Source organism: Scyliorhinus torazame, chromosome 12 (genome assembly GCF_047496885.1).
Source record: "Scyliorhinus torazame isolate Kashiwa2021f chromosome 12, sScyTor2.1, whole genome shotgun sequence".
Taxonomy (NCBI): domain Eukaryota; kingdom Metazoa; phylum Chordata; class Chondrichthyes; order Carcharhiniformes; family Scyliorhinidae; genus Scyliorhinus; species Scyliorhinus torazame.
This window is the reverse complement of record NC_092718.1, coordinates 18,721,890-19,010,247: the sequence shown is the minus strand read 5'-3', so window position 1 is coordinate 19,010,247 and position 288,358 is coordinate 18,721,890. Positions and strand designations below refer to the sequence as shown.

The 288,358-nt window shown below is 50.0% G+C and overlaps 4 protein-coding genes across 5 annotated transcripts in view; 3 read left to right on the top strand and 1 right to left on the bottom strand.

The window, feature by feature from the left end:
• Positions 1 to 53,089, top strand: part of LOC140387413 (A-kinase anchor protein 13-like) — a 478,070-nt gene extending 424,981 nt beyond the window's left edge. The window contains 17 exon segments of the mRNA XM_072470498.1: positions 413 to 525; positions 3,200 to 3,346; positions 3,819 to 4,069; positions 6,227 to 6,352; positions 6,464 to 6,581; positions 7,494 to 7,742; positions 9,733 to 9,809; positions 15,902 to 16,083; positions 19,316 to 19,398; positions 21,760 to 21,948; positions 29,797 to 29,958; positions 31,779 to 31,849; positions 35,171 to 35,212; positions 37,755 to 37,805; positions 43,115 to 43,588; positions 46,775 to 47,099; positions 48,435 to 53,089. Of these exon segments, the coding sequence (XP_072326599.1) occupies positions 413 to 525; positions 3,200 to 3,346; positions 3,819 to 4,069; positions 6,227 to 6,352; positions 6,464 to 6,581; positions 7,494 to 7,742; positions 9,733 to 9,809; positions 15,902 to 16,083; positions 19,316 to 19,398; positions 21,760 to 21,948; positions 29,797 to 29,958; positions 31,779 to 31,849; positions 35,171 to 35,212; positions 37,755 to 37,805; positions 43,115 to 43,588; positions 46,775 to 47,099; positions 48,435 to 48,538 (2,764 nt within the window). The 3' untranslated portion in view covers positions 48,539 to 53,089.
• Positions 53,090 to 127,419: 74,330 nt separating this feature from the next.
• Positions 127,420 to 204,010, bottom strand: LOC140387412 (kelch-like protein 25). Its single transcript, XM_072470496.1, has 3 exons — positions 203,923 to 204,010; positions 152,059 to 153,898; positions 127,420 to 127,988 (listed from the first exon to the last, which is right to left on the bottom strand). Exon 2 carries the CDS (start codon positions 153,883 to 153,885, stop codon positions 152,101 to 152,103), a length of 1,785 nt encoding a protein of 594 aa, XP_072326597.1. The 5' UTR covers positions 153,886 to 153,898; positions 203,923 to 204,010; the 3' UTR covers positions 127,420 to 127,988; positions 152,059 to 152,100.
• Positions 204,011 to 220,393: 16,383 nt separating this feature from the next.
• Positions 220,394 to 246,679, top strand: LOC140387411 (apoptosis-enhancing nuclease-like). Of its 2 annotated transcripts, XM_072470494.1 has the most exons (5): positions 220,434 to 220,491; positions 222,045 to 222,085; positions 222,518 to 223,270; positions 230,818 to 231,018; positions 243,196 to 246,679. In XM_072470494.1, the coding sequence occupies exons 2-5, from the start codon at positions 222,080 to 222,082 to the stop codon at positions 243,400 to 243,402; spliced, it is 1,167 nt and encodes a 388-aa protein (XP_072326595.1). In that variant the 5' UTR covers positions 220,434 to 220,491; positions 222,045 to 222,079; the 3' UTR covers positions 243,403 to 246,679. The 2 variants fall into 2 exon arrangements, with proteins under 2 accessions (XP_072326596.1, XP_072326595.1); XM_072470495.1 differs by lacking the exon at positions 222,045 to 222,085 and having other exon boundaries at positions 220,394 to 220,491.
• Positions 246,680 to 270,199: 23,520 nt separating this feature from the next.
• Positions 270,200 to 287,158, top strand: LOC140387415 (interferon-stimulated gene 20 kDa protein-like). Its single transcript, XM_072470500.1, has 3 exons — positions 270,200 to 270,655; positions 281,024 to 281,224; positions 283,698 to 287,158. The coding sequence occupies exons 1-3, from the start codon at positions 270,425 to 270,427 to the stop codon at positions 283,836 to 283,838; spliced, it is 573 nt and encodes a 190-aa protein (XP_072326601.1). The 5' UTR covers positions 270,200 to 270,424; the 3' UTR covers positions 283,839 to 287,158.
• Positions 287,159 to 288,358: the final 1,200 nt, after the last annotated feature.

Below are 288,358 nucleotides of genomic sequence, written 5' to 3'. Positions count from 1 at the left end.
CCCAGTGTAATTCTTACCCAAGTTCCTCCTTTTCACATACGAGGCTGGATAACGAGTGTGGAAAGCTGCTCAGTGGAGAGTATCATACACCGAGTTCAATCAAGTGTGTACTTGTTCATTTTAATGAAAGTGTCACTGGACAGCAATCAGCAGCAGAGAAGCTGATTAATCTCCTCATCAGCTGAGTGATAATGAGGCCAGTTGTCGTGCCCCAGTTCCAGTTCTGGCTGACCTCAATCGGTGCAGCACAACCAGATTGTTTAGCAGTACAGGCACTGCTTCTACCTGTGAAGTAATCCGAAGACCCAGGAAAGAATTGTTTTCATGGAATTCCTTTTATATTTTAACACTTTTATAGTTCCGCTTTTCCCCCTTTCCTCGAGTTGAATTTATTTTTGTTTATCCCGTGCAGACCTGCCATTGATGAAAACTCCCTCGCTTCTTGGCGGGTTTTGTCTCAGTCGACTGATTCTCTGAACCACATAAAACAGGTGACCGAGTCGATGGAATCGCTGACTGATGAAGGTAAGAGTAGTGTTTAGTGTGTCCTTCCTTTGCTATTTTAACATTTTACAAAAGCTGGACATGAAGCACTGGTGAAAACGTGAACTCCCCCTTTCACAAATTTATAAATACTAAGTGTTGTGACAGGGGGGCGTGTTCTCTGGTTTCCCCGGCCACGTGTTTCTCTGGCGCGCGCCAATCGCTGGTGACGGGATTCTCTCGTCCCGCCGCTTGTCAATCGGAATTCCCATTGAAGCCACTCCACAGCGGTGGGATACCCGCAGGCGGGAGGACACATGCCGGCGGGAATAGAGAATCCCAATGGCCGGAGAATTCCGGCCAGTATCTCACCAAAGGGAAGCGGGTTACTAAATTCCACTGTGTGTGAATCTCTGGAGACTATGCTGTGCAAATGATAGGTCAAAGCCTTCAAATAATATTCCTTTGACTAACATTCAGAAAACAACCATTTTGGGGACAAAGACACAGCTTTGAGTTGGCCCAATGAGATCTAACATTTCAAAACATAAAAATCTAACCGTTCAGGTTAGGATCCATCTCTGAATATCTTCATTGAGTTATGCACAATCGCCAAGACCATATTCTATTCCTGATGCATTGCATAATAGTCTGCAAAGACCTGAGTTGAAAGAAGCTCAGTCATCAGTGCAGAAGGTATCTTGGCTAATTTAACACATCTGCATGCACAAAGTTGAGGGTGCCAGGCTACACTGATTAGAACATAGAACATTACAGCGCAGTACAGGCCCTTCGGCCCTCGATGTTGCGCCGACCTGTGAAACCACTCTAAAGCCCATCTACACTATTCCCTTATCGTCCATATGTCTATCCAATGGCCATTTGAATGCCCTTAGTGTTGGCGAGTCCACTACTGTTGCAGGCAGGGCATTCCACGCCCTTACTACTCTCTGAGTAAAGAACCGACCTCTGACATCTGTCTTATATTTATCTCCCCTCAATTTAAAGCTATGTCCCCTCATGCTAGACATCACCATCCGAGGAAAAAGGCTCTCATTGTCCACCCTATCCAATCCTCTGATCATCTTGTATGCCTCAATTAAGTCACCTCTTAACCTTCTTCTCTCTAATGAAAACAGCCTCAAGTCCTTCAGCCTTTCCTCATAAGATCTTCCCTCCATGCCAGGTAACATTCTGGTAAATCTCCTCTGCACGCTTTCCAATGCTTCCACATCCTTCCTATAATGCGGCGACCAGAATTGCACGCAATACTCCAAATGCGGCCGCACCAGAGTTTCGTACAGCTGCAACGTGACCTCATGGCTCCGAAACTCAATCCCTCTACCAATAAAAGCTAACACACCGTATGCCTTCTTAACAAACCTCTCAACCTGGGTGGCAACTTTCAGGGATCTATGTACATGGACACCGAGATCTCTCTGCTCATCCACACTGCCAAGAATCTTACCTGTAGCCCAGTACTCTGTCTTCATGTTATTCCTTCCAAAATGAAACACCTCACACTTTTCTGCATTAAACTCCATTTGCCACCTCTCAGCCCAGCGCTGCAGCTTATCTATGTCCCTCTGTAACTTGTAACATCCTTCCACACTGTCCACAACTCCACCGACTTTAGTGTCATCTGCAAATTTACTCACCCATCCTTCTACGCCCTCCTCCAGGTCATTTATAAAAATGACAAACTGCAATGGCCCCAAAACAGAGCCTTGTGGTACATCACTAGTAACTGGACTCCAGTCTGAATATTTCCCATCAACCACCTTTGTCTTCTTCTAGCTAGCCAATTTCTGATCCAAACTGCTAAATCACCCTGAATCCCATGCCTCCGTATTTTCTGCAGTAGCCTACCGTGGGGAACCTTCTCAAACGCTTTACTGAAATCCATATACACCACATCAACCGCTTTACCCTCATCCACCTGTTTGGTCACCTTCTCAAAGAACTCAATAAGGTTTGTGACACACGACCTACCCTTCACAAAACCGTGTTGACTATCTCTAATCAAATTATTCCTTTCCAGATGATTATACATCCTATATCTTATCAACCTTTCCAAGATTTTGCCCACAACAGAAGTAAGGCTCACTGGTCTATAGTTACCGGGGTTGTCTCTACTCCCCTTCTTGAACAAGGGGACAACATTTGCTATCCTGGTGCAGTGGGTAGCAGCCTACTTCAGAGCCAGATTTGGGTTAGCAATGGAAGGAATGCTCATGATGCAGTTCAAGAGGCTAATAATCTACTTGGGAAATTTCCACACACACACACCCCACAAAAGGAAAATAATGGTGTCTGTCTGATGATGCGCTGAAGAAAGCAGCCTATATTTGAAATACATCTACTTTATTCCTATTGATCCCCCACAGTAGGATAGTATGACAATGAATCAATGGTTTGAAAGTTGATTTACACTTGGCATTAAATAACACTTGATCTGGGGCACATTTAAAGAACACAATTCTGCACCATTTATTCGAGGAGCTCAGATGTGTTCAGCTGTGTAAGGTGACCATTATAATGTACCCGAATGGTATTTGCGACCTGAATTATTGCAGTGGCCATCAAAATGGGATGTCTCCATCTCAAACGTTGCCGCCAGTCGGGTGTGCGTGTATGTGGTGACGCGTAGTTCCAGTAAATGCTAGATATTGATGTTTATTGTCAGACTCTGCATTTGTACTCCACATTCCCACAGGTACAGATGTCATGGATGGGCAGCTGATGGGAGAATTTGAGTCAGATGCTAAAGAGTTGGAAGCGGACTCCTGGAGTCTGGTGGTGGACAACAGCTTTGTGTGTCAGCAGAAGAAGGAAGTGATTAAGCGGCAGGATGTTATCTATGGTAAAAGTTGACATTATTCCTATTTTAAATGGGGTGGCTTCACATTTTGCAGGAAGGCCATGAAGCCCAATTAGTCAGCGTACAGGACGATTCTGAGAGTAGAGAGAGTGAGATGATGAGGTAAATAAAGAGGTGAGGTGGGAGCGATTTGGGGGAAAAGAGAGGATCTCCAGTCTTGGGAGGTTCAGAATGAGGGCAGTGTGTTTACAAAACAACTCCTGATGCAGTGAGAATGGAGGACGGAGGAAGTGCGTTCATTTGGAGTTAGAAAGAACAAAAGAGAAGCCATGATCACTAACTATAGAGATTAGTAAAGCTGGAGGAGGGAAGAGATAAATGAAAAATCAGTGCAAAAGGTCTAGGAATAATAAGCGAGTAGCATTGTGTGTGAGGAATAGTGTTGGCGCCCAGGTATTAGTGCAGAATCCTGTGTCTGCTTGGCACCTGACTGATTGAGATTTTGCAACTACAGAGTTAATGCAGACTGAAATGCATCATCTTCGAACTCTGAAGATCATGTCGGAAATCTACAGCAAAGGGATGACAAAGGAACTGCAGTTAGAAACCTCAACAGTGGAACGTATCTTTCCCTGTTTGGAAGATCTGATAGACATTCACACCCAATTCTTCAATCGGATTCTAGAGAAGAGGAAAGAATCCTTAGTGGCAAACAGTGACCGGAACTTCTTTATTAAAAAGATTGGCGACATCTTGATGAATCAGGTAAGAAGGGGTCAGTCACTGAGCTAAGGTGTCATAGTTTTTTTAAATGAAAGCCAGATTTCAAGTGTCTTAAGTTGTAACACCTGGCCCACATATAAACCTCCAGGGATAAGAGGTGGGGAATGGGACTGCCGAGATTGCTGTGCACCGAGCCAACGTGGACTGGATGGGTAAAATGGCCTCTTACGTATTGTAATGACTCGGACCTGCAACCTTCAGTTTTTCTCTTTGAATTTTATGAGCCTGTAGACTTGGACGGGACTGTCCTTCGTAGGGCTGTTGTTGGATTATTGGTGAATAAACCCTCGCCATCTGAACACAAGATCAGTACCAGTCAGTCAACGGCACACAGATTTAAACTTTGTATGTGACTCATAAGCATGCAGCCCATCAGTCCCCAGCAATTAAAAAGTAAGAATGTAAGGACCTAAGAAATAGGGACAGGAGTGGACCATACAGCCCCTCAAGCCTGCTCCACCAATCATGGCTGATCTTCTGTCTCGACCCCACTTCCCCGTCCGCTCCTCATATCCCTCGATTTCCTCAACGATCAAAAATCTATTGATCTCGGTCTTAAATATACTCAACGTTGGAGAACCCACAGCCCCCTCCGGTAGACAGTTCCTCAGATTCACAAACCTCTGCATGAAGATATTTCTGGTTATCCCACCACTAAATGTATTGTATTTCCCCAAGTATGTTTATAAGGTTTAGGCTCTTTAAACAAATCATTTCGTCAAAGGTTTACTTTTGATGATGTCAAGATGACAGTGGATAGATTTTGAGTCAGGACAGTTGATATAGGTTTGAGCTGCGGATCAATCATCATTGGATTGGCAGGACAAGCTCAAGGAGCTCAACGGTCTAGTCCTGTATTTATGAGTTTAATCTTTTTTTGAAACAATCACTTTTTTAATACTTTGTTTTCCCCTAACGCACCTTTCCGCTCCTGGAAGTGCAGCTTCATTCTTGGGTGAAGACCACTGATCATTGGTTGTCTCCCACTACTTCTAACCAAGTTGCCAATCTTTGAGCAGAGTCAGATAATTAATGTCGGAAGACTAGTGATGTGAAAGGTCACAGGCCAGCCTGATCAGGGTCTCGCCCGTTATTCCCACGCACGAACCTTCGAGCAGATGTGGCTAGATAGAAATCATGGAATCTCACGGTACAGAATTGTACAGTACAAGAGGCCATTCTACCCATCATGCTGGTGCCAGAAAGAAAGAACTTACCTTTTATATCGCAGCCTCAGGTCATCCCAGTGCACTTTACAGTCAATTAAGTATTTGTGCAATGTTGTCAATTGTAATGTAGAAAACACAGCAGCCTGTTTGAGTGGGGATGCAGGAAGAAGAGGGTGTTTAGTTATGATGTGAGGCAGGCTTGATGGGTCCACTGGTCTTTTCCTGTCTGTCAATCTCGTATGGATGTAGATGCTGATTGAGTAACAAATGTTGGCCAGGGGACCCAGAAAGAGCTCTCCTGTTCTTTGAAATATGCATTGGGATCTTTCCCATCCACCCAAGAGAGAAGATGGGATCTCACAGTGTCTCACCCAGAAGGCAGTACTTCTGACAATGCAGTGCTCCCTCAGCACTGGGTGTGCCAAGATAGACTGTAGTCCTTGGAGGGGGATCGGAACCCATGTAGTTCTGACTCCCGAGACAGGAGTACTACCCTCTGAATCGTCATTGACACCACAAATACGAATGCTAGTATAATCAGCTAACTTGGCAGAGGTTTTGCATCACAGCTGGTACCATCAAGATCTTTTTTAAATGGACACCACACTGGGCAGTGATAGAACAACCATTCAGAACAGCAATATGCCCCAGATCAGCATTGGTTTAGGAATATGGCCTCCAGCTGTCAATAACCATCTTGTCACTATGGGACTCAACCAATTGGAGTTCAACTTTGCCACAAGGGGGTTTGCATTGTTGGACATTCCACCTTTCGAACAAGATGTTAAATGGGAAAGGTTATATCCGCACCTCTCATAATCTTAAATGCCCGAGTGGTTTTTAATTATTCCAAAAGAGTGAGGCCAGTGAAAACATTTCCTTTCTCGCCCATGACAGCTCCTTGGGGCTTTACCTGTAATGATTACAGTCACGTTGTCTTTCATGTGTAACATGATGTTTTATTTGGCAGTTCTCTGGTCCAAGCGCCGAGCGCATGAAGAAGACCTACGGGAAATTCTGTGGGCAGCACAATGAAGCGGTGAATTTTTGCAAGGAGCTCTTGGCACGAGAGAAGAAATTCCAGGCCTTTGTCAGGGTGCGTTGTCAGCTCCACTCAGCCAGGCACCTGCCTGTTGACTGTAAATCTAAAGAGTTTGAAACCTGCTAACTCCTACTTGCCCTAAAATGTTTTATTTTGTATTTCCAGAAAAAAATGAGCAGCTCCATAGTTCGAAGATTAGGAATCCAGGAATGTATATTACTGGTGACTCAAAGGATTACCAAGTACCCAGTGATTGTCCAGAGGATAATACAGCACACCAAAGGTATGCAGCCAGCCTGTGGAATGGTCCAATCCCTGTCCTATTAGGGGAGTTCATTCATTCTAAGCGTCTCCAATAGAAGTAGGAGCACCTCAGACACAGGAACAGGTCTAGACCATTGAACCCATCAAACCTGTTCGCCCAGCTGCCATTTAGGATTGAAGAAGGAAAAATCAGCTATGGTTCCTCCAACTGATCATTATCCAGTGACCCTAAGTCGTGCCTGCCAATTCTCAGTGTCCAGCCGCATGTGCGGTCCATGCATTCATGGGACTCAAACCCAGTACGCATCGCTGCAGGTGAAAATTGAAAAACGAGGCCCACAATTTGTGGTCATACTGTGATTAATATTGGACCAATAAGAACTGTCACCCATTATCTCAGTAACTTCAAAGTGTTGTTTTTTTTTAATCAATCTCATTCAGGTGGACATGACGCCTTGTGGTAATTATTTACAGGGATGAGGAACACAGGAATGGTTGGGAATTATAAATTCAGTGAGATACCAATTTTAACGCCCATCCCACCAGCATTTCAAGCTAAACTTAGGACTCCTGAAGCAAACTCCCAAAGAATATATGATTGAAATGATACAATGGGGGAGGAGATTCCTGTCATCTTAACTCACCCGCCCTACAGTCCCTTAACATAAGATCTGGAATGATTCCAGGATTTCCCCTCTGCCACCCTGTGGAAATCAGTTCTAGATTTTGTGAAGGAAATCTGCCCAGAACTTGATTTTCTCATATCAAAGGTGTGGGGAACCACACAAGTTGTGTGGTTTCCCCCGTCAGAGGAGGCTCGAGTGGAGCACAGACATTGGCATGGACAAGTTGGGCCTGTTTTTGTGTCGCCTATCCAATATAATAGCTCAGTTTGATCCAGTGTAATTAATCTTCTCTCTTGTCTTCACAGAAAATGATGATGATCATGCTGACCTCACTAAAGCACTAGCAATGATAAAGGAGGTGATTGCAGCAGTGGATAACAAAGTAAGTGAATATGAAAAGAAAACCAGGCTCCAGGAGATCCACAGCAGAACGGAGACCAAAGCCATCATGAGGCTGAAGAGTGGCCAGATGTTTGCAAAGGAAGACTTGATCAGGAGAAAGCTGGTACACGATGGCCCCGTTATGTTAAAGAGTTCAACAGGAAGACTAAAAGGTACAGCCTTCGCACCTTTTGACTCTTGAAGCATGGGGTGGCCTCTCTTGGGGGGCCATTGGTTGGGTTACAGTGAAGGTGCACTGTCTATGGCAGTGAGATTCAGTAATGCTATATCTAGCACTCTTGCTTTCCCGCCCCCCCTCCCTCCCAATATATCAACATGCAACCAATGGAGTAAATGAGGAGTGCGTTGCCCCCTGGTGCTACCAATTACTAGGAGAAGACTTCAGCATTACAAGCTGGGTGTCTCCGTAATTCTCATTTTACTCCCTTTGCATTTTCCAGTTGATCGGCCTAGTCATGTTTTTACAATGATGTAAAGGCTGAAATCGTTCAAAAGGGATTGTGTAAACACGTTGTCAGTTCATTTATTTAAACGAGACCGAGGGGACCGATGTAATAATCTTTAGTAGTGTCACAAGTAGGCTTCCATTAACACTCCAATGAAGTTACTGTGAAAATCTTCTGGTCACCACACTCCAGCACCTGTTCAGGTACACTGGGGAAGAATTCAGAATTCACCTGAGGAGCATGTCTTTCGGGACTGCATGGATGTACATGGAAAGAAAGCTTGACTGCATGTGCTGTGTTCTGCTCTGTTCCAGGCCAAAGTGAAATTGAGCTGGATCACATAACACACTTCCCACATGCTGCTATCCCACAAAGGAATGTTATATCACACCTCACCTTATTGATACCAAATTTGTGTGATTACCTTAATATCTTTCTAAATTTAACCGCCCTGCTTCCTTTTTGCTGCTAGAACTCGCGTAGTCCTTTTATGAATCGCAACGTAGTTTCTTCTTTCTGACTGTAATGGGCCAGGGTTTAGAGAACCCCAAAGTGTATCATGGAGTTCCCCTGACCCACAACTTTTAATAGATTGTGCTATGGGGAGCACACGGCCCACTCTACAGGTGTGGTACAGCGGAAATGGAAAAGTATTTTTTAAAACAAAACAATGTTTATTCTATGGACTCAAGTTAACCTTTTCAAAACATACAGTGAATATCTTAGCAACCATCAATTCAAATACAACCCCCAAAGAATACAACACTCAGTAATCCTTGATAACTTCCCAAACAACATCCAGAAGACAGAAGAAACACCTTTCAACAGAAGAAACACCTTTCAACAGAAGCACATTAGGTTTACATTCACTACTGAGAACATTTATAATTCTGAATTCACCAAATGATCAAGCGATAATCTTTTGATGGCAGAGAGAACAGCACTACACCTGGTTAGTCTGGCTTCAGCTCCAACACTAAAAACAAAACTAAAACACACTCTGCAGCAAACAACCTAAAACGAAAGTAAAAAGCTGACAGACAGCCCAGCTCCACCCACACTCTGACATCGCTGCAGTAATACCCATTTCTTAAAGGTACATTTCTTAAACACCCATTTCTTAAAGGTAGTCTCACATGACACTGACCCTTGCTCATGGATTGTCCTATATGTTTTTGATGGAAGAAAATGTTGCCCACTGTCTCCATTTACCAACACGATGTACCAGCGAGTGGCACAATCATCACTAATTAAATTTCAGCAGTGTCTCTGCAGATATTTTGGATCACCCCAAACCATAGTGCCTGACAATCGGTGCTTAAAATCCTTGAGGTTGGGTAACTGAAATGTGTGCCTGTGAGAGATGGTGCGTATTCCACATCAGTCAAATTAAAACTGTACACATGTGGGCTGGGCTGGGTGATAGATTGCCATGTTTGTCAGTCTCGGGGGGGAAAACAATGGGCATAGTGGAGCACAATGCTTTTGTGATTCCCTCTCCCTCGCCATCCCATGCCCCTAAAGGTTTGATGATCAGCCTGTTTAACAAACAAGATGAGCAATTGTCAAAGGAAAATTAACCTGCAACAAATGATCCTACTCCAGAGATGATTTGACATTTTCTGGCTCATTTATTGTGGTTCTGACTTTGTGCTTCAACGGCCAATGACTACGACTTTACCTCTTTGCTGTTTAGAAGTCCAGGCTGTGTTGCTTTCGGATTTGCTGGTGTTTCTTCAAGAGAAGGATCAGAAGTATAATTTTGCTACACTGGTGAGTTAAAATTCCTCTTGAGGTTCGATCATTTTAAGACATTTCTTGTTTCAGTTGATGGACTACTTGCTTATGTAACATTCTGCACTACACTCTGCTTATTTTAATGCTGATAATTGAGTCATCAACTATGATATTGATTCCAATTCGGGTCAAATAAGGAAAGACTGGTAAACATTCAGATAAAGGCTGCTCTAATTTCTGCAATTGAATTGAGAATCTCATATGGCAATGCATTTGAATTCCACGCAAGAGCTGGACTCGTGCAGTGCCGAGGGAGTGCAGCAATGTTTCTACAAAGCAATATAAGGATGGCCATTCGTCCCTCCAGCATGTCCCGCCATTTGGTGCCCTCGCCTGTCTTGTTTGGGTGGATGTTGGAAGCTGCAGCAGGAAGTCAGCGGGGTTGGTTGTAAAAAGAGATGAAACCACAATGGACTTCCTGATCCAAGTTAACTCAAAATAAGTAAAGCGTCAGGGAAGTCTGCACATGGAGTCCAACCCCACCAATGGCATCAAAACGACATATCTCTGGTTGAATACAAGGGGCGAGATTCTCCACTCCCGCGCCGGTTGGGAGAATCGCCTGGGCCGCCAAAATTTCCCGCGACGCCCTCCCGCGATTCTCCCAAGCAGCGGGAACGGCCCCGTCGAGTTCCGCGGGCCACAGGCCGGAGACACCCAAAATGGCGATTCCCCGGCACCCCTGCTATTCTCAGGCCCGGATGGGCCGAGCCGGCCAGCCCAAAACGGCGGGTTCCCCCCAGCGCCGTCCACACCTGGTCGCTGCCGTCGGGAACAGGGCGGGAACGCTGGGGGGGGCGGCCTGCGGGGGGGGGGGGGGGGGTCCTGCACCGGGGGGGGGTACCTCACATGTGGGATGACCCGCAATCGGTGCCCGGCGATTGTCGGGCCGTCCTCTCTGAAGGAGGACCTCCTACCTTCCGCGGCCCCGCAAGATCCGCCCCCCATCTTCTTGCGGGGCGGTCTCAGAGAGGACGGCAACCACGCATGCGTGGGTGACGCCAGTTATGCAGCACCGGCCGCGTCATGTATGCGGCGCCGCCTTTACACGGCGACAAGGCCTGGCGTGTGTAGATGACGTAGCCCCGCTCCTAGCCCATTATCGGGCCCTGAACCGGTCGGGATAGGGGCTGTTTCGCGCCATCATGAACCTCGTTGGCACTCTCCCATTGTTGGCACTCAGTTACCTCATTTGGAGAGCAGCCATTTTGGGTGTGCTCACACTGGGCACTGCTATGGTTGTCTGTTGCTTGAAGAGACCAAGGGAAAGTAAGGCTAACACATGTTCAACTCTTCACATCCAGACACGTTCAGGCGTTCCGCACAAGCAATTAAAATGCAGTTACCACTGTCCATGTGGAGTTTGCACATTCTCCCCGTGTCTGCGTGGGTTTCGCCCCCACAATCCAAAGATGTGCAGGCTAGGTGGATTGGCCACGCTAAATTGCCCCTTAATTGGAAAAATGGATTGGGTACTCTAAATTTATATTTTTTTTAAATGCAGTTACTATTGGTGCATAAGGAAACTTGCTGGCTAATTTATGCACAGCAAGATCTCACAAGTAAGGTTTTTGTTTCCAGTCGTAAAATAAGCAAACAAGAAGGCTTCGTGAAAGCTGACTCACTAATCCTTGATTAGTTTCCCCCACCCTCGGCAAACCCTGATTTGATCATATTTTGAACTCTGGAATTGGCGTTCGTCCAGTAATTGAACTTTGGCTGGAGATGTCTTTCTTGCTGAGGATTTGTAATGCGATGTTGTAATCACAGGAAATAGGCTGAACTTTTAAGGCATTGCTTGTTTTATTCTGGAGTGGGAAATTCCCCTGTTGTGACTGTCTCAGAGACAGCAAGTGTCACAAACTAGTTCACATATCTACGCAGGCATTTGGACAAGCTGAGAATAGATGCAGCTATTTATCAGACTCCAGTCACAGGGTTTGCTGACATTCACTGACCACCCTGTCGCCTGGGCCGAGGTACAGCAGGAGGTGCTTCCCACGGAGCTGCACTGGCGCAAGGAGAGGATGGAAGTGGAATTTTGGGCAATGAGCTTTGGAATTCCTTCCCTACCTCTCTCCACCGAGCTTTCATGGAATCATAGAATTTACAGTGCAGAAGGAGGCCATTCGGCCCATTGAGCCTGCACCGGCCCTTGGAAAGAGCACCCTACCCAAGCCCACACCTCCACCCTATCCCCGTAACCCCACCTAACCTTTCTGGACACTATCATGGCCAATCCACCTAACCTGCACATATTTGGACTGTGGGAGGAAACCGGAGGGCCCGGAGGAAACCCACGCAGACACTGGGAGAACGTGCCGACTCCGCAAAGACAGTGACCCAAGCCAGGAATCGCACCTGGGACCCTGGAGCTGTGAAGCAACAGTGCTAACCACTGTGCTATGTGCTGCCCTTCGCTCTGACCAAGTTTTAGGTTGTCTGATCTCGTTATGTCATACTTTGTTTTATAATGTTCCTGTTGAAACCCCCTGGGTCCAACTCGTGTGCGAGGTTGGGGCTGATACAGCTGAAGGTGGTGTATAGAGCGCACCTCACGAGCGCGAGGATGAGCAGGCTCTTTGAGGGGGTAGAAGATGTGTGTGAACGTTGCGGGGGAGGCCATGCAAACCCCATTCATATGTTTCGGTCCTGTCCGAAGCTGGAGGATTACTGGAAGGAGGTGTTTAGGGTAATCTCGAAAGTGGTGCACGTGAAACTGGACCCGAGCCCCCAGGTGGCCATATTCGGAGTGTCGGACCAGCCGGGGTTGGAAAAGGGCGCGGAGGCAGATGTTGTAGCCTTTGCCTCGTTGTTTATGTGAACATGCGGGCTAATGTTTGGGGGTTTGGTGGGAGGATGGGATCGTTGTTATTGATATGAGGATTGACATTACATTCGTTACTCATTATTGTTTATTGTTGGGTGTAAATTTGGGAGAAAATGTGAAAAAGGAGGAGAATAAAAAAATATTTTTTTTAAAAACAAACCCTGGGGCATGTCATCACCTTAAGAGGCAAGAGAGATATAGATTGTTGTTGTAGCTTGGAGGCGAATGACGCACACCTTTGCCGAGAAGCATTGAAACCATTGGAAGTGTGGCAGTAGGGTGATGTTTGGGTCACCACTTGTTAAGCTGCTACAGCTAAACTTCCTGTCTGCCACACTTTGAGCATAAATTTCTCAGTCTCTGAACACTGCTTAATTGTAGTTCAGAATGACATCAGTCGCCACAACTGGAAAATGCTGATGTGAACTGTGTGGCTTCTTTGACACTTAGTCAGCCCTCTTGTTTCAGACTTTGAGTCATCAAAGAATGGATCTTTATATATTATCGCCTGCCTCATTGCACCCAAATCTTTGGCTGTTTAACTGCTGAAGACCCATTCGGGTGAGGACATCACAATTGACGGATCACTTGGAATGAGCAAGTCCAGTGATTTGGGCAACACGGCAGCACAGTGGTTAGCACTGTTGATTCACAGCGCCAGGGTCCCGAGTTCGATTCCCGGCTTGGATCACTGTCTATGAGGAGTCTGCACGTTCTCCCCGTGTCTGTGGGTTTCCTCCGGGTGCTCCGGTTTCCTCCCACAAGTCCCGAAAGACGTGCTTATTCGGTGAATTGGACATTCTGAATTCTCCCTCTGTCTACCCGAACAGGCGCCGGAATGTGGCGACTAGGGGATTTCCACAGTAACTTCATTGCAGAGAAAGCCTACTTGTGATAATAAAGATTATTATTATTAAGTTGAAGGGAGGACTCTGACAGACTGCCAAATCTCTCTACCCCGACTATATTTGACAGTGTTTGTTTTGTGAAGGTGGCCCTTCAGCCTTCCAAGCCTGCGTCGACCATTCTGCCCGTCTAAACTAAAATCTTCTACACTTCCGGGGTCCGTATCCCTCTATTCCCATCCTATTCATGTGTATTCATGTGTTTGTCAAGATGCCCCTTAAACGTCACTATCGTCCCTGCTTCCGGCAGCGAGTTCCAGGCACCCACTACCCTCTGTGTAAAAAAAACTTGCCTCGTTCATCTCCTCTAAACCTTGCCCCTCGCAATCTCTAATTCCTGCCATCACAAATTATGGTGTTTCTGCACCATTTCTTGTAACTTCTGCTGCTGTTGGATGTCTTGCTTATCCACCACGGGGCTGGTTTAGCACAGGGCTAAAGAGCTGGCTTTTAAAGCAGACCAAGGCAGGCCAGCAGCACGGTTCAATTCCCGTACCAGCCTCCCCGAACAGGCGCCGGAATGTGGTGACTAGGGGCTTTTCACAGTAACTTCATTTGAAGCCTACTTGTGACAATAAGCAATTTTCATTTCATTTTTCATTTCCACACTATAGCTGAACTAGGAATAGTAAATCCGCAGGGATTTCCCTCCCAAATGTTTGTGCCACTGTCACACGCCCATTGCAGTTCAACAGCTCCTTAAATTGCTTCCTTTGCCCAGCATGGGAACACTGTGACATTTGAACTCTCTGTACAGGATGTGTTTCAGCGATTTGTCATTCATCCAAACACCATGCCCTGCCCAGCACAGCCGAGCTTTCAGTGGTATTGTCACAAAGCGGTTTGATTTTCCAGCACCTCTATCAGGTTCCTGCCCTTCCACATACATCCTGGTTAGAAACCTTGCTCACCACTGGGCACAAACCCACAGCACACCCATCCCCGGCACCATGTATCACTGACCCATCAGCCTGCACCAATTGTTCATTTTCATGTGATTTCCTCCTTCATGTTTTAGGCATGTTTTATTCCACCTCCTTTCTCCTAACCTGCCAACTTGAGTTAACAAATCCCAGCATACAAAAAACTGCTAGACCATCGTCAATGTTTTCAGTTGGCCACCAGAAAGTATTTCTCCCCCTCCTCGCTCTTTCCCCCTCCCCCTCCCCCTCTCTCTTCGTGCCTCTCCCCCCCCCTCTCTCTTTCCCCCTTCCCCTCTCCTCTCCGCCTCCCCCTCTCTCTTTCCACCTGCCCCCCTCTCTCTTTCCCCCTTACCCCCTCCTCTCTGCCTTCCCCTCTCCTCTCTCTCTTTCCCCCTCCCCCTCTCCTCTCTTTCCCCCTCCCCCTCTCCTCTCTTTCCCCCTCCCCCTCTCCTCTCTTTCCCCCTCTCCTCTCTCTTTCCGTCTCCCCCTCTCCTCTCTTTCCGCCTCCCCCTCTCTCTTTCTCCCTCCCCCTCTCCTCTCTCTTTCCCCCTCCCCCTCTCCTCTCTCTTTCCGCCTCCCCCTCTCCTCTCTTTCCGCCTCCCCTTCTCTCTTTCCGTCTCCCCCTCTCCTCTCTTTCCGTCTCCACCTCTCCTCTCTCTCTTTTCTCCTCTCTTCTCTCTTTCCACCACCCCCTCTCCTCTCTCTCTTTTCTCCTCTCTTCTCTCTTTCCACCTCCCCATCTCCTCTCTCTTTCCACCTCCCCCTCTCCTCTCTTCCCCTTTCCCCCCCCTCCAACCCCCCTTTCCCCACTCCAGTCCCCCCCTTTCCCCACTCCAGTCCCCCCCTTTCCCCACTCCAGTCCCCCCTTTCCCTACTCCGGTCCCCCTTTCCCCACTCCGGTCCCCCTTTCCCCACTCCGGTCCCCCTTTCCCCACTCCGGTCCCCCTTTCCCCACTCCGGTCCCCCTTTCCCCACTCCGGTCCCCCTTTCCCCACTCCGGTCCCCCTTTCCCCACTCCGGTCCCCCTTTCCCCACTCCGGTCCCCCTTTCCCCACTCCGGTCCCCCTTTCCCCACTCCGGTCCCCCTTTCCCCACTCTGGTCCCCCTTTCCCCACTCTAGTCCTCTTTTCCTCTTTCTTTCACCCACTCCCCCTTTCCTCTCTCGCCCCCTCCCCCTTTCCTTTCTATTTCCCCCTTCCCCTTTCCTCGCTCTTTTCTCCTGCCCCCTTTCTCCTCTCTCTCTCTCTCTCTCTCTCTCTCTCTCTCTCTCGCTCTCTCTGCTTTAGACTCAAATATTTCCTTAGTTCCAGCCCTATCAGAGCTAAACCATATTTTCATTCTTAGGTGAAGGTGTTACTTCCTTATCTTTTTCTCAACCCACTCACGCCAATCTTCTAATACTTCTTTTAGGACCAGAAGTCTACTGTGGTGCCCCTGCAGAAGCTTATTGTACGTGAGATAGCACATGAGGAAAAGGGATTGTTCCTCATCAGCGCTGCAGCCCAGGCACCGGAGATGTACGAGGTACACACCAGCTCCAAAGAGGAGAGAACCAACTGGATGCAAATCATTCAGCAGACTACAAGCACAATGTAAGTGCCTTTGTGTGGCAGGGCGAGTGGTACCCAGCAGGGGGTGAAGTGACCAGCTGACCACCCCCTTGCCATTCAGTACAAATTAATATTTGGGTGTCATGGTGGAACTGTTGTTAAAGGTTGGCATGCAGGTACAGCAGGCGGTGAGGAAAGCTAATGAGATGCTGGCCTTCATAACAAGAGGATTTGTGTATAGGACTAGGGATGTCTTGCTGCAGTTATACAGGGCCTTGGTGAGGCCACACCTTGAGTATTGTGTGCAGTTTTGGTCCCCTAGTTTGAGGAAGGACATTCTTGCTATTGAGGGTGTCCAGCGAAGGTTCACCAGACTAATTCCAGGGATGACAGGACTGACATGTGAAGAAAGACTGGATCAACTGGGCTTGAGTCACTGGAGTTTAGAAGAATGAGAGGGGATCTCCTAGAAACATAAAATCCTGATGGGACTGGACAGGCTAGATGTGGGAAGAATGTTCCCGATGTTGGGGCGTCCAGAACTAGGGATCACAGCCTAAGAATAAGGGGTAAGCCATTCAGGGCTGAGATGAGGAAGAACCTCTCTCAGAGAGTTGTGAACGTGTGGAATTCTCTACGACAGAAAGCTGTTGGGGCCAGTTCGGTGGATATATTCAATAGGAGCTGGACGTGGCCCTTGGGGCTAAAGGGACAAGGGGTATGGAGAGAAAACGGGAGTGGGATACTGAATTTGCATGACTCACTATGATCATATGAATGGTGGAGCAGGCTCGAAGGGCCGAATGGCCTCCTCCTGCACCTATTTTCTATGTTTCAATGTTTAAACATTTTTCTTATTTGGCAACTCTTCAAAGAAAAAACAAATCCTTGCAACCTGCCCTGGTATCTGTAGAAATTTACATGCAAGGCTGACTGTCAAGGAGAAGAAAGCTATGTCCAAGTTGAGAGGGAGGTTCTTGGAGTTGTGTTTGGGCAGCTCAAATTTCACCTTCACCCGGTATGGGCCACAGTTTATTGTGATCACCAGTCATTGTTCTCTCATTGGCCATTAATCTGACGAAGAACATTTCCTTTAGCAGTATTTCTAGACCAACTTGAGACACAAAATAAGGGGCTAAACCAGTGGGAGTGGAGGGGGGCACATGCAACCCATCTGGATTCTGCGTGAGACCCATGAGACATTTTGTTGACCGTTGCCCACGTGTTGACCCATTCTGCTGATGTTTGTCTGTGTAATGTTTTCCTAGAGAATGATGGAAGTGATTCACACGAAAAGCAAGGATAAGTGAAGTGAGGTGTGTGCTGATTGCTCACAACATTGACTGTGAGGGCCATGTACTCGCTCTGCGTCCAAAGTGCAAATATTTATTTTGTTTTGTCATTTGAAGTTGATGACACTTCTGTTAATGATTAAGCATTTTCTATAACTTGTTATGAAATGTTAGGCGTTATTAAATGTATTTACTTTCTTTCATGGGACCATGGCGGCACAGTGGTTGGCACCATTGCTTCAAGCTCCAGGGTCCCAGGTTCGATTCCCGGCTTGGGTCACTGTCTGTGCGAAATCTGCACGTTCTCCCCGTGTTTGCGTGGGTTTCCTCCGGGTGCTCCGGTTTCCTCCCACAGTCCAAAGATGTGCAGGTTGCGTGGATTGGCCATGCTAAATTGCCCTTAGTGTCTAAAAGAAAAGGTTGGGTGGGGTTGCTGCATTACGGGGATAGGTTGGAGGTGTGGTGCCCTTTCCAGGGGCCAGTGCAGACTCGATGGGCCAAATGGCCTCCTTTTCCACTGTAAATTCTATGTTCGATTCCGACCTTGGGTGACTGTGTGCAGAGTTTGCACTTTCTTCCCGTGGATTAGCCATTGCTAAATTGCCCCTTAGTGTCCAAAGTGAAGGTGAGGTTACAGGGATAGGGCAGGGGATTGAACCTGGGTGGGGTGCTTTTTGGAGGGTCAGTGCAGACTCGATGGACCGAATGGCCTCCTTCTGCACTGCAGGGATTCTATGGTTAGTGAACAAGCCCGATTTCAGTCTTGCTGCCCACAGAGAAGAAAGCGGGCCACTTGTGCGGCCCACTCACTAACCTAGGTTGAGCATCACTGGGTTAGACACTTGCATTGTTTATTGTTGGCTTCAAAGGACCAATTTTTAAATTTTGTGGCTTGCCCACAGAAAACACCCATTAGGAATTGACTAGCGTGCTGCACTAAGTTATCTGTCTGTGATGGATAGGGAGCTCACTTGGCATTGCCCACTTCATGCAGCTGGCAAACAAGGCTTCTTGGTACAATTGGTATAAAGGCCTTGCTGACAAGTTACTGATGCACTAAGCGTCAAGAACCACAAAGACATGTGAGACTTTAACCAAGGCTTTAATACACTACATAGGAAGCTTACCCGACACAGACGACCCCAGACAAAATGGGTCAGGTCTCTGAAGCTGGGTCTTATACCTAACTCCCGGGTGAGTGGCCAAGGCGGAGCTCTCCGTGGCCAGGTCAGGTTACATACAGGTGACCGAACCTCTACAAAGCTACAGTACAATACACAGTACAATACACAGGATTACAGGGCCACGTTACACACAACTATTATATAACTATGTACAATGCTAGGGAAGTACAGTGGTGTATCACCACAGTTACCTGCCAATATAACCCCAGTCATCAAACCAGATTCTGCCCAATCACTTTTTTCTAATGCCACTCGGCAGGTGACGTGTTTTGCTGCTTAGAAACTTCCAATGATGCCCAAACTTTTCAAAAACCCAGCGAGAAAAAGGTAGAACTTATCACCAAGGAAGCTCGCGAAAGGCTGGAACAGTTCCAATTCCACTCTATTCAATCTGACCAGAGCATTGTGGATGTTCATTTCACCCATTCAAAGGGCTACAACGCTGAGGACCCGGGTTCGATCCCGGCCCTGGGTCACTGTCCGTGTGGAGTTTCCACATTCTCCCCATGCCTGCGTGGGTTTCACTCCCACAACTCAAGGATGTGCAGCGTAGGTGGATTGGCCATGCTAAATTGCCCCTTAATTGGAAAATATATATATAATTGGGTACTCTAAATTTATAAAAATTATAAAAAATAAAAAGAACCCATTCAATCCTTTACGGATTCCGACCCTCACTATTTGCCCAACCCTTAGTTTAAGAGACATTAAATATCTTTCTCCACCTCCGCTAAATATGACCCAGCACTGTGAATATCGGAACGACTTTTAACCCACTTGTTCTGGTTCATCCCTCAGGGGACAGGATGAAGATGAAGGAATCCCGAGCGAGTCTGAGGAAGACAGGCGGCAGCTGGAAAGCAGAGCCAAAGAGCTGAAAGGTATTTAATTGGATACATGGAGATGCAAGAAACTACAGCTGAAGGTTTCAGGCCCAAGCAGTGAATAAGGGTGGGGCCAGGGCTCGAGTTTCTGTGTTTGAAAACTCACGGAAAGACTTTAGAAGTGTTTGCCCTCCGTGAGACAAAATGGGATGAAGGGGGTAATGGGCTTACTTTAAGATTATTTATGTTTGTTCGTTGGGAGATTGTTGGACAGTCATTCAAAACTGTCAGCCATGTACAAGTATTCTACCACTGAATAGAGGGAGGTTCAATTCTTCTTGTTTTCATTCTCCACCTCTTCATTTTGAATGCTTGCACACTGGGGGTGAGGTTCCAGGGCAACAGTCATGCCTTGAAAATGATTCACGTGTGAACTTTGATGGAAAACACCAGTGAGTCGCTCTGTTGGGCGGGAGAGCATCATTGCCAACTGTGTTTATTTAGCACCTTTGATGCAATGAAACATCCATAAGACAAAGGAGCAGAATTAGGCCATTCGGCCCATCAAGTCTGCTCCGCCATTCATTCATGGCTGATATGTTTCTCGTACTCATTCTTATGCCTTCTCCCCATAACCCTTGATGCCCTTATTAATGAAGAACCTATCTATCCCTGTCTTAAAGACACTCAAGTGACTTGGCCTCCACAGCCTTCTGCGGCAATGAGTCCCACAGATTACCACCTTCTGGCTGAAGAAATTCTTCCTCATCTCAGTTTTAAAGGCTCGTCTCTTCAACCTGAGGCAGCGCCTTCGGGTTCTAGTTTCTCCGAATAGTGGAAACATCCTCTCCATGTCCACTTTATCTAGGTCTCTCAGTATTCTGTAAATTTCAATGAGATCCCCTCACTAAACTCCATCGAGTACAGACCCAGAGTCCTCATATGACAAGTCCTTCATTCTGGGGATCATTCTTGTGAACCTCCTCTGGATCCTCTCCATGGCCAGCACATCCTTCCTGAGATACTAGGCCCAAGGTACTTCACAGGAGTAACCGTCAATCAATATCGCACTAAGACAAAGCCAAAAGGATTATCAATGTATGTCCTTTCAGAAGTTGCTTAACAAGTCATCAACAATGAGTATGAGTATCAACTTTCATGAATATATGATGTATTCTGTTACATGAAGGGCAACTGAATTTTCCTTGCCAAGATAATATGGTGGTGGGGGGCGGGGGGCATGTTGCGGACGCACGTCCAACTCTTCAACTGAGATCTCGGATTAGCACTTAGGAGCAGGAACCCGGGCTGCTTTTCCTCTTCCTGTCCCACAGCCAACTATTGCACATCCATTGTCAATTGGGGCTGAATTGTTACAGTAAGTTAGCATACCGTTTACAAAAATGTACATTTGTACCAGTTTTTCATTAATGAGGAAAATATAAAAACAAATTTCCTCAAGCAAGCCTTTCTTTTTTTTTTTTGATAGTGTCTTTACTATCAGAATCAACTTATGATTTAATAGAAGTTCTGTTTAGGATGCAACCTGATGTCAAATACAGTGATTCAGGTTATTTTTTTTTGCTATTAGGGGATTCATTTTAATCAGGAACTGATAACTGACTCAGTCTTCGTTTTTAAAAGTGTCACTTTCATCATTGATTTTTCCCGTGAGATTTTTTTTTTTGTGTCAAAGTGTTTTGGGGATTTTCCCCTCCCGTTCCTCCCAATGTCTGGGATGAGATTTCTACAGGGCTCAGCAGCCAAGTAATCCTTCTGCAGCTGTGAATTTTGACATGGTCGATGTGTAATCACCTGTACTGGTCAGAGAGGAATTTTCCTGAGTTCTTTTTCTCTACTGGCCCTTTTGGGTGGTGGTGGTGGTGGTGGCGGGTGGGCGGGGGGGGGGGGGGGGGGGGGGGGGGGGAGAGAGAGAGAGAGAGAGAGAGAGAGAGAGAGAGTGTTGTCTCTTATCTTGTGAGGTGGTAGAACAGGTATAATGTTGATGGTTCCGTCATCGAGTGTGGGGCAAGATCCCAAAGTCTGCCAATCCTTTTTCTGTATTCTGTATATTGAGCATTAGCCCCCTTGCATTATACCATCAGAGCCAAGGTCAACTCCCATCTTCAGCAAGAATGAAAGCACATTTTGGTGCAAGAGGTTCTGATCAATAGTGCCCTCTCCCTCAGTTCCAGGGCACAAATGCAAATTGTAGGACCCCAACTGCTAACCTGTTGGAATCCCTTGACTCAGCATCAAGTTAATTTGAACCTCGGGCTTTCAGCCATTTTGCAGTGGTCTATGGTATTTCCCCTCTCTGATCGACTTGCTATTCTTCCCCTCCCTTTCTCCCCATCTTGCTGCTGTGCCTGAGTTTAACGGGTGTTCAGTCATTCCATTTTGTTCTTTGCAACACAGAGAAGCTGCAGGAAAGAGACCAACAGATTCTTTCACTCTTGGAAGAGAAGCTGAGACTGTACAAGGAAATTGCGGAGACCAGCGGGCACGAAGAAGCCTCTCGGAGTCTGGTTGCCAGGTCCTTCTTCAGAGCCAATTCAGAGGATGCCCCAAAGGGAGAGTCGCTGCTCAAAGACGCAATGAAAGAAGGTCAGTTTAAAACAAAACTGCGGTCAAACTGTGATCGGTCATGTATTCCTGGAGCTGGAAATGCAGCATTTTATTCAGTTTGAACAAAAAGGTCAAATGCTGGATCAGATCACCCGTTGGCATGTTGGGGCAGCAAATCAAGGGAAGATTTTATAAAGAACTTGAGTTAAATTCATATTTGGAAAGTGGATAGAGGACTGAAATTGCAGTCAAGAAGCCAGTGAGTGGCCTGCATGTGTAGACTAAATACGGCAATGGTCTTCTGTTCAAAACATTACCGGGTAGTTAACCACCACTAACCGGTCTATAGACAGAGTTGGCAGCATGCAAGATAGAAATGGCAGAGCACCAGGTAAATTTAAAGGACTTTCAATGAATCATTATTGACCCAGTCCTGGAAGCTGGCAATTCCCAATCCCATGAGAAAAATCTTATTTTTCTCTGACTTTGTTTTTGCACCTCTGACTCATGCCAAGCCATTCTGTTTACTAACCAACTTCGAAGTGATCTTAAACCAACAAACAGTTACAAGTTATGACTTTAAATGGTGCTGTGCGGCCTGTCAAGACCAAATGAGTGGAACCTCGCTTCCAAATGAGAATAAGCAACTGAAAATTTCCTTTACGTTGAGATTTATTTTTCCTGAGTGGGATGTGGGTTTTGCTGGCAAGGCCAGCATTTGTTATTCATCCTTTGATGCCCTTGGGAAGATGGTGGCCCACCCTGTTGAACCACGGCAGACAACATTGTGAAGGTAGGAGGAAGGCAAGATCCCAAGTGGAGGAAACTAACAATGTTAAAATGGTATACGAGTTGGGGTTTTATGACGCAGTTTCCCTGAATCCCATTATGTGACAATGTTAGGGCAAGGCTTTGTTCACCTTGTAAACCCGCACTCTGTAAACTCAGTGGTGAGTTGCAATGCTCTGGTTACTGCTTAGGAGCACAGAATAATACTGTGCAAAAGATGCCCTTCAGAGTCTGCACTGACACATGAAAAATACCTGACCTGCCCACCTAATCCCATTTGCCAGCACTCGCCCCATAGTCTTGAATGGTATGACATGGCAAGTGCTCATCCAGGTACTTTTTAAAGGATGTGAGGCAACCTGCCTCTACCACCCTCCCAGGCAGTGTATTCCAGACCGTCACCACCCTCTGGGTAAAATAGTTTTTCCTCAAATCCCTCCTAAACCTCCTGCCCCTCACTTTGAACTTGCGTCCCCTCGTAACTCACCCTTCACCTAAGGGGAACAGCTGCTCCCTATCCACCCTGTCCATGCCCCTCATAATCTTGTACACCTCGATCAGGTCGCCCCTCAGTCTTCTCTACTCTAGCGAAAACAACCCAAGCCTATCCAAACTCTCTTCATAGCTTCCATCCCAGGCAACGCCCTGGTGAATCGCCTCTGCACCCCCTCCAGTGTAATCACATCCTATGGCAGCTAGAATTGCGCACACAAATCCAGCTGTGGCTTCACCAAAGTTCTATACACCGGGGGAGGCGGTGGCACAATGGTTTTGACATTGGCCTAATAATCCAGGGACACAGAACAAGATCTGGGGACCTGGGTTCAAATCCCACCAGGGCAGATGGTGAAATTTGAATTCAATATGGATCTGGAATTAAAAGTCTCATTTGATTTATTGTCACAAGTACCAAAGTACAGTGAAAAGTATTTTTGGGGCAGCACAGTAGCATTGCGGATAGCACAATTGCTTCACAGCTCCAGGGTCCCAGGTTCGATTCCGGCTTGGGTCACTTGTCTGTGCGGAGTCTGCACATCCTCCCCGTGTCTGCGTGGGTTTCCTCCGGGTGCTCCGGTTTCCTCCCACAGTCCAAAGATGTGCAGGTTAGGTGGCTTGGCCATGATAAATTACCCTTCGTGTCCAAAATTGCCCTTAGTGTTGGGTGGGGTTACTGGGTTATGGGGATAGGGTGGAGGTGTTGACCTTGGGTAGGGTGCTCTTTCCAAGAGCCGGTGCAGACTCGATGGGCCGAAGGCCTCCTTCTGCACTGTAAATTCTATGATAATCTATGATAATCCTGCATGACCTCCCTGCTTTGTAATCTATGTCACCCTATTAATCTGCCCTTCTGCCTTCAGAGATCTGAGTGGGCAGCACGGTAGCATTGTGGATGGCACAATTGCTTCACAGCTCCAGGGTCCCAGGTTCGATTCCGGCTTGGGTCACTGTCTGTGCGGAGTCTGCACATCCTCCCCGTGTGTGCGTGGGTTTCCTCCGGGTGCTCCGGCTTCCTCCCACAGCCCAAAGATTTGCAGGTTAGGTGGATTGGCCATGATAAATTGCCCTTAGTGTCCAAAATTGCTCTTAGTGTTGGGTGGGGTTACTGGGTTATTGGGATAGGGTGGAGGTGTTGACCTTGAGTAGGGTGCTCTTTCCAAGAGCCGGTGCAGACTCGATGGGCCGAATGGCCTCCTTCTGCACTGTAAATTCTCTGATCTAAGTTACCCTGTAGCCCATGTGCATTTGTCTTCTTTATAAGTCTCCCATGTGGGATCTTGTCAAAGGCTTTGCTAAAATCCATGTAAACTACATCAAGTGCACTGCCGTCATCTACACACCCGGTCACATGCTCAAATAATTTCAACAGATTTGTTAGGCTTGACCTCCCTCTGACAAAGCCATGCTGACTATCCATGGTCAACCCATGCCTCTCCAAGTGGAGATAGATTCTCTCCTTCAGAATCTTCTCCAGTAGTTTCCCAACCACTGACGTGAGACTCGCAAGTCTGTAGTCGCCTGGCTTATCTCTACAACTTTTCTTAAATAGTGGGACCACATTAGCTGTTCACCAGTCCTCTGGTACCTCCCCTGACCCAGAGAGAAATTAAAAATTTGGGTCAGAACCCCTGCAATCTCCTCCCTCGCTTCCCACAACATCCTGGGACACATTTCATCCAGACCTGGGTATTTGCCCACTTTTAAGCTTGCCAACACCTCCAATACCTTGTCATTCCCTTTGGCAATTTGGTCAAGAACCTCAGTCTTTCTCCCGAGTTCTATATCTACCTCCTCATTCACTTGGGTAAAGTATTCGTTCAACACCCTACCAATGTCCTCTGGCTCCACCCACAGATTTCCTGTGGGTCCCTAATGTACCCTACTGTTTCCCTGGTTACCCTCTTCCCATTGATAATATCTTGGGATTTTCCCTACTTTTACCAGCCACAGCTTTCTTAAGCTTGATCCTGAACTTTCTGTGCCCCACTAATGCCTCCGTTAATTTGCTTCCCCTGTATCTGCTCCAATGGCTCAGAGGATCAATAAACTACCCAGTGAGCTAGGCAGATCACTGAGGCCCCAGGTTCAATCCTTGGCCTGTGCTCATTGTGGGATAAAAGCTGGGGCAGTCTCGTGGACTTCGGTGCCCCTGCACGTGTGGGAGTTGGTGCTGGCAGGGAGAGTCCTGCTGTCCTGCAGTCGGAATTTTCCAGCCGTTTGCGCCGGCGGGATTTTCCAGTCCCGCCGATGTCACACTCCCGCCACGGCTTTCATGGCAGGGAGGGATGCATTCAACGGGAAACTCTGTTAACAACAGCGGGAACAGAAGATTGTGCCACCAGCCAATGGCGGACGGCCACCCCTGCCATTAAACATGCGCTGGGTTGCCTGAAAAACCACACCCTATGTTCCTGATCCCTAATTGGATAACCCTGCTGGAAAGTGCATGTGTCGCGGTTAAAACACAAAACAGGTTAATACTTGGGAAAGGTGTCTGCAGAATAGTAGTACAGCAAGAATGGTCATTCTTTCACTGTCACTGGGTTGAAATCCTGAAACTCCGAACCTGTCAGCACCCACACCACACGGATTGTAATGGCTCAAGAAGGGAGCTCAACACTTGTGTTCCTCGTTTTAGTTCTTTCAGGATGGTGAAGTTTGTAGTGTTAACAAAGAACAGCAAGGTGCGTTTAACAAACAAAGCTAATTTATTACACTACACTGAATTAGATATGAACATTTTACTAAGGAATTAGTTAAGTAAAGATTACACTAACCTACACTATTAACTATACTATTAGTTCAACTATCTCACAACTACTCTGTCTTGCTCTCTTCCACTCTCTCCATCTATCTCCCAGAAGTCAAGGAGGCATGTGATATTTATGTGGTTGCTCTATAGCACCATCTAGTGACTGGAGTAATAACATTACATTAACCCTTTATGTGCTTTACAATATCCACATATTGTGACAAACGCCGCCACCTCGAGGACAACCAGGGATGGGCAATAGATGCTGCTCTGGCTGATAAAGCCCATGTTCGAAGAATAAATTAGACAAAAGTCTGTGTCTTCGGTGGAAGACAGGAAAGAAAAACTGATTAGCTCATTCATTAGCTCATTCATTTTTCAGACAGGCAGCAGCCGGCCTAAGGAGATAGGAGATCAACAGCACTCTGCTTTCATCTTACTGCCTTTTTAAAACTATTATCTGACCCGAAAGTGTGGTCACTTTTGTGGCAACAAACTGCCGGCCATATCCTGGAAACAGCAGGCAGGAGATTTGCTTCAGTTGAAATCAATCGAATCACAAAGCACAATCTGAAGGCATGCAAATGAATTGCGAAGATGCAGACAGACGAGAATGGTTCATGTCCAAACATTTTACACGTCCATGTGCGATATTGATGTCTGTTTCTCTGGTTCATTGTGAATTCTTTCTGCTCATCTGAGTGAGGGATAGGAACACTTTGTAGTTTCAGCTTTCAGCCTGCGTGTTTCACACAGTAATTCGGGTTGAGAAAGACCATTCCACCCACCTTGGTTTCATCCATCCAGAAGATCCTGGGCTGGATTCTCCGCCCCGCCGCATTTCTGCCCCGACCCGCCAGCAGGATCCTCCATTATGCCGGCCGGTCAATGGGGTTTCCCATTGTGGGGCAGCCCCGGAGAATCCCACCGCTTAATTTCCACTCCTCCCATTTCCACGTCCGATTATTTGTTAAGCGATTCCAGGGTTTCCACCCGCAATCCGCCTCCACCAAAACTATCAAAGGGTCCATTCCTAGTGGTGATCATTGTTCCTATAAAGAATATCATTGGGCGGCACGGTGGTTAGCACTGCTGCCTCAAGGCACTGAAGACCCGGGTTTGATCCCAGCCCCAGGTCACTGTCCGTGTGGCATTTGCACATTCGCCCCATGTCCGCGTGGGTCTCGTGCCCCACAACTCAAATCTGTGCAGGGTAGGTGGATCAGCCATGCAAAATTGCCCCTTAATTGGAAAAAATTGAGTTTTTTTTTAAAAATAAAAAGTAAAGGTTAAAAAGAATATCCTTGCACTAGTTCTATGTTTCCCTTTTATCAATGTGAACGCCGTGTCCCTTTTCCTACACTTGTATTTTAGACTGATGTGCTCTATTACTTGTTTGCTACCTTCTGTGCCTCTATAAGATCACATCTCTTATCTCCTTTCAAACCTACGTTTCTTTGCTGTTTGCCCATAACTCAAATCTTTGACATTAGGAATCCGATCTTGCACGGGTTAGATGTCAAGTTAAGCAGCCTCTCTGTGTTGCCACATCAAGTATCCTCGGGTCTGGTGGCACAGGTTAGATGCAAAATAATAGATCCTTCCACAAAACCTGCCTCAAGCACAGGTGAGCAATGCCGCATAGCAGCTGTTAAAGAACATAGAACGATACAGCGCAGTACAGGCCCTTCGGCCCACGATGTTGCACCGAAACAAAAGCCATCTAACCTACACTATGCCATTATCATCCATATGCTTATCCAATAAACTTTTAAATGCCCTCAATGTTGGAGAGTTCACTACTGTTGCCGGTAGGGCATTCCACGGCCTCACCACTCTTTGCGTAAAGAACCTACCTCTGACCTCTGTCCTATATCTATTACCCCTCAGTTTAAGGCTATGTCCCCTCGTGCTAGCCATTTCCATCCGCGGGAGAAGGCTCTCACTGTCCACCCTATCTAACCCTCTGATCATTTTGTATGCCTCTATTAAGTCTCCTCTTAACCTTCTTCTCTCCAACGAAAACAACCTCAAGTCCATCAGCCTTTCCTCATAAGATTTTCCCTCCATACTAGGCAACATCCTGGTAAATCTCCTCTGCACCCGCTCCAAAGCCTCCACGTCCTTCCTATAATGCGGTGACCAGAACTGTACGCAATACTCCAAATGCGGCCTTACCAGAGTTCTGTACAGCTGCAACATGACCGCCTGACTCCGGAACTCAATCCCTCTATCAATAAAGGCCAACACTCCATAGGCCTTCTTCACAACCCTATCAACCTGGGTGGCAACTTTCAGGGATCTTTGTACATGGACACCTAGATCCCTCTGCTCATCCACGCTTCCAAGAACTTGCCTCTGCTCATCCACACTTCCAAGAACTTGTAAAGTTTGCCGCCCTGCCGCCACTTGCAGCGAGATTGCAAATTTAATGGTGCCACAAAGGTTGTTTTTTTTTTTACATTGGCCCTTGTCTGCTGGGTGGTGCATTGATTCAGCCCAAACTCATTTTACGCTGGAGCCCTTGCAGACACTGGAACCATTCACCAATCCTGTCTGAATTGGATTTGAACCCAGGTCGCAAAGTACGGTAGCATTGTGGATAGCACAATTGCTTCACAGCTCCAGGGTCCCAGGTTCGATTCCGGCTTGGGTCACTGTCTGTGCGGAGTCTGCACATCCTCCCCGTGTGTGCGTGGGTTTCCTCCGGGTGCTCCGGTTTCCTCCCACAGTCCGAAGATGTGCAGGTTAGGTGGATTGGCCATGATAAATTGCCCTTAGTGTCCAAAATTGCCCTTAGTGTTGGGTGGGGTTACTGGGTTGTGGGGATAGGGTGGAGGTGTGGACCTTGGGTAGGGTGCTCTTTCCAAGAGCCGGTGCAGATGCAATGGGCCGAATGGCCTCCTACTGCATTGTAAATTCTATGTAAAGAATTCTATGTAAAGTGAAAGATCAATGCCTAACCCAAGACACTAGGAAGTGCATGTCCTTTGAATAGTCCTTCCGGGCCGTGACTTAAGGTCAGGTGGAGAAATTATCATTTGAAACAATTCTTTATGTTCGATGGTCAATGGTGCTGATAGTGTGTCTGTGTTCTCGCATTGTACATACATGGATTGTAAGGGACAGCACGGTGGTGCAGTGGTTAGCACTGCTGCTTCACGGCGCTGAGGACCCATGTTCGATCCCGGCCCCGGGTCACTGTCCGTGTAGCGTTTGCACATTCTCAGTTAGTACCACTTTTGAGACACAAGATTCCAGATTCGATTCCCACTCCAAGACTGGAGTGCAACAATGCAGTACTGAGGGCGTGCCGCAGTGTTGGAGGCACGGTGATTTGGATGATCCTGCCCGTCTGCCTGCTCGGGTGGGTGTAAGAGCTCCTATGGCACTATTTCGAAGAAGGGCAGTGGTGTTATCCCTGGTGTCCTGGCCAATATTTGTCCCTCAATCAACATCGCAGAAAACAGATTATCAGCTCATTACCACATTGCTGTTTGTGGGAGCTTGCTGTGCACAAATTAGATGTCCGGTGTCTGTGAAAACTGTTTTCTAAATGCAAATCTTACTTTCTGGGAGTTGGAGCAGTTTCAGGGTGGAAAACGGTCAACAAATATTTTGTGGGCTGCACTCCGAATCCATGGCCGCAGATTGCCCGCCAGTGTCATGTTATAATATGCAAGAAATTGTAACAAAATCTTAGAAGTGGGATAATTGTGAGGTTTTTTGGCGTATCCAACATCCAGTAGGTATGTCTGTTTGGCAGCACTGTCATTTTCTTGTGTTCCTTCTCTCTTAATTTGTTCTAAATTTCTTGCGAGTGTTGACTGAATGCTCTCTTTATCCAGTCGAGACTCTGCAGAACGCCCTGTCTTCGAGCTTTGGAGGCGCTATCGGACAGCAGACAGCCGGCATGTCGGAGCAGGAAGGAATCACGGGGCACATCTCCTTACCCAGGAGGGCCGAGACTTTTGGCGGCTTCGACAGCCATCAGATGAGCGCCACGAAAAGTAAGTGTGTTTTAGATGAAATGAATGAATGAAAATCGCTTATTGTCACAAGTGGGCTTCAAATGAAGTTACTGTGAAAAGCCCCTAGTCGCCACATTCCGGCGCCTTTTTGGGGAGGCCGGGACGGGAATTGAACCGCGCTGCTGGCCTGCCTTGGTCTGCTTTCAAAGCCAGCAGCTTAGCCCTGTGCTAAACAGCCCCTAGGGTCTGTTCAAGGGCCTTGTTCCTTTTCAAAGCGGGTCTTGAATCTACCAGCAAGAGACAGTAAAGTGAAATGGCAATCTTGCTCTCAGACCCTTGCAATGCGCCAACTGAGCTTGTCTTGACCAGGCCAGTGGTTGGTACTGCTCCAACGGTGCCTTGCATAGGGAACAAGAGAACACAACAGTCCTGGTTCCTGGTCATCATTAAATGACCCCTGCTAGAATATGTACTTGTGTGAATAACGGGTGAGAACTTGATCAGGCTTGGCTCTGACCTCTTTCATAATTGGATTGCTTGTTGATTCTCAGTGCCTGGACCTTGACTCTCACAATAGGAATGACAACTGGGGCAGAAATGAAGAGAGGAAAGAAAGAGTGTTCCATTCGAGGTAGCCAGGCGGTGCAGGTTAAAATTGGAGCCCAATCCTTTCACACACCTTCAAATCTTTATTTACAGAGACGCACGTTACAAGCACATACCTCCAAACCCAACCGCCACAGTTTCAGCCGGCTGCACAGTGAACCTCCAGTTCATGGCCACCACCTGAATACAATTAAACACTCGGTTACTGTCCGTTTAACAAGAATGTCAGAGCCATGGTGTAGAACTGTGCCGGGCACAAGTTAACTCCTTCACTTAGGAAAATCAGATGGGAGTAAAGTGGTCATGATGTGTGCTGGGATTCACAAAACCCACAACTCAGATGTGGGGTGCTCCCCTCTCGGAGTTTGGTTTTGAGATGTTCCCCTCGGGCTGCTGCACCTCGTCCCCTGTTTTTTTCTGACTTCGTGATTTTAAAAAAATATATATTAACATGTCTTATTTTGTTAACAATGTGGCCTAGGGCAGCACGGTGGCGCAGTGGTTAGTGCTGCTGCCTCACGGCGCCGAGGTCCCAGGTTCGATCCCGGCTCTGGGTCACTGTCCGTGTGGAGTTTGCACATTCTCCCAGTGTCTGCGTGGGTTTCGCCCCACAACCCAAAGATGTGCAGGGTAGGTGGATTGGCCAAGCTAAATTGCCCCTTAATTGGAAAAAATGAATTGGGTACTCTAAATTTATATTTTAAAAAAAACTCTGGATGCATAACATTCAGACCCCGAGGAGAATGTGGCCTTCCATTTATTAGAATGAATTGCTTTGCACGATTAGAGAAAGCCAGCCACAAATCTTACATGAATCCTCGTTCACCGCTTAAATTCCTTCACCTCGCCTTCCTCTATCATCACAAGCCTTCCAGCTGCACCCTGCACACATCTGCCTGCGGCGCGCCTCACTCCACCATCGGCAGAAACATCCTGCACTCTGCAATTCTCTTGGCAAACTTTTGTTCGCTCTCTGCCCGCTTCAAAGGGCTTCCCAAAATTTGCCTTTTTGCGCCTTTGGTTGCTTGCCTAAGGGGGAAGATGGATAGCTAGCGACACAAGAGAAAGAAGTAGCAGGTTATGCCTTTGGGGTGTGGTGGACATACGCTGCTGTAGGCCCGATGGTCAGTTCTGGGCTAAAAAGTGTATGTCATTCCAGTAGCTTGCTCAACATCTTCCTCTGTGAAGCACTTTAACAAAGTTTTGTCTGTGAGCAAGTTCTTGGAGCTAAACTGTGGCATCTTTACTTCTAGACGGAGAGAAGGACGAAGTGGAAGATGGGCAAGACCTTCGCAGAACTGAGTCAGACAGCGTTTTAAAGAAGGTAAATGACCCTCACTCAGACATCATGCAGACCAGACGTCCTTTACATTTTGTGCTGCACCTTCAGCGGTACATTTAAAGATGTATTGTTCAGCTGGTCATGCCAACATTCCCCCCTTGGCCAGGCCAGCCAACAAAAGGAACACCCACCCTGGAGGTTCATTAACATTGGGCGAGATTCTCTGGCGTCCCGCCTGGTGTTTCCCGGCGGGGGGCGGGGGGGGGGGGGGGGGGGGGGGGGTCTTCTGGTCCCGCCGCTGGCGATGGGATTTCCAGTTGAATCCACCCGGTGCCGCTGGGAAACCCGAGTTCACCGTTGGTGGGACAGGAAAACACCGCTGGCGCGAACAGCCAGAAGATCGCCTATTGCGCCTTACAACACTGCCCAGGCAAACGGCCATTTTTTCATCATCTGTTTTTTTTTAAATGTTCATAAAAAAGTAAAATGAGCACTTGTTTTTTCTCTCCTGGATTGCTGATGGTATTTTCCTCGAGAGTAACCTCCCATTCCTGCAGATGCCCGGGCAATCCTACAGTGTTGGTAACCCTATCTAACAAACAACTCTGATTGTGGGAAGTGTCGATCTAGCCATTGTGGTTAATGTGCCCTCTAGTGGCGATGTTCATGAACTGAACCTTGCCACGCACAAGGGCCAAAGAGAGGAATCGACCAATTCCAAACAACGATCCTTTCCATATTTATTCCGAATCTAGAATTATTAATGATATTGTCCCTGCTTTGAGTTCATCATATAATCTTGTAATGTAAACTGGATTAAATCCTGTGGTGAGAAGGTTGCCCTCTGAGGGGAAATTGAGCCTTTATTCACTCGAGTTTAGAAAAGTGAGAGGTAGTCTCATTGTAGCGTTTAAAACTTTTTAAAGGACATGATTGGTTTTGAGCCGAGAGGCAGCTCCCCGACTGGGGAATCTAGAACTCAGTAAGTGTCGATCATTTAGGAATGAGTTGAGTCTCCTTGAATGATTTCTTCACTCAAAGGATTGTGTGCAGAATCCATAGAATCCCTACAGTGTAGAAGGAGGCCATTCGGCCCATTGAGTCTGTACCGAGCCTCAGAAAGAGTACTCTACCTAGGCCCCTGCCCTATCCTTGTAACCCCAACTAACCTGCAGATCTTTGGACAGTCATGTTCAATCCACATAACCACATCTTTATACCAGCGCACCCGGAGGAAACCCACGCAGACACGAGCAGAATGTGCAAACTCCATACAGTCACCCGGGCCCCTGGCCCCACGAGGCACTGTGCTACCCTACTGCCCATCTTTGGAATTCTCAATCCCAGGGGGCAGTGGGTGTTCAGCTGTTGAGTATATCCAGGAGACTGATAGATTTTTGGACGCTGAGGGAATTGGGGATGAGGATAGGGTGGGGCAGTGGAGTTGTGGTTGAAGATCTGGTGCGGCAGAGCAGCCTCGAGAGGCTGAATAGTCTCCTAATAATAATAATCGCTTATTGTCACAAGTAGGCTTCAGTGGAGTTACTGTGAAAAGCCCCTAGTCGCCACATGCCGGCGCCAGTTCGGGGAGGCTGGAACGGGAACTGAACCTGTCCTGCTGGTCTTCTTCCGCATTACAAGCCAGCTATTTAGCCCACTGTGCTAAACCAGCTCCTGCTTCTGTTTCGTATGTTCTTCTTGATGGCCTATGTCCAGTGATGTCACCCAGCTCTCTACATTCTGTCACCTTTGGCACAAACAGATGGCAAGTTAGGAGGATCATTAAAAACCTGTTAGAAGCACTTGTTAGAAAATAATCCACTGCTGAAAAGTTTTTTTTTTAATCCTCCAATCAAAAATCCAAATGGCTTTTGTCGGTTGAGCGATCAGACCAGTCTCTCTTGAACCACAACCTCCGTCAGAAGACAAGTTATTTTTTCTGTCAGGTTTTCGAGTGGCGACTGACTGCCAAGATCAGAACGGAGTTGAGAGCCAGATTGTAATTCGACAGGAGGTGTAAAATGTCAGTGTTAGTCGGAAGATCCCTGTACGCGTTAATTTGTGTATAACCCAAGCTGCCAATACTAACACTTCTAGGTGTCCTGATTTAGGATTGTTCCACCAATTGGGCAACAGAGTCATAAAAACAGAAAGTGCTGGAAATATTCGAGCAGCATCATTGCAGAGAGAAACAGGGTTAACCTTTTGGGTTTTGTCTCCAAAATGGATGGCTTGAGTGGGCAAAACAGTGGCAAATGGAACTCAATCCGATAAAGAGTGAGGTAATGCATTTGAGGAGGGCAAACAAAGTGAGGGGGTACACAGTAAACAGGAGGATATTGAGAGGGGTTGAGGAAGTGAGACCTTGCAGTGCATGCCTGATAGTGGCAGGACAGGTTTTCAAGGTGGTCAAGAAAGCATATGGAAAGGGCAGCAGGGTGGCGCAGTGGATAGCACTGGGACTGCGGCGCTGAGGACCCGGGTTTGAATCCCGGCCCTGGGTCACTGTCCGTGTGGAGTTCGCACATTCTCCCCGTGTCTGCGTGGGTTTCACCCCCACAACCCAAAGATGTGCAGGCTAGGTGGATTGGCCATGCTAAACTGCCCCTTAATTGGAAGAAAATAATAATTGGATACTCTTTTTAAAAAAAAAAAAAAAATTTTAAATTTTTTTAAGAAAGCATATGGTATTATTTCCTTTATTAGGTGGGGTATTGACTACAAAAGCAGGGATATAATGCTGGATCTGTATAAAACACTGGTTAGGCCACAGCTGGAATTCTGTGCACAGTTCTGGTCACCACGTTACGGGAAGGACATAATTGCTCTGGAGGGAGTGCAGGGGAGATTTACAGGAATGTTGCCAGGGCTCGAAAGTTGCAGCTATTATGAGAGATTGGATAGGCTTAGAACAGAGCAGGCTGAGGGGTGACTTAATTGAGGTGTACAAAATTATGAGGGGCATAGACAGGGAAGACTTGTGTCCCCTAACTGAGGGGTCATTTACTAGGTGATATAAGTTGTTGGAAGGATTAGAGGGCTTGTGAGGAAAAGCTTTTTCACCCAGACAATGTGGGCATCTGGACTTCGCTGCCTGAGTTGGTGATTGAGGCTGAAACGTTCAACTCATTTAGAAGGTACCCAGATGTGCATCTGAGGTTAAGGTTAGGGTTGCTGTACCTGCAAGATGACAGGCCAGGTGCTGGAAAGTGGGATTAAAATGAGCTAGTTTCTTTGTTTCTGTCCCTGGTTTTGGCCGGCGCAGCCGTGATGGTCTGAATGGCCTCTTTCTGTGCCGTAACTTGGAAGGTTTCTACGGTGGGAAAAACGTTCTCAAATCTGTATTTTCCCTTTTTGTAATAGGGACTGACCACAAACCTGCTGCTGCCGATCAGAAAGAATGAGGTAAGACTGATTTATTAATGGCTGGTTGATTTGGACAAACACTGAAAATTGAAGACTGCAAATAATAAACGTGTTTATCTGAGGTTTGCGGAATGTAATAATGTCACAGTACCCAAAACAGAGAGCCTAGTAATAATTCCCCCGTCCTGTAACTAATTTTTACTTCCCAGCTCCCTGATGGTATTGGAGTTCTGGGTACCACAGATATAAACTGCTCTTCAGTAACTCACTGAGGTCGGCGAAGTCTCCACACATCAGCTCAGACTACACCTGTCCATCAATTCACTACCCAACATCGATTCACCAGATGATTACGGGTCACAAAGTGCAAGCCAAGTCGGATTTTTCTTTAAAACTAGTTTGATTTTATCGAGCTGGATTTTCAGTGTTGCAGTGGGTGGTAGGAGTTGGAAAGATTCTTGGCACTGCCCCACCCTCCTTGGGCAAAATGCCAGGAAAGATGGGAAGTAGGGACTGTTGGCTGTGCATGTGGGCTGCAGCCGGGCCAGTCGACCTGGGATATAATACAGATTTGAGACTTTCAATCAGGTGTAATTATGTTCCCAACTTGTCCTGGGAATTTTCTGAACCCAGAATTTGGGAGAGGTTTGTATTTTTTTTAATTTAAAGTGCCCAATTCTTTTTTTTCCCCCTCCATTAAGGGGCAATTTAGCGTGGCCAATTCACCTAACCTGCACATCCTTTGGGTTGTGGGAGTGAAACCCACGCAGACACGGGGAGAATGTCCAAACTCCACACGGACAGTGACCCGGGGCCAGGATCGAACCCGGGTCCTCGGTGCCATGAGGCAGCAGTGCAAACCACCGCACCACCGTGCTGCGTGAGGCTTGTACTTTTGATGTTTTAATTCCCTTCTCCACTCCCACTTTGAATTTGCTCACCTACACTGGGCGGAATCCTCTGGTCCCGCCTGCCCAGGGACCAGAAATTGCCGCTCAAGGCCACAGTGGCTGCCTAGTGCCGAGGCAGGCTGTTTCAAAAGCATCCCAATTAGAATGAAAAAAGTACGGCAATCGAGCCCTCACCCTTCACACCCCTCGCCCTCAGCCTTCATGCATTTTGAGACTTGGCTAAGCGTCCGGAAATCCATTAGATTATCAAATCATCTCTGCCCCAGTGAAAACATTGCTTGATTGACAGCTTGGACTCTCTGATCTCTTCTGTCAATTGTACAATATTTACTTACTCAAGTTCAAGATGTTTCAAGTGCTTGCAGTTTCACCCATTCACCATTTAAAGGGTCTGGACTGTTGACACTTGTATTGACCTATAGTAAAAAAAAATTGTTTAAAGAAAGTGGAAAGTTATCAATGTATGACTTTTTAAAAGTTTTTTTTTTTTACAAATCCTATTGTCACTATAGAATTCATTAGTTCTATACCGGGGCTTTTCACAGTAACTTCATTTGAAGCCTACTAGTGACTATTAGCGATTTTCATTTTCATTGCTTAGCATGGGGCATGAGGGGCCATAAGGGATGGTTAGCAGATATACCTTGGCATGAGGGGCCATAGGATGTGGGTGGTGCTTGGGGGGGAAGGCATGAGGGGGACCTTTGAACTTGCCTTTCAAAAGGTTTCCTCGGGCAGACTATGGGTATTGACATCTCTGAGGGGCCGTGAAGAATAACTCTTTGAAAAGCTAGGCAGACCCTGTGAAAACTGAAAAAGACTAGGACAAACCTACCCCCACAATGGAGCTGGCCAGGTCGGGATTGCAGGGTGTGTGTGGGTTTACCACCCGAACTGACCCACACCTTTAAAAGGCGCTTCCGAAATTCAGAAACCCCAGGAATGGGGTCATGAACCAGGTCCCGGCTGCCATTTTCACCCCTCCACAGTGTCCCCACAACTCCGTGAAAATCCAGCCCACAATGTTTGCTGCTTTTTATATTAATATCAGTTGAGTATTGGTTTCCTGGGGTGCAGGTCTTCAAATCCAGGCTGAGACGCAATGCAAACCAGCAGGCGGATTTCAGGCGGACATGGGTTTTTCCAGGATCTCCTGGAAGCATCCTTGGCAAATCCAGAAAGGTTATATCGAGGCTATTGTATCGGAACTTCCAGCAGCTGCACAAGACCAGCCTTGCAGTCGATATAAATACCCCAGTTACAGTAATGAAAAGTGGATTTGAGGACTTTTAATTTAAGCTGGTTTTGCAGATTTCTAATAACTTGTATTAATAGGAGAGAAAGGACTGGGCCAAGTTTTTGTTCGGGTTAGTTGGGGAGATAATCCAATTAATCGGTCACCTGGTCCCAATTAGTACCGTTTAGGTGACGAACATTCAGGTTTTTTTTTGTTTAAGCACTTTGCCTAACTTTTATAAAGTATGATGTACCTTTAAAGCTAAACTTTTTAGATGCATAAGGATGATGGGAAGAGAAGTCCTGTCCAGTTGTGTAGTTTACAACCATTCACGTTCCTGCCCTACCCCTTGGGTGTCTGCTTTGCTCTTTGGTTCAGTGTCGGTATAGGTTCTTGTTCCTGCTTCACCATTTGCAACTTGTTTCTCTTACAGTATGTGCTTCAGAAGGTGTTGACCCTACAACAGTTACTGCTTGGTTTACAGGTACGTCCATCAGGCACATCCCATTTGCCGTAATCTCTGAAGCTACTAGATTGACTGAACCATGGCTATGACGCATTAAGATGTGCATTTTCCCCCTTAATTGTCTTTCTCATGTGTCCCAAAACTTGACCACAAAAGCATCCTGGACTGGTTTTCTCTTTCTTCCTTTCATGCTCACACATCCCACTGGTGCCAAGCACCCTTGGTATTGGCCATTATGAGGACTTATTATCTGTGAACATCGACAGCCATCATTCCAGTTATTGTTTAGTTCGTGGAATATGGGCGCCGTTGGCAAGGCCAGCACTTACTGCCCATCCCTAATTGCCCATGTGGTGGTGGTGGTGAGCTGCCTTCTTGAACCCCTGCAGTCCATGTGGCGTAGATGCACAATGCTGTTAGGACGAGAGTTCCCGGATTTGGACCCAGTGCCAGTGAATGTATAATACAGTTCCAAGCCAGGATAGTGTGTGGCTTTGAGGCACGCTTGTAGGTTATTGTCTTCCCATGTGCCTGGTGCCTTTATTCTTCCAGGCAATAGAGCTCACGGTTTAGAAGATGTTGTCAAATGGGCCTTGGCGAGTTGCTACAGTTCATCTTATCAATGGTACGCAATGCTGTCGCTGTGCGTCAATGGGGGAAGGAATGAAAGTTCAAAGGAGGTGGATGTGATACCAATCAAATGGGCTGCTTTGTCCTGAATGGTGTTGAGCTTCTTTGAGTGTTGTTGGAGCTGCACTCATCCAGGCACAGGGAGAGTATTCCATCACAATCTTGACTTGTGCCTTGTAGATGGTGGGCAGGATTTGGAGAGTCAAGAGGCAAGATACTCATTGTGGACTTCCTAGTCTCTGACCTGCTCTTGTTACACAATAACAGTTACATAATACAGTCAAGTTGTTGGTAAATAGCACCCCTCCCAGAATGTTGATGCTGAGCAATTCAGCAATGGTAATGCCATCAAATGTCATGGGGTGATGGTTCGATTCCCCCGCGTCGGTGATGACCATTTCCTTGCGCTGGTGTGACACAAATGTTACTTGACACTGACTAGCATAAATCTGATTGTTGTCCAGCTGTTGGTGATTGCAGGCATGAACTGCTTCATTATTTGGGGAGTTAAGCATGGGACTGAACACGCACTCATCAGCAAACAGCCCCACTTCTGACCTTTTGATGGAGCGGAAGCTATTGATAAACCAGAATGGTCTTCATCCATTGTCCACCTATGCCCACTAGTCATCAGAAGCAAGAGATGCATGCTGATTTCCCCTCCTTAATGCAGGGGTACTGAGGTCAACAACTAGTGCCCCATCTGCTGACCATAAACGAACAGGGGACCTTCCGGAAGTGTAATTCTAACATCACATTAGGTGATGCATTTATCCCCTTGAATCTGAAAGGGTATTTGCTCCGTGGTTATAGAAATGAATGAGGATTGTGTTGGTCGTTCCCCAGTAGCCAATTGAGAAGCTTCTCCCGAGGAACTGAACAACAATTGGAGGAAGATGAAATCTGTTTTGTGTTCCAACAGTGCCCTCTAGTGTCCAGTTTTAATAAAGTCTGTTAATTTAAATTCACCTCTCTTAGGGTTGGGGTTGTACATTGACAGACCAAATGTAAAGGCAAATCTACTGAGGGTTTTGTTTTGAGAAATTCAGAAGGACCAAGCTCCATGGTAGCTGTAATAGACAAAGAACAAAGAAATGTACAGCACAGGAACAGGCCCTTCGGCCCTCCAAGCCCGTGCCGACCATGCTGCCCGACTAAACTACAATCTTCTACACTTCCTGGGTCCGTATCCCTCTATTCCCATCCTATTCATGTATTTGTCAAGATGCCCCTTAAATGTCACTATCGGCCCTGCTTCCACCACCTCCTCCGGTAGCGAGTTCCAGGCACCCACTACCCTCTGCGTAAAAAACTTGCCTCGTACATCTACTCTAAACCTTGCCCCTCTCACCTTAAACCTATGCCCCCTAGTAATTGACCCCTCTACCCCGGGGAAAAGCCTCTGACTATCCACCCTGTCTATGCCCCTCATAATTTTGTAGACCTCTATCAGGTCGCCCCTCAACCTCCTTTGTTCCAGTGCGAACTAACCGAGTTTATTCAACCGCTCCTCATAGCTAATGCCCTCCATACCAGGCAACGTTCTGATAAATCTCTTCTGCACCCTCTCTAAAGCCTCCACATCCTTCTGGTAGTGTGGCGACCAGAATTGAACACTATACTCCAAGTGTGGCCTAACTAAGGTTCCATACAGCTGCAACATGACTTGCTAATTCTTATACTCAATGCCCCGGCCAATGAAGGCAAGCATGCCATATGCCTTCTTGACTACCTTCTCCACCTGCGTTGCCCCTTTCAGTGAGCTGTGGACCTGTACTCCTAGATCTCTCTGACTTTCAATACTCTTGAGGGTTCTACCATTCACTGTATATTCCCTACCTGCATTAGACCTTCCAAAATGCATTACCTCACATTTGTCCGGATTAAACTCCATCTGCCATCTCTCCGCCCAAGTCTCCAAACAATCTAAATCCTGTTGTATCCTCTGACAGTCCTCATCGCTATCCGCAATTCCACCAAACTTTGTGTCGTCTGCAAACTTACTAATCAGACCAGTTACATTTTCCTCCAAATAATTTATATATACTACAAACAGCAAAGGTCCCAGCACTGATCCCTGTGGAACACCACTGGTCACAGCCCTCCAATTAGAAAAGCATCCTTCCATTTCTACTCTCTGCCTTCTATGACCTAGCCAGTTCTGTATCCACCTTGCCAGCTCACCCCTGATCCCGTGTGACTTCACCTTTTGTACTAGTCTACCATGAGGGACCTTGTCAAAGGCCTTACTGAAGTCCATACAGACAACATCCACTGCCCTACCTGCATCAATCATCTTAGTGACCACCTCGAAAAACTCTATCAAGTTAGTGAGACACGACCTCCCCTTCACAAAACCATGCTGCCTCTCACTAATACGTCCATTTGCTTCCAAATGGGAGTAAATCCTGTCTCGAAGAATTCTCTCCAGTAATTTCCCTACCACTGAAGTAGGGACACCGGCCTGTAGTTCCCTGGATTATCCTTGCTACCCTTCTTAAACAGAGGAACAACATTGGCTATTCTCCAGTCCTCCGGGACATCCCCTGAAGACAGTGAGGATCCAAAGATTTCTGTCAAGGCCTCAGCAATTTCCTCTCCAGCCTTCTTCAGTATTCTGGGGTAGATCCCATCAGGCCCTGGGGACCTATCTACCTTAATATTTTTTAAGACACCCAACACCTCGTCTTTTTGATCTCAATGTGACCCAGGCTATCTACACACCCTTCTCCAGACTCAACATCTACCAATTTCTTCTCTTTGGTGAATACTGATGCAAAGTATTCATTTAGTACCTCGCCCATTTCCTCTGGGTCCACACATAGATTCCCTTGCCTATCCTTCAGTGGGCCAGCCCTTTCCCTGGCTACCCTCTTGCTTTTTATGTACGTGTAAAAAGCATTGGGATTTTCCTTAACCCTATTTGCCAATGACTTTTCGTGACCCCTCCTAGCCCTCCTGACTCCTTGCTTAAGTTCCTTCCTACTTTCCTTGTATTCCACGCAGGCTTCGTCTGTTCCCAGCCTTTTAGCCCTGACAAATGCCTCCTTTTTCTTTTTGACGAGGCCTGCAATATCTCTCATTATCCAAGGTTCCCGAAAATTGCCGTATTTATCCTTCTTCCTCACAGGAACATGCCGGTCCTGAATTCCTTTCAACTGACACTTGAAAGCCTCCCACATGTCAGATGTTGATTTGCCCTCAAACATCCGCCCCCAATCTCTGTTCTTCAGTTCCCGCCTAATATTGTTATAATTAGCCTTCCCCCAATTTACCACATTCATCCTAGGACCACTCTTATCCTTGTCCACCAGTACTTTAAAACTTACTGAATTGTGGTCACTGTTACCGAAATGCTCCCCTACTGAAACATCTACCACGTGGCCGGGCTCATTCCCCAATACCAGGCCCAGTACCGCCCCTTCCCTAGTTGGACTGTCTACATATTGTTTTAAGAAGCCCTCCTGGATGCTCCTTACAAACTCCCCCCCCCCCCCCCCCCCCCCCCCCTCTAAGCCCCTGGCACTAAGTGAGTCCCAGTCAATATTGGGGAAGTTGAAGTCTCCCATCACCACAACCCTGTTGTTTTTACTCTTTTCCAAAATCTGTCTACCTATCTGCTCCTCTATCTCCCGCTGGCTGTTGGGAGGCCTGTAGTAAACCCCCAACATTGTGACTGCACCCTTCTTATTCCTGATCTCTACCCATATAGCCTCACTGCCCTCTGAGCTGTCCTCCCGCAGTACAGCTGTGATATTCTCCCTAACCAGTAGCGCAACTCCGCCTCCCCTTTTACATCCCCCTGTATCCTGCCTGAAACATCTAAATCCTGGAACGTTTAGCTGTCAATCCTGCCCTTCCCTCAACCAGGTCTCTGTAATGGCAACAACATCATAGTTCCAAGTACTAATCCAAGCTCTAAGTTAATCTGCCTTGCCCGTAATACTTCTTGCATTAAAACATATGCACTTCAGGCCACCAGACCCGCTGTGTTCAGCAACTTCTCCCTGTCTGCTCTGCCTCAGAGCCCCACTGTCCCTATTCCCTCGTTCTCCCTCAATGCTCTCACCTTCTGACCTATTGCTCCCGTGCCCACCCCCCTGCCATACTAGTTTAAACCCTCCCGTGTGACACTAGCAAACCTCGCGGCCAGGAGACTATAACTTTACAGCATTGTTGTAAAACCCCATCTAGTTCACGAACACCCTTTAATAATCTTTATTGTCGCAAGTAGGTTCACATTAACACTGCAATGAAGTTACTGTGAAAAGCCCCTAGTCGCCACACTCCAGCACCTGTTCGGGTACACGGAGGGAGAATTCAAAATGTCCAAATTACCTAACAACCTGGCTTTACCCAGTGTGGCCAACGCCTGCCAGATCCACAATAATGATTCATAGCAGCCCTCCGAAATGGCCCAGCACGCCAGCCAATTTTGCAAGAATGCTTTGGAAAAACATGTGGAATAAGGGTATTTAATGGGTAAATTTGAGGTGATTGTGCACAACACAACAGGTCAGCACAACACATTGTTTCCAACTGTGAGCATTGTCACAAGATTCATCAAATGTGTGTGCGAATGTTTTACTCCCAGCTGTGATATGCTCTGAAGCACCTCCCCGCCCGCCCCCCAAAAAACGAAACAATTTCTGATGCTTGCTGTACATAACAATGGTTTTCTTTCTGGCCCCGGGCAGGCTGTGGTGGTGCAACAAGATTCATTCATTGAGGATCAGAAGCAAGCGTTGAGTGAGAGGAGCGAGCGTTTGACGCGGCCATCCCTGCGGCCCAACTCGCTGATTGAGCAGGAGAAGCAGCGGAGTTTGGAGAAGCACCGGCAGGAGCTGGCGAACCTGAAGCGGCAGCAGGCGCAGCACCTGGAGGAGAAGAGGAAATGGGAAAGGGAGCGGGAGGCGAGGGAGAAGGAACTCAGCGAGCGGGAGGCCAAGGTGGCCCTGCACGACACCGAGGCAGCCAGGTTGCAGAAGGAAGTGGAGAAAGAGAGGGAGGAGCTCCAGCTGAGGAAAGAGGAGTACCAGCTGGACTTGGAGAGGCTGAGGACCACACAGAAGCAGTTGGACAAGGAGAAGGAGCAGCTAAAGAAGAAAGAGGAGCTGCTAACCCACCAAAGACAGGATCGCCTTTCACACTCGGACTCCCTCAGTTCACAGGTACAGACTTCCCCGCATGGTAAATCGCACGGTACCAGCAGGATTGTCTCTCCCTTCTTGTTAGTTGGCTGCTTGCAGGTCTTGTCACTCGATAGGTAATGGCGCTGACTGAAGCCAAAAACGCGGGGCTGAAGTCCCCCCGTCCCCCGAGGACTTCTGGCTCTGGATTGCTGCAGTTCTTGATGAGATTCAACAGGTTGATGTTCAGTCTACTAATCCTTCTAACCATTCCCCACTACCCTCAGTGGGGAAAACAGCATGTATAGTGATCCAAAACAGGCAAATAGTTTGCCTGCTTGAGACCTGCAGAAATTCATCCTCATGTTAATTGGTCCAAACACTCAGTTGACACAACATACACATTGTTGTCCCATACTTGGATGAGTCCATTGAACTTGGTCAAAGGTTGGCAAAAGCCAAAATTTAAAGACCGCCCTTTATTTTGTTATGGAGAAAGTTTCCTTATGCATACTGATGACATCCAGTGTTCGCTCTCTCTCTCCCTGCACCAGCACACTCCATTCCCAAAAGGCTCTCTGTTTTCCGACCATTTCTAGGGTTGAATATTGGGGATAAACTGAATCCCCTCTATTCAGACCCCATCAAGATAGTGTTTAGAGTCAAATAGGCCCCTCACCCTAACTGGTCCATACTGACGTTTATGCTTCACATGAGGCTCCTCTCACCCTGTATCAGCTCGTCCCATCAACATATCCTTCTATTCCTTTCCCCTCGTGTGTATCTAGCTTTCCCTTAAATGCAGTTGTCTCAGCTATCCTTGTGGAAGCATGTTCCACATTCTAACCTCTGCCCCCAACTCTACTCACTCAGCCCAGTGCTTGCTTAGATGGAACCAGATGGCACATGACCTCTGTGTCCGATTTGCCCCTGGGTCAACCTCCTATCAAATCCATTACTAAGATCACTTGCATCCACCTCTTGTAATCTTGCGTGCTTTGCACCCTTAGTCACTCCTGTTAAATCCATTATCCAAACTTTAATTAACACCAAACTGGATGATAGCAAAGCACTTTTCACCAGCCCCCATCTCCATTCTGCCCAAATTCCCAACTGGCTTACAATCCTCACTTCTCCCCCATACAAAGCCCTGTTCACGGCCTCCAGTGTACTGCTTTACATGTCCTTCCATTGTCTGACTCCTTAGTACCTTCTCCAGCCCTGTCTCTGCCCAGGCCAATTGGTCTGACACTGATCTTCAGTGATTTATTATGGCTGCGTGCAGCAGTGGGGTTTGTACATTAACTAACTCCCTGCAGTTGTCACAGGAGCTTTTTAGCATGTTGCTCCCCATAGACTGGGAGCATTTGCACCTTAGCCAATCCACTTTAATGTTGTGCATTGGTGTGACACCAAACTCTTTCAGGGTCAGAGCTAACTCTTGAAATAGTACAATATTTTCACTTCTCACTGTAAATACTGTCGAAGTGGCGCAACTGTCCAGTGACACTGGCCATATTCTCCAGTGCGTCCAATAATCTTGTCTTTTAGTTTGGTTTCTAGCTCGCTTGATGGATGAAACTATTTGTCTGATGTATCTAAGCCAGAGAGGCTGGCAAGTTTCAGGTTGAATTCCCAGTCTGTGCTGAGGTCACCTTTTTTAAAGCGGGGCTACAATAGTATTCCCAATTCCTGAAGAAGGAAGGTGGAAATTCGGCTAACATTCCTGAGTCACCCAGCAGCCAGTGAGATGTTTTTGGTGATTGAAGGAATTGATGGGGTAGATAGAGAGAACCCCTGGTCGGAATCCAGACAAAGGAACATTACTTCAAAGTCAGGATGCATCTCATTTCACTAAGGGTAGCGAGAGTCTGAAACTCTTCCACAAAGAACTGGGTGACTGAAAACTACAAATCTAAACTTGATGCAGTTCTATTAGGCATGGGTATGAAGGTTGATGGAGCAAAGTGGGTAAATGGAATTCCGGTACAGAATGATTTAATTGAATGGTAGTAACAGGCTCGAGACGTGAAGTGACAGCTTCCTGGTTCTGTTAATGCTGTTATCGGGCTTGCATGGTTGAGAAGAATCACATTATTTTGTAGCCTGCAGACATTCGCTGTATAATCTGTGTGAAGAATGGTATGGGTAAGGAGGGCAACCAACAAAAAGAGGCATCCAGTGACCCGGCAGAGGGGGTCATTGTCCAGTGACCCAGCAGAGGGGGTCATTGTCCAGTGACCCAGCAGAGGGGGTCATTGTCCAGTGACCCAGCAGAGGGGGTCATTGTCCAGTGACCCGGCAGAGGGGGTCATTGTCCAGTGACCCGGCAGAGGGGGTCATTGTCCAGTGACCCGGCAGAGGGGGTCATTGTCCAGTGACCCGGCAGAGGGGGTCATTGTCCAGTGACCCGGCAGAGGGGGTCATTGTCCAGTGACCCGGCAGAGGGGGTCATTGTCCAGTGACCCGGCAGAGGGGGTCATTGTCCAGTGACCCGGCAGAGGGGGTCATTGTCCAGTGACCCGGCAGAGGGGGTCATTGTCCAGTGACCCGGCAGAGGGGGTCATTGTCCAGTGACCCGGCAGAGGGGGTCATTGTCCAGTGACCCGGCAGAGGGGGTCATTGTCCAGTGACCCGGTAGAAGGGGTCATTGTCCAGTGACCCGGTAGAAGGGGTCATTGCCCAGTGACCCGGCAGAGGGGGCCATTGTCCAGTGACCCGGAAGAGGGGGCCATTGTCCAGTGACCTGGCAGAGGGTGTCATTGTCCAGTGACCCGGCAGAGGGGGGTCATTGTCCAGTGACCTGGTAGAAGGGGTCATTGCCCAGTGACCCAGCAGAGGGGGCCATTGTCCAGTGACCCAGAAGAGGGGGCCATTGTCCAGTGACCCGGCAGAGGGGGCCATTGTCCAGTGACCCGGCAGAGGGGGTCATTGTCCAGTGACCCGCAGAGGGGATCACTGTCCAGTGACCCGGCAGAAGGGGTCACTGTCCAGTGACCAGGCAGAGGGTGTCACTGTCCAGTGACCCAGCAGAGGGGGTCACTGTCCAGTGACCCGGCAGAGGGGACCATTGTCCAGTGACCCAGCAGAGGGGGTCATTGTCCAGTGACCCGGCAGATGGGGTCATTACCCACAAGGCAGGAAGAGCAGAAACTGATGTAGAGGGGAAAACAGTTGTGCTCATTTAAAGTTCTGCAATTTGTAACTTTTTCCTTTCCACTCCCTTAGGCTTCAGATCGCGAGGTTTCAACACCCATGGGTGCTTTGACCGAGGGAACCCCGAGCTTAACAAAACACCTCAGTTCTAATTCATTAAACCAGGAACGTTTGGACGTGCACCTTAAGAAGGAGGACATGGAGACTTCTTCCAGTCCTCCTTGGAAAGACTCAACACAAAGCAATGCCAAGAACCTCACGGGTCAGCCGCGAAACACCACAAACAACCCGCTCCCACCACGGTTACTCAAGCTTGCCAAACCAAAGGAGAAGAAGTCCAAACACCGCAAGGGCAAAGGTCACCGGTCTGGAAACCTGCCATCCGAGTACAGTTCAGGTATGTGATAGCCAGCAGTTGGAGTTGGACCAGAGGGATGTTGCGTTAGCTCTTGCGAGATTGAATATTGAAACAGCAACGGATGTGTTGCAATGTTTTGGCCACTTATCGTTTCAAACCCTGCTGAGAATAGCACTCTCAGCTGGAGCAGTGTGAGGCTCTCACCATCTTTCGGGGGATTTAGGGGTCGTGAGCAGCAAGGAAGTGGGGTTACCGACTGTAGAGGCTCGAGACATACACTGGAGGCTTCTAGTAGTTAACAGAGCGGTTTATTGATGAAGGCAAAGGCAGTTAAGTAACAGGCAGAGAACACAATACAACAGATCCTAATATCAGCTCCCCGGTCCACACTCCCCGGGGTCCTGATCCAAGGGCCCCACAAATTCCCTAGTGGCTGAGGTTCGCGTGCTCCCATGCACTTAGCCCTAAGCTGATCACGTGGTCCGTGGAACCCATCCACTAAAGGGGGCCACGCAACAAATCCCTCCCCCCTCCAAATCCCTTTTTACAACTACCCCAAAAACTATATACAGATGCTACAATTGTTGTGAGACAATAGGGGAAAGAGTTCACCAAAAAGTCAATCGGTCTGAAGACCTCTGGGTCCTCCATAGCCCTGCCACAGGCTTGGCACTCCTTTGGGCAAATGAATTGTCAACGCTCGGTGTCACCTCAGGGGGCACCGCCTCAGCAAAAGGCAAACCGGCCTCACCGGCCCCGACAGGTGCAGCTGGTTGAGCAGAATCAGGAGACCCTGGCTCCTCCTGGCTGGACAGAGTTTACATTAGTTTTGACGATGCCAGCTGCACTTGCCCACTTGTGGGGGGGGGGGACCACCGTCCCTCTACTCCGCCGGTGGTCGACGCGCTTTCTGATGGTCTTCCTGTTAACATAGACCACATAAGACACCAGCCCCGACTGGGCCACGGCCCGTCCTTCTAACCAAGGTGGATCTGAAGCAAGATCACGGACCAAAACCCAAGTCTCCCACCCGGGACGACTTGTCGCCTCTTTGCCTTGACCGCGATGGCCCCGAACCAGTCATGTGGTTCCCGCCCCTCCCCCCTCCTTAAAGGGGCTGCGCGACAATACCAACCTGCTAGGATTACTCTAGAATCTCCAGGAATTGAACATTAATCTTTAGGATACTGCTGCGAGCAAACACATAGGAAAAGAAACTTTATATTTTCACTTCTTATTAGGTGATAAAAATTGATTTTAGAAACTGCTTTACTGGTGAGGGTTGTTGTCAAAGTTGTTGCACAAATACAAGTCTTTATGAAATATATATAAATGTTTATAAAAGTAACATTTCTTTCTGTTGTGTGCTTTCAGATGTCTTACCAGCAGCAGACAGCTCCACGCTGCATCAGAAAGTACCAGATAAAAAGCATCCTGCGAATGAACTACTGGGGAATGAAGAGGTTTTCTACTGCTGAGCTTTCCTGCATTAGAGGCTGTTTGGAGATTGAGTTGGGGGGAGGGGAGCAGCTTAGAGAGAGGACTGGGGCCCCCTCGAGCACTCCTGTTAAGGTTGTGTGGGTGTCAACAATATGTGTGACCAGATGTGTGTCATCTGCACTGCCTTCCCCATTGCCTGTGATGACGATATTGATGGAACTGCATGCTTAAAGAATAAATATATATATATATATATAATATATATATATATTTAGTTGGTACATCGATCTCTCTCGCTCTGTATAACAAAAGAACAGATTGAGAAACATTGACCCAAAATTGTAAGCAGAGCTTTGAGACTCTATGGGAAACTGATGCAGATTAAATTGGAGTGGGGAAACAAAATTGTTCAGTATTTCGTGAAGTGGTGCAGTCTTCCGAGCCATGGCAATTTTTCTCGGTGCTTTGTGCTGTGTGCATTAGCATTGTACTTGAGTGGGCCACTGCTCTTCTGCGATGCCGCATCGCATTTCAGAGTTGGCCCACCATCAGTAGGGTTGTCGCCAGTACCTCAAACCTCAGATGCTTTATCCTGGCCGATTGGGAAGGGTGACACCTGGAATTGGAACGTTTTTGAGTGTTTTCTATTTTACAAGTTCCAGCACAGGATGAGCATTTGATCAAAAGACTTTTCTGAAAAGCTAATAGCAACAATCTGCTTCCTTCTTGCATTCATTCTGGCTTTGGCGATTAACTTGGAGGTGCTTGGTTGGTTGGAGGGGGTGGGGTGGGGCAACGTTCCTGGCATTTTTAAACCTACCCCTCCAAAATTATCCAGCCATTCTCCCAGTGACTGAACAAACCACTGACTGAGATAGGAAAGGTGAAGGTGAATAATGCAGGGCGAGAGAGATTGATTTGTCAGCCAAGTGGGTCGCTTAGAATTTCTGGCGGTGGTGTGTGAGGTTAATTCTTCCCTCTGCATCATCAACCTACATTGTAAATAAAATTGCAGTGAGTGCAATGGTTTTTAATTTGTGCATTTCTCCCATTTGAGGGAGCGAAAGCTTCACCCCTGAGATTTTTTTTTTCCTTCAAACATGTTAATATTTAAATCTAGAGGGGAAGGAATTGTCAAATATCGGTGTAAAATTAAATTCTGAATGTATGATGTTTTCTAAAACCAGAAACTGTAAAGGAACAAAGTTGGAATTAATGCACGATGGTTTATACTTGATTTTTTTTTTCCTGATGCTTTAATTTCCATTCTGCTAGGATTGGGATATTTTTAATTGTCTGTGTTTAGATCATCTCATTATTTTTAAAGTTGATAGTGTCTTCTTTTGGCTGGCCTGCTTATGATTTGATGGGGAAAGGTGAGCTGGCGGAATGTACCAGGTACCTACCGGACCCTGGGTTCAGATTCAGAGCGGGCCAGTGGCGGTCAGAGTCTCCGGAATCGGCGTTCAAAAGAGCCGCGCGCGGAATGAGTTTGGGCAGTCTCGGACTAATCACAGCACAAAACTGCCTGTAATTTGGCACTATATAGGGAATCTCACTGGGTGGGGTGTTGAAATGGTTAACTGGTATGAGAAAATGGGGAAAATATCACATTGGCAGCTTGCCGGGGGGGGGGGGGGGGGAGCTAAAGCTAAAGATGTTAACGCAAAGGAAGCCTGCCTCTCACCTGCATGTCCTTGATGCTAGCACCAGTTTCCTGAAATGGAGAAGTATTCCACTCCACAACGCGAAAGCCCCCCACCTCAATGAGCACAAGCTTGCACATCACCACTGAACACCTACAATTTTCTGAATACACCTCGTCACGGGACACTGGACAGTTTCTTCAACACCCTCTGCTTTGTTAATGTTTGGAGGGAGCTTGAGGACAGATTGGATAAGGGAAGCCCCTGTTCGGGATTTGGGAGGAATTTACTGTAGAGGGATCACAATCACCCGTTTACCTTTAACCTCTTACGCCTCTGTCTTAGTGCAAGGTACCATGACGCTGAAGGAGGGAAGCGCCCTACTGAAAATAGAGACCCGAGTGAGGCAAGGTGGAGCCACGTGGGGGAGGCCAGCTGATCAGGTTTCTGCTGTGTTGCAGATGGCTTGTGGATTGCTAAGCAATACGTGGCCTCTTTTAGGTCAGGAACACATAGGCCGATCAGCTCGTTAAGCCTATTCTGCGATACAATTGGAACATGGCTACTCTGTATCTTAACTCCACCTGAGCCACTTTGGTACCTGACAAAAGTCAGAGATGGCTTTGATCCATGGTTCACTCCAGGTGATACAAGGCCAGCTTGAAAAGGGTATTGTCTCTCAGCATGGTGTGATGCCGGGAAGCACTTTAAAAGAACCAAAACATTTTTGAAAACTTGTACACTGTCGTAAGCTTTCTTACCGCCGAAGACAGCCGCGATTACGCGGCCTGTGCTGTTCGTCGATTCCAAACGCACATGTCAGGGAATTATACCGAGTAGATGTTCACGTTAAGATGACATTTCAGTTAAGTTTTTTAAGTTTCTCCTGTCTGAGGGGAATGGGGACCCGTTTTACCAAATCGCAGAATCCACATACATGGAGAATACAACCACTGTGCCTGTGGGAAAGCTTCTACCAGATCCTGTGGTCCAGTTTCGATTTTGCAATCTTAACAGCTGCTATTAATTTTGTAATTTAATAAAAAAGGGGTCCTCCCCCCTAGGCTTTTGGCACCTACTTTAATTTACTTGCAATGATTGCAATGGATGTATTAGCCTTTATTTCTGATATTGTGGATATTGCTCATGGAGTGGGGGATGGTGAGTCCATCTGCCTCGGTCAGTAATGGGTTCTGTCTGTGTGACCCCCACCCCCCCTTTCCCTGACACCATCAAAACAAAATCTCCAGAAATTTCAATAAGGGCTAAGCCATGTTTTTCAAGAAGCCCATTCACGGCAGGTTTTTGTGGGTTCCATCACCCCACGCCCTCAAAAAAAATATTGGAACATCATTCTTCTCAAGAAGGTGGGAGAAGTTTCCTGTCTAGGCTGATTTAGTTCATGGGTAGCATTTTTATTTGTAAACAGGTACCTATGGATGCAATTATATCAGCCTTGTTTTAAGATGGTGCCTTTTCAAATTACACCGTTCTCCTTGTCCAGTGCAGCAGAACGCTCAAACATTTCTTTGCCCCCATTTGTTGCTGCCATAACTTTGGGCGGTGTTCTATAGGAGTGGGAGATTAGTTACGAGCTCATCCCTATCAAAAACTGCAGCCCCGCTGTTGACTATTCTGACCTTTGACAATCTTTGCATCATTATTGTGCACCGGCTAACTGGTTATTCAGGAAGTCCCCACCTTCTCAACCTTGCCCCTTGCCTCTTGCCTGAGGTGTGGTGGCCCTCGGGTTAAATCACCACCAGTCAGCTCTTCCCCTCAAAGGGGAAAGCAGCCTATGATCATCTGGGGCAGGTTTACCTTTTTACACAGGCTAACTCATTTATATTAAATTCCTGTCTTTATTAATTCAGCGCAGGTAATCCGTTTGTGTTTTTGACTCTTGAAATAGCATAAACAGAAATGGTTAACGAGAGATAGCACGCAGAGGAATTTAACCAGAAACTCTTTTTTGGCATTTTTTAATCGACAGAGGCATTTTTATTTGAGGTTTGAAAACCTTTTTTTTTTACTTCTGTCATCGTGTGATGCCCGTGAACAAGGATTTTACATCTTTTGTGATCACTGGCTGAGTGATTTTTTTTTAATGAGTGTTTAATGTCCATCTCCCTCTCTCCCTCTCTCTCTCCCTGTGTATTGTGAGTTTGGTAAATGCATACCAATGCCCCCTGCCTCCACGCCAGCACATGTATGATCTAGGACCATTGCCCAGTTCCGAAAGGGGCTCCTGGATACTGAAGACTTAATTGGGCGAAATTTTAACTCACTCGAATCCCATTCGCTTGCGCAGAGTTAAATCTGGGCCCGTTATGTTTCTAGAATAAGTGACATTCCCTGCGAGCTCGACTCTCGAGAGACCCGTCGGATTTTGAAGCTCCCCGGACCTTTCCTGAAGCAGCCTTCCCGACTTAGGCAGGCAGAGCATTCACCAGTGCTCGGAAACGGTCTCCGCACTTTCGGCCTACCCTCCAGCCCCACTCTCCCAGTTTCTCCACACTGTCCCAAACCGCTTGATTCAGACGCGCCTGCCTTGTACTGAAAACATTTATGCACTAACTGAATCGTGGACGTGCTCAGGGTGCCTCTGAAGCATTTTTATATACCTCTTTGCTTTCAAAAATAATATTCCTGAGGATAAACAAAAAATCTACTTGTACCAAGGTACACCTTGCATTTTTCTCGATTCTGTGTACAAAAAAAATAATTATAAGGGTGAAAGCCTAATTATTTTATCTATGATGTAATTAATGTATAAAAATGGAAAGTGTAAACATAGTTACATTTCTGTAATGTTTCCGTGATCGCTGGTAGCTTTTTTTTGTAATTAAACTTTTATTTATCATCATTTTTCCCGTAATAGATTATAAGCCAATGTAAATTTCATTTCCCCCCCCCCCCCACAATAAACATTTACACAATAGATTTACTTGGATGAGTTTGTGCTTTTTTGACTAATTTCACTTTCTTCCCGGGGGACAAGGAACAACGCTTGGCACCAGATGGCAGTGATGAGCTGCATGCACCTATCGGGAAGGAAAGGATTCTGCTCTCATCACAACTCGCATAACATAAGAAATAGGAACAGTAATATAGACCATGTGGCCAATTGGGCCTGTCCACCATTCGATACGATAATGACCAACCCCTGCCTCATTTCCCCACCTCCCTTAATTGCCAGCCTGAAATATATTTAATGACAATTCCCTGGGGTAGAGAAATCCAATGATTCACAACACTTTTCAGTGAAGCAATTTCTCCTAATCTCAGTCCTAAATGTTCGAGATTGCCTCCGTGTTTTAGATTCCTCGCCCAGTGGAAACAATCTCTCAGAATCCACCCTATCGAACCCCCTTCAGAATTTTGTAGATTTCAATAAAACGCCTTTCATTCTTCTAAACTCCAGAGGACGTAGACCCAATTTACTGAGCAACTCCTCATAAGACAACCCCGTCATCCCAGGGAACAATTTAGCAAATGATTGCGGTACCGTCTCCAATTCAAGTATTATCTTTCTTAAATATGAAGATCAAATCTGTGCTCACTACTCCAGATGTGGTCTCACCAAAACCCTGCAGTTGGATTTATAAAGTGCCTTTAACATAGTCAAACGTCCCAAAGTACTTTTCGGTAGTGATATGGATTGAATCTTTCCACCAAGTCACGATAGGCGACGCAAGATGTGCAGGTTAGGGGGATTGGTTGTACTAAATTACTCCTGAGTGTCCAGGTTAAGTGGGGTTGCGGGGGAGTGGGCCTAGATAGGGTGATCTTTCAGAGGGTCGTGCAGACTCGATGCACCAAATACCGCCTCCTGCACGGTAGGAATTCTATGATAGGGTGAGGTTCACACTGTTTCCCTTGCAGGGTCGAACCAACGATGCATTGATTCCTTGTGCTGACTTAATCTATCTGACCATGACTCACCTCCACCCTGTCTCCCAGGTCACACCCACTGTGCTATTGTTTCTCTTCACCCCACTCTAGCTCTGGCATTGCTGGCTAAACCTTTAGTTATTCGGCTTGTGTATCTCTCAGCCACATTCCTAAATCTTCCAGCCTTCAAAAGTCCTCCCGGAATGACACCAGATGTTAACAGCGCCTCGTCAATTGATTATTTGAATGTGAAAGAAAAAATCTTGAAGAAAAACCTTGCATGAGCATATAGAACTTTCCACAGCTTCAGAACAGCCCAAGGCATTTTGCAGTCAACACCGTATTTTTGAAGTGAGGTTGGTCATTGTTGTAATGCACACAACAAGCTCCCATGAACATAATTGCAATGATGTTTAATATGTTTATTAAAACAATGTTCATACTAATCAAATCAACACAAAACAATTGAACAGACCTGCACAATAGAAGAGAGAAAGCAAAAAACACAAAACCCCTAATTAACTTTAATAGGGAAACTAACCTAAACCCCCTAACAGGTGACTGTGACTAACTCCCTAAAGTAGGAACAGAATGATTGTCATCTTGGGTAGAATCCCTCCAGAAGGCGTACTTGACCTTCCTCAATTGCAGAAAAGGAATGAAGTCACCCAACAAAGTCGAGGTGCTAGGTGGAGTAGGAGACCTCCACCCAAGCAGAATTCGCCTCCGGGCTACCAACAAGGCCAAGGCGAAGAGATCCACCTTCACCACAGACTGCAGCACCGATGAATCCAGCACCCCAAATATGGCCACCAGTGGACATGGATCCAACATGCAGTATCTCCAACTTGGTGTTAAAGAAAGAAGCCAGGGCGCAGTGGGCGCTGAGAACCCGAGTTCGAATCCCGACCCTGGGTCACTGTCCGTCTGGAGTTTGCACATTCTCCCAGTGTCTGCGTGGGTTTCACCCCCACAACCCAAAGATGTGCAGGATAGGTGGATTGGCCACGCTAAATTGACACTTAATTGGAAACATTTTTTTTAAAGCCTAGAAGTCTTAACAACTTAGGACAGGACAAGAACATACGTGTACGGTTGGCTGGCCCATGGCCCACTTATCCTCAACACCGGGGAAAAAAACACTCATCCTGGCCCTGGTCCCAGCAAAACCTTGAATTGAATCAGACTCCGCCAAGCGCATGAAGACGTGGAGTTGACCCTGTGAAGGGCCTCACTCCACACCTCCCCATTAAGAATGGGACCCAATTCGCCCATTTCATCCTCACACCACCCAATGGAGTAGAATCTGTTGCAAGGATGTGGCCACATATGTCTGAAATAGACCCCCCCCCCCCCCCCCACCACCACCAATCAGACCTGGCCAGAGACAGAATCTTTATCATCAGGGAGGGTGACGCTAAAAGGAAAGGAGGGAAAAGCTTTGCAGGGAAACAAGCAAACCTCCCCTCCACAAACAAGTCCCCAAACCTCTCCAGACCCTTCCCCTCCCAAGTCTTAAATGTCGAGTTCAAACCAGCTGATAGGAAAAAGTGATTATTGCTAATAGGCGAGTTTGAATGCTGCCTAAACTGCTTCCAAATTCACAGGGAGGCGACCGCCACTGCATTAGAGGAAAATCTCACCGGGGAAAAAGGGCAATGGTGCTGTAACTATTGCACAAAGACGAGAAGTAGTGCAGGAGCTCACTTCCCTTTGACCCAATGGAACTGGGATTGTTAAACCACAGGAATATCTTCTGCCCATTAATAAAACCAACAAATTGGGGAGGGCCAGGCCGTCTCTTTGGAGCAGAAGACCGCAGATTCTGGGAGTCTTATCCATCCACATGAAAGAAGACACCAATTTGTTGACCTTAAGAAGAAAGGATTTGGGCAGAAAAAGGGGAAGACACTGAAAGAGAAAACAAAGGTCTTAGGAGCACTTTCATTTTAATAGTCTGAGTCCTACCCGCCAAGGATAGGGAGAGGTTGTTCCAGCTCTGCAAGTCTGTTTTCATGCTGCTAATCTGACTGGTGTAGTTTCATTTATGAGGCGAGGTCCAGTAGTGGGCCACCCGGATCCCCAAATAACGAAAGCTGGTCTTGGCCAGGCAAAAAGGTAACGTTCCCAGTTGGGCTCTTCTCCCAGGGGGCCTGACGGGGAAACATTCTCTCTTGTCTAAGTTCAACCTGCAACCAGAAAATGGGCCACAATTGCAAAGCAACTACATTATGGAGGGTTCTGGGTCCGTAATATGGAGAAGTAGGTCATCGTGTAAAGGGACACACGGTGCTCGACCCCTCCCCAATGTATCCCCCCTCCACTTAACCGAGGACCTCAGTGCTACAGCATGTCACTCTATTGCCAAAGCAAACCAGAGCGGGGACAATGGATAGGCCTGCCTCCTGCCCCTGTGCAGTGGAAAATAACCAGAGTTCAGGACATCCATACGAACCCCTGCAGTGGGGGCTTTATATCATAGATGAATCCAAGAAATAAATTTGTGGCCAAAACCAAACCTCCCATGAATCGCAAACAAATATTCCCACTGCATAATATCAGATATCTTTTTGGTACCCAGAGAAACAACCAGTTCGGGCACCGAGGAGGGGGAAAAGGGCATTTAACAGGTGACATATATTGCCCGACAATTGTCAATCCTTCATGAAGCCCAGTTGGTCGTCCCAATATTATACTTGGGAGGCAGGGCTCAACCGAAGCACCAGCACCTCAGAAAGTAGCTTGACATCCGTGTTCAAAAGTGAAACCGGATGGTGCAACCCACACAGTAGGGCCCTTGTCCTTGTTGAGTATCAAAGAGATAGAGGCCTGTGCGAGCGCAGAATGTCCCCAAGATAAGGAGTCATGGAACACGTCCAGAATTAAAGGCACAAGCTGCTCTGAGAACCTCTTACAGAATTCAATTGAAAAGCCATCTGGACCAGGGGTTTTGCCAGATTGCATCAACCCAATACATTTTTGAAATTTCATCAAGGTGTAACGGGGATTCGAACTCTCCGCTCTTCTCCACCTCAACACTTGGGTTGGGTAGGCCGTCCAAAAAGTCAGACATGACTGATCCATCCACAGGAGGCTCCGATCTGTAAAGATCGCTGTAAAAAGATTCATTAACCTGAGGAGGAGCGCAAACAAGGTTACCGCTCAAATTGCGTATCTGTGAGATCTCCCTGAAGACTGCCTGCTGCTCAAACAAAGGTGGCTGGCCTTCTCCTCCTATTCGTAAAATGTGCCCTTTGAGCGTCTCAACTGGCTTACCACCCTGCCGGTCAATAATAATTCGAACAGTGTTTGCCAATAACTCCGGATCAGGGTCCACCTCCAGAATCAAGTTCACTAGCCTCTGCTGCTCCCACCCATGTCGTCCTCGCCAAGTGTGCTTTGTAGCAGATAATTCCCCCTCCCCCTCCAAAAAACGCCCCCCCATCTGCTCCATGAAAGACAACAAAGCCCTGACCACCCCCAGAGGATCAGGAAATCTAGGCTTGGAACCATCCAATCTCGGGTCCAAGACACAGTTCAGGCCCCCACCTAAAATAAACTGATGCAAGTCTAAATTCGGGGGGAGCCCAGCAGGGTATTAATAAAATTTGTATCAGCCTAATTGGGCTGTAAATATTAACCATAACAGCCGGGGCGCTGACCAGAGAGCCATAGACAATAACGCATCTATTGTTGGGGTTGGCCAAATCCTAGAAGCAGAGAACTGAACCCTTTTATTAATTAAAATCAACGCACCCATGGCCTACCATTGAAACCCGAATGAAAAGCCTGCCCGACCCATCCCTTGCGCAGCCTAGTTTGGTCACTGACCCGCAAATGGGCCTGTTGCAAAAACACCACATAGGAGCTTAAACTCCGAAGTGAGCAAATGGCGTCAATATTTTCACTGGGCCATTCAAACCCTTAACATTCCAGGTGGCCAAGCAAATTGGAGGTCTCCCACCGCCCCCCCACCCCCCCCCCCCTCTCCCTCAATTTCCACCAAGATAGATTACCCAAGATAAGGGCAGCACGGTAGCATTGTGGATAGCACAATTGCTTCACAGCTCCAGGGTCCCAGGTTCGATTCCAGCTTGGGTCACTGCCTGTGCGGAGTCTGCACATCCTCCCCGTGTGTGCGTGGGTTTCCTCCGGGTGCTCCGGTTTCCTCCCACAGTCCAAAGATGTGCAGGTTAGGTGGATTGGCCATGATAAATTGCTGGGTTATGGGGAAAGGGTGGAGGTGTTGACCTTGGGCAGGGTGCTCATTCCAAGAGCCGGTGCAGACTCGATGGGCCGAATGGCCTCCTTCTGCACTGTAAATTCTATGATATCTATGAAGATATACTTAAAAGGTACAACAAGCAGATCCACCCAAGCTGGCCACCCAACCAAGTCAAATGACTGGACAAAGAAAAATCTACAGACACTGTCAGCAAACTATCCCCACCCCCTCCCACTCCCCCCAACGCCATCACCCTTGAATAAAACCACACCCAAGTACAAATAAAAATACTAGCAAGGCAAACAAAAACTTCTGAAGTCTACGTCTGAACCCAGACAAAACAAGAACTCGAAGCTCATTATCGAACAAACTGCTATAGTGAACTGCAGCAAACGCTTCAAAACCGCTCCCGCCAGCTAACTCTCAAGTTAGCAGGGAGGCTCCCGACTGGATATAAAGAAAAATGGTGAGAAACAAGAAAATACCAAAACCCCATGTATTTGCACTCCAAAAGGAAGCTATATATTATCACAAGAAACAGAACCCCACATAGTACGAAAGCCCAAATCTAAACAAGAACTATAAAAACTCCACCCCAACAAGAACAAGAACAAACATGAAACCCCAACAATGTAACAATTTAACACACTCGCCGACAGAACCTAAGACTCAATTTGTGTTTTTTAACGAAGGAGTCCGCCTCTCCTGACGTGTCGAATGGGCTAGGTCAAATTCAGGCGGGGATGTGAATCCACCCTCACCCACCATCTGACCAAACATGTCTGAGAAATACTCCGTGGGCATTACGCCTTCCATCCCCTCTGGCAGCCCCACAATCCAAATATTTTGTCTCCTATTTTCTAGGTCATTCATCTTGGCCCTCAACGATTTATTCGCTTCGATCACTGAAGACAGCGAGGCAATCCGATCGCTGTGACCCGACTGGGCCACCTCGATATTTTTGATCGTGGCTCCCTGGGCATCCGTGGTCTGATTAGTTTTCCCCAGAGCGTTTGAATGAGCACCAAGACCTCTTCAATTAATTTCCTGAGGTCTTCCAACACAGTTCGTTGGTGTTTTTCAAATTCTTTCGCCAAGGTTTTACAAAGCACCTCGGCCGTTAGTAGAGTGGGCGGAACATCAGAAACTGACTCCGCCATTTTACCTGCCGATGAACTCTAAGAGGCCTCAGACTCTGTTGATGAGCTCCTGCACTCAGCCTTCTTCTCCCTGAACGTTTTGGGCATTTCAGTCAAACAAGATCTTTATTACAATAGCTGTGTGGGTTTTCATGAGTAAACAATCCACGGTACAAGGAAAAGGGTACAGTCCTCGAGTGGGAGCCATCTCGTGCACGCCTTCCCCCTACATTGCGCCACTGGAAGACCGCTTCCTGGTTTTCTCTGCTCATTTTCGAAGAGGTTTCTTTAGCCCACCAATTGTGCAAATCGACTGGCACAACAGCCAATTCTCTGACTGAAAACATTTTCTCTTTTCCTGCCTCTGACTCCCAGGTCACGGTCACATAGAAAAAAATCTGAATTGGTTTTTTTTCTGACAATTTCACTGGAAAAATGTCCTCGTCGCCACCTTTGTTTTTTAACACTGTTGTTTGTGGAGGTTTACGTACAGGATAACAAAGGCTAACCAGGTTGCTACACCGTAGGTTACTTAACCAGTTGTCAGAGTTTATTGCAGAGATGTTTATTGCAGAGGTTGCGGACGGCACGGTAGCAAAGTGGTTAGCACTGCTGCTTCACAGCGCCAGGGTCCCAGGTTCGATTCCCTCTTCAGTCACTGTCAGTGCAGAGTCTGCATGTTCTCCCCGTGTCTGCGTGGGTTTCCTCCGGGTGCTCCGGTTTCCTCCCACAAGTCCCAAAAGACATGCTTGTTATGAGAATTGGGCATTCTGAATTCTCCCTCAGTGTACCCGAACAGGCGCCAGAGTGTGGTGACTAGGGGATTTTCACAGTAACTTCATTGCAGTGTTAATATAAGCCTACTTGTGACACTCATAAAGATTATTATTATGTTGCTTGCTCACAGTCTGTGGTGAAAAAGAGGGAAAATCTTTGCAAGAGAAACCCTGTTGGTCCCAGTCCCCCAGAGAATCATAGAATTGTTATAAGTGGAGGAGGCCATTCAGCCCACAGCTGCTAGTCCTGCTTGCCATCCAATCACCCTGCAGAAATGTACATAGATGTACAGAGGAAGGGACCGGGCCTGGCTGTGGTACGTCCTGCGACGGAATAACCCGTTGACCTGCCCCGTACATGAGGATTGGCCACAGGTGTGGTGCAGGAGAGATACATTGCAACTGGAATTGTACCATACTAAGAGCCTGAGGCCTTCAGCAGGGTGCGCTGCACATGGAGGAAATAAAGATGGGAGTTTGATTTAATGAGTCTGTTTTTGCGCTAACTGCCAGGTGATTAACCTTTTTTTTATTTTCCATTTATGTTTCTTGCTTAGTCACCAGCATTTACTGAAAATCACAAACAGCGGAAGCTTTGAGTGCTGATGATTCAGTAACTAATCTCCCCAGCGACTGATGCTTTGAAATCTGATAGTTGGGCCGGTTAATTGTTGGGGAGAATTAAAGGCTCACATCGCTGGTTAACCATTGGACGCACAGTACCAACTGCATCAATAGGTGAGTTTACAAATTGTTTGTGCTGAGAATTTGACAAAACGATGAGGACAAATCAAGTCAACAAAGAGGATGTGTAGTAATCATTTCATTGCAAACCATCCTGGTTTCTTTTTTATGTTGGGGGTTTCAGTCCTTTTGTTGGCAGCAAGATCCAGGTCATTAACACACTGACAATGCATGCCGTTCCCCCAGTACCAACACTCCGACAGTGCGGCGCTCTCCAAGTACTGACCCGCCGACAGTGTGGGGCTCCTTCAATACCAACACTCGGACAGGGCGGCGCTCCCTCAGTCCCAACACTCCGACAGTGCGGCGCTCTCCAAGTACTGACCCGCCGACAGTGCAGTGCTCCCTCAGTACCAACACTCAGACCTTGCGGGGCACCCTCGGTACCAACACTCCGACAGTGCGGCGCCCCCTCAGTACCAACACTCCGACAGTGCGGCGCTCTGTCAGTAACAAGACTCCCACAGTGCGCCGCTCCCTCAGTACCAACACTCCCACAGTGCGCCGCTCCCTCAGTCCCAACACTCCGACAGTGTGGCGCTCTGTCAGTACCAACTCTCCGACAGTGCGGCGCTCCCTCAGTCCCAACACTCCGACAGTCTGGGTCTCCCTCAGTACCAACACTCCCACAGTGCGCCGCTCTGTCAGTACCAACTCTCCAACAGTGCGGCGCTCCCTCAGTCCCAACACTCCAACAGTCTGGGTCTCCCTCAGTACCAACACTCCCACAGTGCGCCGCTCTGTCAGTACCAACACTCCAACAGTGCGGCGCTCCCTCAGTCCCAACACTCCAACAGTCTGGGTCTCCCTCAGTACCAACACTCCCACAGTGCGCCGCTCTGTCAGTACCAACTCTCCGACAGTGCGGCGCTCCCTCAGTCCCAACACTCCGACAGTCTGGGTCTCCCTCAGTACCAACACTCCCACAGTGCGCCGCTCTGTCAGTACCAACACTCCAACAGTGCGGTGCTCCCCCAGTACCAACTCTCCGACAGTGCGGCCCTCCCTCAGTACCAACACTCCCACAGTGCGCCGCTCTGTCAGTACCAACACTCCGACAGTGCGGCGCTCCCTCAGTACCAACTCTCCGACAGTGCGGCGCTCCCTCAGTCCCAACACTCCGACAGTGTGGGGATCCCTCAGTCCCAACACTCCGACAGTGCGGGGCTCCCTCAGTCCCAACACTCCGACAGTCTGGGTCTCCCTCAGTACCAACACTCCGACTGTGCGCCGCTCTGTCAGTACCAACACTCCAACAGTGTGGCGCTCCCTCAGTACCAACTCTCCGACAGTGCGGCCCTCCCTCAGTACCAACACACCGACAGTGCGGCGCTCCCTCAGTACCAACTCTCCGACAGTGCGGCGCTCCCTCAGTACCAACACTCCGACAGTGCGGCGCTCCCTCAGTACCAACTCTCCGACAGTGCGGCGCTCCCTCAGTCCCAACACTCCGACAGTGTGGGGCTCCCTCAGTCCCAACACTCCGACAGTGCGGGGCTCCCTCAGTATCAACACTCTGACAGTGCGGCGCTCCCTCAGTCCCAACACTCCGACAGTGCGGGGCTCCCTCAGTACCAACACTCCCAAAGTGCGGCGCTCCCTCAGTCCCAACACTCCGACAGTGCGGCGCTCCCTCAGTACTAACTCACCCACAGTGCGGCGCTCCCTCAGTACCAACACTGCGACAGTGCGGCGCTCCCTCAGTACCAACTCTCCAACAGTGCGGCGCTCCCTCAGTCCCAACACTCCGACAGTGCGGCGCTCCCTCACTCCCAACACTCTGACATTGCGGCGCTCCCTCACTCACAACTCTCTAACAGTGCGGCGCTCCGTCAGTCCCAACACTGACAGTGCGGCGCTCCCTCAGTCCCAACACTCTGACAGTGCGGCGCTCCCTCAGTCCCAACACTCCGACAGTGTGGGGCTCCCTCAGTCCCAACACTCAGACAGTGAGGCGCTCTGTCAGTACCAACTCTCCGACAGTGCGCCGCTCTGTCAGTACCAACACTCCGACAGTGCGGCGCTCCCTCAGTCCCAACACTCTGACAGTGCGGCGCTCCCTCAGTCCCAACACTCCGACAGTGTGGGTCTCCCTCAGTCCCAACACTCCGACAGTGCGGCGCTCCCTCAGTCCCAACACTCCGACAGTGCGGCGCTCCCTCAGTCCCAACACTCCGACAGTGCGGCGCTCCCTCAGTCCCAACACTCTGACAGTGCGGCGCTCTGTCAGTACCAACACTCCAACAGTGCGGCGCTCCCTCAGTACCAACACTCTGACAGTGCGGCGCTCCCTCAGTACCAACACTCCGACAGTGCGGCGCTCCCTCAGTCCCAACACTCTGACAGTGCGGCGCTCTGTCAGTACCAACACTCCAACAGTGCGGCGCTCTGTCAGTACCAACACTCCAACAGTGCGGCGCTCCCTCAGTCCCAACACTCAGACAGTGCGGCGCTCCCTCAGTCCCAACACTCCGACAGTGCGGCGCTCCCTCAGTCCCAACACTCTGACAGTGCGGCGCTCTGTCAGTACCAACACTCCAACAGTGCGGCGCTCTGTCAGTACCAACACTCCAACAGTGCGGCGCTCCCTCAGTACCAACACTCTGACAGTGCGGCGCTCCGTCAGTACCAACTCTCCGACAGTGCGGCGCTCTGTCAGTACCAACACTCCAACAGTGCGGCGCTCCCTCAGTACCAACTCTCCGACAGTGCGGTGCTCCGTCAGTACCAACTCTCCGACAGTGCGGCACTCCCTCAGTATCAACTCTCCGACAGTGCGGCGCTCTGTCAGTACCAACACTCTGACAGTGCGGCCCTCCGTCAGTACCAACTCTCCGACAGTGCGGCGCTCCGTCAGTACCAACTCTCCGACAGTGCGCCGCTCCCTCAGTACCAACACTCAGACCGTGCGGTGCTCCCTCAGTCCCAACACTCTGACAGTGCAGCGCTCCGTCAGTCCCAACACTCTGACAGTGCGGCGCTCCCTCAGTACCAACACTCTGACAGTGCGGCGCTCCCTCAGTACCAACTCTCCCACAGTGCGGCGTTCCCTCACTCCCAACACTCTGACAGTGCGGGGCTCCCTCAGTACCAACTGTCCGACAGTGCGGCGCTCTGTCAATACCAACACTCCGACAGTGCGGCACTCTGTCAGTACCAACACTCAGACAGTGCGGGGCCCCCTCACTAACAACTGTCCGACAGTGCGGCGCTCCCTCAGTACCAACACTCAGACAGTGCGGCACTCTGTCAGTACCAACACTCTGACAGTGTGGGGCTCCCTCGGTACCTACACTGCAACAGTGCGGTGCTCCCTCAGTACCTACACTCTGACAGTGTGGGGCTCCCTCAGTACCTACACTCCGACAGTGCGGCGCTCCCTCAGTACCAACACTCCGACAGTGCGACCCTCCCTCAGTGCTGACCCTCCGACAGTGCGGCGCTCTCCCAGTACTGACCCTCCGACAGTGCAGGGCTCCCTCAGTACCAACACTCAGACAGTGCGGCACTCTGTCAGTACCAACACTCTGACAGTGCGGCGCTCCCTCACTCCCAACACTCTGACAGTGCAGGGCTCCCTCAGTACCAACACTCAGACAGTGCGGCACTCTGTCAGTACCAACACTCAGACAGTGCGGCACTCTGTCAGTACCAACACTCCAACAGTGTGGGGCTCCCTCAGTACCTACACTCCGACAGTGCGTTGCTCCCTCAGTACCTACACTCTGACAGTGTGGGCTCCCTCAGTACCTACACTCCGACAGAGCGGCACTCTGTCAGTACCAACTCTCCGACAGTGCGGCGCTCTGTCAGTACCAACACTCAGACAGTGCGGCGCTCCCTCAGTAACAACTGTCCGACAGTGCGGCGCTCTGTCAGTACCAACACTCAGACAGTGCGGGGGTCCCTCAGTACCAACACTCCGACAGTGCGGCGCTCTGTCAGTACCAACACTCCGACAGTGCGGCCACTGTCAGTACCAACACTCAGACAGTGCGGGGCCCCCCCCAGTACCAACACTCAGACAGTGCGGTGCTCCGTCAGTACCAACTCTCCGACAGTGCGGCACTCCCTCAGTACCAACCCTCAGACCGTGCGGTGCTCCCTCAGTACCAACACTCCAACAGTGTGGCGCTCCCTCAGTACCAACACTCCGACAGTGCGGCGCTCCCTCAGTCCCAACTCTCCGACAGTGCGGCGCTCCCTCAGTACCAACACTCCAACAGTGCGGTGCTCTGTCAGTACCAACTCTCCAACAGTGCGGCGCTCCCTCAGTACCAACACTCAGACAGTGCGGTGCTCCCTCAGTACCAACTCTCCGACAGTGCGGCGCTCCCTCAGTACCAACACTCCAACAGTGCGGCGCTCTGTCAGTACCAACTCTCCAACAGTGCGGTGCTCCTTCAGTACCAACTCTCCGACAGTGCGGCGTTCCCTCAGTACCAACTCTCCGACAGTGCGGCGCTCCCTCAGTACCAACACTCCAACACTGCGGCGCTCTGTCAGTACCAACACTCCCACAGTGCGGCGCTCCCTCAGTACCAACACTGCGACAGTGCAGCGCTCCCTCAGTCCCAACTCTCCCACAGTGCGGCGCTCTGTCAGTACCAACACTCCGACAGTGCGGCGCTCTGTCAGTACCAACACTCGGACAGTGCGGCGCTCCCTCAGTACCAACACTCCCACAGTGCGGCGCTCCCTCAGTACCAACACTCCGACAGTGCGGGGCTCCCTCAGTACCAACACTCCGACAGTGCGGGGCCCCCTCGGTACCAACACTGCGACAGTGCGGCGCTCCCTCAGTACCAACACTCCGACAGTGCGGGGCCCCCTCGGTACCAACACTGCGACAGTGCGGCGCTCCCTCAGTACCAACACTCCGACAGTGCGGGGCCCCCTCGGTACCAACACTGCGACAGTGCGGCGCTCCCTCAGTACCAACTCTCCGACAGTGCGGGGCTCCCTCAGTACCAACTCTCCGACAGTGCGGCCCTCCCTCAGTACCAACTCTCCGACAGTGCGGCCCTCCCTCAGTACCAACACTCAGACAGTGCGGCGCTCTGTCAGTACCAACACTCAGACAGTGCGGCGCTCCCTCAGTACCAACACTCCGACAGTGCGGCGCTCCCTCAGTACCAACTCTCCGACAGTGCAGGGCCCCCTCGGTACCAACACTGCGACAGTGCGGCGCTCTGTCAGTACCAACACTCCCAACAGTGCGGCCCTCCCTCAGTACCAACACTCCGACAGTGCAGCCCTCCCTCAGTGCTGACCCTCCGACAGTGCGGCGCTCTCCAAGTACTGACCCTCCGACAGTGCAGGGCTCCCTCAGTACCAACTGTCCGACAGTGCGGCCCTCCCTCAGTACCAACACTCCGACAGTGCGACTCTCCCTCATTGCTGACCCTCCGACAGTGCGGCGCTCCCTCAGTACCAACACTCCGACAGTGCGGCGCTCCCTCAGTACCAACACTCCGACAGTGCGGTGCTCCCTCAGTGCTGACCCTCCGACAGTGCGGCTGTCCCTCAGTACCAATACTCAGACAGTGCGGCGCTCCCTCAGTAACAACTGTCCGACAGTGCGGCGCCCCCTCAGTACCAACACTCCGACAGTGCGGCGCTCTGTCAGTACCAACACTCAGACAGTGCGGCCCTCCCTCAGTACCAACACACCGACAGTGCGGGGCCCTCTCAGTACCAACACTCCGACAGTGCGGCGCTCCCTCAGTACCAACTGTCCGACAGTGCGGCGCTCTGTCAATACCAACTCTCCCACAGTGCGGCACTCTGTCAGTACCAACACTCAGACAGTGCGGCACTCTGTCAGTACCAACACTCTGACAGTGTGGGGCTCCCTCAGTACCTACACTCTGACAGTGCGGTGCTCCCTCAGTACCTACACTCCAACAGTGCGGCGCTCCCTCAGTACCAACTCTCCCACAGTGCGGTGCTCTGTCAATACCAACACTCCGACAGTGTGGGGCTCCCTCAGTACCTACACTCTGACAGTGCGGTGCTCCCTCAGTACCTACACTCCAACAGTGCGGCGCTCCCTCAGTACCAACTCTCCCACAGTGCGGTGCTCTGTCAATACCAACACTCCGACAGTGCGGTGCTCCCTCAGTGCTGACCCTCCGACAGTGCGGCTGTCCCTCAGTACCAATACTCAGACAGTGCGGCGCTCCCTCAGTAACAACTGTCCGACAGTGCGGCGCCCCCTCAGTACCAACACTCCGACAGTGCGGCGCTCTGTCAGTACCAACACTCAGACAGTGCGGCCCTCCCTCAGTACCAACACACCGACAGTGCGGGGCCCTCTCAGTACCAACACTCCGACAGTGCGGCGCTCCCTCAGTACCAACTGTCCGACAGTGCGGCGCTCTGTCAATACCAACTCTCCCACAGTGCGGCACTCTGTCAGTACCAACACTCAGACAGTGCGGCACTCTGTCAGTACCAACACTCTGACAGTGTGGGGCTCCCTCAGTACCTACACTCTGACAGTGCGGTGCTCTCTCAGTACCTACACTCCAACAGTGCGGCGCTCCCTCAGTACCAACTCTCCCACAGTGCGGTGCTCTGTCAGTACCAACACTCAGACAGTGCGGCACTCTGTCAATACCAACACTCCGACAGTGCGGCACTCTGTCAATACCAATACTCCGACAGTGCGGCGCTCCCTCAGTACCAACACTCAGACAGTGCGGCACTCTGTCAATACCAACACTCCGACAGTGCGGCGCTCTGTCAGTACCAACACTCTGACAGTGTGGGGCTCCCTCAGTACCTACACTCCGACAGTGCGGTGCTCCCTCAGTACCTACACTCCGACAGTGCGGCGCTCCCTCAGTACCAACCCTCAGACCGTGCGGTGCTCCCTCAGTACCAACACTCCAACAGTGTGGCGCTCCCTCAGTACCAACACTCCGACAGTGCGGCGCTCCCTCAGTCCCAACACTCCGACAGTGCGACCCTCCCTCAGTGCTGACCCTCCGACAGTGCGGCGCTCTCCCAGTACTGACCCTCCGACAGTGCAGGGCTCCCTCAGTACCAACACTCAGACAGTGCGGCACTCTGTCAGTACCAACACTCTGACAGTGTGGGGCTCCCTCAGTACCTGCACTCCGTCAGTGCGTTGCTCCCTCAGTACCTATACTCTGACAGTGTGGGGCTCCCTCAGTACCTACACTCCGACAGTGCGGCACTCTGTCAGTACCAACACTCCGACAGTGCGGCGCTCTGTCAGTACCAACACTCAGACAGTGCGGGGGCCCCCCCCAGTACCAACTGTCCGACAGTGCGGCGCTCTGTCAGTATCAACACTCCAACAGTGCGGCACTCTGTCAGTACCAACACTCAGACAGTGCGGGGGCCCCCCCCAGTACCAACTGTCCGAAAGTGCGGCACTCTGTCAGTATCAACACTCCAACAGTGCGGCACTCTGTCAGTACCAACACTCAGACAGTGCGGGGGCCCCCCCCAGTACCAGCTGTCCGACAGTGCGGCGCTCTGTCAGTATCAACACTCCAACAGTGCGGCACTCTGTCAGTACCAACACTCCGACAGTGCGGCGCTCCCTCAGTACCAACACTCAGACCGTGCGGTGCTCCCTCAGTACCAACACTCCAACAGTGTGGCGCTCCCTCTGTACCAACACTCCGACAGTGCGGTGCTCCCTCAGTGCTGACCCTCCGACAGTGCGGCGCTCCCTCAGTACCAACACTCCGACAGTGCGGGGCCCCCTCAGTACCAACTGTCCGACAGTGCGGCGCTCTGTCAATAACAACTCTCCGACAGTGCGGCGCTCCCTCAGTACCAACTCTCCGACAGTGCGGGGCTCCCTCAGTACCAACACTCCAACAGTGCGGCGCTCCCTCAGTACCAACACTCAGACCGTGCGGTGCTCCCTCAGTACCAACACTCCAACAGTGCGGTGCTCCCTCAGTACCAACACTCCAACAGTGTGGCGCTCCCTCAGTACCAACACTCCGACAGTGCGGCGCTCCCTCAGTCCCAACACTCCAACAGTGTGGCGCTCCCTCAGTGCTGACCCTCCGACAGTGCGGGGCCCTCTCAGTACCAACACTCAGACAGTGCGGCGCTCTTTCAGTACCAACACTCTGACAGTGTGGCGCTCCCTCAGTCCCAACACTCAGACAGTGCGGGGCCCTCTCAGTACCAACACTCAGACAGTGCGCCGCTCTGTCAGTACCAACACTCTGACTGTGTGGGGCTCCCTCAGTACCAACACTCCAACAGTGCGGCGCTCCCTCAGTACCAACACTCAGACCGTGCGGTGCTCCCTCAGTACCAACACTCCAACAGTGTGGCGCTCCCTCAGTACCAACACTCCGACAGTGCGGTGCTCCCTCAGTGCTGACCCTCCGACAGTGCGGCGCTCACTCAGTGCTGTCCCTCCAACAATGCAGTGCTCCCTCAGTGCTGTCCCTCCAACAGTGTGGTGCTCCCTCAGTGCAGACCCTTCAACAGTGCGGATCTCCCTCAGTGCTGACCCACCGATAGTGCGGCGCTCACTCAGTGCTGACCCTCCGACAGTGCAGTGCTCTCTCAGTGCTGACCCTCCGATAATGCGGTTCTCCCTCAGTGCTGACCCTCCGACCGTGCAGTGCTCCCTCAGTGCTGTCCCTCCAACAGTGCAGTGCTCCCTCAGTGCTGTTCCTCCAACACAGCAGTGCTCCCTCATGCTGACCCTCCGACTGTGCGGTGCTCCCTCAGTGCTGTCCCACCAACAGTGCGGTGCTCCCTCAGTGCTGTCCCTCCAACAGTGCGGTGCTCCCTCAGTGCTGACCCTCCAACAATGAGGTGTTCCCTCAGTGCTGACCCTCCGTCAGTGCGGGGCTCCCTCAGTGCGGGGCTCCCTCAGTGCTGACCCTCTGACAGTGCGGTGCTCCCTCAGTGCTGACCCTCTGACAGTGCGGTGTTCCCTCAGTGCTGTCCCTCCAACAGTGTGGTGCTCCCTCAGTGCAGACCCTTCAACAGTGCGGATCTCCCTCAGTGCTGACCCTCCGATAGTGCGGCGCTCACTCAGTGCTGACCCTCCGACAGTGCAGTGCTCTCTCAGTGCTGACCCTCCGATAATGCGGTTCTCTCTCAGTGCTGACCCTCCGACCGTGCAGTGCTCCCTCAGTGCTGTCCCTCCAACAGTGCAGTGCTCCCTCAGTGCTGTTCCTCCAACACAGCAGTGCTCCCTCATGCTGACCCTCCGACTGTGCGGTGCTCCCTCAGTGCTGTCCCACCAACAGTGCGGTGCTCCCTCAGTGCTGTCCCTCCAACAGTGCGGTGCTCCCTCAGTGCTGACCCTCCAACAATGAGGTGTTCCCTCAGTGCTGACCCTCCGTCAGTGCGGGGCTCCCTCAGTGCGGGGCTCCCTCAGTGCTGACCCTCTGACAGTGCGGTGCTCCCTCAGTGCTGACCCTCTGACAGTGCGGTGTTCCCTCAGTGCTGTCCCTCCAACAGTGCGGTGCTCCCTCAGTGCTGACCCTCCAACAATGAGGTATTCCCTCAGTGCTGTCCCTCCGATGGTGCGGTGCTCCCTCAGTGCTGACCCTCCGACAGTGCGGTGCTCTCTCAGTGCTGTCCCTCCAACTGTGTGATGCTCCCTCAGTGCTGTCCCTTGAACACTGCGGTGCTCCCTCAGTGCTGTCCCTCCAACGGTGCGATGCTCTCTCAGTGCTGACCCTCCGACAGTGCGGTGCTCCCTCAGTGCTGTCCCTCCAACTGTGTGATGCTCCCTCAGTGCTGTCCCTCGAACACTGCGGTGCTCCCTCAGTGCTGTCCCTCCAACGGTGCGATGCTCTCTCAGTGCTGACCACCGACAGTGCAGTGCTCCCTCAGTGCTGTCCCTCCAACAGTGCAGTGCTCCGTCAGTGCTGTTCCTCCAACAGTGCGGTGTTCCCTCAGTGCTGATCCTCCGCCTGTGCGGTGCTCCGTCAGTGCTGTTCGTCCAATAGGGCGTTGCTCCGTCAGTGCTGTCCCTCCAACAGTGCAGTGCTCCGTCAGTGCTGTTCCTCCAACAGTGCGGTGCTCCCTCAGTTCTGTCCCTCCAACAGTGCAGTGCTCCCTCAGTGCTGTTCCTCCAACAGTGCGGTGCTCCCTCAGTGCTGTTCCTCCAACAGTGCGGTGCTCACTCAGTGCTAACCCTCCGACAGTGCGGTGCTCCCGCAGTGCTGTTCCACCAACACTGCGGTGCTCCCTCAGTGCTGACCCTGCGACAGTGCGGTGCTCCCTCAGTGCTGTCCCTCCAACAGTGCGATGCTCCCTAAGTGTTGACCCTCCGACAGTGCAGTGCTCTCTCAGTGCTGACCCTCCGACTGTGCGGTGCTCCCTCAGTGCTGTCCCTCCGACAGTGCAGTGCTCTCTCAGTGCAGACCCTCCAACAGTGCGTTGCTCCCTCAGTGCTGACCCTCCGACGGTGCGGTGCTCCCTCAGTGCTAACCCTCCGACAGTGCGGTGCTCCCTCAGTGCTAACCCTCCGACAGTGCAGTGCTCTCTCAGTGCTGACCCTCCAACAGTGCGGTGCTCCCTCAGTGCTGACCCTCCAACAGTGCGATGCTCCCTAAGTGTTGACCCTCCGACAGTGCAGTGCTCTCTCAGTGCTGACCCTCCGACTGTGCGGTGCTCCCTCAGTGCTGTCCCTCCGACAGTGCAGTGCTCTCTCAGTGCTGTTCCTCCAACAGTGCAGTGCTCCCGCAGTGCTGTTCCACCAACAGTGCGGTGCTCCCTCAGTGCTGACCCTCCGACAGTGCGGTGCTCCCTCAGTGCTGACCCTCCAACAGTGCGATGCTCCCTAAGTGTTGACCCTCCGACAGTGCAGTGCTCTCTCAGTGCCGCCCCTCCGACTGTGCGGTGCTCCCTCAGTGCTGATCCTCCGCCTGTGCGGTGCTCCGTCAGTGCTGTTCGTCCAATAGGGCGGTGCTCCGTCAGTGCTGTCCCTCCAACAGTGCGGTGCTCCCTCAGTGCTGTTCGTCCAATACTGCGGTGCTCCGTCAGTGCTGTCCCTCCAACAGTGCAGTGCTCCCTCAGTGCTGATCCTCCGCCTGTGCGGTGCTCAGTCAGTGCTGTTCGTCCAATAGGGCGGTGCTCCGTCAGTGCTGTTCCACCAACAGTGCGATGCTCCCTCAGTGCTGACCCTGCGACAGTGCGGTGCTCCCTCAGTGCTGTCCCTCCAACAGTGCGATGCTCCCTAAGTGTTGACCCTCCGACAGTGCAGTGCTCTCTCAGTGCTGACCCTCCGACTGTGCGGTGCTCCCTCAGTGCTGTCCCTCCGACAGTGCAGTGCTCTCTCAGTGCAGACCCTCCAACAGTGCGTTGCTCCCTCAGTGCTGACCCTCCGACGGTGCGGTGCTCCCTCAGTGCTAACCCTCCGACAGTGCGGTGCTCCCTCAGTGCTAACCCTCCGACAGTGCAGTGCTCTCTCAGTGCTGACCCTCCAACAGTGCGGTGCTCCCTCAGTGCTGACCCTCCAACAGTGCGATGCTCCCTAAGTGTTGACCCTCCGACAGTGCAGTGCTCTCTCAGTGCTGACCCTCCGACTGTGCGGTGCTCCCTCAGTGCTGTCCCTCCGACAGTGCAGTGCTCTCTCAGTGCTGTTCCTCCAACAGTGCAGTGCTCCCGCAGTGCTGTTCCACCAACAGTGCGGTGCTCCCTCAGTGCTGACCCTCCGACAGTGCGGTGCTCCCTCAGTGCTGACCCTCCAACAGTGCGATGCTCCCTAAGTGTTGACCCTCCGACAGTGCAGTGCTCTCTCAGTGCCGCCCCTCCGACTGTGCGGTGCTCCCTCAGTGCTGATCCTCCGCCTGTGCGGTGCTCCGTCAGTGCTGTTCGTCCAATAGGGCGGTGCTCCGTCAGTGCTGTCCCTCCAACAGTGCGGTGCTCCCTCAGTGCTGTTCGTCCAATACTGCGGTGCTCCGTCAGTGCTGTCCCTCCAACAGTGCAGTGCTCCCTCAGTGCTGTTCCTCCAACAGTGCAGTGCTCCCTCAGTGCTGTTCCTCCAACAGTGCGGTGCTCCCTCAGTGCTGTTCCTCCAACAGTGCGGTGCTCACTTAGTGCTGACCCTCCGACAGTGCGGTGCTCCCGCAGTGCTGTTCCACCAACAGTGCGGTGCTCCCTCAGTGCTGACCCTGCGACAGTGCGGTGCTCCCTCAGTGCTGTCCCTCCAACAGTGCGATGCTCCCTAAGTGTTGACCCTCCGACAGTGCGGCCCTCCCTCAGTACCAACTCTCCGACAGTGCGGCCCTCCCTCAGTGCTGACACTCCGACAGTGCGGCGCCCCCTCAGTACCAACACTGCGACAGTGCGGCGCTCCCTCAGTACCAACTCTCCGACAGTGCGGGGCTCCCTCAGTACCAACTCTCCGACAGTGCGGCCCTCCCTCAGTACCAACTCTCCGACAGTGCGGCCCTCCCTCAGTACCAACACTCAGACAGTGCGGCGCTCTGTCAGAACCAACACTCAGACAGTGCGGCGCTCCCTCAGTACCAACACTCCGACAGTGCGGCGCTCCCTCAGTACCAACTCTCCGACAGTGCAGGGCCCCCTCGGTACCAACACTGCGACAGTGCGGCGCTCTGTCAGTACCAACACTCCCAACAGTGCGGCCCTCCCTCAGTACCAACACTCCGACAGTGCAGCCCTCCCTCAGTGCTGACCCTCCGACAGTGCGGCGCTCTCCAAGTACTGACCCTCCGACAGTGCAGGGCTCCCTCAGTACCAACTGTCCGACAGTGCGGCCCTCCCTCAGTACCAACACTCCGACAGTGCGACTCTCCCTCAGTGCTGACCCTCCGACAGTGCGGCGCTCCCTCAGTACCAACGCTCCGACAGTGCGGCGCTCCCTCAGTACCAACACTCCGACAGTGCGGTGCTCCCTCAGTGCTGACCCTCCGACAGTGCGGCTGTCCCTCAGTACCAATACTCAGACAGTGCGGCGCTCCCTCAGTAACAACTGTCCGACAGTGCGGCGCCCCCTCAGTACCAACACTCCGACAGTGCGGCGCTCTGTCAGTACCAACACTCAGACAGTGCGGCACTCTGTCAGTACCAACACTCAGACAGTGCGGCACTCTGTCAGTACCAACACTCAGACAGTGCGGCACTCTGTCAGTACCAACACTCCGACAGTGCGGCGCTCCCTCAGTACCAACACTCAGACAGTGCGGGGCACCCTCAGTACCAACACTCAGACAGTGCGGGGCACCCTCACTAACATCTGTCCGACAGTGCGGCGCTCTGTCAGTACCAACACTCCGACAGTGCGGTGCTCCCTCAGTACCAACCCTCAGACCGTGCGGTGCTCCCTCAGTACCAACACTCCAACAGTGTGGCGCTCCCTCAGTACCAACGCTCCGACAGTGCGGCGCTCCCTCAGTCCCAACACTCCGACAGTGCGACCCTCCCTCAGTGCTGACCCTCCGACAGTGCGGCGCTCTCCCAGTACTGACCCTCCGACAGTGCAGGGCTCCCTCAGTACCAACACTCAGACAGTGCGGCACTCTGTCAGTACCAACACTCTGACAGTGTGGGGCTCCCTCAGTACCTGCACTCCGTCAGTGCGTTGCTCCCTCAGTACCTATACTCTGACAGTGTGGGGCTCCCTCAGTACCTACACTCCGACAGTGCGGCGCTCTGTCAGTACCAACACTCCGACAGTGCGGCGCTCTGTCAGTACCTACACTCCGACAGTGCGGCGCTCTGTCAGTACCAACACTCCGACAGTGCGGCGCTCTGTCAGTATCAACACTCCAACAGTGCGGCGCTCTGTCAGTACCAACACTCCAACAGTGCGGCGCTCTGTCAGTACCAACTCTCCGACAGTGCGTCGCTCTGTCAGTACCAACACTCAGACAGTGCAGGGCCCCCCCCAGTACCAACACTCCGACAGTGCGGCGCTCCCTCAGTACCAACACTCAGACCGTGCGGTGCTCCCTCAGTACCAACACTCAGACAGTGCGGGGCCCCCTCAGTACCAACACTCCGACAGTGCGGGGCCCCCTCAGTACCAACACTCCGACAGTGCGGGGCCCCCTCAGTACCAACTGTCCGACAGTGCGGCGCTCTGTCAATAACAACACTCCGACAGTGCGGCGCTCCCTCAGTACCAACTCTCCGACAGTGCGGCGCTCCCTCAGTACCAACACTCCAACAGTGCGGCGCTCCCTCAGTACCAACACTCCAACAGTGCGGTGCTCCCTCAGTGCTGACCCTCCGACAGTGCGGCGCTCCCTCAGTACCAACACTCCAACAGTGCGGCGCTCCCTCAGTACCAACACTCCGACAGTGCGGCGCTCCCTCAGTACCAACACTCCGACAGTGCGGCGCTCCCTCAGTACCAACACTCCGACAGTGCGGCGCTCCCTCAGTACCAACACTCCGACAGTGCGGCGCTCCCTCAGTACCAACACTCCAACAGTGCGGTGCTCCCTCAGTGCTGACCCTCCGACCGTGCGGCGCTCCCTCAGTACCAACACTCCGACAGTGCGGGGCCCCCTCAGTACCAACTGTCCGACAGTGCGGCGCTCTGTCAATAACAACACTCCGACAGTGCGGTGCTCCCTCAGTACCAACACTCCGACAGTGCGGCGCTCCCTCAGTACCAACACTCCAACAGTGCGGCGCTCCCTCAGTACCAACACTCCAACAGTGCGGTGCTCCCTCAGTGCTGACCCTCCGACAGTGCGGCGCTCCCTCAGTACCAACACTCCGACAGTGCGGGGCCCCCTCAGTACCAACTGTCCGACAGTGCGGCGCTCTGTCAATAACAACACTCCGACAGTGCGGCGCTCCCTCAGTACCAACACTCCAACAGTGCGGCGCTCCCTCAGTACCAACACTCCAACAGTGCGGGGCTCCCTCAGTACCAACACTCAGACAGTGCGTTGCTCCCTCAGTACCAACACTCCAACAGTGCGGGGCTCCCTCAGTACCAACACTCCAACAGTGCGGGGCTCCCTCAGTACCAACACTCAGACCGTGCGGTGCTCCCTCAGTACCAACACTCCAACAGTGCGGTGCTCCCTCAGTACCAACACTCCAACAGTGTGGCGCTCCCTCAGTACCAACACTCCTACAGTGTGGCGCTCCCTCAGTACCAACACTCCGACAGTGCGGCGCTCCCTCAGTCCCAACACTCCAACAGTGTGGCGCTCCCTCAGTGCTGACCCTCCGACAGTGCGGGGCCCTCTCAGTACCAACACTCAGACAGTGCGGCGCACTTTCAGTACCAACACTCTGACAGTGTGGCGCTCCCTCAGTCCCAACACTCAGACAGTGCGGGGCCCTCTCAGTACCAACACTCAGACAGTGCGCCGCTCTGTCAGTACCAACACTCTGACTGTGTGGGGCTCCCTCAGTACCAACACTCCAACAGTGCGGCGCTCCCTCAGTACCAACACTCAGACCGTGCGGTGCTCCCTCAGTACCAACACTCCAACAGTGTGGCGCTCCCTCAGTACCAACACTCCGACAGTGCGGTGCTCCCTCAGTGCTGACCCTCCGACAGTGCGGCGCTCACTCAGTGCTGTCCCTCCAACAATGCAGTGCTCCCTCAGTGCTGTCCCTCCAACAGTGTGGTGCTCCCTCAGTGCAGACCCTTCAACAGTGCGGATCTCCCTCAGTGCTGACCCACCGATAGTGCGGCGCTCACTCAGTGCTGACCCTCCGACAGTGCAGTGCTCTCTCAGTGCTGACCCTCCGATAATGCGGTTCTCCCTCAGTGCTGACCCTCCGACCGTGCAGTGCTCCCTCAGTGCTGTCCCTCCAACAGTGCAGTGCTCCCTCAGTGCTGTTCCTCCAACACAGCAGTGCTCCCTCATGCTGACCCTCCGACTGTGCGGTGCTCCCTCAGTGCTGTCCCACCAACAGTGCGGTGCTCCCTCAGTGCTGTCCCTCCAACAGTGCGGTGCTCCCTCAGTGCTGACCCTCCAACAATGAGGTGTTCCCTCAGTGCTGACCCTCCGTCAGTGCGGGGCTCCCTCAGTGCGGGGCTCCCTCAGTGCTGACCCTCTGACAGTGCGGTGCTCCCTCAGTGCTGACCCTCTGACAGTGCGGTGTTCCCTCAGTGCTGTCCCTCCAACAGTGTGGTGCTCCCTCAGTGCAGACCCTTCAACAGTGCGGATCTCCCTCAGTGCTGACCCTCCGATAGTGCGGCGCTCACTCAGTGCTGACCCTCCGACAGTGCAGTGCTCTCTCAGTGCTGACCCTCCGATAATGCGGTTCTCTCTCAGTGCTGACCCTCCGACCGTGCAGTGCTCCCTCAGTGCTGTCCCTCCAACAGTGCAGTGCTCCCTCAGTGCTGTTCCTCCAACACAGCAGTGCTCCCTCATGCTGACCCTCCGACTGTGCGGTGCTCCCTCAGTGCTGTCCCACCAACAGTGCGGTGCTCCCTCAGTGCTGTCCCTCCAACAGTGCGGTGCTCCCTCAGTGCTGACCCTCCAACAATGAGGTGTTCCCTCAGTGCTGACCCTCCGTCAGTGCGGGGCTCCCTCAGTGCGGGGCTCCCTCAGTGCTGACTCTCTGACAGTGCGGTGCTCCCTCAGTGCTGACCCTCTGACAGTGCGGTGTTCCCTCAGTGCTGTCCCTCCAACAGTGCGGTGCTCCCTCAGTGCTGACCCTCCAACAATGAGGTATTCCCTCAGTGCTGTCCCTCCGATGGTGCGGTGCTCCCTCAGTGCTGACCCTCCGACAGTGCGGTGCTCTCTCAGTGCTGTCCCTCCAACTGTGTGATGCTCCCTCAGTGCTGTCCCTCGAACACTGCGGTGCTCCCTCAGTGCTGTCCCTCCAACGGTGCGATGCTCTCTCAGTGCTGACCCTCCGACAGTGCGGTGCTCCCTCAGTGCTGTCCCTCCAACTGTGTGATGCTCCCTCAGTGCTGTCCCTCGAACACTGCGGTGCTCCCTCAGTGCTGTCCCTCCAACGGTGCGATGCTCTCTCAGTGCTGACCACCGACAGTGCAGTGCTCCCTCAGTGCTGTCCCTCCAACAGTGCAGTGCTCCGTCAGTGCTGTTCCTCCAACAGTGCGGTGTTCCCTCAGTGCTGATCCTCCGCCTGTGCGGTGCTCCGTCAGTGCTGTTCGTCCAATAGGGCGTTGCTCCGTCAGTGCTGTCCCTCCAACAGTGCAGTGCTCCCTCAGTGCTGTTCCTCCAACAGTGCGGTGCTCCCTCAGTTCTGTCCCTCCAACAGTGCAGTGCTCCCTCAGTGCTGTTCCTCCAACAGTGCAGTGCTCCCTCAGTGCTGTTCCTCCAACAGTGCGGTGCTCCCTCAGTGCTGTTCCTCCAACAGTGCGGTGCTCACTCAGTGCTAACCCTCCGACAGTGCGGTGCTCCCGCAGTGCTGTTCCACCAACACTGCGGTGCTCCCTCAGTGCTGACCCTGCGACAGTGCGGTGCTCCCTCAGTGCTGTCCCTCCAACAGTGCGATGCTCCCTAAGTGTTGACCCTCCGACAGTGCAGTGCTCTCTCAGTGCTGACCCTCCGACTGTGCGGTGCTCCCTCAGTGCTGTCCCTCCGACAGTGCAGTGCTCTCTCAGTGCAGACCCTCCAACAGTGCGTTGCTCCCTCAGTGCTGACCCTCCGACGGTGCGGTGCTCCCTCAGTGCTAACCCTCCGACAGTGCGGTGCTCCCTCAGTGCTAACCCTCCGACAGTGCAGTGCTCTCTCAGTGCTGACCCTCCAACAGTGCGGTGCTCCCTCAGTGCTGACCCTCCAACAGTGCGATGCTCCCTAAGTGTTGACCCTCCGACAGTGCAGTGCTCTCTCAGTGCTGACCCTCCGACTGTGCGGTGCTCCCTCAGTGCTGTCCCTCCGACAGTGCAGTGCTCTCTCAGTGCTGTTCCTCCAACAGTGCAGTGCTCCCGCAGTGCTGTTCCACCAACAGTGCGGTGCTCCCTCAGTGCTGACCCTCCGACAGTGCGGTGCTCCCTCAGTGCTGACCCTCCAACAGTGCGATGCTCCCTAAGTGTTGACCCTCCGACAGTGCAGTGCTCTCTCAGTGCCGCCCCTCCGACTGTGCGGTGCTCCCTCAGTGCTGATCCTCCGCCTGTGCGGTGCTCCGTCAGTGCTGTTCGTCCAATAGGGCGGTGCTCCGTCAGTGCTGTCCCTCCAACAGTGCGGTGCTCCCTCAGTGCTGTTCGTCCAATACTGCGGTGCTCCGTCAGTGCTGTCCCTCCAACAGTGCAGTGCTCCCTCAGTGCTGATCCTCCGCCTGTGCGGTGCTCAGTCAGTGCTGTTCGTCCAATAGGGCGGTGCTCCGTCAGTGCTGTTCCACCAACAGTGCGGTGCTCCCTCAGTGCTGACCCTGCGACAGTGCGGTGCTCCCTCAGTGCTGTCCCTCCAACAGTGCGATGCTCCCTAAGTGTTGACCCTCCGACAGTGCGGCCCTCCCTCAGTACCAACTCTCCGACAGTGCGGCCCTCCCTCAGTGCTGACACTCCGACAGTGCGGCGCCCCCTCAGTACCAACACTGCGACAGTGCGGCGCTCCCTCAGTGCTGTCCCTCCAACAGTGTGGTGCTCCCTCAGTGCAGACCCTTCAACAGTGCGGATCTCCCTCAGTGCTGACCCTCCGATAGTGCGGCGCTCACTCAGTGCTGACCCTCCGACAGTGCAGTGCTCTCTCAGTGCTGACCCTCCGATAATGCGGTTCTCTCTCAGTGCTGACCCTCCGACCGTGCAGTGCTCCCTCAGTGCTGTCCCTCCAACAGTGCAGTGCTCCCTCAGTGCTGTTCCTCCAACACAGCAGTGCTCCCTCATGCTGACCCTCCGACTGTGCGGTGCTCCCTCAGTGCTGTCCCACCAACAGTGCGGTGATCCCTCAGTGCTGTCCCTCCAACAGTGCGGTGCTCCCTCAGTGCTGACCCTCCAACAATGAGGTGTTCCCTCAGTGCTGACCCTCCGTCAGTGCGGGGCTCCCTCAGTGCGGGGCTCCCTCAGTGCTGACCCTCTGACAGTGCGGTGCTCCCTCAGTGCTGACCCTCTGACAGTGCGGTGTTCCCTCAGTGCTGTCCCTCCAACAGTGCGGTGCTCCCTCAGTGCTGACCCTCAAACAATGAGGTATTCCCTCAGTGCTGTCCCTCCGATGGTGCGGTGCTCCCTCAGTGCTGACCCTCCGACAGTGCGGTGCTCTCTCAGTGCTGTCCCTCCAACTGTGTGATGCTCCCTCAGTGCTGTCCCTCGAACACTGCGGTGCTCCCTCAGTGCTGTCCCTCCAACGGTGCGATGCTCCCTCAGTGCTGACCCTCCGACAGTGCGGTGCTCCCTCAGTGCTGTCCCTCCAACTGTATGATGCTCCCTCAGTGCTGTCCCTCGAACACTGCGGTGCTCCCTCAGTGCTGTCCCTCCAACGGTGCGATGCTCTCTCAGTGCTGACCACCGACAGTGCAGTGCTCCGTCAGTGCTGTTCCTCCAACAGTGCGGTGTTCCCTCAGTGCTGATCCTCCGCCTGTGCGGTGCTCCGTCAGTGCTGTTCATCCAATAGGGCGGTGCTCCGTCAGTGCTGTCCCTCCAACAGTGCAGTGCTCCCTCAGTGCTGTTCCTCCAACAGTGCGGTGCTCCCTCAGTTCTGTCCCTCCAACAGTGCAGTGCTCCCTCAGTGCTGTTCCTCCAACAGTGCAGTGCTCCCTCAGTGCTGTTCCTCCAACAGTGCGGTGCTCCCTCAGTGCTGTTCCTCCAACAGTGCGGTGCTCACTCAGTGCTAACCCTCCGACAGTGCGGTGCTCCCGCAGTGCTGTTCCACCAACACTGCGGTGCTCCCTCAGTGCTGACCCTGCGACAGTGCGGTGCTCCCTCAGTGCTGTCCCTCCAACAGTGCGATGCTCCCTAAGTGTTGACCCTCCGACAGTGCAGTGCTCTCTCAGTGCTGACCCTCCGACTGTGCGGTGCTCCCTCAGTGCTGTCCCTCCGACAGTGCAGTGCTCTCTCAGTGCAGACCCTCCAACAGTGCGTTGCTCCCTCAGTGCTGACCCTCCGACGGTGCGGTGCTCCCTCAGTGCTAACCCTCCGACAGTGCGGTGCTCCCTCAGTGCTAACCCTCCGACAGTGCAGTGCTCTCTCAGTGCTGACCCTCCAACAGTGCGGTGCTCCCTCAGTGCTGACCCTCCAACAGTGCGATGCTCCCTAAGTGTTGACCCTCCGACAGTGCAGTGCTCTCTCAGTGCTGACCCTCCGACTGTGCGGTGCTCCCTCAGTGCTGTCCCTCCGACAGTGCAGTGCTCTCTCAGTGCTGTTCCTCCAACAGTGCAGTGCTCCCGCAGTGCTGTTCCACCAACAGTGCGGTGCTCCCTCAGTGCTGACCCTCCGACAGTGCGGTGCTCCCTCAGTGCTGTTCCTCCAACAGTGCGGTGCTCCCTCAGTGCTGTTCCTCCAACAGTGCGGTGCTCACTCAGTGCTGACCCTCCGACAGTGCGGTGCTCCCGCAGTGCTGTTCCACCAACAGTGCGGTGCTCCCTCAGTGCTGACCCTGCGACAGTGCGGTGCTCCCTCAGTGCTGTCCCTCCAACAGTGCGATGCTCCCTAAGTGTTGACCCTCCGACAGTGCGGCCCTCCCTCAGTACCAACTCTCCGACAGTGCGGCCCTCCCTCAGTGCTGACACTCCGACAGTGCGGCGCCCCCTCAGTACCAACACTGCGACAGTGCGGCGCTCCCTCAGTACCAACTCTCCGACAGTGCGGGGCTCCCTCAGTACCAACTCTCCGACAGTGCGGCCCTCCCTCAGTACCAACTCTCCGACAGTGCGGCCCTCCCTCAGTACCAACACTCAGACAGTGCGGCGCTCTGTCAGTACCAACACTCAGACAGTGCGGCGCTCCCTCAGTACCAACACTCCGACAGTGCGGCGCTCCCTCAGTACCAACTCTCCGACAGTGCAGGGCCCCCTCGGTACCAACACTGCGACAGTGCGGCGCTCTGTCAGTACCAACACTCCCAACAGTGCGGCCCTCCCTCAGTACCAACACTCCGACAGTGCAGCCCTCCCTCAGTGCTGACCCTCCGACAGTGCGGCGCTCTCCAAGTACTGACCCTCTGACAGTGCAGGGCTCCCTCAGTACCAACTGTCCGACAGTGCGGCCCTCCCTCAGTACCAACACTCCGACAGTGCGACTCTCCCTCAGTGCTGACCCTCCGACAATGCGGCGCTCCCTCAGTACCAACACTCCGACAGTGCGGCGCTCCCTCAGTACCAACACTCCGACAGTGCGGTGCTCCCTCAGTCCCAACACTCCAACAGTGCGGCGCTCCCTCAGTGCTGACCCTCCGACAGTGCGGCGCTCCCTCAGTACCAACACTCCAACAGTGCGGCGCTCCCTCAGTACCAACACTCCGACAGTGCGGTGCTCCCTCAGTCCCAACACTCCAACAGTGCGGCGCTCCCTCAGTGCTGACCCTCCGACAGTGCGGCGCTCCCTCAGTACCAACACTCCGACAGTGCGGGGCTCCCTCAGTACCAACACTCCAACAGTGCGGCGCTCCCTCAGTACCAACACTCCGACAGTGCGGTGCTCCCTCAGTGCTGACCCTCCGACAGTGCGGCTGTCCCTCAGTACCAATACTCAGACAGTGCGGCGCTCCCTCAGTAACAACTGTCCGACAGTGCGGCGCCCCCTCAGTACCAACACTCCGACAGTGCGGCGCTCTGTCAATACCAACACTCCGACAGTGCGGCACTCTGTCAGTACCAACACTCAGACAGTGCGGGGCCCTCTCAGTACCAACACTCCGACAGTGCGGTGCTCCCTCAGTGCTGACCCTCCGACAGTGCGGCTGTCCCTCAGTACCAATACTCAGACAGTGCGGCGCTCCCTCAGTAACAACTGTCCGACAGTGCGGCGCCCCCTCAGTACCAACACTCCGACAGTGCGGCGCTCTGTCAATACCAACACTCCGACAGTGCGGCACTCTGTCAGTACCAACACTCAGACATTGCGGCACTCTGTCAGTACCAACACTCAGACAGTGCGGCACTCTGTCAGTACCAACACTCAGACAGTGCGGCGCTCCCTCAGTACCAACACTCAGACAGTGCGGCGCTCCCTCAGTACCAACTGTCCGACAGTGCGGCGCTCTGTCAATACCAACACTCAGACAGTGCGGCACTCTGTCAGTACCAACACTCCGACAGTGCGGCACTCTGTCAGTACCAACACTCAGACAGTGCGGCACTCTGTCAGTACCAACACTCAGACAGTGCGGCACTCTGTCAGTACCAACACTCTGACAGTGTGGGGCTCCCTCAGTACCTACACTACGACAGTGCGGTGCTCCCTCAGTACCAACCCTCAGACCGTGCGGTGCTCCCTCAGTACCAACACTCCAACAGTGTGGCGCTCCCTCAGTACCAACACTCCGACAGTGCGGCGCTCCCTCAGTGCTGACCCTCCGACAGTGCGGCGCTCTCCCAGTACTGACCCTCCGACAGTGCAGGGCTCCCTCAGTACCAACACTCAGACAGTGCGGCACTCTGTCAGTACCAACACTCTGACAGTGTGGGGCTCCCTCAGTACCTGCACTCCGTCAGTGCGTTGCTCCCTCAGTACCTATACTCTGACAGTGTGGGGCTCCCTCAGTACCTACACTCCGACAGTGCGGCACTCTGTCAGTACCTACACTCCGACAGTGCGGCACTCTGTCAGTACCAACACTCCGACAGTGCGGCGCTCTGTCAGTACCAACTCTCCGACAGTGCGGCACTCTGTCAGTACCAACACTCCGACAGTGCGGCGCTCCCTCAGTACCAACACTCAGACCGTGCGGTGCTCCCTCAGTACCAACACTCCAACAGTGTGGCGCTCCCTCTGTACCAACACTCCGACAGTGCGGTGCTCCCTCAGTGCTGACCCTCCGACAGTGCGGCGCTCCCTCAGTACCAACACTCCGACAGTGCGGGGCCCCCTCAGTACCAACTGTCCGACAGTGCGGCGCTCTGTCAATAACAACACTCCGACAGTGCGGGGCTCCCTCAGTACCAACACTCCAACAGTGCGGCGCTCCCTCAGTACCAACACTCAGACCGTGCGGTGCTCCCTCAGTACCAACACTCCAACAGTGCGGTGCTCCCTCAGTACCAACACTCCAACAGTGTGGCGCTCCCTCAGTACCAACACTCCGACAGTGCGGCGCTCCCTCAGTCCCAACACTCCAACAGTGTGGCGCTCCCTCAGTGCTGACCCTCCGACAGTGCGGGGCCCTCTCAGTACCAACACTCAGACAGTGCGGCGCTCTTTCAGTACCAACACTCTGACAGTGTGGCGCTCCCTCAGTCCCAACACTCAGACAGTGCGGGGCCCTCTCACTACCAACACTCAGACCGTGCGGTGCTCCCTCAGTACCAACACTCCAACAGTGTGGCGCTCCCTCAGTACCAACACTCCGACAGTGCGGTGCTCCCTCAGTGCTGACCCTCCGACAGTGCGGCGCTCACTCAGTGCTGTCCCTCCAACAATGCAGTGCTCCCTCAGTGCTGTCCCTCCAACAGTGTGGTGCTCCCTCAGTGCAGACCCTTCAACAGTGCGGATCTCCCTCAGTGCTGACCCACCGATAGTGCGGCGCTCACTCAGTGCTGACCCTCCGACAGTGCAGTGCTCACTCAGTGCTGACCCTCCGATAATGCGGTTCTCCCTCAGTGCTGACCCTCCGACCGTGCAGTGCTCCCTCAGTGCTGTCCCTCCAACAGTGCAGTGCTCCCTCAGTGCTGTTCCTCCAACACAGCAGTGCTCCCTCATGCTGACCCTCCGACTGTGCGGTGCTCCCTCAGTGCTGTCCCACCAACAGTGCGGTGCTCCCTCAGTGCTGTCCCTCCAACAGTGCGGTGCTCCCTCAGTGCTGACCCTCCAACAATGAGGTGTTCCCTCAGTGCTGACCCTCCGTCAGTGCGGGGCTCCCTCAGTGCGGGGCTCCCTCAGTGCTGACCCTCTGACAGTGCGGTGCTCCCTCAGTGCTGACCCTCTGACAATGCGGTGTTCGCTCAGTGCTGTCCCTCCAACAGTGTGGTGCTCCCTCAGTGCAGACCCTTCAACAGTGCGGATCTCCCTCAGTGCTGACCCTCCGATAGTGCGGCGCTCACTCAGTGCTGACCCTCCGACAGTGCAGTGCTCTCTCAGTGCTGACCCTCCGATAATGCGGTTCTCTCTCAGTGCTGACCCTCCGACCGTGCAGTGCTCCCTCAGTGCTGTCCCTCCAACAGTGCAGTGCTCCCTCAGTGCTGTTCCTCCAACACAGCAGTGCTCCCTCATGCTGACCCTCCGACTGTGCGGTGCTCCCTCAGTGCTGTCCCACCAACAGTGCGGTGCTCCCTCAGTGCTGTCCCTCCAACAGTGCGGTGCTCCCTCAGTGCTGACCCTCCAACAATGAGGTGTTCCCTCAGTGCTGACCCTCCGTCAGTGCGGGGCTCCCTCAGTGCGGGGCTCCCTCAGTGCTGACCCTCTGACAGTGCGGTGCTCCCTCAGTGCTGACCCTCTGACAGTGCGGTGTTCCCTCAGTGCTGTCCCTCCAACAGTGCGGTGCTCCCTCAGTGCTGACCCTCCAACAATGAGGTATTCCCTCAGTGCTGTCCCTCCGATGGTGCGGTGCTCCCTCAGTGCTGACCCTCCGACAGTGCGGTGCTCTCTCAGTGCTGTCCCTCCAACTGTGTGATGCTCCCTCAGTGCTGTCCCTCGAACACTGCGGTGCTCCCTCAGTGCTGTCCCTCCAACGGTGCGATGCTCTCTCAGTGCTGACCCTCCGACAGTGCGGTGCTCCCTCAGTGCTGTCCCTCCAACTGTGTGATGCTCCCTCAGTGCTGTCCCTCGAACACTGCGGTGCTCCTTCAGTGCTGTCCCTCCAACGGTGCGATGCTCTCTCAGTGCTGACCACCGACAGTGCAGTGCTCCCTCAGTGCTGTCCCTCCAACAGTGCAGTGCTCCGTCAGTGCTGTTCCTCCAACAGTGCGGTGTTCCCTCAGTGCTGATCCTCCGCCTGTGCGGTGCTCCGTCAGTGCTGTTCGTCCAATAGGGCGTTGCTCCGTCAGTGCTGTCCCTCCAACAGTGCAGTGCTCCCTCAGTGCTGTTCCTCCAACAGTGCGGTGCTCCCTCAGTTCTGTCCCTCCAACAGTGCAGTGCTCCCTCAGTGCTGTTCCTCCAACAGTGCAGTGCTCCCTCAGTGCTGTTCCTCCAACAGTGCGGTGCTCCCTCAGTGCTGTTCCTCCAACAGTGCGGTGCTCACTCAGTGCTAACCCTCCGACAGTGCGGTGCTCCCGCAGTGCTGTTCCACCAACACTGCGGTGCTCCCTCAGTGCTGACCCTGCGACAGTGCGGTGCTCCCTCAGTGCTGTCCCTCCAACAGTGCGATGCTCCCTAAGTGTTGACCCTCCGACAGTGCAGTGCTCTCTCAGTGCTGACCCTCCGACTGTGCGGTGCTCCCTCAGTGCTGTCCCTCCGACAGTGCAGTGCTCTCTCAGTGCAGACCCTCCAACAGTGCGTTGCTCCCTCAGTGCTGACCCTCCGACGGTGCGGTGCTCCCTCAGTGCTAACCCTCCGACAGTGCGGTGCTCCCTCAGTGCTAACCCTCCGACAGTGCAGTGCTCTCTCAGTGCTGACCCTCCAACAGTGCGGTGCTCCCTCAGTGCTGACCCTCCAACAGTGCGATGCTCCCTAAGTGTTGACCCTCCGACAGTGCAGTGCTCTCTCAGTGCTGACCCTCCGACTGTGCGGTGCTCCCTCAGTGCTGTCCCTCCGACAGTGCAGTGCTCTCTCAGTGCTGTTCCTCCAACAGTGCAGTGCTCCCGCAGTGCTGTTCCACCAACAGTGCGGTGCTCCCTCAGTGCTGACCCTCCGACAGTGCGGTGCTCCCTCAGTGCTGACCCTCCAACAGTGCGATGCTCCCTAAGTGTTGACCCTCCGACAGTGCAGTGCTCTCTCAGTGCCGCCCCTCCGACTGTGCGGTGCTCCCTCAGTGCTGATCCTCCGCCTGTGCGGTGCTCCGTCAGTGCTGTTCGTCCAATAGGGCGGTGCTCCGTCAGTGCTGTCCCTCCAACAGTGCGGTGCTCCCTCAGTGCTGTTCGTCCAATACTGCGGTGCTCCGTCAGTGCTGTCCCTCCAACAGTGCAGTGCTCCCTCAGTGCTGTTCCTCCAACAGTGCAGTGCTCCCTCAGTGCTGTTCCTCCAACAGTGCGGTGCTCCCTCAGTGCTGTTCCTCCAACAGTGCGGTGCTCACTCAGTGCTGACCCTCCGACAGTGCGGTGCTCCCGCAGTGCTGTTCCACCAACAGTGCGGTGCTCCCTCAGTGCTGACCCTGCGACAGTGCGGTGCTCCCTCAGTGCTGTCCCTCCAACAGTGCGATGCTCCCTAAGTGTTGACCCTCCGACAGTGCAGTGCTCTCTCAGTGCTGACCCTCCGACTGTGCGGTGCTCCCTCAGTGCTGTCCCTCCGACAGTGCAGTGCTCTCTCAGTGCAGACCCTCCAACAGTGCGTTGCTCCCTCAGTGCTGACTCTCCGACGGTGCGGTGCTCCCTCAGTGCTAACCCTCCGACAGTGCAGTGCTCTCTCAGTGATGACCCTCCAACAGTGCGGTGCTCCCTCAGTGCTGACCCTCCAACAGTGCGATGCTCCCTAAGTGTTGACCCTCCGACAGTGCAGTGCTCTCTCAGTGCTGACCCTCCGACTGTGCGGTGCTCCCTCAGTGCTGACCCTCCGACCGTGCAGTGCTCCCTCAGTGCTGTCCCTCCAACAGTGCGGTGCTCCCTCAGTGCTGTCCCTCCAACAGTGCGGTGCTCCCTCAGTGCTGTCCCTCCAACAGTGCGGTGCTCCCTCAGTGCTGACCCTCCATCAATGAGGTGTTCCCTCAGTGCTGATCCTCCATCAGTGCGCGGCTCCCTCAGTGCTGACCCTCTGACAGTGCGGTGCTCCCTCAGTGCTGACTCTCTGACAGTGCGGTGTTCCCTCAGTGCTGTCCCTCCAACAGTGCGGTGCTCACTCAGAGCTGACCCTCCAACAATGAGGTATTCCCACAGTGCTGTCCCTCCGATGGTGCGGTGCTCCCTCAGTGCTGACCCTCCGACAGTGCGGTGTTCCCTCAGTGCTGTCCCTCCAACTGTGCGATGCTCCCTCAGTGCTGTCCCTCGAACACTGCGGTGCTGCCTCAGTGCTGTCCCTCCAACGGTGCGATGCTCCCTCAGTGCTGACCCTCCGACAGTGCGGTGCTCTCTCAGTGCTGACCCTCCGACAGTGCGGTGCTCCCTCAGTGCTGTCCCTCCAACAGTGCAGTGCTCCCTCAGTGCTGTTCCTCCAACAGTGCGGTGCTCCCTCAGTGCTGATCCTCCACCTGTTCGGTGCTCCGTCAGTGCTGTTCATCCAATAGTGCGGTGCTCCCTCAGTGCTGTTCGTCCAATACTGCGGTGCTCTGTCAGTGCTGTCCCTCCAACAGTGCAGTGCTCCGTCAGTGCTGTTCCTCCAACAGTGCAGTGCTCCCTCAGTGCTGTTCCTCCAACAGTGCGGTGCTCCCTCAGTGCTGTTCCTCCAACAGTGCGGTGCTCACTCAGTGCTGACCCTCCGACAGTGCGGTGCTCCCTCAGTGCTCTCCGTCCAACAGTGCGGTGCTCCCTCAGTGCTGACCCTCCAACAGTGCGGTGCTCTTTCAGTGCTGACCCTCCGACAGTGCGGTGCTCCCTCAGTGCTGACCCTCCAACAGTACAATGCTCCCTCAGTGCTGACCCTCCGACAGTGCTGTGCTCTCTCAGTGCTGACCCTCTGACAGTGCGGCGCTCCCTCAGTGCTGAACCTCCGACAGTGCGGCGCTCACTCAGTGCTGACCCTCCAACAGTGCGGTGTTCCCTCAGTGCTCTCCGTCCAACAGTGCGGTGCTCCCTCAGTGCTGACCCTCCAACAGTGCGGTGTTCCCTCAGTGCTCTCCGTCCAACAGTGCGGTGCTCCCTCAGTGCTGACCCTCCAACAGTGCGGTGCTCTTTCAGTGCTGACCCTCCGACAGTGCGGTGCTCCCTCAGTGCTGACCCTCCAACAGTACAATGCTCCCTCAGTGCTGACCCTCCGACAGTGCTGTGCTCTCTCAGTGCTGACCCTCTGACAGTGCGGCGCTCCCTCAGTGCTGAACCTCCGACAGTGCGGCGCTCACTCAGTGCTGACCCTCTGACAATGCGGCGCTCCCTCAGTGCTGACCCTCCGACAGTGCGGTGCTCCCTCAGTGCTGTCCCTTCAACAGTGCAGTGCTCCCTCAGTGCTGTTCCTCCAACACTGCAGTGCTCCCTCAGTGTTAACCCTCCGACTGTGCGGTGCTCCGTCAGTGCTGTCCCTCCAACAGTGCTGTGCTCCCTCAGTGCTGTTCCTCCAACAGTGCAGTGCTCCCGCAGTGCTGACCCTCCGACAGTGCGATGCTCCCTAAGTGTTGACCCTCCGACAGTGCAGTGCTCTCTCAGTGCTGAGCCTCCGACAGTGCAGTGCTCTCTCAGTGCTGACCCTCCAACAGTGCGGTGCTCCCTCAGTGCTGACCCTCCGACGGTGTGGCGCTCACTCAGTGCTGACCCTCTGACAGTGCGGCGCTCCCTCAGTGCTGACCCTCCGACAGTGTGGTGCTCCCTCAGTGCTGTCCCTTCAACAGTGCGGAGCTCCCTCAGTGCTGACCCTCCGATAGTGCGGCGCTCACTCAGTGCTGACCCTCCGACAGTGCAGTGCTCTCTCAGTGCTGACCCTCCAACAGTGCGGCGCTCACTCAGTGCTGTCCCTCCAACAGTGCAGTGCTCCCTCAGTGCTGTCCCTCCAACAGTGCGGTGCTCCCTCAGTGCTGACCCTTCAACAATGCAGTGTTCCCTCAGTGCGGGGCTCCCTCAGTGCTGACCCTCCGATAATGCGGTTCTCCCTCAGTGCTGACCCTCCGACCGTGCAGTGCTCCCTCAGTGCTGTCCCTCCAAGAGTGCAGTGCTCCCTCAGTGCTGACCCTCCGATAGTGCGGCGCTCCCTCAGTGCTGTCCCTCCAACAGTGCGGTGCTCACTCAGTGCTGACCCTCCGACAGTGCGGTGCTCCCTCAGTGCTCTCCGTCCAACAGTGCGGTGCTCCCTCAGTGCTGACCCTCCAACAGTGCGGTCCTCTTTCAGTGCTGACCCTCCGACAGTGCGGTGCTCCCTCAGTGCTGACCCTCCAACAGTACAATGCTCCCTCAGTGCTGACCCTCCGACAGTGCTGTGCTCTCTCAGTGCTGACCCTCTGACAGTGCGGCGCTCCCTCAGTGCTGAACCTCCGACAGTGCGGCGCTCACTCAGTGCTGACCCTCCAACAGTGCGGTGTTCCCTCAGTGCTCTCCGTCCAACAGTGCGGTGCTCCCTCAGTGCTGACCCTCCAACAGTGCGGTGTTCCCTCAGTGCTCTCCGTCCAACAGTGCGGTGCTCCCTCAGTGCTGACCCTCCAACAGTGCGGTGCTCTTTCAGTGCTGACCCTCCGACAGTGCGGTGCTCCCTCAGTGCTGACCCTCCAACAGTACAATGCTCCCTCAGTGCTGACCCTCCGACAGTGCTGTGCTCTCTCAGTGCTGACCCTCTGACAGTGCGGCGCTCCCTCAGTGCTGAACCTCCGACAGTGCGGCGCTCACTCAGTGCTGACCCTCTGACAATGCGGCGCTCCCTCAGTGCTGACCCTCCGACAGTGCGGTGCTCCCTCAGTGCTGTCCCTTCAACAGTGCAGTGCTCCCTCAGTGCTGTTCCTCCAACACTGCAGTGCTCCCTCAGTGTTAACCCTCCGACTGTGCGGTGCTCCGTCAGTGCTGTCCCTCCAACAGTGCTGTGCTCCCTCAGTGCTGTTCCTCCAACAGTGCAGTGCTCCCGCAGTGCTGACCCTCCGACAGTGCGATGCTCCCTAAGTGTTGACCCTCCGACAGTGCAGTGCTCTCTCAGTGCTGAGCCTCCGACAGTGCAGTGCACTCTCAGGGCTGACCCTCCAACAGTGCGGTGCTCCCTCAGTGCTGACCCTCCGACGGTGTGGCGCTCACTCAGTGCTGACCCTCTGACAGTGCGGCGCTCCCTCAGTGCTGACCCTCCGACAGTGTGGTGCTCCCTCAGTGCTGTCCCTTCAACAGTGCGGAGCTCCCTCAGTGCTGACCCTCCGATAGTGCGGCGCTCACTCAGTGCTGACCCTCCGACAGTGCAGTGCTCTCTCAGTGCTGACCCTCCAACAGTGCGGCGCTCACTCAGTGCTGTCCCTCCAACAGTGCAGTGCTCCCTCAGTGCTGTCCCTCCAACAGTGCGGTGCTCCCTCAGTGCTGACCCTTCAACAATGCAGTGTTCCCTCAGTGCGGGGCTCCCTCAGTGCTGACCCTCCGATAATGCGGTTCTCCCTCAGTGCTGACCCTCCGACCGTGCAGTGCTCCCTCAGTGCTGTCCCTCCAAGAGTGCAGTGCTCCCTCAGTGCTGACCCTCCGATAGTGCGGCGCTCCCTCAGTGCTGTCCCTCCAACAGTGCGGTGCTCCCTCAGTGCTGTCCCTCCAACAGTGCGGTGCTCCCTCAGTGCTGACCCTCCAACAATGAGGTGTTCCCTCAGTGCTGACCATCCGTCAGTGCGGGGCTCCCTCAGTGCTGACCCTCTGACAGTGCGGTGCTCCCTCAGTGCTGACCCTCTGACAGTGCGGTGTTCCCTCAGTGCTGTCCCTCCAACAGTGCGGTGCTCCCTCAGTGCTGACCCTCCAACAATGAGGTATTCCCTCAGTGCTGACCCTCCGTCAGTGCGGCGCTCACTCAGTGCTGACCCTCCGACAGTGCGGTGCTCCCTCAGTGCTGACCCTCCGTCAGTGCGGTGCTCCCTCAGTGCTGACCCTCTGACAGTGCAGTGCTCCCTCAGTGCTGACCCTCTGACAGTGCGGTGTTCCCTCAGTGCTGACCCTCTGACAGTGCGGTGTTCCCTCAGTGCTGACCCTCTGACAGTGCGATGCACCCTCAGTGCTGACCCTCTGACAGTGCGGTGTTCCCTCAGTGCTGTCCCTCCAACAGACCAATGCTCCCTCAGTGCTGACCCTCCGACAGTGCAGTGCTCTCTCAGTGCTGACCCTCCAACAGTGCGGTGCTCCCTCAGTGCAGACCCTCCGACAGTGCGGCGCTCACTCAGTGCTGTCCCTTTAACAGTGCGGAGCTCCCTCAGTGCTGACCCTCCGATCGTGCGGCGCTCACTCAGTGCTGACCCTCCGACAGTGCAGTGCTCTCTCAGTGCTGACCCTCCAACAGTGCGGCGCTCACTCAGTGCTGTCCCTCCAACAGTGCAGTGCTCCCTCAGTGCTGTCCCTCCAACAGTGTGGTGCTCCCTCAGTGCAGACCCTCCAATAATGCAGTGTTCCCTCAGTGCGGGGCTCCCTCAGTGCTGACCCTCCGATAATGCGGTTCTCCCTCAGTGCTGACCCTCCGACCGTGCAGTGCTCCCTCAGTGCTGTCCCTCCAAGAGTGCGGCGCTCCCTCAGTGCTGTCCCTCCAACAGTGCGGTGCTCCCTCAGTGCTGTCCCTCCAACAGTGCGGTGCTCCCTCAGTGCTGACCCTCCATCAATGAGGTATTCCCTCAGTGCTGATCCTCCGTCAGTGCGGTGCTCCCTCAGTGCTGATCCTCCATCAGTGCGCGGCTCCCTCAGTGCTGACCCTCTGACAGTGCAGTGCTCTCTCAGTGCTGACCCTCCAACAGTGCGGTGCTCCCTCAGTGCTGACCCTCCGACGGTGTGGCGCTCACTCAGTGCTGACCCTCTGACAGTGCGGCGCTCCCTCAGTGCTGACCCTCCGACAGTGTGGTGCTCCCTCAGTGCTGTCCCTTCAACAGTGCGGAGCTCCCTCAGTGCTGACCCTCCGATAGTGCGGCGCTCACTCAGTGCTGACCCTCCGACAGTGCAGTGCTCTCTCAGTGCTGACCCTCCAACAGTGCGGCGCTCACTCAGTGCTGTCCCTCCAACAGTGCAGTGCTCCCTCAGTGCTGTCCCTCCAACAGTGCGGTGCTCCCTCAGTGCTGACCCTTCAACAATGCAGTGTTCCCTCAGTGCGGGGCTCCCTCAGTGCTGACCCTCCGATAATGCGGTTCTCCCTCAGTGCTGACCATCCGACCGTGCAGTGCTCCCTCAGTGCTGTCCCTCCAAGAGTGCAGTGCTCCCTCAGTGCTGACCCTCCGATAGTGCGGCGCTCCCTCAGTGCTGTCCCTCCAACAGTGCGGTGCTCCCTCAGTGCTGTCCCTCCAACAGTGCGGTGCTCCCTCAGTGCTGACCCTCCAACAATGAGGTGTTCCCTCAGTGCTGACCATCCGTCAGTGCGGGGCTCCCTCAGTGCTGACCCTCTGACAGTGCGGTGCTCCCTCAGTGCTGACCCTCTGACAGTGCGGTGTTCCCTCAGTGCTGTCCCTCCAACAGTGCGGTGCTCCCTCAGTGCTGACCCTCCAACAATGAGGTATTCCCTCAGTGCTGACCCTCCGTCAGTGCGGCGCTCACTCAGTGCTGACCCTCCGACAGTGCGGTGCTCCCTCAGTGCTGACCCTCCGTCAGTGCGGTGCTCCCTCAGTGCTGACCCTCTGACAGTGCAGTGCTCCCTCAGTGCTGACCCTCTGACAGTGCGGTGTTCCCTCAGTGCTGACCCTCTGACAGTGCGGTGTTCCCTCAGTGCTGACCCTCTGACAGTGCGATGCACCCTCAGTGCTGACCCTCTGACAGTGCGGTGTTCCCTCAGTGCTGTCCCTCCAACAGACCAATGCTCCCTCAGTGCTGACCCTCCGACAGTGCAGTGCTCTCTCAGTGCTGACCCTCCAACAGTGCGGTGCTCCCTCAGTGCAGACCCTCCGACAGTGCGGCGCTCACTCAGTGCTGTCCCTTTAACAGTGCGGAGCTCCCTCAGTGCTGACCCTCCGATCGTGCGGCGCTCACTCAGTGCTGACCCTCCGACAGTGCAGTGCTCTCTCAGTGCTGACCCTCCAACAGTGCGGCGCTCACTCAGTGCTGTCCCTCCAACAGTGCAGTGCTCCCTCAGTGCTGTCCCTCCAACAGTGTGGTGCTCCCTCAGTGCAGACCCTCCAATAATGCAGTGTTCCCTCAGTGCGGGGCTCCCTCAGTGCTGACCCTCCGATAATGCGGTTCTCCCTCAGTGCTGACCCTCCGACCGTGCAGTGCTCCCTCAGTGCTGTCCCTCCAAGAGTGCGGCGCTCCCTCAGTGCTGTCCCTCCAACAGTGCGGTGCTCCCTCAGTGCTGTCCCTCCAACAGTGCGGTGCTCCCTCAGTGCTGACCCTCCATCAATGAGGTATTCCCTCAGTGCTGACCCTCCGTCAGTGCGGTGCTCCCTCAGTGCTGATCCTCCATCAGTGCGCGGCTCCCTCAGTGCTGACCCTCTGACAGTGCGGTGCTCCCTCAGTGCTGACTCTCTGACAGTGCGGTGTTCCCTCAGTGCTGTCCCTCCAACAGTGCGGTGCTCCCTCAGTGCTGACCCTCCAACAATGAGGTATTCCCACAGTGCTGTCCCTCCGATGGTGCGGTGCTCCCTCAGTGCTGACCCTCCGACAGTGCGGTGTTCCCTCAGTGCTGTCCCTCCAACACTGCGGTGCTCCCTCAGTGCTGTCCCTCCAACTGTGCGATGCTCCCTCAGTGCTATCCCTCGAACACTGCGGTGCTGCCTCAGTGCTATCCCTCCAACGGTGCGATGCTCCCTCAGTGCTGACCCTCCGACAGTGCGGTGCTCTCTCAGTGCTGACCCTCCGACAGTGCGGTGCTCCCTCAGTGCTGTCCCTCCAACAGTGCAGTGCTCCCTCAGTGCTGTTCCTCCAACAGTGCGGTGCTCCCTCGTGCTGATCCTCCACCTGTGCGGTGCTCCGTCAGTGCTGTTCGTCCAATAGTGCGGTGCTCCCTCAGTGCTGTTCGTCCAATACTGCGGTGCTCTGTCAGTGCTGTCCCTCCAACAGTGCAGTGCTCCGTCAGTGCTGTTCCTCCAACAGTGCAGTGCTCCCTCAGTGCTGACCCTCCGACTGTGCTGTGCTCCCTCAGTGCTGACCCTCCGACAGTGCAGTGCTCCCTCAGTGCTGTTCCTCCAACAGTGCTGTGCTCCCTCAGTGCTGTTCCTCCAACAGTGCAGTGCTCCCTCAGTGCTGTTCCTCCAACAGTGCTGTGCTCCCTCAGTGCTGTTCCTCCAACAGTGCGGTGCTCCCTCAGTGCTGTTCCTCCAACAGTGCGGTGCACCCTCAGTGCTGACCTTCCGACAGTGCGGTGCTCCCTCAGTGCTGTCCCTCCAACAGTGCGGTGCTCCCTCAGTGCTGACCCTCCAACAGTGCGGTGCTCTCTCAGTGCTGACCCTCCGACAGAGCGGTGCTCCCTCAGTTCTGACCCTCCAACAGTACAATGCTCCCTCAGTGCTGACCCTCCAACAGTGCAGTGCTCCCTCATTGCTGACCCTCCGACTGTGCAGTGCTCCGTCAGTGCTGTCCATCCAACAGTGCAGTGCTCCGTCAGTGCTGTTCCTCCAACACTGCAGTGCTCCCTCAGTGCTGACCCTCCGACTGTGCGGTGCTCCGTCAGTGCTGTCCCTCCAACAGTGCTGTGCTCCCTCAGTGCTGTTCCACCAACAGTGCGGTGCTCCCTCAGTGCTGACCCTCCGACAGTGCGGTGCTCCCTCAGTGCTGACCCTCCAACAGTGCGATGCTCCCTAAGTGTTGACCCTCCGACAGTGCAGTGCTCTCTCAGTGCTGACCCTCCGACAGTGCAGTGCTCTCTCAGTGCTGACCCTCCAACAGTGCGGTGCTCCCTCAGTGCTGACCCTCCGACGGTGTGGCGCTCACTCAGTGCTGACCGTCTGACAGTGCGGCGCTCCCTCAGTGCTGACCCTCCGACAGTGTGGTGCTCCCTCAGTGCTGTCCCTTCAACAGTGCGGAGCTCCCTCAGTGCTGACCCTCCGATAGTGCGGCGCTCACTCAGTGCTGACCCTCCGACAGTGCAGTGCTCTCTCAGTGCTGACCCTCCAACAGTGCGGCGCTCACTCAGTGCTGTCCCTCCAACAGTGCAGTGCTCCCTCAGTGCTGTCCCTCCATCAGTGCGGTGCTCCCTCAGTGCTGACCCTCCAACAATGCAGTGTTCCCTCAGTGCGGGGCTCCCTCAGTGCTGACCCTCCAACAATGCAGTGTTCCCTCAGTGCGGGGCTCCCTCAGTGCTGACCCTCCGATAATGCGGTTCTCCCTCAGTGCTGACCCTCCGACCGTGCAGTGCTCCCTCAGTGCTGTCCCTCCAAGAGTGCAGTGCTCCCTCAGTGCTGACCCTCCGATAGTGCGGCGCTCCCTCAGTACTGTCCCTCCAACAGTGCGGTGCTCCCTCAGTGCTGTCCCTCCAACAGTGCGGTGCTCCCTCAGTGCTGACCCTCCAACAATGAGGTGTTCCCTCAGTGCTGACCCTCCGTCAGTGCGTGGCTCCCTCAGTGCTGACCCTCTGACAGTGCGGTGCTCCCTCAGTGCTGACCCTTTGACAGTGCGGTGTTCCCTCAGTGCTGTCCCTCCAACAGTGCGGTGCTCCCTCAGTGCTGACCCTCGAACAATGAGGTATTCCCTCAGTGCTGACCCTCCGTCAGTGCGGCGCTCACTCAGAGCTGACCCTCCGACAGTGCGGTGCTCCCTCAGTGCTGACCCTCCGTCAGTGCGGTGCTCCCTCAGTGCTGACCCTCTGACAGTGCGGTGCTCCCTCAGTGCTGACCCTCTGACAGTGCGGTGTTCCCTCAGTGCTGACCCTCTGACAGTGCGGTGCTCCCTCAGTGCTGACCCTCTGACAGTGCGGTGTTCCCTCAGTGCTGACCCTCTGACAGTGTGGTGTTCCCTCAGTGCTGACCCTCTGACAGTGCGGTGCACCCTCAGTGCTGACCCTCTGACAGTGCGGTGTTCCCTCAGTGCTGTCCCTCCAACAGTGCGGTGCTCCCTCAGTGCTGACCCTCCAACAATGAGGTATTCCCACAGTGCTGTCCCTCCGATGGTGCGGTGCTCCCTCAGTGCTGACCCTCCGACAGTGCGGTGTTCCCTCAGTGCTGTCCCTCCAACACTGTGGTGCTCCCTCAGTGCTGTCCCTCCAACTGTGCGATGCTCCCTCAGTGCTGTCCCTCGAACACTGCGGTGCTGCCTCAGTGCTGTCCCTCCAACGGTGCGATGCTCCCTCATGCTGACCCTCCGACAGTGCGGTGCTCCCTCAGTGCTGTCCCTCCAACAGTGCAGTGCTCCCTCAGTTCTGTTCCTCCAACAGTGCGGTGCTCCCTCAGTGCTGATCCTCCACCTGTGCGGTGCTCCGTCAGTGCTGTTCGTCCAATAGTGCGGTGCTCCCTCAGTGCTGTTCGTCCAATACTGCGGTGCTCTGTCAGTGCTGTCCCTCCAACAGTGCAGTGCTCCGTCAGTGCTGTTCCTCCAACAGTGCAGTGCTCCCTCAGTGCTGTTCCTCCAACAGTGCGGTGCTCCCTCAGTGCTGTTCCTCCAACAGTGCGGTGCTCACTCAGTGCTGACCTTCCGACAGTGCGGTGCTCCCTCAGTGCTGTCCCTCTAACAGTGCGGTGTTCCCTCAGTGCTCTCCCTCCAACAGTGCGGTGCTCCCTCAGTGCTGACCCTCCAACAGTGCGGTGCTCTCTCAGTGCTGACCCTCCGACAGAGCGGTGCTCCCTCAGTGCTGACCCTCCAACAGTACAATGCTCCCTCAGTGCTGACCCTCCGACAGTGCTGTGCTCTCTCAGTGCTGACCCTCTGACAGTGCGGCGCTCCCTCAGTGCTGAACCTCCGACAGTGCGGCGCTCACTCAGTGCTGACCCTCTGACAATGCGGCGCTCCCTCAGTGCTGACCCTCCGACAGTGCGGTGCTCCCTCAGTGCTGACCCTCTGACTGTGCAGTGCTCCGTCAGTGCTGTCCATCCAACAGTGCGGTGCTCCGTCAGTGCTGTTCCTCCAACAGTGCAGTGCTCCCTCAGTGCTGTTCCTCCAACAGTGCAGTGCTCCCTCAGTGCTGACCCTCCAACAGTGCAGTGCTCCCTCAGTGCTGTTCCTCCAACACTGCAGTGCTCCCTCAGTGCTGACCCTCCGACTGTGCTGTGCTCCCTCAGTGCTGTCCCTCCAACAGTGCGGTGCTCCGTCAGTGCTGTTCCTCCAACAGTGCAGTGCTCCCTCAGTGCTGTTCCTCCAACAGTGCAGTGCTCCCGCAGTGCTGTTCCTCCAACACTGCAGTGCTCCCTCAGTGCTGACCCTCCGACTGTGCTGTGCTCCCTCAGTGCTGTCCCTCCAACAGTGCAGTGCTCCCTCAGTGCTGACCCTCCAACAGTGCAGTGCTCCCTCAGTGCTGTTCCTCCAACACTGCAGTGCTCCCTCAGTGCTGACCCTCCGACTGTGCTGTGCTCCCTCAGTGCTGTCCCTCCAACAGTGCGGTGCTCCGTCAGTGCTGTTCCTCCAACAGTGCAGTGCTCCCTCAGTGCTGTTCCTCCAACAGTGCAGTGCTCCCGCAGTGCTGTTCCTCCAACAGTGCAGTGCTCCCTCAGTGCTGACCCTCTGACAGTGCGGCGCTCCCTCAGTGCTGACCCTCTGACAGTGTGGTGCTCCCTCAGTGCTGTCCCTTCAACAGTGCGGAGCTCCCTCAGTGCTGACCCTCCGATAGTGCGGCGCTCACTCAGTGCTGACCCTCCGACAGTGCAGTGCTCTCTCAGTGCTGACCCTCCAACAGTGCGGCGCTCACTCAGTGCTGTCCCTCCAACAGTGCAGTGCTCCCTCAGTGCTGTCCCTCCAACAGTGCGGTGCTCCCTCAGTGCTGACCCTCCAACAATGCAGTGTTCCCTCAGTGCGGGGCTCCCTCAGTGCTGACCCTCCAATAATGCCGTTCTCCCTCAGTGCTGACCCTCCAAGAGTGCAGTGCTCCCTCAGTGCTGACCCTCCGATAGTGCGGCGCTCCCTCAGTACTGTCCCTCCAACAGTGCGGTGCTCCCTCAGTGCTGTCCCTCCAACAGTGCGGTGCTCCCTCAGTGCTGACCCTCCAACAATGAGGTGTTCCCTCAGTGCTGACCCTCCGTCAGTGCGGGGCTCCCTCAGTGCTGACCCTCTGACAGTGCGGTGCTCCCTCAGTGCTGACCCTCTGACAGTGCGGTGTTCCCTCAGTGCTGTCCCTCCAACAGTGCGGTGCTCCCTCAGTGCTGACCCTCCGACAGTGCGGTGCTCCCTCAGTGCTGACCCTCCGTCAGTGCGGTGCTCCCTCAGTGCTGACCCTCTGACAGTGCGGTGCTCCCTCAGTGCTGACCCTCTGACAGTGCGGTGTTCCCTCAGTGCTGACCCTCTGACAGTGCGGTGCTCCCTCAGTGCTGACCCTCTGACAGTGCGGTGTTCCCTCAGTGCTGACCCTCTGACAGTGCGGTGTTCCCTCAGTGCTGACCCTCTGACAGTGCGGTGCACCCTCAGTGCTGACCCTCTGACAGTGCGGTGTTCCCTCAGTGCTGTCCCTCCAACAGTGCGGTGCTCCCTCAGTGCTGACCCTCCAACAATGAGGTGTTCCCTCAGTGCTGACCCTCCGTCAGTGCGGGGCTCCCTCAGTGCTGACCCTCTGACAGTGCAGTGCTCCCTCAGTGCTGATCCTCTGACAGTGCAGTGCTCCCTCAGTCTTGATCCTCTGACAGTGCGGTGCTCCCTCAGTGCTGTCCGTCTGAAAGTGCGGTGAAATGAAAAAATTAAAATCGCTTATTGTCACAAGTAGTCTTCAATGAAGTTACTGTGAAAAGCCCCTAGTTGCCATATTCCAGCACCTGTTCAGGGAGGCTGTTGCGGGAATTGAACCATGCTGCTGGCCTGCCTTGGTCTGCTTTCAAAGCCAGCGATTTAGCCCAGTGTGCTAAACAGCACCAGTTACCTAGGTACCGACCCTGCGCCAATGCGGCAACCCGTAAGAAGGTAAAATGTGAGAACAATGTGTGGTAGTATGTATTAGGGATCATGTGGGACTGTGAAGCCGTGATGCTATTGGCTGACAGATCCCGGGTCCTGGTTGGCTGTTGACTCCTGGCCCCGCCCTGAAGGCGGAGTATAAGAACCTGAGCTTCTCCCCGCTGCTCCATTCTGTTGCTAAACTGCTGGGGACAAGTCTCGCTTAATAAAGCCTCATCGACTTCATCTCTACTCGTCTCTCTCGTAAGTCATTGTGCGCTACAATTTATTAAGCGAGCTTAAAGGACTATGGAGCTCCGGATCGCCCCGGAATGCCTGCGGATCAGCCCCCACGCAGCGAACTCGGCAGCAGTTTTGAAACACTGGCAAGCTTGTTTTGAAGGCTACCTCCGAACGGCCCCCGGCCGGATCACAGAAGACCAGAAAATGCAGGTCCTTCATTCGAGGGTAAGCCCGGAAATTTACCCTCTCATAGAAGACGCAGAGGATTTCCCGACGGCGCCCGCAGCACTGAAGAGCATCTACGTTCGACCCGTGAACCAGGTCTACGCACGCTACCAACTCGCAACGAGACGGCAAAGTCCCGGAGAATCGTTAGAGGAATTCTACGCCGCGCTGCTAATTTTGGGACGGGGCTGCAGCTGCCCGCCGGTGAACGCGATTGAACACACGGACATGCTAATTTGCGATGCATTTGTGGCAGGTATGAACTCTCCCCAAATCCGCCAAAGACTTTTAGAAAGAGAGTCGCTAGGACTCTCAGAGGCACGGGCCATTGCAGCTTCCCTAGATGTGGCCTCGCAAAACGCCCGCGCCTATGGCCCCGACCGCGCGGCAGCCCCTTGGGCTCCGTGGACCCCCGTCGCGACAAACCCCCCCTCCCTCACAGGCTTGCGCGGTTAAAGCAACAGATCATCCCGGGGGGGCCCGCTGCTATTTCTGCGGGCAAGCGAAACACCCCCGGCAGCGCTGCCCGGCCCGCGCAGCTGTTTGCAAAAACCTGCGGCAAGAAGGGCCATTACGCGGCTGTGTGCCGGTCCCGGGGGGCCGCCGCAATCCCCGGAGAAGAACGAGCCCAGCGCATCCCAAACGCTCCCCAACCCCCCCCCCAGCGCCCCATGTGCGACCCGCGGGCGCCGCCATTTTGGGTCCCGGGCACCACGAGGGGAGGATGGGTGCCGCCATCTTGTGACTCCCCAGCCACGTGCGATTCATGGGGCGGCCATTTTGTCCACCCCCGACCACGTGCAATCCATGGGGGCGGACATTTTGTCCACCCCCGACCGCGTGCGATTCATGGACGCCGCCATCTTGGATGACAACAAAGGACCCCAGCATCGACGGCTCCACGGGGTCCGAAGAAGACGCCGAGACACTACGACCACGACTGGCTTCGGTGACGCTGGATCAATCACGGCCCCGGATGCTCCAGACGACGACAACAACGGTGCTGATCAACGGACACGAGACATCATGCCTGATCGACTCCGGGAGCACCGAAAGTTTCATTCACCCCGACACGGTAAGACGCTGTTTTCTGACCATCCATCCAAGTACGCAAAAGATTTCCCTAGCTGCAGGATCCCACTCCGTAGAGATCAAAAGGTTCTGCATCGTGAACCTAACGGTGCAAGGGAGGGAGTTTAAAAACTACAGGCTCTACGTCCTTTCCCAACTCTGCGCTCCCACATTACTGGGATTAGATTTCCAGTGTAACCTGCAGAGCCTAACATTTCAATTCGGCGGCCCAATACCCCCACTCACTATCTGCAGCCTCGCAACTCTCAAGGTTGAACCGCCGTCCTTCTTTACAAACCTCACCCCGGATTGCAAACCCGTCGCCACTAGGAGCAGACGGTACAGCGCCCAGGACCGGATATTTATTCGGTCTGAAGTCCAGCGGTTGCTGAAGGAAGGCATAATCCAGGCCAGCAATAGTCCCTGGAGAGCCCAGGTGGTAGTAGTAAAGACCGGGGAAAAGCAAAGGATGGTCATAGACTATAGCCAGACCATCAACAGGTACACACAGCTAGATGCGTACCCTCTCCCCCGCATATCCGACATGGTAAATCGGATTGCCAAGTATAAGGTTTTCTCCACCGTGGACCTCAAGTCCGCCTACCACCAGCTCCCCATCCGCCCAGGTGACCGCAAGTACACAGCCTTCGAGGCAGACGGGCGTCTATACCACTTCCTAAGGGTCCCATTTGGTGTCACGAACGGGGTCTCGGTCTTCCAACGGGGGATGGACCGAATGGTTGACCAGCACGGGTTGCAGGCCACGTTCCCGTATCTCGACAACGTAACCATCTGCGGCCACGATCAGCAGGACCACGACGCCAACCTCCAAAAATTCCTCCAGACCGCTAACGCCTTGAACCTCACATACAACGAGGAAAAGTGCGTTTTTAGCACAAACCGGTTGGCCATCCTGGGATACGTAGTGCGCAATGGGATAATAGGCCCCGACCCCGAACGCATGCGCCCCCTCATGGAATTTCCCCTCCCCCACTGCTCCAAAGCCCTGAAACGTTGCCTGGGGTTCTTTTCATATTACGCCCAGTGGGTCCCCCAGTATGCAGACAAGGCCCGCCCGCTAATACAGACCACTACCTTCCCCCTGTTGACAGAGGCTCGCCAGGCCTTCAGCCGCATCAAAGCGGATATCGCAAAGGCCACGATGCGCGCCATCGACGAGTCCCTCCCCGTCCAGGTCGAGAGCGACGCCTCCGATGTAGCTCTAGCGGCCACCCTTAACCAAGCGGGCAGTCCCGTGGCCTTTTTCTCCCGAACCCTCCACGCCTCAGAAATCCGCCACTCCTTAGTGGAAAAGGAAGCCCAAGCCATAGTGGAAGCTGTGCGACATTGGAGGCATTACCTGGCTGGCAGGAGATTCACTCTCCTCACCGACCAACGGTTGGTAGCCTTCATGTTCGATAATGCACAGCGGGGCAAAATTAAAAATGACAAGATCTTAAGGTGGAGGATCGAGCTCTCCACCTTCAACTACGAGATCTTGTACCGTCCCGGAAAGCTGAACGAGCCGTCCGATGCCCTATCCCGCGGCACATGTGCCAACGCACAAATAGACCGTCTCCAAGCCCTCCACGAGGACCTCTGCCACCCGGGGGTCACTCGGTTCTACCATTTTATAAAGTCCCGCAACCTCCCCTACTCTGTGGAGGAGGTCCGTACAGTCACCAGGAATTGCCACATCTGCGCGGAGTGCAAACCGCACTTTTTCAGGCCGGATAGAGCGCACCTGATCAAGGCTTCCCGCCCCTTTGAACGCCTCAGTCTGGATTTCAAAGGGCCCCTCCCCTCCATCGACCGCAACACATACTTCCTGAACGTGGTGGACGAGTACTCCCGTTTCCCCTTCGCCATCCCCTGCCCCGACATGACTGCGGCCACAGTCATTAAAGCCCTTGGCACCATATTCACACTGTTCGGTTGCCCCGCATATATCCATAGCGACAGGGGGTCCTCCTTCATGAGTGACGAGCTGCGCCAGTTCCTGCTCAGCAAGGGCATAGCCTCGAGCAGGACGACCAGCTACAACCCCCGGGGGAACGGGCAAGTAGAGAGGGAGAATGGCACGGTCTGGAAGACCGTCCTACTGGCCCTACGGTCCAGGGATCTCCCAGTTTCCCGGTGGCAGGAGGTCCTCCCGGATGCTCTCCACTCCATCTGGTCGCTGCTGTGTACCACCACTAACCAAACGCCCCATGAGCGCCTCCTTGTCTTCCCCAGGAAGTCCTCCTCCGGAACATCACTGCCGACCTGGCTGGCGGCCCCAGGACCCATCTTGCTCCGGAAACATGTGCGGGCGCACAAGTCGGACCCGTTGGTCGAGAGGGTTCACCTCCTCCACGCGAACCCGCAGTACGCCTACGTGGCGTACCCCGACGGCCGACAGGACACGGTCTCCCTGCGAGACCTGGCGCCCACCGGCAACACCCCCCCCCCCCGACACCGATCATCCCCTCCCTGCCACCGGCGCACCCCGCGACCGCCCCCTTCCCGGGAGGATCGGTCCTCCTCCCGTGTCCGCCCAGGAGTGAAACAGGAACAAACACCGAAACGCTCCCGGAGACGACAACGCCGGAACAAGCACCTGCACCACCACCGGGGCTGAGGCGATCGACGAGGAAGACCAGACCGCCCGCTCGACTCGTGGCATCGGCGTGACACCAAGAATGTTGTTGGACTGTAACAAAAAAATTTTCTCTTACTAATATTGTAAATAGTTTCACAAACCTTGTACATAGCCCAGTGTAGGGCTAAAACTGTAATGACATGCCCGAAATTTTCCTCCCAGGACCAGCCTTGTAAACCCCTACCACCATGCGAACCACCACCCCGCCGGGTTTATTTTTAACAAGGGGTGAATGTGGTAGTATGTATTAGGGGTCATATGGGACTGTGAAGCCGTGATGCTATTGGCTGACAGATCCCGGGTCCTGGTTGGCTGTTGACTCCTGGCTCCGCCCTGAAGGCGGAGTATAAGAACCCGAGCTTCTCCCCGCCGCTCCATTCTGTTGCTGAACTGCTGGGGACAAGTCTCACTTAATAAAGCCTCATCGACTTCATCTCTACTCGTCTCTCTCGTAAGTCATTGTGCGCTACACAATGATTATGCAACCCTGCTCCAGCTCCACACCCAGGATGTTGGGGACCCCACAGGATGCAGTATCCTGGCGGATATTAAACCAGAATTCCAAGCTGGAGCCATAGCCTCCACTCACTGGATCTATCTGGAGAGGGGGCCAAATTCTGCAACTTCTAATCCAGAGGGGGGAATGCTGGCTCACCTGACCGGCTAAGTACTTCAAACATTTTCTGGTTTTATTTATGATCTTGAACATTCACCAGGCTTTTTCTTTTGTTATTAACCCAATGATGTCATGAAGCCATTTCACCTGAAGCCCATTAATGAAGGCCTTTCTCGCCCCCGAGGGACCTGCTTGTCTCCCAATCATTAGTCCTGGTATCTGGCATTCTCACTCCCATTTCAGTCATTGTACGAGTGTGTATCATTACATGGATGAAAATCACTAGATGTAAACAAGTAAATCTAGATCTAGTAGTGCATAGTTTATCTGAGACAGATGCATCAGGATGTAACGAATAAGTATCATACCACAGACACAGGGTTAGCGGAATGCTGGGCCAACTCCAGCAAGTTAAAACAAGGCTCTGGTAAAGCGCAATTATTTCTTAAACAAATTTTCATCTCTTTCCTTCCAAGCCTGAAGATATGTTACATCAAAGAGCAATTAAAAAAAAACACCTGGACCTGTTGAAAACAACAGAATTCTTGATCGCGCAGCTCTGGTTGTGGATAAGACAAGGCCGTTCGAAAATCTGCCCTTCTCTTTTGACCTTTTTGTTGCTCTCTTGAAATGAAATGAAAATCGCTTATTGTCACAAGTAGGCTTCAAATGAAGGTACTGTGAAAAGCCCCTCGTCGCCACATTCCGCCATCTGTTCGGGGAAGCTGGTACGGGAATTGAACCATGCTGCTGGCCTGCCTTCAAAGCCGGCGAATTAGCTCTGTGCTAATTCAGAAATTATATTTTCTATTTCAGGGGCAGCACGGTAGCATTGTGGTTAGCACAATTGCTTCACAGCTCCAGGGTCCCAGGTTCGATTCCCGGCTTGAGTCACTGTCCGTGCGGAGTCTGCACGTTCTCCCCGTGTGTGCGTGGGTTTCCTCCGGGTGCTCCGGTTTCCTCCCACAGTCCAAAGATGTGCGGGTTAGGTTAGGTAAATTGTCCTTAGTGTTGTGTGGGGTTACTGGGTAATGGGGATAGGGTGGAGGTGTGGGCTTGGATAGGGTGCTCTTTCCAAGAGCCGGTGCAGACTCGATGGGCCGAATGGCCTCCTTCTGCACTGTAAAGTCTATAAATTCTATGAGATGCCCATTTTCAACATCAAACTGAAGAGAGGCTGGGGAAGTGGTCATGTCGCTGGATGAGTAACCCAGCGAACCAATCTAATCCCCTGGGGAACATGGGTTCAAATCCCACCCTGGCAGCCAATGGAACGTAAATTTGATTTGAAAATCTGGAATTGAATACTGGTCCCAATAATGGTGACCATGAAATTATCGGCGATGGTTGTTAAAAACCCATTTGGTTCACTAATTCCCTGGAGGGAAGGAAGTCTCTTGTCCCCTCTGCCACGGCTACATTTAGGGCCGGGTATCCTTGAAGAGGGCGCACGCGGTATCCACCGGCACCATCGAGGCCTTCCATGCCCAGTGGGCACCGTGGTGACTGAGGTGAATTATCAACCCTCTTACTCATATTGTGATTTGATATTTTAAGTTTAATTTATTTAATGTTTAATACAGTATCCTTTAAGGGGTTGCCCATTTAATTTGTCCCTCAGTTTGTTTAATCAGTTAATTGTTTTAACCAAAAATAGGAGAAATATGCTACTGTTACCTGATCTGGCCTACATATGACTTCAGATCCACAGCAATGTGGTTGACTCTTAACTGAACTCTGACATGGCCTGGCAAGGTATTTAGTTCAAAGGTAATTAGGGAAGGGCAACTGCCACGCTGATGAAGAGAACCCCAAAGGACATACGGACTTAAATCAGACCTGTAGTTTCAAAGATGGCTGAGGATGTAAATTATGTCACTGGCTCAGTTGCTGGTGGGTGATACTAAGAGAGACAGACAATGGAATCATACCCATTCTCCAGACAAGGAAACATCAAAAGCCTGGAAGTTACACAGAAACTAACGTCCATCTCCTGTGAAATGAATGAAATGAAAATCACTTATTGTCACAAGTAGGCTTCAATGAAGTTACTGTGAAAAGCACCTAGTCGCCACATTCCGGCGCCTGTTCGGGAAGGCTGGTACGGGAATTGAAACGTGTTGCTGGCCTGCCTTGGTCTGCTTTAAAAGCCAGCGATTTAGCCCAGTGTGCTAAACCAGCCCCAGATAATGGAGGTAACGGGAGCTGATTGTCATCTCAGCAGGAATGATATTCTGCGAGCAATGACCCAGACCGATTTGTAGATTTTGTGCCTCCCTGGGATATACAAATACTGGGATAAAAGCCAGCTGTAAAAACCTGGTCAGTGTCAACTGGCGCTGGGTATGTCACCCTGTGAGACAGGAGGAAGGTCAGGAGCAGACATTTGCAAGTTCTGAAGGTAACGCTATCTGATTGCTGATGTAAGGCAAGTTAGCGAAGCTACACCTAAAAAGGAAACAGGACAGCTTCTCAGGCAAACTGTTTCAAGTCCGATAGCGCGGACAGCTGGAGGGTGGCCAGGGTGTGGGCTGTGGCGTCGGGGTGGGCGGGTTAGGGTTGTGAGCACTGCCGCCGCCGTGTTTTCCAGCGCGACCGGTGCTGGCTGTCAGCCCTGCACATGCACGGCCCGGGACCCGGTCATTCTCCAGCCGTTTTCCACACGATCCACGGGAGTTTCACACGGTGCCGGTGCTAGCCCCTTCACTGTTACCGGAATCGGTGAGGGGTTCGCGCCGATTTTCCGGTCGTGATCCACCCGCAGATTCTCTGTGGACGCCGGCACTTAGCCGCTGGAATGGAGAATTCCGCCCAGGAACCTTGGCATCCCATTGTGGGTAAGTCCATCGAGAGTGCCAATCTGCCGGAGATAGCCACTCTGAGGAAGTTACGGGCTAATTATGTTTCCTTTCTAACAAGCTCTAATAATTTCTTGTTTAATGCACTGCCAAATGGCAAAACTACTGTTAGGGGGCCTAACTATTCCCACCAATGTTGCCTGACTCCTACTATTCCTAATTTCTACCCATAGCGATTCTACATCATGATCATCTGACGCTAGATCCTTTCTGGGGGATTTCCACAGTAACTTCATTGCGTTGTTAATGTAAGCCTACTTGTGACAATAATAAAGATTATTATTATTTCTCACTAATGTCCTTATGCCATTCTTTCCTATCAAGGCTGCCCCCTCCTCCTTCGCCATTCTGTCTGCCTTTCCAAAATATGAAGTAGCCTGGAATATTTATTTCCCAATGTTGATCACCTTGCAATCATGCCTCTCCAAATCATTTACCTCCATTTGCTTCATGAATTCAGATAAAGAACATTTAATTTCATTTTTTTACTTCTATTCCCTGCAGTGACCTTTATCGTTGATGTACAATTTCTGTTAAACCCTCTGCCTCTTCCTGTCCAAATCTGCTTGTCCTTACCCACAATGCTATACTGTTCTGATGCCTGGCCCTTTCGCTTTCTGTTTCTAAATCTCCATTCACCCAAACCCTCCTCTTCCATTCCCCGCTGCTGTTTAAAGTCTTGTCCATATCTCTACTTAGATGAATGGCCAGGACACTATTCCCAGCCCAGTTCAAGTGGAGCCCATCCTAATGGGATAGCCCACTCGTCGCTGATTACAGATATCAGTGCCCCGTGGATCAAAACCCTCCTCCACACACCACTCTTTGAGCTACACATTTAATTCTCTAATTTGCTTCACCCTGTGCCAATTGGCACATGAGAAGGGAAAAATCCAGGTAAGTTCCTCTCCAGCTGCAAGGAGATGTTGTTTACCCTGGCAACAGGCATGCAACACAACCTACAGAGCTCCCGCTCACAGCTACCCTCCAACTCTCCTGCCTTCCTTTCACGCTCTTCACTCCCCCCATTTGATAGCATTCTTCACCATGGTGTCATGGTCAGTCCACTCATCCACCTTGCAGTCCTTCCCCTCAGCCACACAGGTGGCGGCCACCTCATGCCTGTCTCCTCCATCGCCGCATGGTGGTTCCCCTGACTCGCAGTCGCACCCTATTGTCTCTGACCGCTGAACAATTCTAAGGCTCTGCCCAATGTAAGGGTTGTGACTGCCTCCTGGAAATAAGTGCCCAGAAACTCTCGCCCTCCCTGATGCCCCGCAATGTCTGGCAAAGCAACTTTGAGCCAAAGTTGCCTAATATGCAGACACTTCCTGCAGATATGGTTATCTGAGATTGCACTGCATTCCACAGATTCCAACATGCTACAGTCACAGAACATCGCCAGACCTGCCTTTTCTGCCCAAACATTTTTATTTAATTGGTCAATTAGTTCATTATTTACGCAGGTAAAGTAACAGGAAATTGCATTCACATACCTTGGAGACAAAGGGGAAAACTCATCAACTACTGGCCGGTGAGAAAAAAAAATAGAAAAAGGAGCATCTCCTTGCCCCTCTGCATTGAATTCCCACCTGAACTAAGATCCTGAGACTACTCACTCTGTCAACTTCTCACACTGGCATCCTCCCCCCTCCATGTATCCCCTTACTCTGTGCAGTTTGAAAAACCTATCTGCCCTGTCTGAATAGGAATACAGAGAGCCTCTGATGAGTGAATGGGCAGTTTAGCTCCCTGCTACAGGAATTAACACCCATTGAACCAGCTGATTGACAGATAACTGCCACTACCAGGCAGCTCCCTGTTTAACACGGCTATTTTACTCACCTTATTTATTAATAAGGCTGCCCTGTGATTATCCCTCTCTCCAGTCATTCCATCTGGACCTGTAAAGACTTAATTACCTGCAAAGACTCGCATTCAAAGTATCGTCTTGCACCATTGACTTTGTCTATATATATGTTTCTGGAACCCACCTCTTCATTCACCTGAGGAAGGAGCAGTGCTCCGAAAGCTAGTGATTCGAGACAAATCTGTTAGACTTTAACCTGGTGTTGTAAGACTTCTTACTGTGCCCACCCCAGTCCAACACCGGCACATCCACATCTTATTTATTACTGGAATGTGTGCATTGCTGGCTAGGCCAGCATTTATTGCCCATCCCTAACTGCTCTTCAGAAGATGGTGGTGAGCTGCCTTCTTGAACTGCTGTGGCTCATGTAGTGTGAGTACACCCACAGGATGTTAGAGGGGGACTTGCAGGATTTTAGCTCAACAACAGTGAAGGGACGGCAATATAGTTCCAGGTCAGGCTGGTGTGTGGTTTGGAGGGAAACTTCAGGTACTGTCTGTTGCGCTTATGCTTCCAGGTGATACTGGTCATGGGTTTGGAAGGTGCTTTCAAATGAGTCTTGGTGAGTTGCTGCACTGCAATTTGTTGAGAATATTCCCTCACACTCCTGACTTGTGCCTTTTGGATGGTGGACAGGCTTTAGGGAGTTAGGAGGTGTGTCACTATCCACAGAATTCCTAGCCCCTAATCTGCTCTTGTAGCCACAGTGCTTCTATGGTACCACAGTGGGTAGCACTGTTGCTTCATAGCTCCAGGGTCCCAGGTTCGATTCCCGACATGGGTGACTGTGTGGAGTCTGCACGTTCTCCCCGTGTCTGCGTGGGTTTCCTCGCCGAGTGCTCCGGTTTCCTCCCACATGTCCCGAAAGACGTGCTGTTAGGTAATTTGGACATTCTGAATTCTCCCTCTGTGTATCTGAACAGGCGCCAGAGTGTGGCAACTAGGGGCTTTTCACAGTAACTTCATTGCTGTATTAATGTAAGCCTACTTGTGACAATTAAGATTATTATTATAAATAAAGATTATTATTACATAGCTAGTCCAGTTCAGTTTCTGGTCAATGGTAACCCCCAGGCTGTTGATAGTGGGGGATTCAGTGATGGTAATGCCATTGAACATCAAGGGGAGATGGTTGGAGTCTCTCTTTTTGGAGATGGCCATTGCCTGGCACTTGTGTGATGTGAATGTTACTTTCAACTTATTAGCCCAACCTGGATATTGTCCATGTCTTGTTGCCTTTGGACACGGACAAATCATTTTGCAAACTGTTTGCAGTTTGAAAGTTCTATGTCAGAACCCGACTCTTAATCTAAATTTAAACTTGAGAAAAAACTTACCAAACCTGAACCAAATGCTGAACTATACGCATCGTCGACATATCTACTCTGGCATATTTACCTCTCTGTGTGTCCACTAACTCCATCTCAATGGTGCCCTGGTGTCATCCAAAGGATGGCAGCTCCAAAGTATCAAAACTCCTTTAGTGCTGAAGTCTAAATACCATCCAATCGACGGTTTCCAATAGTGAATGATGTCAGTCCAGGGGTCATTGGCCAGGTGGTCGAAGAAGTGTCTCCTCTGCTCAGGGCTTTCCCCGTGACACTATCAAGATTGAAGTCAAAGGTCTTGCAAGCCACAGGTAAACATCCTCACCTATCATTGGTATATCAAAGTGCTTTGCCTTGCACTGTTTATACTAGTCTATCTAATTGATTTTTAAGTGCACTTTATTGGCACAGATTCTGTTGGCAAAGCTCCCACACTGAATTGTGCTAGCTTTTCATTTTTGCTTCTGATGTTTTGTAATGATTGCAAGTATCTTGCAAAATGTTCTGGCTACAGTGCCATTGCCATCTTTGAAGCTCACCGTTCAGGTAAATGTGACATAGCAAACCTCTGGTTAGCATTTTGTTCAAACGGTAGCTTAATGGAGATCAGCTGCAAAGGTCAGAGTTCTGGGTATCAGTTGTTGCCAGGGGAATTTATAATCAGGGTTCCAGAAGTTTCAATCGCAGAGCTCGAGGGCACTTGGGTCAAAGTTCTAGACATTGATGCACGATCAATTACTATTAAAACGAGGTAGTAACATAACTGAAGACTTTAATAGACTAGAACTGTTCCCCAGGAGCTTCGGTACAGAATGAGGGCTGCTGGGACAGCACTGGTTCTTATACCCCGCCTGTCAGGGCAGAGCTACATACAAAACAGCCAACGGTAAACTCCTAGGTTTAACCAATGGTCTTCAGCCTCTCGGGTACTGCAATACCTGATAATACCACATTCACCCCCTGTTAAAAAAGAGTCCGGCGGGGGTGGTGGCCAGTGGTTACAATTGCATTTAACATGGTATGATCAGATATGGAGGTACCGTGATACCTCCTTACAGGGTTGTAGAGAATATTTACAATCGTGGAAGATGTGTACATCCAGTGTTTATTTACAGTTACAGATCGGTTATACTGCAGCAATCAGTCGGTCGGGTGGCCTGGTCGTCCTCCTGGATCGTCTGAGCCTCTGTGGTGGTTCTGGTGGGGGTCCGGGCGTCTGCGACTCCGGGAGCGTGGCTTCGGCCTCCATGGCAGCTTCGTCACCCCAAGACGGCGCTGGTGGGGCAAACGGTTGACAAGAGAGGGGGGCGCCTGTAGGGGACATCAGTGGGTGGGAGGGCCTAGGCAGGGGCGCCGGGAGGTCTGACCTTCCTGTGAGGTGCTGTGGAGGGGGGGGAGGGGGGGGTTCGGGTGCGCGTGGGATTCCGGCGGGCGCCAGATCCCGTAGGGAGACCGTATCTTGCCGGCCGTCAGGGAATGCCACGTAGGCGTACTGGGGGTTAGCGTGCAGCAGGTGGACCCTCTCGACCAACGGGTCCGACTTGTGCGCCTGCACGTGTTTTCGGAGCAGGATGGGTCCGGGTGTTGCTAGCCAAGTTGGGAGCGAGGTCCCGGAGGAGGACTTCCTGGGGAAAACAAGGAGACGTTCATGAGGTGTCTGGCTGGTTCGTAGTTGTACAGAGCAGTGACCGGATGGCGTGGAGGGCCTCCGGGAGGACATCTTGCCAGCGGGAGACTGGGAAGGCCCTGGACCGTAGGGCCAGTAGGACGATCTTCCAGACCGTTCCATTCTCCCTCTCTACCTGCCCATTTCCCCAGGGGTTGTAACTGGTCGTCCTGCTTGAGGCGATGCCCCTGTTGAGCAGGAATTAACGCAATTCGTCGCTCATAAAGGAGGACCCCCTATCACTGTGCATGTACGCGGGGGAACCGAACAATGTAAAGATATCCTGGAGGGCCTTGATGATGGTGGTTGCGGTCATGTCTGGGCAGGGGATGGCGAATGGGAACCGGGAGTACTCGTCAATCACGTTCAGGTTGGTGGAGGGGAGGGGGCCTTTGAAGTCCATGCTGAGGCGTTCAAAGGGACGGGAAGCCTTTATCAGGTGCGCCCTCTCTGGCCGGTAGAAGTGCGGTTTGCACTCCGCGCAGATTTGGCAGTCCCTGGTGGCTGTCCTGACCTCCTCGATGGAGTAGGGCAGGTTGCGGGTCTTAATAAAGTGGAAAAAGCGAGTGACCCCCGGGTGGCAGAGGTCCTCGTAGAGGGCTCGGAGGCGGTCCACTTCTGCGGTGGCACATGTGCCGCGGGACAGGGCATCAGGAGGCTCGTTTAGCTTCCCGGGACGATACAAGATCTCGTAGTTGTAGGTGGAGAGTTCTATCCTCCACCGCAAGATCTTGTCGTTTTTTTATCTTGCCCCGCTGTGCATTATCAAACATGAACGCCACCGACCGTTGGTCAGTGAGGAGAGTGAATCTCCTGCTGGCCAGGTAATGCCTCCAATGTCGCACAGCTTCTACTATGGCTTGTGCCTCTTTTTCGACCGAGGAATGGCGAATTTCGGAAGCATGGAGGGTACGGGAGAGGAAGGCCACTGGTCTGCCCGCTTGGTTGAGGGTGGCAGCCAGAGCTATGTCAGACGCGTTGCTCTCGACCTGGAAGGGGAGGGACTCGTCGATGGCGCGCATCGTGGCCTTTGCAATGTCTGCTTTGATGCAGCTGAAGGCCTGGCGGGCCTCCATCGACAGGGGGAAGGTTGTGGACTGGATTAGGAGACGGGCTTTGTATGCGTAATTAGGGACCTATTGGGCGTAATAACTGAAAAACCCAAGGCAGCACTTAAGGGCCTTGGGGCAATGAGGGAGGGGGAACTCCATGAGGGGACGCATGCGTTCAGGGTCGGGGCCTATAACTCCATTTCGCACTACGTAGACGAGAATGGCTAGGCGGTCGGTGCTAAATACGCATTTATCCTTATTATACGTTAAGTTAAGGATTTTAGCGGTCTGGAGAAATTTTCGGAGGTTAGTGTTGTGGTCCTGCTGGTCATGGCCGCAGATGGTGACATTATCGAGATACGGAAACGTTGCATGCAAGCCGTACCGGTCAACCATTCGGTCCATCTCGCGTTGGAAGCCCGAGACCCCGTTAGTGACCCTAAGGGAACCAAAGGGAACCCTTAAAAAATGATAGAGCCGCCCATCTGCTTCGAAGGCAGTGTATTTGCGGTCACTAGTACGGAGGGGTAGTTGATGGTAGGCGGACTTGAGATTCACCGTAGAGAAAACCGTATATTGCGCAATCCTGTTCACCAGGTCGGATATGCGGGGGAGAGGGTACGCGTCCAGCTGCATAAACCTGTTGATGGTCTGACTGTAGTCAATGACCATACTATGTTTCTCCCCGGTCTTTGCCACCACTACTTGAGCCCTCCAGGGACTGTTGCTCGCTTCAATTACCCCTTCCCTCAGTAGCCTTTGGACCTCTGACCTGATGAAGGTCCGGTCCTGGGCACTGTACCGTCTGCTCCTGGTGGTGACGGGTTTGCAATCCAGGGTGAGGTTCGCAAACAGGGAAGGCGGGTCGACCGCCGAGGCCGCAGACAGTAAGGGGGGGTATAGGGCCGCCGAATTTGAAGGTCAGGCTTTGCAAGTTACATTGGAAATCCAACCCCAGGAGTGTAGCCACGCAGAGGTGCGGCAGGACATAAAGGCGGAAATTATTGAATCGTGAGGTTTGCTGGGCAGTACCCCTTTATCTCCACGGAGTGTGAACCGGAGGCCAGGGAGATACTTTGGTTTACAGGGTGGGTAACAAGTGAACAGCGCCTTACCGTGTCGGGGTGTATAAAGCTCTCCGTGCTCCCAGAGTCGATCAGGCAGGACGTCTCGTGGCTGTTGATGAAGTTGCTGTTGAGAGTGTCCAAGGTCGATTTTGGTCCAGAGTCACCGAGGCCAGATGAAGTAGTTGCGGGTTTTGATCGGGCAGCGTGTAGTCGGCCGTGCTGAGGCCCTGGGGCCCCATCCAAGATGGCGTCTCCCATGGGTCGCACATGGTGGTCGGGGATGGACAAAATGGCGGTGCCCATCCGTCCACGGTGGTGTCCGAGGAACAAGATGGCCCCGTCCGTGGGTCGCACGTGGCCCTAGGATAGGGGGGTGGCGGTGAGTGCTGGCTGCCTGGGGCCCGAAGAGAAGATTGCTGCGGCAGTCCGGAGTCGCCGTTGGAGACCGCGGCCACCGCTCGTGCCTGGCAGACCCCCACAAAATGGCCCTTCTTGCCGCACCCTTTGCAGGTGGAGGAGTGGGCCGGGCAGCGCTGGCGGGGGTGCTTCGCCTGCCCGCAGAAGAAACAGCGGGGCCCGACGGAGTTAGCAGGCCGTCTTACAGCACAGGCCTGCGGGGACACGGGGAAAGTCTGTGGGGCTACTGCTGCGGGATGCCACGCAGCCCAGGGGACCGCCGCGCGGTCGGGTGCATAGGACTGCGCGTTTCTTGAGGCAACATCCATGGACCCTGCCAGGGCCGTGCCTCTCTAAGTCCCAGGGTGTCTTTTTCTAAGAGCCGCTGGCGGATCTCTGAGGAGCTCATACCTGCTACGAAGGCATCCCGTATTAGGGGTTCCGTGTGCTCGCTCCCCGAAACTTGCGGGCAGCCACAGTTTCTGACCAGCACCAGTAACGCGCGGTAGAACTCCTCCAAAGATTCCCCGGGGCTTTGCCGTCTTGTTGCAAGCAGGTGACGTGTGTAGGCCTGATTTGATATGGTAAAGTGAAACACTTGCCCTTATGAAACAGAGCAGCTCCTAATTTACCAAAAGCACCATAGCAGCAGGTTCACCAGCAATATTATCCAAATGTCATGTAATTCAGGGCATTAATCTTTTTTTTAATTATAGATTTGTGGGATAACTAAGGCTGAATTTGAGAGGCTGAGTGGTTTACTTGAAAATTACCAATTGGGTGGCAGGGTAGCACAGTGGTTAGCACTGTTGCTTCATGGTGGCAGGGTCCCGGGTTCGATCCCTGGCTTGGGTCACTGTCTATACGGAGTCTGCATGTTCTCCCCATGTCTGCGTGGGTTTCCTCCGGGTGCTCCGGTTTCCTCCCACAAGTCCCGAAAGACGTGCTGTTAAGTCATTTGGACACCCGGTCCGACAGCACATGGACTGCAACAATTCAAGAAGATGGCTCACCACCCCCTTCGCAAGGTGGAACCAGGAATGGACAATAGATGTTGGCCTTTTCAGCACTTCACCAGAATGAATAGTGAAAAAACATGAAATGCCCCGAATTACATGTCATTTTAAAAATGTTGCTGGTAAATCTGATGCTGTGTTGCATACAGTAAGTTGGGGCGGGGGGGGTGGGGGGGAGGGGGGGTTCTGTTTGATAAGGACAAGGCTTTCACTTCTGACTTGTGGGTCATTAAAATTTTAGATTTTAATTTTTGCAAAGACTTCTCCTAACCCATGTGCAATCTGTGCAGTCGCATGGCACTGTTTGAGGATGTGCCGAGAGTTTATCCAACGTGCTGATTAACATTTTTTTCTCAAACACCACCATCAAAAGCAAATCATCCAGCCATTAACTTTCTGCTGGTGAGATCTTGCTGAGTGTGCTAACATATCTGTCATTTCAGATCAAGGTAATTCATTGCATTTGAAGCACTTTCAGGATATTTCTGGGAATTAACTATGTACATACAAATTCGTCTTGGTTTAGTAAATGTGTGATGAGAGTTCAGACTGACAGATGGGCTTGCCTTCATCCATGGCCAGTTTCTTCAATCAAAGGGCAATTGTTGCCCCACTGGTAATTGAGTGCACAGCACCCAGGACACTCATCAACAGATAGTTACACCGAACCAATAGCTGAATCCAGGTTTAATGTCTGACTCGCAACATTGATATTAAATCAGAGACGAGCTTAAAAGCAGTTTTAACTCATGTCTATGGGGCAAGGCTATGCAGCACAGGTGGCTCCTGTGGGCATTGGAGTAGCATCGTAAGTGCTGAAGGGGAAAGGATCATCGTACCACAGGCTCTCAGTCAGTGTGAGGCGGATGGCTGGAGGGCCAATCTATCCTTTAATCCGCTTTTGAAGTCACCGACTCTCATGGGCACCAGGCCCAGAACCTCAGTCAAATGCTAATCTTCATGTGAGAGTCTGCAGGCTATTTGGCAGCGGATGCCATCACAACTCACACACACCTCACACACACTCTTTCCAATTGTAGCTGACGGTGAGTGGACATACGTAGCCCACAAATATGGGTGGCACAGTAGTTTGTGGAGATTAGGGTTCGCTCAGCATAAAATGGGCTTTGCAACTCTCTCACAGTTGTTTTCATGGCGACGCACAGCACCCTCCTCACTTATTAAATAAAGCTCAAAGTCCACCAATGCAGTTGACTCTTAGCTGCCCCTCAAGGGCAATTAGGGATGGGCAATAAATGCTGGCACAGCCTGCGACGCCCACATCCCATGAACAAATTTTTAAACAATTGTTTACTGTGGTAAAAAGATCAAAGGAGATTAAAATCTGTGGTCACTGGGAAAGGAAAACTTTCAACAAGGTTTCCCCTGCTCCTTACTTTGGTGAAGCCCTAAATGTGTTCAAAAAATATATTCAAAATTTAAACCGCATTAGTTTAAATTATCCGCTACACAGCAACTGAATGAAATGAAATGAAATGAAAATCGCTTATTGTCACAAATAGGTTTCAAATGAAGTTACTGTGAAAAGCCCCTAGTCGCCACATTCCAGCGCCTGTTCGGGGGGGCTGGTACGGGAATTGAACCGTGCTGCTGGCCTGCCTTGGTCTGCTTTCAAAGCCAGATTTAGCCCTGTGATAAACCAGCCCCTGACACAAATTTTAAAATAACAAAATTAGGAAAGATGAGGGGTGTCCAATGGGGAGCATTTGATAATAGGTAATAGCAGAGTTGTGGTGGTATGTATTAGGGGTAATACGGTACACCACGTGTCGACAGGCTATTGGTGGAGGGATGCCAGGTCCTGATAGGATCTGCCACCTACTGGACTCCACCCAGAAATGCCGGTATAAGAACCCAGCTTTTCCCTCCATTTCCCTCAGCAGCTGCATTCAGTAATCACGCTGCTGGGGATAAAGTTCTGCTTAATAAAGCCTTCAATTGACATTACCTCAAGCTGCCTCACGTCATATTGACGGTGCTACAGTTTATTAAGCAGAATTTAAATTGAAGAAAACGGCGTGGGAACATGGAGCTCCGAATCACCCCGGAGTGCCTGCACATCGCACCCCAAGCAGCTAACCCGACCTCTATTTCAAGCACTGGCTGGCATGCTTTGAGGGCTACCTCCGAACGGCCCCCGGCACACCGACAGACGAACAAAAGATGCAGGTCCTCTATTCCAGGGTGAGTCCTGACGTCTACTCCCTTATCGAGGACGAGGACGGTTTCACCGGTGCCATCGCCGCGCTGAAGGATATCCACATCCGGCCTGCCAACCAGGTTTTTGCTCGCTACCAGCTCGCTACACGACGGCAATTTCCGGGGGAATCGCTGGACGAGTTTTATAACGCCCTGCAGATCCTGGGTCGAAACTGCAACTGCCCGGCGGTAACAGCGAATGAACACACAGAGCTCCTGGTCCGTGATGCGTATGTGGCAGGTTTGGCCTCTTCCCAGATCCGCCAGAGGCTTCTGGAGAAAGAATCTCTGGGACTTACAGAAGCTCGGGCCCTGGCGGCATCCCTCGATGTGGCCTCGCGTAACGCCCGCGCCTACGCCCCCGACCGCACTACAGCCCCTTGGGCTCCATGGACCCCCGCTGCGGTCGACTCTCCGACACCCCCCCCCCCCACCCCCGCAAACCTGCGCGGCCAAACCACCAGACCAACCAGGGGGGCCCCGCTGCTATTTTTGCGGCCAGCCAAAACACCCTTGGCAGCGCTGCCCGGCCCGCGCGGCTACCTGCAAAAGCTGCGGGAAGAAGGGCCACTACGCGACGGTGTGCAAGTCCCGCGGGGTCGCCGCTATCTCCGGGGAAGAAACGGGACCACAGACCCCCCAGCGATCCATGTGCGACCAATGGATGCCGCCATTTTGGACCCTGGACACCACGAGGGAGAGATGGGCGCCGCCATTTTGACCACCCCCGACCGCGCTCGATCCGTGGACGCCGCCATCTTGGCTGAAGGACCCCGACACAGACGGCCACATACTGCCTGATTACGATGCTCAACTTCAACAACCACGTCTGGCTTCGACGACCCTCGACCAGTCCCGACCCCGGACACTCCAGACTGCGACCACTACAGTCCTAGTGAATGGCTACAAGACGCCGTGTCTTATCGACTCTGGAAGCACGGAGAGCTTCATTCATCCGGACACGGTAAGGCGCTGTTCGCTCGTAATTCGGCCAAGCACCCACAAAATTTTCCTGGCGGCGGGATCCCACTCCGTTCAGATCACGGGGTTCTGCATCGCTAACCTAACGGTGCAGGGGAGGGAGTTCCGAAATTACCGGCTGTATGTCCTCCCCCATCTCTGTGCGCCCACACTCCTAGGGTTGGACTTCCAATGCAACCTCCAGAGTTTAACATTTAAATTTGGCGGCCCTATACCCCCACTGACTGTCTGCGGCCTCGCGACCCTCAAGGTTGAACCGCCTTCCTTGTTTGCGAACCTCACCCCGGATTGCAAACTCGTCGCCACAAGGAGCAGACGGTACAGCGCCCAGGACCGAGCATTTATCCGGTCCGAAGTCCAGAGGCTGCTGAACGAAGGCATCATCCAGGCTAGCAACAGTCCCTGGCGTGCCCAGGTGGTAGTCGTTAAGACCGGGGAGAAACAGAGGATGGTCATCGACTATAGTCAGACCATCAACAGGTACACTCAGCTAGATGCGTACCCTCTCCCCCGCATATCCGACATGGTCAATCGGATTGCACAGTACAAGGTATTTTCCACCGTGGACCTCAAGTCCGCCTACCACCAGCTCCCCATCCGCCCCGGTGACCGCAACTATACTGCCTTCGAAGCAGACGGGCGGTTATACCACTTTTTAAGGGTTCCATTCGGCGTCACAAACGGAGTCTCGGTCTTCCAACGAGAGATGGACCGAATGGTTGACCAGCACGGTTTACGGGCCACGTTCCCGTATCTCGACAACGTCACCATCTGCAGCCACGACCAGCAGGACCACGACGCCAACCTCCAAAAATTCCTCCAGACCGCTCATGCCCTGAACCTCACTTACAACAAAGAAAAATGTGTGTTCCGCATCGATCGTCTAGCCATCCTGGGCTACGTAGTGCGTAATGGAGTGATAGGCCCTGACCCTGAACGCATGCGCCCCCTCATGGAGTTCCCTCTCCCCCACTGTGCCAAAGCCCTGAAACGTTGCCTGGGCTTCTTTTCTTATTACGCCCAGTGGGTTCCACAATACGCCGACAAGGCCCGTGCGCTAATCCAATCCACTACTTTTCCCCTGTCGACAGAGGCATGCCAGGCTTTTAGCCGCATCAAAGCGGATATCGCAAAGGCCACGATGCGCGCCATCGACGAGTCCCTCCCCTTCCAGGTCGAGAGCGACGCATCGGATGTAGCTCTGGCGGCCACCCTCAACCAAGCAGGCAGACCCGTGGCCTTCTTCTCCCGAACCTTCCACGCTTCAGAAATCCGCCACTCCTCAGTGGAAAAGGAGGCACAAGCAATAGTGGAAGCTGTGCGACACTGGAGGCATTACCTGGCCAGTAGGAGATTCACTCTCCTCACTGACCAACGGTCGGTTGCCTTCATGTTCGATAATGCACAGTGGGGCAAGATCAAGAACGACAAGATCTTGCGGTGGAGGATCGAACTCTCCACCTTCAATTATGAGATCTTGTACCGTCCCGGAAAGCTGAACGAGCCATCCGATGGCCTATCTCACGGCACATGTGCCAATATACAAGTGGACCGTCTACAAGCCCTCTACGAGGACCTCTGCCACCCGGGGGTCACTCGTTTCTACCACTTCCTTAAGGCCCGCAACCTCCCTTACTCCGTCGAGGACGTCCGAACAGTCACCAGAAACTGCCAGATCTGCGCTGAGTGCAAACCGCACTTTTTCAGGCCAGATAGAGCGCACCTGGTAAAGGCCTCTCGACCCTTTGAGTGCCTCAGTTTGGATTTCAAAGGCTGTCTCCCCTCCACCGATCGCAACGTGTACTTCCTGAACGTCGTTGACGAATACTCCCGTTTCCCTTTCGCCATCCCCTGCCCAGACATGACAGCGTCCACGGTCATTAAAGCCCTCAGTACCATTTTTACAATGTTCGGTTTCCCCGACTATATCCATAGCGACAGGGGGGTCCTCCTTTATGAGTGACGAACTGCGTCAATTCCTGCTCAGCAAGGGCATAGCCTCGAGCAGGACGACCAGTTACAACCCCCGGGGAATGGGCAGGTAGAAAGGGAGAATGGAACGGTCTGGAAGGCCGTCCTGCTGGCCCTCCGGTCTAGGAGTCTCCCAATTTCCCGCTGGCAGAAAGTCCTCCCGGATGCCCTTCACTCTATCCGGTCCCTGTTGTGCACCACCACGAATCAAACGCCTCATGAGCACACCTCCTCCTCTTTCCTAGGAAGTCCTCCTCTGGAACGCCACTTATGACCTGGCTAGCAGCTCCGGGACCCATTCTGCTCCGGAAACATGTGCGGGCGCACAAGTCAGATCCGTTGGTGGAATGGGTGCATCTCCTTCACGCCAACCCGCAATACGCCTATGTGGAGTACCCCGATGGCCGACAGGACACGGTCCCCCTGCGAGACCTGGCGCCCGCAGGAGATACCCACACCCCCCAACGCCAATCACCACCTCCTCATTCCCGCCGGTTCATCCCACAGCTACCCCCTTCCCGGGGGGTTCGGTTCTCCTCCCATACCCGCCCAGGAGTAAGGACACAGGGGACAGCGCTATGCTCCCAGAGTCAACGGGACTCGAGCCAGCGCCATCACCACCACGCCCGAGACGATCGGAAAGGACGACCAGGGCGCCCATCCGGCTCATCGAATCACTTTAACTCTCAACGTTTTCAGTTATTGTGTCTTGTTATAGTTATGGCATCATGCCGACCCTGTTTGGCCCGTTGGCCCAGTTTTCAGTTATTGTGTCTTGTTATAGTTATGGCATCATGCCGACCCTGTTTGGCCCGTTGGCCCAGTTGAAGCGATAATTTTGTATTTTGTTCAAAGTTACGGCACAGTACCGACTCTATAAACCTCTACCACCATGCAAACCACCATCCCACCGGGTTCTTTTTCAACAAGGGGTGAATGTGGTGGTATGTATTAGGGGTAATACGGTACACCACGTGTCGACAGGCTATTGGTGGAGGGATGCCAGGCCCTGATAGGATCTGCCACCTACTGGACTCCACCCAGAAATGCCGGTATAAGAACCCAGCTTTTCCCTCCATTTCCCTCAGCGGCTGCATTCTGTAACCACGCTGCTGGGGATAAAGTTCTGCTTAATAAAGCCTTCAATTGACATTACCTCAACCTGCCTCGCGTCATATTGACAGTGCTACAAGAGTGATATTAGTTATCGAGGAAGGATATTTAAGTGGGCAGTATAAACGGGGGCCAAAGCTAATTGAATGCATTTTTTGAGGCAGAAACGTACTGAGAAGGTCGATAGCTAGGATTGATCTAAAAATGAAAGGGGGGCTTATTAGGTTGAAAGGTTTTTCACAGGGTTACAAATTGTCATTTTCTTACAAAGGGATGATCGGGACATAGGTGGGCTACTTCAGTAACTCACGCAAGTGGCTTTCCCCCTTGTGGGACTCTGGACACTGAACATTGGCTGGCTATTTATTTATGCAGAAGATAAATGTATGTTCTCATACTATTAACAGAAGCAGACATCTAGCATGTGATGCAGGATGTATATTTCTTGACTTTGGCCAGGAGGCCGTTGAGGTAAAGGAAAATCTGAGGACCACCCTGTACTCGTTTTGGTAACTAAGATTGACAGGAGCTCAAACTCAGCCCCACCCGTTGCTGTAGTTCACCGCATTGAAACAAAAGGGCCTGGAACAATTTCTTACATCTTAATAACTGCTTGTTTGGCACTAATTGAATCAGACAGATTCATCCTTAGGATAGATGTTAGTGACTTCTGAGTTCGCAAGAGGGTGAGGTCATCTAATGGTGGAAAAAAAAGTTGGCTTAACATCTGGCCAAACGTTAGGAGCACACAGGTATACTGCTGGCCATGTTGTGTGGCGAAGTCACGTGGGCTCCTTTCTTCTGCAGCTTCTCTGTGGTGTAAGAGGGGCAGATTGGTACGAGTTGAGTTCACGATCAATGCTGGGAAGTTCTCCTTCACGCAAAGAGCAATTTGTACCTGTACTGACGCCTGTGGAGGAGAATAAAAACATTCTGGAGTCACTCAAGAGGCGGTGAGGCACTGTGACGAAGGATTATAGCCCTCGAGGGAAGGGTGGGTTCCTCGGACTGAATGGCCTCCCTCTTCTGTAAATATCTTGGAAATTGTGCATTTGAATTGCCGCGTTCCCAGTGGCAACACCTCTACCAATCAGAGTCCCCACTTGCCAACCAATCAGCTCCCTCTTCCCATACTGTATAATATTTTGCCTCCCTTGGATTTTTATCCTTGCGAATTGTCCTGATGAGTCCAAGATGAAAAGCTGCAACAAAAATGTATTTTTTTCCGGCAAACACCATTTCTGTACTGCTAAACAACCTTCAAATTTGTTCTTTGCCACTACATCGTGCATTTATATAGCACCGTTAACAAAGCAAAACATCCCCAAATGATTCACAGGAGCGATTAACAAACAAAACCTGACCCTGAGCCACTGAGGGAGATATTAGGCCCGGTGAACAGAGGCTCGGTTAGGGAGGCAGGACTTCAGGACCAAACGAGAGAAAGGTTTAGAAGTGCGGGGAGAAAACTCCAGGACTCGGGGCCTAAGCAGCTGAAAGCACAGCTAACGATGGAGGGAACAAAATGCAGGAAATGCAAGTGGCCAGAATTGGAGAAGTGCTGAGATCTTTGTGGGGCTGGAGACAGGGCCAGGGAGAGAGATCATGGGTCCCTGATCCTGTGTCCAGACCCTTATCGTCCCCTCTTTAACCTCCCTTTAACCCTCCGCATCAGTCACGCATGCTATACTTTCCCCTATCAAGATTCAGGGCAGCACAGTAGCACAAGTGGCTAGCACTGTGGCTTCACAGCGCCAGGGTCCCAGGTTCGATTCCTCGCTGGGTCACTGTCTGTGCGGAGTCTGCACATTCTCCCCGTGTCTGCATGGGTTTCCTCCAGGTGCTCCGGTTTCCTCCCACAATCCAAAAACGGGCAGATTAGGTGGATTGGCCATGCTAAATTGCCCTTAGTGTCCAAAAAAAGGTTAGGCGGGAATAGGGTGGAAGTGAAGGCTTAAGGTGCAGACTCGATGGGCCGAATGGCCTCCTTCTGCACTGTATGTTCTATGTTCTAATTCACCAATCAATCACAGAAAAGTTCTGGTAAACGCTCATTGTTGGCTACAAATATCATCCAATTATACATGCAGCATGGGTCATTCACTATAAGAGCAGCAATGATATAATGCAGTGTTGGTTTGTGTGGATCCTATTGATAACAGTCACAGTGGGATTACCTGAGATTAGAAACATTAACAGTGTAGACTGAGTGGCCATCTGAGAATGTGATGGTGCGGCGGGATGGTGGGAGATGTCCCCGGGCGTGCGGGCAGAAGACAGTGTTGTACATGGCTGTTGAGCTCAGGAATAATCGATCTTTGTTGGAACTCCTTGATGTCGGTGATTTAAGGAACCAACAACATTCAACAAACAGCATTGTGCAGTACTGTTAATTTGACATGAAAATATACTTAGTTATTTATAACACTGATTTCAGTGACTGCCTCAGCCCTCATTAACATTCTGCTCATTGCACCATATGGACACAGTGACAATCAATTCATATTTGGGGGAAAGATCCAATACATGCAACCCAGTTTGTAAAGAAACCCCTTCAGGTTGTTAACATGTTCCGACTGCATGTTCTGTATAGGGTATGGCTATCTCCATGCTGCAACTTGCATTGTTTAGTTGTTGAAGAGCTGTGGACTAGAAAGGAGGATTAGAGAAGGAGGCAGAATGGTCTCATTCACTCCCTGCTGCCTAAGCTCCCTCCTCCCTCTACGGACACAGCCCTCACTCACCTCCTCCCTCCACGGACACGGCACTCACTCACCTCCTCCCTCTGTGGACACACTTAATGCAAGGAAAGAGTGAATGCTGTCCAGGCCTTGCTGCATATGGACATGGACTGCTCCAGTATCTCAGGAGGCGCGAATGGTGCTTAACATTGCGCAGTCATCAGCGAACATTCCCAATTCTGACCTTATCATGGACGGAAGGTCATTGATGAAACAGCTGAAGATGGTTGGGTCCACGATACTTGAGGTGGTGTCCTGGGACTGAGATGATTGACCTCCAACCGCCACAACCATCTTCCTTTGTGCCAGATATGACTCCAACCAGTGGTGAGTTTTCCCTCCGATTACCATTGACTCCCGTTTTGCTAGGGCTCCTTGATGCCATACTCAGTCAAATGCTACCTTGATGTCAAGGGCAGTCACTCTCAACTTGCCTCTGGAGTTCAGCTCTTATATTCATATTTGGATTAAGGCTATAATGAGATCAGGAACTGAGTGACTTGGCAGAACCCAAACTGAGCGTCAGTAACAAGGTTATTGCTGAGAAAGTGTTGCTTGATAACTCTTGTCAACAACACCTTCCATCACTTTGCTGATGATCACGAGTAGACTGATTGAGTAGTAATTAGCTGTGTTAGATCTATTCTACATTTTGTGGGAAATTTTCCACATTGCCAGATAGATAACAGTAATGTAGCTGCACTGGAACAGCTTGGTTAAGGGCCCAGTTAGTTCTGGAGCACATGGGCTGGATTCTCCGCCGGGGGATGCTCCGTTTTGCCGGCAGCCCCGGGGTTTCCCAACGGCATGGGGCTGCCCCACAATGGGAAACCCCATTGACTGGCCGGCGCAACGGAGCATCCCGCTGGCGTGCTGAACCAGAAATGTGGCGCGGCAGGGCGGAGAATCCAGCCCCGTGTCTTTAGGACAACATTTCTCATTCATTCACGGGGAATGGGAGTTGCTGGTTAGACCAGCATTTATTGTCCATCCCTAATTGCCCTTGAGAAGATGGCGGCAAGCTGCCTTCTAGAACTGCTACAGTGCACATAGTGTTGGTACACCCACAGTGCTGTTAGGGAGGGAATTCCAGGACTTTGACCCGGCATCAGTGAACCAACTGTAATATTTTTCCAAGATCTGCCTGGGCTGCAGACACTGAAGGGAAAAGCGAGAGATGGAGAATGGCAGCGGCTGGATGTAAGAGATGACTGTGTGGTGCTGGTGTGAAATCTGGAAGAATTGGAGCAGTCAAGGGAAGGCAGGGTGGGCAAAGGCAATGGCGTTTGATCCCATGGAAGGAGAGTGCAGGTGCATTAGCCTCTGGGCTGTGACCCAACAGAAGAGGATAGTTATCAATACTCCAAATGGGGTCTAACCAGAGCCTTAAAAAGCCTCAGGAGAAACCCATACTCTTGTATTCTAGCCCTCTCAACTTCAGAGATTTCCTTCTCGAAAGGGTATTAGTGAACCAGATGGATTTTATTGACAATCAGTGGTTTAATGGTCATCATTGCTGAGACTAACTTCTCAGATTTGTTTATTGAATTTGAATTCCAGCTGGTGGAATTTGAACTGATGTCCCACATTATTCTGACTTCTGGATCATTAGTTCAGTGACATTACCACTATCTCAGTCTCCTCATAGCATTATACATTCTGATAACATTAATCAAGGCCATTGGGCCCCTGGACTTGTTTTAATCAAATAAGACAGGCACGAGGATCTTTCCAGATTTTGTCTCCTGATTTTTCATCTCTCCTAGGAGATCACAAGGCTTTCGGGTGGGTTGGGATTTCACATACTGTAACAGACAAGTTGGGTGGGTCAAGCTCGATAGATCAGAATGTGCTACCCAACAATGTTCATGAGTTCTTCATTGCAAATACACTGAAGTTATAATCCTGGAATGGAACTTCATTAGGGATGAGTCAGGCATAAAACTGTAAATCTATCGATCAATTTCCAGATCTGGGTTCTCCTGTGGTGAGGCACAACTTAATCTCCCAGGGTGATTCGCATGTTTTTTTTAACATAGAAAATACAGCACAGAACAGGCCCTTCGGCCCACGATGTTGTGCCAAACCTTTGTCCTAGATTAATCATAGATTATCATTGAATTTACAGTGCAGAAGGAGGCCATTCGGCCCCCTGAGTCTGCACCGGCTCTTGGAAAGAGCACCCCACCCAAACTCAACACCTCCACCAACACCAAGGGCAGTTTCGGACACTAAGGGCAATTTATCATGGCCAATCCACCTACCCTGCACATCTTTGGACTGTGGGAGGAAACCGGAGCACCCGGAGGAAACCCACGCAGACACGGGGAGGACGTGCAGACGCCGCACAGACAGTGACCCAAGCCGGAATCGAACCTGGGACCCTGGAGCTGTGAAGCAATTGTGCTATCCACAATGCTACCGTGCTGCCCCTATGTCTTTGATAATGCCTTGTGGTAACGTGTGCCAGATTGTAACCAGAAAAATTTCTCTTCCCATCTTCTTCCTTTATGCTTCATAATAGAGTCCTCAAGATTTCAGTTTATTTCTTGTTTGAATTTTATTTTATAATTAAAAATGCATCAACACTATACACCAAAATCATCTTTATTGAGTTACTTGTTCCACAGTAATTCCAAATTGGTATTGTAAAGAGGCATTTCAAAAGATTAATCTATTTCTGATGTAGCTGCTAGTAACAAAGTTTCAGGAAGTTGTGCGCAATTTGTTCTCCTGAGTGTTGAAAATAACTTGCCAAGTTCTCTCAAGGAGATCGACAGGTCCTTCCCTAATAAAAAAGTCCCTTTAATAAATGGTAGCAGTTCCCTTGAAAGGTGGCTCTGTGCAGATGAACAGATTTCTTGATAAACAGCGCTGCTTTCTCCACAACCAGCTTGGCAAATGTTGCCAAGTGTGCCCTCAGGCAATTTCCAAAGTTGCCAGAGCAACGTCAAGTTCAACGGTTTAATTCAATTCCCCCTCCCCCAAAATCTCCTCCATCACTTCCTCTAAGCTTCTAAATGACATATTGTTCAAACTCCCAGTAACAATGGCAGTCCAGCTCATCAGCCAGCCCGGCACAGCTTTTGCAGTCTGCTGCTCCATCGTAGGCCAAAGGAAGCCGTTGTCCAAGATGCTGACAGCTTGCTGTGAAAATACCCTGTAAAGCAGAACAAAGGGTCACATTACCCTTAAGGTAGCAGGACAGGTAGATAACATGGTTAAAAAGGCATATACATGGCAGCACGGTGGCGCAGTGGTTAGCATTGCTGCCTAACGTCGCGTTTGGACCACCGAGGGAACATACATCGCCGCGGTCCCAGGTTCGATCCCAGCGCTGGGTCACCGTCTGTGTGGAGTTTGCACATTCTCCCCGTGTTTGCGTGGGTTTCGCCCCCACAACCCAAAGATGTGCAGGCTAGGTGGATTTGCCACGCTAAATTGCCCAAAATTAATTGGGTACTCTAAATTAATTTTTTTTAAAGGTGTATACTATACATGTTTTTATTAGCCGAGGCATAGAGTTTGAGAGCAGGTAGGATATGCTGGAACAAAATATTGGTTAGGCGACAGCTAAAGTGCAGTGTGCAGTCCTGTAATACACATTACAGAAGGGATGCGATAGCACTGGAAAGGGTGCAGAGGAGATTCACCAGGATGTTGCATGGGCTGGAAAGTTTTAGTTATGAAGATTGTACTAGTTTTCCTTGGAGCAAAGGAGACTGAGGGGGGACATGATTGAGATGTATAAAATTATGAGGGGCATAGATAGAGTAGACAGGAAGAAACTCTCCCCCTTGAGGGATCAAAGACCAGGGGGCATAGATTTAAGGTAAGGGACAGGAAGTTCAGAGGGCATGTGAGGAAAAACTTTTTCACCCAGAGGGTGGTGGGAGTCTGGAACTCTCTGCCTGAAAGGGTGGTGGAGGCAGAGTCCCTCATGACATTAAAGAAGTATTTAGGGGGGGGGGAGCATAGTGGCTAGCACTGCTGCCTCACTGCGCTGAGGTCCCAGGTTCGATCCCGACTCTGGGTCACTGTCCGTGTGGAGTTTGCATATTCTCCCCGTGTTTGCGTGTGTTTCGCCCCCACAACCCAAACATGTGCAGGGTAGGTGGATTGGCCATGCTAAATTGCCCCTTAGTTGGAAAGAATGAATTGGGTATTTTAAGTATTTAGATGTGCACTTGTGGTGCCAAAGCATGCAAGGTTATGGGCCAAGTGCTGGGAAATGGGATTAGAATAGTTAGGTGGTTGTTTTTGACTGGCGCAGATGCAATGGGCCGAAGGGCTATTTCTGTGCTGCAGACCGCTACAACTGCAACTATTTCATTGTTTGTGACTTGTGACAGGAGAGCGAAACAGTGATGGGTTTTCAAACCGAGAGTTTGGCGCTGAATGAAGCCCTTGGCACGTGATCAAAGCATTTTGCAATCCGGTTACTAATGTTACCATTAGGAACAGATGCCATTATTGGTGTGAGGTGGGAACATATTGGCATTGTCACTGGACTAGTAATGCAGAGGCCCAGGGTAATGCTCTGGAGTTCGAATCATGGTGAAATTTGAATTCAAGAAAAATCCAGCATTAAAAGTCTATTAGTGACCATGAAACCATCGTCATTAAAACCCATCTGGTTCACTAATTTAGGGAAGGAAATCTGCCGTCCTTGCCTGGTCTGGCCTACATATAACTCCAGATCCACAGCAATGTGGTTGCCTCTCAAATGGCCTGTTAAATGGCCTTGCAAGCCATTTAATTCAAGGGCAATTAGGGAAGGGCAACAAATGCTGGTGCAGCCAGCGATTCCCACATCCCTTGAAGGATTTTTAAAAAAATAAAATGACTGGTGTTGGTGGGCGGGTGATGATATATATTTTACTCACACTGGTGACCAGTGTGTCCTGTTTATAATGATCACATTTGACTTTCATGAAAGGAGACAAAGAGGCAAACAAGATAAAGAGGGAGAATGTAGGGGGGAGAAATGGTGTAGGCAAAACGAGGAGAGAAAGAAAGGCAGAGAAACAGGCAAAGTGGAAATAGATTATTGGAGGATGATTATGTTGACAGGTTATTTCCCAGAAAAAGCAGGCAGCTGATTCTCTTTCAGACCAATGTGACATGCAGCAGTGCTGATACACCAGTAGATGATTTGTAGGGAAGGAGAAAGGGTGAAACAGGTTCAGATCCAATTACCTTAAGGATCGTGTTTGCACAATGATCTGTTTTGGTTCTGTTTAACTGGATCAGCCATGGTTTTATCGAGTGGTGGAGCAGTCTCAAAGGGCCGAATGGCTTACTCCTGCTCCTAAGTCCCATGCTCCTATTTCGGTGGCACTATATTTCAGTCAAAAGCTACCAGGACCTTTCTAAATATTCTTTTCTTCCTCCTCTTGCCTCACTAACCGAATTCCAAACCCAAGCCTCAACCTCCAATCTCTCCTGAAGATACTGGTTTATGTTCGGGAACAGTCGCATGTCCAGCCTCTAATACCTTCTCCAAGTGATCATTCACTTTATTCAACAGCGAATGTTGGAAACCCTTCATTTTGCAGCTGAACTGGGGAAAATCAGCAGATTTTCTTTTGACTCATTTATACAGCAATAACCCCCCCCCCCCCTCCCCACCTGACAAAACCAGTTGAAACTGGGACTGGGGATGGCCTCAATGTCTCCGTACTACACCGGCAACTTCACCAACAAGACCACCGAGGGAACATACATCGCCAAGAATAGAGGGAAAGAAAACAGGATTTTTAATCAAATGTTTACAAGAGGTTTATAACATCAGAGGTATTCAGTCTCTTGTCCCTTTGCTACAATCTAAAACGGTTCTAATCCCTCCCCAACACCCTGTATCTGCCTGTTTCAGCCATGTGTGTGCACCGACAAAGCATGTACTGCATTGACTGGTGTTTTCCGTCCACTGGATAGATGACAGGTACAGTTGATAAATTAAACCAAACTATTCCTCACATCTCTGGGGAGAACTGGCTTGGGAACAATGCTCCCATCGAAGATCCATGACTGCGCAAGGAACACCACCTCGTCATCCATAAGGCCGTAAGACCATATGATATAGGAGCAAAATTAGGCCATTCAGTCCATCGTGTCTGCTCCGCCATTCAATCATGGCTCATGGCCCATTCAATCAGGGCAGCACGGTAGCATTGCGGATAGCACAATTGCTTCACAGTTCCAGAGTCCCAGGTTCGATTCCGGCTTGGGTCACTGTCTGTGCGGAGTCTGCACATCCTCCCCGTGTGTGCGTGGGTTTCCTCCGGGTGCTCCGGTTTCCTCCCACAGTCCAAAGATGTGCAGGTTAGGTGGATTGGCCATGATAAATTGCCCTTAGTGTCCAAAATTGCCCCTAGTGTTGGGTGGGGTTACGGGGATAAGTGGAGGTGTAGACCTTGGGTAGGGTGCTCTTTCCAAGAGCCTGTGCAGACTTGATGGGCCGAATGGCCTCCTTCTGCACTGTAAATTCTATGATATGTTTCTCATCCCCATTCTCCTGTCTTCTCCTCATAACTCCTTATTAATCAATAACCTATCTATCGCTGTCTTAAAGACAGTGAGTGATTTGGCCTCTACAGTCTTCTGCAGCAAAGAGTTCCACAGATTCACCGCCCTCTGGCTGAAGAAATTCCTCCTCTTCTCAGTTTTAAAGGATCATTCCTTCAGTCTGAGGCTGTGCCCTCAGCTTCTAGTTTTTCCTACTAGTGGAAACATCCTCTCCACGTCCACTCTATTCATGCCTCTCAGTAAGCTTCAATGAATCCCCCCTCACCCTTCAACGAGTACAGACCCAGAGTCCTCACCTGCTCCTCATACAACAATTAGGCACTTGACAGCCTTCTGGAGTTTCAACAATTTCAGACCATGAACTCTGTTCTTTTGATTCTTTTGTTTGTGCCACATGCTGTCTTAATGTTGTTTTTTATGTTTTAGCTTTCAGACAAAGCTGTTCATTATTCTGACTTTTACACTCACTCTGGACAAATGCTTTGTTTCTTTATTACAACCACCATTACCATTCCCTTTGCCCTTTGCTCCATGACATTTCTGTCATTAATCCCTCCCACCCTCTACCCTGTCCCAGTTTCCCTTTTGTGCTTCCTCCACAGCACCATCCCCCACCGCACCGAGTTCGGAAGCACAGTCAAATTAAATTCTGCCTCAAACTCTGGGCATGATTCAGCGACCCCATTGCCCCCGGCCCGAATCTAGGCACAATGGGTGAATCACACGCAAGCCCCAGGTCGGGCTCGGAGCCTGACAGATCGCACGACATTCGGCTCACTCTGCCGGCAAGATCTGGATCTTGCCCACCGAAGGCAAGATCCAGGTCTGACTATTTACATTAGCCATACAGCTCACTTAAATACCTGGACGCCGGATTCACCCAGTGTCCGGGATTCAACAGTTGCGCCTGGAAGAACTTGCCAGGGCGCCATTTAGTACTGGTCCACACAAACGTGGACCAGGCGTAACAGCACCTCGAGGAGTCCCCCAAACCAATGGAGACCCCCGGGAGATTGGGGACAGGGCAAGGTGGCCACCTCGCTTTCTCCCGGCACGCGGGCACCAGATGGCACTGCCAGGGTTCCAGGATGCCAGGGTTCAGGCCAGATGGGCCCTTGCCTAGTAGAGGAGATTGAAGGGGGTTCCTGGGGCCATTGGGGGAGGTGAGGGGACGGTGCCAAAAGAGGAGGGGAGAGAATATTGGGGCTGCCAGACAAAATGGTACCTCGATCTGCTTGGACACTTCCCTACTGGTGAGCTTAAGTGTGGCCTTGGTGGGGAGAAACTCCCAGAGGCCAAAAAAAGGCCATTGGATAGCCCTGCAGCCGCCAAGAAACATGCCGCTAAACACACCATTCAGCAGACTTTAACTTGAGTCTGCTGAATCGTGCCCTCTGTCTCTCTCTCTCCACTGATGCTGCCAGACCTGCTGAGTATTTCCAGCATTTTGCTTTTATTACTCTCATTGGACTCGTTGGCTTGTAAACGCACAATGTACGAAACAAAAGAACTGAGGTTTCAACAACTGTACAATTGTAAAGAAGCATGTGCTGAATAGTTTAAGAAGTATCACAAACACATTTGAAATTGGCTTTGGGAGTTTTGAAAACAGATGCCACGAGCTAGGTATCGGACTTGTGTATAAATAGATTTCTAGAGAACTCTCCAATGACTTGGCAGTTAAAATGTCCAATATTCTTGCTTTTGATTGCAATCCAACAGCCCCTGTTGAAAGTGTGCATAGCAGGATTGGACTCAGCGCCAGTGCCTGCTAATATTTAACTGTCTACTGTTTGGAGAGGGAAGCAAAGGATAGCAGAGCATGAGGCATAGAATGGAAAAAAAATGCTCCTTATTTCACCACTTACTAAATGAAACCAGAGTGGAAGGCAATAAATCTCTTTGGCTGTCAACCGGGCTGATAAAGTGGAGTACTTTCATCGGAGGAACTTTTGACGAGAGGAAAACAGGCAAATAAACTGTAACAGCAGTCAGACTGAAGGCAAAAGAGCCGCATCAAAATCTCACAGCTATTGTGGGAGGACAACTCTATTGAGTTTGGTAACTCCTCCAACCAATATCTCAGCTCACTGGTATCACCTTCTTTCAACTGGCTTCTGAGCTATTTTGAGAGAGACTGGGAAGCAGGCTTCACTTTGGCATTCAGGGCCTCCAGGGGTCAGGCAAATAGGGTGGCAGAGTCGGGCGGCACAGTAGCTAGCACTGCTGCCTTGTGGCACCAAGGACCCAGGTTCGATCCCGGTCCGTGAGGAGTTTGCACATTCTTCCTGTGACTGCATGGGTCTCACCCCCACAACCCAAAAAGATGTGCAGGGTAGGTGAATTGGCCACACTAAATAGTCCCTTAATTGGGATAAAAAACGAATTGGGTACTCTAAAAAATTTTTTTTTTAAAGTAGGGTGGCAGAATCCAAGAACACAAGAGATATGAGTAGGAGTGGGCTATGCAGACCTTTGAGTCCACTCCACCATTCAATGAGATTATGGCTGGCCTTCTACATTAACACCATGTTCCTGCACTATCCGTTATCCTTTGAGGATTTTAATATGTAGAAATCTATTCATCTCTGTCTCAAACCAATTCAATGGCTGAGCCTTCACAGCCAAATCAAACAAGAAAATTGCATTAGCAGTCAAACAAAAATACTGTAATGAAAAGTACACAAGTAGGGTTTCTCTTTGCCCAGCATTGATTACATACATTCTCCCTAAAGGGACTCAATCCACTTAAACAAAAACTAAGAACATGGGGGCAAGTTGGGAAAAAGTAATCTGCAGGACCCTCATGTGTTGGGGTATCACTTCTCACCATGACCAACTAGGATAACCTTTGATGTCTTGTATCAGTTGATGCAGGGCTACATGGATTCGGATGTGAAGAATACCCACCCCTAATGTTGTTGTCCAACCCTCCAAGCAGCACCAAGGACACAATTCAACTAATTGGGAACAAAGTCCCACAGCGAGTGCGTTTAGCCATGTGTTTCCCGGCGCTCGCAGCGACTCACATTGTCTAAGGGGCCTCAGGGCTGCACGGTAGCACAGTGGTCAGCATTGTCGCTTCACAGCGCCAAGGTTCGATTCCCGGCTTGGGTCACTGTCTGGGCAGAGTCTGCAAGTTCTTCCCGTGTCTCCATGGGTTTCCTCCGGGTGCTCCGATTTCCTCCCACAAGTCCCGAAAGACATGCTTGTTAGGGGAATTGGACATTCCAAATTCTCCCTCAGTGTACCCGAACAGGCGCCGAAGTATTGCGACTAGGGGATTTTCACAGTAACTTCATTGCAGTGTTAATGTAACGTGACACTAATAAAGATTATCAGTGGAGAACACGCGGCCAAGGCCACACATAGCCCCATTTTGTACAGTGAGCTCCACTCGCCACAACTCCACAGTGTAGCGAAAGATCAAGACGTCATTTAAAAATGGCATCCCGATCTTCTAGGCCCCCAAAGCGACTCCTGACCACCCCCCCCCCCCCAAACGCACTATGTGATCCCGTGAGAGACTGCCAAGAGTGCCGTTCCATGTGGTCCCCATTTGTGGGGACCAGTACTGAATGGCGCTCGCCCGAGGTCACAGAGGCGAAGGGGATAGATCCCAAACCCTCAGGTATTTCGGGAAGCTGCACATTAGAGTGAGACTAGTTGTCTCGCTCTAATATGCAGATTTGCCAAAAAGTAATCCCACCCACAAAGAGCGGGATTTACATCACAACGTTTTGCGAGATCGCACTGCATCTCGCAAGGTGTTGCGAGCTGGGTAGATCCCGGAGGCTGCGCCAAGCTTCTTTTTGGGCGCCCCAAGAAGATAATCAATCCATGAACTTCTAATCAGAGGAAGCGTGCCACCAATCAAGTCAGATCAATGTGAGAGAGTCAATTTAAGAACAAGGAAATACTTCAGAATATATTAGACATATTTCCCAGCATAGAATACATCGAGAATTTTAAGTTTAGCGTTTTATAACTTGCTGCAGTAGTAAAAGGACAGGAAATTTCAAGGTCAATAATCCCGAGGCTCCTTCTCAAGAGATACGCATGGAGAATAGGAAGGTGTTGTTTTTTGTTGGACACCTTGATCCAAGTTAAAGTCACTGAATTCAAGAAAGGTTGGGGGTCAAAGCCGATTTTTTTTTTTACAGCTTACAAATAAACAAAAATATAGCATTATGGAGAAGGACGGTGCAACAGTTACAAGTTACAATTAAAGGTCAAAGTTTCACTTGTGTGCATAGGTATAGATACTTTCTCTGGTCTTGAATTGGAGAAAAAGCCTTCCTGTCTGGGTCAACCATTCTTTAAAGGTATTTATAGACTCTAATTGCACCTCTCAAGGGTATTGTCACTTGATAGTTCTTCCTTTCACCTGGCTCAGATTCCGAACATTGCCCTTTCCGGCAGCCTTTGGAAAACAAGTCAACCGACGACAGGAAAAGTACAAAGGAGTCTTTTCGAGTGAGCGGAAGATCACCTGAATGGAATTGTTAACAGAACCACAGAACTTTTCCTGGGCTTAACAACACAAATACAGAAGACACCATAGAGCTCTGCTTGTGCAAGAGTCCTTTCAATGGGGGTTCTGTGGAACTAGGTGCTTCAGTGGTTTACACCTTGGCATAGCTTGGTAACACTCAAAATGCAGAAGTATAGCCATAACCTGACAGTCCAGTGCTGGAAAGCGGGCAGTCCCTCAGATGGGCTCAGGTAACATGTATTTGCTCTTGCACCCCAAATCTCTCTCCCACCTCCCCCCACCCCCCCCAACCAAAAGAATCATGAGTGGATACTCTTTAAATTATATTCTTTCTGTTATCTGAAAATCGCTTATTGTCACAAGTAGGCTTCAAATGAAGTTACTGTGAAAAGCCCCTAGTCGCCACATTCCGGCGCCTGTTCGGGGAGGCTGTTACGGGAAGCAAGCCTGGACCTTTCTCTCCTGCCTGTTGCCTACAACAAGTGTGCAACATAAATTAGAGTAATGGACACATATAGTTCCTAGCGGAGTTTTTTTTACCCTGTGGTAGAGGCATTGATCCATTATGCTCCCAAATGTAAAATGGTTATTTTATGAGCTCATCCATGCAAAATGCTGCAAAAATTGGCATATTAGTTATACTTGCAAAGAATAGACACAAAATATAATCCAAGAATAGCTACATTACTATTAGTACTTTCTGGTGTAGTCCTATGTTATTCACTTAATGACATTTAGAAACTCCCTTGTCTTTGAAGTGTTAATTAATGCAAGTTTATGTTTTCATTACTGGAGGCAAAAAGTGAGAAAAAAAGTAATTTGGTGCAGAAGTCTAATGCCAAAATTAAACAAGTTTTCTGCATAATTGCTACTTTGAACCAGAATGGTAAAGATTGCCTGCCTAGTGTGATACATGGTGACACAGGCTTGAGACACTGTTAGTGCCCCTTCATCAGAGAATGAGGGCCGGCTATCTGATTAGGGAGGATGTCGCTGCCAAGACGACATTGTCCTCAAACAACATCCACCCACAGCTTACATGTCGGCGGCAATAATTATTTAGTGATCAGGAGCCATAACGACAACCAATTTTGCTTCCTCCTGAAAACAGATCTGGAAACAGATTACAGTTTTGGTACTGTCCCAGTTGAGATGACCTGATTCAACACAGGGAGTGAAACTGAAAGCAAATCCTCCACAGTGGATAGAATATTTACTAACTGAAACATTACAGGTGTGAGATATGGGTTAATAAACCCACCCTCCTTTCTCGTCCCCCCGTATCCAACAACTTTGAATAATAGCACAGAGAACACAGAATCTTTTGTATGGCTGACCAGGCAGTCTTATGTAGCAATGTGGAGCAGCACAGATTTAATATGACCTGTCTGGTACACAAAGCCCGGCAGGTTTGCATTGTTCCCTGATCACAAAGCACACAATCAGGTCTGTTGTGGTGGAGACCAACTTGACAGGGGACTTGAGGAACTGATGGTTTACAGCAGTTCTGAAAGCCATCTTGTGCCTGTGAGTCTTGGCGTTTGCCGAGTCCATCCGAGAGGCTTCAGTTCAACTAAACTAGGTCTGCGTATTGTCCTCAGCCTAGGTACAACTGGTCATTTTCGAAAGATACTTTGACTCTCAGAATAAAATCAACCCGCATTCTTAAATCTCTCTTCCCTCTTTGTTCTAGTGATATAAAGTGCTCATTTAATACTCATTACTTAAAGCTCCATTACTGCTGGGCAGGGGTGCATATGCAATGTGGCACAAAGCCAACTGCACTATGAAGGCTCAGATCCAAATTGCCAGACTGCACAGTTAGACGAGTAGAGCTCTCAATTTCACCAACTGGTTTGTTTCACTGAGCCAGTGGTAGACAGAAGTTGGGGGGCGGGGGAGAGAGAGAGAGAGAGAAAATCAGCCAGGGGTATCCATTCAGTCGCTCTCACAACAAATACGCTGGTTTGTGGGTGATGGATGAGGATGGCATCGAATGACCCACACACCCACCCAACTCCGCACCCCGTGTAAGCTCACACATGAATAATGACATTTTACGGGTGAAATTGAAAGGTACATCTTCAGGACAGGAGATGAAACTTCAAAAAAAATTATTAAGTATTCATTCGCATATATTAGGTATCATGAATAAAATATTAAGTTAAACATTAGTCCTGTAAAATGTAGATTACGAGTTTTAGGCCATTTTAAACTTATCATAATTCATAGCTCTTTCTCAAGGAGAGGAACTGTTCAAAGTCTAAAATTTCTTTAAAACAAGACGGCTATTCCAGTTTGGCACAGATTTAGCTGCCATTGGGTTTGGGGATTTCATTCCAAGTTCCTAGCTACTTCCATCGTTCCTATTTTGGATGCTACTTCCATGATTAGGGTACTAAGCAATTAGGGACTGACAATGGCATAATCATTGTCTGCCATCTGATCTTTGATCTCTCAAAGGGATTTTCAATTAGCTCTTACAGGCAGGCACTTTTTGCCTTAATTTGTCGAATCACTCTTTCTTGTTAATTTTTGCTTCTCCGGCAGTTGTCAGTCACATGCTGGGTTACAGTTCCTACGATGCAGGCCGTCTTCCAAGAACTCACGCAAATGGCCAAGTTTCACATGTGGAGCCAGACAGAAAATCCCAGCAAGGTCTTCGGTCACGAAGAGCACCGTAGCCAAATTTGACCTCACACCTGTCGTAAGTGGTTTGCACACAGGCTCGTTTCAGGAGGGACGCCCACGGGAGTGAACAGGAACAGGAGCTGGAGTTAAAATTAAGGCTGGGCTCTGCTGGGGCCAATCACAATTCCCCAGCTGCTGAGCTGGCTGAAAGCACCTGTCCAAAGCAGATTCTAGGGTATGAATCCCAGCATCTATCAAACTGCACAAGGCAATGCCCTGTTTGATGGGGGACTGAAAGAAGCTGTGAGCTGACAAAGGGAAGAATTCGCTGATGATCATTCAATCATTGGACACGTCATATGTCGAGTAAATCACATTTGTTATTTCCTTTCAGATCTTATCTGAATTCTAGTGGAGACAAAATTGTTGCACAATATGAATTGGGGCACTCGCACGATGGTTCGCCCTGTTCAAAATCACCACTGCCGAGGTAATTGCGAAAGGAGAATCTGGAACTGGCTGTTTAGCACGGGGCTAGATCGCTGGCTTTGAAAGCAGACCAAGGCAGGCCAGCAGCACGGTTCAATTCCCCGAACAGGCGCCGGAATGTAGCGACTAGGGGCTTTACACATGGCCTACTTGTGACAATAAGTGATTTTCATTCATTTCAACTGGAAATGTCAGATGTTGGCTGAGGGCACATCCCATAATGAAGGAAAAATTATACGTAGAAAATACATATAAGGTGCGATTGAACGGCCTCGTTGCACCCGCCTCGATGAGGCCGTTAAATCTCACGAGGCCTCTCGCAGGATTTGTGGTGCTCAGAACACCTAACGAGATCCAGGTGCCATTCGGCTTATTTAAATATGTCTATGCCCGATTGCCTCTAGGCCAGGGATCGAACACCCCTGCCTGGTACACCTCGCCATGGTGCCGTTTAGCACAGGACCACAGAAACATGGACCGACCAGGCGTAACGGCACCTGGAGTGTCCCCGAGGCAATCGGAGACCCCCGGGTGGTACCCTGGCACTCGAGGCACATTGGCACTTCCACAATGGCACTGCCTTGATGGCACTGCCAGATTGGCTGGGGCACTGCCAGCATGTCTGTCTGGCAGTGTCAAGGTGCCCGGGTGCCCATGCCAGGGATCAGCCCAAGGATGCCCTGCCGTTAAGGGGTGTGGGTGGGGAGATGGTGAAGAAGTAAGTTGGGGGGGTCCGGAGGCCACAGTGGGGTGGCTGAGGGATCGCGGTGGCAACTTGCTGAGCTCGTCATTGCAGGAAGTGAGGCAAGTGCGGCCTTGGCGGGGCGTTCCTCACCAAGGTTGCTCCAAAAAACAAAATCCTGTTTGATAGCGGGGTCGTTCTCGGCATTGTAGGTGCCGAGAAACACGCAGCTATTCATGCCCAAAACAGGACTCTTTTTCCGTTAAATTGCACCCATGGTGTTTTCCTCCTTCCTCTAAGAAATTTGTGGTCCTGCTGCCCAGGGTACTGAGAGTTTGAGTTTCTTTTCCACAAGTTCCCAGGTGGGGTGGTGAACAACCACCCTCACACCAATTGTTGGAATAATCACGCTTCCTAAAAAATAACAGCACATGGTAAAGGTTTAAAACATCTCTTTGCAAAACTTGGTTTTTTTCAATATCTACACTTGTGGAGCATGGCATGGGATTTTTCAAGAAATTATTCACAGGATGTGGGTGTTGCACATCCCAAATTGTCCCTTGAGAAGATGGTAGTGGCCCCCTTTTCTAAACTGCTGCCATCCATAAGGTGTAGGTATACCCACAGTGCTGTTAGGGAGGGAGTTCTAAGATTTTGACCCAGCAACAGTGAAGGAACAACGATATATTTCCAAGCCAGGATGGTGTGTGACTTGGAGGGGGACCTCCAGGTGGTGGTGTTCACAAAATCACAGACTCCTTACAGTGCAGAAGGAGGCCATTCGGCCCATCAAGTCTACATTGGTTCCTTGAAAGAGCATTCTACCTAATCCCATTCCCCTGCCTTTGCCCTGTAACACTGTGCATTCTTTCTTTTCAGGAAGCCATCCAATTCCCTTTTGAATACCTCAATCAAACCTGCATCCACCACCCTGGCAGAATGTTTGTTACAAATTTCAACCACCCACTGGATGTAAAACTGTTTCCTTCAACCGTTGTCCATTATGTTGAATCTGTGCCCTTTGATTCTTGATGTAGGGGCAAGAGGTTTAGAGGGGTTGTGAGGGAAAACCTTTTCACCCAGGGGTGGTGGGAGTCTGGAACTCACTGCCTGAAAGGTTGGTGGAGGCAGAGACCCTCATAACATTCAAGAAGTATTTATATGTGTGCTTGCAACACCTAGGCATACAAGGCTATGACCAAATGCTGGAAAATGGGATTAGAATACGTAGGTAGCTGTTTTTGACCGGTCAAAGAGTGTGCTGTAGACCTCTATTACTCTATATACTGCTGAGAGGGAACAGTCTCTTACTATTTACCCTGTCCAAACCCCTCGGGATCTTGAATATCTCCATCAAGTCTCCTCTCAGCCTTCTTTTCTCCAAGGAATACCGACTCAACTTCAACAATCCATTCCCTTTTTTTAAAATATATTTAATTGAAAGATTTTTCCAGACAACAATTTTTCCCCTCTTACAAAGCAAACGTAACAATAAAGAAATTTTTAACAATACACAAATAACAAAACCCCATTATCTTTTGACATAAACTAAACACCGCCCCCCCCCCCCCCGGGTTGCTGCTGCTGGTCATGTCTTCCCTCTAACGTTCCCCTAGGTAGTCGAGAAATGGCTGCCACCGCCTGGTGAACCCTTGAGCCGACCCTCTCAGGGCAAACTTTATCTGCTCCAATTTAATGAACCCCGCCATATCATTTACCCAGGCCTCCAGTCCGGGGGGTTTCGCCTCCTTCCACATGAGTAGGATCCTGCGCCGGGCTACTAGGGACGCAAAGGCCACAACGTCGGCCTCTTTCGCCTCCTGCACTCCCGGCTCATCCGCAACTCCAAATAGAGCTAACCCCCAGCCTGGTTTGACCCGGGCCTTCACCACCTTCGAAATCACTCCTGTCACTCCCTTCTAATACCCTTCCAGTGCCGGGCACGCCCAAAACATATGTGCGTGGTTTGCCGGGCTCCCGCCACACCTCCCACATCTGTCCTCCACTCCAAAGAACCTGCTCAATCTTGCTCCCGTTATGTGTGTTCTATGTAGCACCTTAAATTGAATCAGGCTAAGCCTGGCGCATGAGGAAGAGGAATTTACCCTGCTTAGGGCATCAGCCCACATACCCTCCTCTATCTCCTCCCCTAGTTCTTCTTCCCACTTTCCTTTTAGTTCGCCCACCGACTCCTCCCCCTCTTCCCTCATCTCTCGGTATATCTCTGACACCTTGCCCTCTCCGACCCACACCCCTGAAAGCACTCTGTCCTGAATCCCCTGTGTCGGGAGCAACGGAAATTCCCTCACCTGTTGTCTAGTAAACGCCCTCACCTGCATATATCTCAAGAAATTTCCCCGAGGCAACTTATACTTTTCCTCCAATGCTCCGAAGCTCGCAAATGTCCCATCTATAAATAAATCTCCCACCCTCCTAATTCCCAACTGGTGCCAGCTCTGAAATCCTCCATCCATTCTTCCTGGGGCGAACCTATGGTTGTTCCTGATTGGGGACCCCACCAGGGCTCCCCGCACCCCTCTCTGTCGCCTCCACTGTCCCCAGATATTCAATGTTGCCGCCACCACCGGGTTCGTAGTAAACTTTTTAGGTGAGAACGGTAGCGGCGCCGTCACCAGCGCCTCTAAAGTCGTCCCTTTACAGGACTTTCTCTCTAGTCTTTTCCACGCCGCTCCCTCACCCTCCATCATCCATTTACGTATCATTGCCACATTGGCGGCCCAATAGTAATCGCCCAAATTCGGTAGTGCCAATCCTCCTCTGTCCCTACTGCGCTGAAGGAACCCCCTCCTTACTCTCGGAACTTTCCCTGCCCACACGAAGCTCGTTATGCTCCTGTCTATTTTATTAAAAAAGGTCTTAGTGATTAGTATAGGGAGACATTGAAATACAAATAAGAACCTCGGGAGGACCATCATCTTAATTGCTTGCACCCTGCCCGCCAGCGACAGAGGCTGCATGTCCCACCTCTTGAAGTCCTCCTCCATTTGTTCTACCAGCCGTGTCAGATTAAGTCTGTGCAAGGTTCCCCAGCTCCTAGCGATCTGAATCCCCAGGTATCGGAAGTTTCTTTCCACTTTCCTTAGAGGCAAGCCTTCTATCTCTCTACTCTGGTCCCCTGGATGTATCACAAATAATTCACTCTTCCCCATGTTTAGCCTATACCCCGAGAAATCCCCGAACTCCCTCAACATTCGCATAACCTCTATCATCCCCCCCCCGCTGGGTCCGACACGTATAACAATAGGTCATCTGCGTATAACAAGACTCGGTGTTCTTCTCCCCCTCTAATCACCCCTCTCCATTTCCTGGAGTCTCTCAACGCCATGGCCAGAGGTTCAATTGCCAACGCGAACAACAATGGAGACAGCGGGCATCCCTGTCTTGTTCCCCTATATAGTCGGAAATACTCCGATCTTTGTCGACCCGTAACTACACTTGCCGTTGGAGCCCCATAAAGAAGTCTAACCCAGCTAATAAACCCGTTCCCGAACCCAAACCTCCTTAACACTTCCCATAGATACTCCCACTCCACCCTATCAAATGCCTTCTCTGCGTCCATTGCTGCCATTATCTCTGCCTCCCCCTCCACTGGGGGCATCATTATCACCCCTAATAGTCGTCACACGTCAACATTCAGTTGTCTCCCTTTTACGAACCCTGTCTGGTCTTCGTGCACCACCCCCGGGACACAGTCCTCTATCCTCGATGCCAGTACCTTTGCCAACAATTTGGCGTCCACGTTCAATAATGAAATAGGTCTACAGGACCCGCACTGCAATGCATCTTTATCCCTCTTCAAAATTAGCGATATCGTCGCCTCCGACATCGTCGGGGGTAGAGTCCCCCCTTCCCTGGCCTCATTGAACGTCCTCACCATCAACGGGGCCAACAAGTCCACATATTTTCTGTAATATTCCACCGGGAACCCGTCTGGTCCCGGGGCCTTCCCTGCTTGCATACTTCCCAGTCCCTTAATAACCTCGTCCACCCCAATCGGTGCCCCCAGGCCTACCACCTCCTGCTCCTCCACTTTCGGGAACCTCAATTGGTCCAGGAACTGCCACATCCCCTCCTCTCCCTCTGGGGGTTGAGACCTATACAGTCCCTCATAAAAGGTCTTGAACACCTCATTTACCTTTCCTCTTTCGCAATTGATGAGCCAACAGGCGACTAGCCTTTTCCCCATACTCATACCTCCTCCCCTGTGCCTTCCTCCACAGTACCTCCGCCTTTCTGGTGGTCAGAAGGTCAAACTCCGTCTGGAGTCGTCTCCTCTCCCTGTACAGTTCCTCCTCCGGGGTCTCTGCAAATTCCCTATCCACCCTTAAAATCTCCCCCAGTAATCTTTCCCTTTCCTTGGCCTCTGTTTTCCTTTTGTGGGCCCCAATGGAGATCAGCTCTCCTCTGACCACCGCTTTTAGTGCTTCCCATACAACTCCCACAGGGACCTCGTCGTCGTCATTGACCTCCAGGTATCTCTCAATACACCCCCGCACTCTTGCACACACTCCCTCATCCGCCATCAATCCCACATCTAATCGCCAGAGTGTTCTCTGCTCCCTTTCCTCTCCTAATTCCAGGTCCACCCAATGTGGGGCATGGTCCGAAACCGCTATGGCTGAGTACTCAGCTTCTTCCACCCTGGAGATCAACAACCTTCCCAAAACAAGAAAATCTATCCGGGAGTACACTTTATGGACATGGGAGAAAAAGGAGAACTCCCTAGCCCTAGGTCTAAGAAATCGCCATGGATCCACTCCCCCCCATTTGGTCCATAAACCCCTTAAGTACCTTGGCCGCTGCCGGCCTTCTTCCGGTCCTTGAGCTGGATCTATCTAGCCCCGGGTCCAGCACCGTATTAAAGTCCCCTCCTAAAATCAAGTTTCCTACCTCCAGGTCCGGTATACGCCCCAGCATCCATCTCATAAATCCCGCATCGTCCCAGTTTGGGGCATACACATTAACCAACACGACCTCCATTCCCTCCAGCCTGCCACTCACCATTACATATCTACCTCTGCTATCTGCTACGATGTTCTTTGCTTCAAATGCTACCCGTTTCCCCACCAAAATGGCCACCCCTCTGTTCTTTGTGTCTAGTCCTGAGTGGAACACCTGTCCCACCCATCCTTTCCTTAACCTAACTTGGTCCGCCACCTTTAGGTGCGTCGCTTGGAGCATAACCACGTCTGCCCTTAGTCCTTTCAAATGCGCGAGCACTCGGGCCCTTTTTATCGGTCCGTTCAGGCCTCTCACGTTCCACGTGATCAGCCTCACTAGGGGGCTAACTGCCCCCCTCCCGTGTCGACTAGCCATTCAACAATCCATTCCCATGGATCTGCTGCCCTTGACCTTCTGGAAGGGAGATATTGCAGGTTTGGAAGGTGAGCTGAAGGCTTAGTGAGTTGCTGCGGAACAATTTGTAGATGGGACACACTACTGCCACTATGCGTTGGTGGTGGAGGGAGTGAATGTTTAAGGTGGCGGATGGGGCATCAATCTAGCGGCTGCTTTGTTCTGGAAGCATCAATTATTTGAGTTCTTGTGAATGTTCACCAGCAACTCAAGCTCTGAAGCGACCCTACTGTCTTTCCTCCGTCAAGTTCGCGACGCAAAGTCAAACCATGGCAAAATGATATTCTTTTGCCTCGAGTGATGCACAGCCTGGAGGACAAAAATAAACTGTACTAATAAGAAGGAAACAAAATACAGTTTGTACTGTACCCTCACATCTTGAGGTGTCCATTATTAGTATAGTAATAACGATATCCTTAAAGATATATTAATAAAGATATAAAGAATGGTTTCAAGAGAAACCTTCTGATTTTAAAAACATGTTAAAGGGATATGGGGACAGGAAGGGAGGTGGATTGGATTTGTCACATGTACCGAGGTACAGTAAAAAATATTGTTTTGCATACAGTAAAGGGTGCAGTGACTGAGGTGAGCTCAGTGAATAGGCCCAGTAATACTAAAAGGAATAAAACGGGAAGTAAAAACATAAATAGAAAGCAAAGCAGCAGGTTATTACATGAAGATATGGGTTCAACGATAAGGAAAATTAGGAGAAAAGTTAAAAGGAAAAATAACTTAGGAGAGGTTACTGATAGAGGTGTTAAGATTCAAAATGGAGATATAAAAGCCAACATAAGGGTACTTTACCTGAATGCTCATAGTATTCGGAATAAGGTTAATGCGTTGATGGTGCAAATCATCGTGAATGACTATGATTTAATGGCCATTACTGAAACATGGTTAAAGTATGGTCACTACTGGGAGTTAAATATCCACGGGTATCAAACAATTCGGAAGGACAGAGTGGATGGTAAGGGAAATGACATCCAGGCAGTAGTGAGGAATGACATCGGTGCTATGGAGGATAAGATTGAATCCATTTGGGTGGAAATCAGGAATAGTAAGACGAAAAAGTCACTGATAGTAGTAGTCTGTAGGCCACCAAATAGTAACATTACGGTGGGACGGGCAACAAAGAAATAACTGATGCATGTAGAAATGGTACAGCAGTTATCATGGAGGATTTTAACTTACATGTCGATTGGTTAAACAAGGTCGGTCAAGGCAACCTTGAGGAGTTTATAGAATGTATCCTCAATAGTTTCCTAGAATAGTATCTAATGGAACCTACGAGGGAACAAATGATTCTAGATCTTGTCCTGTGTAATGAGACAGGATTGATTAATGATCTCATAGTTAGGGATCCTCTCGGAAGGAGTGATCATAATATGGTGGAATTTAATGTACAGATGGAGGGTGAGAAATATTAAAACATGCTGCTGTGAAGAGGGAACTGGGTGTCCCAGTGCATGAGTCGCAAAAAGTTGGTTTACAGGTGCAATAGGCGATTAAGAAGGCAAATGGAGTGTTGTCCTTCATTGCTAGAGGGATGGAGTTTAAGACTAGGGAGGTTATGCTGCAAGTGTACAAGGTGTTAGTGAGGCAACACCTGGAATATTGTGTTCAGTTTTGGTCTCCTTACCTGAGAAAGGATGCACTGGTGCTGGAGGGTGTGTAGAGGAGATTCACTAGGTTAATCCCAGAATTGAGGGGGTTGGATTATGAGAGGTTGAGTACACTGGGACTGTACTCGTTAGAATTTAGAAGGATGCGGGGGAGATCTTATTGAAAAATATAAAATTGTGAAGGGGATAGGATAGATGCGGGGAGATTGTTTCCACTGGCGGGTGAAAGCAGGACTAGCGGGCATAGCCTCAAAATAAGGGGAAGTAGATTTAGGACTGAGCTCAGGAGGAACCCAAAGGGTTGTGAATTTATGGAATTCCCTGCCCAGTGCAGCAGTTGAGGCTCCTTCATTGAATGTTTTCAAGATAAAGATAGATAGTTTTCTGAAGAATAAAGGGATTAAGGGTTACGGTGTTCGGGCGGGAAAATGGAGCTGACTTCACAAAAGATCAGCCATGATCTCATTGACTGGGGGAGCAGGCTCGAAGGGCCAGATGGCCTACTCCTGCTCCTAGTTCTTATGCTGAAATAGGGTTGCATCAAAGGTATCCTGTGGGATGACTACCTGATCAGATCATTTCCCACTGTTTGCAAACTCACAAACAACCTAGCCTGCCACCTTCGGACATGAAAAGTGGCCCAGTGTGCCGCAGATTACCTTGGAAGGGCAAGGTGTCTCAAACATTTGGGCAACAGGTGGAGCTGACCATTTAATGCTGCTTCTATGCAGCACCCACAGGAGTGACATTCTCCACTAACAGGCTGCTGCAGTCAAATCAAAAAGACGATCTATCACACAAATGAGTCATGCGGTATATGAATTTTAGCATCAGTGTGATGCTAGGTATGTGCAGACAGAAAGAATATGTACACACATTGGCCTGTTTCAGCTAAACAAAATGAATAAGTGACACCCATTCAATGGTTCATTCCTCAGGGCAATGCCTTGACCAAACAGAGTCAAGCTGCTGGGCTTAAATTTCAAACAATGCATGACACTTAACTGTCAGTCACCATCAACTGGTGCATTCTCCATGTCAACACCTCTACCAATCAGAGTCCACTTGTCAACCAATCAGTACTCTCATATAGTACAAATGTGCTGCTTTTCCTTGCATTTGGTAGTCTTGGGAATTGTCCGGATGAGTGCAAAGTGAACTTCGGCAAAAAAAAAATTTTTTTTCAGCAATACTCAAGTAAGAGTTTGTTGCAACACAGACTTTTGACTGCCCCATAACTAACTAGAGGAAATTTCTGCTCATCAATATTGGATGTTGGATAAGCAGCCTGATAATAATAATAATCTTTATTAATGTCACAAGTAGGCTTACATTAACACTGCAAAGAAGTTACTGTGATTTCAGATGATTTTCACCATGATTTCAGATGTCACCAGGAGGCAAAAGTGGATGGGAAAAGGGCGGGGGCTGAGGATAGATCCTTTCGAGGACACAGATGATGACACAGAAGTGAGAAGCCATTGCAGGTGAGTTTTGCTCATGATAAAATAAATAATAAAACCAGATAAGTGCAGTCCCACCCAGCGTCAGAAATATAAGAGACACAATAAATTGAAAGAACTCAGGAGAAATTCTTCTAACCACCCCCCCTCCCCCCAGAGTGGTGAGAACTCTGGTGTTGACCAACAGAGGAATAGGACACATTGGTGAGGGATTAAAATATGATTGTGAGGTTATAAGACCATAAGTCATAGGAGCAAAATTAAGCCATTCAGCCCTCGAGTCTGCTCCGCCATTCAATCATGGCTGATATGTTTCTCATCCCCATTCTCCTGCCTTCTGTTCAGAACCCTTGATCAAGAACCTATCTATCGCTGTCTTAAAGACACTCAGTGATTTGGCCTCCACAGCCTTCTGTGGCAAAGATTTCCACAGATACACCACCCTCTGGCTGAAAAAATTCTTCTTTTTCTCAGTTTTAAAGCAACATTCCTTCAGTCTGAGGCTGTGCCCTCAGGTTCTAGTTTTTCCTACAAGTAGAAACATCCTTTCCACGTCCACTCTATCCAGGCCTCTCAGTAAGCTTCAATGAATCCCCCCCTCATCCTTCAACGAGTACAGACCCGGAGTCCCCAAATGCTCCTCATATAACAAGCTCTTCATTCCAGGGATCATTCTTGTGAGCCTCCTCTGGCCTTTCCAAGGCCAGCACATCCTTCCTTAGATATGGGACCCAAAACCACTCACAATACTCCAAATGGGGTCTGACCACAGCCTTATACAGCCTCAGAAGTACATCCCTGCTCTTGTATTCTAGCCCTCTCGACATGAATGCAAACATTGTATTTGCCTTCCCAACTGCCTACTGAACCTGTAGGTTCATCTTAAGAGAATCTTGAATTGGACTCCTGTATGGATTATAAACACTTGTTTGGCTAAATGTTCACCTGTAGTGCTGTAAAATTACACGTGATGCAAACTTTCTAATCAAAACATAGAAAAGTTTCAGCATTCAGTTTTATTTTTCCAATTTTCTCTCCTGATCAATGAGCAACAACAGCAGTCCTTAGTACTTTATTCAACTGGCTGTTCTCCCTGCGTCAACATGATATTCGTCCATGGAAGGCACCACTGGTAGTCCTGAGACTGTGCTTAAAATTCACAGGCTTCAATTGTAATGTCCTTCCACACGGTTGAATGTCATGCTGACGATGTCTGGTAAAGAATCACATTAAGACTGGCCTCTTGGGTAATGTACCGGTGCCTGTACTGTTTTTTTTAAAGTCAGCATCTTCAGGAGATGCATGAAAATTATGGAGGGAGGAAATGAAGATAGATATGGGCGACAGCACATTGAAGGAGGATGCCATAGAGTATTGGTGTCAGCCAAGGATCAGTGGGTGGCATTCTCACAAGAGACAGAAGTTTGTGGGTGCAGGTCCCCTTCCAAAGACTTGAGGACAAAAATCTAGACTTGCGCTCCAGTCAGGCAATGAGGGAATTTCATCGTGTTGGAGCAATAATTTTTTGAATGAGAGTTCCCAGGCTGTCTCAGACAGATGGCTTTTATGGGTTCTGTTTATTCATTCAGAGGATGTGAGCATCACTGGAATAATCGACATTTATTGTCCATCCTTAATTTCCCTCGAGGCAGACTGAAGGGGCTTGACAGGATAGAAACCAAGAGAATGTTTCCCCTGGTTGGGGAATCTAGAACACGTGAGCACATTCTCAGGCTATGGGGTTGATTATTTAGGACTGAGACAAAGAGGAATTCCTCCAGTCAGAGAGCAGTACTTTATTCAACTAGATCATAGAATTTACAGTGCAGAAGGAGGCCATTCAACCCATCTGGGTCTGCACTGGCTCTTGGAAAGAGGACCCTACATAAGGCCACCCTACCCCTGTAATCCGGTGACCTCAGCTAACCTTTTTTTTTGGACACAAAGGGCAATTTAGAGTGGCCAATCCACCTAACCTGTGTAGTTATCTCTGTATGTGTTAATACATGATTAGTTAATGTGCAGTCAGATGATCACTAGGTGGCAACACTAACAGGAACTATATAAGGAGTTTCCCGCTCTTTCTTAGTCCGTGTGTGCGTATTGCAGCTAGAGGATACACGTGACCAGTTCAGAGTTGTGTATTATATTAATTGCTAATTTAATCTAATCTTAGTTAATTATATTACTAGTCAATATATTGAAGTAAAAGAACTCACAAGTATATTATTTTGTTACTCAATAAATAATGTCATCAACTGGAGGACTTTGATTATTTATCAAGTTAAATACAACTCGGCAATGCAAATGAGTAATATATATATATATAAATCTCTGTAATAGAACAACCTGGGTGGGAACCCATATTCGCAGTGGGCAGTCAGCGGCGTGCGTAGCTGCATGGCTGCCTGCAGCAATGGTGTTCTGTGCCTGTCCATCCTGGCCCCATGGCCCACCCCCTGGTCGGCCCCCACTACGCCACCCAGCCATGGCAGAGGTCCCCGCCCCCCCCCCCCCCCCCCAGCGGCACAACTGTCAGCACACTATGGCGATGTTGGACACATTCTGTATCCCCTCATCAGCGACACCGCCTGTTTCACGATGTTTAAAAGCACAAGTGTTCCTCGCCATCAGTAATTCCCCCAGTGGAGGCAGAGAATCACGGAGGCCCCGGAGAATGCCGGGTCAGATATGCAAACCATGTTTACTGTACGTGCAGAGTAGAGCACTGAAGCCACTGGCGAGGCACCGGCGCTGACCACTATTTTGGCGTCAAAGCCGATTCTCCACCCAATCGCCTTTCCTGATTCCAGCGTCGGAGAACCCCACTCACAATGTTTTGGCCTCAACTGCTTCTGTGGTAGTGAATTCCACGGGCTTATCACTCGGGTGGTAACATTTCTCCTTATTTCAACCAAAATGGTTTACCCCGTATCCTTAGACTGTGACCCCTGGTTCTGGGCTCCTCCACCATCGGGAACCTCCTTCCAGCATCTAGTCCCATTGGAATTTTATCGGTTTCTATGAGATCATACCTCATTCTTCTAAAAAAGATGAGTTATCTCTGGTGCCTGCCTACTATATATTCCACACTGAACATCACAGAAAGAGGTTGTCTGTTAGTTAACATAAGGGGATCAGGGGTTATGGGGAAAAGGCAGGAGAATGGGGATGAGAAAATATCAGCCATGATTGAATGGCGGAGTATACTCGATGGGTCGAGTGGCCTAATTCTGCTCCTATGTCTAATATTACAAATTTAAGACCTTATTGAAAAAAAATTGGCTGCGTTTCAACCAACAAACAGGCTGTTAAGCGCTTTCCCGTACCAGCCTCCCCGAACAGGCGCCGGAATGTGGCGACTAGGGGCTTTTCACAGTAACTTCATATGAAGCCTACGCATGACAATAAGCCATTTTCATTTCATTTGGACATTGAGCGCATGGGATCAAGGACTATGGGGAGAAACCAGGGTTAGGCTATTGAGTTGGATGATCACCCATGATCGTGATAAATGGCAGAGCAGGCTCAAAAGGCTTCCTCCTGCTCCTATCTTCTTTGTATCTCGTGGTTTCAAACGGCAATGTGGAAATGCTAGTCAATTGGTAGTACAGAGCTTGAATATTGTCGAAGTTTTTCATCTTGTACTCATCAGGCCAAATACGAGAATGCCAAACTTCAAACAATCACAATTTGTTCTACGACCGAAGAAAAGGGGGCTGATCAATTGCTCATGGCAATACCTCAGCCAATCAGAGTTGACTTGTGAACCAATCAGCACCATTTTCTCCTGTAGTGGAACAAATTGCAATTGTTTGAAATTTGGCATTCTTGTATTCGACCTGATGAGTGCAGAATGAAAAGCTTTGGCGACATGTCTATATTTTTTCAACCATGCAAATGCTTCATTTTATTTCATGCCCTTTCTGCCGGATACCCACCGAGCTCTCCCTTCCTTCCACTCGATGTCAAGTCGATGAAAGTCAGGCGGGAAATTGCTTCCAGGTGCTGACAAAGGCGGTGGGGATGAGGGAGTAGGGCACTGTGGTGACGCTGTTCCAGGTGTCCGAGCTCGGGTCGTAGCAGTCCAGGCTCTTGCAGCGCTGGGTTCCGAAGTAGCCGCCCACCACGTAGAGCTTGTTGCCGGAGGCCACGGCGTGGCAGCTCATGCGCTTGGCCGTCATGTCGCCCACCCGCGTCCACTGATTGGTGTCGCAGTCGAAGCGGTAGGCCGAGGCCGCCGTGAACTCGGTGTCGCCGCCCATGATGAAGATCTGGCTGCCGAGGGCGGCGGCGGCAGTGTAGCGCCAGGGGTGCGGGCAGGCGGCGGGCACGGCCCAGCGGTCCTCCAACGGCTCGTACCGCTGCACCCGGGCCAGCCGCTCGGCCTGGGGGGGGCCGGCCGCGGCGGCGGCGGTGCCGCCGAAGACGTAGAGCCGGCGCTGGGCGCTCACCACAGCGGCGTTGCTGACGCCGTGGGGCAGCGGGGCCACCATGGCCCAGACGTTGGTGGACGGCTGGTAGCGCTCCACCTGGGTGAGACAGGCGGAGGGCGAGGCGGGCGGGCAGGCCCCGTGGCCGCCCAGCGCGAACACGCCACCCCTCAGCTCCGCGGAGCCGTGGCCGAAGCGGGCGACCAGCATTGGCGCCACTTTGGACCAATCGCCGGCCGCCGCGTCATAGACCCAGACGTCTCGCGAGACCCCGTTCTCCGGGCCCCGCCCCCCGCTGACGTAGACGCGGCGGCCCAGCGCGCAGGCGCTGAACTCCTTGCGCGGGCTGGGCAGCGTGGCCTTGGCCACGATGCGCCCCTCCCCCCGGTCCAACTCGTACACCTGGTCGCACAGGAAGGTCCGGCCGCCCAGGATCAGCAGCGTGTGGCCGGCCCGCCGCGGCCGCGCCAGGGTCGGGTTCTCCGCCGGCGGCCCTGCTGCCTGGCAACGGCGGGCCTCCTCCACCAGCCGCCGGCTGAGCGGGTCGTCCCGCAGCCAGTGCTCGGCCGCGGCCCACTCCTCCAGGTAGGCGGCGGGCAGCAAGGCCAGGCGCACGTGGCGCAGCAGGCCGGCCAGGCAGCCCCGCCGCCCGGCCGGGTCGTGCCGCACCCAGCGCAGGACGGCCCGGTGCACCGTGCGCTCGTCCTCGGCCTCCAGCTCGTCGCAGGCCAGCAGCTCGGCCAGCGTGGCGGCGGGCAGGCCGCACAGCTCCTCGGCCCGGCCGGCCGCCAGCTGCTCGAAGTGGGCCAGGCAGGCGGCCCGGGCCTGCTGGCGGAGGCGGCGGCACTGGTGCGCGTCGGAGAGGAGCAGCAGGCCCAGGCAGTTGGAGGGCCGCAGCCGCTTCTCCAGGAAGGCGGCGGCCGCCTCGCGGATGTCGGGGAACTGGAGCATGTCGCCGGCCTGCAGCAGCCGCTCGGCGTTCTCCTCGCTGATGGCCAGCCGCGCCGAGTAGGCGTAGTCGAGCAGCAGCTCCAGCGCCTCGGGGTGCACGCTGTCTCGCAGGTCCACCTCCCGCTCGCTGCTCTCCCGCAGCCCGCCGCTGAACATGGCCTCGAAGTAGCGGCTGCAGGCGGCCAGCACCACCCGGTGGCACAGGAAGGAGCGCCGGCCGGCCCACAGGGTCACGTCGGTGAAGAGGCGCTGCCTCCGCAGGCTGTCGAGCTGGGCCAGGACACTCTCCGGGTGGGAAGCCTTGTGGAACAGGGAGATGTTGCTGCTGGAGGAGACGCCGCTGCTGCCCCGGTTCCTGCCGGTCTCATGCTCGCTCACCGACATGGTCAGGATTACTCTGCAAAACACAAAACAAAAGGACACATGCTTTAGGGTTTCATTAGGTTATATATCTCACCGAAAGTCAGCAGGAGCAAGAATACAACAACGGTCTTTGGGAAATCCTAAAACATGTTTCTTCTTCATTCTTTCATGGGACATGGCTCGGATTGGTGTGTGCACAACCCTGGAGAAAAATCATCGGGATATCAAATTTTTAAAAAAGTAATTTTCTTTGATCTATTCTCTTCAACAGATTTTAAAATGGTGTGTTGGGTGGGGGCGGAGGCAGTCAAGCATCAATCAATTGGGGCAATGAGTCTTTGCTTGCCAATTGATGTTGGGGTGCGTGCATTGCAGGTGGCCAACAAATGTCTGGAGCGTGGGTGCAACTCATGCGATGAAACCTCCAGGAATACATGACCAGAGGCTGACCAGAACCACCCCCCCCCCCCCCCCCCCCCCCCAGCCCCTTTGGGGGGGAGGGGTGCTGACTGGTGGTGATTTAACCAAACGTCAGATGAGGGGGCAAGGTTGAGAAGGCAGGGCCTTCCTGATTAAGCTCAGCCAGTACAGGAACTGAACCCGTATTGTTGACCTTGCTCTGCATCACAATCCAGCCAATTGAGCTATAGTCACTGCTGGCAATCCTAAATGTAGCAGGCATGGGGTCAATGGTGTGGTATTCCAGAAGTTCAGGGTAAGATTTGGTGACATGGGTTCAAAACCCACCACAGCAGTTGGTAGAATCTAAACTCAGTTGTATTTAGAACATTTACAGTTCAGAAGGAGGCCATTTGGCCCATCAAGTCTGCAATGGCCCTTGGAAAGAGCACCCTAGCCAAGCCCAAACCTCCACCCTATCCCTGGAACCCAGTAACCCCACCTAGTCTCTTGTACACTGACAATTTAGCATGGCCAATCCACCTAACCTGCACATCTTTGGACTGGGAGGAAAACTGTGCACCCAGAGGAAACCCACGCAGACATGGGGATAAAGTGCGAACTCCACACGGGCAGTCACCCCAGGCCGGAATTGAACCCGGGTCCCTGGCACTGAGGCAGCAGTACTAACCCCTAAGCCACCATGCCACTCTTCATTCAACACCTAGCCAAAGTGTTGGAGGCCTTACTGACAGACATACATGTGGACATCAGATACAGGCAGAAGAGACCAGTGTGTGGTGTGCGTCACAACTGAATAACCTGCCGGTGCACCCTATCTCAGTTCGTCTTGGCCATGCTGATAGCTATTGATCCATGCTTAATATGAGTTAGCACTTTCGAGCCAGGTGGTGTGATTGAGAAAGATTAGAAAGAAATTTGAAGCATGAGAGAACTTTAGATTTCTTTGAAGAGTTCCATCAGAATCCTTGAACAGCTTTTCTCCTTCTGGATGCGGTTTCATTTTTGGACTCCCAGTCCACCACATGTCTAACTTTGATCCAAACAGAATCACAAGACAGACCGCTAAAATAGCGTCCCTGTCAAAAGAGGATTCGTGTCCTCAAGAAAGGTCGGAGGTAACTTATCAGAATGGAACATGCCGACGAAGCTATCCTGACCTTTCTGGAAATTTCATAAAAATGAAATTACAATCTCTTATTGTCACAAGAAGGCTTGAAATGAAGTTACTGTGAAAAGCCCTAGTTGCCACATTCCGGCGCCTGTTCGGGGAGGCTGGTATGGGAATTGAACCGTGCTGCTGGCTTGCCTTGGTCAGCTTTAAAAGCCAGCTCTTTAGCCCTGTGCTAAACCAGCCCCAGCTGGCAACCAGCTAAACCAGAAATGGAAGGACATTCTACATGCCCGAGAGTTCTGAATTTGGCAATGTTTAGCCGTTTGAAGTTCAAATTTGCATTAAAAACCTTTTTTTTTAAGAAATATTTTTATTCAAATTTTTACATTTTCAACAAACCCCCCCCTTACAGAAAAACAAAGAACACATAATAAACATCTTACAACGACATCACAAATTCCCCCAATATACAACACCCCCATTAAGCAATAATAAACACAGTAGAAAACACAAAGTACACCCCCTCCTCCCCTCTGGGCTGCTGCTGCTAACCACCTCCTAACGCCCCGCTAGAAAGTCTAGGAACGGTTGCCACCGCCTGAAGAACCCTTGCACAGTCCCTCTCAAGGCAAATTTTACCTTCTCCAATTTAATGAACCCTGCCACGTCGCTGATCCAGGCTTCCACGCTCTGGGGCCTCGCATCCTTCCACTGTAGCAGAATCCTCCGCCGAGCTACCAGGGACGCAAAGGCAAGAATACTGGCCTCTTTCGCCTCCTGCACTCCCGGCTCGTCCGTTACTCCAAATAGTGCTAACCTCCAGCTCGGCTTAACCTGGGTGTTCACCACCTTAGACATCGTCCTCGCAATACCCCTCCAGCACCAGAACATATGGGTATGATTTGCTGGGCTCCCCGAGCACCTTCCACCCCAAAGAACCTGCTCAGGCTCGCCCCTGTCATATGCGCACAATGAAGATCCTTAAATTGTATCAGGCTAAGCCTGGTGCAAGAGGAGGAATAATTAACCCTACCCAGGGCGTCGGCCCACATACCCTCGTCTATCTCCTCCCCAAGCTCCTCCCATTTACCCTTTAGCTCCTCCACCGAGGTCTCCTGCATCTCCTGGTAGATCACCGAGACCCTGCCCTCTCCAACCCACACCCCCGAGAGCACCCTATCCTGAGTGCTGGAAGCAGCGGGAACTCCCTCACCTGCCGTCTTACAAACGCCCTTACCTGCATGTACCTGAAGGCATTTCCGGGGGGGGGGAAAGAGCCCAAATTTTTCCTCCAGTGCCCCAAGGCTCGCAAACGTCCCATCTAAAAACATGTCCCCCATCCTAATTCCTGCCCTGTGCCAGCTCAGGAACCCTCCATCCATTCTCCCCGGGACGAACCGATGGTTCTCCCGGATCGGGGACCAAACCGAAGCCCCTGTGGCGTTTCCACTGCCCCAAAATTTTCAAAGTTGCCGCCACCACCGGACTCGTGGTGTACCTAGTCAGCGGCAGCGGTGCTGTCACCAGCGCTCCCAGACTCGTGCCCACACAGGACGCCATCTCCAGCCTCTTAAACGCCGGCCCCTCCCCTCCATTATCCACTTGCGTATCATCGCCACATTGGCAGTCCAGTAATACCCACACAGATTAGGTAACGCTAACCCTACTCTGCTCCAGAAACACCCTTCTCACCCTCGGGGTCTTTTCTGCCCACACGAATCCCATGATGCTCCTACTGACCCGCTTAAAAAAGCTCTTGGGGATCAGGATGGGGTGGCACTGGAATATAAAGAGGAACCTCGGGAGCACCGTCATCTTCACCGACTACCCTACCCGCCAACGAGAGTGGCAGCATATCCCACCTTTTAAACTCCTGCTCCACTAGCCTCGTCAAGTTGAGTTTGTGTTGGGCCCCCCAGCTCCTGGCCACCTGGATCCCCAGATACTGAAAACTCCTTTCCGCCCTCTTCAGTGGAAGCTCGTCTATCCCCCTTCCCTGGTCCCCTAACTCTTCCCCACGTTGAGCTTATACCCGGAAAAGTCCCCAAACTCCGAGGATCGGCATCACCACCGGCATCCCCCCCCCCCCCAACTGGGTCTACCACATACAGTAACAGGTCATCGGCATACAACAAAACCCGGTGTGTCCCCCCGACCCCCGACCAGTCCCCTCCAGTTCCTGGACTCCCTTAGAGCCATAGCCAAAGGCTCAATATTCAATGCAAATAGCAAGGGGGATAGGGGGCACTTGTGCCCGGAACAGCCGAAAGTATTCCGACCTCCTCCAATTCGTGGCCACACTCGCCACTGGGGCTTTGTAAAGTAGCCTGACCCAACTAATGAACCCCTCCCCGAACCCAAACCTCAACACTTCCCAGAGGTACCCCCACTCCACCCTATCAAAGGCCTTCTCCGTGTCCATCGCCACCACTATCTCCGCTTCCCCCTCCACTGTAGGCATCATGATTACGTTAAGGAGCCTCCGCACATTGGTATTCAGCTGCCTTCCTTTAACAAACGACCTCTCCTCACAACCAACCCTCAGTCCGTGTCCAATTTTTCAGCCTGAATAAAGGTCCACGCCTCATCAGGCGTCCCGAAGTAATGGTGCCGGTCCTTAAATGTGACCCACAGTCGCGCCGGCTGCAGCATCCCGAATTTCACCCCCTTCCGGTGCAGAGCCGCCTTAGCCCGATTGTACCCGACCCTTTTCTTGGCCACCTCCGCGCTCCAGTACTGGTATATAAGGACCTCTGCATTCTCCCACCTGCTGCTCCGCTCCTTTTTTGCCCATCTTTGGACACACTCCCTGTCCACCAAGCGGTGCAACCACACCAATACCGCTGGCGGCGGCTCGTTAGACCTGGGCCTCCTCGCCAGGACTCGATGGGCCCCATCCAGTTCCAGGGGCCTCGGGAAGGCACCTGCGCCCATCAACGTGTTCAGCATCGTGACCACATATGCTCCAGCATCCGACCCCTCCACTCCCTCCGGGAGACCCAGAATCCACAGATTCTTCCTCCTCGACCGATTCTCCATGTCCTCGAACTTCTGTCATTTCTTATGCAGCGCCTTGTGCGCCTCCACCTTCACCGCCAGGCCCAATATCTCGTCCTCATTCTCTGAGGCCTTCTGCCGCACCTCCCGGATCGCCGCCCCTTGGGCCTTCTGGGTCTCGACCTGTCGATCGAAGCTTTCATCAGCTCCAGCAGCTCTGCTTTCAATTCCGTGAAGCAGCGCTTGAGAAACTCCTGCTGCTCTTGCGCCCACTGTGCCCACGCTGCCTGGTCTCCACCTGCTGCCATCTTGGCTTTCCTCCCTCGCACATTTCGCTGCACCAGAATTACTTTTTTCACCGCTCCACTCCTGGTCCAATCCATACAGTGCCGGGGAAATCGTACTGTCACCTTCCCACATTGGGAACCGTTGAACAAATGCCGCTGGGGCCCCTCAAAAGAGCCCAAAAGTCAGTTTCTGGCGGGAGCTGCGAACGTGCGACTTAGCTCAGCATAGCCGCAACCGGAGGTCTGCATTAAAAACCTGTCTGCTTTACAGCATATAGCGCAAAATAATTGAAGATGATGACTTGTATTAAACAGCGCGATAGGAATGGAGTACAAATAGGCTCGCAATTGATAGTCATTAAGACTTCTCACGCCAATCTGATACAACGGCAAAAATTCTCATTTTCGGCAGAGTGGTGCTGCGGGCAGGACAAAAAGGGATGGAAGCCACCGCCCCCAAAGACTGCTTTTTCAGACATATTTTTAGCCACTTGAGCAAAGAGGTTAAGGGGTGGGTCATGCGACTTCATGCTACCAATGGTGACCACCAGGAGCAAAGGTCTGATAATATTTAAAAGGGGCAGCACGGTAGCCTTGTGGATAGCACAATTGCTTCACAGCTCCAGGGTCCCAGGTTCGATTCCGGCTTGGGTCACTGTCTGTGCGGAGTCTGCACATCCAGTGTGTGCGTGGGTTTCCTCCGGGTGCTCCGGTTTCCTCCCACAGTCCAAAGATGTGCAGGTTAGGTGGATTGGCCATGATAAATTGCCCTTAGTGTCCAAAATTGCCCTTAGTGTTGGGTGGGGTTACTGGGTATGGGGATAGGGTGGCAGTGTTGACCTTGGGTAGGGTGCTCTTTCCTTAGCCGGTGCAGACTCGATGGGCCGAATGGCCTCCTTCTGCACTGTAAATTCTATGATTAAATCTATTCAAATTGGAATCAAAATCAGGCTTCCCATGACTTCATTGGTAGGTAGGGGGGAAATGGACAATTGCAACTGGAAATCCCAACAGCGTCAAAGCGGTTTTGGGACTCTCGCAGTATTCGCCACCCCTGCCGTCGTTCCCATCCCCCCAAAAACAAGAGCGGAAAATCCGCCCCATCATTTTAATCTCTGAAGAGACATCCTACGGACTCAAAACGTTGACTCGGTTTCTCTCTCCACAGATGCTGCCAGACCTGCTGAGCTTTTCCAGCACCCTCGGTATTTTGCTTTTGTTGTGGTCAAGTGAACGTTTGGGTAGCTGCTGCTGTGTCTCTCTTTCACATCCACATTCAGGTGTCTCTGTCTATGATCCTCTGCAGCTGGTGGCTAGACAAACTCAACAACTCTCCCACCTTTGATATCAACCTTTTGCGGGAGACGCCAGGCGATTGCAATGTTGTGTATTTGCAGCGTCAGTGAAGTCCGACTTCACAAGTTCCTTAGCTGGAGCTCAATTTAAAAAGAAAATACTTTTATTTATCTAGCACCCTGACACTTTATGGAGAGGCTTCAAAGTGCCTCACCCAATGAATCACCCTTTGAGGTGCAGTGATTACTATTTAGGAAAATGCCACAACAATCCTGCATCAGCAACATATCAAAACTGCAGCGAGATGAGTGGGCAGTTTGTTTTCTGGTTCATGTGTTAAGGAAGAATTGTTGTCTACCATACTCAATGCTCTGTGGAGGTCTTGCAGCCATAATGGTAGTGTCCCTACCGCTGAATTGAAAGCTCCAGGTCTGAGTCCAACGCGAGGGCTTGTTGACCATGGAAGAATTGTCCAATGCAGTTCAACGGGCTGATAATCAGCTCAGGAATCCTTCTACCTCTTCCCGCACTATTCCCAAATGGTAAAAAGCAGTGTTGGTGTGAAGATATGCTTAAAAAAAACACCATTTTTCGAGGCTTTAAAAAAAAAAGTCCACATGAATATGCAAACAGGGCCTAGTTATTTCAGATGATCTCACAGGAGGTGGGGGACACTGACAAGACCGATATTTATGACCCATCCCTAGTTACTCTGCAGAGATGGTGGTGGGCCTTGAAGCACTAGTTCTTGTGGTGATGGTGCTTCCAGAAGGGATTTTGACCCAGTCACAATGAAGGAACATTGAAAATACAGTGTAAGGGTGGGTGTGTGAGTTGGAGGTGATGGTGTTCCCCTGCTCTTGCTCCTCTTAACCCTTACTGGTTGTGGAGCTGAGAGGGGTCAGTGAAGCAGATTCAATGAATGGCTACAATGCACCTGGTAGATAGAATGTATGGAAGCGGTGGTGGGCTACTAGGTAGGGGGAGGGGGGGGGGGGATGTCAAGTCTCATGAAATGGATGACACCTCCAACAATGAGCTATCTGTCAGTGTAACTTTATAACATCAGCTTCCAAATAATGAGCTGAAACACTGCACCTTTTCACTGATGTGGAGATGCCGGCGTTGGACTGGGGTGAGCACAGTAAGAAGTCTTACAACACCAGGTTAAAGTCCAACAGGTTTGTTTCGATGTCACTAGCTTTCGGAGCACTGCTCCTTCCTCAGGTGAATCGTGAGATCGAAACAAACCTGTTGGACTTTAACCTGGTGCCCTTTTCACTGAGGCAGGTGTCTTGTCAATCAAGCCAAACTGGCACATTGAGGAGCTCGGTGACAATGGTTTTTTTTGGCTTGAGGGAATGCATTGGGCATGTGGTGGGTACGTGACCAAACCTTCCAGTCTGAGGATCTAAGCCTGCATGCATATTTTGTCCTCTTCAGGATATAATTGGTAGGAGGAAACTTTTGGATGCTTACGGTTAGGATCTCACAGGCGTAGCCCCTCCGCACTGGATCTTCCCAAGAACATTCCAGCCATCTACTGCTCTTTGGGACATTACACAACAAGAGCCACCAAATGTCTGACTCAAAGTGAATTTCCCAGCGAAAGCCAAAGACAGGAAATGTTTTCTTCGTAAATCTGCACTTTATCTGACATTTGAAAGGTTAAACAATTCCCGTTCCAGTACTTTATTGCATAATCCCATCCCAATAACTTCCTCCTTTAACAGAAGATTTAATAGCAAAGCATTTGGAAAACAGTGACCTGGTCGGACAGAGTCGGCATGAATTTACAAAAGGGAAATAATGATTGACGAATCTACTGGAATTCTTCAAGGAGTGGAGCTGATGAGGGGGATCCAGTCAATGTGGCTTATTTGAACTCTTTCGGCAAAGTCCCACATAACAGATTAGCGTGTAAAATGAAAGCACATGGGATGAGGTGTAGTGCAAGGATTGTGCCTGATGATTCCCTTGCTTTATTTTTTCTGTTACCATTTTCATCCATGGATGCGTAATAAACATATATCTTTTAAGTCAAGCATCAGAGAGAATGAGTAAACCAAGAAGTTACAACATAGCAGATGGTGCTGCTCGTTTTGGAGAACAAGACCAGAGTTCTTGGGAACCCAAGAGATGAGGTGGGACACGGTTCGATTGATTGGGTGGCCAATGAATTCGCCAAAATGCCGTATTCTGCCCAGTATCAGATGATGATTGGATCCTGCCCAAGTGGGATGATGTCCAGCGACCCAAGGAGGTTGGTTTTCAATCTTGGCTACTCAAGGGAAGGATCTCTCCCTCCTCCTCTCTCTGAAACAAAGACTATTTTCCCTTTGACTTATGGTTTTCAACCCTCCCCTCCCCTCTGTGCATGTCTGTCATATGGGTGTGTGTATACAGGGTGGAGGGTATGTTCAAGTGGGGAATTGGCATTAGACAATAGTTAGCCAGATGTATTTAGAATCCAGGAATACATGACCAGAGGCTGACCAGAACCGCCCCCCCCCGCCCCTTTGAGAGGGGAGGGGGGAGGGGGGGAAAGAGAGCTGACTGGTGGTGATTTAACCAAATGTCAGGTGAGGGGGCAAGGTTGAGAAGGCAGGGCCTTTCTGAATAAGCTCAGCCGGTACGGGAACTGAACCAGTGTTGTTGAGCTTGCTCTGCATCACGATCCAGCCAATTGAGCTATAGTCACTGCTGGCAATCCTAAATGTAGCAGGCATGGAGTAAATGGCGTGGTTGTGTTAATATCCCTTACACCAGTAATCCAGAAGCTCAGGGCAAGATTTGGGGACATGGGTTCAAAACCCACCACAGCAGTTGGTAAAATCTAAACTCAGTTGCATTTAGAATCATCATAGAATTTACAGTTCAGAAGGAGGCCATTTGGCCCATCAAGTCTGCAATGGCCCTTGGAAAGGGCACTCTACCCAAGCCCAAACCTCCATCCTATCCCCGGAACCCAGTAACCCCACCTAACCTTTTGGACACTCGGGCAATTTAGCATGGCCAATCTACCTAACCTGCACATCTTTGGACTGGGAGGAAAACGGTGCACCCGGAAGAAACCCACGCAGACAAGGGGAGAAAATGTAAACTCCACACAGACAGTCATCCGAGGCCGGAATTGAACCTGGGATCCTGGAGCTGCGAGGGATCAGTGCTCAGAACCTATCCACAATATATATGAATAATTTAGATGAGGCAACTATCTCCAAATCTGCAGATGAAACAAAGATGGGTGGGAGGGGGCGTTGTGAGGAGGATGCAGAGATGCTTCGGTGTGATTTAGACAAGTTGAGTCAGTGGTGACCGTGAGTAAATGTATTACAGATGCAGAATAATGTGGATAAATGTGAGATTATCCACTTTGGTAACAAAAACACAAAGGCAGATTATTACCTGAACACCTATACATTGGAAGAGGGGAACATGAATTGAGACTTGGCTGCCCTTGTACACCAGTCGCTGAAAGAAGCATTCAGCTGCAGCAGGAACTAAAGGCGGCAAATGGTATGTTCACAACGAGAGGATTTGAGTACAGGAGCAAGGATGTCTTGCTGCAATTACACAGGGCCATGTGAGACCACACCTATAATATCAAGTGCAGTTTTGGGCTCCTTATCTGAGGAAAGATGTTCTTGCTCTAGAGGGAGTGCAGTGAAGGTCTACCAGACCGATTCCTGGGATGGCGGAACTGACGTATGAGGAGAGATTGAGTCCGTTATGATTATATTCTTTGGGAGTTCATAAGATTTCATTGAAATCTACAAAATTTTAACAAGACCAAACAGGTCTCAGATGCAGGATGTTGCCAATGGTGGGGGAGCCCAGAATCAGGAGTCTGAGGATACGGGGAAGACCATTTAGGACTTAGGAAATTTCTTCACCCAGCGAGTAGTGAGCCTGTGCAATTCTCCACCACAGAAAGCAGTTGAGGCCGCAAGGCGGTTTTCAAAAAGGAGTTAGATATAGCTCTCGGGGCTAAAAGGATCCAAGGATATGTGGGGGGAAAGGGGAACAAGCTGAGTTGGATGATCAGCTATGATTAGAATGAATGTTGGAGCAGCTCGAGGGGCTGAATGATCTCCTGCTCCTATTTTCTATGTTTCTCCCAAGACAGGGCCAGACAAATTTTACAACTTTGGTTCAGACAGAAATATGCAGAGTGCACAGTGCCAGAATTGAATTCTCTGTGGGACAATACACGACAGGAAGAGGGGCTGATGAAAAATTATTCCATCAAATAATGCTGCCTTTGTAAAAACAAGAGTGCAAAATTCACAGTCGAGTATAAATTGGGGGTGGGGGGATGCGGTAAATGAGAATAGCAAGACTCATGACGTACTGTTGTCTCCGGGGACACTGCCTTAACAGACAGTGAGAAAGTTTCTCATAGTCTCAAAAAATACAGAGAATGAGGTGGGGTTTTTTTAATGCCTTTAGAGGATTGCATGATTCGGAGATGGGCAATTGATGCCTGTGACTGCATTGTGTCTGGATGGGGCCGGTTCGATGACCTATGTTGCCACATTATCTTTCCGTGTCTTTCTTTCTTTGAGAGAGGTGTTGTGGCGCAGTGGGTAGCACCCTGCCTCTGAGCCAGAAGCTCTGCGTTTGAGTCCCAATCTAGGGCTTGATGACAAAGGAAGGTGCGTTCATAATGAGTGGTGTGTTCAGTTGAGTATCAACTTGCAAATTGTACCAATGGCAAGTGGTAAGGGGGGGGGGGGGGGGGTATAAGGTAGGAAGTGGGGATATTTCAGCACCATTTGTGACTCCTCAGATACTGAAGCAGGCCGTGTCCATATGCAGCTAGACCAAGACAATATGCAGGCTTGGGCTGGCAAGTAATGCTCACGCCACACAAGTGCCAGGCAACGACCATCATGATCAAGAGAGAATCCAACCATTTCCCCTTGACATTCGATGTCATTACCATTGCTGAATCCCCCACTATTAACATGATGGAGGTGACAGTTGACCAGAAACTGAACTGGATTAGCCATATACTGTGGCTACAAGAGCAGGTCAAAGGCTGGAAGTTCTGTGGCGTGTAACTCACCTCCTGACTCTACAAAGCTTGTCCACCATTCACAAGCCACAGGTGAGGAACATGCTGGAATAACCCCCCCAGCCCCTTGCCTGGATGAGTGCAGCTCCAAATACATTCAAGAAGCTCAAGACCATCCAGGACAAAGCAGCTCACTTGATTGGCACCCCATCCACCACCTTCAACGTCCACTCCTTCCACCGCAGTGTTACTATCTACGAGATATACTGCAATAACATAGAATATACAGTGCAGAAGGAGGCCATTTGGCCCATTGAGTCTGCACCGACCCAGTTAAACCCTCACTTCCACCCTATCCCCGTAACCCAACAACCCCTCCTAACTTTATCATGGCCAATTCACCTAACCTGCACATTTTTGGACTATGGGAGGAAACCGGAGCACCCGGAGGAAACCCACGCAGACATGAGGAGAACATGCAGACTCCGCACAGACTGACCCAGCGGGGAATCGAACCTGGGACCCTGGCGTTGTGAAGCCACAGTGCTATTCACTTGTGCTACCCGGTAACTCACCAAGGCTCCTTCAATCGCACCTACCAAACACGCACCTACTAAACACCAAATACAAGGGAACACACCACTTGCAAGCTTGCCTCCAAGTCACACACTACCCTGAATTGGAAATATATCACCTTTCCTTCACTGTCGCTGGGTAAAGATCCTGGAACTCCCTTCCTAACAACACCGGGGATTCAAGAAGGCAGCTCACCATCACCACCTTCTCAAGGGCGATTAGGATGGGGAATAAACGCTTACAGCTTGCCCGCATCCCATGAATGAAGACAAAAAAAGAAAATTCAAACAAGTGTCATGGCAACGAGAAGTAAAAACACTGGTTTTATCCTCACCCACTTACCAGCCTGAGGGTCAATAAGGTCCATTCTAGTGTCCTATCACCAGCCTAGTTGAGACCCTGTTGACTTGAATCCAGGGCAGGGATTTAACAGTGCAGTGGATTTACTGAGTCATTTATTTGAAATATAGAATCAAGTGCATCCTTGCCTTATAATACTTTCTGAACTAATGTTTGAAAGCTTTTTGAGTCCCACTACCCATATCAGATGAGATGTGATGAACTAAACGGCATAGAATCAGGGTAGTTACAGCACAAAAGGAGGCCCTGTCTTTCCCGAAATGTTTCTTACAAATATCTTGATCCATACCAGGGTAATGAGGTACTGGGGATGAGAAATGGTCATTGGCTAGTTGGGCAATTTCACAATAACTTCCAGTATTTCACCCCACACCCCAACCCAACCGTAAGCTCTTCCCCAACATCGCAGGGGCTGGTTTAGCTCACTGGGCTAAATCGCTGGCTTTTAAAGCCGAGCAAGGCAGGCCAGCAGCACGGTTCAATTCCCGTACCAGCCTCCCCGAACAGGCGCCGGAATGTGACGACTAGGGGCTTTTCACAGTAACTTAATTGAAGCCTACTCGTGACAATAAGCGATATTCATTCATTTCATTTCATTGATGTTAAGATGATAAATTGATGGCCATCTTACAGAGGACCTGACAATTTGTCACCCACCTTGGCCCATCCCCAGCCTTCTTATCAAAGTGACAACCGGCAAGAGTTAAAATAAAAGCAAATGTTTGTTCCTGGATCAACACATTAACTGAACTGATGCCAGGTAGAAAGACAAGTCAGAACACCCAGTACAATAAGCTACACTTCATTCATGACATTCAAGCACTAACTTAGTAATTTTAATTAGAGATCGTCACAGTGATCCACTATGTAATCAACACACAGGTCAATTCAGCAGCAGTTCCAAAATTAGTCACCAATTAACTGACTGGCCCTTGGTGGAATACTGTTCCACAGATAGCACTGCCCAAAATGACCATTCATCTTTCAGCAGCCTGGCAGCTCAGATATAAATTTGGCACAGCCTCTCGGATCAGACTGTGGGAATATTGGGCTTTCAGCTTCTTACCCCCTTTAATTTCCGCATTTCCACACGATGCAGTGGGTAGCGTCTCTACCACTGGGCCAGAAGCTCCTGATTCCAACTTCAACTTCATGACTCCATGGAAGGCGAGTTCATAATGTGGCCAAACAGGTCTGTAAACCCTTCCAATGGCAGGCGGTAAGCGCAGGAGAGTTTCCTGGTCAGCCATACTGCAGAAGGCAGTGGTGAACCACAGCAGTGCTTTACCAAGCATAATCATGGACCAATCCAAATGGAAGTCGATGGTTGCCAATACGCTCATCAAGGAATGGTCAAGGAATTGTCCTCGAAGGAGGAAGATACTCTGTCATGATATGCAAACATGCAGCTAATGAACACATAGAATAGGACACGACCAATGAGCAGTCAGGACACTCGGGTGGTATCTCACTATAAAAAGGGGATGAGGCACTCGCACCCCGCCTCTTTCCACAGACCAACACCGACAGAGTGAGACAGGGTGTATCCTCAGAATCACACCCCAGCACGTGGCTTAGAGCAAGGCTGGTTCAGTTAGACTGAGGTACTACATTTAGATTAGCAGAGAGTCTGGCGATGGATGCAGAGAAGGCATTCGATAGGGTAGAGTGGGAGTATCTATGGGAGGTGTTGAGGAGGTTTGGGTTCGGGAGGGGTTTGTCAGTTGGGTCAGACTCCTATATGGGGCCCCAGTGGCAAGTGTAGTCACAAATCGGCAAAGATCGGAGTATTTTCGGTTACATAGGGGAACAAGGCAGGGATGCCCCCTGTCCCCATTACTGTTCGCGTTGGCAATTGAACTACTGGCCATAGCGTTGAGAGACTCTTAAGAAATGGAGGGGGGTGGTTAGAGGGGGAGAGGAACATCGAGTGTCACTCTACGCAGATGACCTATTGCTATATGTGGCGGATCCTGTAGAGGGGATGACAGAGGTTATGCAGATATTGAGGGAGTTTGGAGATTTTTCAGGATATAGGCTAAATATGGGGAAGAGTGAGCTTTTCGTAATACACCCTGAGGACCAGGGAAGAGGAGTAGACGCCCTGCCGTTAAGGAGAGTGGAAAGGAGCTTCCGATATTTGGGGATTCAGGTAGCTAGGAGCTGGGGAACTCTACACAAACTCAATCTGACGCGGCTGGTGGAGCAGATGGAGGAGGATTTCAAGAGGTGGGATATGCTGCCGCTCTCACTGGCAGGCAGAGTGCAGGCGGTAAAAATGATGGTTCTCCCAAGGTTTCTTTTCGTGTTTCAATGTCTCCCCATTCTGATCACGGAGGCCTTTTTCAAGAAAATAGACAGGAGCATTATGAGTTTTGTGTGGGCAGGGAAGACCCCGAGGGTAAGGAGGGGGTTCCTGCAGCGTAGCAGGGACAGAGGGGGACTGGCGTTGCCGAACCTGGACGACTACTACTGGGCCGCCAATGTGGCGATGGTTTGTAAGTGGATGAGGGAGGGAGAGGGGGCGGCGTGGAAGAGGCTGAAGATGGCGTCCTGTAAGGGAACAAGCCTAAAGGCGCTGGTGACGGCGCTGCTGCTGCTCTCCCCGAAAAGGTATACCACAAACCCAGTGGTGGTGGCAACCTTAAGGATCTGGGGGCAGTGGAGGCGACACAGGGGGGTGATGGGTGCCTCGGTGTGGTCCCCGATCAGGAACAACCACAGGTTTGTCCCAGGAAGGATGGACGAAGGGTTCCAGAGCTGGCATCGGGCAGGAATGAGGAGATTGAGAGATTTGTTTATTGACCGGACATTCGCGAGCCTGGGAGCGCTGGAGGAATAGTATGAGCTGCCCCCGGGGAATAATTTTAGATACATGCAAGTGAGGGCGTTTACGAGGCAACAGGTGAGGGAATTTCCACTGCTCCCGACACAGGGGATCCAAGATAGAGTGATTTCCGGGGTATGGGTTGGGGAGGGCAAAGTGTCCGAAATATATCAGGAGATGAGAGACGAGGGGGAGGCGCTGGTAGAGGAGCTGAAGGGAAAATGGGAAGAAGAGATGGGAGAGGAGATTGAGGAGGGTCTGTGGGCTGATGCCCTAAGCAGGGTAAACTCCTCGTCCTCGTGTGTCAGGCTTAGCCTGATACAATTTAAGGTTCTACACAGAGCACATATGACGGGAGCAAGACTGAGCAGGTTCTTCGGAGTGGAGGACAGGTGCGGGAGGTGCTTGGGAAGCCTGGCAAACCACACACACATGTTCTGGTCGTGTCCGGCACTGGATGAGTACTGGAGGGGAGTGGCAAAGGTGATCTCAAAGGTGGTGAAGGTCCGGTTCAAGCCAGGCTGGGGGTTAGCTATATTTGGGGTAGCGGAAGAGCCGGGAGTGCAGGAGGCGAAAGAGGCCGATATTCTGGCCTTTGCGTCCCTGATAGCCCGGCGAAGGATCTTACTCATGTGGAAGGAAGCGAAACCCCCCGGCGTGGAGGCCTGGATAAACGATATGGCAGGGTTCATAAAACTAGAACGAATGAAATTTGCGCTGAGCGGATCGGCTCAGGGGTTCTCCAGGTGGTGGCAACCGTTCCTTGACTATCTCGCGGAACGTTAAGGGAAAATAGATCGTCAGCAGCAGCCCGGGGGGGCGGGGAGCACTATTTTTTTTTTTGGTTACTTTGCTAGTTCACTATTTTATTTAAATAATGTTATTTATCAGTTATTGTGTTATTTTTATGTTGATTTGTAGAGTGGAAAAATTCTGTTTGAAAACTTTAATAAAATATATTTTAATTAAAAAAAAGATTAGCAGAGAGTCGAACTCATTGAGAACTGTGCCAATAGTTCAATAAAACACATTGAACTCACTTCAAAGTCTGGAGCATCTTTTACTCAAGTGGCAGCTTGTGTTATTCCAAATTACATAACACAACAGACCCTTGACCAGAAATAAATTGCAAGGCATTTTGATTAGAGTTAGCTTTCCTCAGTAAATGACCTTTTCTTGGTCCTGGATTTTTCCATAGATTCCCTACAGTGCAGAAGGAGGCCATTTGACCTATCGGACTCTGCACCGACTCTCTGAAAGAGCACTCTACCTAAGCCCATTCCCCCACCCTATCCCCGTAACCCCATCTAACTTGCTCACCTTTGGACTGTGGGAGGAAACAGGAGCACCCGAAGGAAACCCACGCAGACGCCACACAGTCAGTCATCCCAGACTGGAATCGAACCTGGGTCACTGGTACAGTGAGGCTGCAGAGTTAACCATCGTGCCTCCATGCTGCCGTTGTCATTGGAGTTTTCCCCCCTCAATTTTCCGGTGCAGCTGTCATTCACTCCCAGTTCTCTGGTTGATAAATGCGCCGCCTAAAGTGATACGGAGCCACAGGAGACGTTTTTAATTATCAGCCTCTGCGGAGTTAGTTAGTTACTCCCAACAGCACCACAGGTGCTACATCTAGCATCAACACTTGCAGAGAGAACTAAAATTGTTGCCCTATGAGAAAGTGTCGGCGTATGATGTCAGGTACACCGGGTTGGGTTTGAGATCCATCTCCGAGGTCAAACAGCTACTTCCCATTGAAGTTCATCCCTGAAGAATGGAATATCAATGGGATACGACAGCAGGTATATGCCAGCACCTTTTGAACTGGATGTGAGAATGGCATAGCACCTGCTGGGGGCTTCCTATCCCTGTTCAAGTACAAGCAAAACGATGCAAAATGACTTTTCTGAGTCAAGATACACTGCATCAAGGAAGCATGGAATGAATAATTCACACCAACATTTAGAATCACTAGCTTTCGGAGCCCAGCTCCTTCATCAGGCGAGTCACTCACCTGAGGAAGGAGCAGCGCTCCGAAAGCTAGTGATTCCAAACAAACCTGTTGGACTTTAACCTGGTGTTGTAAGACTTCTTACTGTGCCCACCCCAGTCCAATGCCGGCATCTTCACATCATAACATTTATAATGCACTAGACAAATTGCAGAATGAGTTTCTGGGAGTTGCGAGGCCAGGGTGGAGAGGAGAGGGGAGTCTCCTCAAAACCAGCATTGGTGGTGGAAGGGTAGCAATGACAAGCAGGCTCTTTGAAACAATCAGATGTACAGAGAAAATAGCATTACTGCTAAGCTGTTTTGTTATTCTCTTGACGTAGCATAAGCTGCTTCCTTGATGTGCACTCTGACAAAGGAAGGTTCAGACTTGGAGATAGCTTTAAAACATTTATTACTTGGATTCGACTCTCCTGTTAATCCTGCTATAGCTACTCAGACGAACTAACCAGTCTGCTACAATCCACGTGGTGGGTGTGATGTGTTTCAATCAACCCTGTCTGTACTCACTAAGTGTCTCCACTGGAAAGAGAAAGATCATGGGCGAAATTCTCCCCCAACGGCGGGATGTCCGCCGACTGGCGCCAAAGACGGCGCCAATCAGACGGGCATCGCGCCGGCCCAAAGGTGCGGAATGCTCCGCATCTTTGGCAGCCGAGCCCCAACATTGAGGGGCTAGGCCGACGCCGGAGGGATTTCCGCCCCGCCAGCTGGCGGAAATGGTGTTTGTTGCCCCGCCAGCTGGCGCGGAAATGCGGCGCATGCGCGGGAGCGTCAGCGGCCGCTGTCAGTTTCCCGCGCATGCGCAGTGGGGAGAGTCTCTTCCGCCTCCGCCATGGTGGAGGCCGTAGCAGAGGTGGAAGGGAAAGAGTGCCCCCACGGCACAGGCCCGCCCGTGGATCGGTGGGCCCCAATCGCGGGCCAGGCCACCGTGGGGGCACCCCCAGGGGTCAGATCGCCCCGCGCCCCCCCCCAGGACCCCGGAGCCCGCCCGCGCCGCCTGGTCCCCCCGGTAAATACCAGGTTTGATTTATGTCGGCGGGACAGGCAATTCCTGGGCGGGACTTCGGCCCATCCGGGCCGGAGAATCCAGCGGGGGGTCCCGCCAACCGGCGCGGCCCGATTCCCGCCTCCGCCCAATCTCCGGTATCGGAGACTTCGGCGGGGGCGGGATTCACGGCGGCCAACGGCCATTCTCCGACCCGGCGGGGGGGTCGGAGAATGACGCCCCATGTGTGCTGTGTCCTTATATATGGGTAGCCCCCTTGTGGTAGTGTCACCTCTGGGTGTGGCTTGAATGCCCATTGGTCGTGTCCTATCTTACTGGCCTTTTGGTTGAATGTCTGTGTGTCATGTCTCCGGTGCTCCCTCTAGTGTCTAGCTAGATGTAGTGTCTTTATGTTAACCCCTTGTGTATTTACAGTGATGCATATCACCACATCCCCCCTTTTTTCGTGTTACATATTTTCCGTACAGTGTTAAAGAAAATTGAACAAAATAGATAGATAAATGATGATATGTACAAATCATGATGACAGTGATTATTAAACAATAAGTCCAAATCATATGTATGAGTCCAAAATTCATTAATTATTATGGTTGAGTGGCTTTCTTGTTTGGTTGGTGAGTTGGTGATGTTGATGGTGGCATTGCTTTGTGTACGCCGTCAGTGTCCCTGTGCTTACGAACCAGGAAGTGGTCAGATCACTTCGTTGTCTGATGTGGACTCTTTCTTTCTTCCGATGCTGGTGGTCGCGATGTATGCAATCTGTGTCGTCCTGCCATCGTATGTTATGGTACTGAGCTGAGCAGTAACAGTGTCCCGCATTTGCAGAGTGGTACCATGTCGTGCCAGTCGTAGTTCCATTGGTGTTGTTTTTGTCGTGCTTGTTGTCGACGTTGTTGCCTCTGGTACGCTTCTTGTTATTGTCTTTGACGTGGTTTTCATAGGTTGTGTTGTTGTGTTGGTTGGTTTTGTTGTCGTGTTTGCTGCGCTCAAGGACCACACCCTGTGGATAATACGAGTCCTTCACACAGTAACTCGTGTCAGCGTCCTTTGTGGCATCTGCTGTTTCCTTGAGCGTGCCGTCACTGAGTTCGCAGCACGTCTGGAGTCATGTCCGGCTTACTTGAATCAGCTTTGGCTTGTCGATGCTCCCAGTCTGGAGTCTGGTCTGTTTCACCCGAGTCAGTTTTGGCTCGTCGATGCTCCCCGGCTGGAACCCTTTCTGGTTCACCTGAATCAGCTTTGGTTTCTTGAGGCTCCCCGTCCGGAGTCATTTCAGGTTCACTTGAATCTTCTGAGGTTTCGTGATGCTCCCCGTCCGGAGTCAAAACGTTCAGGAATTAATTTGCTTGTGGAGAGGCTCGAGCAAATGAGGTTTGAATTAACGTGGTGTCACTGGAGTCACCAGTAGTCTCACTGTGATTGTCGAGTGCCTCTGTACACACTAGCTGAGGTCTGTCACATTGCACATCTTGTATGGGAAGTGGGATGCCGTCGTCACTTGTCTCACACAGTGGGTAGAGCCTCAGTGTCTTCTTGTCGTTCACTTGAGCTGGGTAGACTGTCAGAGTCTTCTTCTGGTGGCTCAAACAATCTGGGTGGACGGTCATAGTCGCTTTGTTGTTCACGTGAGCGTGGTAGACTGTCATAGTCTTCTTGCTGCTCACTGGAGTGTGGTAGACGGTCATAGTCTTCTTGCTGTTCACTGGAGTGTGGTAGACGGTCATAGTCTTCTTGCTGTTCACTTGAGCGTGGCAGACTGTCATAGCCTTTCTGTTGTTCACTTGAGCGTGGCAGACTTGCATTGTCTGCTGCTGGTTGCTCAGAGGAGGTTGCTAGACCCTCATGGTCTAGTTCATGCAAGGACTGCGCTCTGGAGTCTTGCGTTCCTTCCATCGTGGAGTCGATCCACGAGCTCGCTGTGGAGGCTTGTGTCACTCCCTGTGTGGAGTCTTGCAGCGTTCCCGGTGTGGAATCGTGCATTGGTCTCGCTGTGGAGACCGTCATCACTCCTTGTTCATGCAAGGACTGCGCTCTGGAGTCTTGCATTGCTTCTCTCGTGGAGGCTGTCCACGAGCTCGCTGTGGAGGCTTGTGTCACTCCCTGTGTGGAGTCTTGCAGCGTTCCCTGTGTGGAGTCTTTTATCGCTTTGTATGTGGAGGCTGGGACCCTTCATGGTATGTGGAGGCTGGGACCCTTCATGGTGTGTGGACCACTTGCTGTGTGGCAGCAGGCCGCTCTTGGTGGGCTTGTACCGCTCTGTCTCTTGGCGTCAGGCCACAGCATAATCCTGCACTCACGAGTCCGGATGTCGTATACGCTTGGCTGAGGATTCCCCAATCTAAAGAACCCGTCGTCGAGGTCTTCAATGTACAACACTTCTAGTTGCGTTTCGGATTTGGTACTGGGGTAGCCATCTCCCAAGATGAAACCATCGTCTGAGTTGTAGTCTTCTAGGACCATATCATCACGTTTTGTGTCGGAGCTGGCATTGGGCTCGTGATGTCCAAAGAAGAAATCAAGGTCTGAGTCGTAGTCTTCAAGGACTGTATCATCTCTTTGGGCGGTGCTAACTGCTTGTTGCAGGGTTCTGCGGAGGTTACTTTCAGCTATGGTCGAAGTTCAGACATTGTGCTGTTGTTCCAGGTGAAAGAATTGTGTTTTACGGCTTTAAATCTTTTTTTCACTTTTTTCGGGCATTGCCCTTTAAGTGGGCATGGTCTGGGGCCTCTGATGTCATGACGCTTGTGACGTAGAGCATAGGAATAGATTGCGAATGCGCAGATCGCTGTTCCTTTACTTTGCGCCCTTCTCTTAACTGCGCATGTGCGGCACCTTTTCCAAGATGGCCACCAATCAAAATTGTAATTCGTTGCTCGCCTACCTCAGCCTCGTGGCTAGTATTGGCGCCTCTTTTACCGTTTTCTGTTGATTTTTTTTGTGTTTTCCTCACAGTATTGTTCGAACTTGTCCAGGATTGTCTAGAAGTCACTCTTGCCTTGCCCTTTGGAGAATTTGAATGTTTTGAAGATTTCTTCTGCACTTGCACCCGCAATTGTGAGCAGAAGCTCTGTCTTTTCAGCATCGGCCATGTCTTGTAGGTCGGCTGCTACCAGGAAGATCTCAAATCTTTGCCTGAATGCACACCAGTTTGCACTGAGATTGCCGTGGGCACCTGAGCCGCTGTGGAACCGGAATCTCGAACATCTTGCTTGGGTGCTGTTGCTGGTTGTCATGGTTTGCTGAGTAGAAACTATATGGATTTAAACAGTCACTCTCTGGTACCATGTTTTGTTATGCTCTTGACGTAGCATCAGCTGCTTCCTTGATGTACACTCTGACAAAGGAAGGTTCAGACTTGGAGATAGCTTTAACACATTTATAAAACTATTAACAATTCTCCTACTTGGATTCGACTCTCCTGTTAATCCTGCTATAGCTACTCAGATGAACTAACCAGCCTGCTACAATCCACGTGGTGGGTGTGATGTGTTTCAATCAACCCTGTCTGTACTCACTAAGTGTCTCCACTGGAAAGAGAAAGATCATGTGTGCTGTGTCCTTGTATATGGGTAGCCCCCTTGTGGTAGTGTCACCTCTGGGTGTGTCTTGAATGCCCATTGGTCGTGTCCTATCTTACCGGCCTATTGGTTGAATACCTGTGTGTCATGTCTCTGGTGCTCCCTCTAGTGTCTAGCTAGGTGTAGTGTCTTTATGTTAACCCCTTGTGTATTTACAGTGATGCATATCACCACACTAACTAGTTAGAATGAACATACAGTACATGCAAGTAAAAATGTTCAACCCAAATTTCTGCCCTGGTCGGATACACTTGCTCTCACTGCATAGCCATCAACAACAAAGTAGGATTCGATTTCCTCCACCCACTCCCCTTCCCTCACCCCAGTCTGTAGCCTATAGGAGCAATAGTTCAATCATAATGCACCTGCCCGTTTCCTTGTCAACTGCAATTCAGGGGAAATAAAATGCCCTAGCTAAAAGTAATCGATTATAATCTGGTTGAACACTGGGTGAGAAAGCTAGACGCTTGCCTGAGTTAGCAGAACCCATTTTCGGCCGGTGGTCGCCTGCACTCAATCCCTCACAGAAACATCTGTGGAACCTGCCTGAAACGGGTGTTAGGCTCCTTGGCCATGCTCAGGATGGGCCGAATGCCCATTCTCAGAGCCCCATGCGGCGACCAAGTCCTGGAGGGTATTTTCTGATCTAACCCAGGAGTCAACAACGTGCATCATTGGAGTTGCACAAAACGCTTTAACACCTCATTTGCAGCTCCCAAACCTTTCCAGTTGAATCGCAATAACATGAAAAAAAAACTTTAAAAATTAAGTTAAGGAAAGTTAGTCGCATTTTGACTGGTGGGACAAAAATACATGATTGCGCTCTAAGTAAATCTGCTTGGCTGGCATAGCTACAGCATAATTATGGATAATGCCTTTGGTCCGTGAAATGGGTTTAATGATTGCGAACATTATTGTTTTGAATATAGCTGAAGCAATAAATTCAAATGTGCTATTTGTTATCATGAGACTCAATAGCCACCCCCCCCCCCCCAAAAAAAAAGCTCCAATTCTACTTTTTTTTTTAAACTCCATCACGGGATGTGGGCGTCGCTGGTTAGTCCAGCATTTATTGCCCATCCCTAGTTTCCCTTCAGAAGGTGGTGGTCGGTTGCCTTCTTGAACTGCTGCAGTCCTGGAGGTGTAGGTACACCCACTGTGCTGTTAGGGAGGGAGTTTCAGGATTTTGCCCCAGTGACAGTGAAGGAATGGCGATATATTTCCAAGTCAGGGTGGTGAGTGACTTGGAGGGGAACCTCCAGGTGGTGGGGTTCCCAGATCTCTGCTGCTCTTGCCCTTCTAGATGGTAGTGGTCATGGGTTTAGAAGGTGCTGTCTATGGAAGCAGCTTAAGATGGTTGGGCCTACGACACTACCCAAGACCATCCTGCAGTGATGTCCTGGAGATGAGATGATTGACTTCCAACTACCACAACCATCTTCCTTTGTGCCAGGTATGACTCCAACCAGCAGAGAGTTCCCCCCCCCCCCTGATTCCCATTGACACCTATCTTATGTTAAGGTTTGTTTTGAAGGTGCCTTTGACAAAATTAGAGTTTCAAATGTCAAAAAAACTCAATGGTTAGTTTCATTTCAATTATGATGTGTTGAATTTAGCAATAGAAAAAACATGTATTTTACATATATGTACAAATTATGTAGAGGCAGTTGGCAATTTGCCAAGTATGTGGTTTAGAAATACAGAATGGTCGTTGTGACTCCCAATAGTTTTTATTGTAGGCAATTATTATTTTTTTTAAAAAGGTTCTTAAGGGGAAGAAAAAATGGTTGCCAACCCTTGGCCTAATCAGTGGTCCTTAAAAGGGGCCACCTCGAGAGGTGCATCTTTCTTTTGTACCCGCCCAAATGTGAAGCCAGGAAGACCAGCGTTATTGCAGGTGACTCCCAGGCTGCAGTCGACCCACCCTCTTCTGCGTTATTACCTTTCCCCCATCCCCTCAACAAGACAATAGAACATAGAACAGTACAGCACAGTACAGGCCCTTCAGCCCACGATGTTGTGCCGACCATTTATCCTAATCTAAGATCAACCTAACCTACACCCTTTCAATTTACTGCTGTACATGTGCCTGTCTAAGAGTCGCTTAAATGTCCCTAATGACTCTGACTCCACCACCTCTGCTGGCAGTGCATTCCACACACCCACCACTCTCTGTGTAAAGAACCTGCCTCTGACATCTCCCCTAAACCTTCCTCCAATCACCTTGAAATTAGGTCCCCTCGTGACAGCCATTTCCACCCTGGGGAAAAGTCTCTGGCTATCCACTCTATCCATGTCTCTCATCACCTTGTACACCTCTATCAAATCCAAATCGGCAAGGTGCAATAGAAAACGCAAATAGCGTCCACAGCTCACAGATTAACTGCAGATAAAGCCCAAACTGACTCGAGTGCAAATTCTAACCCAAGGCGTTAAAATCCACCAAGGCATTGGATCAGAGTTGAGTGATCCGGTTGGATTTGGATGCGAACAGCAAACATTGTAAAACTTATAACAAAGCTTTTAAGTCAGTGATTGGACACCTGATAATATTCTGAATTTTATAGCATCTGATCATATCAGTCAAACACTTCACACACAATGAAGGGTGTTGACTACTGTTATATAGGCAAGCATGACAACCACTTTATAGAAAAGCCAAGATCCCCCAAGGAGCAATGAGATAAGTGGCCATTTTTTATGTTAGTCAAGGGACAAATATTAGCCAAAGCACTGGGACAACTCACTGCTCTTCTCTGATTTGTGCTTTGGGATATTTTACATCCCCCGGAACAGGTAGACTCAGGTCTAACAACAGACAATGCAACTTTTTTTAAGTTCTGCAGTGGAGTCATTCCAGGTCATTTGCTTAATTCCCTGATCGGGGAACTGACAGCTGACTAACTTTGAGGCGAAGCTGCTATCTATCCAAGGAAGGCACAGATGGCAGAAAGGTTGGGGAGTTTGGAAGCTTGTGGATGAGAACCTAGCCAAATTGAAGAAGTCAGAGCGATATTACACATGGTCCAACTGGCTTGGAGCCAAATAGATTCAGGCTAGAGAGATAGGAACATGGGGCACGATTCTCCCAAAAGGGAACAAAGTCCCCTAGCGAGCGCGTTTAGCCACTTGTTTCCTGGCAGTCCCAGGCTGGCACTGCCAGGATGCCAAGCTGGCACCAGCAGTGACAGGGTACCACCTTACCCAAAGGGCATGCAGCTGGCACCTCTGATCCCCTTGGAGACGCCCACGAGTGCCTTTCTGTCTGCTTCCCGTTTCTGGGGACCAGTGCTGAACGGCGCTCGCCCGAGGTCTCTGAGGCAAAGGGGTCGAATCCTAAAACCTCAGGTACCTCGGGAATCTGCCTCACTCTAATGTGCAGATTTGCTAAAAGGTGATCCTGCCCTCCATATGTTTTGGGCATGTCCGAGGCTTAGGGAATGTTGGCAAGGATTTGCGTGGGCTGGTAACATGCTGGTTGTCCAGAAGATGCCTTTGCAATCGATTCACCCACTTGCTAACGGAGCTAATGTTGATTTGTGCTAAATAAACCTTATATACATCGTGGGTCTCAGTACCTGTTTATGGATCACAACACCATGACCCAGTCAGTCTAAATGCATCCTAGCAAACTCCTTCCATACCTCTCATGCTAAAGAAGAGCATGGACCGTTTTGTCAGAACCATCTTTGTCGGCAGCGTCATTCAGAGGTTAAATCAGGGGCTGCATTTTACCTGCTGGTTTTATATCTCAATTTCCTATCACATGACAGCAAATAGTTTCCTTAGCAGGTGAATGATAAAATACTGAGGTAGAGACCCTGGGAAGTCTCCACCAGACAGCAGATCACCGTGAGGCACAACCGGGGAATCTGGGACTGAGACACTGGGAGTAACTTGCAAACGGAGGAACTTGTGTTCCAGTTCCTAACATCTTGATGTACACAGAATTCATGGTGGCTTTCGGTTTTGCTGAAAGTTTTAGAAATTAAAATGTAGAAACTGGTCACTGTGGGAGCATTGATAAAATTGTTGGCGGTGCCCTAATGTTTACAAGAAGTCTGTTTCTAATTATGAAATAAGACTATAAGACATAGGAGCAGAATTAGGCCACTCGGTCCATCGAGTCTGCTCCGCCATTCAATCATGGCTGATATTTTCTCATCCCCATTCTCCTGCCTTTTCCCCTTAACCCCTGATCCCCTTATTAATCAAGAACCTATCTAACTCTGTCTTAAAGACACTCAGTGCTTTGGCCTCCACAGCCTTCTGCGGCAAAGAATCCACAGACTCACCACCCTCTGGGTGAAGAAAATTCCTCCTCATCTCGGTTTTAAAGGATCATCCCTTTAGTTTGAGATTGTGTCCTCTGGTTCTAGTTTTTCCCACAAGTGGAACATCCTCTCCACATCCACTCTATCCAGGCCTCACTATCCTGTAAGTTTCAATAAGATCCCCCTCATCCTTCTGAACTCCAACGAGTACAGACCCAGAGTCCTCAACTGTTCTTCACATAACAAGCTCTTCATTCCAGGGATCATTCTTGAGAACCTCCTCTGGACCCTTTCCAAGTCCAAAACATTCTTCCTTAGATACGGGGCCCAAAACTGCTCTCAATACTCCAAATGGGGTCTGACCAGAGCCTTATACAGCCTCAGAAGTACATCCCTGCTCTTTTATTCTAGCTCTCTTGACACAAATGCAAACATTGCATTTGCCTTCCTAACTGCCGACTGATGCTTTCAATTTATACACGTGTGTGGGAAATAATTGAATGACCACACAGCCTCGTAACTGATGTTGTTCAACAAAAATCCTTTTCAGAAACAAAGACACACAACGATCAGAGAAACTTAGAATCAGCTACTCCAAGATATTACATTGATCTTTGAATGTTTTGTCGACCCTGATCATTTGCAAATCAGTAATTGGACAGACAGAAAGATCACCTCTAGCCTGTTTCAATTCATTACAACACAGATGGGTCTATATCATATAAATGTTTGATCTAGGAATAGCAATTCTCAAGTCCGTATCAATGTTTGCCCTCCAAATAGACAAATAATCCTAAATTGCATTTACCAGAGTTGCTTCATCCCCTCCCCATCCAATCTTTAAATGGTAACATCATTTCTGTTTCAAACACTGATTCTGGAAGAGAAATCCATTGACTCAACAATCTTGTATGTAAAGATGTGCAGGTTAGGTGGATTGGCCATGCTAAAATTGCCTCTTGGTGTCCAAAGATGCATAGGTTAGACATGGTTACAGGGATAGGGCGGGGTTGGGCCTAGGGTCGGTGCAGATTTGATGGGCTGAATGGCCTCCTTCTGCATTGTAGGGACTCTATGGATAAAGAGGTTTTGCTTGCTCACCTTCTTCTAAGTCTCTTTACATTTCATTTTACCCACTGGTTCTTGACCCAACTAATCCAACCAGTTGGTTTCTACCTGTCCTGTCCATTCTTTCATAATTTTAAACACTTCCATTGCCTTGTAACCGATGTTGTTCGAACAAAAAGCCCTTTAGGAAACAAAGACACACAACGATCAGAGAGACTTGGAATCATCTCGGAATAGCAGTTCTCAAGGTTGGAGTTCCAAAACACTGCACCAGCCCTGGATGTTGGCCAGTGAATGCGCTGGCCTGGGGCCATAGCTGCACTTAACATCAGTGGAATATTCTGATGCTCTCCAGCTCTGATTGGAAATAACCTATTTCATCAAGAACGGGACAAAGCTTCTTTGTGTCTGCAAGCCCTTCTACTCGGTAACATTATCAAGGTACTACATTGTAAATGTACCTTCTGTACCTATTCCAACGTAGCCTTAATAGCCAAGTAATGCGAGATACATGCTGGAGGGGAATGTCCGATCATGTATTAAATCTGCTCTCCCCTGTGACTCAGCTGTTTCCTGCCCAAAGCAGTGGAGCTGAACAAACAACAATATTCATTCATATAGTGCCGTTAAACATAGTAAAATATCCAAGGCACCTCACAGGATTGTTCTTGATGTTACCATTTGAAGTGGGGCTGAAGAGGTTTGGGTAAAAGCGATTAGGACTATTTGCTTATCTAGAGGCAAACATTGACATGGGCCGGGATTCTCCGAGCCCGCGCCGGGTTGGAGAATCGCTGGTGACGCGGGAACTTCCCGCCACGCCGCTCCAACGCCAGGACGGGATCCTCCGGCGACCGGAGAATCGGTACCAATCGCGCCCACGCGGTCGACGCTCCGCCGGTCCGGGTGCGCTGAAAGAGCCCCCCGCGGCGATTCTCCGCGGTCGACCAGCCGAATTCCCGTCGAGTCCCGCCGGCATGGTTCCAACCTGGTACCACCCGGCGGGAGCTCGGACCCGCGGCCGCGGTGGCAGTCCTGGTGGTGGGGGGTGGGGGGGATCAGACTCCGGGGGGGGGGGGGGGGGCCTCCACGGCGCCCAGGCCCGCGATCGGGGGCTACCGATCGGCGGTGCCTGTGATCTGGAGGGGGCCTACCTTCTTCCATGCGGGACCGCTGTGTCGCTCTGGCATGTTGCACGGCGCCAAGATGGCCACCATGTGCATGCGCCGACGCGGAGACGGGCGGTGCACGCATGCGCGGACCGGCAGTGCAGGGTCGCGTATCGGCGCCAGAGCAGCGTGGGACACTCTTGCGCCGTGCTGACCCCCAGAATCGCTGGGCCAGGAGACGTGACCCACTCGTGTTTACACCGGCGTCAACACTTGGCTGGGATTTCGGACAATCCTGGCCATGGACTTCTTAAGTGGCCTCATTGTGCCGGGTGCGTTTAGATGGGTGTTTCCCAGCGCTCACAGTGCTGAGAAAGACCAGGCTATCGAACAGGACTCTGTTGCAATCGGAGGCCTCAGTGGGGTACGCCCCTCCGAGGCCGCACTTAGTCCCTTTTCCTGCACCGAGGAACTCCGCTCGCCAGAACTCCTCGGTGCAGGAGGTGATCGGGATGCCATTTTTAAATGGCTAACCATGGGCGGGATTCTCCGTCCCGCCGCACCCGTTTTCTGGTGCAGCGCCCTCGCCCCGTAGGCAGCGGGACCCTCCGTCCCGGCAGCTGGCCAATGATGCCCCATTGTGGGTAACCCCACCCCATCGGGAAATCCGCAGGTGTGTGCGCGCTGCCGGCGCAGCGGAGGATCCCGCCGACGGAGAATCCTTGATCTCTTGACCCGCCCCTTCCCCCCCCCCCGACGTGACCCCTGGACCCCCCCCCCAGCGCACCCATAAGGGGGTCCTCTGGTCACCTCTCACAGACGGGTCACCCCTGGGCCCAATCCCCAGCGCGGGCACAATGTCAGCCTGGGAATGCCACCTGGTCACCCTGGTGGCACTGCCAGGATGCCAAGCAGGCAGTGCCAAGGTGCACAAGTGGCACCAGCAAGGCCAGGGTGCCACCCCACAGAGGGCAACCACCCAGGGGCCTCTGATTCCCTGGGAGACCTCCCCCAAGTGCTGTGTGGTCCCCATTTGTGGGAGCCAGTACTGAATGGCGACCCCGGAGAGGTGAGATTTACCGGCTGTTTTACGCTGGTGGTAAATTCTGGTCTCACGCCGGTGCACAGTTTTCCCGGCAACAAGAGTTGCTGTCCACGGGAAATCCTGTTGACAATGCTGGGACCAGTAGATCACACTGGCAGGCTGGTGGGAAAATCCCACCCAGGGTCTCCGAGGTGAAGTGGTTAGATCCCAACGCCTCGGGTAGATCAGGCCAGTTGCATATCAGAGTGAGACTAGCTACTCACTCTAATGTGCAGATTTGGCAAATACTGATCCCGCCGTCAATAGGTGGGATTCAGATCACGACATATTGTGAGATCCCGTTAGATCTTGTGAGGTGTGGCGAGCCGGGTAGATCCACGAAGAGGCCTCTCCCGGCATCTACTGGCTACATAGCGCCCCTGTTTGGATTCAGCCAACAGATCGCATCCTATGAGTACGTCAAGATGTTAGGAAATGGAACACAAGTTCCTCATTTGAGATCCCAGTGTCTCAGTCCCAGATTCCCTGGTTTTGCCTCACGGTGATCTGCTGTCTGGTGGAGACTTGCCAGTCCCACTACTTCAGATGACCAAAAGCTTACGTCGAACATACAGTGCAGAAGGAGGCCATTTGGCCCATCGAGTCTGCACCGACCCACTTAAACCCTCACTTCCACCCAACCCAAAAACCCCTCCTAACCTTTTTGGACACTAAGGGCAATTTAGCGTGGCCAATCCACCTAACCTGCACGTCTATGGACTGTGGGAGGAAACCGGAGGAAACCCAGGCAGACACGGGGAGAGACTGCAGACTCCGCACAGACAGTGACCCAACAGGGAATCGAACCTGGGACCCTGGTGCTGTGAAGCCACAGTGATAACCACCGTGCTGTCCCTTGTTCAAAGAGGCAGTTTTTAAGGAATGTCTTGAAGGAGGACAGGGAGGTAGCGAGGCAGAAAACTTAGGGAGGGAATTCCAGAGCTTAGGGTACCAGTCGACTGAAAGCATGGTCATCAATGCTGGAGCGGTTAAAAGCGGGACATGCAAGAGGCCAGAACTGAAGAGCTCAGAAAGCAGAGCAGAAGACGCAGAGCAGATTTAATCCCTGCCTTGTGCTGCATTAACTAATCTCAGCTGGGACAATATATGGGGGTGGCAGAATTAAGCTTGTACGGTATTAAGTGAGGCATTCGTGCACACATGGATTCCTTCTCCTGATTAATAAAATCGGGATCATTTCCTGAAGATAATGGAGTTGGCATTTACCTTCAAGAGTAGCAGGTGAGGTTTTTGGGTTGTACCTCAAGTTGTATTCCACCCCAAAAGGAAGGGTGAGAACTCATGACAAAAAATTGAAAGAGAGAGAGTGAGATATTATGTACGAGGTTCTGTTCCCCACTCATGTCCTCCTCCCTATCCCACGAAGCATTGAAATGCAAATCCCTAGTTCTCAACTTCAAATCCCTGCTGGTTTCGCCCCACCTCATCTCTGAAGCCTTTTGTGACCCTTTCAAGCCAAACCACTGCTTTTCTGTATATTTGCACCCTCCACCTCACAGTGGCTGAGAGCACCTTTAGTTAGTAAGTTGCTGCTAACTCTCTCTCTCCGCCTTGCTTTTCCTCCCAACTTTAGACGCCTTAAAAAAACCTCATAATTTTCCCTTAAGCTTTTTGGTCACTTTCAAAATCTCCCACCAGCATTTTACATCCTTGGAACGTTTTTGCTACTCAAGGCGCTATATAAACGCGAACTGTGTGTCTACTGTTAATGTTGTTAAGCTCCAAGCTTTGAAGGTGCTTGGAATAATTTGGAGAGTGTACACAGGTTCGCTGTGAGGTCACTGCTCAAGACTCTATTCATTGAGCGGGTTAACATGTACTCCAGGTCTGGCTTCAGTGAAATCAGCCGTACCAACATAGAATCAAACTCCCCTCGACAGGAAAGCCATAGCAATCAAGTCAGCCAATCATTTATCATATGTCAAAATCAATTCTTGCCTTGCTGAAGAAGCTTTGATTCCCAGTTAGTTAAAGCAGAGGAGTGGGCCGAGACAGAGTGCTCTTTCAGAGCGTCGGTGCAGACTCGATGGGCCAAAAGGCTTCCTTCTGCATTGCGGGAATTTGATGGTATTGGTGGGATCGTACTGTGGAAGGATGAGCACAGGTATTGGTGGGATCGTACTGTGGAAGGGTGAGCACAAAGTGCTGAATAGACTCCGTAATCTATACTGTCTGTAATCCCTGCAACACAGCTTCTGGTAACTAATAGCGCCTGATTGTGGATCTTAGTTCCTATTTATTCAGGTGAATAACGTGAGACCCAATTATTCTGATTGACTGGATATTGGCTAGTTTTCCAATCATGGGAGGTTGAATCTATGTGAGTGAAGATGAATCCACTGGAGTAGCAGTTTGTCTCGGGTACCAGCATGCTGAAGCATTGGCGCGGTTATAAATCTGCTCAAACTCCTGCATGTTCCACGCTTTCAACCTCCTCCCATCTCGGTCTGTGCAATAGCATAGGCTCCAGCGTGCTTTGCTCTCTCCAAACTCTAGCCCCCTCAGCAAAAGTCAATACTTTTGGGAGTGCAGTGGGGTGGGGAGGAGAGAAAACAGAATCAAAACAGGAGCTTTGCGTGACTATTATGCAATTTAAAGTTGAGCAACTTGGGCCCAATGGACTTGCCAAGAGATGTGTAATTAGACACTGCTTCCCCCATCTCCCTGGATAGTTTTGCCAATTTGCAACAGGTGGCTTGTCTTTGATTTCAGTCGCATTTGTTTTTTAAATTTAAAAAAGTGGCCACATTACGAGGATATCATGGAAACATACAGCACAGAAATAGGCCACTCAGCTATTCAGGCCTGTGTCAGCGCCCACTTATTTTGCGTAACTCTAAGTTCCTTATCCTCATGTACCTGTCCAACTCCCTTTAGAAATTATTGACGGAATCAACTTCCACCACCTTTACAGATAGAATGCACCAGTTCCCAAGAACGCACCAGTTCACAATAACGCAAACATTTCACCCTCTTTTGCCTCTAGATCTTTCGCAACGATTTTTAGTATATTTACTCACCTTCCAGAGAGAATAGCTTTTCTCCATGTACTTCATCCAAACCTCTCATCACCTTGGAAACCTCCGTTTGTTCAACTATTCCCCACCTTCACTGATCCAAGGCCAACGGTCCTAGCTTTCCCAACTTTTCATCACAACTGAAGACACCCATCCTCTCAAAAGAAGTCCATGCTGGGGTTCCACCCAGGGAGCCAGGAAAACAGGCCCTTTTGAAGCTCTGGTGCCTCCAAGCTGTCCCTAGCGGCACAGTACCAGTGGTTAGCACTGTTGCTTCACAGCGCCAGGGACCCAGGTTCAATTCCCGGCTTGGGTCACTGTCTGTGCGGAGTCTGCACGTTCTCCCCGTGTCTGCGTGGGTTTCCTCCGGGTGCTCCGGTTTCCTCCCACAAGTCCCGAAAGACGTGCTGTTGGGTGAATTGGACATTCTGAATTCTCCCTCGGTGTACCTGAACAGGAGCCGGAGTGTGGCGACAAGGGGCTTTTCACAGAAACTTCATTGCAGTGTCAATGTTAGCCTACTTGTGACACTAATAAAGATTTTAAAAGTAGCTGTCAACATTGTCTGCAGCAATTGTACTTCTTCCCATTCTGCTAATTGAGGCATTTAAGATTTTTATTTATCTTAATTGGTCCGGTGGATAAAAGTAAACTGTTTCCTCTAGTGGGCAAGTCCAGAACAAAGGGGATATAACCTTAAAAACGGAGTTGAGTTAGGGAGGCATGTGGCACAGTGGTTGTGGTGATGTGCATCAATGTAAATACATGTAGTCTAGCTAGACACTAGAGGGAGCACCAGAGACATCACACACACACAACCAATAGATCAGTTAGATAGGACACGACCAATGGACATTCACGATACACAGAGGTGACACGACCACAGGAGGGCATTACACCAACCCATATATAAAGGACACCACACACATGATCTGCCTCTTTCCAGTGGAGACAGTCAGTGAGTAGAGACACAGGGTTGATTCAATATCACTCACCACGTGGATTGCAGCAACTGGTTAGTCAGTCTGGGTAGCTATAGTAGGATTAACAGTAGTGTCGAACACGAGCAATAGAAGTGTAAATAGTTTAATAAACGTGTTGAAGTTATCTCCACGTCTGAACTTTCCTTTGTCAAGTGCACCACAAGGAAGCCGCTTATGTTACACCTACAACATAACAAATCAGTGGTTAGCATTGGGACTGCGGAGCTGAGGACCCGGGTTTGATCCTGGCCCTGGGTCACCATCCGTGTGGGAGTTTGTACAATCTCCCCGTGTCTGCGTGGGTTTCACCCCCACAACCCAAAGATGTGCCGGTTAGGTAGATTGGCCACGCTAAATTGCCCCTTAATTGGAAAAAGAAAAATAAGTGGCTACTCTAAAAAAAAAAAAAAATTTTTTTTATGGAGTTGAGTTGTTTTGAGGTGATGCCAGAAAGTCATTCTTCAAATGAAGAATAGTGAAATTCTGGGACTCCTTCCTCCAATTAGCTGTTGAGATGAGTTCATTTGAAAACTTCCAAACTGCTACTGACTGATCGTTAGATAGGGGTAAGGAGTGACATGAAACTGAGGCAGTAGATGGTGTTGAGATACAATTGGCTATGATCTAATTGAGTGGCAGAACCTCCTTGACTGAATGGCCTGCTCCTATTCCACTAGTGCCACAACTGTCAGTCATCTCTTCACTCAAACCCTTTATTTTTTCTTAAATTTAGAGTACCCGATTCATTCTTCGACTTAAGGGGTAATTTTAGCACATCTTTGGGTTGTGGGGGCGAAACTCACACAAACATGGGGAGAACGTGGCCACCGTGCTGCCCCCAAACCCTTTCTTCTTATTGCCTCCCCGCCACCGCCCCCCCCCCCCCCCAACCTCTAATAACCTCTATAAAATCTCCTTCTTTGATTTCACCCCAGCTCACTTCCCCTCACATCTCTTCCAAATTCTCCCACTTGGGAATATTTTGCCACTGGAGGCAGTGACAAAGTGGTATTGTCATCAGAGCAGTAATCCAGAGACCCGGGATAGCACGGTAGCACAGTAGGTAGCACAGTTGCTTCACAGCTCCAGGTCCCAGATTCGATTTCCGGCTTGGGTCACTGGCTATACGGAATCTGCACGTTTTCCCTATGTCTGCATGGATTTCCTCCGGGTGCTCCGGTTTCCTCCGACAGTCCAAAAACATGCAGTTTAGGTTGGTTGGCCATTGTTTTTGATTAGATTTCAGGTTCTCTACTATGTGGGGTTATGTTCTTCATATCAATATATGGTTTCCTTTCTTTTTTCAATGTTGTTGTTCGACACGATATTGGGGGCGCGATCTAACCGAATTGCAACAGAGTCCCGTGTTGAGTGCGTTTAGCCGGCTGTTTCCTGGCGCTCGCAGAGCCAAGAAAGATCACACTATCTTATGGGAGATTGTTGCAATCTGGGACCTCAGTGGGAAACTCCCCGCCGAAGCCGCACAAAGTCCCGTTTCCTGCACGGAGGAGCTCCGCTCGCCAGAACTGCTCAGAGCAGGAGGAGATCGGAACTCCATTTCTGATGTCCTGATCTCCCAAACCTCCCTATGCAGTCCCCAGACAGCCTAAAGCCCCAATAAGGGGGTCTTCAGGTCCTCTGCCCCCCACCTCACATGGGCAGAGCACCCTGGGGCCGATACCCAGATCGGGCACCTTGCAGTGCCAGGCTGACACCCAAGTGGTAATGTCAAAGTGCCAGTCTGGTACTGCCAAAGTGCCTGGTGGCCCCAGCAGTGCCAGGGTGCCACCCTGCCCAGAGTGCAACCACCTGGGGCCTCCGATCCCTTGGGAAACCCACCAAGTGCCATTTCATCTGGTCCCCATTTGTGGGGACCAGTACTGAACAGCGCTTGCCTAAGGTCTCTGAGGCGAAGGGGTTAGATCCCAGTGCCTCGGTAGGTCAGGCGAGCTGCATTGTAGACTGAGACTAGCTGCCTCACTCTAATATGCAGATTTGCCAAATACCGATTCCTCCTACAATGGGCGGGATTCAGATCACATGGTGAGCTGGGTAGATCCCGGAAGAAGGATCTCTCAGCATCTATGGGCCACGCCGCGCCAGCACGGCCAGTAGATCGCGCCCTTAGTCGCTGGTGGGACGTGCAAGTTAAATGGGGTTTTGGAAGTTTTTTATTTGACCTATTTTTACTCTTCTCCAGTTGGGAGTCTCCCTGCTAACTAGGGAGTTCGTCAACCTGAGTGATTTTGGAGGGTTTGCCACAGCTCATTTTAGTGCCTATTTTAGAAAACGAGCTTATGGTTTTTGTTTGGTTTGATTTTGTTAAATGTAGGTTTTAGATTTCGGGCAGGTTTTTGTTTGCCTCGCTCTCATTTCCTTTTGGGTGTGGTCACATTTAATTGCTTTGGCATTATTGGGGGAGGGGCGAGGGGTAGTTTGCTGACAGGTGTCTGTTGGTTTTCTTTTGTCCAGTCTTTTGATGTGTTGGCCATCTTGGGTGAATTTTTTAACTTTACCTTTTCAGTGTCCCTCGGTTAATCTCTCTTGGAAGTGGCTGCCTCTGCATTAAGGTTGGGGGCGGTGGTAGGAGACCTCCAATCCACTTGGTCACCTGGAACATTCGGGAGTTTGAATGGCCTTGTGAAAAAGTCAAGGGCCTTTGCTCATCTCGGTAAACTCCGATACAGTTTTTTTTGCAGGAGACCCACTTGCGTGTCAGGGGTCAGATCGGCAGCGAAGGGGTGGGCGGGCCAGGCTTTTCATCCTGGGTTTGATGGCAGGGCCAGGGATTCTTTTTATAATCTTTATTGTCTCAAGTAGGCTTACATTAACACTGCAATGAAGTTACTGTGAAAAGCCTCTAGTCGCCACATTCCAGCGCCTGTTCGGGTACACAGAGGGAGAATTCAGAATGTCCACATTACCTAACAGCACGTCTTTCGGGACTTGTGGGAGGAAACCGGAGCACCCGGAGGAAACCCTCGCAGACACGGGGAGAACGTGGAGACTCCACACAGACAGTGACACAAACCGGGAATCAAACCTGGGACCCTGGAGCTGTGAAGATACATTGCTACCCACTGTGCTACCCTAATTAACAAGAGAGTTTAGTTTTCCTCCTCTAGGATTATAGCTGACCCCAGTGGTTGATAAGTTATTGTTCGTGGCTCCCTGTAGAACTCCCTGGTTATCATGGTCAACATTTACGCCCCCAACTGGGATGATACATCTCCGCCCCCCCCCCCCCCCCACCCCCCCACCCGGCCAGGACTGCCTTAACAGCCTCCCACAGCGTGGAAGGTAAGATTGGACCCCAGGATTGGACCGTTCCAAGCCTCAATCCCTTGTTCCATCGGGGCTGGCCAGGGCTTTGTCTTCTTTTATGGCTCAGATGGGGTGGGGGGTGGATCCTTGCCGCTTTTTGCACCCGTATGATAGAGACGTCTTGTTTTTTTTCCCCCACATGTCCACCATGCATATTCCTGTATTGATTGTTTTGTATTGGACCGGATTCACCTCCCTTCACTCAGCAATTGTCAATTCCAATCATGCCCCACACTTTTTTGATTAGTTGCTAGAGTCTGGCCCCACTCAACTTCCACTCTGGAGATTAGACACTACATTGTTTACTGATAAAGAAAAATTGTGACGTGTGTCCACTTCCATAGACGACGATATAAAATCAAACAGCTCAGATTCAATCTTACCTTCCATGCTGTTGGGAGGCTGTTAAGGCAGTCCTGGCTGGGGGGGGGGGGGGGAGGGGGGTGTTGCTAACTTTTGGTTGGCTCTTAAATCGTAATTTGCTCTGTTTGTTTAACCTTTGCTCTCGAGTCGCCAGGTGTCTTTATGATACCACCACGAGGTTCAAGTTCAAGTAATGATCAATAACTCAACACACCAATTAGTAAGATTCAAATCAAAACACATTTATTATACACAGTAAATCACTACTCATGCATAAACTCTACTTTCTAGACTATTCCTATCACTAAAAGGCCTATACTTAGCTTGGAACTGGCCCACCAGGTCAGGGGAACAAATGGCCTTTCGTTCAAGTCCTAAGTCTGCAGGATTCAAAAGCTGGTATGGACTGGTAGCTAGGAGCGCCTATCTCGTAGCGAGGGTTGACTTGAGACTTACTTGGTTGGCGGCAGCTGAGACAGGTCACAGTCAAGGGTTGGTTCAAGTTGCTGAGTGACCCTGCCAAAGAAGGACGATTTGAACTTGGGGGCTTTACTTTATAGTCCCCAGGGGCTTCCCGCCCTTCGGGGTGGACCCCGTACCTGGTTCCAAGTGATTGGACTACTTTCCGATCACTTGGATCGATTTCTCCAATGGTGGAGCGGTTCCCTGATCGCTGGGCGGTCCCTAAGTTTCCGTTGGCCTTCCTTTGTCTTGGCTCCTGCTGGCGCCGAGGAGTCTGGCTTGGCTTTATTCACCTGAACTGTTGGGATTGTGCCTTGGAATCGCTCATTACTATGCAGATGGCTGCTGCATTACTATGCAGATGGCTGCTGGTTTCAGTGCTGTCTGGTTCCTTACAGGTTTCAATACACATGATTTCTGTATTTGCTAGTCTTTGCCTGTGTTGGCTGAATTTCCCCTCAGCCTTTGCGGTTCTCCATTTTAAATCGGGAAGTGGCCAACTCAGGTGGCTACAGGGGGGGGGGGGGTCACTTCCAACACTCCAGGAGAACTTTTTAATGAGTATAGGTGGGGAAGAGGCCAGTCTTCTACTGACTCATCAACTTAAGGCAGGCTGCGTCCCGGGAGATCACTCAGATCCTGGATTTAGGCAGTAATCTCATTTCCACCCCTCCCCCAGGTCAGTGTGGCTTTTAAATCCCTTTACCGCGATCTTTATAGATCGGAGCCCTTGGAGGTAAATCGGCCTACTGGACGGCCTACCCATCCCAATGGTTGAGGTGGAGCAATGAGTTGGATTCCCCGTTATATCCAGACAAGATTTTAAAATGTATCGGGCTGATGCAGTTTGGCAAGGCCCCTGGTCCAGATGGAATTCCGATTGAATTTTCCAAGACGTTCTCGGAGCAGCTTGTACCTTCATTATTGGACATGTTTAACGATTCCCTATCCCAGGGGTTGATGCCCCCAACCCTCAAAGCTTCAATTTTCCGGCTTCTTAGGAGAGATAAAGACCCGGCAGAGAGTGGTTCATACCGTTCTACATCGCTTTTGAATGCAGCTTCAAGCTACTCACGAAGGTGTTGGTGCTACGGTTGGAGCCTTACTTCTCAAATATAATTTCGGAGGATAAAAAAGGCTTCATGAAAGGCCGGCAATTGTCGGTCAACATATGTCGCCTATTAAATGTCATCCTCCCCCTCCCCACTCCCCTGTACCCAAACCTGAGGGGAGACCATCTCTTGATTCTGAAAAGGCATTTCAAGAGTGGAATGGGAGTATTTATCTGAGATTCTTAAAAGGTTTGGATTTGGTCATAAATTTGCTTCCTGAATTCCTGCCCTTTTCCGGTAACTCTTGATTCCCTTACTAATCAAGATTCTATCTCAGCCTTAAATATAGACAAGGTCTCTGCCCCCACAGCTCTCTGTGGCAAGGCGTTCCAAAGACTCAACCCTCTGAGAAGACATTTCTCCTCAATCTTAAATTGCCACCCCTTCATTCTGGGACTATGCCCTCTGGTCCTAGACTCTCCAATGAGGGGGAGCATCCTCTCAGCAGTTACCCTGTCAAGCCTCTTAAGAATCCTAAATGTTTCCACGAGGTCACCTCACATTCTTCTAAATTCCAATGAGTAGCGTCCCAACCTGTTTAACCCCATACCGGGGTCATCCTAGTGAACCTTCTATGAAGCGGATACCTTTCCTTAACTAAGTGGACCACAGCTGCTCCCATGTACTCTTGATGTGGTCTCCCCAGTACTCCCACAGTTACAGCAAGACTTCTCTACTCTAATGCTCCAACCCCCATTCCATTAGCTGGAAACTGTGTTTATGCAGACATTGGAGATGCCCAGGATTCGGCTTGACCTGGTTTTCAAATTCTTCATTGGCCTCACCCCCTCCTTAATCTCCTCGAATCCCACCATCCTCCGCAATATTCGCACTCACCTAATTCTGGCCTCTTTAGTATTCCCAATTTTAACCAGCCTACCTTTGGCGGTCAAATCTTCAGTTGCCTAGGCCCCAAGCTCTGGAATTCCTGCCTGGCACCTTTCCACATCCATTTCCTCGTTAAAAACTACCTCTTTGACCAAGCTTTTGATCATCTGACCTAATGGGGGCGATTCTCCAAAATGGAGACAATGTGTTCGCGGCGTCGTGAACGCAGTCACGTTTCACGACTGCGCGAAACGGGCACAGGGATGACCGATTCTGGCCCCCACAGGGGGCCAGCACGGCGCTGGAGCAGTTCACGCTGCTCCAGCCTCCCTTCCCACCGGCAAATGGGCGCCGCGCCAACCCGCGCATGCGTGGGAGACTTCTTCAGCAGCCGGCTCCGACGCAACATGGCGTAGGGGTTCAGGGGTCGGCCGCGCAACAAAGTAGGCCTGGGGGAGGGTGGTGAGAGGGCGGCCCGCCGATCGGTGAGCCCCGATCGCGGGACAGATCCCATCAGACCCCCCCCCCCGGTGAAGGAGCGCTTTTCCCCACCCCACATGCCGCCCCCAGACCCTTTACGCAGAGTTCCCGCCGGCAGCGACCAGGGGTGAACGGCGCCGGCGGGACTCTGCTGTTTCCACGCGGCCGCTCGGCCATCCGGGCCAGAGAATCGGCGGCCCAGCCGATTCCAGCGCCCGGTGCCGCATCAAACGCGCCGTGAAAATGGCGCCGATTCTCCACACCTCGGGGAATCACGCGCCAGCATCGGGGCGCGTGGTGCGGTTCCGGCGATTCTCCGGCTCGGGGAATCACACCCAATATCTCCTTATGGATATCACACTTTATTTTATAATGTTCCTATGAAGCACACACATTAGGATATTTCGTTAGGCTAAAGGGGATATACAAATATAGGTGGTTGCTGTCGTTGCTGGTACCATAGCAGGTTAACTTGCCCCATATTGTTCTGGATTCCACATGAAATATGAAAACTTAGGTGAGGTACCAGAGAAATGGAGCCAGCAAGAACAATCTCCAAGAAGTGGCGATGCCGGCGTTGGACTAGGGGAAGCACAGTAAGAAGTCTTACAACACCAGGTTCATTCATCCGAGGAAGGAGCGATGCTCCGAAAGCTCGTGATTTGAAACAAACCTGTTGGACTTTAACCTGGTGTTGTAAGACTTCTTACAATCTCCAAGAAGAGGAAGGAGGAACATTAGCCAAGGAAAAAAATGTATGCGTCTTCTAGATGCAATCTCAGTCAGGTCCCTCAATGCTGAGCAACGATGGTTTACAATCCAACTGCAATCTAGACGGTCAACATATTTCAGTCAGCCCAGCTTGCAGCATCTTCCCTATCTCTCCAGTATCATCGGCAGACAGCAAGAATATTTTAGTTACAGATATCAGCATCACAACTAGGAATCATAGTTCCTGATAAGAATAAAAATGGTAGGGGAGGACTGCAAGGAACAAAGATATTCTTGCATTCCTGCTGTTTCCTATATCTTTTCGAAACATCTCAAAGAACTTTGCATAGGCCGACCTGCTTTGAAGAGCAACATAGGCTAAGGCAGCTGCTATTTTTCACCTCACCAGATTGCACAGAAGGCAAGGAAATGATTGTTTATTCTGCTTCAGTTGTGCGGGAAATGTCAGGTAGAGCAGGCATTGTCAACCTCGGGGGCGCGACCCGCAGGTGGGTCGCGGAGCCGTCCGTCGCGGCACTCCCGATCGCGCAACTCTGCGGGCAACAGCCGTGGGAACCGGCTATCAATAACGCCGGCCACAAGCGGCCTTCAAAGTGGGCGCGAACATGTAAAAAAAAAAAATGCGGCCGCACTGCGCATGCGTGCCCGATCATCGGCGCACACGATGATCGGGCACGCATGCGCAGTGCGGCCACACTTTTTTTTTTTTTTATAAACGGTCGCAGCTTTTTGTTTTACAAGTTCGTAGGGGTTTTATTCATTTTATTACAAGTTCGGGGGGGGGGGGGGTTTATTTGATAAGTTTTACAGGAAAAAAATGCAGAGCTTTGGACAGATGGAGACTCCATACTTTCCGACACCAGAAGGCTTCACCATTGGAGGAGCGTGTACGACGGCCAAATGGACCCAAAACCATTTCCTCCATTTTTGTCAGCAGCAATCAAGGTAAGAGAAAATGATGGGTCACGTAGTTCGGCCGGTGTGGGTCGCGAAGGTCGGCAAAAATGGGTCCACGGAAAAAAAGTTTGAAGAACGCTGAGGTAGAGTATCAGGAAGGCTCACTGCCCCCCGTCTTCAAACAATGACATGGAATCTTCCAGATCCAACTGAATAGGCAACCATCATTTCATCATCAGCAGCTCGGATTGCAGCACTGAAGCCTAGACTAAATGTGCTGAACTCCTCTACTCTGGATGCACCGCAGTGTTAGCCCTGCTGCCTCACGGCGCAGAGGTCCCAGGTTCGATCCCGGCTCTGGGTCACTGGCCGTGTGGAGTTTGCACATTCTCCCCGTGTTTGCGTGGGTTTCACCCCCACAACCCAAAGATGTGCAGGTTAGGTGGATTGGCCACGCTAAATTGCCCCTTAATTGGAAAGAAATGAATTGGGTACACTAAATTTATATTTTTAAAAACTCTGGATGCACAACATTCAGACCCCAAGGAGAGTTTGTTACAGACATACGCTGACCATTATCAGGATGTTTTTTTATAATAAATTTAGAGTACCCAATTTTTGTTTTTCCAATTAAGGGGCAATTTAACGTGATCAATCCACCTACCCTGCACATCTTTGGGTTGTGGGGGTGGAACCCACGCAGACATGGGGAGAATATGCAAACTCCACACGGAAAGAAAAATCCACGTGGAGGCTCGACCGGGCCTACTTCAAGATCTGACCCCAGGGAGGGAACAGACCACGGGACTGCCCCTGCCCACGACCCAGGACCCCCAAAACAGCGGAGACCCCGTGCGAGGACCCGAACGCGCTGCAAGGTATTCCCGCGCCCGCAGAACGCCGGGACCCATCCGGATCGCAAACATGCTCCCCTAGCAACTCCTCTACCTCAACCAGCGCCCGGGACCCTGCCAGACGCGACCCCAGATACATAGACAGCGCCCTGGACCCCGCCAGACGCGACCACCTACCGTCCACAAGAGCTGACATCTGCCAACGGATCCCAGGATCATCCAGCAGCAGCTGCCGACCGAGGAAGCGAGGGAAACGCGGTGGTCTGCAGGTTAGACTGAAGCAACGCGGTTTCAAGACCCCTCTCCCCAGCATACTCCTGGCAAAAGTCCAAGCGATCGAAAATCAGCTGGATGAACTTAATGCCAGACTTACCTCTCAGAGGGAAGTAAGAGCCTGCTGTGCGCTCTGTTTCACAGAGACATGGCTCACCCCTGCCTCACCGGACTGTGCCATACAATCTGAAGGCTTCTCAATTCACCGGGCGGACCGCACGGCATCATCAGGCAAAGCGAAGGGTGGAGGGGTTTGCCTCCTCATCAACTCCTCCTGGTGCTTGGATGTGGCGACTCTGGCGACCTACTGCTCCCCAGACCTGGAATACCTGACCGTGAAGTGCCGCCCATACTATCTTCCACGTGAGTTCACTTCAGCCATTTCACAGCGGTCTACATCCCACCCCAGGCAGAAGTGAGGAAGGCACTGGAAAAACTATACACAGTAATAAACAACTACGAAACAGAACACCCGGAGGCCTTGTTCATCGTGGCCGGAGACTTCAGCAAGGCCAACCTCAAGAGTGTACTGCCAAAATTCCACCAGCACATCTCCTGTCCCACCAGAGGCGACAACACTATTGACCACTGCTACTCAAAAATCAAGGGCGCTTACCGTTCCATCCCCCGACCGCACTTTGGGAAATCAGACCATAAGACGGTGCTCCTTCTCCCTGCATACAAGCAGAAACTCAAGCGGGAGAATCCAGCTAAGAAGGTTGTGCAGTGCTGGTCCGAGGAGACAGAAGAGCTCTTACGTGACTGCTTAGAGACAGTGGACTGGTCCATATTTAAGAACTCAGCGATCAACTTAAATGAGTATGCCACCACCGTCACAGACTTCATCAGCAAATGTGTGGACGGCTGCGTGCCAAAGAAAGCAGTACGTGCGTTCCAACCGGAAACCATGGCTCAATCACGAGATTGACTCCCTACTGAAGGACAGATCTGAGGCGTTCAAGGCAGACGACCCTGACCTAATCAAGAAATCCAGGTACGACCTCCGCAAAGCCATCAGAGATGCCAAGAGAGAATATCAAACCAAGCTAGAGTCACAGACAGACTCTCGGCGGTTGTGGCAAGGACTAAACAACATAACGGGCTACAAAGCGAAGCCGAACAGTATCTCTGGCAGCAGCACACCCCTCCCCGATGAACTCAATGCATTCTATGCTCGGTTCGAGCAGGTAACCAACAATCCGCTATCGAGCAGCCCATAATTCACCCATACCCACCATCACAGCTTCCGAAGTCAGATTGGCCTTCCTGAAAGTGAACCCATGGAAGGCGACGGGCCCGGACGGGATCCCTGGTCGTCCACTCAGAGCCTGCACGGACCAGCTGGCAGAGGTATTCGCGGACATCTTTAACCTGTCCCTACTCCACTCAGGAGGTCCCCACCTGCTTCAAGAAGACCATCATACCGGTACCAAAGAAGGACCAGGCAACGTGCCTCAATGACTACCAACCAGTGGCCCTGACTCCAGTCGTAATGAAGTGCTTCGGGAGGTTGATCATGAAGCGCATTACCTCCATACTCCCAGAACACCTTGATCCACTGCAATTTGCATACCGTCGCAACTGGTCCACAGCAGATACCATTTCCCTGGCCCTACACTCATCCCTAGAGCATCTCGAAAACAAGGACTCCTACATCAGACTCCTATTTATTGACTACAGCTCCGCCTTCAACACCATAATCCCAGCCAAGCTCATATCAAAGCTCCAAAACCTAGGACTTGGCTCCCCACTCTGCAACTGGATCCTCGATTTTCTGACCAACAGACCACAATCAGTAAGAATAAACAACAACACTGTGGTGTTGGGTGCTCTGAGGTACAGACGAACCAACACGGTTGCGATTGGTACAATGCAGTTTTATTCCAACTAGTTATTTACACATCTGTCTTGGTACTCAGCACGTGGTGACTATGTGAGTGTCTTGTTAATGAGGTCCTGGCCTTGTCCTGTCTCCAGATGGACTGGCCACCAGGTGTCGTGTTTCTTGTCTTATACTGTGTCTGCTCTTGTCTGTGATTGGCTGTCGTGTTATGTGTGCTAATTGGTCTGATGTGTGTGTTGTGATGTGTTTGAATATCATGACATCCCCCCTTTTTTACAAGATTATGTGCCTACGTGGTTATAAATATGAATGTGTCCTGAGTGCAGCTAAAGGTGTGTGTGCGTGATATTTAGAGCATGTACATGTGGCGTAACTATATACAAGGGGCGATGTCAGGTGTGGCATGCTAACGAGGTTGTACCATAACAAAAGAAGAAGAACGTTGAAATGTGGTCCGATCAAACGAGACCTGGAACGATAAAACAGTGACATGTTACAATACAGTAGTTGCTAAACTTTGACGTGTGAACAGTCTCATAAGTCCAGTCTAGTAGGTGGGCGACGAATTCGGGTTGACCGCCTCAAGGGTGGGTCGAGAACCACCGGCTGAGGTGCGAGCCTGGCCATGGGCGGCGACAGAAGGGGCATGGTATATGGCAGCTCCACGAAGTCGCTATCAGGAACCAGTGGAGGACACGGCATCTGTGTATGGTTCCGTTGCGAGCGTGGAAGTAGGCAAAGGGCTCACCGATTGCACCTACGCACAGATCCATCCGGCATGCGTACCAGGAACAAGCAGGGAGCCACGCGTCGGAGAACTTCGGCAGGTGCTGACCAGCCACCGTCTGGTAGATGAATGCGGACGTTGTCTCCAGGGGCCAGGGTGGGAAGATCAGTTGCCCTTGTGTCGTACGATCTCCTCTGGCGATCGCGCTGCAGTTGCATCCTATGCAGTACCGGAGCATGGTCTATCGTTGGTGCCAGGATGGAAGGCACAGTGGTTCTGAGGGCGCGACCCATCAGCAGCTGTGCTGGCGAGAGACCCGTGGCTAGCGGGGCCGATCGATAGGCCAGCAGGGCGAGGTGAAAGTCCAATCCGGCAGCAGCAGCCTTGCAGAGGAGCCGCTTGGCAATGTGAACGCCCTTCTCCACCTTTCCATTGGACTGGGGATGCAGAGGGCTGGACGTCACGCGTGTGAAGCCATACGAGGCTGCAAAGGACGACCATTCATGGCTGGCAAAACAGGGCCCATTGTCCGACATGACAGTCATCGGAATGCCGTGGTGAGCAAAGGTGTCTTTGCAGGCCCTGATGACAGCAGACGACATCAAATCGTGCAGGCGTATGACTTCTGGGTAATTGGAGAAGTAGTCCATGATGATAACATAGTCCATGCCAAGCGCGTAAAATAGGTCGACACCCACCTTCGCCCAGGGGGGATGTCACCAGCTCATGGGGCAGAAGCGTCTCAGGAGGTTGCACCGGCTGAAACCTTTGGCAGGTTGTACAGTTGATCACCATGTTGGCAATATCGTCACTGATGCCCGGCCAGTATACTGCCTCTCGGGCCCTCCGTCTGCACTTCTCGACCCCCAAGTGGCCTTCGTGTAATTGATCGAGAACCAGCTGGCGCATACTGTGCGGAATCACAATCCGGTCCAGCTTCAGAAGGATCCCATAAATGATGGCTAGGTCGTCTCGTACATTATAGAACTGTGGGCACTGCCCTTTGAGCCATCCTCCCGTCATGTGCCGCATCACTCGCTGTAAAAGTGGGTCGGCCGCTGTCTCTCGGCGTATGCGGGCCAGACTGGAGTCGTCAGCCGGCAGATTTGCCGCTGTCAAGGCCACCTGTGCCTCGACCTGACATACGGACCCCTCCGCATCTGGCGGCGTGCTCACTGCTCTGGATAGGGCATCCGCCACGATGAGGTCCTTCCCTGGAGTGTAGACCAGTTGGAAGTCGTACCTCCTGAGTTTAAGTAGGATGCGCTGGAGGCGAGGGGTCATCTCGTTCAGGTCCTTGTTTATTATGCTGACCAGGGGGCGGTGGTCAGTTTCGATCGTGAACCGTGGAAGACCATAGACGTAATCGTGGAACTTGTCTAAACCGGTTAGCAAGCCCAGGCATTCTTTTTCGATTTGCGCGTAGCGCTGCTCTGTGGGGGTCATAGCCCGCGATGCATAGGCAACCGGGGCCCATGACGACGTGTCATCCCTCTGCAGGAGCACTACTCCAATGCCGGATTGGCTGGCATCAGTTGAAATTTTGGTGGGACGAGACGTGTTGAAGAACGGCAACACTGGTGTCGTGGTGAGTTTGCGTTTGAGCTCCTCCCATTCCAGCTGGTGTGTGTGTTGCCACTGGAACTCTGTAGATTTTTTGACGAGGTGGCGCAGAGTCATTGTGTGGGAGGCAAGGTTGGGAATGAATTTCCCGAGGAAGTTGACCATGCCAAGGAATCGTAGGACAGCCTTCTTGTCGGCCGGCTGCGGCATGGCTGTGATGGCGCTCACCTTGTCTGCATCCGGACAGACCCCTGACCGGGAGATGTGGTCCCCCAGGAACTTCAATTCGGTCTGGCCAAAGGCGCACTTGGCTCGGTTGAGGCGCAGGCCGTTTTCCCGTATGCGGGCAAAAACGCGTTGGAGACGATGTATGTGCCCCTGCGGTGTGGTGGACCAGATGACATCGTCCACATATACGCGCACCCCTTCGATGCCTTCCATCATCTGCTCCATGATTCTGTGGAAGACCTCGGATGCCGAGATGATGCCAAATGGCATCCGGTTGTAGCAGAATCTGCCGAAAGGGGTGTTGAAGGTACATAGCTTTCGGCTGGATGGGTCCAGTTGGATCTGCCAAAATCCTTTAGAAGCATTCAGTTTTGTGAATATCTTCGCTTGGGCCATTTCACTGGTGTTTGAATATCATGACAAACACCTCCTCCACAATAGTCCTCAACACCGGCGCCCCGCAAGGCTGCGTACTTAGCCCCCTACTCTACTCCCTGTACACACACGACTGCGTGCCAAAACTTGGTTCCAACTCCATCTACAAGTTTGCTGACAATACGACCATAGTGGGTCGGATCTCGAATAACGACGAGTCCGAATACAGGAGGGAGATAGAGAATCTAGTGGAGTGGTGTAGCGACAACAATCTCTCCCTCAATGCCAGCAAAACTAAAGAGCTGGTAATTGACTTCAGGAAGCAAAGTACTGTACACACCCCTGTCAGCATCAACGGGGCCGAGGTGGAGATGGTTAGCAGTTTCAAATTCCTAGGGGTGCACATCTCCAAAAATCTGTCCTGGTCCACCCACGTCGACGCTGCCACCAAGAAAGCACAACAGCGCCTATACTTCCTCAGGAAACTAAGGAAATTTGGCATGTCCACATTAACCCTTACCAACTTTTACAGATGCACCATAGAAAGCATCCTATCGGGCTGCATCACAGCCTGGTGTGGCAACTGCTCGGCCCAGGACCGCAAGAAACTTCAGAGAGTCGTGAACACCACCCAGTCCATCACACGAACCTGCCTCCCATCCATTGACTCCATCTACACCTCCCGCTGCCTGGGGAAAGCGGGCAGCATAATGAAAGATCCCTCCCACCCGGCTTACTCACTCTTCCAACTTCTTCCATCGGGCAGGAGATACAGAAGCCTGAGAACACGCACGAACAGACTCAAAAACAGCTTCTTCCCCACTGTCACCAGACTCCTAAATGACCCTCTTATGGACTGACCTCATTAACACTACACTCTGTATGCTTCATCCGATGCCAGTGCTTATGTAGTTACATTGTATATGTTGTGATGCCCTATTATGTATTTTCTTTTATTCCCTTTTCTTCTCATGTACTTAACGATCTGTTGAGCTACTCGCAGAAAAATACTTTTTACTGTACCTCGGTACACGTGACAATAAACAAATCCAATCCAATCTGGATAGTGACCCAGGGCGGGTATTCGAACCCAGGTCCTCAGCGCCACAGTCCCAATGCAATCACTGCACCACATGCCACCCCCAGATGTTTTTTATTTTAAATTACAGCAAATTAACTGGTCCCCCCTGTTACTCACTCATCTGCCTTATTGAAAGGTAATGAGTAAATTAACTTATGGAGAGTCAATCTCTACACAAAGTACTTTGGGGATTATTTGTACTATTCTCAGAGATAAGACAGGGCAGCACAGTAGCATTGTGGATAGTACAATAGCTTCACAGCTCCAGGGTCCCAGGTTCGATTCCTGGCTTGGGTCACTGTCTGTGCGGAGTCTGCATATTCTCCCCGTGTGTGCGTAGGTTTCCTCCGGGTGCTCCGATTTCTTCCCACAGTCCAAAGATGTGCGGGTTAGGTGGATTGGCCATGCTAAATTGCCCATAGTGTCCAAAGTTGCCCTTAGTGTTGGGTGGGGTTACTGGGGATAGGGTGGAGGTGTGGACCTTGGATGGGGTGCTCTTTCCAAGAGCCGGTGCAGACTCAATGGGCCGAATGGCCTCCTTCTGCACTGTAAATTCTATGTCTATGTAAAAGACCATATTTCGAGGAGTTTCAAAAATGCTTTATTAATATTTTTTGTGTGGGCGGCACGGTGGCGCAGTGGTTAGCACTGCTGCCTACAGCGCCGAGGTCCCGGGTTCGATCCCGACCCTGGGTCACTGTCTGTGTGGAGTTTGCACATTCTCCCCGTGTCTGTGTGTGTTTCACCCCCACAACCTAAAGATGTGTCGGGTAGGTGGATTGGCCACGCTAAATTGCCCCTTAATTGGACAAAAAAATAATTGGGTTCTCTTAATTTTTTTTTGAACTAATATTTTTAGTGAAACCACAGCATTCAGTGACTTTTCCCCCTGTGTCCTAGTCTGAAGATGCTGACTCGCTGCAGTAGGTTTTCACAGTCACTCACTGCCCTCTCCCATATGTCAGCTCTAAGTTTCAAATTCTTTACACGAGAGACTAGTAGATTGACTGTCAGCTGACTAATCATTGGAGTCCCAGCCCGCTCCTCACCAAACGACCCCATACAGTATACCATTAACTCGCCAGCACAGCTCACTAAACAAGGATGAGGAAAGGGGCAAGATATTCCCCGAATGATTTCCCACCCTCACCCCCTGTTCCACCCACCCCAGCCAATTGACAAGAGGAGGGGAGCAAATCATGTGTGGAGCAGTACAGCAGTGATCCCTCTGCTGGACGCCATTCTCCCCCCTCCTCTATACTTTCCAACATTAAAAAAAGAAATAAATTACACTAAATTCAGAAGTTAAGCCAGAGAGCTTTGCAGGAGTGGGAATATTTAACCAACAAAAACAAATAATCAATCCTGGGGTCACCACAGGCCCAGTTCTTCCGCAATTGCAACTTGCCCCCTATGCACTGTCGATAAATTGATTTGAAAAAAAAAGAACAAAATTCATATGAATCAAAGTTGCATTATCGAAGACGGCATCAGGCGGTAAACCCTGAAGCGCCAGACAAGCTTCGAATCATTCAAAAGTAATAAAAGAAAAAGACACAGCGGGTTTAACTGCTGCATCCCCCCCCAACCCAAATAAAAACATCCCACGGATGGACTGGGAACACACCGCTCGATCGAGCCGACAGATTAAACAGTAAATCACTCAAATCGTTGCTTGCCCATCAGAGAGCTCAGTGATGTCAATTTCCAGCCAGCAGGGTAACTGACATGGGTGGTTCCACTCCACCCGGCCCCCTCCAAACACAAAACAATCCTTTTAGAGTCACCTTGAATTAAAATGAAGTGAGTAGGTCTATTTTTTTTTTAAATGCTCTTATTAAATTTGGTACGAAAGCTGCTACTTACGTTTGGATGGGATGGTCATGTCCCCCTGGTGCTCAGAATCTAGTGCGGGATTCCCATCGAAATGTATCTTTGTAGCATACAATGGGAGGAGGGGCCAGAAACTGCCCGGGAGGCGGGGCCTCGCCTGTCAACAAAGGCAAGGAGGAGGGCTGAGGAAGTGAGCCTACATGATGATTGATGGATAGATGGACCAATCGGTAGGATGGTCTGCTGAGACATTGTCCAATGGCAGACGGAGTGGGCCACATGACGACCCACACCCCCTACACCAAATTTACACCCAATCAAGATGAGGAAGGGGGGGTAACAGAGAAACAGGAGGAGTCATTCAGCCCCTCCAGACTTACCTCCCATTTAATTCACATTCCTCAATCACAGCACGGTAGCCTTGTGGATAGCACAATTGCTTCACAGCTCCAGGGCCGATTCCGGCTTGGGTCACTGTGCGGAGTCTGCACATCCTCCCCGTGTGTGCGTGGGTTTCCTCCGGGTGCTCCGGTTTCCTCCCACAGTCCAAAGATGTGCAGGTTAGGTGGATTGGCCATGATAAATTACCCTTAGTGTCCAAAATTGCCCTTAGTGTTGGGTGGGGTTACTGGGTTAGGGTGGCGGTGTTGACCTTGGGTAGGGTGCTCTTTCCAAGAGCCAGTGCAGATTCGATGGGCTGAATGGCCTCCTTCTGCAGTGTAAATTCTATGATAAAAAGAGGGATGCTTCTTAAGGCAGGGTTTGAGATGTAGTCATTTTTGTAATGTAGGAAATGCAGCAGCCAATTTACACACAGCAAGGTCCCACATGCATGACAATGAGCTGCACAGTGGTTAGCACATTTGCTTCACAGCTCCAGGGTTCCAGGTTCGATTCCCGGCTCGGATCACTGTCTGTGCGGAGTCTGCACGTTTTCCCTGTGTCTGCGTGGGTTTCCTCCGGATGCTCGGGTTTCCTCCCACAAGTCCAGAAAGTAGTGCTTGTTCGGTGAATTGGACATTCTGAATTCTCCCTCCGTGTACCTGAACAGGCGCCGGAGTGTGGCGTCTGTAGTGTTACCTGCGTGGTCGATAACACGTGTTACTCAATCCTTGGCTGATGGTGAGGTCCTCTGAATCTTGTTGAAGAAGACTCGAACTCAACCTCTCCTCGTAATCCAACCCCTTCAGCTCTGGGATTAACCTAGTGAATCTCCTCTGCACACCCTCCAGTGCCAGTACGTCCTTTCTCAAGTAAGGAGACCAAAACTGAACACAATACTCCAGGTGTGGCCTCACTAACACCTTATACAATTGCAGCATTATCTCCCTAGTCTTAAACTCCATCCCTCTAGCAATGAAGGACAAAATTCCATTTGCCTTCTTAATCACCTGTTGCACCTGAAAACCAACTTTCTGCGACTCATGCACGAGCACACCCAGGTCTCTCTGCACAGCAGCATGTTTTAATATTTTATCATTTAAATAATAACCCCTTTTGCCGTTTTTCTTACCAAAATGGATAACCTCACATTTGTCAACATTGTATTCCAAATACAATGTCATAGTCTTCCTCGTTCACAGCTGTCGCTCCGGAGTCGTCGCTTGTGGCCATTCTGGAGCCCGTCAACGAGCTCGCTATGGAGGCCGGTATCACTCCCTCAGTGGAGTCGAGCTGTGCTCTCTGCGTGGCGTCGCCTTCTGCTAGGATATATGACATGTGGTTGTCATCCATTTTGGATTCTACCACCATGAGACTCGTAAGAGACTTGACACCCATGTTGCTGCTGCAATGACCATCAGATCCGGAGAACTGATCCATGGCTGAGTGGCATTTGTCAGCGAGCAAATCATCGCTTCTTGTCAAGGATGTGTCATGGTGCTCTATTTGTCCAATGAGGAACTCATCCCCTGAGTAATCATCGTCAATGAACAAATCTTTTGCTATGGATTTGTCATTATGCTCTTCTCTTTGGGTGTTGCAAACGGTATGTTTCAGGGTGCTGCGGCAGTGATCTTTAACTGTAAGTGGATCTTTAAGTGGAGGCTCGAGCTTCATTCTGTCGCTGGGGAAACTAATTTTTTGTTTTGAGACATTAAACCCCTTTTTGTTCACTTTCGGGCATTTTGGATGAGGCGTGGTGATGTAAGGTTCCTCCGCGACTGTGACCGTGTCCACACCATAGGAGTCATCATAGGCAAGGTCATTGTTTTCGGACAGGTAATCACTGAATATTGGTTGGCGGTCCATAGATGCCACATCCCGAACGTCACAGGGTCTTAGTTGTTGTCCCGTGGAAGTCATCTGTAGCACAGCTCGACATTTGAAGGCATAGTGGTTGTACTTTCCACACCTCAGGCACTGTTTGCCATAAGCTGGACATTGCCCTTTTAAGTGGGCATGTCCGCAGTTATGACACATCATGACGTCGTCCTGGCACGTTCGTGCATGCGCAGTAGCGTTCTCAGCCGGTTCCAGTCTCCGTGCGAACTGCGCATGTGTGTGGGCCACTCAGATTCGCACGCACGGGATTGCCGGTGGAGGAGTGCCTTCGAGAAGCCTGGGCCACCTTTTTGACTGCTCCAACCTCGTGGTGGAGGCCTTGGTCCCGTTAAGTAAACTGTTGATATTGTGCTTCAGTGATTTCATGAGCAGAACATAGTTGTGTGGCCATTTCAAGATCAAGATTTTTGTGCTTAAGGAGAGATTTTCTGAGTCCCTCATCAGAAATGCCAGTGACAATCTGGTCTCTGATGAGGGAGTCACGGAGGGTCTCATAATTACAGGATTGGGCCAGCAGCTTTAAGTCAGTGAGAAAGCAGCTGAACGATTCTCCTGGTCTTTGGATACGCCTGGTGAACTTGAAGCGTTCAAATGTTTCATTCACCTCCGATTTGCAGTGGGTATCAAATTTTTTAATAATTGTGTGCCACTTATTCTTGTCCTCCCCTTCGGCATAGGTAAATGAGTTATATATCTCCATGGCCGGTTTCCCTGCCGCAGCTAAGAGGTATGCAATTTTTTATTTATCTGGCGCAGCGGTCATGCCCTTAATTTCCAGAAACAAATTAATTGTTGCAGGAAAATCTTCCAATTATACTGGAGATTACCAGAGGTTCTGAGGGGTTCTGGAAGTGATTCCATCTTACCGGTTTGTGCCCGAGAGATCTGAGTGTAGCACTGCCTTCCTTGGCTGAATATCTTATCCGAGTTTTTTCTTTTTTTTTGTTTTCTCTTGTCTGTCGAACCTAAGCTAGCTAGTTTCTATTTTCGTTGTTAAGGCCAACACACTCCGTGGTGCCATGCAGTGTTACCTGCGTGGTCGATAACATGTGTTACTCAATCCTTGGCTGATGGTGAGGTCCTCTGAATCTTGTTGAAGAAGACTCGAACTCGTCCAGTAACAACAAAGGTTTATTGAGTAACTATAACTATTAATCCGTGAGTTTTTTACCTTAACATGGGAGCTAGGAATTGGTTAACAAGATTTAACAATTGTAACTAAATGTAACCCCACTAACTATCTATGTGATTCTGATGTTTCCCTGTTCACAGCACACCCGAGAGAGAGACAGAGACCCCGTGTGGCTGCCCTTTATACCCCTGTTGGTCCAGCCCCCTGGTGATCATGTGGTGCTGCTATCTACCCATTAACCCCTTGTGTGCATGCACCTACAGAGATCACCACAGCGACTAGGGGCTTTTCGCAGTAACTTCATTGCAGTGTTAACGTAAGCCTACTTCTTACAATAAAGATTATTTGATGACCAGATGATCTGCTTTTGTGATGTTGACTGACAGATAAATAATGACCAGGGCACCAAGGATAATGCTCCTGATCTTCTTCTAAATAGTATCATGAGAGCTTTTACTTCCACCTGTTCAAGGTCCTCACGAATGCTTAATCCGAAAGACAGTGAGGTAAATTCTCCGCCTGTTCAGCCGTGTGTTCACTGGTAATACGCTGTCACCGGCAGCGAGATTCTCCGTTCCTGTGCCAGCCAATGGGATTTCTCATTATGGCCAGCCCCCATGGGTGTGGGTGTACTGCCAGCGGAATGGAGAATTTGGCCAGTGGAGAATTCACATCAGTATTTTTTAAATTTAGAGTACCCAATTTTTTTTCTAATTAAGGGGCAATTTAGCATGGCCAATCCACCTACCCTGCACATCTTTTTGGGTTGTGGGGGTGAGACCCACGCAGACACAGGGAGAATGTGCAAACTCCACACGGAGAGTGACCCAGGGCCGGGATCGAACCCACGACCTCCGTGCCACCACCTCAGTATTTCTAACAATGCAGCACTCTCTCAATATTGCACGGGAGTGTCAGCCTTAATTTTGTAATTGCAAACATTTTCTATTTAGTATTTACAACCCCTCCATCCTTTTTCCTCTGCCCTTCTGAAGATGCTGGCTCATATTGGGGTTATGGTTTTGTCATAATGATGAAGAAAAACCCCAAAATACGTATGGACATATTGGCGTGTGTTTTTAAAAATGGGCACTCCAGGTAAAGATGACTGAGGATGTAAATTCTGAGAATGTAAGTTCATTGTCTGAATTGCTGCAATGTGGGTGATACCAAGAAAGAGATGATGGAATGCCACATTCAGTCTCAGGCAAACATTTGAAAGGAAGAAGCCATCCAGATGTAAACTGTCATCTCCTGTGGAGATAATGGAAGCTGATTATCAACTCAGCAGGAATTATATCCTGTAAATTATGTCCTAGACCACTTTGTGGATTTTTCCATTCCAGAATATACAAGGGATAAAAAGCCAGCCGAAACACAGGGCTGGGTATGTCAGAGTGTGTGGCACAGAAACAAAAAGACACCAGAGTTCCCCCCCTGCTCTGGCAGGTAAAAATACAAGTCTTGCTCACTCTTTGATTGCTGAAGCAAGCCAAGACAATAGAGCCACAGCTGAAAGGGAAGCAGGATAACTTTGCAGCTAAGTTGCAGGACTCTAGAATCTCAGAACCAACTATAACGTTTCACTATCAACCCCTCAAGGACAAGTCAAAGATGGATTTCTATATATTTATTTCATTTTTGGACCTCGCATTTCTAATCTTTGTGAATCTATGAGCATGTGTTTTATTATAGTAGTTAATAAACTCACTATTTGACATTGGGTCCAAAACTCCATGCAACAATACATTTGGGCAGCATGGTGGCGCAGTGGGTTAGCACTGCTGCCTCACGGCGCCGAGGTCCCAGGTTTGATCCCGGCTCTGGGTCACTGTCCGTGTGGAGTTTGCACATTCTCCCCGTGTTTGCATGGGTTTTGCCCCCACAACCAAAAGATGTGTAGACTAGGTGGATTGGCCACGCTAAATTGCCCCTCAATTAGAAAAAATGAATTGGGTACTCTAAATTTATTTTTTTATAAATAAACTCACTCTTTCTTCAACTCAAGAAAGACTGGTTAAATTGGCTTCTTTTGAAACAAAAATATATTCGACTGGGAAAAGGGATTGGCAAGGGAAGGGATCCTTCTGGAAGTAATTTTGTTGTGACCAACTGAGGGGGGCTGAATAAAGAAAGGGAGCCGGTTCATCCCTCCTCACCGAGGGCATAACTAATTGAGGGTATCCCTTCCAAATTGTAACAAATTGGGGCTTGTGCTGAGATCGTTCCCACAAGGGGACGGAGGGTAACACATCCGGAGACCTTGCCCAGGGACCAGTTGTAACAGTTTACAGATATATTACAAATCTATCTTGGGTCATCATCATTGGGTCAAAATCCTGGAGCTCTCTACCTAACAAAATTGCTGGAGCATCTTCACCACATGGACATTGCAGTGCTTCAAAAGGGCGACCCACAACCACCTTCTCATGGCCAATTAGGGATAGGCAATAAATGCTGGCGTTGTTGACAATGCCCATATTCCAAAAGAAAAAGTTCATATTTCAGGTGGATTGGTTTTCTCCTCATGATGTTCTTTGACCCGCAGTGTATTTCCAGCATTTTATTTTCAGTTCAAATACCCAATAGCTGGACTATTTTGCTTTAGTTTAGAAAGAAAACAGCTACTAAAAGCTGGCAGCGAGAAGCACTCTTGCTCCTGAGTCAGAACGTTGTGGGTTTGCGACTTCAGCACAAAGATTTAAGCTGATGCTGCGTTGCAACAATGAGGAATGTTGGAGGTGCTGCTTTTCTAATGAGATGTTGAACTAAGGCTACATCTATTCTCTGTGGAAATGTGCAGTGGGTAGTGTCTCTGTCTCTAAGCCAGAAGATCTGGGTCTGAGCCCCAGGTCTTGTCAACCAAGGAAGGTGTGCTCATAATGCAGCCAAGCAGGTTGTGAAACTTTTCAACACACATCAATGCCCGTCGGTAAGATCGGGAGAGATTCCTGGTCAACCACACAATGGAAAAATAAGTTGGAGCCTCTACCATCACTTACCATAGTTGCAGGCTGCAATACGCATGTTGCCACAGCAACCCGACTCCTCGAGTGAGCAGTAACATACTGCCACCCAATCTACTCTCTCAGATGGACAAACAAAATCCCATGGCACTATTCCGAAGAAGGAGGGTTTTTCTCCCTTGTGTGTCGGCCAACATTTACCCCTCAATTAGGGCGGCACGGTGAGGCAGTGGTTGGCACTGCTGCCTCACAGCGCCGAGGACCTGGGTTCCATCCTGGCCCCGGGTCACTGTCCGTGTGGAGTTTGCACATTCTCCCTGTGTCTGCGTGGGACTCACCCCTACAACCCAAAAACGATGTGCAGGACTGGGCATGCTAGAATGCCCCGTAATTGGGGGGGAAAAAAAGAATTGGGTACTGTAAAAAAAAAAATTTCAAGATCTCTCAATCAATCACACTCAAAACAAATTGTCATTATCACATTGCTATGTGTGGGATCTTGCTGTGTGTGGGATCTTGCTGTGTGCAAATTGGCTGCTGCATTGTAACAGTGATTGCAAATCGCAAGTGCTTCATTGGCTGTGAAGTACTTTGGGTCAACCTGAGGTAATGAAAGACGCTATATAAATGAAAATCTTTATTCCACAATGCACTCTCTCACACACACAGTTACTGCACTAGTTAATGTGTTCAAATAAAATTCCTTTGCGTTTATTTTTTACTCAGTCCATACCAATTAAGCTGTAAAGAGTTATGTTAAATAAAGCACAAATGGAATTTATGTGAACAATTTAACTAAAGCAGCGCGAGGGGAATTAAACCCCAATCCCTTCCTGCTTTCATATGTTTGGGATTTCTGGATAGCCCAGTCAAACTGGGCAGCTGGGTCTGTACTTCAGAAACATAATAAGTTATTAAAATGGAGTAATTAAATTAGAAGCGCCGAATGTGAATCAAAAACCTCAGGAACAAAAGTGGACGCAATAGCACATACCTGTCCTCTGCTGGCAGTCCTGTCTCTGGGTCCGAGAGTCCTGTCTTTAAGCTTCTTTTTTTGTAAATTTAGAGTACCCAATTCATTTTTTTCCAATTAAGGGGCAATTTAGCATGGCCAATCCACCTACCCTGCACATCTTTATGCTGTGGGGGCAAGACCCACGCAAACACGGGGAGAATGTGCAAACTCCACACGGACGGACAGTGACCCAGAGCCGGGATCGAACCTGGGACCGCGGCGCCGTGAGGCAACAGGGCTAACCCACTGCGCCACCGTGCTGCCCTCTGTGTTTAAGCTTCTTGAGCTCATTAGCAGGCCTCAAAATTATATTTTGTTGTGTTCATTTTCTGCAATTATTTTTAATTTCTCCTCACTGAGGACTGCACTCTCCTTCCTGGAACTTTGAATGTATTTTTACGATGTTGGAATGAATTACATTAAAGTATATTTTTTAATTCTGTGATTGTATTGTCTTATTGTGGCTACTATGGTTTGATATTTTCAAACATTTAATCGCCATTTGCAAAAACCAGTTGATGTTGTAGGTCGCTTTGTTTGATTCATGTGCCGAACCCCCTCTCCTATTGTACAGAGCCGTCCTTTTAAATACTTGCGTCAGTGCTATTTCATTTCTGTACCAAACAACAAGTAATTAAACACTATTTCAACACAGCTGAAAGCAATCTACAATTAGGCCGGTGATGATATTTCGTACCCAACCCTATTACTCACAAAAGCGAAGGAAACTCGAGTTGCATGTTTTTGCACAACAGCGTAAATTAGCAAGTCAAGGTCCAGGTGACTTATAGCAACAATTAGAGAGATAAGCGAGACTTATCATTAGGATAAGGTGTACACTAAGATATACTTTTTTCTGTGCAGATGAAAGCGATACCTCCCGGTGTTGGCAGAATAAAACATGTTCAGGTTAACGAGGGCAGTGAGTAACTGAGCCCCACGCACCAGAGAATCACAGGTTCCAGTCCCTAATTTCCAGTTGGTTTCAGCCAGCACATCAGTCCTGAGTTCCCTGACAGAAAGACTTGCATTTATATAGCACCTTTCCTGACCACTGGACCTGCTTCACAGCCAATGGAATACTTTTTGACATATGGTGCTGTTGTAATGTAGGAAAGCTGACAATAAGATCCCACAATATGAGAATGACCAGGGGCGGGATTCTCCGACACCCTGCCGGGTCGGAGAATCGCCAGGGGCTGGCGTGAATCCCGCCCCTGCCGGTTGCCGAATTCTCCGGCACCGGATATTCGGCGGGGGTGGGAATCGCGCCACGCCGGTTGGTGGGCTCCCCCCTGGCGATTCTCGGCCGGCGATGGACCGAAGTCCCGCTGCTGGAATGCCTGTCCCGCCGGCGAGAATCAAACCACCTCTCTTACCGGCGGGACAAGGCGGCGCGGGCGGGCTCCGGGGTCCTGGGGGGGGCGCGGGGCGGTCTGGTCCCGGGGGGTGCCCCCACGGTGGCCTGGCCCGCGATCGGGGCCCACCAATCCGCGGGCGGGCCTGTGCCGTGGGGGCACTCTTTTCCTTCCGCCTTCGCCATGGTCTCCACTATGGCGGAGGCGGAAGAGACTCCCTCCACTGCGCATGCGCGGGGATGCCGTGAGCGGCCGCTGACGCTCCCGCGCATGCGCCACACGGCAAAGTCATTTCCGCGCCAGCTGGCGGGGCAGAAATCAGTCCGGTGCGGGCCTATCCCCGCAAGGTGAGGGCTTGGCCCCTCAAGATGTGGAGAATTCCGCACCTTTGGGGCGGCGCGATGCCGGACTGATTCGTGCCGTTTTTGGAGCCGGCCGGCGGACATCGCGCCGATTGCGGAGAATCCCGCCCCAGATATCTTTTTTAGTGATGTTGATTAAGGGATAAATATTGGCCAGGGCACTAGGGATAACTCTTCTTCAATAAACTGCAATGGGATCTTTTTCATCCACCTTGAGAAGGCCAACAGCACCTCACATATAGTTAAACACTTCCAACAGTGCAGAACCCTTTCATTGCTGCATTGGGGTGTCAGCCTTGACTGTTGTTTCAAATGCTGGAGTGGGACTTGAATGCCCAACCACCTCACTGAGCAGCAACTCACTGGGCATGCTGGACAGTCTGAAGCCTGAGAGTGGAAAGCCATCTGGCCCCTGATCCCAAAGTTTGTCTGTGGATGTGATGTGACACCAGATTAAGACAATATTTTTCATTTCTGTTAGATAGAATCGTAGAATCCCTACAGTGCAGAACGAGGCCATTTTGCCCATCAGGTCTACACCAACCCTCTGAAAGAGCACCCTATCTAGGCCCACCCTCACACCTTATCCCTGTAACCCCATCTAACCTTTGGAGATAAAGGGACAATTTAGCATAAACCTAACCTTAACCACTTAACCTGCACATCTTTGGACCGTGGAAGGAAACCAGAGCACCCGGAGAAAACACGTGGCAGACACGAGGAGACTGTGCAACCTCCACACAGACAGTCACCCAAGGTTGGATTTGAACCCGGCTCCCTGTAAGGCAGCAGTGCTAACCACTGTGCCACCCTGTTGGTTGAAGGAATGTGGAAAAATGGTGGAAAAATGAAGATGATCCGCGATCTAATTGAATGGCCTGAGGGCCTGAATGTTCTTCCCCTGTTTCAGTGTTCCTGGGACTGGGACCAGCTATGATGCCAGCTCTACAGTTAACTAGCCTGCCGATGCTTCCTTGCTTGCTTCACCCATGGGTGGCATGGTAGCACAGTGGTTAGCACTGTTTCTTCACAGCGCCAGGGTCCCAGGTTCGATTCCTGGCTTGGGTCACTGTCTGTGCAGAGTCTGCACGTTCTCCCTGTGTCTGCGTGGGTTTCCTCTGGGTGCTCCGGTTTCCTCCCACAAGTCCCGAAAGACACGCTGACAGGTAATTTGGACATTCTGAATTTTCCTTCTTTGTACCCGAAGAGGTGCCGGAGTGTGGCGACCAGGGGCTTTTCATAGTAACTTCATTGCAGTGTTAATGTAAGCCTACTTGTTTATTATTAATTAAGAGCAGTCACTTGGCTGTGTTCCATGAACATTCCCATGCCCATGGAACCCTTGCCCATGGTGAGATGGTATCTTCAGGGAGGGGAATGGGAAAGAAACTGGATGGAAGATGGAAAGCAAAATAATGATAAGAGCATTCTCAAAATGAAATATGAACCATCATCTCTCTGATAATTTATGAGCTACTGCCCATTTCCCTCCATTTTCCAAGGGAATGGGGATTGCTGCTAGTTTTTTAATATTTATTCATTCAAGTGACGTAGGTGTTGCTGGCCATGCCAACATTTATTGCCCATTCCTAACTGCCCTTGAGATGGTGGTGAGCTGCCTTCTTGAACCGTTGCAGTTCATGTGGTGTAGGTACACCCACAGTGCTGTTAGGGATTTTGACCCAGCGACAGTGAAGGAACAGTTAAGACATGGGCAGCAGAGCTTTGGATGTGTGAGAGCAGGCAGGAGTGTATTGGAATAGTTGCGTCTAGAGGAAACAAAGGCACGGTGAGGGTTTCAGCAGCGTGAGCTCAGACAGGGGCAAAGTCAGGAGGTGTTACTGTGGTGGAGATAGGTCGGCTTAGTGATAGCAGGAATATGAAGTTCATCTCAGACTTGGAGAGACGGAACGGCACTAATGGGAGTCTCCCAGGGATCGGAGGCCCCCAGGTGCATGCCCCTTGGGCAGGGTGGTACCCTGGCAGTGCTGCTGCCACCTGGGCACCCTGACACTGCTATCCTGGCAGTACCACTTGGCTGCCTGCTGGGCATTGCCAAGGTACCAATCTGGCATTTTCTGCGTGGATTTGATTGGGGGTGCCCTGTGCTGGTGTTGTGGGGTCCGGGAACCCTCCCATAGTGATTTGGGGTGTTGGGGTCGCGTCAGAGGCTTTGAACGGAGCACCCCGACGTGGAAAGCGGGGCCGTGTGCGGCCCCAGCCACACATTCCCTGCTGAGGCCGTTCATTTAATGCAAGTGACGTTGTACACCCATGTGTTTGTCGGCACTGCGAGCGCCGGGAAACATACAGCCTAAACTCACTCGCTATGGGGCTTTGTTCCCATTTAGTTAAATTGCCCCCAGTAACTCGGGAATGGACCTTGCAGGAAAGACCAAAAGCAATGGTTTCACTCTTCCCAATATTCAATTGGAGGAAATTTCTGTTCATTCTGAGTAATTAATTTTGGCCGTCGTTTTGGCCAGGAAACACGAGTACCAAATCAACTTGCTATAGTCTGTCTATAAATGGCTGACCTCTCACCTTGAACTCATCCAAATCTCTGCTGCCATTAATCTCATTCACACCATGTCCCGTTCAACTATCACCCCTGTACTCACTGACCTACATTGGCTTCCGACCCCACAATGCCCTAATTTTAAAATTCTTCTCATTGTTTTCAAATCCTGGATGGATTTGCTTCTTCCTACCTCAATGATGACTTCCAACCCACCAATATTTCCGTGTTTCTCCAATTCTGGCTTCTTGTGCGTCCCTGATTTTCATCGCCTTGCCTTAGGCACTGAACTTTGGAACACCTTCCCTCTTTATTTACTGACCTCTATCTCCTTTTTTTAAAAAAACATCTTCTTAAAACCTAACAAAGCAATTTTTTTTCTTTAAAAAAAATTTGAGAGTACCCAATTCATTTTTCCCAATTAAGGGGCAATTTAGCGTGGCCAATCCACCTACCCTGCACATCTTTGGGTTGTGGGGGCAAAACCCACGCAACACAGGCAAACTCCACACGGACTGTGACCCAGAGCCGGGATCGAACCTGGGACCTCGGCGCCATGAGGCAGCAGTGCTATCCACTGCGCCACCGTGCTATCCCTCCTAACAAAGCTATTTGTCACCCATTCTAATATCTCTTTATCTGTTTCGGTGTCAAATGTTGTTCGATAAAACTCCTCTGAAGCACCATGGGGCATTCGGCTACGTTAAAAGCACTATTTAAATCCCAGTTGTTGCCATGAACACAGCTAAAAAGTGTGTTCCAGACCAATGGGTCACATAAAATGCAGACATTTCTAGAGTGTAAAGTGGGGACTGGAAGGGGTAATGAGGGATGTTGAGTATACATACGTGTACGTGCATATGTGTCCATCTATGTTTGTTGATATGCGTGTGCATGTTTGTGAGTGTGTGTGTTTGTCTGTGTGTGTGTCAGTGTGCTTAACGGGGTGTTTGTCTGTGTGCGTGCCTGTTTGTATGAATACATGAATGCGGGAAGGCTGGAATATAAAAAGACTGGATAATCTACAGCAACAACTGCCTCCAAGTTACAATGGTGACACCTACTGTACAAACACTCTACTGTCCTGTGCTCCAAATGATCTAGTTTAAAATGTGGACTCATGGCGTTTTGGGAGGCAAATTAAAAATATACCTGATTAATATGGAGCGATATGATTAAAAGCGAAAAAATGAGGTTGAGTTAGAGGTTAGCCATGATTCCAATTGAGTAACAGAATGGGTTTGAGGGGTTGAATTGTCTACTCCTGTGTCAGTGGGAAATGAGGGAGTGTCCTTTACATATTGGGTGGACTTTTATGAATTAATGTTCTTAGTTTTTTTAGTTAGCACAAAGGATGTGGTTGTTGGAGGTCGATTATTTCAGTCCCAGGACGTCACTGCAGTTGTTCTTCAGGGTAGTGTCCTAGGCCTAACTAGCTTAAGCCATTTCATCGATGGCCTTCCCGCCATCATAAAATCAGAAGTGGGGATGTTTGTTGATGACTGCACAATGTTCAGCACCAATCGCAACTCCTCAGATACTGAGGCAGTCCATGTCAAAATGCAGCAAGCCTGGACAACATTTCAACTTGGATTGACAACTGGCAAATAACATTAATGCCACACAAGTGCCAGGCTATAACCATTTCTAACAAGAGAAAATCTAACCATTGCCCCATGTCATTCAATGGCGTGATCATAACTGAATCCCCCACGATCAACATTCTGGAGGTTTCCATTGACCAAAAACTTAACTGGACCAGCCAAAAATTACTGTGACTACTAGAGCAAGTTAAAGGCTGGGAATTCGCTAGAGACGATGCGGCTGAAGTCATAGCGATAGAGGAGGTTGTTGAAACATTTGATAGGCTAAACATCAATAATGGAGGTACTAGAAAGATTTTAAAAATTCGTTCATGAGACATGGGCATCGCAGTCTGGGCCAGCATTAATTGCCCATCCCTAATTGCTCGTGAGGGGACAGTTAAGAGTCAATGATATTGCTGTGGGTCTGGAGTCACATGTAGACCAGACCTGTTAAGGCCGACAGATTTCTTTCCCTAAAGGACATTAGTGAACCTGATGGTTTTTACGACAATCGGCAATGGTTTCATTGTCATCATTAGACTTTTAATTCCAGATTTTTATTAAATTTAAATTTCACCATCTGCAGGGGCGGGATATGAACCTGGGTCTCCAGAGCATTACTCTGGGTCTCTGGTTTTACTAGTCCAGTGACAGACACTGGGGTGTCACCGCCTCCCCTTAAGTGTACTTATAGTGATAAGTCGCGACAAAATGCAATGAATCTGAGGATACTGAGGACAATAAGGGAGGAAATTAAAAGTAAAGTGAAGTACTCATAGTCACAGATGACCATAGGCTGCTTTCCCCTTTGAGGGGGAGAGCTGACTGGTGGTGATTTAACCTGAGGATCACCACACCTCAGGCGAGGGGCAAGGTTGAGAAGGCGGGGCCTTCACGAATAACCTCAGCTGGTACTGGAATTGAACCCATGCTGTTGGCCTCGCTCTGCATCACGAACCAGCCATCCATGTAACTGAGCTAAACCGGCCCCCACCAGAGGAAATTAAAGAGGCACTGGCTATCATCGTGCAATCCTCCTTAGATACAGGGATGGTGTCTGGAAGCTGGAGAATTTCAAATACAAACATACGAGTTAATAATAATATAATAAGATTGTGGCTCATCTGACTGTAACCTCCCACTATGCTCTGATAACCTTGCTAGTCAAGAATCTATCTCCCACTGTTTTGAAAACATTCAAATGATCTGCTTCCACCGCCTTCTGAGGAAGGGATTTCAAAGACTCACAAACCTCTGAGAGAAAACTTGCTTCTCAGGTTTGTCTTAAATGGGCGGCCCCTTTATTTTTAAGCAGTGACCCCTAGTTCTAGATTCTTGATAAGAGGAAACATCCTCATCACATCCACCCTGTCAATACCCCTCAGGATCTTATACATTTCAATCAAGTCATCTCTTTCTCTTCTGAACTCCAGTGGTACAAACCTAACCTGTTCAATGTTTCCTCAGAAGAGAACCCACCCCCCATTCCTGATATTAGTTGAGTAAACCTTCTCCGAATTGCTTCTAATGCATTTACATCCTTCCTTAAATAAGGATACCATCACTAATCCCACAGTACTCCAGGTGCGTACTCACCAGTGTCTTGTACAACTGAGGCTAAACCTCTCTACTTGCATATTCAATTCTCCTCGCAATAAATGGTAATGTTCTATCAGCTCTCCTAAGTATTAACTTTGTCCAAAGAAAGGGGCAAAGATAAGCCTCGCAGCTACAGACCAGTCAGTTTAACTTCGGTGATGGAATAACTTTAAGGAACAATAATTCAGGACAAAATTAACAGTCATTGGATAAGTCTGGATTCATTAAGAAAGGTCAGTGCGGATCTGTTAAAGTTCAATTGTGATTAACTAACATGATTGAGTTTTTTGATGAGGTATCAGAAAGAGTAGATTCAATAATGTGGTTGATGTGGTGTGCATGAACTTCTTAAAGGCACTTGATAAAGTGTCATATAAGAGCTCATGTAATAAAAATGGAAATGGCTGCCATGGATTCAAAGTTGGCTGAGCGACAGGATAAAGAGCAGTGGTGAACAGTTGTTTTTCAGACTCCAGCAAAGTATATGGCGCGTTTCTTACTTTAGGAGGGAATGGCCTTTAGATATATGAGAGTGGTTCCAGCAATGAACGTCTTTAGTTACATGAATGGATTCGAGAAGCTGGGGCTTATCTCCTTCAGAAGAGAAGATTGCGAGGAGATTTGATAGACATGTTCAAAATCATGAGAGATCTAGGGCATGATCTAACGGCTGCGTTGCGCCCGAACAGGGACGCAGCATAGCTGGTAGATCCCTCTTCTGGGATCTACCCGGCTCGCCATGCGTCACGCGATCTCACTGAATCAGGCAAGGTGTCGCGATCTGAATCCCGCCCATTGTGGGCGGATCAGTTTTTGGCAAATCTGCATATTAGAGTGAGTGAGACAGCTAGTACCGGCAAGGGGAGCTCCTCAGTGGAGGAAGCAGGACTAAGTGCGGCCTCAGCGGGGCAATCACTGCGAGCGCCGGGAAACGCCTGGCCAATCGCGCTCGACATGGGACTGTTGCATTCGGTTAGATCGCGCCTGGAGTGTGAGTAGATAGGGAGAAATTGTAGACTCACGAACCAATGGACGGGAGTGTGGGCCGGGAATTGGACTAGCAGATTTGCTCTTGGAGTGAGCTGACATAGAGGTGATGGGCCAAATGACCTCGCTCTGTGTCCTGGTCATTGTATATAATCTACTTGAGGTAATACACACATTCCTGTTTCTATAGCACGGTAGCACAGTGGTCACAGCTCCAGGGTCCCAAGTTCGATTCCCGGCTTGGGTCACTGTCTGTGCGGAGTCTGCACGTTCTCCCCGTATCTGCGTGGGTTTCCTCCGGGTGCTCTGGTTTCCTCCCACAGTCCAAAGATGTGCAGGTTAGGTGGATTGGCCAAAATAAATCGCCCTTAGTGTCCAAAACGGTTGGGTGGGGTTACTGGGTAATGGTAATTATATCGTGAACTGAACATTTCACCTCCTGCGCAGTTTTATATGAGTTATTTTAACTTCCCACTCAACTCTGAAGCTGCCCCCAGTTGCCTTTCCGCCCTCCGGCCGCCGGCGGCGCTGTTGGAACGCCAGCTTGCCTGAGCGCTCCGAGTCGCCTGTCGCCTCTTGGGGCCGCGGTGACTCGCCGCCCCCTTTGACGTTGGAGCAGGAGTGGCCAATGGAGCGCTGGGGCGGTTGCCAGAGTAGCCAATCGGAGGTCGCCCGGTGAAGCCCCTCCTCCAAACGCTGCGGCTACCGGACCAATCGGCGGGGGCGGAGAAGGCATGGCACGGCACGTGGTAGTGGGTGTCCGGAGAGAGAGAGAGAGAGCCGCGAGCGAGTTGAGGTAACCCGGAGCTGGGCTGAGGGGCGGCGGTGAGGCCTTGGATAGCCCAATTATCTGGCCAATCTCCCGCTGCTGTCTGTGGGATCTTGCTGAGTGCGAATCGCATTGTCTCCAGCCTGGTTAAACTGTCAGGCTTTGAGGGTCCTGAGGTTTCACAAGGTGCTACGTAAATGCAGGCTATTGCATCCTCCCCGTGTCTGCGTGGGTCTCACCCCCACCCACCGCCCAAAGATGTGCGGGGTAGCTGGACTGGCTGTGCCAAATTGCCCCTAAATTGGACATTTTTAATTTTAACAATTATAATTAATGCAAGCTGTGGTTTATTTTGTTCAATTTGTGCAACGGGGCAGTTAGTCCACAGACAAAATTAACGTTAACGTGTTTGTGGTATTTTTGTTTGAAGGATAATCATCGAATCCCTACAGTGCAAAATGAGACCATTCAGCCCATTGGGTCTGCACTGGCCCGTTGACACTCCTATGCCCACCCCGCTGCATCCCCATAACCTCACCTGCACATCTTAAGGGGCAATGTAGCGTAGCCAATCCACCTAACCCGGACATCTTTGGACTGAGAGGGGAAACCGGAACACCCGGAGAAAACCCACGTGGACACAGGGAGAATGTGCAAACTCCACACAGAGTGACCCAAGGCTGGAATTGAACCTGGGTTCCTGGTTCTGTGAGGCAGCAGTGCTAACCACTGTGCAGCCCTCATCGTTGGCCTGCATTCTTCCCTGCTCTTCAATTAATGCCATAGGAACCTACTGTCTGATCAGGCAGGGGAGCCCCACTTCAAACACAACGGCCAGAATGGTAAATCATACCAGGTTCCAGAGACTTACCCGTATGACAAGAAGGAACAATTTAAATGGATAATTCTGAGTATTTATTACCTATTTAAAAAGGTAACATGTCAGAAAGATTTTTAAAAAACAGTGTCAATTCACTGTAAGAGAAGAATGCTGAACTTTAACTAACTTCTCACCACCCTCCTCAGACCAGGGCGTGAAGTGCAGGCTTCGAAAATCTGGAAACCATGCAAAACAACACCTCTCTGTAAACATTCTCTCTTGCCACCTCTCTCTGCCAAAATAGCTTCTCAGGACTCCTTTTGTTTTATTCCTCGAAGACATTGAAAGTTCACCTTAGCCAATTGTTGAAAAATTAGTCCATAACTTGTCAATAATGAAATTGGATTTTAGCTGATTACACAAGACTTCTTAAGATATGTCTCTTATCTTGAGTTAGCCTAGGTGTCGACCAATAATTGATTAATATAGCTGCGTGTCATTTAAAGATGTGACATCTTGAATAGCAGCCTATTCACTCCTAACATCAAGGTTAAACTTAAGTCACGTTAGCTTTTTTTCTGACCATCTGAGAAGGGCACATCTTAAAATTCTCATTGCATTTTTAGAATCTGTATAAATAATCGAGTGTTAATGTGTTTAGAATTATAAAAGTTATAAACTTGTGTTCCAAAATGCACTTCGAGCCTTCCTTACATATCTATTAATGAATTACTTATTCTTTAATTGTCTCACAATTAAGGCCGTCGACTTAACTAATCTGGATGGGTTCCAATAATGCAGGTAAATTGCTTTTGTCAATTTAGTACAAAATACTTAACCTATCAATTCAAACTACAAAATGATAGTTTCAAAATTGATAATTTTAGTGTGACTATCAACAGTTCGGAACTTCTTTAATAAATTCTGAACATATCCTTCCCTGACTTGAGGGCTGAGCCATTGTGAATCCTGATTATGGGTGGAGTGCTGGCCCGTTTATTCTTTCCACTCTCACTCTCTCTCTCTCTCTCTCTCTCTCTCTCTCTCTCTCTCTCTCTCTCTCTCTCTCTCTCTCTCTCTCTCTCTCTTCCCCCCCCCCCCCCCCCCCCCGCAATGGGTGGCGCATTTCAAGTCCAAGATCTTGCTGGATGATGAACTGCCAAGTGTCAGGATTCTGTTAAATTATTGCTGTGACCCTCCCCATGATAAAGGACTTTCAATTGTCTTTTGCAGGTTCCAAGAATGCCAAGTGTGGCTGGCAAGAGAGTTGCTTCCCCCGTCTCCAAGGACTCCTCTTCTAGGCGACTGCTCCAAGTGTCTTCCAGCTCGACCCAGTTCCTCCACTGCACATCCGGCGTGACTCTTAGCCCCAGTGGACAGACTGCGAAGCGCAAGAAGAAGCCTAGCCGGCGGCATGCACGTTTTCTGGAAAGGAAGGCCTTTTTGGAAAGGAAAGGGATCCTGAAGCGGAGTCGGTTCAAAAAGAAGGAAGGACCATTTGACCAAGCAAGGGGCCCGAGTGCCAGTAACCTAAACCACACTGCTCATTCCGGGGACCCCGAGCGGCCGAGCGCTTCTGATGAGAATATAAATAGCCCCATCTTGCCTGGTGCTTCCCAGCCTGAAGCTGAAAGCAGCCACTTTACTTTCTTTCTAAAGTCCACAAAACCGAGCAGCAGAGCTCGCTCTGTACAAAGGACAGCCCCGCTGACTCGTGAAGACTCTGCCTCTTGCCTGGCAAGCCCACCACACTTCTGTTCCAAGCCTGCCAAATATGTGGCGATTGATTGTGAGATGGTGGGCACGGGCCCCTGCGGCCGTGTTAATGAGGTAGCCAGGTGCAGCATTGTTAACTATCAGGGCGATGTCATCTATGACAAGTATGTGAAACCGGGGCACCCCATCACCGACTACCGGACCAGGTGGAGTGGCATCCGAAAGCAGCACATGGCGAACGCAATTGGATTTGATGTTGCACAGAGGGAGGTGGGTTAACCGAGCACTTAAAAATGTCTGAAAAATCTTGAGTGCAATTTATAGCACACTTCCCTCTGAGTCAGGATGTTATGGGTTCAACATTCTCTCCATCCAGGCTGACACCCCTCGCCTGTACTGAGAGTGCTGCATTGCCAGAGATGGCGTCGTTCAGCTGAAGCATGAATTGAAGATCCTGCCTGCTTTCTTGGGTGGATGTAAAAGATTCCATAATGCTCTTTCACAGAGGAGGAGTGGAAGTGCTCCCCAGTGTCCTGGCCAATGTTTAACCCTCAACCGGCATCACTAAAATAGATTTATCTACTCATTACTATGTTGTTGCTTGTGAGATCTTGCTGTGTGCAAATTGGCTGCCACATTTCGTACATTGCAACAGCTGCCATCATTTAAAAGTACCTTTTTAAAGAGCATTTTGGGATGTCCTGAAGTTTTGAAAGCGCTATGTAAAAGCAAGTCTAATCACACCAATGACCTTCTTTGATATTCCCTGTTGTTTTATGGACTCCTTTCATATTAAAGCAGTGAATAATGGCAATTCTCAATGAGCACAACAGTGGTTCTCAGTTTGGGGGTCTGTGACCTCCAGGAGATAAGTGACGTAGGGCCAATCGTGCAGTTGACAATCATCTAGGGCATTGTGATCAAGACTAAACAAGTGAGTGGTGATTGCAGACATGCTTCTGCTCCCATCCCCCACTCCCATCCCCTGTCTAATGTTTTCTCTGTGATCTGTTCTCTCCTGCTTCTGTCCGGGTTCTTGACGAGGGTAGACTGGTCCAGCAGTGTGAATCATGCGCACTCATTTCACTGTTATCTGGCAGTAAGTCTGGAGTTCTGGTGCAAAGTAAATAAATAGACATAGACATAGAACATACAGTGCAGAAGGAGGCCATTCGGCCCATCGAGTCTGCACCGACCCACTTAAGCCCTCACTCCCCTCCCCCCCCCCCCCCCCCCCAATCCCCGTAACCCCTCCTAACCTTTTTTGGTCACTAAGGGCATTTATCATGGCCAATCCACCTAACCCGCACGTCTTTGGACTGTGGGAGGAAACGGGCGCACCCGGAGGAAACCCACTGGGAGAACATGCAGACTCTGCACAGACAGTGACCCAGCGGGGAATCGAACCTGGGACCCTGGTGCTGTGAAGCCACAGTGCTAGCCACTTGTGCTACCGTGCTGCCCACTTTTAATATTAGGCAGCTATCAACTTGATTACATAATGGAGCATTCTATCTGCGTTTATTCTGCACTGTCAGATATACACTGACAGAGCTGACTGTGATTGCAGGTTTATGACAGATTTTATACAGCATATGCACTTAAAGACCCTTGTATTCTCGGTTAGTTTACTGTTGGTCCACACTCGATCTCTCAACTTTGAGGTGACAACTGCGACCTCGGCAATTCTGGTGCCAGGGCCAGGTTGCTGGTAATTATTGATCCAAGATTTGCGAAGCCGTTGACGCCCCGCAGAGGTGAGGTTATCGATGGAAGGCGGGCTCTCTATGTTCTGGTCCACAGCGCGGACTGGCTGGATAATGCGAGCGAAATGGATGAAGGCCGCAAATAGGAGCGGATTGGCGATCTGACCGTGATTGTCACTCATAAAATTCGGCCCAAAATGTTGCAAATACTCAGGAGCATCTGTGGGAAGTGCGCGAGAAACATATAACCTTTCAGAAAGGTTACTAAGGGCAGTACGGGTTTGTTCAAATAAACCAACAGATCCTAGTGTTGCAATACCCTCAAACTGAGGAGGTGGCATCATTACAATTACATCTGACATTGAGTTATACTAATACAAATGATCATGGTGTTGATCAGATACTAACACTGGACATGGTTTGCGAGAGGAGTTTGTCATTTGAGGCATTTATTGTGACTTCTCTCGTAGATGTACCAGGAATTGGAATACATCTTCAGTAAAGGATGAGGAAATGATTTGAGGCTGGTCCTGGTTTGGATAGTTGGGTAGGTCTGTGGGCTGTGGTTGAAGTCAGGCCAGAAGTGTGCTGCAATGGAGACGCTGTTGCCATGTTTATATTCAAGAAACAAAACACCGCCTTTCCTTGTGGTCAGTAGTACAATCATTGAAATCGTAAATAGAAACAGGAAATGCTGGGTAAACTCAGTAGGCCTGGCAGCATCTGTGGAGGGCGAAACAAAGTTAATGTTTTGGACCTAAAAGATCCTTCTACAGAGCTTTGAAATTGAAATATGGACTTTGTTGCAGGGTGTAAAGACACTATACAGACATGTTCAAATGGAAATAATTTTTAAAATAATTAATTCTTGATATCGCTCACTATCTATTTATTCATATCTCTTGAGAAGACGATGAGCTGTAATCCATGTAGTAAAAGGGTTCCCATAGTTGAGTAGGGAATTTAAAAATAATAATAATTCATGGGATGTGGGCATCGCTCGCTCCAGCATCCCTAATTGCCCCTGAACTGAATGGCCTGCTAGAGCATTTCAGCCCCCCGTCTGCTGACGATTAATTTTCCGCAAGGAAGTCGACGAACGGTTGCCACCTCTGGGTGAACCCTAACAGTGAACCTCTCAAGGCGAACTTAATTTATAAAGAAAGCTAGCCATGTCCGATAGCTAGGTTTCCGACTTTGTGGGCTTTGGATCCCTCCATGCCAATAGTATCCGTCTCCGGGCTACCAGGGAAGCAAAGGCAGAACGTCTGCCTCTTTCTCCTGGATTTCTGGATCCTCCGGATCCTGAAAATCGCCACCTCTGGACCCAGCGCCACCCTTGTTTTTAAAACCTTGGGCATGAAGTCCGCAAACCCCTGCCAAAATCCCCGAAGCTTTGGACATGTCCAAAACATGTGGACATGGTTCGCTGGTCCTCCCGTACATTTTGTGCACCTGTTTTCCACCCCAAAGAATCTGCTCATCCGGGCCACTTGTCATGTGAGCCCGGTGCACAACCTTAAATTGTATCAGGCTGAGCCTGGCACATGGTGCAGACGCGTTGACTACTCAATGCGTCTGCCCATAAACCATCCTCTATCTCACCTTCCAGCTCCTCCTCCCACTTACGCTTCAGCTCCTCGGTCTGCGTCTCCTCCGACCCCATAAGCTCCTTATATATGTCCGAGATGCTCCCCTCCCCTCCCCTCCCCATCTATGAACACATCCCCCATCCTCTCAATCCCCGCTCTCCGCCATACCCGGAACCCCCCATCCATACTCCCCGGGGCAAACTGGTGGTTATCACAAATTGGTGCCCAGACCGATGCACCCACATGCCACCTCCACTGGCCCCAAACTCTCAGGGTCGCCACCACCACAGGGCTGGTGGAGTACCGTGCCTGCGGGAGCAGCAGAGGCGCAGTTACCAACGCCCCCAGACTAGTGCCCTTACAAGAAGCCGCCTCCATACGCACCCACACCGACCCCTCCCCCACCACCCACTTCCTGATCATGGCTATGTTAGACACCCAGTAATAGTTGATGAAATTTGGCAGCGCCAGCCCACGCTCTCCCCGGCTCCGCTCGAGCATTACCTTCCTTACCCGTGGGGTCTTGTCTGCCCTGACGAAGCCCGTGATCACCCTGTTGACCCGCTTTAAAAAAAAAAAAAGGACCCCGGAATAAAAATGGGAGACATTGAAATACAAATAAGAACCTCGGGAGGACCGTCATTTTCACCGTTTGCACCCTCCCGGCCAACGACAATGGGAGCGCGTCCCATCTCCGGAAATCATCCTTCATTTGGTCCACTAGCCGAGCCAGATTCAATTTATGCAGCCGGTCCCATTCCTGCGCCACTTCGATGCCCAGGTACCTAAAACTACCCTCTACTGACCTAAACGGCACTCCCCCAGTCGCCCCTCCTGTCCCCTCGCCTGAACCACAAACATCTCACTCTTATCCATGTTTAGCTTATACCCTGAAAACCGGTCGAATTCCCCGAAAATCTTCATGATTTCCTCCATCCCCTTGACTGGGTCCGAAACGAACAGAAGCAGGTCATCCTCATAGAGTGAAACCCTGTGCCCCGCCCCCCCCCCCGTCAACCTCCGGACTAGTCCCTTGAAGCTCTCAGAGCAATCGCCAACGGCTCTATAGCCAGCGCAAACAGCAGTGGGGAGAGGGAGCATCCCTGTCTCGTTCCCTGGTGCAGTCTAAAATAGTCCAAAGTTGTCCTGTTCGTCCGCACAACTGCCACAGGAGCCTGATACAGTAACCTGACGCAGTCAATAAAGCCCCGCCCAAATCCGAACCGTTCCAGTACCTCCCCACAGATAATCCCATTCTACCCGATCAAAAGCCTTTTTGCATCCATTGCGACCACTAGCTCAACCTCCCTACCTTCCGGGGGTATCATGATCACATTTAACAGCCTTCTTACATTGGCCACCAACTGCCTACCATTAACAAACCCCGTCTGGTCCTCCCCAATAACGTCCGGAACACCATCCTCAATCCTGGAGGACAAGATTTTGGCCAGCAACTTGGCATCCACATTCAGCCGGGAGATCGACCTGTAGGACCCACACAACTCTGGGTTCTTGTCCCGCTTAAAAATCAGTGAAATCATTGCCTGTAACATCGTTGGGGGCAGCATCCCTCTTTCCCTTGCCTCATTGAACATCCTCAACAACACTGGCCCCAGTATCCCCGAGAACTTTTTATAAAACTCCACTGGGACCCGTCCGGGGCCGGGGCCTTACCCGCCTGCATGGCCTTCAAGCCCTCCACTATCCCAGCCCAATTGGGGCCCCCAACCCGCTCTCTGTCCACCGTTGGGAAATTCAGCCCCTCCAAGAAGCGCCTCATCCCCTCCAGCCCTGTAGGGGGTTCCGACATGTACAGCCTGCTGTAAAAATCTCTAAATGCCTTATTCACCCCTACCGAATCACCAACAGGTTCCCCTTACCGTCCTTTGCTTTCCCTAGCTGCCTCCCTCTTCCTCAGCTGCTGTGCAAGCATTCTGCTGGCCTTCTCCCCATGTTCATAAATTGCCCCCCTCGCCTTTCTCAGCTGCTTCACTGCCCTCCCTGTGGCCAGGAAGCGAAACTCCGCTTGCAGCCTCTGCCATTCCGTCAGGAGCCCTGCCTCTGAGGTCTCCGCATGCCTTCTATCGATCTGTAATATCTCCTTTACCAATCTGTCCGTCTCTGCCCTGTCAACCTTCTCCCTATGAGCCCGGATCAAGATCAGCTCCCCCCTTAACCGCCTTCAGTGCTTCCCAAACCACTGCTACCGAAGTTTTCCCCGTGTCATTGACCTGCAGGGAGCTCTGAATGCATTCCCTCAGCCACTCGCACATCCCTTCATCTGCCAGAAGTCCCACATCCAACCTCCAGTGCGGGCGCTGATTACTGTCTTTACTAACCTGCAGGTCAACCCAGTGCAGTGCATGGTCTGAGATTGTAATCGCCGAGCACCCTGTGTCCACCACCCCTGCCAGAAAGACCCTGCTCAAAAAATCAATCTGGGAGTACACTTTATGCACGTGTGAGTAGAAGGAGAACTCCTTCGCCCTCTGCTGCCCAAACCTCCACAGATCCACCCCTCCCATCAGCTCCATGAACCCTCTTAGTTCCTTTGCCATTGCTGACACCCTGCCCGTTCTCGAGCTTGACCGGTCTAAGCCCGGATCCATAACTGTATTGAAGTCCCCTCCCATGACTAACCTGTGTGAGTCCAGGTCCAGTATCTCCCCAGCATCATCCCAATTTGGCGCATATACATTCACTAATACCACCTGCACCTCCTCCAGTTTCCCACTGACCATAATGTACCGACCTCCCACGTCCGGGACTATTCTACCCGCCTCAAACACCACCCGCTTAGTGATCAGGATCGTGACCCCTCTAGTCTTTGGATCTAGTCCCAAATGAAACACCTGGCTGACCCAGCCTTTCCTCAGTCTAACCTGGCCCGTTACCTTAAGGTGCGTCTCCTGCAACATCACCACGTCCACCTTCAATCCCCTAAGATGCGCGAACACGCGTGCCCTTTTGACAGGCCCATTTAACCCTCGAACATTCCAGGTGATCAGCCTAGTTGGGGGGCTCATTGCCCCCCACCCTGCCGATCAGTCATCCCCTTTTTTTAGGCCCGCCACCAGCCCGTGATCCGCGCCTCCACCGGTCCATCCCCAGGCAGCCCCCGACCTCCTCTCTGTCCCTCAGCCCAAGTCCCTCCCTCGCCAGCAGAACATTCTTCTCCCCCCCCCACAGCAACAACACCCTGTAACCCAATCCCTTTCCAAAACCAAACATATCCACCCCCCCCCCCCACTACGCTTCTGAGAGCTAGCTCACCCAGCTAGCTTGGTGGCCCCCATCCCTGGCGCCATTGTTCCCTTACCCCCCCCCCCACTCATACAAACAAACTCCGACATCAAACAATCCCTACACAATTGCCCAACCGAAAACCACCAAGATTAAAACTAGCACACCTCCATCCCCCAACAGTGCAAATAAAAACCTAAACTCACTCGGCTCTACTGCTGGTTCCAAACAAAACGAGAAACCTTTTACAAAAACAGAGAAAACAAACACGAGCGTTGCAGCCAAGTTCAAAAGTTCTCAGTCCTTCGTTAGCCCATTCTTTCTTGCAAAGTCCAACGCGTCCTCAGGCGACTCAAAGTAAAAGTGCTGATTCTCATGCGTGACCCAGAGACGGGCTGGATATAACAGTCTAAACTTCACCTTTTTTGAAAAGGATTGCCCTGATCTGATTGAAGCCTGCTCTCCTCCTGGCCACCTCCACGCTCAGGTCTTGGTAAACCCGCAGGATGCTATTGTGCCACTTACAGCTCCGTGTCTGCTTGGCCTACTGCAGAATACGCTCCCCCATCAGCTTCTCAAATATGCCTGCGACGTATGCCCCAGCGTCCGTTCCTTCGGACCCACCCATCTATTCTCTAGGTCCTCCACCTTCTCCAGAAGCTTCTTTTGCTGGTCCCTCAGCATCTACACCTCCAGCTCCACCGCAGTCTGATGCTCCTGCTCAGCCAGCGCCTTATCCACCTTCTGGATCGCCCGATCCTGGGCGTCCAACCTGAGCTCCAACCGCTCAATCGACACTTTTATCGGGTCCAAGCAGTCCCGTTTCTGTGTAGCAAAGCCCTCCTGGATGACTTGCATCAACTGCTCCATAGACTGCTGGGTCGACAAGCCCGAGGTTCACCCCTCTGCCATGCTGTCCCCTGTTGCAACTACAGCCCAAGTCTTCTCTGTCTTCTTGTTTCTGCCCTTACGAACACTTCTTGTCCTTTCCTCCATGCACCGAAGTGGGAATTCAGTAGAGAATTGCTATTAGCATCCGTTCAGCAATTCAAGTCCATTAAAAAATCGGGGGGAAAGGTCCAAAAGTCCGACCAGAGTGGGAGCCACCAAATGTGCAACTTACTCCTTCATAGCCGCCACTGGAAGTGTCACTACCACCTCTCCTGATGACACCGGAACAGCCATTTTATGTCCAAGTTTGAATGTTTCATGACTTGGGAAGGAGATCGTAAATCTGAAAGATTATTAACAGTTTTAAATTTCTGCTTCAATTTAGATCATGAAGATCTTGAAGAGTAAGATTGTCGTGGGCCATGCTTTGCACAATGACTTTAAAGCACTGAAGTATTTCCATCCAAGATCTCTGACACGGGACACAAGTAAGGTCCCAATGTTGAAGAGGAAGGCTGGTTTTCCTGACAGAGAATCTGTGTCTCTGAAGAATCTGTCCAAACAGCTTCTGGGTAAAAACATCCAGGTGAGTATGTGAACCGACTGATTCTTTTGCTTGTTATATCTGGCACAAAGGAAGATGGTTGTGGTGGTTGGAGGTCAATCATCTCAGTTCGAGGACATCACTGCTGGAGTTCCTCAGGGTAGTACTTGAGGCACAAACATCCTCGGATGCTTCATCAATGACCTTCCTTCCAGGATGAGGTCAAAAGTGGGGATGTTTGCTGATGACTGCACAATGTTCACCATTCCTGACATTTCAGATATAATGGTGACAATATTTAAAAGCCATTTGAACAGATACATGGATAGGAAAGGTTTAGAAAGATATGGGCCGAATGCAGGCAAATGGGATTAGCTTAGATGGGCTTTTTTTTAAATAAATATTTTATTGAAAATTTTTGGTCAACCAACACAGTACATTGTGCATCCTTTACACAATATTATAACAACACAAATAACAATGACCTATTTTATAAACAAAAATTGAATAAATAACGAAAATGAAAACTAGCCCTAATTGGCAACTGCCTTGTCACAAGTAACACACTCCCAAAATATAGTTTAACAGTCCAATATATAATTATCTGTAGCAACGACCTATACATATTATACAGTATATATTAGCAACCCTGAGAGTCCTTCTGGTTCCTCCCCCCCCCCCCCCCCCCCCCCCCCGGATCCTGGGCTGCTGCTGCTGCCTTCTTTTTTCCATTCCGTCTATCTTTCTGCGAGGTATTCGACGAACGGTTGCCACCGCCTGGTGAACCCTTGAGCCGACCCCTTTAGGACGAACTTAATCCGCTCTAGCTTTATAAACCCCGCCATGTCATTTATCCAGGTCTCCACCCCCGGGGGCTTGGCTGCTTTCCACATTAGCAATATCCTGCGCCGGGCTACTAGGGACGCAAAGGCCAAAACATCGGCCTCTCTCGCCTCCTGCACTCCTGGCTCTTGTGCAACCCCAAATATAGCCAACCCCCAGCTTGGTTCGACCCGGACTCCTACTACTTTTGAAAGCACCTTTGTCACCCCCATCCAAAACCCCTGTAGTGCCGGGCATGACCAAAACATATGGGTATGATTCGCTGGGCTTCTCGAGCACCTCGCACACCTATCCTCCACCCCAAAAAATTTACTGAGCCGTGCTCCAGTCATATGCGCCCTGTGTAATACCTTAAACTGAATCAGGCTTAGCCTGGCACACGAGGACGACGAGTTTACCCTGCTTAGGGCATCTGCCCACAGCCCCTCCTCGATCTCCTCCCCCAGCTCCTCTTCCCATTTCCCTTTTAGTTCATCTACCATAGTCTCCCCTTCGTCCCTCATTTCCCTATATATATCTGACACCTTACCATCCCCCACCCATGTCTTTGAGATCACTCTGTCCTGCACCTCTTGTGTCGGGAGCTGCGGGAATTCCCTCACCTGTTGCCTCGCAAAAGCCCTCAGTTGCATATACCTGAATGCATTCCCTTGGGGCAACCCATATTTCTCGGTCAGCGCTCCCAGACTCGCGAACTTCCCATCCACAAACAGATCTTTCAGTTGCGTTATTCCTGCTCTTTGCCACATTCCATATCCCCCATCCATTCCCCCCGGGGCAAACCTATGATTGTTTCTTATCGGGGACCCCCCCCAAGGCTCCAGTCTTTCCCCTATGCCGTCTCCACTGTCCCCAAATCTTCAGTGTAGCCACCACCACCGGGCTTGTGGTGTAGTTCCTCGGTGAGAACGGCAATGGGGCTGTCACCATAGCCTGTAAGCTAGTCCCCCTACAGGACGCCCTCTCTAATCTCTTCCACGCTGCTCCCTCCTCCTCTCCCATCCACTTACTCACCATTGAAATATTAGCGGCCCAATAATACTCACTTAGGCTCGGTAGTGCCAGCCCCCCCCCTATCCCTGCTACGCTGAAAGAATCACTTCCTCACTCTCGGGGTCTTCCCGGCCCACACAAAACCCATGATGCTCTTTTCAATCCTTTTAAAAAAAAAAAGCCTTTGTGATCACCACCGGGAGGCACTGAAACACAAAGAGGAATCTCGGGAGGACCACCATCTTAACAGCCTGCACCCTCCCTACCATTGACAGGGATACCATATCCCATCTCTTGAAATCCTCCTCCATCTGTTCCACCAACCGCGTTAAATTTAACCTATGCAATGTGCCCCAATTCTTAGCTATCTGGATCCCCAGGTAACGAAAGTCCCTTGTTACCTTCCTCAACGGTAGGTCCTCTATTTCTCTACTCTGCTCCCCTGGATGCACCACAAACAACTCACTTTTCCCCATGTTCAATTTATACCCTGAAAAATCCCCAAACTCCCCAAGTATCCGCATTATTTCTGGAATCCCCTCCGCCAAATCCGCCACGTATAGTAGCAAATCATCCGCATACAAAGATACCCGGTGTTCTTCTCGTCCCCTAAGTACTCCCCTCCACTTCTTGGAACCCCTCAACGCTATCGCCAGGGGCTCAATCGCCAGTGCAAACAATAATGGGGACAGAGGGCATCCCTGCCTTGTCCCTCTATGGAGCCGAAAATATGCAGATCCCCGTCCATTCGTGACCACGCTCGCCATTGGGGCCCTATACAACAGCTGCACCCATCTAACATACCCCTCTCCAAAACCAAATCTCCTCAACACCTCCCACAAATAATCCCACTCCACTCTATCAAATGCTTTCTCGGCATCCATCGCCACTACTATCTCCGTTTCTCCCTCTGGTGGGGCCATCATCATTACCCCTAACAACCTCCGTATATTCGTGTTCAGCTGTCTCCCCTTCACGAACCCAGTTTGGTCCTCGTGGACCACCCCCGGGACACATTCCTCTATTCTCATTGCCATTACCTTGGCCAGGATCTTGGCATCTACATTTAGGAGGGAAATAGGTCTATAGAACCCGCATTGTAGCGGGTCCTTTTCCTTCTTTAAGAGAAGCGATATCGTTGCTTCAGACATAGTCGGGGACAGTTGTCCCCTTTCCTTTGCCTCATTAAAGGTCCTCGTCAGTACCGGGGCGAACAAGTCCACATATTTTCTATAGAATTCGACTGGGAATCCACCCGGTCCCGGGGCCTTTCCCGCCTGCATGCTCCTAATTCCTTTCACCACTTCTTCTACCTCGATCTGTGCTCCCAGTCCCACCCTTTCCTGCTCTTCCACCTTGGGAAATTCCAGCCGATCCAAGAAGCCCATCATTATCTCCCTCCCATCCGGGGGTTGAGCTTCATATAATTTTTTATAAAATGTCTTGAACACTCCATTCACTCTCTCCGCTCCCCGCTCCAGCTCTCCTTCCTCATCCCTCACTCCCCCTATTTCCCTCGCTGCTCCCCTTTTCCTCAATTGGTGTGCCAGCAACCTGCTCGCCTTCTCCCCATATTCGTACTGTACACCCTGTGCCTTCCTGCATTGTGCCTCTGCAGTGCCTGTAGTCAGCAAGTCAAATTCTACATGTAGCCTTTGCCTTTCCCTGTACAGTCCCTCCTCCGGTGCTTCCGCATATTGTCTGTCCACCCTCAAAAGTTCTTGCAGCAACCGCTCCCGTTCCTTACTCTCCTGCTTCCCTTTATGTGCCCTTATTGACATCAGCTCCCCTCTAACCACCGCCTTCAACGCCTCCCAGACCACTCCCACCTGGACCTCCCCATTATCATTGAGTTCCAAGTACTTTTCAATGCACCCCTTCACCCTTAGACACCCCCCCTCATCTGCCATTAGTCCCATGTCCACTCTCCAGGGTGGGCGCCCTCCTGTTTCCTCCCCTATCTCCAAGTCCACCCAGTGTGGAGCGTGATCCGAAATGGCTATAGCCGTATACTCCGTTCCACTCACCTTCGGGATCAATGCCCTACCCAGCACAAAAAAGTCTATTCGCGAGTAGACTTTATGGACATAGGAGAAAAACGAGAACTCCTTACTCCTAGGTCTGCTAAATCTCCACGGGTCTACACCTCCCATCTGCTCCATAAAATCTTTAAGTACCTTGGCTGCTGCCGGCCTCCTTCCAGTCCTGGACTTCGACCTATCCAGCCCTGGTTCCAACACCGTATTAAAATCTCCCCCCATTATCAGCTTTCCCATCTCTAGGTCCGGAATGCGTCCTAGCATCCGCCTCATAAAATTGGCATCATCCCAGTTCGGGGCATATACGTTTACCAAAACCACCGTCTCCCCCTGTAGTTTGCCACTCACCATCACGTATCTGCCCCCGTTATCCGCCACTATAGTCTTTGCCTCGAACATTACCTGCTTCCCCACTAATATAGCCACCCCCCTGTTTTTCGCATCTAGCCCCGAATGGAACACCTGCCCCACCCATCCTTTGCGTAGCCTAACCTGGTCTATCAGTTTCAGGTGCGTTTCCTGTAACATAACTACATCTGCCTTAAGTTTCTTAAGGTGTGCGAGTACCCGTGCCCTCTTTATCGGCCCGTTCAGCCCTCTCACGTTCCACGTGATCAGCCGAGTTGGGGGGCTTCCTAAACCCCCCCCTTGTCGATTAGCCATCACCTTTTTCCAGCTCCTCACCCGGTTCCCACGCAGCTGTATCTCCCCCAGGCGGTGCCCCCCCCCGCCCATCCTCTCCCATACCAGCTCCCCCCTCTCCCCAGCAGCAGCAACCCAGTAATTCCCCCCTCCCACCGCTAGATCCCCCGCTAGCGTAATTACTCCCCCCATGTTGCTCCCAGAAGTCAGCAAACTCTGGCCGACCTCTGCTTCCCCCCGTGACCTCGGCTCGCACCGTGCGACGCCCCCTCCTTCCTGCTTCTCTATTCCCGCCATGATTATCATAGCGCGGGAACCAAGCCCGCGCTTCTCCCTTGGCCCCGCCCCCAATGGCCAACGCCCCATCTCCTCCACCTCCCCTCCTCCCCCCATCACCACCTGTGGGAGAGAGAAAAGTTACCACATCGCAGGATTAGTACATAAAACTCCTCTTTCCCCCCTTTTTAACCCCCTCTTCGCCCCCCACATTCGCCCCACCACTTTGTTCAAACGTTCTTTTTAATAACCCGCTCATTCCAGTTTTTCTTCCACAATAAAAGTCCACGCTTCATCCGCCGTCTCAAAGTAGTGGTGCCTCCCTCGATATGTGACCCACAGTCTTGCCGGTTGCAGCATTCCAAATTTTATCTTTTTATGAAGCACCGCCTTGGCCCGATTAAAGCTCGCCCTCCTTCTCACCACCTCCGCACTCCAGTCTTGATAAACGCGGATCACCGCGTTCTCCCATTTACTGCTCCGAGTTTTCTTTGCCCATCTAAGGACCATTTCTCTATCCTTAAAACGGAGGAATCTCACCACTATGGCTCTGGGAATTTCTCCTCCTCTCTGTCCTCGCGCCATCACTCGGTATGCTCCCTCCACCTCCAACGGACCCGCCGGGGCCTCCACTCCCATTAACGAGAGCAGCATCGTGCTCACATATGCCCCGCCGTCCGCTCCCTCCACACCTTCAGGAAGACCAAGAATCCTCAGGTTGTTCCTCCTTGCGTTGTTTTCCAGTGCCTCCAACCTTTCCACACATCGTTTCTGATGTGCGTCCTGCGTCTCCGTCTTCACCACCAGGTCCTGTATGTCGTCCTCATTCTCGGCTGCCTTTGCCTTCACGACCCGAAGCTCCCGCTCCTGGGTCTTTTGTTCCTCCTTTAGCCCTTCGATCGCCTGTAGTATCGGGGCCAACAGCTCTTTCTTCATTTCCTTTTTGATCTCTTCCACACAGCATTTCAAGAACTCTTGTTGTTCAGGGCCCCATGTTAAACTGCCACCTTCCGACGCCATCTTGGTTTTTGCTTGCCTTCCTTGCCGCTGTTCTAAAGGATCCACTGCAATCCGGCCACTTTCTCCTCCTTTTTCCATCCGTATCCAGGGGGGATTCCCTTCTGGTTTACCGCAGTGTTTTTAGCCGTCAAAATTGCCGTTGGGGCTCCTATCAAGAGCCCAAAAGTCCGTTTCACCGGGAGCTGCCGAAACGTGCGACTCAGCTGGTCATCGCCGCACTCGGAAGTCCTTAGATGGGCTTTTTGATATGCATGGACCAGTTCGGGCCAAAGGGCCTGTCTCCGTTCTGTTGATTCTATGATTCAAGGAGTTCATGTTCAAAAACAGCAAAACCTGGACAATATCCATATTTGATCTGACAAGTAGATTGGCCATGCTAAATTGTCCCTTAGTTTCCGGAAGGTTGGGTGGGGTTACTGGGTTATGGAGATAGGGTGGAGCCTTGGGCTTAAGTAGGGTGCTCTTTCCAAGGGCCAGTGCAGACTCAATGGGCCAAATGGCCTCCTTCTGTACTGTAAATCCTGTGAACATTCGCGCCACAAAAGTGCGAGGCGACCATCTACAAAAGGAAGAATTTAGGTTAGATTTATATTTATTGTCACTTGTCACGTGTACTGAGGTACAGTGAAAAGTATTGTTCTGCGTACAACTCCGGCAGATTGCTCCATACAGGAAAATATAGAACATAAATAAATACATGAAGATACATAATGAAAATACATAAACGTAGACAGTGGGTGAAGTATACTGTATATAGTGCTACAGTGGGTGAAGTATATGGTATATAGTGCTGCAACTGTAGAGAAGATGCGTAGAAGGACCAATTCAGTCCATAAGATCAGTTCAGACTATAAGAGGGCCATTCAGGAGTGCGGTAACAGCAGGGCAGAAGCTGTTTTTGAATCTATTGGTGCGTGTTCTCAAAATTTTGTATCTTCTGCCCGATAGCCCAAAAGAAGAGGTTGGAAAAAAGAATAACCCGGGTTTGGGGGAGGGGGGGTCTTTGATTATGCTGCCCATTTTCCCAAGACAGCAGTTTCGCATGTTGGACTGGCCCGTGTTCATGACTCTTATGTAGTTTCTTGTGGTCTTGGGCCGAGCAGTTGCCATACCAGGCTGTGATGCAGCCAGATAGGATGCATTCTATGATACATATATAGAAATTAGTAAGAGTCGTTGTGGACATGTCTAATTTCCTGAATAAGTAGGGGCTGTTTAGCACAGGGCTAAGTCGCTGGCTTTGAAAGCAGACCAAGGCAGGCCAGCAGCACGGTTCAATATCCCGTACCAGCCTCCCCGAACAGGCGCTGGAATATGGCGACTAGGGGCTTTTCACAGTAACTTCATTTGAAGCCTACTTGTGACAATACGCGATTTTCATTTCATTTTTCATTTCATTCATTTCATTTCATTTCAAGTATAGGCGCTGTTGTGCTTTCTTGGTCGTAGCGCCGACATGGGTGGAACAGGACAAATTGTTAGTAATGTTTACACCTCAGAATTTTAAGCTGTCAACCATCTCCACCTCAGCATCATTGATGCAGACAGGGGTGTGGACGACACTCTGCTTCCTGAAGTCAATGACCAGCTCCTTTGTTTTGCTGACATTGAGGGAGAGATTATAGTCACTGCACCACTCCACGAGTTTCTCTATCTCCCTCTTGTATTTTGACTCGTCGTTTGAGATCACAAAAAAGACGAGAATATCATCAACCCTAATTTGCATTCATTTCAATCTTATTAACGAGATTGAAGTCAAATGCAGCACTCTCCTTGGAATTAATCTGACTCCCCAGCGGGTGGTCACGCGGACGTCGTTTAGTACTTCTTTTCAAAAAAATGATACTAGCGCAAAGACTTCTGAGGAGGTGAGTAGCCATTTCCATTTTCTGGCATGCAGCTCGAGGTCACCAGAGCTGCTGCCCCAGTGGGGCGGGAGGGGGAAAGGAATGACCCCCTCGGGTTAGGATTGGTCAGGGAGCAGAAACTCCTGGGCCAGGGGGTTAGGTGCTTTGCGTCTGTGAGTTCTTCAAGCCATCTTTAAATATTGTGGAGACCCATAACAGGGCAAGCACAGCTGCAGCCCATCTCCTACCAAATTCTCCCAGGACAGAGCCCTGCTGCAGCTTCTTTCCTGAAATTCAATTTCACTCCCTTTAACTGTGAGCAGCCTCTAGCTTCACAGCTGAAGGCTATTTCAACTGAGGACTTAGCCTTGTTAGTTGTGAGAGCATAGCACACATCTGAACTCTCAAATGCCCCCTCAAGGGCACAGGTGCCATGTCTCATGGATGATTAGTGCACCGCATGTACAACAAACCTTGATGCCTGAACAGTATGCCTGTACTCTAGGAGCATCAGCACCATAGAGGCAGCTGCCAACACATAGGGCTTCACCACTGAGGATCCTCTCACGGTCAAAGAGTACACGTGTAGATGTGTGGTGAGCACCAGAGCATGACCTCCCTAATGTTCCCGGTTGGGGTCTAGAGGCTCCTGCTGTGGCCTGGGTGGGGGGGCGGGGCAAGTGTACAAAGTGAGGTTTTCCAGCACAACTGGCTCATTGGATGGCACTTTGAGAGAAGACAGGACAGTCATGGTAAGGGGTGGGGGAGGCTTGGAGGATTTAAGTGTCCCGGGATGGAAGCCCTAGCATTGTCAGTCTCTCTTCTTCTACAAATCCTTCCAGATAAAACTATGTTTGCTGGTGTTTATCCCGCAGAGTCTGGCCTCGCTGTGCTTGTGGCACCTGAGGCAGGCTAATGCTGAAGAAGGTAGCAACAATTTTGTGGTTTAGTGCTACATCTAGGTGTGTCCCCAGCATGCACATCAGAGGTGGAGGCAGCCTGCTGCATTCTGCACCCTGTGGCCTTTGATGCTCTTGGCAGACATCCTCTGGACGGCCTTGAGCCAGAGGGCCCCGACCGACAGCAATGTCACTGGCATCACCATGCCACCCTGTTCTGCCTCCTTCCCTTGAGATGTGCCAGTGTCAGAAAGGTGGACTCTGAAGAACTGTAGACCGCCATAGTCTCCTTGGTGGTAGACCCCGGGTTGGCTTCCAGTGCTTGCTTCCTGACTATACCTGTAGGGCCCTGGGGAACTCCATGGGATGGAGGAGCAGCTCGAATGAGCTCCAGAGGCCTCTGAGTCATCTGGCGCTGCCAGTCTTGGAGGCACCCATTATCTGCACCATGGTGTCGACGCCCTCAGCAATGCTCCTTCGTGACTAGGCCATGCTCTGCAGTGCCTCTGCAATGTCCATCTACGTCTGGGACATGTCCCTCAGCGACTAGAACATGATGTTGAGGCCCTCAGCCATGGTCGTCACAGACTGAGCCATGCCTTAAGCACCACCACTCAATGTCATTCTCCAGGATTTCCACTGCGGTCACCACCCTAACAGTATTGGCTCGATGCCATGCATTGTCGGAATCATCTCCTGTGCCTGAAGCCTTTGGGATTCCTCCAATCGGCATTGCAGTCGCTGGAGTTTCGTTTACACCCCCTCCTGAACCTCACGGCTGTTTCCTATTGTCTGCATCAACTCTGAGAGAACCTTGCCAGAGGCATGGCATCTGGCTGGGAGCCAGCTGTGTCCTGGGATCCAGCAAACCTCCGACTGCCGTCTTCCTTGAATGCTCCTGCCATCACCTGATGTGCATCAGCTCACCTGATTGTGCCTCAGAACCAGTCCTGCCATCGAGGTGGTTGTCTCTGTGCTGGTGGAAGGTCTGGGTGATAGCTGTGACGCCTCAATGGGGATCTCCAATGAGCTCTCCATTGGGGGGGTTGCGCATATGACTCCAGATGGCCTGGCCTCATCAGATGGAGATCCTGCTAGACAATGGACATGGGATCAGTGAGAGGGATGGATCATTTTGTCAGGTCATCTGGGTGAAGGGGCAGTGGATCCTCACCACTCTGGTGCAGGCCAACCTTGCTGTCGGTGACTGCTCTCTCCTTTGACAACCCCACGATTTCCAGTGCCTATTCCTCTTGGGTGGTGCGGCCTCAAATCTTTGGGATTCACCCCCCCCCCCCCCCCCCCCCCCCCCCGTTTTGGCCCTTTCCCGTTCACAAAGAGAGGACATTGTGAGCCACACGCTTGATGGTTCAGGAGGGTCTATAGCAGGTGGGCGCCGCAACCTGGACATGAGGATGTGCTGGTGGGTGCTAGGGTGAGGAACAAACTTGAAGATCGGTTGTGAGGAGTTTGCGCGGGAGGGGTGGCAAGCGGAACTGACGCCAGTAGAGGTGATAACTTGCCTTTGCAGTTCGGTGGAGGTCGTTGGTCTTCCTACATTGGATGGCGGTTCTCCCAGTTGTGCTGCCCACACTGACAGATGCCACAACTGCCTCCTAGGTGGCATTGCTGACCCTGCTGCTGGTCCTCCAACTCCATTGTGGGAACAGGTTGCCCCACTTCTCATCCACATCATCAAGAAGTCTTATGAGGTTGCCATCCCGAAAAGGTGGAGCAGGTCTGCGCGCTGCCGGCTTGTGTATTGACAGGGGGTGAGTGGTGAGGCAGCTCCTTGTTAGCGGCGAGCAGCTGAGGCGCGAATCAGTCGATGAGGGAATATCAAGATTTTTGTGGGGGCTCATTCCGTTGATTATGGGCCGCGATCTCGCCGGCGCGGCCATTGTGAAACTCCCTGCCAAACGTGCCCAAAATTGGCCTTTAACTTTGATCTGCTGAATCGCACCCATATTGTACAACCTTCAATCTACCAGCCTTTATGTTCTAACTGGTTCCCATAGCTACTGTAATTATAGAGTTGCATCATGTGATGCATTACACACCACATTAAAACTAGTTGGTTCTTGCCCGACATAATCAGGAACTGAAACTCAGCTGATATATAACCGCCTGGTTACTGCAGAAACAAATGATGCAGAAGCAGATTTGTTTACTGGGGTCAGCTATTGACCCAGGGTGTTGCTAGAAACTAGAATCAACCAACTTGCCAAAAGGAGGAAGAAGAGGTGACCCCTCTTGTAGCCAAAGGATCAAAAGTGTGCACAAGTTACATCGGGTGGCTTCTGGTGCTGCCATTAGTGAGTCCACCTTGGCTCCTTCGGGAGCACTCCTGTGTCTGAGCCTGAAGTGCAATGGTTCGTGCCCCATTCCAGGACTTGAGCATAAAATCTCTGCTGACAGGGATTGGGGTACAGTTCCAGTGAAGGATGAGTGGATGATTGAAGCTGGGCCTGTTAGGAGTAGTGAGGTGGGACTGTGGGCGAGGTCAGGTCAGAGGTGGGGTTCTATCTTGGAGGTGCCCAAATCTTTTTGCGGATAGGGGAGGGGAAGGAGATGGAAAGTTATACAGGGACCCTGTGTAGCTATTGAGGAGGAATCAATAGCCTTTACTCAACAGTGACTGTACTTCAGTCAGCAACTGGCTGTGACATGGACACAGTTTGAATCATGATCCAAATGCAAATTATGTTGGTTTTTTTGTCGTTTCATATGGCATAGCGCATGCCTCCTTCATGCTGCAGTAATCGATGGATGTTCCCAGCTAGCTGGGGGGATTCGGCCAAGTAGGAAGCCAAGGTTTATTGCCAGTCCGATGTGTTGTGTGCTCCAACCCTGCTACACCCCCACTCCAGCATATTATAACTTTACTTCTGTTCTTTGTTTGAGGGATGTGGCGTTGCTAGGCCAGCATCTATTGCCCATCCCTAGTTGCCCTTGAGAAGGGCATCCTTAGTTGCCCTTGGACCTTCTTCCGCTGCAGACCCTCAAGTGTAGGTACACCCACGGTGGTGTTGGGGAGGGAGTTCCGGGATTTTGACCAAGCGGCAGTGAACTCACTTAATGCGGCAGCCCTACGTAATGTTTGTGAACTTTTAGTCTTTTCCCGTGGTACAAAGCTGGGATTGCCTCCTCTTCCTTTAGGCAGGATAGGCTTTGGGGAGTGGGGAGGTAAGTTACTCCCTACAGGATTCCTAGCCTTTGACCTGCTACAGTATTTATATGGCTTATCCAGTTCAGTTTCTGGTCTGGGGTAACACCCCTGGATGTTGATAGTGGAGGCAGAACAATAGTTGGGATGGTGCGGTGCCATTGATTAGGGGAAAGGATCCGGCATGGTTCCCATTCCTGATGGTGACTGCTGCTGACATCTGTACAGATGTGGGTGTCTGGTGAAAGCGGGGCAGGATTGGCTGAGATGCCCCTCGCGGTTGAAGTGTCTGCCGCCACGTGCTCTCCAGCTTTGTGCATGCAACTTCAGCACTTGGGCAAGGTGATTGGGGGAGGGGGGGGGGGGGGTTTATTTGGTAGCTGCAGAACTATGCCCTGCGGGGCAGACGGTGAATAATTTTGGTTCGGATCGGAGGTGGAGGTAGGAAAATATTTTCCTCCTTGATTGACCATGATTCCCTTTTGTTGTGACAGGTTGGCAGAGATGGACACTGTTCTGTTGAGGATGCCTGTGCCTCCATGGAGTTGTATCGACTGGTGGAAATTCAGTGGGAGAAGAAACAATACAATCGGCTGTCGGCAACGGAACGCGAACACACAGCTTCTGAAACAAACTCTGAAATCGATCAGTACATGGGCGACCAGTATTGGCCTGCTGATTTGCACGAGGATAGTAAATGATCAGACAAACTATTAATCTACATCAGGAGCAGAGATGAACACTGTTAGAACAGTCTAAACTCCAGTGGCTGTGATGCATTCTTAAGGTTCAATTGTTCTCTGGTCTTCCCCCTCCATCTCCTGAACAACAAAACAAATATTTAATCTCTCACTAACTTTTACCAATGAAATAGATCTGGCGGGAAGAATGCAGTGCTAAAGGTCTGAGATCTGCGAATGAATCAGCATAGATGCATGATCTTCCTGCACTGTGCTACTTGGTACTGCGCCAAATAGTGGTGTACGCCACCGAAAGAGTTTGATCATATGCTATAAGGAGTGTGAGTGTTGCTATTCCCTGGGGACCTGGGTGAAAATCCAGTCCTGGGGCATCCCAGTCCTTTTGTCGGTGGTCAAGTGTCAAAAGTACAGAACTGTACTCTGTGAGAGCAGGGTAGCCGTTGTCGGAAATAGAGGGTGTTCAGTAGTGGGTGCTGTCCTGTGGTCAGGTTGGAGGTAAATAGTCGGGGCACAATCGAGGGAGAGCTGCAGTCAGTATCCACCCTTTGCCACATCTAACCTGATAGTGCTTGGTGCTAACTCATTTCACTTGCCTTGACATTTAAATTTGCGGATGATTTGCCTATTACCAGGAGTTCAAACTTTGTTTGTTTTCCCCCAGGATAACGGTTGTGTTCGTACATAGAGCAATTATAGATTGCTCCTCATTTTCAAAAAACGTTAATTTGATCAATTTCTTCTTTTCTCCCTTCCACCTGAACATGCTGATTCTATCTGCTAACTCTTGCTGGGACACAATTCAGGTGTTACCAACCTCCCTCTGGTTGCTGTCTCCTCAGAAGACCAACCCCTTACACTTATCTTCGAGGTGCCAAACAGGAAGCTCACCAGAGATGAAAGGGACTCGGTACAAAGCTGAACAGCAGATGGTGGTCCTTCTCCGTGAGGCCTGTATTGGAAGGAGTTGCAGGTTAAATGGAGGCAGAACGTTTGTTTCTTTCCCCTGTGACATCATCAGTGGGGCAGTGATTTGTGGGAGCCATTCCCCATTGATGATGTCACATGAGGGAGGAGTTCTTGACAAAATGTCTGCTCCGAGGCTATTTAGACAGTATAATTCAGACTAACAAAAGCATGATGGAGATGGCAGTAAGTGTACCGCTCCAGTTCACCTCCGCTAATGTTCAGTTGACACGCAAGAATAGTTGAGGAAGTGCTTTGTTCAGGTTGTGGGAGGGGTTGGCGAGAAGGTTTTGTTTGGATTCTATTTTTGATCGTAATTTAAATCCGTCATGTGGATTAATGATAGAAATTCCCTGGCTCATGTTAGTGTCGGCTAAATTCTCTAATCCCAATCTTCTCTTTAGATTTTTGCCTTCTGTTAACTAATTTCCTGTCTAACTCACTGTCTTTATAACTGGTTCATGTGCTCGTGTATTCCATGTCCTATCTTTGCTTTGTCTAATTTTTGTATCTGCATTATACCAAAGAGCTATGAGGTGCTAAGTGGAAAACTGAAGGAGAAATAATTGCACTACAATTTTAATTGAGTAATTTTGCGACAAAATGGCCACTGGTCTGAAAACCTTGTTGAATGGTGTGAAACATTGCCTGCGTAGTGGGAGTTTGCTGTGATTATATGCTGGGTGTTGGGAGACCCCGCCCTTTCACTGGGCCGAGGAAGAAATATGGCGTGAGTGAAACCTGCTCTCGCTGCTTTAAATGGCTTATTGAGTTTGGATGTGGGCCCCAAAATATGCCGCAGCACACCTAGTCTCAAAGCCTTTCCCTGTTATTCTTTCCTCCTTTTTTAAAGGTCTGGTTCCCCACTAGAACGGGGATTCCTCTTGTGCATCACCCTGTCCTTTTTATTTCTTGTGCAAACCTTTTTTTTGTGACACCCTTTTACTGAGGAAGCGTATGCTCCGAGGCCACTCTTCAGCTGAGGCCTGACTTCGCCACCTGCCTCCGATGAAGGTGAGATGCCGTTGCGGTTTTTGAACCGGGGAGAAGAAAAGCAGTTTAATTATTTGGCCATTTGTTGTGAGGCTATTCGCTGTGCACAAAATGGCTGCTATGCTTCCCGACAACATAGCCGTTGCATGGCAAATAATTCTTGCATGCTGAGAGTTTCAAAGCATTGCTGAGATGTTGCCTCAACGGAAAGTTTTTTTGGGTGTCAGATGTGGCCCGACCATTGAGTAGTACTCGTGTCTCTGAAGCGGGAATTAAGCCCATATTCTTCTGACTCAGACTTGATCCAATGGCACTTTGCTAAAAAGGAGGTGGATACATTAACTTGGTGTCTTGGCCTAGATTTATTCCTTAACCAGCAACTAAATACAGCTGAACTGGTCATTATCACACTGCTGCTTGTAGGATCCTGTTGTGCAGAAACTTGCTCACATTTCCTACGTTACACTACACTTCAAAGATACTTCATTAGCGGAGTTCATGGAACCTGCTACAGCAATGCTTTACCCACTGCCTGTGCATCTTTGATTTTGTACTTAAACTTCTATGTGTTTTTGTTGTTTTTTCTCAATTGGCGGGACAGCTGGTTCGTGATGCCGCGCGATGCCAGCAGCGTAGGTTCAATTCCCGAACCGGCTGAGGTTATTCATGAAGGCCCGACCTTCTCAAACTTGCCCCTCGCTTGAGGTGTGGTGATCCTCGAGTTAAATCGCCACGAGTCAGCTCTCCCCCTCAAAAGGTTGGTTGGGAGACACTACGATGCTACCATTGACCAGCACCCCATGGTTAGAAAAGGTGTAAAACTCATCAACCAGTGTTACCGCTCAGCCCCCCCCCCCCCCGGTCGACCATTCAACCCGACCGATGGGGTTTGCAGTGAGAAGTGAGGCTTTCCACTGTTGAATAGCTTGATGACAAGTTGCCTTATTTGTGAGAAAGCAGGACTCCCGCAAACTATACTCAGGCCTTCAGGAGAGCAGGGGAATGAGCTCAATTGTATGTGTTTGCAATTGCTTTTCACAAGTAATCGAAAGTAGATGAGGACGAGCACTTGGCTCGTCATAGCTTGTTCACCCACAAAGGACCATACAGTCACCATCATTACGTTTCACAGGTTTTGTTCATGGGGTATCACCCCCCAGTCGTGACAAGAGTTCCTGGTGTAAATCCTAATCTTGTACACTACTTTCAACCACTGTCCGCCTGTCACATTCAACCAGTCTGATTGGACGGCTGAAAGATTTGTTACCTTCTGGATGAATTTGCCGTGTGGTTTGTTGGACAATAAATTATTTTCAAACAATCGGTCATCGTCTTTGTTATCCTGTCAGACATGTTGGTTTCAACCGCATGTGGTCTTCGTTACACCAGCCGGGTCTCTGGGTGTCCGTTAGAACCCTGGGCACAACAAACACACTCGGGTGCAGCAAGCTGCCACTGAAGGCAGTGTGAAACCCACATCCTATTGTGGGTATTATAACCCACTATTAGCATCCATCAGATGTAGCAACACATGGCATGATGAAATGGGGCTATTAGAACCCATTAATTTGAGACTACAGTGAATAGCACTGTTGCTTCAAGCGCCAGGGTCCCAGGTTCAATTCCCGGCTTGGGTCACTGTCTCTGTGGAGTCTGCATGTTCTCCCTGTGTCTACGTGAGTTTCAAACAAACAAAGAACAAAGAAATGTACAGCACAGGAACAGGCCCTTCGGCCCTCCAAGCCCGTGCCGACCATACTGCCCGACTAAACTACAATCTTCTACACTTCCTGGGTCCGTATCCTTCTATTCCCATCCTATTCATATATTTGTCAAGATGCCCCTTAAATGTCCCTATCGTCCCTGCTTCCACTACCTCCTCCGGTAGCGAGTTCCAGGTACCCACTACCCTCTGCGTAAAAAAACTTGCCTCGTACATCTACTCTAAACCTTGCCCCTCTCACCTTAAACCTATGCCCCCTAGTAATTGACCCCTCTACCCTGGGGAAAAGCCTCTGACTATCCACTCTGTCTATGCCCCTCATAATTTTGTATACCTCTATCAGGTCGCCCCTCAACCTCCTTCGTTCCAGTGAGAACAAACCGAGTTTATTCAACCGCTCCTCATAGCTTATGCCCTCCATACCAGGCAACATTCTGGTAAATCTCTTCTGCACCCTCTCTAAAGCCTGCACATCCTTCTGGTAGTGTGGCGACCAGAATTGAACACTATACTCCAAGTGTGGCCTAACTAAGGTTCTATACAGCTGCAACATGACTTGCCAATTCTTATACTCAATGCCCCGGCCAATGAAGGCAAGCATGCCGTATGCCTTCTTGACTACCTTCTCCACCTGTGTTGCCCCTTTCAATGACCTGTGGACCTGTACTCCTAGATCACTTTGACTTTCAATACTCTTGAGGGTTCTACCATTCACTGTATATTCCCTACCTGCATTAGACCTTCCAAAATGCATTACCTCACATTTGTCCGGATTAAACTCCATCTGCCATCTCTCCGCCCAAGTCTCCAGACAATCTAAATCCTGCTGTATCCTCAGACAGTCCTCATCGCTATCCGCAATTCCACCAACCTTTGTGTCGTCTGCAAACTTACTAATCAGACCAGTTACATTTTCCTCCAAATCATTTATATATACTACAAAGAGCAAAGGTCCCAGCACTGATCCCTGTGGAACACCACTGGTCACAGCCCTCCAATTAGAAAAGCATCCCTCCATTGCTACCCTCTGCCTTCTATGGCCTAGCCAGTTCTGTATCCACCTTGCCAGTTCACCCCTGATCCCGTGTGACTTCACCTTTTGTACTAGTCTACCATGAGGGACCTTGTCAAAGGCCTTACTGAAGTCCATATAGACAACATCTACTGCCCTACCTGCATCAATCATCTTAGTGACCTCCTCGAAAAACTCTTATCAAGTTAGTGAGACACGACCTCCCCTTCACAAAACCGTGCTGCCTCTCACTAATACCTCCTCCGGTTTCCCCACACAAGTCCCGAAAGATGTCCTGTTAGGTAATTTGGACATTCTGAATTCTCCCTCTGTGTACCCGAACAGGTGCTGGAATGTGGTGACTAGGGGCTTTTCACAGTAACTAATAATAACAATTTAAAAAAAAAAATTTTTTTAAATTCTTTTTCACATTTACACCCACCAACAACAAACAACAATCCGTAACAAATGTTAATCCCCATATCAATAACAACAATCCCATCCTCTCACCAGAGCCCAAACATTAGCCCACATATTCACAAACAAATGACAAAAAGGAATCAGGAATCGCCCAATGTCGCCATCAACACACTGCCCCCCCCCTCCACCCAACCCCCCCCAACTAATGTTTGATGTTATCCAGTTCTTGAAAGTGCATTATGAATAATGCCCATGAATTGTAGACCCCCTCCATCCTTCTCAGTTCAAACTTAACCTTCTCAAGAGTCAAGAATTCCAACAAGTCCCCACGCCAGGGCACAGGGTGAAGAGGCACCACTTTAGAAATTACCCTAAAAACCTCCTTCCAGTAATCCTCTAGCTTTGGACAGGACCAAAACATATGAACATGATTAGCGCGCCCGCCACCCCCCCCCCCCCCCCCCGCAATGTTCACACACATCTACTCCTTCAAAGAATCGATTCATCCGCGCCCTCGTGAGGTGTGCTCTGTATACCACCTTCAGCTGTATCAGCTGCAACCTCGCGCATGAGGTGGAGGCATTCACTCTCCAGAGCACCTCACACCAGACCCTTCTCCTTATCCTCTCCCAACTCTACCTCCCACTTTGCTTTGATCCCTTCCAGTGGTGCCTTCTCCTCTTCCAAAATAGCTCTGTAAACCACTGACACTACCCCCTTCTCCAGTCCCCCTGTCGTCAGCACTCTCCCAGCAATGTGGAGGCCGGCTCCACCGGAAAGCTCTATCTCCTTTCTGGCAAAATCTTGAACCTGCATGTATCTAAACATTTCCCCCTGCTGCAGCCCATACTTCTCTTCCAGCCCTGCAAACCGACCCCTAAGAAACAAATCTTTCAGTGTCTTAATCCCCTTCTACCATTTCTGAAAATTTCCATCCCAGCTCCCTGGTTCAAATCTGTGATTTCCCCCGAATCGACATTTCCCTTGACCCTGCCCCCAACCCGAAGTGTTGGCGAAACTGCCTCCAAATTCTCAATGAAGCTATTATTACTGGACTCCGAGTGCTTCCCTTGGGCTATCTGGAGCGGCGCTGTTGCTAGTGCTTTCAATCCCGACCCCCTGCACAAAATCTCCATTTTGACCCACTGGGATTCAACCCCTCTGACCCAGCTCCGCACCTTCTCCACATTCGCCGCCCAGTTGTAATACACCAGGTTCGGAAGACCCAAACCCCCTGCCTGCCTTCCCCTCTGTAGCAGCACCTTTCTAACTCTGGCCACCTTCCCTCCCCATGTGAGCAAAGTAATCCTTCCCTCAATCTCTCTGAAAAAAGCCTTTGGCAGGAAAATCGGCAGTCATTGGAAAATAAACAGAAATCGCGGGCACACGTTCATTTTAACCGCCTGTACCTGACCCGCCAGCTTTCACTTTCCCCACCAAACTAGAAATGTTGTACCTGCAGCCCCCCCCCCCCCCCCCCCCCTCACACATGGGCAACCTGCACCCCCAGGTACCTAAAGTGAGTCCCAGCCCTACGGAATAGCAGCCCCCCCGGCCGAGACACCAGAAAATACTCTTGTCTAGATTTAGTTTGTAAATAACTAATGATAATAACCCTTTTATTGTCACAAGTATGAAGTTACTGTGAAAAGCCCCTTGTTGCCACATTCTGACGCCTGTTCGGGTAAGCTGGTACGGGAATTGAACCCGCGCTGTTGGCCTTGTTCTGCATCACAAACCAGGCGTCTAGCCCACTGAGCTAAACCATTGATTGCAGTGTTAATGTAAGCCTACTTGTGACAAAGATTATTATTATTACAGGCAGTGCAAAACAAACTGCAGTGAAATGGTCAATTCCTTTATCAAACCACATCGTAACTCGGTGTATTTCACAATGCATGAGTTTGAGGTACAGTAGGCTGTTGTGTAGGCAAACAAAACAGGCCAGTTCCCCGAGTATTTGTCTATACCTGAATTGAGATGGTGTTTTGAATACTGTCGTGTCCTGCTGTTAACATAGAACATTCAGTGCAGAAGGAGGCCATTCGGCCCATCGAGTCTGCACCGACCCACTTAAGCCCTCACTTCCACCCTATCCCCGTAACCCAATAACTCCTAACCTTTTTGGTCACAAAGGGCAATTTATCGTGGCCAATCTACCTGACCTGCACATCTTTGGACTCGGCTCAAACCAGGGTAGACAAGGTCATTGACTTGCAGTCCATTTGCATTTTCTGCTGCAGGCTCTGATTTTGAGTCTAAACTTGGTTTGGGCCGAGTTGGCTATCCCAGGGAGTGCAGACTTGAGGGATTTACAGATATGGTCCAGAGTTGCATGCCACTCCCAGACAGTTGGTGGCCAAGTGGAACAGGCAGTGATAAACAGGCGTTGAACTGCGCAGTGTGACCTTGTAAGAGATCTACCATGCGGAATTAGTGAGGAACTTGCGACACTAAAACTCAGTAGAAATTTGAGTTAAAACTTCTCGGATGCAAATCAGAATCGTTTGTTGCCTCTATTTGATTACAATTGAGAGTCACTTAAATCTTATTCTCTAATAAGTCCGGCTAGCAAAAAGGACTTAAAGAGAACCAACTTGTACACAATTTAACTTTTAAAATAGTACAGAAATGGTTTCTTGTTTACAGCACAACAGCTTGCATTTACTTCAAGAGTTAGAGTGGAAAAGTGAAAAATAGAGACAGCGAATAGTTTAGATCAAAGTATAGAATGATCCGGATAAAGATGACCGTACGGACCTTCACGGTTATAGGAAATCATATCAGTCTTTAGCCATCTATCTACACCTCAAAGTCATCCTAATTGGTCAAATGAGTTTGATTTGAAGGTTAGCTGTCAATCTTTAATGTGCAACATTAGCTTTAAATGTTTCATGTCTGAATACGTGCATGTTATGAAATGCAATTCTGTGCGTTATCACGACCAGCTTAAACTGGTCTTCTGCTGATTTAGCTGTTATCTGTACTGTGAACAATGATGCCTTCATATTACTATGCCGTTGCTATGGTGTTGCTATGTCCTTGATCTGATAAATGGTACAGCACAAGGAGAGTGTCAAACTGTCTTGCAAATGTATTTGTTAGCTCAGTAAAAGTGCTGTTTTAATCTATAATGGAATTATGCTGTTTTGTGTCTCTATGTTTTGAGATGGCCTGAGGTAACGAGTGAATGTAAAATGGGTATTTAAAGACTGGGGCTTAATATTTACGCTAAATAGCTATCTTTTACCTATCAGGTGTATTAGAAAATAATTGGTTTCTACAGTCCCCGCTTTGATAAATCGAAAGAATAAGTGAGATATATCACAAGATAAAAGATACAATTAATGCGATAGGATAGGTAAAAGCGCAAAGAATATCTCATTCATATATTGTCATTGCGGTTTTAAACAATAGAGTGGGCAAGCATTGCAGTACAAGCATTCCGGCAAAAATTATTATAATTCTTAAAGAATCATTATAAAATAACAATTAATTAATTAATTCATCAAATTTGATTCTACTGATTCAGTATTAATATATTAACAATATGTTAATAATACAGTAAAATAATTGATTGATCAGTAACATTTCAACAATAATACTTCATTTCTATTTCATCTAATAGTGGTGCAGTAGGGTTAGTGTGAATCATTCTGACAATTGGGCCCTTGCGTTTGGCGAATAGTTCTTTGATGCACTTGATACATTGGCATGTTATGATGAATCCAGCTACATAGGAGAATATTCTTGCTATTGACATTCCAGTGTGTCCAACCACCCGCAAAGTTTATCCCAGAGAGCGAGAGAACTGGGGGTGGTTCAAGCTTCTTGATTTCTTTTTGGATATGTGATGCCAGATCTTTAACTTCTTTTGAGTTATCTGGAATGAAAGTGCAACACTCCACACCAATCAGGGCACAGGTGCCACCTTTTTCGGCTAGCACATAGTCAAGTGCCATTCGATTTTGTAATGCCACGGTTCAAATTGCTCGCATTTCGTCAGACATTTTACCAAGGGCAGTGGTGGTGTCATTGGCTACGTTTTGTATGATGGTCGTTATTTTATTCAATTCATTGCCCATCCTTATTTCCCAATAGAAAGGAATAATTTTAGCATAAATTGCATCTCATAAGGTTATGGAATGTTTATTTCATCGAGTGGCTGGTTCTGTAACATAAGGGAGATGAGGATGATGACGGATGGCAGGTACTAAGCATCCTAAATAGCAAGATCCTGACCAGTATTTTGGGAGCCAAGAATATGCTTTGTCATTACAAATAAAATAAGTCCCATTATAAGCAGAGTACAAGTAAATATCTTCTAAGTACTGTCATGTGAGAGTACCTTTAAGACATGGATGTTTAAGCAATGTACCTTTAAGAAAACAGTGATGTCAGAGAGTGGGTGGGGCTGAGCTCAGGTCAGCCATTTTGCAGTTTAGCTTTGCAGTTGGAAAAAGCAGTTTGTGGGTGTCTGTGTTTTGTAGTGAGCTGGACTTGCTGTGAGCTCTGCCATAAAACACCATCTCTGGATCATTTGGGTGGTTTAAACTCATAATAGTAAAACCTTCAACCTGATGTGATTTTTGTGGAAGTTTGAAGGAACATTTTAAGGAATTATTTACTGTTGCAATATTTTCTGAGTTATCTTTCAAGTAAGGGATGTTAAGAGATCCAATGTTTATTTAAGATGTTAAGTTGAGTTCATGGAATAAACAGTGTTTTGTGTTTAAAAACCCACGTGTCCATAATTGTAATCCCACACCTAGGGAAAAGCCGTGTGCTAGGAAAAGCAACAAATCCATTAAAGGGAGAGGTTGGTTGAACTCCATGATACATTTTGAAAATGAAAATCGCTTATTGTCATGAGTAGGCTTCAAATGAAGTTACTGTGAAAAGCCCCTAGTCGCCACATTCCGGCGCCTGTTCGGGGAGGCTGGTATGGGAATTGAATCGTGCTGCTGGCCTGACTTGGTCTGCTTTAAAAGCCATCGATTTAGCCCAGTGAGCTAAACCAGTTCTGAAAACGCCTCGCTCATAACAATTGGGGGCTCGTCTGGGATAAAAGTCTATCTATTGGATTGGCTTTTGTGAACTTAAAGACAGTGAAGGATTGTTGCTTTTCCGGTGTGGTATTTTAGTTTAAGTGGGGAGAGTGTTGTGAACAATGGCTCTTTCAGAGGCTCAGAGATTTTTGGGGATGGAGAATGTCACCCGTAGTACTTTATGGACAGAAACGAAAAGCAGACTGTTAGATTTGACAAGAACATTGCAGTTAACATTACCTGACAAAATGTGAAAAGATGAGGTAATTATGGCGGTGGTTAAGCATTTAAAGTTGCCTGAGATAGAGTTTGACTCATTGGAAATGGCAAAAATTCAGTTGCAAATTAAACAAATGGAACATGAGAAAGAATTAAAGCGACTTTCATACGAGAGTGAGAGAGAGGAAAGAGAAAGAGAGAGAGAGGAAAAAGAAAGAGAAAGCGAAAGCGAGAGAGAGGCAAAAGAAAAGGAGAAGAAAGGAGAAAAGAAAGAATAGCCCTAGCGGAACAAAAAGAAAGGGAGATACAGATCAGGGAAAAAGATAAAGAGAGGGCGTTTGAACTTCAGAAAATGGCCATGAAACATGACAATCGGTTAAAATTGGTAGACGTAAAGGGAAACGTACAGATGGATGAGGATCATGAGACAGAGCGTCATAGTCGAAGGCTTGGTGGGAATCTATTTAAATATGTTCAAGCATTGCCAAGGTTTGACGAGAAGGAAGTGGAAGCCTTTGTCATTTCATTTGAGAAGGTAACTAAACAAATGAAACGGCCACAGGACATGTGGATGTTACTGATTCAAACAAAGCTGGTAGGTAGAGCTTGTGAAGAGTTTGCATCACTACCGGAGGAAGTATCTGGAACGTATGAGGAGGTGAAGAAATCCATCTTAAGTGCATATGAGCTAGTGCCTGAAGCTTACAGACAAAGGTTTAGAAATTTAAGGAAAGAATTTGGTCAAACATACATGGAGTTTGAAAGGCTCAGAGTAATTTTGATAGGTGGATAAGGGCTTTGAAAATAGACCAAAAGTAGAAACTCTCAGAGAAATTATACTTTTGGAGGAGTGTAAAAATTCAACTCCTGATGTAGTGAGAACTCGTGTGTAAGAACAGAGGGTTAAAACTGCGAGATTAGCAGCGGAAATGGCAGATGAGTACGAATTAGTTAATAAATCAAAGATTGGTTTCCGACATCATCAAATCCATTAAAGGGAGAGGTTGGTTGAACTCCATGATACATTTTGGGGTTCTGAAAACACCTCGCCCATAACAGTACCAATGATCTGAGAATGTTTTATTATTTGTGATGTTACGTATGCCTGTTATTGTTGAGGACCATTCAGTTCTTTGTAATAAATTTTGCGTACATTTATAAGCTGTGTTAACATCTAAATAATTAGTACAAACATTATTGCCCATTTTCATCCCTTTCGAGTGATTACTAATGAGGCATATTGATCCTTTTTGTTTAATATTAGTTGGGAGGCTAATGTATTGAGGATTTCTGTTAGGGTTATAGTTAAGTTGGTGCCATCCTGAATAGGTGTTTACTGGATAGCCTGCAGATTTCCATAAGTTAATAAATTTCTTTAAATAAATCTTGTACCTTCCTTTTTCACACTAATATGCTCCAGAACGAACCACTACAGAGCGAGGGACACAATTTGATAGATGTACCATTCTGCTGTTTCTGAAGCATTAAAGGGAATAGTTAAGGAGGAATACCCTCTCCTGAGTTAGTAGGAGTTGCAATGCATACCCAACAATTAGAAATGTTGAAATTTTTAACATATCTTATATGTGTAAAGGAATGTGTTCTTATTCAGTTCTGGTACAACATTTATAAAGCCAATCAAATAACTGAAAATGAATATTACGGTAAATTTAATATCTTAATATTTATACGCGCACTTCACGTGATGTGTGGATCCAACTTTTCTTTCCTTTTAACTTTACAGCGGATTGGGTGGTGAGAAGGATTATGAATGGTCCTTCCCACTTTGATCCTAGGGGTTCTTTTTGCAGCTTTTTGACGTACACTTCTTCACCGGGCACCAGGTCGTGCCCACCTTCTGGAGGAGCTCCCCACGCAACGAGCACCTGTTGAGAAGCAGAGCTAACAGCAAATCTATCACTCATTAAATGGCGGTCCGCTTTCCGCAAATCAATAGTTCCTGGCAGAGACATTGGTCTGCTTGTGATGATTTCAAATGGACTCAGGCCTGTTGTTCTGTTTGGTGTAGCTCTAGTACTGCATAATACTATTGGCAAAGCTTGGACCCAATTCATGCCTTCCTGGCTGTATTTAGACAGTCTTTCTTTCAAAGTTCAATTCATACGTTCCACTTGTCCTGGTGATTGTGGATGATGAGGACAGTGTAAATTCCAGTCAATGTTTAATAGTCTACAGACTTCCTTACAAACAGCATCTGTAAAGTGGGTTCCATTGTCTGAGTCAATGCTAGCTGGTACTCCCCATCTGGGGATAAGGTCTTTGCATAGCACTTTGGCTGTATGGGCAGCTGTCTCTCTTCTAGCTGGAGCAGCTTCCACCCATCTAGAGAATTTATCCACTATTACAAGGACGTCATTGTATTGTTGACATGATGTAATCTACCTGTATATCCTGGAATGGTCCTGCGGGACCAGGAGCTCTTCATTGAGGCATTGATGTTATGGGTCACAGGTTATTCTTTTGACCGGTTACACAACGGTTTGATACTAATTGTGCATGTTTTTTGAATCCTTTACCACACCAACTTCTATGGAATCGATCCATCATTTGGTGAGGTGATAGATGTCCCCATGAATGTATTTGTTGAGCTAAGAAGGGCACCAGTGATTGTGGTGTGACTGGTTTACCAGTTTGAACTTCTCTCCAAATATTGTCATCAACCGGCTGAATACCCCATTCTAACCATGTCCATTTTTCTTCCTTTGTACAGTCATGCTGCATTTCACGTAAATCATGTAATAAGGTGGTTACTCCCAATTTGTAAATGTGATTGAATTCCTTATGCCATTGGGAGGCAGCTTCCCTTGCTGCTTGGTCCGCAAGAGCATTTCCTCTTGCTTCCATAGTGTCCTCATGAGTATGGGCTTTACATTTTAGAACTGATACCACTTTTAGCAAGGCCATAGCTTCTAGAAGATCTCGTACTTCCTTTCCATTTCGGATAGGTGTACCTGCTGTTGTGAGAAATCCTCTTTTTCTCCATAGTTGGCCCAAATCATGTGCTACTCCAAAACCATGTCTGGAGTCAGTATAGATGTTAGCAGTTTTATCTCTTGCCACATGACATGCTTCTGTTAGAGCTTTTAATTTGGCCTGCTGAGCTGATGTACCTGGAGGCAAACTTCCTTCAGCTAATACTTCGTATGGGTTTGTGACTGCCCACCCAGCTTTTCTGATACCCTTGTCAATAAAAGAGGAACCATCAGTGAATAGGACTAAATCTGGGTTCTGTAGTGGCTCTTCTACTAAGCGTACTTCTTCCATTTCCTCCATTATTTTCACACACTCATGCCCTTCTCCCTCTCCTCCCTTTTGTTCCTCGGGAAGCGGGAGCAAAGATGATGGGTTTACAGGACTGGTTCTGTGAAAATATAGGTTGGGAACTTCCAAAGCAGCTGTCCATCTAGTCCATCTAGCTGATGTAACTTGTGATACTCTGTTCATGGCTAGGAGAGAATGGACTGAGTGTGGACATTTAATGGTTAACTTTTGGTCTAGGACAAGGCCTGATGTTGCCATTAAGGCTCGACATGTGGCTTCCATTGCTCATAAACAGCTGCCAAATGCCAGTGCCACATTGTCAAGTTTAAGGGAATAGTATCCAACCGGTCTTAACTGATCACCATGTTCCTGGGCTAGTACTGCAGTCATGTAACCATCTTTTTCATGCACAAACATGGTAAAAGGTTTTCCGTTGTTTGGAATACCTAAGGCTGGTGCTGAACACAGGGCCCTTTCCAAATTTAGAAATGATTGCTTCTGTTCTGAATTGAGTTTAACTGTTTAACTGGATCTTTTGATTTCCGGTTTCCTTTTAAAAGATCATTTAATGGCTGGGATAACTGAGTGTAAGAATCAATCCAATTTCTGTTAAAATTACACAGTTCCAAAAGAGATCTCACTTCCTGAACAGTTGAGGATTCTTTATGCGGTAGTCTAGTCCATGTGTACTGTTGTTGATTAACCGTGAAAGCAAACCATGGTTGTACTTGCTTAGCTAGTGGTACTGACCAGAAACCATTTGCCATGTCACTGATTGAAAACCATTGAAGGTCAGGTGTTAAAGAGTTAAAGATTGCAGATGGATCTGTCACTAAAGGAGCTTTTCTGACAATGAATTGATTTGCCCTTCTGTAGTCAATAGTAAGGCACCATGTGCCATGAGCCTTTTTTACAGGCCATACAGGGCTGTATGATGAGCTGTGAATGCGCACTAAGATGCCCCTTTCTTCAAGTTGTTTTATTATAGGTAGAATGCCTTAAATTGAAGTTTTGTTAATAGGGTATTGTATGGTACAAGGTGGAGCGGATCCCATGAAAGTGACTGCATCCATTTTCAAAAGGCCACAATCGTTTTTGTCTTTTGCCCAAATTGGATGATTTTGTATTTCATCTTTTTTGATGTATCTAATGGACCAGGTGATTTTTCCATTATCAAAATTAAGTGAAAAAATTTAGTTGAGATAAGATGTCCATACCTAGAAGTGCTTGTGTTACTGGACCTACCCATATTGATGCCATCAGTTGATGTGGTCCAAATTCTAAAAGCAGTGGCTCAGTTTGTCGCAGAATTAAAGAATCTCCTCCTGCAGCAAAAGCATTAATTTTTCCTGCAGTTAGGGGAAATAAAGCAGCATAGTTTTGAGTAACACGGGTAAGTTCAGCTCCAGTGTCAAATAGAAAATCAATATGAAAACCTCCCACTCTTAGCGAAATATATAGTCCATCCTTTTTCTGTACCAAAAGTGCATGTAGAGAAATATGGAAAGAATCACCAAGAGTGGGGTCCATTAGTTTTTTTGAATGATCAAACATAGAATGCCAGAATGCCTTTGAGCTGGGATGTAGCTGTTTAACATTTCGTTCATGCCATTGTTGTCATCATGTGTGTCCCTAAGTGGGAACGGCTGGGAGGGTATATAATCCCTGTATGCAAGTCTGGGTGTGTCTTGTTGGAATGTAACCCTAGGTGTGTCTTGTCTGTGCATGTTACGTGATTGGCCATGAGGTGGATACGTATTGTAGGAATCATTGCATACTTCATTGTCATCTCTTGACTCGAGCCGTTGTTTACGATAACATGACACCATCCAATGTCCTGGCTTACCGCAGAAAAGGCATTGTGGTATTTTCTTGCGTGATTTTAATGGAGCAAGGGTGCATGCTTGCCCCGATGCTTCTGGGGAGGTTGTAGTTACTCTGATATCCCTGCAGGGGCTGCAGCAGCTGTCGCTGGAGCAGTGGGTAAAACAGGCTGAATTTGAGCAGCCGCAGTGTTATAGTTTGGTTATGCATACTGCGATCTATCTGAATGCATCAGTCAACTGTCTCGTGATATGTACCAGCTGTGGCCCAATTTGGTAAAATCCGATTCAAAGCATTAGAAATTTCAGGTTTAATACCTGCTAGAAAAGCCGTCTTAATTGGACCTAAAGTGCTTGTGCCCCAAGTGTCAGTCTCATCTTGGAGTGTCATTCCTGAATGTTCTATCCAGACATGTAAAAATCTGTCTTCGAAATCCTGTATATCTTCAGTATATTTTTGAATGCAAGGTGTGATTTTAGACCAATCGGTTTTCGGAGGGCGGAACTTTAATCGCCAATTTTTGACTGCTAGCCAACCAGCTTCTAAATTTGCAAGTCATCTCCAAGGTCAAGTTCTACCTCTTCTCCAAGAGTTGCACTGTCACAAGTGCCTACCATAATAGACAAAATTTGTACTCCATCTAATGGGTGAAGATGGTAAATGGATTGCAATCTGTGAAGTTGTTCCCATGTGGTCAAACCACCCCCTTTTGGGTGTTGAAGATCTTTAGACCATCTGTCAATTTTTTCAGGGTCTGCGACCTCATGTACCCAATGGTGGCCAAATATAGTTCCAGTAGATATCCCATCATTTTCGCTTACTACTTTGCTTCCAATTTTAACCCGTTTGCATTTTAAAGGGGCTAATCAAATTACTTTATTATTTTGCATTCTGGGAAAGCTTATTTCATCACTTCATCTGAATCAATTGGCAAATTAATTTTAGGTTTTGGTTTAGTACTGGCACTTGCTCTTGGCTTTGGAACTGGAGCTGATTGTGCAACTTGGGTTGCTTGTTGAATCGGAGCTGTTTGAGGAACTGGAATTGAATTTGGAGGTGAAACTGGAGTTGGAACTGTATTGCTCAGAGTACTTACTCCAGCATCAGAACTAACATTCACGTTTGTGCTTTGATTTAAATTATGAGCTGCAAGACTGTCTGTCAAGATTTTGCAGTGTCCTTTAAAATTGCTCATTTCACCTTCTAAAACACATCTTTCCTTGACTAACTGACAATTTTGACTTTTGATTTCATCAAATTCTTTTTGTAACTGTTGGTATTTGGACTCTGATTCAATATTTTTACGTTGTAATTCTCCAATTTGAAATGATTGTTGTTGAACTTTAAAGGTTTCGTTTTCCAATAATGTTCTAATTATATCACATTGCTCAAGTCTAGCTTTTGCATCTCATAATTCTTCAACTGTGGCTAGTTGATCTTTAGTGGACTTGAGGTCATGATCGCTTTTATTTTTAACGATTACCTCTTGCTGTCTGCAAAGCTGTGCCATTGCAACAGACCATTGTGCACATTTTTCACCGTTTAAGCGTGTGGTTTTCCCCATGCCCTCTTGATATTATCGAGGGACCACTGTCCTTTGGGGATATCATATTTTGATTCAATTTTTCTTAACTTCAGACAGTCCAAATTGTTTACGAATCAAAGATCCAAGATCACCCAATATATCGTCAATAGAGACATCCGGTACAGCGCGACCTCCCTTGGATGTTGTGGGAAATAGTTCTCTACCATTTGAAGGTTCTGAATCTATTTTAGGATTCATTTCCGCCATAAACTCAACCTTACACCCAATTTTTTTGTCGGCAACTATGTGTAATCTGTGTACACTATCGCGACTATTTTAGTTCCAACGACCGGCACCTGATTGAATTAACACAGTCTATAAAAGTGTCCTTTCTACGGGTTGAAGCACGGCTTGATGCGGCTTTAAGACATTTTAATGGGTGAAAAAGATATTTCTTACCCCAGTCTAGCCGTTTTTCTTTGGGTCTTTCGTCCTTCTGGGCTTCCATTTGCGATACGATCGTTCGTCTTCCGACGTCCTCCGATTCTCCCCGATCGTCTCCGACTCGTTCCAAAGATTTCCGAACCTCTCAGATTTTGTTTCAGCGCTCCTCCCCTTTTGCCGAACTACGTCTGTTGTAAGAGATCTACCATGCGGTGAGGAACTTGTGACACTAAAACTCAGTAGAAATTTGAGTTAAAGCTTCTCGGATGCAAACAAGAATCGTTTATTGCCTCTATTTGATTACAATTGAGAGTCACTTAAATCTTATTCTCTAATAAGTCCAGCTAGCAAAAAGGACTTAAAGAGAAGCAACTTGTACACAATTTAACTTTTAAACTAATACAGAAATGGTTTCTTGCTTACGGCACAAAAGCTTGCATTTACTTCAAGAGTTAGAGTAGAAAAGTGAAAAATGGAGATAGCGAATAGTTTAGATCAAAGTATAGAATGATCCGGATAAAGGTGGCCTTACGGACCTTCATGGTTATAGGAAATCATATCAGTCTTTAGCCATCTATCTACACCTCGAAGTCATTCTAGTTGGTTTGGGTTAGAATCAAATGAGTTTGATTTGACGGTTAGCTGTCAATCTTTAATGTGCAACATTAGCTTTAAATGTTTCATGTCTGAATACTTGTGCAGGTTATGGAATGCAATTCTGTGCTGTTATCACGACCAGCTTAAACTGGTCTTCTGCTGATTTAGCTGTTACCTGTACTGTGAACAATGATGCCTTCATATTACTATGCCGTTGCTATGGTGTTGCTATGTCCTTGATCTGATAAATGGTACAGCACAAGTATAGTGTCAAACTGTCTTGCAAATGTATTTGTTAGCTCAGTAAAAGTGCTGTTTTAATCTATAATGGAATTATGCTGTTTCATGTCTCTATGTTTTGAGATGGCCTGAGGGAACGAGTGAATGTAAAATGGGTATTTAAAGACTGGGACTTAATATTTACGCTAAATAACTATCTTTTACCTATCAGGTGTATTAGAAAATAGTTGGTTTCTACAGACCTGTTCTTGAGTTGCGGTCAGGCTGGGTGGTACTGTGACCTGATTTTCGTATTCCGCCCCACCTTGAATTTGCCCTGGAGTTAATGGACCTGTTGCAGGATCTCCATTTGATTTGATGGCAAATCAAACCGGCCACCTCTGGTAGGTTTTATTTTGGTTTTAGGAGTTGAGAATTTATTCGAACCTCAATGACTTGGGATCCCGAAAGCATCAGCTCCTCCACCCCCTACCCCCACATTGGCCCAAATCTCTGGCTGCAAGGATAAAAATGAAAAAAACTTGGCTTCATCAACTTGGTAGCAGAATCTGGATTCGGATCTCTTCATTTTGCTTGTGGAGCTAAAGCTGGTAAACTGATTACGTTCTATGACTCTGGGGGGGTCAGAGCCAGGTGCTCCCAGGGCAAATGTATAATCACTGCCCAACAAAATGCTTCAGTAGTGTCCCCCACTGTGTGACATCTGTAAAATGGAAATGCCGCCACAGTCCCAGAGGCTGCTCTCCCCTTTGAGAGCTGGCTGGTGGTGATTTAACCTAAGGGTCACCACACCTCTGATGGGGGGGCAAAGTTGAGAAGGTGGAGCCTTCATGAATAACCTCAGCTGGTATGTGAATTGAACACGTGCTGTTGGTGTCGCTCCGCATTATGAACAGGCTGTCCAGCCAACACAGCTCACCGACTCCCTATTTTGTGGCATCTGACGGTCTGTGTGAATGCCAATTTATAGTAGGTAACTGGCTGGTATTATGTGATAGTCACTGTTTTCATGTCTGGGGCATGGAATCAAATCCAGTAAATATCATGGAGTCTTATCTTTTCACTGGTTACATGTGCCAATTGTGAAGTGTTTTTATGCTGAAGGTCATTGTCAGCTGGTAATTGGATTAAAGTTTCACCCATTTAATTTCACAGTGGATACATTGAGCCAGTGACAAAGACTTTTGAGGCAAGTGAATTCAGGTTGGACTTGATTGCAGATCCCAGAGGTGAAGATCTAGTTTAAGAACATACAGGGATACCTGATCTGTCATTCACAAAATCGTGGCTGATCTTGTACCTAAAGCTCAGTTGCTCACCTGCTCCATATCCCTTAATGGTCTTGACAAATAATCAATTGATCTGAGCCTTGAGTAACATGACTGCTGGCACCTTCTGGGAAGAGGTCTAGATTCATCCTATCCTTTGTGTAAAAGTGTGCTTTCCTGATTTCAAACCTAAATGGTCTACATGTAATTTTAAGATTATGCTGCTTTGTACTGGATTCTCTCGCCAAAGGACTTAAATTTATCTTTATCTACCACCAGAATCTCTTTATTGAATTAAACACCTCAAGTGGATCGTCCTTCCATCTTTGACACGTAGAACAGCGCAGCCATCTTCCACTTCCAATTTCTAATGAGTTTTTGGTTATTCCTTAAGGCATTAGTGTGCAAACAACCTGGGGAATGTTTAAATCGCAGTATTGTAAATTATGAAGTTGGAATTTGGTAAATTGGTTAGTTTGTAGGATAGCACTGAGTGATTATGGAGACTGCTGGTTGTGTAAACTAGTTAATTACTGGGGCGGTACGGTAGCACAGTGATTAGCACTGTTGCTTCACCACCAGGGACCCAGGTTCAATTCCCAGCTTGGGTCACTGTCTGTGCGGAGTCTGCACATTCTCCCCGTGTCTGCATGGGTTTCCTCCGGGTGCTCCGGTTTCCTCCCACAAGTCTCAAAAGATGTGCTTGTTAGATGAATTGGACATTCTGAATTCTGCCTCCGTGTACCCGAACAGGTGCCGTAGTGTGGCGACTTGGGGATTTTCACAGTAACTTCATTGCAGTGTTAACATAAGCCTATTTGTGACACTAATAAAGATTATTGTTTTAATTAGTGTTGATAATTGCTAATGTTGATAACTGGTGTTAACAAAGGGCATTTTCAGGCTGGAGGATGTCAGATCACATTGGATTATTACTGCTTGACGAGGTACGAGGCAGTTTCAGTATTTTGCTTCATAAAGCCTACTCAGCAGGCAGCACTGATTGTGCTAACATTAAATGGTTAAACATGGCCATTGCAATCATGTCAACAGCTGGTTCTAGTCCAATAAATGTCATTGCCATTGGCCTTGTTCTTTTTAATCTATTGAGGACAATTTGTACAGATAGTAAAGGAAGATAAGTTGTACCCGCGTTATATTTGCTTAGCCCAGTGATGAAGATCCTCTGCATTTGGCTCCACTATGAGCTCAACCTCTTCCTCACTGCTGCGCCCTCCCCGATCCATCTCTGCCTCCATCTCGCCTCCTTGACTGCCAAAGCTATAATCTGCGCTTTTATCACCTTGTGACTTCTCCATCAATCCCTTTGCAGGGCACCCTGATTTGTCCATTCATTAAAGACAAATCATCCAGAATGCTCCCCGAACCCGTTTCAATCTGCTTCCTCATTACCCCAACCTCGCCAAGATTGCTACTTTCTCCATAAACACACCCTGGTCTCTCCTGCCCATCTCACTTGTTTCTTCCAGCCCTGTGCCTGCACTCCCAGTACTCAACACTGGCCCACTTCTACATCGCTACTGAATCGTAAGTAAATCATACACATTACAAACATGAACACATCCCGAATTGATTTGCTGTAGAATAGCGAATCACATATACTCAGGGATGAGCTACAGGTTAGAATCTATTCATAAATAGTTTAGACGGAGTCAGGAGGCTGGAATTGAATATGTGGGTTGCAGGGTCCCAGGTTCTATTCCCGCTTGGATCACTGTCTGTGCGGAGTCTGCACTTTGTCCCCGTGTCTTTGTGGGTTTCCTCCGGGTACTCCGGTTTCCTCCCAGAAGTCACATAAGACGTGCTGTTAGGTGAATTGGACATTCTGAATTCTCCCTCAGTGTACCTGAATAGGCGCCGGAATGTGGCGACTAGGGGATTTTCACAGTAACTTCATTGCAGTGTTAATGTAAGCCTACTTGTGACAATAAAGATTATTATTATGTGGAGTAACAAGTGTGGGGGAAAAGAGATTCCTTCTTCACATAGTTCACTTTTAGATTAAATTTGTTTGTTCACATGATAGATTCAATTTTTAAGATACAGAAGCCTCATTTTTGCTATGTAAGAATCATGGAACCCCTACAATGCAGGAGGCCATTCAGCTCATCGAGTCTGCACCGACCCTTTGAAAGTCCACTCTACCTATGCCCAATCCTCCGCCCTATCCATATAACCCCATCCAACCTTTGGATACTTGAGGGCCAACTTATCATGGCCGAGCCACCTAACCACATCTTTGGACCGTGGGAGAAAACCGGGACACCTGGAGGAAACCCACGCGGACACGGGGAGATGGATCGGACCCACATCCCTGACGCTGCCACTGTGTCGCATTGTTGTATGATGGTTAATTGAAATGTTTGGATAATCATTTTATTTGGTGCTAATAATTAGTTCAAATTATCTGAAGTAGTGGAGGTCTTTCTTCAAAGTAAACTTTCTCCAAAGTACAATGTTTCCTGGATCTAAGAAAATTTATTTTGAGAAGATTAAGTATTAGCCAGGATACCGGATAATTCCCCTGTTACTCTGTCAAATGGCACCATTGAATCTTTTGCATCCATCTGTGAGGCTAGATAGAACCTTGGTGAAATATCTCATTCTAATGAGGCACATTTGGGATATGTTACACAAATAAAGGTAGTTTTAAGAGATTTATATGTGTATCTGTAAGCATTAAAGATAGGTATAGTTTTAAGTAGGTTTAATTGAATGTTTCTGTGTCTGGAAGGGTAAGACGGGCAGCATGGTAGCACAAGTGGATAGCACTGTGGCTTCACAGCGCCAGTGTCCCAGGTTCGATTCCCTGCTGGGTCACTGTCTGCGGAGTCTGCATGTTCTCCCCGTGTCTCCATGGGTTTCCTCCGGGTGCTCCCGTTTCCTCCCACAGTCCAAAGACATGCAGATTATGATGATTGGCCACGCTAAATTGCCCTTCGTGTCCAAAAAGGTTAGGAGGGGTTATTGGGTTACGGGGATAGGATGGAAGTGAGGGCTTAAGTGGATCGGTGCAGACTTGTTGGGCCGAATGGCCTCCTTCCGCACTGTATGTTTAAAAAATCTACTGTTAGATTCCTGTTGGACAAAGATGTTTGTATGCATGGGGGTTGGTTTCAATTCCAACTGTGATTCTATTGTGCTTTGAGAGGGCTGTGCTTAGAGAGTGCTATGGTGTGAAGAGTAAATAAACTAGCAGTGGTTGCTTAGCAACTGGGCCTTGTAAGTTAGAGAAGCGTTGTTTTACTGTAGCTAATTTGATTTCCGTTGGAGATAGGTAGTGAGAGAGAAGGCAGCTCTCACACCTCCGCTAGAAGCAACTGGTTTTAGAAGGCTAAAGAGGGAACATCTCTCGGCCTTGCTGGAAGATATATCATACTACGAAGTGATGGTTAAGAAATAGATGCCAGAAAGCTAAAGTCCAGCCAGTTAAGGAAACGAGAGAAATGAAGAAAGGTTTCCAAGAAGTCTGGAGTTATCGGAACAAAATAAACTGGGAATCAGAACAGATTACAGTTCAGTAAAGTTTCAGAGAGGTGAAAAGACAGTGGATCAAAAGAGGCCAGAAAGATGTATGTAGTAGTGCTAAGGGTTGTGAGAAATTATTGCAGTTTGGGAGACATTGGCTGGACTTCTCCGGTCATTGCCATTCACTTTTCCCACTGACTGCGCACCCCTGCCAGTGGGGTTCCCGCCAACGTGAGATGATTACAATGGGAAATCCTGTTGTCAAGCGGTGGAAAATGGAATGCCGTTGCCAGAGAAAGGCGTGTGGCCGAGAAGCACGCGGCTGGGGAACTGGAGAATCCAACCCGCTATTTGAAATAATCATGGAAATCAGTGGCTGGACCTCTGAGTTTGTGTGCGATGCCTATGCACAGGAGTGGAATGAATTGAGAGCAGGGCCCACTTGAGTGGGTTGTGGCAAAGTGCTCATTTAAGGAAGATGGAATTTTGAAGGGGCAGCCCGGTAGCACAGTGGTTAGCACTGTTGCTTCACAGCTCCAGGATCCCAGGTTCAATTTCAGGCTTGGGTCACTGTCTGTGTTGAGTCTGAAACATTCGACCCCGTGTCGATGAGGGTTTCCTCCGGGTGTCCCGGTTTCCTCCCACAGTCCAAAGATGTGCAGGTTAGGTGAATTGGCCATGCTAAATTGCCCTTGGGTGTCCAAAAAAGGTTAGGTGGGGTTCCTGGGTTGTGGGGATGGGGTGGACGTGTGGGCTTAGGTAGGATGCTCATTCCAAGGGCCTGTGCAGACTCGATGGACTGAATGGCCTCCTTCTGCACTGTAAATTCTATGATTTAAAGCCAGTAGATGGAGGGAGGCAGCCGATTATTCCTGCCTGTCCCACCGTCAACAATAGACTGGAAACACCAGGAAACCCAATTGTGATGTTCCTGACCATTGACCTAGGTGTACAGGTCCACAAGTCACTGAAAGGGGCAACACAGGTGGAGAAGGTAGTCAAGAAGGCATACGGCATGCTTGCCTTCATTGGCCGGGGCATTGAGTATAAGAATTGGCAAGTCATGTTGCAGCTGTATAGAACCTTAGTTATGCCACACTTGGAGTATAGTGTTCAATTCTGGTCGCCACACTACCAGAAGGATGTGGAGGCTTTCGAGAGGGTGCAGAAGAGATTTACCAGAATGTTGCCTGGTATGGAGGGCATTAGCTATGAGGAGCGGTTGAATAAACTCGGTTTGTTCACACTGGAACGACGGAGGTTGAGGGGCGACCTGATAGAGGTCTACATAATTATGAGGGGCATAGACAGTGTGGATAGTCAAAGGCTTTTCCCCAGGGTAGAGGAATCAATTATAGGGGGCATCGGTTTAAGGTGAGAGGGGCAAGGTTTAGAGTAGGTGTACGAGGCAAGTTTTTTTTTTTTTTTTTTTTTTTTTACACAGGGTAGTGGGTGCCTGGAACGCGCTACCGGAGGAGGTGGTGGAAGCAGGGACGATAGTGACATTTAAGGGGCATCTTGACAAATACATGAATAGGATGGGAATAGAGGGATACGGACCCAGGAAGTGTAGAAGATTGTAGTTTAGTTGGGCAGCATGGTCGGCACGGGCTTGGAGGGCCGAAGGGCCTGTTCCTGTGCATTTCTTTGTTCTTTGTTTTGTTCTTTGACCCAACTGATATGCGCTAACACATAGGAACATAGGAAATAAGGAATAAAGGGATAGGAGAAGGCCACTCAACCCTTCACACGTATTCTGCCATTCAATTGGATCATGGGCATCTGCATCATAACTCCATCGCCGCCTCAGTTTTATACCCCGTAAGAGCCCTCGCTTAGCGAAACTATTTCTCTCAGTTTTCAGACCCCCAGCAGAGAGAGTTCCAGGTTTCCACCACTGCTTGTGTGAAGAAGTGTTTTTCCTGACATCACTTCAGAATGGTTTATTTCCCATGTTAAGGTTATCCTCCCTTGTCCCAGACTCCTTTGTCAGAGCTCTGCACAAAACTTTGGACCCAGTCCAGTGATTGAAATTCTTTGCTATTTTTAGTGCCTAGGTTACCACATTGTGTGCGAGTCAGCTGGTAAAAGTGCACGCAAGGGGGAATTTTGACTTGCTGCTGTGTTAATCAGTGAACTGGCAATAGCATACAATGTGACTTTAGTCCCTGGGCTGTGTGAGTCAGTGGCAGAACCATGTGGTGGTGCATTTAACTAACAACATGTCAAGGGAGCAGGAGGTCAGAGATGCATAGTCAGAAAAAGCACAGAAGCTACACATGTAACAGGAAAATGGTTTGAAATTGTCTTTCTTTAGGGAAGAAAACAGACTGAAATAAAAGAAATTTAAAATACTGCAAATACAGAGCAGGTTTGCTGGTTCATCAGACTAATTCCCGGGATGGCAGAAAGACTGAAGAAAGACTGGATCGACTGGGCTTGTACTCACTGGAGTTTAGAAGAATGACAGGGGATCTCCTAGAAACATATAAAATCCTGATGAGACTGGACAGGCTAGATGCGGGAAGAATGTTCCCGATGTTGGGGACGTCCAGAACGTTCCCAATGTTGGGGACGTCCAGAACTAGGGGCCACAGCCTAAGAATAAGGGGTAAGCCATTCAGGATTGAAATAAGGAATAACCTCTCAGAGTTGTAAACTTCATAGAAACTTAGAATTTACAGGGCAGAAGGAGGCCATTCGGCCCATCGAGTCTGCACAGGCTCTTGGAAAGAGCACCCTATTTAAGCCCACACCTCCACCCTATCCTCGTAACCCAGTAACCCCACCTAACCTATTTGGACACTCAGGGCAATTTAGCATAGCCAATCCACCTAAGATGCACATCGTTGGACTGTGGGAGGAAACAGGAGCACCCGGGTGAAATCCACGCAGACACGGGGAGAATGTGCAGACTCCGCACAGACAGTGACCCAAGCCGCAAATCGAATCTGGGACCCTGGAGCGGTGAAGCAACTGTGCTAACCACTGGGCTATGGTGCTGCCCCAGATTGAATACTGCACATATTTAATGGTGGTGCAGGTTCGAAGGGCCGAATGGCCTACTCCTGCAACTGTTTTCTATGTCCTTGGCAGCAGAAAGTCAGGTTTTTCTTCTACGGCAATAGAACCCCAATATACTGAGTTAAAGGATGTCCAAACGCATCTTCGTTCCTGGCATCCACTGTTTGCTCAAGGGTGTGTGGCCCTGTGAGAGGGTGTCACTTATCTCTGTGGGACAAGGCTAAGGGGGGGGAGAGATCAGGGAGGGTAATGCTGGCTGGATTCAGTGGGAGGAGGGAGGATAATGGGGCGAGACAGCTGGCTTGTAATGCCGAACAAGGCCAGCAGCGCGTGTTCAATTCCCGTACCGGCCTCCCAGAACAGGCGCCGGAATGTGACGACTAGGGGCTTTTCACAGTAACTTTATACTTGTGACAATAAATAGATTATAATGCTGGCTGGCTCCAATGGCTCACGAGTGCGTGTGAGGTCAGTTTGGGGGATCAGATTTCTGGGGTAAGATCGCCCACTCGCCCCCCCCCCCCCAGCCTAAATTGTGCATTGAAAAAAAAGAGCAAAATATTTTCTTGCGCTGGAATTCTGTGCGCCTGATTTGCAGCATCGCAACAACATGCAAACAAAAGTGCAGCCAGGGGCGCTCTGGAGGTGTGGCTGGACCTGGACTCTTGCTGTTGCTCCAGTGTAATTGCCCTGACACAGAGAGCAGGAAGCGAGCTCTTGTTGAAATTGCGTTTCTGTTTCTGTTTGTGTGTGTTTCTCTCTCTAATTTTTGCCCTGTGGTTGCAGGCAGGTACTCGGCACGAAGGTGGCGCCATCGAACTCGAGTAGCTGGATGAGGAAGTATATAAAAGAGGAAGGAAAAAGTTGCTGTTTCATTCACTCTTTGAGTTGGCCGCAGTAGTTTGCGGGGGACGGTGGGGGGAGAGAGAGAGAGAGAGAGGAGCTGGAAAGATGGTAGACCCGACCAAGTACGTGGCCATTGACTGCGAGATGGTGGGCCTCGGCCCCAATGGCTTTGAGAGTGCCCTGGCCAGTTGCAGCATTGTGGACTACAGCGGGTCAGTGATCTATGACAAATTTATTAAGCCAGATGGGAAGATAACTGACTTCAGGACGCGTGTGAGCGGGATACGTCCCTTCGACATGGACAATGCTCTGCCTTATCCTATCGCCAGGGAGGAGGTAAGCTGCAATTTGTGTGTGTGTGTTTTTCCACCTTCATTGAGACCCGTGCACTTGTCTCGGTGATGTGACTCTGCAGACCAGACATTCCCAGTAGCTTCTTCCTTCAAGTGAAATCACTCCCAGATAGGTGAGCATCTGGGGAACCCCTATTATTGGAAGACCCAGCCAAGACTCGATCACACTCATTCACACACACACACGAGTTTACTGACAGTCTAAGAGGAAACTAGGGGAATTGTAGCCACGTTGACACTGATGTTTGGGTTTCAGAAGCTTCCGGGTTTGAAGGTGAAATACATTGATGCGCGGTTAGGAGGAGGGGGGGGGCGGGGGGGAGCAGGGAGAGAATTATTCAAAACATTCTGGTGACACAGAACTGATCCTCACACCCAGAGAGGGTCCAGCACAGATGGGCTGGCGAGGCAGATATTATTGTCTCAAAGTGATGGGATGGGGGGGGGGGGGGGGGGGTGCATCTCCAGGGCGATTAAAGGGAACCGCTCACTGACACTCCCACCAAAGGCTGCAGAAAATAGGATTTTTTTTTGTTTGTTTAGATAAACCCCTGAGACGCGAGAGGGGAAGTTTCACTTTCACTTTCCCCAGGCGCGCAGGCCAGACCCTGGAAGGCACCTGGTGATGTTCTGAGACTCATTGTAACCTTTCGTTTTCCTGGAAGGAAATAGATTTGAATTGGGTTTGAGGGAAAGACGCAGCCTCAGGTTGAAGCTGATGACAACACACAACTGGTAACTTGGAACCCGAAACTTATGGCTCCTTTTTGGGGGAGTGGGGGAGGCTCTCAACTCCCCAATGTATTGAGTGAGATGGCACACAATTGTAAAATCATCGAATTTATGGTGCAGAAGGAGGCCATTCAGCCCATCAAGTGTGTACCGGTCCCTTGGAAAGAACACCCTACTTAAGCCCAAGCCTTCATCCTATCCCCGTAACCCAGTGACCCCCCCCCCCCACCTAACCTTTTGGGCACTAAGCGTCAATTTAGCGTGGCCAATCCAGCTAATTCGCACACCTTTGGACTGTGGGAGGAAACCGGAGCACCCGGAGGAAACCCACGCACACACGTGGAGAACAACGTACAAACTCCACACAGACAGTGACCCAAGGCGGGATTTGAACCCGGGTCCCTGGAGATGTGCAGCAACAGTGCTAACCGCTCTGCCACCATGCTGCCCACCTGCTTGTTGAGGTGGAAAAACAGATTTAGGTGAAAGATGCGTAAACCTAAGAAATGCAGACAACCATTGGGGAGCGGAGTAGCATTTGGGTCTCAGAGGGTAATTTTGGATGTGTGGAGACATTTCTGGTCATTATCCCAGATGATTGAGGAAATCCTGACTTTAGAGAGGGTGCGGAGGAAGGGGGAGGGAGACATATTGAGCTTTGAGACTTTGAATAGACCCATGGGCAGCACAGAAGGAGAACATTCAGCCCATCAAGTCATAGTAAGCTGAGCATCTGGGAATTGTGTAGAACACCCCCCTCCCATCAAGCTGCATGACTTGCATTGAACGTACACAGTGAATATTAGATGTATCGCAATTGTATTGAAGCACCTCATAGTGCTTTTGATCTAGGGGCTGGTTGAGCACACTGGGCTAAATAGCTGGCTTTTAAAGCAGACCAAGGCAGGCCAGCAGCACGGTTCGATTCCCGTACCAGCCTCCCCGAACAGGCGCCGGAATGTGGCGACTAGGAGCTTTTCGCAGTAACTTCATTGAAGCCTCGTGACAAGCGATTTTCATTTCATTTCAGGTAGACAACTTAAATATCTTTGTACCATTTGAAATGGCCATTTTTAAATGTCTGTAATGTTTCTTTGACTGTTTGAAGTGCCTCAAGAGTGTATGTATAGAACCTGAATATTATTGCACTTTGTGTGATGCCCATTTTGAGATGTTTGTACTGTTTATTTTTTCATATGTTTTACGAATAAAGTATATTTTTGAAAAAGAAAGTATGGCCCATCAAGCCTTCACTGACTCATTTGAAGAGCAATCCAGTTTGTCTCACTTCCCCCACTCTTTTCCCCATTAGCCCATCCATTTTTTGAGCATATCTTACATGGGAGAAAAGAAAAAGTTTGGAGTGGGGGAAACCTTACTGAAGGTTTATATCAATAAACTGAGCTCTAATAATTTGTTCAACAAATGAAGTGAGCAAGGTCAGAGGATTGGGGGAGGGGAGGTGAACAGTCCATTTGAGTGAATTCTTCACATCCAAGGTCCAGCCTTCTCATCAAAGGTCCTTGATCATTATTTCACTTAAAGTTTCATGATGGGGCAAAACAATTTACGGCAAATATGTGTTTTCTCTTTCACGGGATACGGGCATAGCTGGCTAGGCAAGTATTTATTGCCCATCTCTAATTGTCCCTTGAGAATGTGGTGGTGAGCTGCCTTTATGAACCACCACAGTCTATGTGGTGCAGGTACTCCCACAGTGCTGTTAGGGAGGGGGTTTCAGGATTTGTTTTGGGAAATTTTATTAAATGTTTTCACATTTTATACAAAAGACAGAAACACTTTTTACAAAAGCGGGAAAAACTCTTTAACCCAGCTCCGCACCAGAAGGTACCTAAACACATCTGCGTTCACGAGCCAAACTTCTCCTTGAACTCCTCCAAGCAGTCAAATCACCCCTCCAAAAATAGATCCCCCCCCCCCTTCACCAACTCTTCCATGCATCAAATGAGCCATCCAGCTTTGCCGGCTCGAATAGGTGGTTAGCACAAATTGGAGCAGTCGTGAAGCTGGCAATTGTTGGTGGAGTTGCCTCCAGATTTCTAGCGTGGCCCCCACTACCGGATTTGTGGAGGACTTCGCCAGCACCACTGGAGGCGGCGCTGTTACCAATGCCCCCAGGCTTGTCACCCTAACTGATTCTGACTCCGTCCAGCCCAAAAGTACCCCCAGATCCCACACTGCCCAGCATCTCCTCCGCGTTGACTGCTCAATAATAGTGCAACAAATTTGGCAACGCCAGGCCCTCTGCCTGTTTCTTCCTCTGAAGTACCCGCCCTCCGAATCCTCGGGACCTTGCCTGCCCAAATAAACCCAGTAATAAGTCAGTCCACCTCTCGAAAAAATGATTTGGGCAGAATCACTGGGAGGCACTGTATTAAAAATGGGAATCTCGGCAAAATATTCGCCTTAACTGACTGGACTCGACCTGCCAGTGATAATGGGAGACAATCCCACCTCTGCAGGTCCGCCTTGACCTTCCCCACCAAGTTCGTGTAATTCAGCCTCTGAAGCCGTCCCCAATCCCCCGCCACCTGTACCCCCTGGTACCAAAAACTAGTCCCTGCTAATAGAAATGACAATCCCTTTAACCCAGTTCCCATCCCAGTGCCCCTATCACAAAGTATTCGCTCTTCCCTATGTTCAGCTTGTGGCCCGAGAGAGTCCCAAAGCGCCACAGAATCCCCATAATACTCCCAACAGATCCTTCCAGGTCCTTAACGTATAATAACAAATCTTCGGCATATAACAATACCCTAACAATCCCATTCCATTCCTTCGAGGCCCTCAACGCCAATGAGGCAGCAAACAGCAAAGGAGACATCGGACGCCCCTGTCTCGTACCCTGATGCAGCCCGAAGACCTCATAGGTCATACTGTTAATACAGATACTAGCAAACAGAACCGCACACAACAGCTGCATTCAGGGCACAAACGCCAGACCCAACCCAAATTTTTCCAATACCATAAAGAGGTATGCACGCCCACTCCATCCAGTCAAACGCCTTCTCTGCATCCAGAGATACAATGGCCTCCAGAACCAGACCGGCTGCAGGGGTAAGCACCACATTAAGCAACTGGTGCACATTTGCCGACAGCCTCCGCGCCATCATGAATCCCGTCTGAAATTCCCTTACCACCTCCGGAAGGCACGGCTCTAGTCATAATGCCAACACCTTGGCCAGCAATTTGAGATCTACGTTCAGCATGGAAATCGGACGGTACAACCCACACTCCGTGGGGTCCTTGGCCCTTCTTCAGGAGTGGCGAGTTGGAGGCGTGATCCAATGTCCCTGGGAGGGCACCACGCTCAAAGGAGTCTCTGAACATGCCCAACAATAAAGGGCCCAACTGATCCACAAACGCTTTATAAAACACCACCGGGAACTCACCCGGCCCCGATGCTTTTCCTGCCTGCATCTGTTTCAGCGCTAACTAGATTTCCTCTAAACCTAGCGGGTATTCCAACTCCTGCTGCAGCTCCTCCCCCTACGTTGGGGAAACCCCAGATCCCCCAAAAATGCTACCATCCCTTATTCATTTTCCTGGCGGCTCTGACCTAGTAGGCACTGAACACCCCATTCACCTTCTGCGGGGCCTACCCTCCCGGTCTCTAACCTGAACAATTTCCCTGTCCGTCTCCGGTGACCTCAGTTGATGAGCCAAGAGCCGACTTGTCTTCTCCCCATATTCGTTTACTGCCCCTTTTGCCCGCCTTTGTGGCCACATGGCCATGTCTGTGGACATCAAGTCAAATTGCACGCCCAAAGTTCTGGGCTTGGGTCACTCGCATACCTGCAATCCACACTTAAGATCTCATTCACCAGTTTCTGTCGCTCCTCCCTCGCCTCTATGTCCACATGTGCCTTGAACCCCAAGGGTGAGGCAAAGAAAAACTTCTGATCACGGCTAGCCCCGCAAACTCCCTCCAGGTTGGCAGATTATCTGCCGCCTCCATTAACCCCCTCCCATCAACACTCTCTAGACCCATCGAGCCTCGCCTGACTGGGCCAACAAGTCACAGCTCCAACCCCCCACACCATATCCGTTAACTAGATTAACTCCTAGCACTAGCAATGTCCGCCACCCCAAGGTCCAACCCCCAAAACAACCAGAATAAAGGTCTGTGATCCACTCCTCCCCCCCCCCCCCCCCCCCCCCACTCCCCATGGCCCCTACTCCCATGTTCAAGTCCCAACATAACACCATGTTGATCCTTCCTTCCAATTATCATACCAAAAAACCCCTCTTTCCACCATCCCCCATGGACCTAATCTCCTAAAGAGAAAGAAAGAAACAGCCTCTAGGCGCCGAGGACTCGGGTTCGATCCCGGCCCCGGGTCACTGCCCATGTGGAGTTTGCACATTCTCCCCGTGTCTGAGTGGGTTTCACCCCCACAACCGTAAGGTGTGCAGGGTAGGTGGATTGGCCATGTTAAATTGCCTTTATTGGAAATTTATTAAAAAAAAGAAAAACAAAAAAACAAAGAACCCCACCTGTCATCCAGAACAAATGACAAGGCCACAAAGAGAACAACAAACATAACCCACAATATTTACAATTGCCCCAGCTCAACCTGTACCAAAAGAAAAGAAAAGATGCCCCCCATTCCATCCTTAAACCATTCCCACTCCTTGACACTTGACAAAGGCCTTGGCCTGCTCCGGCGTGTCAAAACAATGGTCCTTTAAACCCAACGTGACTGTCAGCTACGCTGGTACACCACTCTGAACCCCACACCCTTGTCATACAACACGGCCTTCACCCTATTAAAGGCTGCCCTACACTTCGGCATGTCCTGGTATATGCGCACCCTGGGGGCGATTCTCCCAAATGGAACCCAAGTGTTCGCGGCGCCGTGAACGCCGTCGCAAACCGGGCCCGGGTACAACCTATTCTGTCCTCCACAGGGGGCCAGCACGGTGCTGGAGCGGTTCACGTCGCTCCAGCCTCCTTCCCCGGCACCAAACGGGCGCCGCGCCAACCCGCTCACACGCAGGGGGCTTCTTTAGCGCGCCAGCCCCAACTCAACATGGCGTCGGTGTTCAGGGGCCGGCCGCGCAGAGACGTTGGCCCAGGGGGGAGAGGCCGGCCCGCCGATCGGTGGGCCCCGATCGTGGTCAGACCCCATTGGAGGCCCCCCCCCCATGAAGGAGCCCCCCCCCCCCGCTCCCCCACAGGCCGCCCCCCCGACTGGGGTGAACGGCGGCAGCGACCAGGGGTGAACGGCGACGACGGGACTCTGTCGTTTCCGCGCCGCCACCACCGATTCACCGCACCTCAGAGAATCGTGCGCCGGCGTCTGGGTGTCGTGGCGCGGTTTGCGGCGATTCTCCGGCCCGGCGCGGGCCTCGGAGAATCGCCCCCCCACCATATTTCCGTCCCAGTCGATATTCCAACACTTCTTGGCCCACTCCAGGACTCACACCTTCCTCTGGTAGTTGTGAAGCCGCATGATCACCGCGTGCGGTGGCTCGTTTGACCTTGGTTCCTGTCGGGAAGCCCGGTGCATCCTGTCAAACTCTAGCGGAGCGAACACCTTGGGCGGGATTCTCCCTTTTGGGGACTAAGTCCCCACGCCCGCCAGAAAATGGACGCGAATCACTCCGGACTTTTTCCTTGAAAGTCCAGTGTGATTCTCTGTTTTCCAGGGGGCTAGCAGGGCCCCGGCGTTCGTCCCGCGGCTCCAGGACAGGTTCAACAGCCAGACCTCAGAAAGGGAAATAACCATCAGGATCTATGCTTCTGATTGCTTATTAGTGGGCCTTTCTGGACATGCAGCAGGCATCTGTGTGTGGAGGTCAGGTTTGAGCTTGACCATGATAACCACATCATCCCAGACTCTGTGATCTGCCAAGACATACTGACCAAGCGTACCAGCGATCACTAGTCAATGGGATGCAAAATGGCACGCGACCAACTCCAGTTAAATTATACACCCAAAAGACACAGTCACGACGGACTGAATGGCCCCCTTCTGTACTGTATGATTCTAGTGATATGGCACCTTCAGGAGAGGAGGGGAGAAAGTTATTGGAAAAGCGGTGGGAAGGAAAATGGAATTTACAGTATAATGGGAATTTAATATTTGGAAAAAAGATGGAGTTTCAATTGAGAGTGTGGCTCATCACCCAGGTTAAATGGAGCAGGGGGTGAAATCAGAAATAATTAGTTTGGTGACTACTACTAGTGTTGGTTTTGAAAGTCTGTAGTGTTACGGTAACAGAGCAGACCCCCAATTTATATTCAGAAGCTGGGTGAACCCCCACAATTTTTCAATTTGTAAACTGTGAGGAAAGTATACTTCACCCCCAGGAGCGATTTCAATGACAAATAGGGATTTTTTGTATTGAAGCAAACTTTATTATAAACGCAGCATTAACCTCATTAACATCCAAGTGAAAAAAAAGCTCTTCAATTAACGGTTAATCAGTTATTTTTTTTTTTAAAAAGGTCTGAGAGCTTACTTTATGTCTACTTCTAAAGTTTCAATTAAGCAAAATCCACATACAGGTCAAATGCCACTTATGAATGAAGTTAGCACTTCGTGGCTGACAGATTTATTCACAAAGTCCTTGGAGAGAAGCTTTCAGAAGTCAGTCTGAGAAACACACCTCCTTTCCTCAGAACCCAGAGCAGAACTCGGAAAATGGAACTGAAAACAGATCCAGGGCAGGGCTGAAAACAAAACTAAAAACCGACCCAGTCCCTCCCTTGAGTGACATCGCAGCCTGCCTAGCTGTTAACTCATTAACCACAGCTTTAACAGATAATCTGGATGCCTTAAGTTATTTTAATAACATTATTGCAACAGACACATTCAATATATCTAAAAATTTCCTACATTCATCACAGTAGCTTGTAAGAAAACATCAGATGAAGGAGTTCCATAATCTTGGGATGAATGGGAAAATGAGATTCGGAGACTGATGAGGTGATGGTACTTTGGTGTCCACAGAAAAACTCAAATTGGAGGCATTCCGGCCTCGGGCGACTGACTGTGGAGTTTGTACTTTTTCCCCGTGTCTGCGTGGGTTCCCTCCGGGTGCTCCAGTTTCCTCCCACAATCCAAAGATATACAGGTTAGGTGGATTGGCCCCTTAGTGTCCACAAAGATAGGCGGGGTTGCTGGGTTACAGGGATAGGGAGAGGCATGGGCTTAGGTAGGGCGCTCTCTCCAGGGTCCGGGGCAGACTCAATGGGCCGACTGGCTTCCTTCTGTACTGTAAATTCTATGATTCTTTTATAGAGGCACCAGAGATTACGGATAAACAGACTTAATAACATGAAATGAGAGATTTTGGCCATCAGAAAAGACTAAAGAGGCTAAGATTGCTTTTTTTCAGTGAAGGGAAGACTGAGGGGTGTCTTGATTTAATGTTTTTTAAGATTATGGAAGGGCTTGATAGGGTAAATGCTGGGAAAATGTCCTCACTTGTGGGTACGAACAGAACTAGGCGTCATAAGACACCAATACATCCAATAGGGAATTCAGGGAAACCCCTGTACTCCAGAGAATGGTGAGAATGTAGAACTTGCTCCCCAGGGAGGTGGTTGATGTGAAAAGTACTGACACCTTTTAGGTGAAACTGGATAAACACAAGGGGGAGAAAATAATAGAACAATCTTCTGATGGGGTTGATGAAGAGCAGTTGGGAGTAAATGTCAACATGGACACGTTGGACTGAATGGGCAGTATGATCTTTATGACCAGCCAACAGCTTGATGTCCACTTTTGTTGACGCAAGTTGAGATACTAAACTGAGCTCTTCCCAAGCGCACCCCTCGCTCCACCAACAATCTGCCTGTTCGGATGGGCGTAAAATATTCTGAACAATATCTACAGAAGAACAATAAATCATCCACCATTCAAAAAAACAAGTAAAACTGGAAAAATAGGTTAGATGATTGGTATGATGAAAGGAATTGACAGTTGGAACAAAGAACAATACAGCACAGGAACAGGCTCTTCGGCCCTCCTAGCCTGTGCTGATCACGTATCCTATCTAGACCAACCACCTATATCTTTGTATACCCCATCTGTTCATGTGTCTATCCAGAAAAGTCTTAAAGGTCGCTAACGTATCTGACTCAACCATCTCACTTGGCAGTGCATTCCAGGCCACCACCACCCTCTGTGTTAAAACTTCCGCCGCACATCTCCACTGAACCTTTCCCCCCTCACCTTGAACTTGCGCCCCCTCCCTTGTAGTTGTCATTTCAGCCCTGGGAAAAAGCCTCCAACTGTTCACCCTATCTATACCCCTCAATTTTATAAACTTTTATCAGGTCGCCCCTCAGCCTCCGTCTCTCTAGGGCGAACAATCCCAGTTTATTCAATCTCTCCCTCATAGCTAATACCCTCCATACCAGGCAACATCCTGGTAAACATTTTCTGTGCTCTCTCCAAAACCTCCACGTCCTTCTGGTAGTGTGGTGTCCAGAATTGGACACAGTATTCCAAATGTGGCCTAACCAATGTTCTCTATAATTGTAACATAATTTGCGAGCTTTTATACTCAGCACCCTGTCCGATGAAGGCAAGCATGCCATGTGCTTTCTTTACCACCATTTCCACCTGTGCTGTCACTTTTAAGGATCTGTCGACCTGCACGCCCAGATTGCCCTGTGTGTCTATGCTCCTGATGGTTCTGACATTTATATTTTAGCTCCCATCTGAATTGGATCTACCAAAATGCATCACCTCGCATTTGTCCGGGTTAAATTCCATCTGCCATTTCGCCGCCCAATTTTGCAGCCTATCTATATCCTGTTATATTCTCTGACAATCTTCATCACTATCCGCAACTCCTGCGATCTTAGTATCATCCGCAAACTTGCTAATCAGACCCGCAATGTTTTCTTCCAAGTCATTTATATATATATTAAAAACAGCAGAGGTCCCAGAACTGATCCCTGCAGAGCACCACTAGTTACAGACCTCCATTTGGAAAAAACATCCTTCCACTGGTACACTCTGTCTTATATGGCCAAGCCAGTTCGAGGAAATCTATTTCCTCTGGTCAGGATATCCAGAACAAATAGGCCATGGGTTTCAGGGAAACATTTCTTCGCATCAAACGTTCGTAGAAATGTCAATCTCTATCCCCCCAGTAAAGCGGTTGATGTTGTCACTTGGCAATTTCAAAACTGCGATTGATAGATTTTGTGAGGCTGAGGTGGCAAGGGTTACAGAATTATGGCGCATAAATGGAGTTCAGATATCTCTCGGCCATGACAACAGGTTCGAGGGGCTGAATGGCCTCCTCCAGTTCGAATGTTCCTATAAGCCACTCAGCAGGTCTGGCAGCTCCGGTGGAGAGAGAAGCGGGGATAACATTACAGGTTGAGGCCCCTTCGTCACAACTGGGGGTCTCCTGAAGCCCAGGCAAACAGGCGACCCTGATCAACCCCGAGCAAAAGGAACAATCAGTCATTTACACCCACGGGATCTTGCTGTGCGCAAACCGGCTATCGCAACTGCCTACATGGCAAAAGTGACGATAATTTGAATGTACATCATTGGTTAGGAAAAGCTTTGAGACCTGTGGTTGCATAAATGCACATTCGTCTAATGAACTGTTGAACAATTCCATTCAGATTTTGAAGATTATACAAGGGAAAATTATCGTGGGCCATGATCCTAGATCGGACTTTCGATGCCTGAAAACTGACATCTCAGATTATGCCATACGGGACACATCATCGTGCAAGTTACTGATCGTAAAGGCAAACCTGAAGACTGACAGGCGGGCCTCATTAAAAATCCTCTGCCAGATGTTACTGGGGAAAAGGATACAGGTAAATGGGCTTTGTATGACAGGCACTCGGATACACTCAAAAACCTTGCTCCGATCTTTTTATTTTGTTTGCTTCAAATTCTCTAAGCCACTGTACTGTCTTCTACGCTAGCTCACCCATTCCTGGAACCATAAACTCCTGTTCCTAGAATCATAAAACTTCCTAGCTCTGCCCCTTCCTCCTACCCAAACCTGGTGTTGCTTCACCTCAACAAACCACTAACTTCCTATTCTAATCCTGCTTGTGTTTTGTGAAAGGAAGCCTTAGTCGTTACCTTGGGTTCCTCATTAATAAGAGAGCAAATTTGTATTTTTCCTTTTCCTCATGGAATGGTCTGAGCCTTGTCCAGAGAGTAAATTCTACACCAGCATTCTGCCAACAGCTTGATACTCTCCCTTTCTCTGTCTTGCTCTCTCTCATTCTTGGAATCTCTCTCTCTCATTCTCGCCTTTCTCACTCCCTTTCTCCTCTCTCTCACCTTTTTTCTCTCAAGATCTCCTCTTGTTTTCTCTTGCTCTCCTTCTCATCTCTCTCCTCTCATTCGTTCTCTCTACATCTCTCTGTCTCGTTCTTTCTCTCTGTTCACTCTCTCTTTCCTCTGGTACAGATATATATATATTATTATGTATATAGCTACTTTAATGGGTTGTATGCGAGTTAGGAGTGGTTAATCACTCTGAGTACATTTATGCAGGAATTGCTCTCTGAAGATTCACATAGATTCTTTAGTATGTAAATTGCGGAAGGGTTTAAGGGAAAAGATAAAGAGAGGTTCGATATTTTGAAATAGCAACAAAATATAGTGAAGACGCATTATGGGTCAGTCAGCATCTAAAATAAAATTAGCAAACAATTCTGTTGGAACCTTTGCCAGAAGTTATATTTATGTTTTCATGGGATGTGGGCATTATTGCCCATCCCTAATTGCCCTCGAACTGAGGGCCTTGCTATGTCACTTCCGAGGGACAGTTAAGAGTCAGCCACATTGCCGTGGGTCTGGAGTCACACGTAGGCCAGACCAGGTAAGGACGGCAGATTTCCTTCCCTAAAGGACATTCGTGACCCAGATGGGTTTTTGGCAACAATCGATGATAAGTTTTGGGCTCACAGTTATTGAGACAAGTTTTCAATTCCAGATTTGAACCTATCTCCTGAGAGCCTGGATTGCTAGTCCAGTGACATTACCACTGCGCTACCATCCCTTCAGTGGAGATTAGACACAGAGTAAAGCTCTCTCCCAGTATTATATCATCAAGCACAGCCAAGTAAGATTTTTTTTTAAAATTAAGAGTACCCAATTTTCTTTCCAATTAAGGGGCAATTTAGCGTGGCCAATCCACCTACCTTTCACATCTTTGGCTTGTTGGGGTGAGACTCACGCAGACACGGGGAGAATGTGCAAACTCCACACAGTGACCCAGGGCCGGGATCGAACCCAGGTCCTCAGCGCCATAGGCAGCAGTGTTAACCACCGCGCCACTATGCTGCCCCCCCACAGCCAAGTAAGATAAAGACTGGGCGGGGATTTTATGTCAATTCCTGCCAGGGGGCGGCACAGTAGCATAGTGCTTAGCACAATTGCTTCACAGCTCCAGGGACCCGGGTTCGATTCCCGGCTTGGGTCACTGTCTGTGTGGAGTCCGCACGTTCGCCCCGTGTCTGCGTGGGTTTCCTCCGGGTGCTCCGGTTTCCTCCTACAAGTCCCGAAAGATGTGCTGTTAGCTGAATTGGACATTCTAAATTCTTCAACTGTGTACCCGAACAGGTGCCGGAATGTGGCGACTAGGGGCTTTTCACAGTAACTTCATTGCAGTGTTAATGTAAGCCTACTTGTGACAATAATAAAGATTATGATTATGTTCCAATGCCGCTGAAGTTGGCCAGGTTCCCTGGCAGCGGGACAGCATCATAGAATTTACAGTGCAGAAGGAGACCATTCGGCCCATCGAGTCTGCACCGGCTCTTGGAAAGAGCACCCCACCCAAGCCCAAACTCCCACCCCATCCCCATAAGCCAGTAGCCCCACCCAACACTAAGGGCAATTTTGGACACTATGGGCAATTTAATGTGGCCAATCCACCTAACCCGCACATCTTTGGACTGTGGGAGGAAACCGGAGCACCCGGAGGAAACCCACGCACACACGGGGAGGGATGTGCAGACTCCGCACAGACAGTGATCCAAGCCGGGAATCGAACCTGGGACCCTGGAGCTGTGAAGCAATTGTGCTATCCACAATGCTACCGTGCTGCCCTGCCGTGAGCCACACATATTTTGACTGATTTTGGTGATCTGAGGTACCCCTTGGGCAGGGGGGGGGGGGGGGGGGGGGGGGGGGGAGGGGAGCGGTAGAACGTCCTCAACAATGTGTCTGAACACTAGTCTCCGCAAAGGGTGTGTTTGACAGCACCTAGTGTGACATTTTCCATCCTTGGGCATCTCCTGATGGTTCTCTCCTTCTTTTCTTCAACAGGACAGCTACAGAGGACACTCCTCCGTTGAAGATGCCAAGGCGGCTATGGAACTTTTTAAACTCGTAGACATAACGTGGGAACTCTACCTCAAACAGGGAAAGAAAGTGGAGATAGTGAATCGATTTGAGAATCAATATTAGGGAATAAAACCCCATTGCCAGATTAGGAAGAGGAACTCTGCTTTTCCTATGTCACACGAACAAGGAATGGTATCTGCTGGTGAACGAGTATCACAAAACTGCACTGCATTATTTTTATTTTTCTCCCCAACCTCCGTTTTCTCTTGGCTATTTACTAAATTGACGTCGCACAGGTTTTAATCTCCGTATTCGGTTGACCATTTGTTATGTGTCACCCCAAGACGGTGAGGGTGTCGCAGTCGATCCCATCCTTGCCTCCTGTCTGCAGCCTCACAGATTCTCCAGGAGCCACAGGGTGGCGATCTGGAGCAGGAATCATGCCCAGCGACTTATCCATCTCCCCTCCCCATCTGTCCTTAGCTCAGGGATTTGGGACAATTGCAATGAATCTACTGCTGTCGTGGGTGATTTCAGCTAGCTAAACATGGATCTTGGTGGTGGAAGAGGGTGGGGTACCAGTGATCCTCTGCTCTGACCAGTGTGGCACTGAGAATTCACTCATTGATTGCAAGAGCTCTTATTAGATCCTTTGTTAAAGGCGTTTCTGTGTGTGATTGTGTGAGTATATATGTATGTGTGTGTGTCTTTGTGTATCTATATATGTGTGAGAGTGTGTGTATATGTTGTGTGTGAGAGAGAGCCTGTAAATGTGTGTTTGTATTTTGTGCTTCTCAGGAAATGGGAGGAGAATGTCAATCCTGGCAAACAACACATTTAACCATTTCAGGCATCTTCTGTCAGCAACAGGACCTCCCATACCAAGGGTAACTCCGTTTAAACTTAACGGGTGGGATTTTCCTGTTCACCAGCCGCGATTCTGGCACGGCACCCCCCCGCCAGCAGCAGGATTGTCCGTTTCCGCAGCCGGCCAATGGGGTTCCCCATTGTGCCCACCCCCCCCCCCCCCCCCATGCCCCCCGGGAAACCCGCCGGAGGACTCCGCAGATGGAGAATCCCGCTGAACCTCTTCCATTTGAAGCATTTCGCACTCTCCTATGCTGGATTGTCTCCGCCCTCGTTGTGAAACTGTGCGTTTACTAACACTGCTGAATTCTCTGGCCATGCGACGTGAGATATATGGCACAGAACCAGGTGAATTATCCCTGCCCTCCAGGCCGGTGATTATGTTCCGTTCGAGCCTCCTCTCCTCTTTCCTCATCTGAACCTGCTCCCTCACTTCAACCGCCCCTGGTGTAGCGAGGTCCACATTCTCAGCACTCGCTGGGTAATTAAGTTTCTCCTGAGTTCCCTGTTGGATTTCTTGGGGGACGATCCTCCATCGATGGCCTCTGGTCACCAGAGGAAACATGCTCTCTGTCTCCACTCTCTCAAAATCTTTCAGAATTTATAGACCTCTATTAGGTGACCCTTTTTTTACAAAAGGAAAGCGACGCAGCCAGCCAGTCCTGCCCTGATATGTAAGCCCGCAAGAGTATTCCAATAACTCAATGCTCTAAACTCTTGTATCCCAGTCTGAAAATTTGTTGTTGAATGAATACAATGCTCCATCTGCTGGAAGGCACAGGTACTGCACCTTGATACTTCAAACATCTTCCCAGGGTAATTTTAGGTGTCTGGGCTGCCAGTGCGGACCGGTGCCTCGTTTGGGGCAGGCTCGTGAAGCTACCTCTTTAAACTTTGCCCCATCAGGTGGAGAAGAAGCTGCGAAAGGGCAGCTTGGAGCAGAGACCCGTTCCTTATTAAAACGGTACAGAGAAGGGGAGAAGTTGAGATTCGACAATGTCAATTTGAAATCAGTCAAAAGCGAAAGTAAATTGGGCAGCACGGTGGCGCAATGGTTAGCACTGCTGCCTCACGGCGCCGAGGTCCCAGGTTCGATCCCGGCTCTGGGTCACTGTCCGTGTGGAGTTTGCACATTGTCCCCGTGTTTACGTGGGTTTCGCCCCCACAACCCAAAAGATGTGCAGCGTAGGTGGATTGGCCACGCTAAATTGCCCCTTAATTGGAAAAAATAAATTGGGTATTTTAAATTTATTTTAAAAAAGCGAAGGTAAATTCGGATCAGAAAAAAAAACTTTTTTAAAAAGACAGTAGCATGTTTTGGAATAATCCTACCAGGGCGAGTAACAAAGGCAGAAACTATTGTGTTCAAAGTGGAGCGGGGACTATGATGGGAGCTAAGGTACTGGAGACTTCCAGGGGTCAAATGGTCATTTTCTCTTCCTTTCTGAAACAAAGTGTGACTTGGATGAAGCGTTTCAGGACTGTTATTGCATGTCTGTATTGTACAGACTAAACAAAGTTTGAGTAACATCTGTGCTCCACCAACCCTCAACTCCTGTCGTCTGGCCCATTGTAAGATAGAGGAGCAGGAGTCGACCATTTGAACCCACCCCCCTGAAGCCTGCTCCGCCACACAAGATCATGGCGGATTCTTCTACCTCAACCCCACCTTCCCGCACTATCTCCCTTATCCCTTCATTCTCGTTGTACCAAAGAAAGTCACATCGACCTCTGACTCGAATATACTCAATAACGGAGCACCGGCAGTTCTCTGGGTAGAAAATTCCAAAGATTCACATTTTGCCTTTTCCAACTATTGATGTTAGGCTAACTAGCCTATAGTTCACAGTTTTCACCCTGCTTCCTTTCTTAGAGAGCAGGGTTGCATTTGCTATGTACCAATCCTCGGGAACAGTTCTAGAATCTAAGGAATTCTGCAGGATGGAAACCAGTACTTCCACTTTGCAGATCCCTCGAAGATGAAACTTGTCAGGTCCCAGCGAATCTGTTGCCACTTTAGTCTAATTAATAGCTGCTATTATTTAACGTATTTCTTTAGGTGCCTCAGTCTTAAACGCAAGAGCCTCATTATTTCTGGAACGCCTTCTACCCCACTCTTTTATTGGAACCTGGCTGATTGCAAATTGGCTACTGCATTTTCCTGCAAAGTAGCAATGATTGCATTTCAAACCTAACTCCTGCACATTGGGGACATGAGAGGCACAATATCGAAGCAGGTTCTGTGTTATCTTCCCCAAGGAGTGAGTGGAATTTTACCAAGTGAGGCTGAAGCTGTCCATTGTGCCCACTTGCATTGTCCTGGGGGTTGTGACTAGGCGACCCCATTCCTCTGCCCACGTAGCCCTCCCTGCATGTGGAAGAGACCAGATTCCTCCCTTAACCCAACACCGTCAACATAGAAGGACTTTTATCTTGACTGCTGCTTGCATGACTGCTGTGTTCGCCTCCATAGTGGCTGCACTTCCAAACAAAAAGGTGAATTGCTTGATTGTAACAATGCTTTGTAGTGTCTCAAGGATGATAAGGTTCTATATAAATGCAAATTCTTTCTTTAAGGTGCTGTTGACAAGATTTTTTAACTTGGGATGGAGGGCACATCACAATCTAGTGAGAATCTGCTGGCTCTCCCTCGGTGAACCTGGCACGGCAGCACAGTGGTTAGCACTGCTGCTTCACAGCACCAGGGACCCGGGTTCGATTCCCAGCTTGGGTCACTGTCTGTTCGGAGTCTGCACGTTCTCCCCGTGTCTGCGTGGGTTTCCTCCGGGTGTTTCCTCCCATAAGTCCCAAAAAACATGCTGTTAGCTGAATTGGACATTCTGAATTCTCCCTCTGTGTACCCGAACAGGCGCTGGAGTGTGGCGACTCGGGGCTTTTCACAGTAACTTCATTGCTGTGTTAATGTAAGCCTACTTGTGACAATAATAAAGATTATTATTAACAGCACAGGCTGGGGATCAGGGGCCCAGGCCAGCTTTGGCCTGTGAGCTGTGTCCCACCTGAATCACTGATGCCATGAGGGAGGCTACTTGTGCGACACTAGTCTCATTTCAACTCACTTTCTTTCAGAGAGTTTTCCTGTTTATCTATTTTTAAAACTAGTTGACCCTGTGAGCCCTCCGGTGGTATCAATATGAAAATTAAACTTGAACCAGAATCAATCAATCATTAAACTTACATTTATTCAGTGTGGTGGGTCAATGAAAATGGAAATTAGTTTTAAAAAAAAGTGTAGTGATTGACAGAATCAAATTGCCGATTTTAATCGCACAGCATGCAGCTTCTGATCTGCAAAGCCCTTAAATAAACGCGGGTGTCACAAGCAGTTGGGAAGAGCTTCAAGTCGCCTTGATACAGAGAACTGATTAACCCCCTATACAAACCTCTGCTGGGTACTGATTAATGGACACCATTTCCAACTCCCCCTGCACCCGGGCCCTGATTTGGTTAAGGCCCCCATGGTGAGCCCTTAGCTGTACCAACTTTGGTGGGGGAGAGGGGGGTTGCTGGGCAGAGGGCCCTCAACCACACTGGAAGAGGGAGGGGGAGGGAGCAAAGCCAGGTCTGGGGGCAATTCAACACGGCCTAACCTCAAGTGACCAGTTTGCTGCTTCTTGTCCCTCTCAGTCACCTCCTGCCTCAGCATAAGTGCCTGTGACTCCCTGTGACTATCACACCACAGATAATGTTTAAACACATACAGTGCAAAGACTGCTGACTGGAGGCTCTCTTATGAACAGAACTGACGGGGCGTC

What these genes read in the sequence shown, in the direction of transcription:
- LOC140387412 (XM_072470496.1), bottom strand. Translation starts at nt 153,885, where the DNA reads ATGTCGGTGAGCGAGCATGAGACCGGCAGGAACCGGGGCAGCAGCGGC.
- LOC140387411 (XM_072470494.1), top strand. An exon ending in TTGATGTTGCACAGAGGGAG is followed by an intron (nt 223,271 to 230,817) that starts GTGGGTTAACCG and finishes GCTTCAATTTAG; the next exon opens with ATCATGAAGATCTTGAAGAG. An exon ending in TTCTGGGTAAAAACATCCAG is followed by an intron (nt 231,019 to 243,195) that starts GTGAGTATGTGA and finishes TTGTTGTGACAG; the next exon opens with GTTGGCAGAGATGGACACTG.
- LOC140387415 (XM_072470500.1), top strand. Translation starts at nt 270,425, where the DNA reads ATGGTAGACCCGACCAAGTACGTGGCCATTGACTGCGAGATGGTGGGC. An exon ending in ATCCTATCGCCAGGGAGGAG is followed by an intron (nt 270,656 to 281,023) that starts GTAAGCTGCAAT and finishes AATTCCATTCAG; the next exon opens with ATTTTGAAGATTATACAAGG. An exon ending in TACTGGGGAAAAGGATACAG is followed by an intron (nt 281,225 to 283,697) that starts GTAAATGGGCTT and finishes TTTCTTCAACAG; the next exon opens with GACAGCTACAGAGGACACTC.